The sequence below is a fragment of the Cryptomeria japonica genome, chromosome 6 (assembly GCF_030272615.1).
Source record: "Cryptomeria japonica chromosome 6, Sugi_1.0, whole genome shotgun sequence".
NCBI classification, from domain to species: Eukaryota; Viridiplantae; Streptophyta; class Pinopsida; order Cupressales; family Cupressaceae; genus Cryptomeria; species Cryptomeria japonica.
This window is the reverse complement of record NC_081410.1, coordinates 8,469,084-8,757,441: the sequence shown is the minus strand read 5'-3', so window position 1 is coordinate 8,757,441 and position 288,358 is coordinate 8,469,084. Positions and strand designations below refer to the sequence as shown.

Genomic DNA, 288,358 nt, shown 5'->3' with positions numbered 1-288,358 from the left:
GATGAGCCACTGGACGAGGTGAGTTGACTGAACGTTGACTTTTGATTTTCTGCATTTGACTTTTTGTGATTGTTTGTGGGCCCTGGAATCTGACCCTGGGTCCCACCCCAGGTGCCATGGTCCCTGTGAGGCGCCATGGTCCCCTCAGGGCGCCATGGTCCCTGACAAGGCGCCATGGTCCCAATCAGGACTTGGCGAGAGATGTCAGGGTTAGCATACAATGTTCGACAGTTTGCATGAATGATTTTGATGATTGATTACTGATTATAGTTATGTTTTTGTGATGCAGGGTCTCCCGTACATGAGAGAGCACACGGCGGGGCAGATTCTTCACAGTTTGCGAGATCAAATTCCCCGACTGACTCAGGCAGAGAGAGACACATTGTCGATAGTAGGTTTGTGGTCTATGATTCTTATGCTAGCCATTCGATTTCATCCCGCGATGCTGATGGCACTCATGGAGCGATGGGATCCTGACACATGCACATTCCAGCTTCCAGCAGGGGAGATGACGGTGACACTTGAGGATGTGTACCGCATTCTTCGCCTACCGATCAGAGGAGCTACCGTGACATATGCGACCGATCGATCAGTAGAGGATCATCAGAGGGAGCAGGTATACTGTATAGGGAGAGTCATGCTGAGAGAGATGAGAGGTCGCATCATGGTCAGCTGGCTCTTACATCCTATAGGAGAGGTGCCCCTCATGAGACGTCTTATGATAGCCATCATTGCACTAGCTGTCTGCCCTAATGGGCAAGGTACACACATGCATGGGGGTCTCACATGGTGCATCAGGGCTATGGAGAGACACAAGAGAGTATATGCCTGGGGTCGGAGTATGCTTGCACATCTCTATCACGACCTTGAGGAGTATGTTTTCGGACAGGGTTGCAGCTTGATGACATGCACACTTCTGCAGGTGTGGATATTTGAGCACTTTACATGCACCAGGCCTGTCGGCTATCCAATGAGTGCGGCTAGCAAGCGACCTAGGGTATTTGCTTATCCACTTACCAGCGAGTGGAGATTTGGAGATCTATTGTATTGGAGAGTGACATTTGACAGATTGACAGTTGAGGTGACTGTGTGGAGACCATATCTAGGGATGCACAGATGGGATGGGATGGAGAGACAGTTAGCATGCTTACAGAGGAACCGCCTACTGAGAGGGCGATATCCACACATCATAGTCCCATTCTACTTTGATCGAGTACGGAGGTAGTTTGGGCTAGAGCAGTGTGTTCCAGCCGATGTGCCCATCTACACTCGACACTCACGAGTCCTTCCCAGACCCAGAGCAGTAGCGAGACCCATGATAGATGATATTGAGATCACAGATATAGAGGGGTCCGATCAGGATGTGGTCATTGATTATGCTGCAGACCCCGGGGCACAGCGCAGGTATCTCTCATGGTTTATGAGATCATACCCAGGGCCTATCTTTCCACCAGATCACCCGACAGGCCATCCAGGCCCATGGAGACATGGAGATTGAGATGAGGATCAGGGATCCAGATTGGAGGAGCTAGAGGAGGGAGAGGGTCATGAGGAGGAAGGAGGTCCTGATCCGCCTATAGGAGATCAACCTAGTGCCGAGGAGGAGGAGAACAAGGATGACGATGAGGAGGAGAGAGATGATGAGGAGGAGGATAGTGATGATGAGGAGGAGGATAGAGATGACGAGGAGGAGTCAGATGCAGCTCCTCACCATTCAAGAGATGATACCATAGCCTTAGATCCTCTCGTTATTCCCCAAAAGGGGGAACACGAGGTGATATGGAGACCTGTACCTATCGCACATAGATCGTTCGAGCGTGGGGAGCCTAGTAGTTCCCAGTCACAGATGCTACCATATCACGATCCCTACTGGCGTGAGGGAGATCCAGGTATAGTAGGTTTAAATTGATTGATTGATGTTTTGATGATATAAAATGGTACTAACACAAAATCTGTTCTACTGCTATAGCTAATGTATAGGAGTGGCGTTCCTTGATCCAACAAGCAGTGACAGATATCTCCACGACGGCGCAGATCCCTAGTTCCTCACAGGTTGCTTATAGACCTCAAGGGAACGCTGGTTGGCATGATGATTTGTTTTCCCCATTTCGAGTATAGGTAGAGATATGGAGGGAGAGAGAGCAAGCTCTATCAGAGGACCTTCAGCGGGCACAACGTGATCTAGCAGCTGCTCAGGCCGAGGCTACCTCGTATCACGTGATCCTTATGGATAGGGATCATAGGAGTTCCTCTCGGAGCCATTCACGATCTATATCACGGTATACCCCTATGGGTCCACCTGCACGACCGGATCAGGAGGGAGCATCTAGTCGTCACTCTCCAGCCACCAGCCCTAGGGCTAGGAGATGATCTTATGATGTAGGGTAGGTCACATTTTGGATGTATAGCGACCTACCTTTGTATATTGATCCACACACACACACACACACAAATATATATATATATATATACATGCTTCTTTGTCTCAAACGTGTTATCTTTAATGTCTTAAAACAATATGTATTTTGATTAAAGTTAATACATTTGGTAGATGTACATGTATGTTCTGAATTTAATTTCCATGTGATTGATTTCTCAATGCTCCATGATTAAATTGATACATGTGTGAAAATATTTGATCAAGTACTACATTGATGGTAGGGAAGAAAGTATGTATTAAGCCTACGAATCATATAACTAATGTGATTTAATTTGAATTTAAACACAACATGACATGATTCATCTTAACACATAAAAACATTGTATAATATGTCAACATAATGAAAAATGTAAATCTTTTGCAATTTACATAAATGAATTCAAGACAAACCATAAAGTAAAGAAACACGCTTGTCAGGAACAAAGCAATATAGATTAAACAAAACATCATTTAATTCCATTTGCTCTAACAAAGATATGCTAACATATTATCCAATTTTGAAGAAGTGAGAAAGGAAATAGATGAATGATAAGGAATGCGGAATTAAGCATAATATCTATGCAAGTGCATAGCGTTTATAGGGTCTTTAAGAGGCATACCGTCTACATCCGCTATTTTGTAAGCACCTGATCCATAATCTTCCATAACAATATATGGTCCAAGCCAATTAGGACTAAATTTTCCCTTTTCTTCAGGTAAGGCATTCACATTGCGCTGATTCTCATAGAGGACTAAGTCACCTACTGAGAAGGAACGTTGAATAACCTTATCATTATAGCTTCGTTGTAGAGTTTTGTGATACGCTTGAATATGCTCAAGAGCATTTATACTCTGTTCATCAAGCATCTCAAGCTGTTGAATTCTTTGTTCTCTATAAGCGTCATCATCTACTATACCTTTGAGAGAAACTCTAAGTGATGGAATCTCTAATTCTAAAGGCATAATAGCATCAACACCATAAACAAGATTATAAGGTGTAGTTCCGGTGGCAATTCGTACACTCATTCGGTAGGCCCAAAGAGCATAGATTAGCTAAGTACTCCAATCCTTACCATGCTTATTCACGGTTTTACGAAGAATTTGTTCAATTATCTTATTGGATGATTCGGCTTGGCCATTTGATTGAGGATAGTATGGTGTAGAAAATCGATGTTTGATATGATACTTCTCGAGGAATTTCTTCACATCCTTGTTCTTAAATGATGTCCCATTATCAGAGATTATAGTGGAAGGTATCCCAAATCGAGAAATAATGTTTTCTATAAGAAATTGACAAATCACTTCAGCAGTAGTAGAGCGAAGGGGAATAGCTTCTACCCATTTTGTAAAGTAATCTGTTGCGGTTATAATGAAAGTATGTCCTTGAGATGAAGGAGGAGAGATTTTACCGATGAGATCCAACCCCCATGCAGAGAAAGGCCAAGAGGCTACCTGAGAACGGAGTTCTTGGGCGGGAGCATGAATCAAATTATTGTGTTGTTGACATTGATGACATTTCTTAACAAATGAAAAAGAATCCTGCTGCATAGTTTGCCAATAATATCCCATACGAAGCAATCTTTGAACCAAGGATTTGCCTCCAAAATGCCCCCCACAGGCACCTGAATGCGCCTCTTCAAGGGCAATAGGGATTTTCGATTTGTTAAGACAACGAAGGAGAAGACCATTATAACCCCTTCAGTAAAGAACATTAGAAAGAATGATATATCTAGCAGACAACTTGTGAACTCTAGCCCTGGTGTTCCTATTGGCGGAATCAGGAAAGGTACCATCGGTCAAGTATCTTACGATATGCGAGTACCATTCATCTGAGTCTATAAAGTCGCAATATGTCACCAGGATGGAATCATCTACAATAGCTGGAGAAATAAGGTTGTGAATAACGAATTTAAGATCAACCACAGGGTCCTCTAAAGATACAAGAGAAGCCACACATGCCATTGCATCCGCATGTCAATTATCTTTTCAAGGAACAGGTTCTATGGTGTAAGAATCAAATTTTTGTAACAAAGAGATAGCAAGGTCTTTATATTGTGATAATTTGTCTTGTTTCGCTTGATATAGTCCTGTTACTTGTCTTATAATTAGTTGAGAATCTCCAAAAATATGTATGTGTTTTATATTCAAAGCCAAGGCTGCCTTTATTCCTGCTATAAGAGCCTCATACTCAACAATGTTATTGGTACATATAAAATTGAGATGATAAGATAAGGGAATGGACTTCTTTGTAGGAGAAATCAAAACAATACCTGCCCCCGATCCCGTATGACACTTAGAGCCATCAAAGTATAACTCCCAAGTTTCATCTTTCTCTGTACAAAGGATGAAGTCGTCGGGAAAAGACTCAGGGTTAGGGAAGGAGAAAGGTGAAGGGGCCTCAACCAAGTGATCGGTCAATGCTTGCCCTTTAATTGCCCTTTGTGAAACAAATTTAAGGTCAAATTCAGTTAAAATTATAACCCACTTAGCTAGGCGTCCTGATAAATCGGTTTTAGAGAAAAGACGCTTCAACGGATCAAACTTTACCATGACGTGGACTTCTGAATTTAAAAGATAATGTCTCAATTTCTGAGTCGCAAACACCAAGGCCAAGCATTGTCTTTCTATCGTAGAATATCGGGTCTCATAATCGAGTAAGGTACGACTTATATAATAAACCGAACACTCCTTACCATCTTTATCATGTTGTGCCAATAATGCTGCAAGAGCATGAGAGGAAGCGGCTGTATAAAGAAGGAAGGGTTTAGAAGGTTCGGCGGGTCAAAGGATAGGAGGATTAGCCAAATACACTTTTAAATCTTCAAATGCTTGCTGACAATCTTCATTCCATTGAAAAGTGATATTCTTTTTAAGAAGTTGAGTGAAAGGAAAAGTACGATCCGCAAGTTGAGATACAGACCTATGAATAGCTTGAATCTTTCCTTGTAAGCTTTTGAGTTGAGACACATTTCTAGGAGGTGGCATGTTGACAATAGCATCTATTTTCTTAGTATCCACCTCAATCCCATGATGCGAAACAATGAATCCTAATAGTTTTCCACTATCCACACCAAAAACACATTTTCGAGGATTCAAGCGCATGTGATATTTATGAATCCTTTCAAAGATTTGACGAAGGATCTTAATGTGATCTATGCGGAGAATGGATTTGGCTAAAACATCATCAACATAATCTTCTAAAATCTTATGCATGTAATCGTGAAAGATAAGGGTCATCGCTCATTGATAAGTTGCGCTGGCATTTTTAAGTCCGAAAGGCATCATTACCCAACAAAACGTACCCCAAGGAGTGGTGAAAGCAGTTTTGAATTGATCTTGAGGGTTAATGTAAATTTGATTGTATCCTGAAAAACCATCCATGAAGGATAACAAGGCATGTCCTGCTGTAGAATCAACTATCATGTCAATGTTTGGAAGAGGGAAATCATCTTTTAAAGAAGCTTTATTTAAATATCGAAAGTCGGTACACATTCTTATTTTATTATCTGATTTAGCCACAGCAACAATATTTGAAATCCATGGGGAATAATCAATAGGGTGGATAAATCCAGCCTCCAATAGCTTTTCAATCTCAGCCTTAACAAGCAGAGCCACCTTAGGATTCATTTTGTGAATCTTTTGTTTCATGAGCTTAGCATCAGGAACTAAGACAATATTATGAGTAACAATCTTAGGATCTATACCAGGCATGTCAAAGTATGTCCAAGCAAAGATCTCGAGGAATTCATGCAATAAATCTTCATATTGTTTTTGTTCCTCTTCATCCAAACATTTTCCAATTTTAATAACTTTTTCTTCATTGCCAGAATCCATCTTAACATCAATGGTGTCACTTATAAGAAGATTACTTTGTTGAGGAGTATCTTTTAACTGAGGAATTTCTTTCACAATCTCATCGTTATCAGTCTCTTTTCCAAAATAGGCTTCAGTGTTCAAACAATAAGGGAATCCCCTATTGTGATGATAACGAGGAAGAGTATCATATGCTCCTAAAAACTCAGCTAAAGCGTCATCGGTAGGAAAAACATCCAAAGCACAGGCATGCGAAGGATCAATATACTCAGGATGTCTCATTGGTAGAGATGTAGAAATAAGATTAACACTAATACATGGTCTTCTAGAAGCTTTAGTGCGCTTGCAGGGATTATAGCCAAGTCCAAAGGCATAATTGTGAAGATTATTCTCTAGAGGAACCTTTATCCCTTGTTCATGAGCACCACAACCATTTCCATGATACCCATGCTTAGAAAAAATGCGAAAACCACGACCATAATGATCAGCCATTTCAGAAAGAGAAGGTGGTTTTTCATAAGACAAAGAATCAAACTCTTCAGAATTGGAAGTGTGAGGAGAAGAAGTTTGAGAAGTGGCCACGAAGTTATTACTCATAGGCTCAGGTAATGTTGATTGATTTTTAGCTTCTTCCTTCTTTTCAGCTTTAAGCTCTCTAGAAGGAACCTTATATTCACCTAGAAAGGTGGGATTAAAATCAAGAGATCCCCAATCGTCTTCTGCGAGAACCTTCTCAGGATCAAAATCCTTCTTATGTGTAGTTTCAAATCGAGAAGAGTCTTCTTCAGGAGTTCCAGACTCATCCAAAGAATTTTGATCATCAGAGAGCGAGGATTCATCGATAGGTATCTTGTTTAAAGAGTCATCACTAGACGAGGATGGCTTAGAAGAACCCCCTTTGGAAGTAGATGCTTGTAAACAAGCTTGGAAATTAGTATCACCTATCAAGGTATATGTCTTATTGTTATAAATAAATTTAACTTGTCTATGCAATGTAGAGGGGACAGCTTGCATACTGTGAATCCAAGGTCTCCCTAATAGCAAGTTGTATGTTAGATTTCCCGACATAACATGGATAGGAGTAGGCAAAGTAACAGGCCCCACTGTGAGGGGTAAGGTGATAATACCTAATGAAGTCTTAGCCACATTGTCAAAGCCTCGAATAGGACGAGAGTCAGGCTCAATTAGAGATGTATCCACATTCATCTTATGCAAGAGATTAATGCTACACACATTAAGACCAGAGCCATTATCTACTAGTGTTCATCTTATAGCAGTATCATTTATGATAACCACAATCATCAAGGGATCATATTGATGTTGAATTTCACTAGTGGGCAACTCATCTTGAGTAAACACAATATGAGCTTTAGGATTCATCACAGAGTTAACCAAAGACACTATATTACTAGATGTATTCGGTGGAGGAACATTCAAATATTTCAAAGCATCTTGTAACATTCCGTGATGAGCAGAAGAAGTTTGAATCAAATCCCAAAGGGATATCTTAGCAGGGGTAGCCTTAAGTTGTTCTATGAGATCATATTCCTTACTAAGAACTTGTGAAATACGCGGAGCTTGCGGAAGAGTTGGTTGAGGATTAGGAAGAGAAACCGGAGTAACCAGAGGAGGATTAGGTTGCCTATTATTTCAGGTATGATAAGTATGGGCAACCGCATGATAACTCTCTCTAGTTAATTGCTTGGCATAATTATAAGGACTTATAGGTTTTCTTCCTTGCACAGTGATGATAGGTTTATTTGGAGTAATAAAGGAATTATACCCTCCTTGGACAGTAAGGAGAGGTGATTTAGGAACTTGAAAGGTGGGAGAAGGACAAGCACCTTGGACTTCAAAGAGAGGCTTATTATGCTCATTCAGGTTTATCATGTTAACTAATTTAGAAGTTTTGTTCTTGTTTAGAGATTTCGATAAAGCCACAAAGTCATCAAGAGCATCATCCAACAAAGCATGATCATATCTATTAAAAGGTTTATCTTTTGATTCAAAAGGAGACATCTCCTCATAGAGGGGATTATTGAAAACAACCATGTTACTAGATTCAGTGGAAGAGTTGATAGGAATGTACCCTTGAGAGGAACCATTTGACTTATCTTTCTCATCACAACGAAATGGCATAGTAACAAGGTTTATGAGTTTTTGGTAAAATGAAGGTTTGGCCTCTTTAGGATTCAAAAACTCATCTAAAGCTTCATCTAATTCATCTTGGCTATACTCATAATAATCATCATAAGCATGAACATTTTGCAAATAAAAGTCTGACATTTTGAAATAAAAGTTGCATAAAACTTAGACACACAATGCAAAGAAACACACTCTTTTTTTTTTTTCTTTTTATGAAAATGAAATGAAAACACATTAAATCTAGATCTAGATCTAACAAATGCAATGCAAGAGGAAGCAATGATAGATTCACGTCGGGTTCACCAAAATGTGTGGGGGAAAAAGCGAGACTAGGCTAACATGTCCTAATCCTACCTTTTGTCACACATTACGGAATACGAAAGAGCCTAGAGGTATCGCACAATTGGCTACTTCTTTTTGGTGAAAGAGAGAGCCACGGGCTACCTATTAGAGTTTCTATTCCTTTGTTGTAATTGAAAGGTAAGATTATGCAAGTTCAATTCCTAACCCCAAAATGCAAGTATGAACTAATAACAAGATTGCAGAATTGAACTTAAACAATGGAAAGCTGCAAACACAAGGACAAGACAAGAATGCAGATGCATACCCGGAGTCAAAATCTGAGTGGAAATGTTCAGGACGGGGGCGCGGGCACCACTGTCCTGATTTTGCACCTGAAACTGCACCTGAAACTGCTGTTTTGCACTCTGGAAAACTGTCGGAAATGTTGTCTGTTAGGAGGACCAGGGCGCCCAGCACCCCTGTCCCAGGGACCAGGGCACCTAGCGCCCCTGTCCTGGCAGGACCAGGGCGCCCCACGCCCCTGTTTTGGTCTTCTGCTTCGAAACTTGGTGTGTGGTTCCGTCTCCGTTTGCTTCTTTCAGATCTGCAACTTGTGGCGTCGTCTGAATCCCGAAATCTGCACTTATATCTGAAAAAAGTGTTTGGGCGGCTATATAGGGTTTTGCCTTAGTCAAACCCCCACTTCGGTGCTTTCCACCTCCACGAATAGCCAAGTTGTATTGTAAAAGTAATGTGTGTGCAGACCTTGTGTGTGTGCAAGATCTAAAATGCAAGTAAGTAAACTAGAGCAACCTAGAAAGTAAACCCTAATTGCTTGTAAATGATAATGTAAATGTTCTAAATCAAGATGCAAAGTGATTTAAAGCATGATTGTAAGTGACATAATGAGGCTTATGCAAAGACATGAAAACAACATGAAATCATACCCAACCCCAAGGGAGGGGTACAAGCCAATCTTCAGTCGGTGATCCCTTATTGCTCTTCAATGCCTTCAAAGCCCTAAGTGAATGAATGGATTTGATGAATGCTTGGAGGATGAATGTTGAGTGTTGTTGAAGTCTTCAAAGATCTGCTCTTTCGCTGCATATGAGGTTCTTGAAAACCAAATTCGGATCCCTTCCAATGAAGAAAGAGAGCTCTTATGTAGGAAACCCTAGGTCTTAATTCCAACTTTTGGTTGACCTAGAGATTGAATATCCCACCAATTTCTTGGGGTTAAGCTTTATTTTATGATTGGATCATGCTCCTAAAATTTCAGGAAAAATGTCCGGGACCGTGTGCACTCCAGGTGCCATGGTCCCGGCAACTTTTCACCAAATTTTCAGGGCTGTCAGATATGATGATTTTAGAGAGAATCCCGAAGTTACAGGTGATTTCGAGTTGTTTTGACCCCCGAAATCAAGCCCCCAAGCTCAGAATAGGGCCTAATTAGGGTTTTTGATTGAATGATGTATTGGAGGAATAAAATGAAAAGGGCACGCTTTAACGAAAGGGCCCAACTTTATGATGTGGAGAATGGTGAAATAGGACCTTAGACCTAATTAATTTGATTAATTAAGTGCTAAAGGGGAAATGCAATGCAAAATGTAAAATGCACCAAGGTGGGTGCTAAACTAGGTGTGAAATTGTACCACCCTAGCAAGTGCGTACAATTTACGACGCTACAGGAATAAGCTAAATGAAGAAGGCACATTTGTAAGGAACAAGACAAGACTTGTATGCAAGGGATATGCTTAGGAAGAAGGAGAAGACTATGGAGAAAGCTTTTCCCCAGTGGCTAGATTGGAAGGTGTTCGAATGCTACTTGCATTTGCAGCATTTAAAGGATTCAAGGTATACCAGATGGATGTGAAGTCTGCGTTCTTGAATGTAATCCTAGAAGAGGAAGTGTATATTGAGCAACCATATGGGTTTGCCTTATCAGAAGATAGTAACATGGTTTGTAGATTACATAAGGCCTTGTATGGATTGAAACAAGCACCAAGGGAATGGTATGAATGTTTACACTCTCATCTTGTGAAGATAGGATTTCAGAGAACAAGTGAGGATAGCAACATTTACCTGAAATCTGAAGGTGATCAGATTCTGATCTGTGAAGTATTTGTAGATGACATAATCTTTGGAGGAGATGATGAAATGAGCCATGCATTTGCATATGAAATGAAGAAAGAGTTTGAGATGTCTCTGATTGGAGAGATAAAGTTCTTCATTGGTCTACAGATTCAACAAATGAAAGAGGGTATCTTTATTACCTAGTCTAAATATGTCAAAGAGGTATTGAAGACCTTTGGCATGGAGGAAATCAAATTGGTTGGTACACAGATGGTGACCGGATGTAAATTGACTAAGGAAGATGATTCAGCATTAGTGAATGAGAAGGAGTGTAGGATTTGAGAAATACAAATCCACAGAACCCAAAGAAACCTGCATGCAAGAAACCTGTCACAGAGAAAGAGAGAGAACGAAACAAGGGTTTTGGCTCTGACAAAGTGAAAAGATTTATTATCAGAGAAAAATGAATCAAGAATATGACAATAATACAAGAGATCAATCCTTATAAAGGAGATCAACACCGAAAGGAAAACCTAACCCTAAGGTGAGAGCATTTAATAATTAAATATTAATTATTAAATGACTAATATATGCATAAAGTGAAATCTTAAGAGGAGAGTAAAGTTAATTAATTACTTTACTCTAATACCCCCCCTTAAGATGAGCTACAATGCAGCTACAAACAATGCAGAAGAAAGCAAAGGAACTACAATGCAATAAAGGGTCCCGGCAACAAGGCCTGATCAGGTACCCAAATACAAGAAAATCTCTATAAAGCGGAGTAAAGAAGAAAACTCAGTGGGAAAAAAACTCCTCTCCAAAAAGAGATAAAGAATCATGCTAAAAAGAAAACATGAAGGAAGGAAGGCCTCACTGAGACCCCCCAAGGACAACTTCCTTCACCCCAAGCATGGAGCGCAACTGAAGATAGCGCGGAGATGCCAAAGGTTTAGTGAAGATGTCTGCAACCTGCTCCTCTGTAGGAATGTACTCCAAGATGAGAGAACCATCCTGAATCAACTGCCTGATGAAGTGCATGTGGATTTCAATGTGCTTTGTCCGCTGATGCTCCACTGGGTTGCGAGAAATGTGAATGGCACTCTGATTGTCACACCAAAGAATAGTGGGACAATCTGGAGGAAACCCAAACTCTGTCATCAACTGCCGAAGCCATAAAACCTCCTGACTGGCTAACACTGCTGCTCGGTACTCAGCCTCTGTAGATGATAATGCAATAGCAGACTGCTTCTTGCAAGACCATGTGATAGGACCAGAACCAAGGCAAAAAACAAAGCCAGAAGTAGACTTCCGATCATTGACATCACCAGCCCAATCGGAGTCAGTGAAGCCAATGATGTGAGGGGATCCTGAAGTGTAGTGAATGCCATAATGAGTGGTGCCTCGAATGTACCTCAAAATACATTTGGCTGCTTGCCAATGGCTCTCATGAGGATCATGGGAGAACCGAGAGACAAGGCCAACCGCAAAGGAAAGATCAGAACGAGAATGTGTCAGGTACAACAAACTGCCAACCAACTGCCTGTATAAAGTGGGGTCTACTGAAGGAGTAGAGCAAGTGGAAGACAAAACAACACCTGACTGAAATGGAGTGGGGGAAGACTTGCAATCAAGCATGCCAAATCACTGAAGCATATCAAGAGCATACTTCTCCTGAAATATGGAAATCCCATCCGAAGATTGAATAACCTGTAGACCCAGAAAGAAGTGCAAGAGACCAAGATCTGTCATCTCAAACTGCTCCATCAAAGCTCTCTGAACATGCTGAATCATGGAGGATGAGCTACCTGTAAGGATGAGATCATCTACATATAGCACAAGAATCAAAAGATCACCCTCCTGACGCTGAATATACACTGTGTGATCGGAATGACAGCGTGTGAAGTGAGAGGAAAGCAAGAAAGAGTCCATCTTCTCATACCAAGCCCGAGGGGCTTGTTTAAGACCATAGAATGAATGTCAAAGTCTGCAAACCAAAGAAGTGTCCTGCACAAATCCCTGAGGCTGTTCCATATAGATCTCCTCATGTAGGTCTCCATGCAAGAAGGCACTCTTCACATCCATCTGAAACACTGTCCATCCCTGTGAAGTTGCAAGTGAAAGTACCAGGCGTATAGAATTCATCTTGGCGACAGGAGAAAAGGTCTCAGAGTAGTCAATACCCTCTACCTGAGAAAACCCCTTCGCAACAAGACGGGCCTTATACTTATCAATAGAACCATCTACAACATACTTGGTACGATACACCCACTTGCACCGAACCAACTTTCTTCCCTTAGGAAGAGGACAAAGATCCCAAGTATGATTCTTCATCAAAGAAGAATACTCCTCATCCATGGCCCTATCCCACTCAAGGTGTCCTGTTGCCTCTGAAAACTTTTGAGGATCATCTGAAATGGCATGACTCAAAAGACTAGAACCAGATGTCTGAGCACGAGTGCGATGAGTATCTGAAGGATCACCTGCCAAAGAACCAGCTGCATCAACAGTATCACGTGCCCACCTTGGCAAAGACGAAGCAACTGGTGGTGGTGGAGAAGGTGGATCATCATCTACATCATCCTCAAGAGATGAAGAGGAAGGAGTAGGCAATGAGGGAGAAGCTAGTGATGGAGAATCCATATAATGATAGAGCTCATCAAATTGGACATCCCGCCGAAACAGGACCTCTCTGGAATCAAGATCAAACAACCTGTATGCCTTAACATCCTCACAGTAGCCAAAAAATATGAGTGGTCAGCTCTTCCTCTCCATGGCTTTCCGTTGAGCATCAGGATAAATGCCCAAGCCTCACTACCAAAAACTCAGAATGTAGAAACATCAAGCTTGACATGGGTCCAAGCCTCCTCAGGAGTCATATGTCGCAATGCCTTATGAGGCATCCGATTCTGAATATAATTGGCACAATTGACTGCCTTAGCCCAAAATGAAGAACTCATAGCTCGAGACTGTATCATACAATTTGCCATCTCCCGTAAGGTTCTATTCTTTCTCTCAGCAACACCATTCTACTGAGGGGTGTAAGGAACTGTAAATTGATGCTGTAAACCATGCTCAGTGCAAAAATCTTTGAAAGCCTGATTAACATACTCCCCCCCATTATCTGTGCGTATCCTCCTGATAGAAAGTCCAGATTGCTTCTCCACAAATTTCTTAAAAATCCTGAATGAGTCAAAGACATCAAACTTGTACTTAAGAAAGTACACCCATGTACGTCTGGAGAAGTCATCAATAAAAGTGAGCACATAACGGGCCCCTGAAAAGAAAGGAGTCGGAAAGGACATAAGATCACTGTGTACCAACTCTAGGGCTGCCCTAGCACGAGAGGCTCGACCCTTAGGAAAAGGATCTTGATGATGTTTGCCAAGGACACAACCACGACATACACCATCAGTACAAGAAATCTGTGGAAGCCCAATCACAAGTGCCTGTGTACTCATCTGCTGTAGATATCTGTAATTGACATGGCCAAAACGCTCATGCCAAAGCCTGCTCACTGAATCTGCATGTGCTATAAGAGAGGAACCAACAGTGTCTGAACTCTCAAAGCCATCAAAACTATATAGGTGAGATGCAGAATCCACACTCCCAGTAGCCACAACCAAGTCAGGATCATGAAGATCTCGAATAACCACATCATGAGGTGAGAACTCAACTGTCTTACTAGAGCCAGAGTGGCAAATCTGATAAACGGATAGAAGGTTTGTTGAAATGTCAGGAACCAAAAGCACATCCTATAGACAACCACCATCCAATGAAACAGTACCGGAACCCTGAACGGAAAGTTGTGCTGAGTCACCAGCTGCAATATGTCTAGTGCCTGTAGGGGCAAGAGCGGTGACCAAATCCTCTGTGTGTGTCATATGGTGAGAGGCACCAGAATCTAGAATCCAAGTGGATGCTGAGGACAATGCTCGTGCAGAAAGAGCATGACCTTTCCCTGTGGGCTGTGAAGGAGGTTGAGGTGCACTGATATTATGCTGCTGCATGGCTTCCTCCAAAGCCTCTAAACGTTTCCAACACTTGGAAATGGGATGTCCTTCCTTGCCACAAAAACTGCAAGGATCACCAGATTTCTTCTTAGTCTTGGAGAAAGACTCACCAGACTTTGAAGATTTTCCTTGTTTAGAATTGGACTGTGGTTTTGAATCAAACTTAGGTGGTGGCTTGGAGGGATTCTCACTAGCCTCTAAATCTTTCTTAGGCTTCAGTTTCTGCTTCTATTTTCTTTTGGAGGATTGGGCTACCAATGCTTGGTTCTATGAACCTGAAAGTGAATCCAACTGCTTAAGCTTAGCTTGCTCACGAGTCAGACGATCACAAAAGACCTCAAAAGAAGGCATGACATGGCGAGCACCCAAGGCATCCATGGTGGAATAGAAGGTCGAAGAGAAGATCTGAAATGGACCCCGAAGCTTGGAGAGGATCAGGAAAATGCACTCTGTATCAGTCTTAGTCTTACCACAACCCTGCAAGATAGATCTTTGCTGTTTGAACTTCATCAGAAAGTCCTCAATAGAGGAAAACGAATCAGGTACCAAGGAAGTTAACTCTGCCTCAAGCTACAAAGCTCTGAACTCGTTGACAGTACCAAAAAGTCCATCAAACTTGGTCCAAATGGCTCGAGGAGTGAGACGACCCTCAAGATGAAACTGGAGACTGTTGAAAATGTGTAAAGCTATCAATCCCATAGCTTGATCCATATTGTTCATGTGCTGCATAACCTCAAAGGGACGTGTCAACTGAAGCTGAACCCATCCAAACAGGACCATAACCCTCAAGACTGGAGAAGAGTCATCATGCGACCCTTCCAAGTGTGGTAATTATGCGGTGTGAGAGATTTAATAGGTCTGTTGGCCATCCTGTGAACTGTGCCTCAACTGCTCTGAATTTTTTTTAATTATTATTAAGTGGTCTTTCAGAACTAGACAAAAGATGCAGAAGGGGTTTGGTTGTTTTGTTTTGGTGTGTTTAGATTCTGATTTTCTGATGTAAATAACAAAAAGCAAGAAAAACACCCCCCCACAATGCAAAAAACCAATCCCCAGTACAAACTGAAAGCCTGAAAATGATAGAAAGCAGTAACTGGTTGAGACAAAATTATGAGCACCTGAAGAATTTACTAATGAAATAGACTACAGATCTAGAAAGAGCATAGAACCACCTTTTCGACGCCTATTTTCTTTCGAAAAACGGAGCAAAAATGAGCAAGTTATGCCCCTCGGAGTGCAAAAAGGCTCATCGGACTTTGACTGTGAAAAAATGCAATCAAACTAGAGAAATATGAAAAAATTCCTACACCATTAGAACGGGCTCAGATTTATCTCTCCAGTGCCTATTCGTTTTTGAAAAACAGAGATCGGACGCCCGATTTTGTAAAACAGCTCCAAAAAGGCCAGTTTGGCCCTTCTAGCCCTCAGGGGCTTAAAAAAAAGAGGCCCCTGGTCCGCTGGGCGACCAGGAGGTGGCGCAAAGGGCTGGTGGCATGGGGGCGACGCGGGGGCGGTGCCACTAGTGCTGGCAATGGGCGGGAGGCGCGCAGGTGGCGTAGGGAGCGGCGGGCCGCGACCGGTTGTTACCGCTGGCGGCGGTGGCCGGGCAGTGGTCGCCGGGCTGCACACTGGCGGCGCGCGCTTCAAATAGGCAGCGCCCATGTTTTTAAAAAACTGCGCTGTTTTTTTTTGGAATTTTAAAATTTTTTTTTTTGCCTCAAACTGCGTGCCCTGGGGCCGTACGGCCTTGGGGCAAATTTTTTTTGCCTTCTGGAGCAACTGTGTCCGAATCGGACGAATTTTATATGAAAATAGGGGTTTTTGGGCGCTGCGAGCTCAACGGTGAGGTCCGTTTGGGCTCAAAGTGTACCAAAAAAAAGTACCCCCTATTCCAAAATAAAAAAAATAGAAGACAAACACAGATCTGATGCAACCAAAACCTAGATCTCAAAATCTTTCAAAAGTCTGAACAAGCTGCAGCAGATATGGCTCTGATACCATGTAGGATTTGAGAAATACAAATCCACAGAACTCAAAGAAACCTGCATGCAAGAAACTTGTCACAGAGAAAGAGAGAGAACGAAACAAGGGTTTTGGCTCTGACAAAGTGAAAAGATTTATTATCAAAGAAAAATGAATCAAGAATATGACAATAATACAAGAGATCAATCCTTATAAAGGAGATCAAAACCAAAAGGAAAACCTAACCCTAAGGTGAGAGCATTTAATAATTAAATATTAATTATTAAATGACTAATATATGCATAAAGTGAAATCTTAAGAGGAGAGTAAAGTTAATTAATTACTTTACTCTAACAAGGAGTACCGGTCAATGATTGGTAAGCTGCACTATGTAGTGCACAACAAACCAGATATTGCTCATGCAGTGGGCATAGTAGCTTGTTTTCATAAAAGTCCAAGAGAATCTGACTTGGTAGCAGTCAAGAGGATTATTAGATACCTGAGAGGGACAGTCAATTATGGATTGTGGTATCCATAAAATGGTGATTTTAATCTCAAGGTATTTACCGATGCAGATTGGGGAGGTAATGTGGACGACCAGAAGAGGACAACTGGTGGAGCGTTCTTTCTTGGTGGAAGACTAGTCTCATAGACAAGTAAGAAGCAGAGTTGTACTTCTCAGTCTATAGCTGAAGTGGAGTATGTGGCAACATTTATGAATTGAACTCAAGCAATCTGGATGAAACATGTATTGGATGGTTTCAAAGTACCTATATCTGAACCGGTGAGTATTTTATGTGATAATACTAGTGCAATCAATATTTCCAAAAATCCGGTATTGCATGCTAGAACTAAGCACATTGAGCTCAAGTATCATTTATTGATAGAGAAGGTTCAAAACAAAGAGGTTGTATTACAACATGTTTCCAGTAAGGAGCAACTAGCAGACATATTCACTAAGCCCTTACCAAAGACTACATTAACCTATTTGAGAGGTGAATTAGGGGTTCTGCCCCTTCCTGAAGTAAACTAAAGATGTGTGCTCCACATTAGTCAGGTATTACAGTGAAATCTTACAAGGTTGATGTGTTGAAGGATGCTACTCCATAGGGGGAGCAACATAGTGGAGTGTGGGAGCTTGTGCCTCCACTTTAGCATTGTTGTCAAAGGGGGAGAAGATATTTGATGTATGATATGGGAGAAGATATCTGATGATGAAGATATATGTTAGTTGCAATATGCTACACTGAGTATTGCCATCAATGCCAAAGGGGGAGATTGTTGGCATTTGATGATATGATGATAATGTATGTTGTCATTGATGTCAATAAGTATAGGTGAACCGGTATGAAGATTGGAAGAAGTTGTTATTGATGTTCAAGTTGGAGAACCGGTATGAAGAGATGAAGTGAACTGGTGTCAGGGTTTCACTAAGTGTGACTACCGGTTGGTAGTCTCAGCTCTAGGGTTTCCGGTTTGACAATCTAGCTTGTGCGATGCAACCGGTGATATTCTATGATGAGTTAGCTAAGAGATAAGTATGAGATTGAGATAACACATCAATTTTGTGCATGTGAAGTATTTCCTTGAGGATCTTGCATGTGAAGATCGATTGCATTAAATGTCTACCTCGAGAATGAACATTTTTCTTAGCGGTATGAGAAGAAAGCGTGATGGGTTACTGATTTCTATGTACGGTGAAGAATGGATGATGCAGAATGAATTGTAATCTGTTTGAGATTGTTTCATTCTATGTAATGTATTTGGACGGTCAGGATTGGACCGCTTGTAATTGTAAACCTAAATACTTAGGGTTTAGGGTTTATGCTACCGACCTAATTGTTGTCTATAAGGTCGATGAGTTTTGATATTGTAAGTGTTGGCAAAAGTTATATTTGTATCCGAGTGATGAGATACTTGCTAGAACAGTGAGTGAAAAACTACAGTGTGATTGCAGAGTAGAGGAACTGAAAAGGATCTGCCTTAGCATGTAGTGATTTTATCAAATCAGAGCTTTACCTGTTGTCTTCTAACCATTTCAACAGAAGGAAAATCCCTTTGCCAGGTAGCTTTAATAGGCTTATTGTAAAACCTCTAACCAGGTGACTCAAGTTCATTGAGTTCTTCAAATCCTCTAGCAAGGTAACCTTTAAGAGGGTTTCAACCTTTAACAGGGTATATAGCCATCCCTTTATCGGGTGATCTTTAACAAGATCGGTTCCTAACAGAACTTTATTGTAAAGTCTTTAACCGGACCAGGCTCCTAACAGAGCGAGCTTCAAAAGAGTTCAAAAACAAGCTTGTGGGTATTCATCCCCACAGTGGTTTTTCCCATTTGGGTTTCCACTTGAAAAATCTGTGTCATGAGTTGTGCATTTTTCATGTGATGATTCAATATTATTTGTTTAGGTGATTATGCATGCAAAGCTAATGGTTATGGTATTACTGATACAACACATGCATATGTATATGGGTGAGGTAGTTATCAAGTGTTGAATGGTATTCAGGTTTACTGGTTTAGTTGTCTGAAGCATTTATGTGTTTAGCTGGTATTGCCATGGTTAAGTTCAGTAACGAAGACAATGGATTATCATTGTTTTAACTTGATAAGCTGTTGAGAAGTTTTTTTGTCTGCATTGATTCACCCCCCCCAACTCTTAGTACCAGTTAGGGTATTTGTTGTTCATCATTATTCATCACTTTTATAGAGACAAGCAACCACAAATCACCAAGTGGTATTACATCAAAACCATGTGCCCAAAACCATGTGACAATAAAATATAACATTTTTCCTACCTACCCTTGACCCACATTTAATATTGGGCACTTCATCACAATTACATTCCCCAATATTAAAAAAATATAATATAATAATACCAATGTGTCAATACAACAATGAAACATTATTATGCAAGGTGTACAACACCATTTTCCCAATAGAAATGAGACAAATTAAATAAATAAAATATTTATTTAATTTAGGGAAAATATAATTTAAATAAATAAAAAAATATTTGTTTAAATAAGGAAAGGCTAGAAAAATGATAAATGATTTAATTAAATAAATAAATAATTATTTAACTAATAGAAGACTTAGGATAAAATAATTAATTAGGTTGGACAATTTTAGGTGTCTACAATTCCAATTCTATATTTAGAACACTTATTTTTATCTCTATATAAGATTGCACAAGCAGTTCTTCTCATGCAACTATTCATGTGAAGTGTTGGAATTAATATACCAATAGATAATAGTGTTTGGTTGTATAATGTAATCACAATGTTTTTTTGGCTTCCTAGTTTTTGTATATAATGACAATGGCCATAAACAAAATGTAAAAAGTTTTACAATCAATATATGGTGCAACCCCATGTTGCAACCATCTTAGCAAAACAAATATATTAGTCACATTTTTCTAGAAAAAATTAAACACACTCATGACATATGTACATGAAATCTCTAGGATTAATTGACAATAAAGAAGGGTAAAAATTTTATTCAAAACAAAAAGAAAAGTACATCAAAAGAAGGCAAACTTCCCAACAAAGAGAAAACTACTAAGACATATCTCAATCTAGCAGATGATCCAAGATGTGAGACAACTCCAGAGAAAATTATCCCTTATCCTCAATAGACCAGCCCTATATAAAGAGAGAAGCCCATTTAGCAACACAGTTGACCACCCCATTCCATTCCCTGGGAATATGACTGAAAGTAACTAACTCGAAGGAGTTACAAAAACAAAGAATATGTTGAATAATCAAATGTCACTGCCAACTAACACCATCCAAGTAATTTCTGATTTAACAAAGTCACCAGCACCTGGTAGTCAGATTCCACAACAATCTGTTCCCAGCGAAGAGGAAAACAATGCATCACCGTAACCAAAATAGCTAGAGCCCCCATATAATTATTTGTATGAAAACCTTTGTAGATAGTAAACAGAAACTGGACTTTCCCAAAACTATTATGCCCCACTCCACCAATACCAGCATGCTTAGGATTACCCCTAGAAGATCCATGTGCATTAGTTTTCAAAACACCAATAGGAGGAGGACTCCAATGACCCACCCTAGAAATCCTCTGCAAAGGATGACAACACCTATTCCTCAAAAGTTGTCGAGCTGGCTGCACTCCCGAATCAGGAAGAAAAAAATTTAAGCGATTGCATATATTAATCTCCCCAGGAGCCATCCCTCCAACAAGGTCACACTTTGCCGAAACACTCCTAAATAGAATGCAGAATTTTCCACCACACATGTTGAACATCTAACTTGACATCTTGAAAAAATTGTCGATTCCTCTCTAGCCAAATATGCCAAATAATAAAAGTGAGTCATAAGGACCAAGTAACTTGAAGAAAAGGAGTTCATACAGGAGCGGGACCCCAACGGTCTCAAAACTCAACCAGAGAAGAAACATGCCAGCAAGATGTTGGATCTGGTTGTTCAGTGTTGCTGCTAGGATATGTTGTTGTCATTGATGTCAACATATTCCTGTGATTTATTTTGGTGAGTTTGGGAAGATTTTTTGATCCGGTTTTGTAGTTTGGTTTTGCTAATCACTATTTTGTAGATACAGATATTTCCTCTGGTATATTCCAGTGTGATTAGATCTTGTGCTGAGACTTTGGGATATTGTTTGGGATGATCTTGTGTATCTTCATTTCAGATGGTTCGTTATTTGGTGCTCTGCAAGTTATCTTTCTTTGTGACAGTTGTTGATTGGTTGTGTTCTTGAGCTTTCTAGATGTTGATCGATGAAGATTTGAAAAGTGGTGTTGGTGCAACTGTTTCAGATGGTGTTGGTGTGTTGTCTTGTTCATTTGCTTATCTGTTATTTTTGCAGTTCATCAATTTATGTTTTGAAGTTTAATTTGCTTTGATCCGGTGAAGACTGATTCACCCCCCCCTCTCAGTCTTCCTTCTTGTTTGCTGCTAATAATTGGTATCGGAGCTAGATCCTTCGGTAGAAGTTTAATCGCTTGAGGAGATCTGGGATGGCAGCTAAAGGTATTCTTTTCAAAAAGGACAGTTCGAGGTTTGATGGAAGTAACTATACTAAATGGAAAAGACGGATGGAGGTGCACTTGATTTTGTTTGGAGAGGATTACTGGAAGATTACTAAGAATATCTATGTTGTTCCTTAGAATAGACCATCCACTCCTGATAAGGTTAAGGAAGCAAAATATAACATCAGAGCGAAGGAAGCATTGCTTAGTGCCCTAATTGATTCTGAAATGATAAATGTTATGGGACTTCAGACCGCACATGAGATTTGGGAGAAGCTTGAGATCCTGTATGAAGGTGATAGTCAAGTGAAAGTTTCTAAGTTGCAGAGTTTGAAAGGAAAGTATGAGACATTGAAAATGGGAGATGATGAGAATATATATTCATACATGGCTAAGGTAAATGGACTTGTCCTTGGTATCAAGAATGCCGATGGAAAGATTGAGGAAGATGAGATTATTACTAAGGTGCTGAGATCTTTGCCTCCTACTTATAAACATAAGGTTGTTGCTATTGATGAGATTCAGAGTGTGACTATAGTAACAAGAGATGTGTTGGTTGGAAAAATTAATGCATTTGAGTTGAGTAAATTTGGAGAATCACATGGAAAGTCTGAGACAACATTTAGAGCATCGATGTCAGTATCTGGTAAGCAAAAACTTGATCCTGATGAGTGTTGGATATCCAAATATGAAAGAGAAAGAAGATAGATAGTAGAGCAAGAAAGAGAGCTTGATGAGCTTGAAGCACTGATTGCCTAAAAGTACTGGTAAGTATGGTGGAAAGCTACCTTTGAAATGTTTTTCTTGTAATAAGATAGGAGATTTTTCTTCTAGATGCCCGAAGAGAATGGCTAAGTATGATAGACATGATAAGTTTGATAAGCATGATAGAAATGATAGATATGAGAAGCATGAAAAGTATGATAAGCCCTATAAGTCTATCTTGGAGTTTAGGAACCAGAAGAACTATTATTATCCTACATATGAAAGTGTTATAGATGATGAATCAGAAGGAGATGAAGTTTTGTTTATTTCAATTAAAGAAGATAAACCTATACCTATTGATTCCACTAGCTGTTTTGTTGAGGACAAAGCTTTGGCTACTAAATTAGAAGAGAAGGGTGAATGGGTGATTGCCAGTGGTTGTTTACATCATATGATCGGTGATAAAAGCAAATTTGTAAGCATGGAAAGGTATGATAGTAGAATAGTTAGATTTGGAGATGACAAAGCCTATGTAATCCGTGGGAGAGGTTAGATATTTCTTTTGATGGTAACCATAACACTGATGATGTCTTGTATGTTGAAGGTTTGAAGCATATTGTTTTGAGTGTTGGACAAATGGTTGATAAGGGTTATGATCTACAATTCAAGGACGATAAATGCAAGATCTTGAATGCCTCCGGTATAGAGATTGCATCTGGGACTAAGACTGAAGGTAATATTTTTCATTTAAATTCTGGTGAGAAAAGTTGTTTGATTGCTACTTGATAGATGTGAGTTGGTTGTGGCATAGAAGGATGTGGCATGTAAAATTTTATTCATTGATTAAGATCAGTTCTACACAAGCTTTTAGAGATCTACCTAAGATTGTAAAACCTGTTAATCCAGTATGTAAGGAATGTCAGTTGGGTAAGCAAACAATAATTTATTTCAAGAGAAAACCTTATACATCTGATGGATTGCTAGATCTTGTGTATACTGACCTATGTGGACCTACAAATGATAGAAGTGTTCTGGGTGATAGATATTTTATGCTACTAATTAATGATTATTCCAGGATGATGTGGATTGTCTTTTTGAAAGAAAAATCAGAAGATTTGAGAAATTTAAAATATTCAAAGCTAAAGTTAAAACTGAGTACGGATTGAAGTTGAAGTGTTTGAGATCTGATAGAGGTGGAGAATTTTGTTTCAGTGAATTCATTTCTTTCTATGAGATGCATAGAATCAAAAGATAGCTATCTGCTCCTAGAACTCCACAACATAATGGAATTGTTGAGAGGAAGAACCGTACTATTTTGGATGTTGCAAGAACTATGTTGATTGAAGGAAATGTTCCGAAGATCTACTAGAGAGAAGCCATTAACATTGCATTCTATACATTTAACAGAGTTCATATCAAAGGTGATACTGGTAAGACCCCTTATGAGCTTTGGTTTGGTCATATTCCTACTGTGAAATATTTTAAAATCTTTGGTAGCAAAGATTATATCAAAAGAGATGAGGATCTTGGAAAGTTTGATGCTAGAAGTGATGAAGGTATCTTTTTGGGATATTCTACAAAGAGTAAAGCCTATTGATGCTATAATAAGAGACTGAGAAAGATAGTTGAGAGTGCAAATGTGAAGGTAGATGATAACCTTGGGAAGGAGATCAGAGCTTATGATGATGGTCAACATATTGTCTTAGCTCATATTTAGCCTGAAGAGCCTAAGTAGAATGATTTGGTAGAGACTATTAATCCGGATATTGCTGCTGATGATGATGAGGATCAGAACAATCAGAAGACTTTGAGGTATGTTAGATTGAATCATTCTGAAAATCAGATTATCGGTGATAAGAATAAAGGTGTGATGACTAGAAGAAGGTTACTTGTAGAAGAAGTATGTTTGATTTCTAAAGTTGAACCTAAAGATGTTGCTGAATCCTGTAAAGATGAAAATTGGATAAGAGCCATGGAAGAAGAGTTAGATCAGATTGAAAAGAACAACACTTGGGAACTTGTGCCTAGACCTAAGGATAAAAATGTTATTGGTACTAAGTGGGTTTTTAGAAACAAATTGAATGAAGCCAGTGAAGTACTCATAAATAAAGCTAGACTGGTCTGCAAAGGACATTCACAACAAGAAGGGATTGATTATGAAGAAAATTTTGCTCCGGTTGCCAGAATTGAAGCTGTTAGACTGCTACTTGCTTATGCTGCTTATAAATATTTTAAGGTATATCAGATGGATGTCAAATTTGCACTTTTGAATGGTGATCTAGAGGAAGAAGTTTACATTGAGAAACCTTATGGATTTTCACTATCGAATGATGGAGACATGGTATGTAAATTGAAGAAAGCACTTTATGGATTGAAACAAGCTCCTAGACCCTAGTATGCTAGATTAGACAAATATTTGTTGAAATTGGGATTTACTAAAGGTGTTTCTGACAGTAATCTGTACTTTAAAATTGAAAATGACAACATTCTGATTGTTGAGGTCTTTCTTGATGACATTATCTTTGGTGGTGATGATGATATGAGTAAGAAGTTTGCTGGTGATATGCAAAAAGAATTTAAGATGTCTATGATTGGTGAGATAAAAAATTTCTTAGGTTTGCAGATTGCACAAACAAGAAAAGGTATCTTTATATCTCAAACTAAGTATGTGAAGGAACTGTTGAAGAAGTTTAGACTAGATGATTCCAAACAGGTTGGAACTCCTATGGTGACTGGTTGTAAATTGTCTAAAAATGATGAATCTCCTAAAGTTAATCAGAGCTTGTACAAATCTATGGTTGGTGGACTGCTATATCTTACTTAGACTAGGCCTGACATTATGCATGTTGTGTGTATGTCTGTTAGATATCAAGTTGATTCGAAGGAGAGTCATGTCACTGTTGTTAAGAGGATATTCAGATATCTAAAAGGAACTATGGATTATGGTTTATGGTATCCAAAGAATGATGATTTCATGTTATGTGCTTACACTGATGCAGACCATGCTGGTGATGTAGATGACCAGAATAGTACTACCGGTGGAGCATTCTTCTTGGGTAAGAAGTTGGTTTCTTGGGCAAGTAAGAAACAAGATTCAATATCTCTATCGATTGTTGAAGCTGAGTACATTGCTTCTACTAGTAATTACACTCAAATAGTTTGGATGAAACAAATGTTCAAAGATATCAGAGTTATTCATGATGAGCCTACTATTATATATTGTGACGATTCCAGTGCTATAAACATGTTAAAGAATCCAGTGCAACATTCAAAGACTAAGCATATCTCAATTAAATATAATTACTTGAGAGAGCAAGTCAATGAAGGGAAAGTAAAGTTGGAATATGTATCTACAAAGGAGAAAATTGCCGATATTTTCACTAAGCCTTTGCCTGCAGATACATTTGTCTACTTGAGAGACAAGTTAGAGGTATCCACCCCTCCTGATGAGAATTAGATGCATTGAGTTGCATTGATTCGGTGGATTTCAGAGCCTTATTCTTTTATCCAGATTGATGAGTTGGTACTGCTCCTCTGCTGGAGTAGTCTATTGATTTGGTTGTATGTTTTAGGGAGAGAAATTCATGTTTTTGTTTTGAGAGAGAGATTGATTTTCTGTTTTGGAGATATTTGGCATTGTTATCAAAGGGGGAGAGATATCACGTGAAAAACTACTTTATCTATCTTGATCTTAGGGGGAGTTTGTTGGTGATATCTTCTTTCTTTGCATTGACTGTTTTTCACATTCATATGTTTCCATCAATGCCAAAGGGGGAGATTGTTGGATCTGGTTGATCATCACTGCTTCTAGGATATGTTGTTGTCATTGATGTCAACATATTCCTATGATTTATTCCGGTGAGTTTGGGAAGATTTTCTAATCCGATTTTGTAGTTTGGTTTTGCTAATCACTATTTTGCATAGATCGGTATTTCATCTGGTATATTCCGGTGTGATTAGATCTTGTACTGAGACTTTGGGATATGTTTAGGATGATCTTGTGTATCTTCATTTCAGATGGTTCATGATTTGGTGCTCCGTAAGTTATCTTTCTTTGTGACAGTTGTTGATTGGTTGTGTTCTTGAGCTTTCTAGATGTTGATCGATGAAGATTTGAAAAGTGGTGTTGGTGCAACTGTTCCGGATGGTTCTAACATGCTTGTTGGTGTTTCCTAGTCGTGTCCTATTTTTTTTTATGATCCACATTGATCGTTGTGCGAGTTTTGGTGATATCTATGAACCGGTGATAATTTTCGTGTTATGCGGTATTTCAGGTGGTGTAGTGTGTTGCGGTTGAACTTGGCATGATTTTTGATGGATGTGATCATTTGGGAATTTGAATTAGGTCCATGCTATGTAATGTGAATCATTATATTGGTCTGGTGATCGATCTTTATATCATGTAATGTAATTTTTATAATTATGAGTTGAGGGTTGAGGGTTTAGACGACCTTGTTATCAAGGTTGATGATTTGTATATATAGGTGAGATACTTATGTAATATAGGTGTCGATATTGTGTCTGCATTATCAGAAAGAGGTGAATGTGCGAACAAGAGATTTATCATTCAGTGAAGAGTTGAGGTGAGATTGGTGTTGTTGAGCAGACAATTGTGCTTAACCAGAACTGTCATCAAGCATTTGTAGATGCTATCATTGTAGTTCATTTCTTCTGGATTGTAGTCTGAATCATATTATAAGTCAGTGAGACTTCCCTGAGGGTTGTAGCCTTCCGGGAAAATATCTTTTGAGTAGTCATGAGCTCTAGGAAGTGTGCCTGAATGTAAGTGCATTCCCCATTGTAAAATTTTCACATACTAATGCAGAGTATCATCTTACTGTGGGTAGGTTCTCACCGTGGTTTTCCCCTTAATCGGGTTTTCCACGTCAAAAATCTTGGTGTTGTGTGTTGTTCTGTTAATTTGCTTATCTTTTATTGCTGCAATTTATCAGTTTATGCTTTGAAGTTTAATTTTCTTTGATCCGGTGAAGACTAATTCACACCCCCCCCCTCTTAGTCTTCCTTCTTGTTTGCTGCTAACACAATAATGGCTCCAATACTCCCACTAGGAGTGCCAAATCCTCCTAGAGAATGAACAGTGAAAGAAAAGGTGGGAGAATATCTTTGCACTATTACAACAAAGAACACACATAGAAGGCCCACAAAAGCCCTGCTTACACAAGTTATCCCAAGTAAGACAATGGTTCTGAACCACCAACCATACAAAAAAATTACATTTAGGCCAAGCAAATGTATTCCATACCTAGGTCCACTAGGACACCTCTTCCCCCCATAAATTTGATGGACAATCTTCATATAGCCCGCAACAATAGAGTACTTCCCTGATGACTCACTTCCCCAAGCTCTAAATTATCTAGTCCCTCTAAGGAACTACAATTCCAGGATACTAGAATATGTGCTAGCTCATGCTGAGAATCCTCTGAACCCCCAAATGGCCACTCACTCGGACTCTTCCATCTATAATCAACAACAAGCCCAAGATTATGAAGAGTTTTATAATGACCTACCGAAGTCCACCCAACAACCACAAGTTTGTTAGAAAGAGACTACAAATGAGGATACATAGAAAGAATGGGGGGATGACCATCCCATGAATCTAACCAAAAGAAAGCCTTTGAACCCCTATTACAAATCCAAAAGATCCCATCTTTAACAAGTTGAGCTCTACTTTTTAGAGTATGCCATATCACAGAGCCTCTACACTCAAGTTGGTAGTAGGGAACATTCCATCCATGATGGTACCCAAATACTTATGAGTAAGGATACGAGCCCATAACTGATGTTGATTGGTGCACCATCTCCAATATCACTTTGTTGCAAGAACTTGAGTATGTTGCAAGACCGTTGAATGAAGACCAAGGCCACCCTCAGATTTAGTCCAACAAATAGACTCCCAGTTAACCAAACTCCACTTAGAAGATTGCAAGTGACCACTCCAAAGGAATTGACAAGACAAGGCATCAAATTCTTTAAGGAAATACATTGGAGCAACCTGAACAAAGCCTCTGTAAATAGGAAGAGCCTGAATAATAAACTGAAGGAGAGTAACAAGAGCAATAGTAGAAAGCCACCTATGAGTCCAATGATTAACTTTTCGACGTAGCTTATCCAACAGGTCCTACCAAAAAGGCCTAAGTTGCCAACCAACAACAAGAGGAATACCTAGATAGATGAAAGAAAGAGAGCCAATTTGAAATCACGGATTATTGGCAATTCTCCTTTGGATAGTTTCAAGGGTATTAAAAAATAAAATTGAAGACTTATGGTCATTCACCCGCTGCCTCGATGTAACTAAATAGACATCCAACAACTTCCCAAAGACAATTTCTTCAATCTTAAACATGGTCACCATACAATTGAGAGACTCATTCATCAAATGAATAGCTAAAGATGTGGGATGCATGCAAGAATTTGGTTCTCCTCCTAAGGAGCGGGAGGCATATCATCAGAGAAAAGAGAAGATTAAAACTGAGTAGCCTCACGAGACATCTCCTGAAGAGATGTCAGTTGAATGCCATCGGAATTGACCAAAGGAGAAATAACACTCCTTTGTTGACGAGCCTGAACAGACTTATGGAAAAAAGATGTATTACGGTCCCCTTCCTAAAGCCAATCAATTCGAGCTTTCTACTTCCAAAAGATCTCCTCACGGAGCTCCCATTCTTCCAAATCCTTCAAGGATCAAGACTCAGCACAACCCAACACCTTAGTGAAAAGAAAGTCCTAAATCTAGCGAGTAATAGCATCTAAGCACCCTTGAGCCCTTCTTTTCCTCAAAGAAAAGTTACCAAAAGACAACCTGTTCTATTTTTTAAGCTGGGATTTCACAAACTACAACTTCTTAACAAAAGTATACATAGCCATACCATAGGCGGGCCCCCCCATCATGCCACCATTGAGCCATGAGATCATGAAAAGAATCATCTCGAAGCCACATGAGTTGAAACTTAAAGGGAGGATTCTTATGACCATTAACATAACCAACTAAAAACTTGATTGGCCAATGGTTTGAGCCTTGCCAATCCAAGATCTCTAAACTAAAAAACACCCTATCCCCTACCCAATAGCATGAGACCAAAAAACTATCCAATCTTTCTGAAATAGCATCCTCACTGAACTACTGATTAGACCAAGTGAAGACCCCATTAGATGGATTGACATCCACAAGGCCAAGAAAATTCACATTATCTTGAAAAAGAGCAGAAGAATGGCCTAATTGAAGAAATCCACCTCTCTTCCCGGTAAGGTTCAAGACAAAGTTAAAGTCACAAGCAAGAACCCAAGGTAGAAAAGGAGCAAATGACCTCACATACCTTAGATGCGACCAAATCTAGGATTTACCCCGAATATCAATGGGAGCATAGACATTTGTAACTAAAATTAACTTCCCAGATTCCAAACTCGAGTCAACCAATGAAAGAGAACACTAACTAGAAAGCCACCAAAGAGGAACAACCTTGCTCGAGTCCCAAAAGAGAGTCAAACCACCTAAGTAGCCCAAGGAACCAATACACTGACACTGGCCATATTGCAACATAGCCGGGGTCCATTGAAGCATAAGATCAATAGGAAACTTAGTCTCTTGAATATAGAAAATATCTAGAGAATGAACACCCACCAACTCCTGAATACATTTTTGACAAGAGGGGCTATTCAACCCCTGCACATTCCAAGAAACAATGATCATTTAAGGGAATGTGAAAAGTGGGAATCTATGGTTTTCACCAACCTAGACTCCACTAACAAATCCCCAGCAAATTGAAGCTTCTCTTGATCCATTTTGTGGCCCCCTTTTTAGAGGTTTCCAAATAAATTTTCTTATGGGCCTACTGGGGTAAACCCAGAGCCTAAGAAGGTCCCCTGGCCTTACCAGATTTCAAAACCTTTTTGGCCAAATTTTCCAAAATAACATCATCCTGCAAAAGACCCAAGTCATCTGAGTTGTGCCCCTTTTGAATAGAATACATTTCTCGAGGGGTCTAGGGATCCAGAGATACTGGAACCTCACCATCCACCCCCGCAGACATTCCCAAACCCGCTACTCTAGAAGATACATCCATTGGAATTCCTTCCTCTAATGACAAAACCTTAAAGCGATTAAAATGCTCCTCACTCACTCTACCTATCCTTAAGGGACCTCTCTTTCCCTCTGCCTTTAGTGCGAGGTTTAACTGACACAAACCCATCCCCTACATAAACCCCATCTGAAATAGGAGGTTTACCCTTATCACTCTCTGCATGTAGGGGCCTAGAGGAATTATTACCATCCACAGGTCTATTAATGCGGGGGCACTGGCGCTGAAGATGTCCGTATTCATGACAAACTCTACATCTGAAAGGAAGAGACTCGTAGTCCAGCTACTAAACCCATGAAGCTGAGCCTAAACAAATCTCTAAAGAATCCGGAAAAGGGTTATTTAAATCCACCTCAATACAAATACGAACAAACGAAATTACCTTTTTATCCAACATTTGTTGAGAAATTGCAACCAACTTCCCAATTAACTTAGCAATCTGGTGTAAGATATCCTCCTCCAAAATTCTAACGACGTTCTCAGGAGACAAACCCAAACTGGAACCTGCGAAGGCAAATCTTCAGCTGAATTAAAACCCATATGCCATGGTTTCATAAACAAGACAACCTAATTATTAAAATAGGGCCCTGACGAAGACATTAGCCTCCCACACTCAGCAAACAACCAAAACCCACTCTGAATACCACCTAAGTAGAGTCACCTCCACACCTTGCACAAATCCCAAAAACCGATACCCCACCCCACCACGCACAACCCACACCAAGCAAAACCTAGCCACACCACACCCACAAACCAACCCGCATAGGAAAAAACGTGCACAAGAAATGCACAGGAAAAAATGTGCACAAGAAATGGGAAGAAGAGATGGCTAAGGCCAAACCCTAGCATGCACAACCAAGAACCCCCGCCATCGCCAGCCACTCCTCTTAGACCACTTAATTTTAAAGTCATAGATAATGAATCACCTTATACTTAAATACATCCCTAGGATTAATTATCTTACATAGAAATATATAATTTTTTAAAAACAATTCAAATATTACAATATTTCAAAACTAGATACTACGACATGACATTTGTTATGATTCAATAATATTGATGAGCCATTCGTATGAACCGAGACAAAATATTTACCGAAAAAATATTTCTTTTGCAATATATTTCTTTGCATGTCAATCTGTTACATAGTGGAGCCTTTAACTCCACAGGGGAATAAGCCCGGGTCAAAGATTAAGGCTCCCAGGCAGCCGGCGGGGGCTAGTAGTCCGTCCTCCTACTGTAGGCTTTGCCCGGCACGGGGAAGGATGCTTGCTCAGATGCCTCTGCCATTGGATCTACTGCAGAATCTACTGGATCCCTTTAACTATGGGGCGATCGAAGCCTGCTGTAGCCTTGATAGAAGACGGGAGGGGAGCCCTTTAGCCCCCCACCCAGCGGGGTGGAGGATCGATCCAAAGTTGTTACCGGTTGCCATGAGCCCTTGCTAATACAAAGCTCGGGAGTACATAATCTGTACGTCACTCTTTGTTGCAGTTAAGAGACACTCAAGAGGCAATTGAAGGAAATCATTAACGTTTCTTCCTTATCGAGCATTTATTTGCAGATTTAAGGTCTTCTAATATGCAATCACCACGCCATTTCTTGCTGGCTTTTGTAGCAACATGTTTGCCCTCCTTAGGGAACTCTGAAATATCAAAGCAGGATATATCAGGTCTTAAAAAACATTTTCATGTGATACATTGAAGTATTTGTAACTAATTATAAGGAATCACAAAGTATGATAAAATCTTTTGAGAAAGAGGGAGAAAATGTATTTGGATCGACCATCAAAATCAACATTTGGATCAATACTGATAAGTTTTAAAAATAGTAGAATTTGAACATACTAACAAAAGCTTACCTCCAATAGGCATCCCAGCTCCTTGATTTGTGTTTTTACTTTCAGTAGTTCTGTTTGTAACTAAGATTATAAAGAAGAACAAGTTAGTAAAGAAGATCTAATTAGGACAACTTATTAAAAGTAAAACATTCGATATTTGGATGAACATTCATAAAACGATAAAACAAGCCCTAGGTATTGTTATTTCTGTACAAATTTCTTGAGATGGAAGCTCACCTTTAATGTGGTATCCGACTCTTTGAGATTGGTTTTTTCATTCAGTAGTTCTGACTCTAAATCAATTTTTTCTACTTGAAATGTTTCTCCTCCTTTATCAGTATTACACGAATATTCATTTGCAATAGGGTCATTAAGAATGAGGAAAGACTCTTCGATGGGACTAAACCTAGACCCGTCAAAGCTATGAAATCCTCCACCAGTAACTAGCAAATGCCCATCATCACTCAGTACACTTGTGTTAGAGCAAGAATCTGTGGAATATGCATCTGCAATATGACTATTAAGGATTAGAGAAGCCTCTTCTATAGGACTGAACTTGGATCCATCAAAGTTATAAAATTCTCTTTCAGATTTCTTTGGTGTAGAAACAGGTGTCACACTCAATTTGTGCGGCAAAAGCCCATCAGGTAGCAAATTGAAATCTAGCAATTCTTCCTCACTCATCTCAAAATTGAGAAGACTATTGTTATCTATAACAGATGAATTAGAATTATTGTTGATCATCTTCATTGGCTTCTTCCTCAACTTGGTTGCTGCACCATTGCTTTTCAACTTGGCAGAATTTCTAAATGGACTTTTAGATTTTGAATTCTTTGTTCCTTTGGCCCTAACGTTCTTATCACATTTTCCATCATTCCCTTTCCTTTTTATAAACCCATCTTTCTTCATATTGAGATTCCTCACTGATTCCACTACATTAGAATATCTACAGCAGGATATCGTAGAGCTGAAATCTCCACTCTCCAAGACTAAGCCCAAAATTTCTATATTTCCCTCCACAATGGGAATGGTGCTATCTCTGTGCAATTCAATGAGACAGTGGATGACCTTGTATTATTTTCTCAGCTGCACAAAATTACAGTAAAATGGTTCTATGTTGCCTGTTTCCTTCAATAATAATCAGAAGAACAAACTTGTACTGTCCTCCATTAAAATATATCTTCTGATATAATTATGGCGAATTTACATCTCCCATGGCGCCAATCGTGGTTACCAGATATAATTAACTTCAAATACATGCAATTTAAATGTTTTAGTTGGAACTTGGAACTCTGCGGACTTTTCCTGTTGGAAAAAAATTAGAAACATCCTTAATGTGCTGTGCCATGACATCCTGTAAAAGTGGTATACTATAAAAAAACCAAGAGTTAATTACCAAAAATGGATGCACTGATTTGTAGGCTATAGAACCGAAATCTTCGTAGGCTACCCACTAGCAGTCGAATCCGCTGAATTAGACTGCAATAAAATTGGAAATAAAATTTTGATCAGTATGTATTTAGATTCAGAATAAATAAATTTCTTAACTGCTCTCTGTTGTTTGCTGTAATCAATCTTTGAATCCACCAGCGAAATTACACTCCAGCGGATATGCAAATCACCGTTCCATGACTGTAGTATATAAATAGAAAAGTGATTGCACCTGTAATTTTTCTTCTAATAGTAAATCATTTTCCTCAATAATATTTTCAAGAATCTTTGGCCGTTGCTAGATTTGGTTTTTAGAACTAGTTGTTTTAATTAAACCTAAAATTTATTTTCTCTGCACTAATCAATTTGATGTCTGACGTTTCATGGAAGTTTGTTTCAAGATACTTCCTCTAGTTTAGCCATATTTTCTTAGGCTGGGTTCTATGGAAGGGTTCTTAAAAAATAGAGCGAGCAGGTGCTGTAGAGTTTTTTTTAGGATTTTTTTAAAACCAGTGGTCTCATGAAATTTGTAGTGCACTTCTGCTTAAAAATTTAAGCTCCTAAATTCAAGGAAGCTGGTGGTCCCATGAAAGTGCAATTCAATTTAAAAAATTTAGTTCCTAAATTTGAGGATTAATTGTGTCTATTTTTGTAGTGTGCAATTTTAACAATAATTTTTTATTGAATTATAATTGAGAGGTGGCATAAATTATCCCTAAGCTTAAAAATGAAAATCTAAAAAGTAGGAGCTTCTACTTTTTAGAAGATTCCAAATAATTCTGTAGCCAAGTTTGTTTTTTTTCCATGGGACGACCTTTTCCATAAAAATAGAGTCCAGGCCCCTTCCTTCGGACCCCGACTTTATTGGTCCTATTTTTTGACATCTCCATATTGAGAATGTATCTATTAGCTCCTACTTAGAATGTGACTATTTATCTTTTTAAAATATACAATGTGGTTAACATGTGGAAAAATCAATTCTAACTCATTAGTCTTACGTTTAGTTCTATGTATAAGACTTGCCTTAATCCATATAGAGAATTATCTAGCTTTTGAATCAATTTACCTTTACCTTTCACCTTTAATCTTTCATGTTGTTCCATGTAAATTTCCACCTCTAGATTGTCATGCAAGAATGTTGTATTGACATCCATTTGCTCAATATCCAAATAAAATGTTGGAATGATATATTATGTAATCCTAATGGAATCTAACTTGAAAACAAGAGAAAGATCACTAGTATTTATTACCTCAACTTGGGAATATCCCTTTCCCACTAATTATGCGTCATACCACTAAAATTATCCATTTTCTCTAAATTTCTTCTTGAGCATCCACTTGAATTGTTGGGTTTCATATCCTTAAAGGTAGATCAAGCAGATTTCAAGTCTTATATTGCACCAATACCATCATTAACTCATCCATGGAATTCTTTTAAGAATTTTTCTCTTTGAAAGTGACAGTCTATTCTAAAAAACTCGGTTCAAGTGTATTAGTACAAGAAAGAATTAATACACAATTTAAATTTGGTGGACTATACCTATCTCAACTAATCTTCATTAATTTTTATACCTTCTCACAACTATTGGTGAAGAATTCCCTACAACATCTACACCCTATTATTCTTTAAATTTTATGTCAGAAGTGCTTATCTCTTCTTCTCCCAAGGTGCCATGTACATTTCACTATTCAATTTTGTATGCACTTTGTTGAGCTTAATTTTTTTTTAAATTACATCTCCTCTTTTTGATTTTGCTTTGTATATAATTCCCCAATTTAGATTCTAAGTTCTCTAAATATAACATATCTTAAGTAGATAATTGTGAGAGTTTTAGATCCCCAAGGTTGTTAGCCTTTCATATTTCAATCTAATTGATAAAAATACATATTTTGGCCTTGAAATCAAACCTAGACTACATTTCCTTAGGCACATAAATAAATGCCTCACAACTAAAGACTTAAATATGTGTAATAACTAGTTTTTTTTGTGTCCACATTTTAAATGGTATTATTTTTGTAGCACAAAATTAACATGCTTTTTCTTCAAGTAACATGTGATGCTAATTAATTGAGCAAGAAATCCTATACAATATCTACACTACTCAATATACTTCTAACTTAAACTAGCAATGTGTTTGTTTATCTTTCACCCACTCTATTCTATTGTAGTTTGTATGGAGTAGTCCTTTTTTCCATAATAATAGTTTCTTACAAAAATATGACAAACTCATTAGACAAAAAAACACCGGCATTATTTTTCCTTAGTATTGATCTTCTTATCATTCTAATTCTCAACAAGATCTCTAAACTCCTTAAACTTGAGAAGTAACTTAGACAAGTCCTCATAAGAAAATACACCCAAAAATACCTAGAATGGATATTATGAATGATGCATAGTCAAGAGACAACAATAGATTAGATATCCACAAGACAAAAAAACATTTTTGTCTCACCTTTTAAAACTCATCTTCTCTTGTACTTACATAGTTGATTTACATTCTATTTTATTTTCATGGCACATAATGCTCACAAAAATAAATACAAACAAAAGTATCAACAAGGAAATATTCTACAAACTTAATTAAAAATATTTTTTAGTTCTTTTTCATTCAGTGAATCAAACTAGGATGCCATAATAATCTTGATTGAGACATAGTCATATTAACATAACCAAATAGTGTTGTTACATGTAGCATATATAAAGTACCATGATGCACTTTGTTTTCAAGAAATAAATTTCCTCTAGCTTATCTACAATATTTTTCATTTAGACATGTTTTTTACTCAAATTAAATCACATGAAGTGAACACATAGGCAAAAAAATATTTCTCAATGCTTCCTCTACTTACACATTCAAATTAGATAATTGTCTCAATTTCTAGCAAATCAATAATTATAAAACCAACACTATTTCAATTACAAAAAAAATCTATGTTGATAACAAAACTACCACATGACAAAGTGGAATAACCCCTTCAGTATTTATGATGTCCCCATCAACAACCTAGTCATAATAATGATAAAATGGTCAAGGGTGGCAGCCTTGATACCAAATCCTAAGTAGCTAAGAGTTAGAAAGTAGTTAAGACTTAAGAAGTGTCAAGGGTGGCAGCGTTCATATCAAATTTTAAGTAGCTAAGAGTTAGAAAGTAGTAAATGATCCCAACACCTATTTTAGAGTATATATTTATCAATTGTAAAATGGAAGATCTTGAGGAAATCATCTTATTCCCATGCATGATAAGGGTAAGTTAGGTAAGGAATTGATACATAAAGACTTGCAAGCATCTGAGGCACTCACAATCAAATAAGATGTCAAGCATAAAGACTTCAACCAACTTGCATTTCTAACTAGAAAATGTCAATATTCATACTACGGTGAAGATATATGAATTATGAAAGAAGAATGACACATAGACTTGTTCAAGCCAATCATCAACATCCAATTGAAGTAATATGGCTATGGAGGAGAGGTAGAGTCTAAGTTTAAAAAAATCGATATCATCGCCTGGCAATCGGTTATATCTCGTATCAAAAATGATAGTATTATAGATAAACATATATAGTCGCTATGCCAACACCCCTCATATGATAGAGCCAGAAACAACCACGCACCATGTAGGATTCGTACCCACTATGTACCATGTCGATAAGCCAAGCTTACGTGGACGAAAGGTCTAAGATTTGAGGGACTCGAACTGATGACCTGCGATCTGATATCATGTAGATTTTTACCGTCACACCAAAAACAAGTACTAGTGGTGGAGAAGGATCTCATCATTGATATAATCGCTATGCCAACAAAGAACAGTAATAAAAGTTTATCTTTTAGGACAGCCGAGGATCCAACAAGGACTAGTCAACTATCAATCACGGTATTGAGCCACATAAACAATACCATAACGTCCCTGAGTATTTCTATATGGAGCACCGTAATTACCTCTACAAAGGATGAATCAAAATTCAAGTCTAAAAGGGTGCTGAGGATCGAAGACTAATGAACCACAATGTTAAGTACAACAAATTGGTAATTAGAGTAGCATCGATTAAGAATTGCTATGAAGTGATTTGATTGAATTCAGTAAACACTAATGGATTGGTTAAATTGGGAAAGACACAATTGGGAGAAGGCATTGATAAACGATTGCCAACATACAAGGGACGTGTCTCTTGGAGCATCCATTCCCATCGTATATGAAGACTATCCAAATCATTTGGAAAAAGAATGATCGAACTTGGAAACTTATTTTCTTTTAATCCTTGTTTGGATCCGCTCTTGTGAGCATTGGCCAACTTGGCTTATTGGGTTGCAAGCATATAATTCCAAATCAGAGTTGGCGCCATTGATTGCAAGGAAAGATCAGACATAGCATCAGATTATTGTCGCAAGATTATATATCCATATTTGAAACATCAACCCATATCGCTATAGGCGATAATATATACCAGACATGCATGATTTAAGAAGCCATATCAGAGACAACGGCCAATATTGCTACAAGCAATATTATCTTACATCCCATTGCATATAATTATAAAGGATTACATCCAACATTGCAGAGATCCTATTGATCATTGTACAAGAAGTGCAACTATATAAACGCAGCGATTCACTAAGCTTACATCTAGTCATCCAATTAGATAGATCAGTGATATTGACAAGAACATTTAGCTTATAATTATGTATTGTATATTTTGTTGTTGAAGTAACATATTATTATTTTTGTCAATCGTATAATTAAAGCATTTCAAGGGATCTTATATCATTGATCATAATTCATAGTAATTATAAAGATTTAAAGGAAATACGTCTTTTACATAAATGATCTTATTTCTCAAGTCATAAAATAAGGGGACATTACACCTCCATCTGCAAAAGTCATAACTATTTCACATAAAATTAAAAAGAAGTTCCATTTTTTACTACGTGCATAACTTTTCAAGAGGAATCAAAATGTTTAAAAATAATTAACTTTTGATTTCATCAAGATATTATTTTTGTTCCTATAATACAATTATTTTTTAGAAGGACAAAATCTTAGAAAAATAGTTGAGCATCACTACACTTGAACGATTGGTCTTGATGATGATCCAAAAATAACATTGATCGATATCATGCATTATGAAAATATAATGTCTTTAACAGATTCAAAAGTCTTAAACATAAAAAATTAAGTGAATGTAAAATCCATAATCTACAAAAAAAAAGTAAAACTTCCCTTGCTAATTTTGATTCTCCTTACAATATATACTATCTTGTGTATTTATCAAATTCCAATAATAAGAAATAAAAGAAGTAAAAATCCTCAAATTAATGACAAGACTAGAGGCTTATGTTATTATTCATTTAAACACCATGTCTACATGTTGAAGAGGAGATTCTCAACAATAACTTAACATGTTGTTCAAGCAACAACTATTTTGGGTTGTACTTCCACAAATTGATAATAATTGTGAGCCAAGGAAGCCTTTAAAATACACAAAATGAATAAAAATTTCTGTCAATTGAAAAAAGACTAGAGAGTAAAAATCTTGAAACACATAATTTTCCTCTTAAATACTAGAAATGCTTAGAGGTATTTGTATGGTTTGTAGGTTCCATTGCCTCATTTCCAAAATATCATTTAGGGCTTGAGTAGCTTGTGAACATCCTTGTCATGTAATTACAAACTACCATATAGGGCTTGATCAGGAGCTTGTGAACCTCCTTGTCATGTAATTATTCACCAATATACATAAAGGAGCTTGAGCCATTTGTGAATCTCTTACCATGTAATTAATCACAAATCTACATAAGATCTTGATCAATGTGTAGTTCCCCTTCCCATTTGATTATTCACCAATGCACATTATTTCTTAAAAATTTATAGAAAAAGAAAAAGAAAACTAATTCTAATAACGGAAAATAATCATAGTGGTGATGACTTGAGTATTATAAAAACTTCAAGGTAGTGAAAACTCTTCCAAAAAGTTCATCAAAATAGAGACCTCAAAGTAGTCACAATTACATATAGATTCATGATTGTAACAAAGCCACACTTTATCTTCTTATATTGTCTCTCTGATGATAGAACATATAGTTTGATCCGAAACATTAGACACTAAAAATCTACACAGTTAGATTCAAGAAAATAAGCTAAATAAACTAAAAATATTATGAGCCGTAGAAATTTATGTTTATAAAGTCACACTGATTAGTTGTTAATCACTATAAAAGTCGCTTCCTGAAATTCTTGGTAGTTGATCGATATGTGCGTACAAGAAGTCCAAAACCAATTCCAATACCAAGACACATTCCCAAGCCAATCCCTACACCCACTCTCACACCAGCATTGAACCATGAAAGCTCGCCATCATCAGTTTCCACATATGTGCCCCTTGACATGCTGCTTACACTCTCTTCATCTTTTTCATAAACCTCTCCATAAGCCCTGTCTTCCGGTATCTGCCACAATAAATAGTTCAGCAAACATGAATCAGCGTTCCAAAATTTTCCCAATGTCAATCTAGAAAAACCCCAGCAACATAATTCTTCCTATCTCATAAATTGCCACATTAACCGGAATTGTGATTAGCCAATATTACAGTACACAAGGTAGAGCACAAAATACTCCTATTTACCTGCTGATTATGATGCCAGGATGAACATCAAAACCAGAGATTATACTGACTTAAGTTTGGGGATGAATACTAATGGTCTGAAGGAAATTACATGATATGGGGAATGCTGTTTTGGTGTTTATTTTTTGAACTGAAAGTAGAAGAGAATTTGTCATAATTTTGCTCATTCAGAACTAGGAAGGAACAAGGAATGAAATTAAACTGGATATGAACAAGACAAATGATCAAGTGCAATGAACCTTTCTTCTTTAAATTCTGGAACATTTAGATTTGCCAATTACCAAAGCGTTTTCTTTGCTCACACTTTAAACTGTAACATATTTCCCTCTGTCGTATTTTCAACTTCTTCCCCTTCGCATCCCAATTCATGGGATCTTGCTCTGATTTTGTTTTCAATGCACACATTCCTTTTATCTTTATTTCTGTTGCTCTTTACTCATACCTACACAGTCTTTACATTTCATTTCTTCTGCGAACTGGTATGCGGTTTTCCTCTCTATGCTAGCACTCTTCACATTCCAGTGCACACCTTCATTTTGTGTCTCCTCCTGCTTTTCTTTTGCCTAACCTTCAGATCTTATCTGTCATTACATGACACTATCAATAGTGCTTGTATGGTCTCCTCTTTCACTTCTATGCCCCCTTTCTACCTTCTCTAGTTTAAAATATCTGGCAACCCACTACATATGCCATAAAAAGCGTCTCACCCTCTCTCTTAGCCACCACTCCCATACCTCTCTCTCGGTTGCGAATTTATAACATTTTAGTAATCTGCCATGTGATTCATTCCACGTTACTACCTTTCCACATATTAATCCTCGGATCCTCTACTTTCTCTGTCGTTTCACCTCTGACACCCACCATTTTCTTATTTTCCGTATCGATGAAAATGCTAAAAAAATTCAATCCTATTCAATGTCCTTGCATTCCAATCGTCTCCCCTGTGCCTTTTACTTTTCTTCCATATCGATGCTTTCAAATAGAAGAATGGTTTTTAGAGTTGATGTTAGAAGACCTTCATACGATATCAAATCCCGTCCGGTAATTTTTTTCCCATTCTCGAAACGCGTGTGCCAGCTGGACGAAAATAAATTAGGCACAGTATGCGATAGGAAGGTAGTGGCTATCTCCCCTCTCCCTCGCTTTGTAGTGATGTATATAAAGTTTGTATTGGTTTAAGTGATGTTTTTTAAAAGATTTCTATTTGTATTGTGTGAATCAATTTGTGGGATCACACACAGATATTTTTCTAATTTCGATAAAATATTTGCTTAATGAAAATTATTTGTGATCTTTAATTTTGTATATATTCATGCAACATATTACGTATTGTAATGGATCCAGACTTTGCATTCATTTTTGGGACAAAGTCTTTTTTTGTGTTCACTGACCTGAACACTTAGCTGAGTTCGGATGGCACTTATCGGTCTAAGGGGATCCACATGGATCACTTATGCATTTGGGGCCGACTTGAGTTGGGACAAGTACCGAAGTGCTTTGCAAATGGAGCGGTTATGCACTTGGCAGGCTGACTTCGTGGAACAAGTACCTAGGGGGCCGCAGATGGGTGCGGACCTATTTGGCGCACGTTATGGATCACATGCTTAAGCAAGACCTATGTTGGGCCGACTTGCTTAGCGTGTTGAGCCGATTGTTGGGAGCACACGGATCATCCTTCTGCTTGATTTTTGTGTGTGCGATCAAGCCGTTACAAGATCAATGGCAGAGAAAATGTTCATCCATCCGATGTATTCATAGGCGGGCTTGGCTATATAAGGCGGGATGCCTTAGTCATTTGAAGACAAAAGACGAGTTCAAAGCGAGGCGCAGTCAGACGAAAGTGCGAGCAAGGCGAGCTGAGGAAGTCTGATTGTGGGGCTACGGAATGAGTTGGGAGCTCTAAGTGTTTCTTTGTAATAAGTCTGGCTAAGCACTTGTTAGCTCAGGCAAACACGACGACTAGTGTTTCTTAACACAACATGCTTGGCTTTTGATTTTGTAATGTTGGCTTTACATAATAGAAAAACATTCGTGTTCGCCCACCATCTTTTCTGTTCTTGTGCATACTGAGTTAGGCTTTGCATCCGACTTGCATTTGATTTCGCATATGCTTGGATTCCACATTAGCAACATTCGCAACATTGATTTTAGGCGACTTTGAGTTCCGATCCGAATAGGTATGAGAAGGCGTAGTCTGGGTTGGTTGTCTACAGGCCTTTGCGCACCTGAGACGACTAATTCCAGTGCCCCACGAATCTCTCTAATAAGGTCTGTGACAGTTGGTATCAGAGCAAAACTTTGCAAAGGATTTGCAAAGGAACTCAATGGCGGAACCTCTAGATGATGCACATCAAGAGGAAATCGAGGAACAACAAGAGCACGATCAGCGTGGGTCACGTACCAAGCAATGGCTCTAGGAGCATGAACAACGAATTTTTGATTTGGAGGCTTGGGAGGATCGATTTGATAATATTGTATCAAGACTTGAAGAGATGCAAGATGTCTTAGACAAGATCCATCGGATTGTGGGGGCTCACAGCGATGAGATCAAGTTTCTGAAAGAAGGACAGTCACTTCACCATGCACTGCTCCATGGCGAAACGCATGGTTCCAAGACATCAGCACCGATTGGATCGTATGATGGCGATCGAGATGACAAAGTATTGGATAACTTCTTCTGGGATGCAGAAGAATACTTGTCAAGCGCACCTGAGCTGGTTGATGAGGCACAAGCCATAAAGGTGGCCTCGTGCTTCACTGGAAGTGCGAAGCTTTGGTGGCGGACGCATCTGGCGGATGAGAGAGCTGGAAAGGCAGTACGGTCGATTAAGAATTGGCTCGAACTGAAGGCAACTTTACAGGATCAGTTCCATCCAGGCAACTTGGATTGGGTGGTGCGAGCTCGCTTTGATGAGCTGAAGCATACCGACAAGATTCGAGACTATGTCTGACAGTTCCAAGTGCTGGACTTGGAATGCACCAGGATAAATGACTTTGAGAAGTTGTACTTGTTCGTGAGGAACTTGCAACCTTGGGTTGCCGATGAAATGCGATGGCAAAAAGTGCAAACATTGGCTCAAGCGATTACTTTGGCTAATGGCTTGTTGGATTATAAGGGTGATGCAGCCAAAGGGTTTGGCGGAGCGTGGTCTGACTCAGGAGATCGACGCAAGAACTTTCATTGGAAGAAAGACAAGCGGAATGTTGGTCCACAACCGAAGGCAAATGAGCAAAAAAAGAGTAAGCTGATTGGAAACCACCCTCCCAAGAAGGCGAAGAACCAAACACCTGCTAAAGATAAGAAGGCGGATAACAATTGCTTCATTTGTGGGCAATCTGGACATTGGGCTTGGGAGTGCCCAGAGCGGACTCGCATCAATTTGTTGGTGGCTGAGAACTAGAAAGTCCAACCCGAAATGGGTGTGTTGTAGTTGTTGAATGCTTTGTAGGAGAAGGCAAATCCGAATGTAGGCGCATCAAGTCGATACGACTTATGCTTCATCGAGACGTTCTTTGGAGGAAAGAAGGTCTTGGCGATGGTTGATTCCTGGGCTACGCATAATTACATGTCTGTGAGCCAAGCGAAGTCACTTGGGCTCAAGATGGATCCAACTGAGACTAGTTTCAAGGCGGTTACTACTGCCGCATGGAAGGTCAGTGGCAAGATTCAGAATGCTGTCATGAGGACCGGATCATGGCAAGCTCTAGTCAACCTTGTGGCAATCGAAATGGAAGAGTTCAATCTGATATTGGGACAAGCATACCTGAGACAAGTAGTTGCTATGGTGGCTCCATAATTGGGTTGCGTTTTGATGTTGGATCTGGTGCGACCATGTATGATTCCGACGGTGAGGCGAGGCGACTCAGCTCAGATTTTGAGTGCACTGAGTGCTAAGCGGGTTGGAAGGATGGCGACTGAGGAACTCTTCCTGGCTACCTTACTTGGTGGATGGGATGAAGGCAAGGCCTCTGGCTCGTCTAACCCATCCATGGTAGAGGATGTCTGAAAGAGTTCGGAGAAGGCTACTACCAAATCCGCATCGCACTGGGCGACGAAGAGAAGACGACTATCACAACAAGGTATGGATCTTATGAATTTTTGGTTATGTCGTTCGGCCTAACCAATGCACTAGATACTTTCAACACCCTCATGAATGATGTGTTTAGGCCCTTGCTGGATAAATGTGTTGTTGTATATTTGGACGACATCTTGGTGTATAGTCGAACTCTTGCAGAACACAGGGAGCACCTTAGGGAGGTGTTCAGCCTTCTGAGAGCACACAACCTCTTTGCCAAAAGGGAGAAGTGTGACTATGCACAGGAGGAGGTCCAGTTCTTGGGGCACATTGTGGGATGTGGTCAGATCCGACCTGATCCAAAAAAGCTTGCAGCGATTCAAGATTGGGAACCACTTTGGAATGTCCATGAGGTGTGACAATTTTTGGGACTAGCAAACTACTACCGAAAGTTTGTTGCGGGCTACTCCAGGATCGCGAGACCCTTGACCGACTTGTTGAAGAAGGAAAAGAGGTGGATCTAGGGTGAGCGACAACAACATGCTTTCGAGGAGTTGAAGAGCAAGCTCACAGTGGAACCTGTGCTTGCATTGCCACGATACAATGAACCATTTGTGGTTCAAACGGATGCTTCTGACTATGTGATCAAAGGAGTTCTGATGCAGCATGGATACCCAATTGCATTCGAGTCGAGGAAACTTAATGATAGGGAGTGCAAATATTTTGCCCATGAGAAGGAGATGACAACCATTGTGCACTTCCTTAGAGTTTGGCGTCACTATCTCCTGGGAGTGCCTTTTGTAGTGCAGACAAATAACATTAGTTCGACTTACTTCAAAATGCAAGCCAAACTCACCCCAAAACAATCAAGGTGGCAAGAGTTCCTTGCAGAGTTCGATTTCGAGCTTGTGTACAACCCAGGAAGGCACAATGTGGTTGCACATGCTCTTAGTCGAAAGGCACAGTTGGGCGCACTAGAGAACTTGGAAGGAGGTTCCAGCCAAGTCACAATGGCTGAAGATGTGCTAGATCGGATCAAGGAAGAACTTGAGAATGATTCTCAAGCCTATCAGATTGTTCTTCAAGTTCGTGCTGGGTGGACTAGGATATTTTCACTACGAGATGGAATGCTCTACTATGTAGAGAACCGTTTGTACATTCCAAAATGGAAGGAGTTGCGCAAAGAGTTGTTAGGTGAGTGTCACGATTCAACCTGGGTGGGCCACCCAGGGCAGAAGCTGACTTTGGTACTTATGGAACGTGACTTCTACTGGCCAAAGATGCGAGACGATGTTGAGCTCTATGTGAGGACTTGCCTGACCTGCCAACAGGATAAGTGGATTCATGAGTGACCGGGTGGATTGCTCCAACCTTTGCCAATACTTGTGCGACCGTGGACGAGTGTGAGTATGGACTTCATCGCTCAGCTACCGAATGTGGAAGGTTTCTCCAGCATTATGGTTGTTGTGGATCGATTCAGCAAGTATGCTATTTTTTTTGCTTGCCAACAGCCATGTCCAATAGAGCTAGCAGTTGAGAACTTTTTCAAGAATGTGGTTAAGTACTGGGGCATACCATTGAGCATTATTTCGGACAGGGATACCAAGTTCACATCAAAGTTTTGGACCAAGTTGTTCAAGCTTGTGGGCACCAAACTTTTGATCAGATCTGCTTATCATCCACAGACAGATGGACAGACTAAGTGGATCAATGCAGTGTTGGAAGTCTACATGAGGCATTTTGTGGATTCTGACCAAGGCAATTGGCCGAAGTTGCTTGACGTAACTTAATTCAGTTATAATTTGCAAAAGAGTGAGTCTTCCAAGTACTCACCATTTGAGTTGGCGATGAGACAATAGCCACTCATTCCGCATATAATGATGCGTTGATATCAAGGAGGTGATGTTGGTGCAGCAGACATGGTGCAAACCTAGAATGAGTGAGTTGACTTGGCTCATTATCATCTCACCAAGGCATCGGATCGAATGAAGAAGAATGCTGACGAAAAACGTAGGCAAGTGGAATTTTGAGTTGGCGACAGAGTTTTGTTGTGCATGGATCCTTACCAGTTCAAAGTACCAAGGGGGTTGAGCACTTCACTTGTTCGCAGATGGCACGGGTCATTCCGCATTGTGAAGAAGATGGGTCCAGTAGCCTACAAATTGGATCTGTTGGAGCATCTAGGAATGCACCCAGTTTTTCATGTGTCACAGTTGCGAGTGCACAATGTAGATGAAGAAGATTTGGTTTGTAACATTCCTGAGAGGGGGCTTGCTAATGTGGTCGACCATCTAGGAAAGTGAGTGGGTCAAGTCTTGGCTATGCGAATTTGACGCTATGGAAGGAATGTGCATAGAGAATTCCTTATTGTTTTTGAGGGCGAGCCATGTGAGTCTGCTTCTTGGCAAGCTGGAAAGACTCTTTAGCGTGATGAGGAAAAGATCATGGAGTTCCTTGAGAGGAACTAAAATCTATAGACTTGAGCGCAACAGAACACTCCCTCTGTGACTTTGTGTCCGAAGTTGCAGCAACGAGGGCGTTGCACCAGTTTAAGTGGGGGAGAATGTAATGGACCCAGACTTTGCATTCATTTTTGGGACAAAGTCTTTTTCTATGTTTACTGACCTGAACACTTAGCCGAGTTCAGATGGCACTTATTGGTCTAAGGGGATCCGCATGGATCACTTATGCATTTGCGGCTGACTTGAGTTGGGACAAGTACTGAGGTGCTTTGCAACTTTAGTGGTTATGCACTCGACAAGCCGACTTCGTGGAACAGGTACCTATTTGGCGCACGTTATGGATCGCATGCTTAAGCAAGACCTATGTTGGGCTGACTTGCTTAGCATGTTGAGCCGACCGTTGGGAGCACACGGAAAATCTGCTTGATTTTTGTGTGTCGTGCGATCAAGCCATTACAAGATCGATGGCGGGGAAAATGTTCATCCATCCGATGCATTCATAGGCGGGCTTGGCTATATAAGGCGGGATGCCTTAGTCATTTGAAGCATGACAAAAGACGAGTTCAGAGTGAGGCACAATCAGGCGAAAGTGCGAGAAAGACGATCTGAGGAAGTCTGATTATGGGGCTACGGACTAAGCTGGGAGCTCTAAGTGTTTCTTTGTAATAAGTCTAGCTAAGCACTTGTTAGCTTAGGCAAATGCGGCGACTAGTGTTCCTTAAAATAACACGCTTGGCTTTTGATTTTGCAATGTTGGCTTTACATAATAGGAAAGCATTCATGTTCGTCCACCATCTTTTGTGTTCTTGTGCATACTGAGTTAGGCTTTGCATTCGACTTGCATCCAATTTCGCATATGTTTGGATTCTGCATTGGCAACATTTGTAACATTGATTTTAGGCGACTTTGAGTTTCGATCCGAATAGGTACGAGAAGGCGTAGTTTGGGTTAGTTGTCTGCAGGCCTTTGCGCACCTAAGACAACTAATTCTTGTGCCGCGCGGATCTTGCTAATAAGGTCCGTGACACATATATTCTAGGCTCCATCTCCCACCATCCCACACTTTCATTGTGATAAATGGGCCAAGTGAGGAATGATTTCTTTATTGAATTTGTGCCTTCATCAAATGGTGTATAGAGGATTTGAAGACATTTTTAGATTCTTTAACCTCTTTGTTATTTTGATATTGATGATAGAGGAGGATTAATTTAAGATTTTGATGATGACTTTACATGCACATAAGGTAAAGATTGTCTGTAAGTGAAATTTCAACTTCTGGATGCTAAAATTTGTATAATTTTCACATATCTTTTGTTGTCATAAAAACTAGAATTGAGCTAATGTCTTTGAAATTTCGAAAAAGGCCTTGAGTGACCTTTTGTATTCATAGTTATATGATTGCAAGTTTGGAAAAACAATTAGGTTGTCATTTGGTTTTAAATGATTTCTTTTTATTTAAATTAATGTTGAAAACTACTTGCAAGATGTTTAGTAATTTGAAATAGAAATCGTGAATGCATTTAAAATCGAATTGAAAGGTTTAGGTCAAGTAATAATGAATAAGAAAGATTTATAGAAGACATTTGTGGATAACACTTCTTATCTTATATATATCTTGTCTGCATTAGTTATATATGCATTTATTATATTGATTAATGACATTAATATAATTTATCTCATAATATTTATTGGACACGCCAAATTTGTGCATTTCATAAGCTTTTAGTGTGAAGCAATAAATAAATAATAAATATAAATATTTTGTTAGAAGTTTTGTGATAGAGAAAAGTATGGTAAAAGGAAATTTGTCTGTTATAAATCTATCAACACATCTTCTGTGATGGTTATGTCTGTACTTAATTTCCGGCAATGAGAATTTATGTTTGTGTTAGTCTGGCATGATAGAAGAGCGTTTGAAAATTTGAGTGAAACGAGCAATTTACAAAAACTATGCCGTGATTGGAAGTTCCTCAATAATTGTGTTGTATATCTGCCAATCACAACTTGGAACTTTTCTTTCTAATTTAATTACTTGTGAGACACATTTTCAAACTCTACTTGTGTGCCTTTTGAATTCAGACAACATAAGATTTCGTTTCAATGTAAAAGTAAACATTTCGTTATTTTAATTTTAATAATCACAAAAAGGTTATTGAGCTAAATCATAGTTTTATTATGCACAAAGACAAGTTAAATCTAGCAATGGAAATCTCATAGTGAAAATGACAACAATTAAAAGATTTCCAATCTGTAGACTTTGGTATTGATTAGTATAGTGATTGTAAAGATTGTACAGTTGAGGGTTAGCAACCCATGCCATAATGGAATCCTTAGAACAGGGCATAAACATCTGCCGAAGAATAATTCAAATAGGATCAAATTAGATATAGTTTCATGAACTAAACTAATTACATCATAGGCTAGAGGGATTTTTGAAGAAATACTAAAAGAAATAAAAGAAATATCGTCTGACAGAATCTAATGATTTCAAGATAGGTAGAGAATGGTTTTGTTGAAAACAACCTTGGAAACATAAAAGAAAAAGCAATTGGAATTGTGTAAATCCAAACTTCAACAACAGAGGATCAACACCTATGATCAACAATAGACACAGCTACCCATAGATTTATATACTACCATGCAAGAGAGCCCTCTATTCAAAGAAATTTACTTCTACAAATCTACACATAAAACCTTAGTTTACAAATTTTATGGTCAATCAACTCCATTTCTATATCATGATTAATATCCAAACTTGGCATAGAAGTTCTAGAACCCAATTGCCCCAGCCTTTTTATATCATGATCAAGATCGAAGCCTAGTATGGAAGTTCTGCCATTCCGAAATGATACACAATTTTTTTTCCCTAAGTTCAGAATTTTCTAAACCTTTTTGACAAACAAAACAAGACAAAGCAATCGTATACCTACAAATCGTTGCCAATGTCAGTCAAGATTTTTCCCTTTTTTTCTTTTTTTCTCTAGCTCGCTCAAACTCTCTTTGTGTGGGCTGTAACTGTTATGCAGGCTTCCTTCATTTGGGAGGGTGAATTTGATAGGCGATTTCCAAAATGATAGATAGCAAGTTGTCATGAATCCTAAACGTGGCTGCAAGAAGAAACATACGGTAACGAGTCATGGACATCACAACTTTCGCCAAAAAAGAGCACATAGCCAAGCAGGTTGATATTTCATTTACACATATATCACTTTAAATGCATCAACATTATGTACTGTAAACCTTTGAAGTAAGGAAAGCATCTACACATTTCTAAATTAGAATTGGATTGGTTGTTAAGAATTGGATTTATTCTTAAAACAATTTAATATGCTATATAATAAAGGGAAAGTTGGAGAGTAGAGAATCAATACATGGAATACTATAATATGTAAAAAGATGCGGAGGAGAGAATGTAATGGAGTATATACGATTTTTTTAATTTTATAATTTTTATTATATATGGTGTAGATAAGGAGAAAACCAAATTAAGGGTAAGAGTTTAAAAAAGGTTAGATCACAAGAAAAAGTGATTACAATTGTGACAATGAATGAAACTACTATAATGAGCATTAGCACATTCTAGGTCTTAGCCCTCAGGGGGATATATATAGTGATACCTTTTGAAATGAGGAAATTGTAAAGAGAGATAATTAATAAATTTTTTAGTGTCTATAAAGAAATTTTAAAAGAAGATATCTTTGAGTTTGATTTCCTAAAGTTAAGGGTAGATAAAGGAGGATTGAGGGAGTGATAGAATGTATGCACTATAATTTATAAATTAAATTAAAAGAATAATAAGATAGAAGAAAGGTAAGAAACTTCATTATTAACAAAAACTAACTTATAGATTAAAATAAAAGAATGATAAGATAAAAGGCAGGTAAGAAACTTCATCATTTACAAATTTATTTTGAAATCATTGAAAACTTTTGATATTTAGGAAAGATAAAGTCAGGTTATAAGTTCTCCAAATGGATTCTAGAATCCATTTGGAGAAATCTAAGTATTCAAGATAGCAATAAAATTATGTTTTTAATTATGGGAAAACAGGTTTTGAGGAGACCTGAAATCCCTTACAACAGGTTTTGAAGGGACCCAAAACCCTCAGATTTTACTAGGATCTGGAACCCACAGAACAACGCTGCCACATAAATCAAACCATGAAAACTAGCAGCCCCAAAATAGTCGAGCTGATAAAAGCCAGCCAAACACCAGCACTGTCACAGGCAGAAAGAGCTAGCCAGACACTTAAGATATGATCAAGACAAAAAATGTTGGCCACATCGAAAAGGCTACAACCTTAACCTTTAGAAATAGTGATGAGGGTTGACACGCACCCTCAGCCAAACAATAGGGATGTTCTTGGCTCCCTTAACCTGAAACAAAGACTCTAGACACCAAAAAACTAGCCTAGCCCATAACAAAAAACAACAACTGTCTAAACTGGGCCCTTGAAAACTATCACCTTCCATCCAGACAAAGATTAAACATAAAAAACAAAATATGTTGAAAAGAAACAAGGGGATTTTGAAAGGTATCCTTAACCTTAGACCTGGGTTTTGAGATGGTTCCCAGAACCAAAAAAAAGGGTTTTGAAGTGACTCCCTCAACCACCTTGGACTAAAACATAGGCCTTAAAATAACAACATCCAAGCAAACAAACAACACCGAAAACTCCACCGCTATAGGAGAAGGCAAAAGAGAGCTTGAAAGCGTGGATCCATTAACCAGAAAATCACCTACCTCAAGAAAAACCAGGCTCCAACAACCTGAAGAGATGGGTTTAGTTGCGACGCTCATAACCACCACGACGCTCATAACCACCAAGGCAAAGCCAGCAAGAAGAACAAATTCCAACTTTAGAACAAAGTCCAGCAACTTAAGAAAAATCCATTTCGCTTAGCTGGAGAAAATGGTTTTGGCAGGCCCCCATAACCTAAATATCCAAGAGAAAGATCTCCTCTATAACCCCAATAGTCCAGAAAAAGGACAACACCAACCATCCGCCAGTACCTCCCAATCTGCATGGTAGCACTCAACTCCACCTCTATAGGAGAGAAGTTGTCTCCAACACCATCCTTCTTTGCCTTAGAATAAGGAAGGGCCACCTCAATAAGGCAATCTGGAGAAATCCTAGGAAGCATAGAGAGTGCATACCAACAAAATCTGCAAACAAAAGCAAGACTGGGTTGAAGAGGACAACCCCTCAATAGATCATCAACAAAGATTGAGGGAGGAGAAAACATTCCCCCCTCAGGGCCTTGAGCCAGAGTTCCAGAAAGAACATCTCCTCCTTGGCAGAAAAAAGAGCAGCAGCGGGAAAAAAAACCCTAAAGCCCAAAATATTAGAAGCCCAAACCTCAAAAAGGACAATAGAACAAGCACAAAAGGGAATTTCTAGCCTTGAGATCATCTTGGGACACTTCATTGCAGGGAACCCCAGAAACACCGTGGGGAGCCATCATCACCACAGTCCACCAAACGACCAAATGATTTATGCCTAACGGTAGATAAAACATGGTGGACAAACACCACTGCCCTCAAACCCTCGCAGCACCCTCTCTATTTTGAAACTCCCACCCACTCCACCATGGCATTGAGCAGGGAAAGGGATGGCAGCAAGATCGTGAATGAACCCATGACATCCCAGCCACCATCTAAGTCGCCTTTGTTTTCCTCCCCTGTAGCATCTCTCACAACCCTAGCCGCCCCTGCCCCTTGCGTACTCTCCATATTATGGATAGAGTTTATTGTTGATGCATTGGTTTCTTTAAAGTTAGTAATTAGTAATAAAGTTATGTTAAGCTAGATGATAAAGTGTACTTTGCATAATAAGGATTAGACTATGCTTAAAAAAGAATCCAGAAATAATTTTGAATCTCTAAAAGTATCATCTAAAATAATTAGTAAAAAAATAGATATGTTTGAGAGTATGAGAGCTTCAATAATTATAACCAAATATTTAAGAGCATGGTGAGAAAGTTGCAAGAACCATCAAGTGAAAAATGTATTTTTAATATGACTCATATCACAATTAACAATTTTAATAAGCCGATATTAGATGACAACTAATAGATGGGTCTATGAATAATCTAAATAACAAGCCTTTATTGTAGTGTACTATTTCAATTTCTCATATGTGTTTCTGCAAGCCTTTATTGTAGTGTACTATTTCAAATGATATTCTACTAAATGAATCACTCCCTTGTGTAATTTAGCACATGAAAATTTATGATGTAAGATAATCATAACATTTCTTAACATTTAAAAAACATTAAATATTATTTAAAAAAATCATAACATGGTAGGTAAGTATTTCATCAATAAAATGATATGTAAGAATTTCAACATATTAAATCATTTCTTTTACAATAAAATATTGTGTGAAACAAATTTTAAACAAAAACAATTTAAAAAAAATTAAAAAATAATATAATTTAAATTAATTTCAACATATTAAATCATTTCTTTTACAATAAAATAGTGTGAAACAATTTTAAACAAAAACAATTTTAAAAAAATAAAAAAAATTATATAATTTAAAATTTAATTTATTTTGTGTTATAATTTATATAAAACAAATTTATACACATATTATCTAACTACAATTTTCTAATAATCATACATTTGACATATTTCAAACATTCATTGTATACATATACTTCGTCTATACATTTCAAGCTCTAAAAATATACAAGTTATAAATTTAACTATTATAAAGGATTTAATTTAGAAAATTTTATTTATATCTTTTCTCATATCATTATATCTGGCCCTAAAGTTTACCACTATTTCTACATATCTATACCTTGATCTACTTTAGCTTAAATAATACAATTATTAATAATATCACACATAATCTATAGTACTTTTGTGGTTCTCTATTTTGCCATCTTCTTGTGAGTAATCGTCTTAATAACTTTTTCAAAAAGACCTAATCTAGAATCTATAATACAACATGATTCACATATTTTCCTTACTTACGATTATAATCCTATTATTCAACTTAGCAAACAAGATCTTGCATGTTTAGTGTTTTTTATTCTAATCCTAGGAATCTATCATTTCTTTTGTATACATAGGTCTATTTCCATGCTTATAGTATTATACCAAGTTTCAATTTTTATTATTTACATACACCACAATAAACTTCCTTTTGGATCCTTTTACAATTTTTAATCTTAACAAATGACCAATTTTATTCCTTGTATTATAAGAATACTCTTAAGTTTTATTTATTCAAGTAACATGCATTAACAGATTTAGTTTCTCTTAGGAGGGGAGAAACCCTTATTCTCTTCCTAATTAATATTTCCTACTAATTATTAAGGCTACCTCTACTATTTTAGTATACGATTCAAATATTTTTTCATCTAATATACCTTACGAAAGTTGGTAGTCATGATATGGTCCATTCAATTCTCTATTTTCCACATTTGACCCATTTAATATCACCAATAAAATATCCTTAAAACCTCTAATATCTTTGAATAAGATATAAAACATAGAATATTATGAAAATAGAATAATATAAAAAGTAAAACAAGGTGTGGAGGAGAGAGTCTAATGGAACAAATATGATTTTTTTCTTTTATAATATTCATGACATATGTAGATTATACATTTTCTAAATAATTATACATTTGAAATATTTCAAACATTCATTATATAATATATATTAAAATTTAATATATAGATAACAAAAGTAGAACTCTTTAACAAATTAGAGAGAGTTATAATTGCATTTACATTGATGATTCTTCGAAATTACAAATCACCATCAGAAGCGATTGGCTTTTAGATTAGACCAAGTATGAATAAAAAACATGTACTTCTTCTGTACATTTGAAGCTCTCGTAAATACAAGTTAGAAATTTCTTGCATAGCCATTGCGTCCTTGACGATTGTCTCCTCTCTTTACGCCATTTGGAATATTGTCTTTCCATGGTAGAAATCAATCAGTAGGAGCAGAGAAAAACAATTATATTTGAATAGCTAATAACTTAATTAAGGCTTTGCGAAATACCTCTTAAACCAGCCAACCTTTTCTTTTCAACATATACGCGACGCCCAGAGATGACAATAGGAGATGTCTGCTTACAATATATGAATACAAGTTTTATGAAAATAAAGATAAATATAATATCTAATAACACTAAATAATTCGATATAAATTAAGTACCTTTATAGCACTGTCCACAGAAGTTGATGATTGGAACTCAATGAAACCATAGCAAAAGTTTTTTTCCTGCATTACAACATTTAAACATTACAGAAGAAAAACAATAAAAAACGAGCGAGATTTGTTTTCAAAAGCATACCTTGTTGGCTCTGATTTGAATTCCACCAGGCTTTATAGAACCATATTTTTTAAACTCTTCTTCAAGCAAGGTAATTGTAGAATTCCATGGCAAATTTCTTAAATGGATTGAGTTCTCATTGACTGTAAGTCATATGGAATTGCAAGGTTAGTGAGAAATTAAGAACCTGAAAGATACAATTAAACAATGGTACTGAAGGGAAGATTATGCTAACCTGGGGCTTTTCTAGATCTAACAGTAGAATTAGAGTTCGAGGATTGTGATGGTACATTTGCTTTCAGTCCGGTATTTATTGGAAATTTCACCACAACAGTTGGCATTTGAATAGGATGTGGGTTCTCTTTCAAAAGCTGAACGTAGTAAGAAAAAAATATCATTAACATCATATTCTTGTATTCAAAATATTTATACTTACAAGGGCTTTGAAGTGCTCAATTTGTATTCAAAATGTTTATACTTACAACTGATAGAAAACTCATTTTTCTTGTTTCTTCTGGTGGTGAAGTAGTTTTCTCAACAGTTTCAGTAGCATGTTTATTTTCCAATTTAGAAGGTTGTGATTCAAATCCTTGAATTTTTTTTGCAGGAACTATCTCTGCTAAGATACAGAAAGGCTACGATTAAAGAAGATTATACATCGAAAAATACTGAAAGATAGAAGAAAAGACTATTTTACCTTCCTGCAAAGGCTCATCACAAACATCATTAACCAACAAAGTTTTTTCTTCTGAGTACTGGGATTCTTCCAAATACCGAAATGCATCGTTTAGAACAAAATAGCCTCTCTCCTGTGGTGCTAAAAGGAAAGACTGGGCAAATTTTCTTTCGACATTGTCGTGCCCTAATATGACTCCAGTTACCAATATGATATAAGATTCATTAAAAGCTTCCTGTGAATCCACACTTCCTATTTTAACCTCAATTCCTTCATTGAGCATAGACACTATCTTGTTTTTCATAGCCTGTTTGAAACAATCATTCAAAACAAGAACAACATTATGTCTGCAAATTTGATTGAAAAAAGAACTGTAAACTTAAACCATCGATAAAAATTGAAGTTCGAAAGTATCTTGTAGTTGTATGCCATATGGTAATATTGTATTTCAAAATGAATTTGTATGATTTGAAAATGTCATACACTGAATCTACTGCAATATTTGACTTACTTCTAAGGTTTCTACATGCACCAATTGACCATTGGGTTCAGGGCGGGTGATAGTGCTGCAATCTTTGTAGAACTGATATATCTTATCTGGACAGTTATTTAGAACACAGTAATACTGGTTCACAAATTCGTTTGCAATCTACCAAACCAAAAGTATCAGTAATTCAGTATTACTTGTATTAATGAAATAAAATAAGCCCAACGCAAATGATCCAAACCCAAACCTACTTTATAAGAATAATAACATTGTATAGTATTCATACCTCAGAGGCAGGAAATTCTCTTTGTAACTGCTGGGATTCCATCCTTCTGCATTGGAAGTGATAATCAGTTGTATGTTAAAGTATGTTGAATCTGCTAACTATCCCAATCGCAAGTCTACGAAAAATTGCAAAAGAGAAAAAAAAGAGAATATGTAAAACATAATTCCTGTTGCAGACCTTGTATGGATTTTAACTGTAAAGCGTTGCTTTTCAGTGAATGTGAATGTGAATACTTTCCACACCTTATAAAACCTCAACTGATTTAGTGTACTGAATTGAAATTTCGAAACAGCCTAAATATTTTTCTCACAAGCGCAGATACAACAAGGCATAACAGCAGAGTACGAGTTAGTTTGCTTTTCTTTTCTTTTCCAAATATATTTATAGGGCATAACAGGCGTGTCTTTTGACTAAGAGAATCGAAACTATTGAATTTTGGGATGATAATGTTTTTATGGCCATTCCAAAGCTGGCCGACGCATCAAAATGATAATTACCTATTCCTATACAAGTCTAGTCTAATACAACAAGACGCACACATAAGTAAAAATGAAGTTAAATTAATTAATTTAGAGTGAGGATTGAAACATTAAATGTTAAGAGAGTAATTGCAAAGAAAAGTATTTGTACTTCTATGGAAGATGTGAGGAAATGTGTTTGATGTGACATTGACTCTAAAGGTCTAATGAAGGAAAATATGTAACTTAAATTTGTTCATTATTTCGGATTTGTTCTAGGGTATTTCCATAGAGTTACATATGTTCTCTAAGGCATAGATCTAATTTTGTTGGTTGTACTCTACTACCTTTTTTTGTTATGTGATTTTTTATGCTCAAGGGCTGGTGGTGTTTGCATATATTAAGGGGAGACTATCGAATCTAAAGTGACAGACTTTACATTGAGCATCTTCATAGAACCAACTTTAGTTGGAAGCAAACAAACATTTTAATGTCAAATTATTTTTGGTAAGTCCTCTATTCAAAATGTTCCTATATAAACGCTGCTTCTTGAACTACAATAGCGATAAGATTTTCTAGAATGTCAAATATAGACATAACAAATACTCACATAAATGTACTTCTATGGAAGATGTGAGGAAATGTGTTTGATGTGACATTGACTCTAAAGGTCTAATGAAGGAAAATATGTAACTTAAATTTGTTCATTATTTCGGATTTGTTCTAGGGTATTTCCATAGAGTTACATATGTTCTCTAAGGCATAGATCTAATTTTGTTGGTTGTACTCTACTACCTTTTTTTGTTATGTGATTTTTTATGCTCAAGGGCTGGTGGTGTTTGCATATATTAAGGGGAGACTATCGAATCTAAAGTGACAGACTTTACATTGAGCATCTTCATAGAACCAACTTTAGTTGGAAGCAAACAAACATTTTAATGTCAAATTATTTTTGGTAAGTCCTCTATTCAAAATGTTCCTATATAAACGTTGCTTCTTGAACTACAATAGCGATAAGATTTTCTAGAATGTCAAATATAGACATAACAAATACTCACATAAATGTACACATAGTCCACTCACAACAACTAGTGGATTTTTTTTAAATGCTAATAACCTATTTGACAATCAAACTCGTTGTTCAAGTACCGTGTTGATGAAACATTTTAAGAATATCAAGTTCAAATAACAGTCAAATCTTACCCTCGCCCAACTTATTACAACATTAAATTTATTTCTAATAATACAATCATTAAGCTTATTTCCAGGAGGTCTCCCTTTAGGTGGCCTCCTGAGAAGGCCCAATGCTTCACCTCTATGAGCATCAACTAGATGCAATGAGCGCTAAGTAGACCATTCATTCCCATGAGAGATGGGTTCTTGTGAACTACTACTCATGAAACATGGGTCAATGAGTTTGACTCGAAAACTACACAATTGAATCTTGATAACAATATGATAATTTGGCTTGTTGTGGAAAATATCTCCTACTTATAAATTGGATAGCTTAAGGGGCTCTATAATGAATGGTTTATAAGTCACAACACTTGCTGGAGGTTTTGCAAATGGGGTTGTAAGCTAAGTGGGTTCAACCTTAGAGGAACCTCCATTGTTAAGAGTACTTGAGTTGGAGTAATACTAGGATGGGTAACTTCCCGGGAAGGCCCAATGTTTCACCTCTATGAGGATCACTTAGATATAATGAGGGCTAAGTGGACCATCCATTCTCATGGGAGATGGGTTCCTGTGAACCACTACTCATGAAACATGGGTCAATGAGTTTGACTTGAAAACTATATAGTTGAATCTTGATAGCAATATCATAATTTGACTTGTTGTAGAAAATATCTCCTACTTATCAATTGATGAGCTTAAGGGGCACAATAATGAATGATCCATAATCAAGGACAAAATGGGCCTAGACAAATATGAAAGGGAGAGATGTTTAAAATTTGAACTACTTGAAATGCTTGCAAGGGAAGAATGTTATTGGAGGCAAAAATCAAGGGAAGTATGGCTTTAAGAGGGGGACAAAAATACAAATTTTTTTCACAAGGCCTCAATAGCAAAAAAAGAGAGAAGTAGATTTATGGAAATCAACAAGATGGATGCAACAAGAACCCAAAATTTGGAAGAAGTTAACATAGAGGCCACAAAATTCTTTGAAACAATATTAAAGGAAAAGTCACAAGGGAGTAAGGAAACAAGGGGAGAATTTGTGGATACAATTCCCAAAGTAATATCAGACCAACATAACCAGGAATTGTTTAAGGCAATAAAAATGGAAGAAGTGAAAACAACAGTATTTCAGATGAATCTCAACAAGGCTCCTGGCCTAGATAGTTTCTCGGCTAGCTTCTTCCAATTTTTCTAGGAGATAGTGGGCCAAGATATACATAAGACAGTGCAGCAACCAAGGAAAAAGAAGATGGTATTAAAGGAAATGAACCACACATTCTTAGCACTGATCCCAAAGAAGAAGATGGTAAATTCTATTCGAGATTTTGGACCGATTTATTTATGCACCACTACATACAAAATAAAATCCAAAATTATTGACAACTATTTTTAAAAAATCTTAAATTTGTTAATATCAGAAGAACAAAGTACCTTTGCCCCTAGGAGATCAATAGTGGAAGGGATAATAATAGCCCATGAAGCAATTCATTTAGCTAGAAAATCAAAACAGGCAGGGATGATCATAAAACTGGATAATATGAAAGTATATGAATCGATGGATAGAGAATTCCTCAAGGAAATTCTAGACAAATTTGGGTTTATGAAGAATTGGATTCGATGGGTGAATGGATGCATATCAACTCCAACCTTTTCAGTGTGGATGAATAATGGGGCTCATGGTTTCTTTAAATCAAGTAGAGGTATAAGACAAGGTGACTTGTTATCTCTCTTTCTATTCATAAGTATGGGAGAGGCATTGGGTAGGGGAATAACCAAAATAAGGGAGGAAGGAAAATGCTATGAAATTAAGGTAGTTGTTGGTGAGGCCTCGGTGACACACTAACAATTTGCAAATGATACTATGTTGTTTGGACATTCAGACAGGTAGGAAGCTAGGACTATTAAGTCACTACTCAATAAATATTTTGATGCCTTAGGACAAAAAATTAATTGGAGTAAATTGGAGGTCTTCTTCCTCAATACTCAACCATGTCTTTAGAGGGATTCGACCAAGATCCTAAAGGTTAAAGTAGCTAATTTTCCAGACAAGTTCTTGGGTGCACCACTCTTTCAAGGGATGAATAAAAAGGAATACTGGATGAACATAGTTTCAAGGCATGTAGGCAAGATGAGTTTGTGGAAAGGTAAATGGATTTTGTCAGTAGGAAGATTCTTATGATAAAATCAGTGCTTTCGGCACTCCCAGTATACTCCATGTCTTGTCTAAAAATCCCTAATGGAATAGATGCATAAATAAAAGAAATCATGAAAATATTCTTTTGGAATGGCATGAATGACCAAAACAGAATACCCCTATTAGCATGGGACAAAAAATGTAAGCCAAAAAAAGTAGGAGGTGCAGGACTGAGAAACTTGATGATAATGAATCTAAAAATGGGAGCAAAACTTGTATGGAGACTATATACAAATAGTAAAGAGAAATGGATCAAAATCTTAAGAAAGAAGTATCTAAATTCCAATAACTTGATTGGCATTCTCAAAGTAAGAGATCCCCCTAGAGGCTCAATAGTGTGGAATTATATTTTAGAAAGCAGTGATATAATAACAAGACATATCATGTGGGAAATAGGAAATGAAGAGAAAGCATCATTTTGGAAAGACTCATGGAATAATTATAAAAAGTTGGACGAATATCTGAATCTGGAAGACATAAGAAAAGAGACCCTAATGAAATGGGGAGAATAGGTGAAAGATTATGGGGTAGTTATAGTATAAAATGGGACGATAAGTTGGAAATAGAAAATATTAGAAGGCCCACAAGCCTCAAAAGATCAAAAAAATACCCCGAAGGCTCTATTAAAAGAAAGGTGGATCATTCAGACGTATCAACCAAATAGAATAAGATGGTGTAGATCAAAATTGGGATCATATAAGGTAGTCATGGGATATACAATTAAAGAGATGTCATTAGTTAAAGATGATTGGCCATGTAATTTACTATGGAACAAATATTGCCTCCCCAAGGAAGGAGTTTTTACCTAGCTAGCAATCCAAGGAAAGGTGTTAACACAAGACTGCTTAGCCAAAATGGGATACCAAGGAGCAAGAAGATGTATCCTATGCAAGGAGAATGTAGAATCGGTGGACCATTTATTGGTAGAATGCCATTACTCAAATAAATGTTGGAATTCAATCCAAGATAAGTTATAATTTTACTACCCCAAACCTCAACATTTACTAAACTGGTTCCAAATATGGAATGGTATGGGGAAGAAAGACCTTTTTGCCCTCAGTGGTGATATGGGAGATATGGAAGGAAAGAAACAAAAGTATTTTTCAGAATAAAGAAATGTCAATGGAAATTCTAATTAGGAAAATAAAAGATCAAGTGGTAGAACTAGCTAACATAGCAGCCAAAGATAAAATGAAAAGTGTCTCTTTATCCAGTTTATGAGATTAACACATAGTTAAGATATTTAAGGGATTAGATATCTCTAAAATCTACCAAAGTGGGGGCAACAAAACTCTAAAAAGTGATAGGAAATGTACTAGGTGGACTCCCCCATGAGAAAGATGGGTTAAAATAAACTTTGATGGGGTAGTAAAAGGCAATCCTGGAAATGGAGGGATAGAATGTGTTGTTAGAAATGAGGAAGGTGCCATTATTTCCCAAGAATCAGGGGAAACGAATAATGTTGCAGAAATAAGAAAGCAGCCCTACTTGGCTTGAACTTGGGAGTCAGAATTGGAGCAAAGAAAATTGACCTTGAAGGGGATTTCTTAATATTTATTAATGCTATCCATAATAGAAAAGCCCCAAACTAGTTACTGGCCAAAAGGTTAATCCCAATCCAAGAACTTATTACAAAAATGGAGGACTTTAGAGTGACTCATATATACAGGGAGGTAAATGGTGAAGCAGATAGGCTAGCAAAAAATTCTGCAAATAATAATTAATGCGCAAGGAAGGAGCTAAGACAATGGCAATGTAGTTGATTTGTAGTCCATGCGATTAGAAAGTGAGAAGAATTCAAATTTAAAAACAAGCAACTACTAAGATGATAGTTGATCTCAATTAGAAATTTGAAAGGGAAGAGATATTATTTAATAAATTTTCAAGTCTTGGCAAGCAGATGGAAAAATTTGAAAAAAAGACAAATCATTAATTATGATGGGATGCCAAAATAATCGGACTGGTATGCTTTAAATTAAGCCGAGGGGAAAATAGCCAAAAATAATGGGAAAGCAATTATCGGAAGGTGAGTTTGGAACTTTTTTAGCACTGACAAGGACACAATTTCCTCAAAAACAAGTTGCCATCAAATTGGCTTCACGAGGAATGACAAATCAATTAATAATGGAAAAGTGAGGAAGAAAGAAGGACGTGTTTGACTAATCTGGAATAATGAAAATTGAAATCAAACGTATCACAATTAAATGTAGAAAAGGGTAAGGGAAGTGGATGAAGCTTCCAAAAAGTGAAATATCTCTAAATTCAGAAACATCCCATAGAATAAATTCATTGCTCCAATGGAAACCCCATTTCGCCTGATGGCTAGAAACAGACATATGGCCTTTTTAGGCAAGATAATGAACAAAAAGATTGAGTTTTATTCTGAAATAGGAGCATCCATAAGTAGTATATGCAATCAAAGCGGTCCTAGGTGAAGAATTCATAATGGTAGACCACAAGTATCGTGTTAATACAGATATATCGTTGATGTTTTTGGCTTTAGCAGTGGATAGAGGAGTGATCAAGGATTTGTCTATGAATCTAAGCAAGGCATTGATCAAAGCCCAGTTCTTGGGAGGAAAGGAGGATGCTTTGAGGAATTGTGAAGACAATTGGATTCCCTTGCCTAAGGATTATGAAAAGAAAGGAAAGGAAATCGAGAAACTGCCAATTATATTGTTGGATGATGAAATGGAGTACCAGGATAATAAGGAAAAAAAAGTAAGGAGTTTAAACTTTCTTCTAAATTGGACGAATGTGGTGTTCCATCAAGACCCAAAGTGGATAGCAAATTATATGGATCTGGAGTGTTTGGAGATGCAGAGCGATGAAAGTGACAAGGAAAAAGGTGAATTCAAGGAAAATGAAGAGAATATGAGAGATATGGAAGGTTAGAGAGTCCTCTAGTTTGAACTTTTTTGTAGTAATGTTTTTCAATAGGTGGAACCAACATGAAAATAACAAATAGATAGTGTTGAAGAAACTCTATCTGCATTCACCCATCATGGAGCCAAAGGTGAATTCCTTGTACATAGTTGTCAAATCCATGACCAAATCATAGACAAAAGAAACCCCAAAGTTTTCCAATGAAAATGAGAAACAACTGAAAGGAAGACGGAAAACTATACATGTTTAGAATCTAAATAGAAAATCTAAAAACATATTAGTTCAACTTTTTTTAATTATATGCATTAATTTTCTAACTTATTTAAAATATTGAATTAAATGGATGGAATAGTATCCTTCCTTGGAGGAATAAATAATGGAAAACTAAATTATATACTATAGTTCTCTTATAACCTCTTAGAATCTTTCATCTCTAAGAATATGTTATCTGAAAATGAATATATTATTAGTCGATAGGTTTTTATTGTGGGATTTCCCCACTTAATTTAAGAATCCTCACACCTGAACTTTTTTTGTTGGAAAGGTGTGTTACTTGTAAAGGTGCAAGTTGCAATTTGGAGTGCTTGCACATTGTTGAAGATTTTCGATCCTTAAATGTGATGCTACAAATGGAGACTATGATCTCAAAACTAGTTTGAGATGGAAAGTAAGTGACTAATGATAAACAAGAGCTAGATTTAGAAATTTATGATCTTGATCCTTATGGCTAATCCTACAAAACGGGATATAGTTCTAACTAGAAAAAAGAAGAAAATTTTGCAAAAAAGAAGAAGAATAGAGCTAAAAATAATAATGAAAATTTGCTATTTACATTGTTTAAAAAGTATGTTTTACAATGAATAAATACCATATTGAAGTCGAAATTATGGTGGAAGAGGTAGGGTTTAAAGTGCACACTTCATCGTTAGCTTAAATGCAAGCAAGCAGGCAACATCTTTTTCCTCCATAATTCTCTTTAATTCACAAAGATAATAGAACATTATGCAGTGGAACAAAAAGTTAACTTGTTGTGTTGACACCCCCCATTAAATATAATTAAGGAGAGATATGGGTCCTAGCAACAAAGCTTGATCAAGAACCTAATTACAAAGAGGAAAGAAGAAAACTCAAGTGAGATAAACTCTTAACCATTTATTGTGAGTGTTTCTATTCACAAAGAGAAGCTGGGAATGGGGTCTCTAGGAAGAGAACCGAACCACCAAATTGTGTGCAGTTGAAGAAAAAGAAGAAGCTCTGGGGGCTTCTAAATAAAGAGGGTTTTACCCCTTACATTGAAAGGTTGAAGGGTCCTAACAAGGATGTTACCAACTATTTTGTCAAGCACTGGAAAGATGGAACTATTATTCTCTATGGGTGGAAGGTGTTGGTTGATGAGAGCCTCATTTCCCAAGTCACCAGCCTATCAACTGAGGGGATGAATTTTTATAGAGATAGGAATTATACAAAGAAGGTTGTGTAGAACTTCCCAAAGACTAAAGAAGAGAGAGCCAAGCTCATGAAGAAGACTGCTAGCTACTACGATAATTCTGTGATCAAGAGCTTCTGGGAAAAACTCCTTAAGGTAATCATGGACTATCTTACCCTAGATGGTCGTTTCTCTAAAATTTATGGGCATCGTTTTGTTATTAAGGGCCAACTTAAAAGACCATGAGAAGAACCCTTCCAAATTTCCTATCCTTCATGAAGGGCTTTTAGTCCTGATTGATTCCCACTTCCGTGCCCTTCCTGCCTCGAATGTTTCTATTTAGACTTCCTCTAAGGATGTCACTAGTGATGGAGAGTCAGGTAGTGAGGACTCTGACTCGGATTTGAAAACTGAGTCTACTCCCCCTCTTAAAAAAGCTAAGACTGAAAAGATCTCAATGGCCAAGTCTCCTATGGGAAAAGGTAGATAAGGGCAGAAGAAAGTTATGATTTCTTCTTCCTCTACTTTAGTGGCTGTGGATACCCATGTTTCCAATGGCCCTAAAGGTAACCCTGAGGTTTATGTGGGTGAGAAGGAGGGTAGTATGGGTCAAAACCGCTAGTCCCCCCTCCACCACTCCTCGACACTAGTAATACTAATATTGGTGTTACGGTTCATGAGGATCTTCATCCTAAATGTGTTGAGCTCAATAATAAGAAGGAGGACTATGAGGATGTGCTAGGGATGACAAGGGAACATGTCATTGATACCTTTAGTATGTTTAAGTGGTTGTTTCATGAGTTGAAAGAGGCAAGACTTAATCAGAGGGAACTGGGAAGAAAAATGGAGGCCATTCCTCTAGGTAATATTCAAGGAAATCAGAAAGAGGTTGGGCAGTGGTCGAAGGAGGAGGAGAAAAAATCAGCGTTGGAGTGCATTCAAAGGGCTGGAGAAGGTATTGAACAAATGAAAAAAGGGTTTGAGGACAAAATCTCCAAGGTGGAAGTTGGCTATGAAAAAATCTAGGCTACCCTTAAGACTATTATGTCTAGCAGCCATAAGATTGTCAAGCAAACTATTGATGCCATGAATGCAATGGTAAACAACTTTGATAGAATGTCGCAAGACAGAACTGTTGTTACCATTGGAGATGATACTGATGTGATCCAGGTTTATGAAGGACCCATTAAGAGGATGCAAGGCAATATGAAGAAGAAAGTGGACACTCAAAATGAGGACTACAAAGAAATTAAGATTGTAGCTGAAAAGATGAGTACCGTGGAGGCGGAGGTGGCTAAAACCCTCAAGACCCTCATGTAGCTAGTCTGTTGTTTATGTTTGTTTGTGTGTTAAATCTTTCTGTTGGCTTTTTGTTGCCTGTCTAGGCTTTTGTTGTCTTCCTGGCTGTTGTTTGTAATGTTCTATACTTTGCAGCCTGTCTTGTTTTCTACACCTTTTTTGCTTTGATTCTAAATCTTTTAGAATCCATTTTGTAAAGGGTTTTAGGGTCCATTCAAAACCTATTTTTTCCATAATCCAAAACCCTTAACTATTTATCTAATGCTCAATATTGTCCCACTAGAAATAAATTATGGAAGTACACAAAGATGCGACACTAGAATCTCATGTAGTTAAGAGCCTTGTTAGAAATAATCTCTAGGAGCAAACAAAGTTGCAACACTAGAATCTCATGTAGACAAGAATTCAGAATAAAAGAACACTTTTGGTTGCCTATTGGAGGAAGAGTGTAGAGCCCAGTGGTTAATCAACAACTTTTAATATTCTAAGTTTATTAAAAGAAACATATACTAGATGTGGAGGTGCTAACAAAAAACAAACAATTTTTAAAGAATCAACATAGGAAGAAAGCAAGGAATGCAAAAAAAATTAGGAGAAGAACATGCATGTATCTAAAACAAATATTTACATGGGATTCCATGGTGATGATAATCTTGAGAAGTTGTTTGCAAATAAAAATGTTTACACTTCTTCTTTTTAGCAATTTTACATTAATACCATGTAAAATTTGTAACTAATCTAAATTGTGAGATAATTTTATGGTGGCAGGATACCTCCACCTAGGGATAGCCTATTAGCTAAATACTAGCACTTGCACCTAAATGAGGTGCAATATTTAGCTGATAGTAAATATATACAATTTATTTATGTTTATAAATTTAATATGGAATTTTCTCTTCATTAATTGATATTATTAAATAAAAAATTAAAAAATATAATAACTAATATTATAAAGCTACAAATATAATTAAGACACTTGTTTTAAAAATTAAATTAAATTAAAATTTGGAATACCGAAGAATACCTCTTAATAAAACTCAAGCAAGTATCTCCAACCATGTTCACTTACTTCAATGCATAAATATCCTTAATATTAACTCTAAATAAATTTCTATTTTGTAGGTAGGACACATTAAGATCAGCTCCTCAGCTTATTTCGACCCAACATGTTATTGTAGTGTTGGGAAAAATGAGCGAATGAGAGATCTAGAGGAAATTTTTTCTTCCCTCCAAGGAGATATGAAATTTTCATTTCGGATTTCCCTTCAACCACTTTTCACGCATTACATTAGAAGAGGGGGGAAAATGCACTAGATTCAACCTTCAGAGAAGAAGATTAAATTCTGAGTGATGTGAGAATGATAGGTTAATCCCCTCTTCTTGAATGAGATTGAATTGATTGAATTGTGTACTTATGACTAAGTGAAAAAGTGACAAAAATCTGATTGTAACTCGAGATAGAAGTGTAGGATGAAGCTGTGCACCTGGATCTGCTAATAATATGTTGAGACGAAGTCGCCCTACGAATTTGAGGAAAAGTTGCCCGAACCGTGGCAAAAGGTGTACACGGTCCTTCAAAAAAATCAGGAAACAAAAAGGGTTTTTCCACATTTGCAAATGGAATCCAAATATGAAAGTACAGTTGCGCACCTGCAACCTACACATAGAAAAGAGAGAAAAAGGGGTTGGGATTGGGGGTTTTCCTTCAGGTCAAACCTCAGTTCTCGAATTAACCAAATGATGAAAGAAATTACTTGCAAGTAAATTTAAATGAAAGACTGAAATGTAAATCACCTCAAGAGAGGTTGTGATAGAAATATTGATAGAATTGCTTGTATGAAGTTGAATGTTGGAATGAATCTCCTCTTCAATGGTTGAATCCTTGACCTGAATACAACACCTAGCCTTGAAAGGAGACTTGAGATGCTAAATGCTTGAAAGGGATGTTTGAATTCTTGAATGCATGATCTCATGAACTTCTCGCTTATAAAAATTCATTCCCCAAAATGAGAAAATGAATGCAACTTATATACTCATCAAATAGGGTTATTGAACTGATTTTCCGTCATAAGCCAACACTGGGAGAGTTTTCCCGCTCAATGCACAACCACCAAAGCATAATTTGAAGATTCCTGCCCCAAAATAGGGCAGGGGCAAGGGCACCACACTCCTATCCTAGGAGGATAGGGGTGTCACACTCCTATCCTGCCCATTTTTCCAGGACAAGATGCAGTTTAGGCAGTGCGAGGAGCAATAAAGTTGCACTTTTCAGGGGTTGAGCAAGTCTCCGATCTCCGATCAGGCTTAGGGATTTGATTTCGCATGTGTGAGGATCCTAATGTGGCATAATTTTATGACACTAAATTTAGCTCCCACTTTAGTGGGAGTATGAGCGTACATGAAGGCCTACCTACCCATTACAAAGAGGCCTCCTGGGCATAATCCAAAATACCCCACCCCATATTACATAGCATTTCCATTAGATATAAAAGAAGATGCCATAAAAGGCATACAAAAAGATATCAGATGCATAACCATCCTTTCAGCTCACTATGAAGAACACCCCAACAATGGAATACAAGAACAACTGCCAATTACAACTTTAGAACAACAAAAAATTGAACATCCTCGAACCACCCCTGGCTACACAGAACAATTCTCCCATCCATTTATTAGCATAAAAATCAAGAAAAGAAATGAAACCACTGTAAGTGAGCTTGCCATAATGAGAACCATGATCAGACAGATAATAACCCAAATAAGAAGGAGAATAGGATGCTAACACCCCAATGGAATCAACAAGAGGTTGAGCCAAAAGGTTAACCATAAGAAGAACCAAGCAAACAAAAGAAAAAACAAGAAACCATTGCATATACCGCAACACCTGTAGTTTCCAAGATCCAAAACTCAACCACCACCTTCCAAGCCTCAAGAAAATAACCCGAATGAAGCAAATTACACTCCCACCCAAAACCCTCATCTTAGAACGTATGATAATGACAACTCCCGGAAGGAAAGAAACACCAAGGGGAAGGAATGCTAAGATCAGAGATATAACAAACTCATATATATTGCAAACCAAATGAAAGAAGACATCATAACAAATATAACTTGAAGCGATGATCAAAATCTCATAGAAGTTGAGATAAACAACTTGCACAATCATAATTACCAAGCCAATGATCCAAACAAATGATCAACAACTGAGATAAAGAGCACACACATTCATAATTTAAAACAAAACCAATCTCCCAAGATACGATCCACAATAATAAGTAAGGCCAATGAACAATAAAGATTGCAGCAGTGTCGGATGGAAAAAAAGAAATAGATCACGCATGATAAGCAATCAAATACCGATAAGAAACCAGAGAAACCCGATCCAAATGTCAAAGGAGTCATGAAAGAGACATACCGCATGGATAAACTCCATCAACACCACCTTTCATAGAGAAAACACTTGGTATGTATGACATCAACAAAAATGTTACCACAAGATAAACAAGTGGACAACACCCTCCCTAATGTAACACATACAAGTATATCCACAACGAAAAGGGTGCATGACAAAAGTATCAGACCATCAACTTTTTGAAAGGACACCACCAATCCTAATGATTAAACCAAACTGCCTAAGCTCATATTTCACACCTACAAGACCAAGAAAACACATGCCAGACCAATTCAAAATTGAAAAGCACCCCCTTGCCCATGAATCAATAGAATAAGCAAGAAATGTTGACCAAACAAAGTTAGTATAAAATGCTTATGTAAGAAGAGGGAAAATCTATGGGGGAGACCTCTAAATACTCCAAGCTTGTTAGCAAGAAAATAAGCAATACAATTAATTTCCCTATAAGAATGAGAGATAGTAAAGGAACTAAAAAAAATTAATTGAGCAAGAATTTGATCTAAAAGGTATTGTAACTTTCAGGAGGCACATTTCTTATTGGAAACTGAATGAAAGGCCACCATAGAATCCCCTTCAATTACAATATCCTTAATGTTCAGAGAAATAGCTAAATCTAGACCAAATGATAAAGCATGGAATTTTGCAGAATTGTTAGAACCAAAACCAATATATTTACAAGAAGCCTTGACAATTTTTGAATTATGATAAAAAATGACAGCTCCAATCCCAGATTTGCCCAGGTTGCCCTTGGAAGCCCCATCAAAATTTAATTTGAAAGAGAATTGAGGAGGAGGGGACCATTTACCAAGCCTACGCTTGACAACAGAAGATAAACCTAATTATACAACCCCATGAGAGGGAATGACTCGAAGAGCCTCCCAATTCCATGTCACCCAATTTTCCTAGTGAGAAAAGGAACACAAATGATCCATTTTTTTATAAATAAAGGAGAGCACCACTTCAGAAATGGAAGATTGAATCATGCCTATAACATCCACCAAGGAAGCAGATTTGTGTTTGAAAATCCTATAATCCCTCTCAAGCCAGATATTCCAAATAACAATAGACGGAGCAACAATCCAGAGACATGAATAGAATGAAGTTGATTACAACAAAGGCCAAGCCATGAATTGAGATAATAAATTAGGACAAATAGTAGATGTCCATCCAAGCTTACCAAACAGCCAATACCAACAATCCAAAGCAAAAGGACAATGTAAAAATTTATGATCCAAAGATTCCATGAAGAAGCCACAAAACACACAAGGAAACACAGCCATAATCCCAAGTGTATCAAATCTAATCCCCATAAGAAATCTATCTTGTACTGCTAACCAAGCAAAAGAACCATCTTTAGGAAGACAAACTGAATGCCAAAAGAGATGAGAAGGCCAAGAGGAGAAAGAAGTGGGATGAAACAAAGCCTTATATCCCTCCCTTACTGTATAAGAACCTGATACATTCTTAGTCCAGATCAAATCATCCTCCATGTCTTGAAATACTAGAAATCTTTTCTTAAGCTCTTGCACATAAGCATCTTTAAGTTCTCGGTCTACCAACACAAAATCAATGGATTTCCAACGAAAAAATGAGATAGGGACCTGAAACATCAACATAACAGTACTCGGCAACAAACACAGCCCAATGATCTTTGAGGATTCTGATAAAGGGGACCAATCCCAAATGCTATTCATAGCAGCATGGCCATTCCAAACTTCATCCCAAAATGGAGCCTTTCTCCCATTATGAATTACCCAAGAAAGATGGGGAAGAATAACCGATCTACAACTTGTAATTAAATTCCAAAAAACTGACCCTTTTGGAAGAGATGAAGTTGTGAATAACTGCTCTATAGGACCCCCCCTCAAATACTTAGCAAACATAAGAAAAACCCATTTACTTGAGGGGTCCTTATAGAGCTTCCAGACTAGCTTCGCCCCCAAAGCTCTATTCTAAATAACTAAATCTCTGATATCGAACCCCCTAACTCCTTAGGAAGACAAACCTTATCCCAGGCCAAGAGAGGGATCTTCTTCTTGCCTCCAATATTGTCATTCCAAAGGAAGGATCTTAAAGACGACTTAAGCTCATGAATAACCTTAGGAGGAGTTTTCAAAATAGACATCAAATAAATAGGAATAGGATTAAGAATTGACTTGATTAAAAGAATCTTACCAGGTAAAGTAAGTCATTTATGGTTCTAAGAAGAACTTCTGGAAGACACCGCATGAACCACCTTATCCCAAAACATTGTCATATCTGAACCATCAAAAAGGGGCATGCCTAAATACTTACAAGGAAAGGATCCCACCTCAAAACCCCAAAATTAAATCAACCTATTCTGTACTAAAGGGGAAACATTCAGAAAAAAAAATCTTAGATTTAGAGCTATTAACTTTCTGCCCAGAAAAAGAAGAGTAGTCTGCAATAATTTTCTTGATGACTTTAGCCTCTGCCAATGAGGTTGAACCAAACAGAAGAGTATCATCTGCAAAAAGACAATGGGATTGGGATATCGGATAACCATCAATCTTCATTCCTTTCCAAATGCTTGATGATCTAGCAGCATAAATAGCCCTACTAAAAGCCTCAACTAATTCACCAAGCTTACATCTAGTCATCCAATTAGATAGATCAGTGATATTGACAAGAACATTTAGCTTATAATTATGTAATGTATATTCTATTCTTGAAGTAACATATTATTATTTTTATCAATCGTATAATTAAACCATTTCAAGAGATCTTATATCATTAATCATAATTCATAGTAACTATAAAGATTTGAATGAAAGAAGTCTTTTACATAAATGATCTTATTTCTCAAGTCATTTAATAAGGGGACATTACACCTCCATCTGCAAAAGTCATAACTATTCCACATAAAATTAAAACGAAGTTCCAATTTTTATTACGTGTATAACTTTTTAAGAGGAATCAAAATGTTTAAAGATAATTAACTTTTGATTTCATCAAGATATTATTTTTGTTCCTATAATATAATTATTTTTTAGAAGGTCAAAATCTTGGAAAAACAGTTTGAGTATCACTATACTTGAATGATTGGTCTTGATGATGATTGAAAAATAACATTGATCGATATCATGTATTATGAAAATATAATGTCTTTAATAGATTCAAAAGTCTTAAACATAAAAAATTAAGTGAATGTAAAATTCATAATCTACAAAAAAAAACTTCCCTTATATAGTATCTTGTGTTTTTATCAAATTCCAATAATAAGAAATAAAAGAAGTAAAAATCCCCAAATTAATGACAAGACTAGAGGCTTATGTTATTATTCATTTAAACACCATGTCTACATGTTGAAGAGGAGATTCTCAATAATAACTTAACATGTTGTTCAAGCAACAACTTTTTTGGGTTGTACTTTCACACATTGATAATAATTGTGAGGCAAGGAAGTCTTTAAAATACACAAAATGAATAAAAAGTTCTGCCAATTGAAAAAGACTAGAGAGTTAAAATCTTGAAGCACATAATTTTTCTCTTCAATACTAGAAATGCTTAGAGGTATTTGTATGGTTTGTAGCTCCCATTGCCTCATTTCCAAAATATCGTTTAGGGCTTGAGTAGCTTGTGAACCTCCTTGTCATGTAATTACAAACTACCATATAGGGCTTGATCAGTAGCTTGTGAACCTCCTTGTTGTGTAATTATTGACCAATATACATAAAGGAGCTTGAGCCATTTGTGAATCTCTTACCATGTAATTAATCACAAATTTACATAAGATCTTGAACAATGTGTAGTTCCCCTTCCCATTTGATTATTCACCAATGTACATTATTTCTTAAAAGTTTATAGGAAAAAAAAAATCTAATTCTAATAATGGAAAATCATCATAGTGGTGATGACTTAGAGTATTATAAAAACTTCAAGGTAGTGAAAACTCTTTCAAAAAGTTCATCAAAATAGAGACCTCAGAAAGTTAGTCACAATTACATATAGATTCATGATTGTAACAAAGTCACACTTTTTCTTCTCACGTTGTCTCTCGCTTGTGATGGAACATAGAGTTTGATCCGAAACGTTAGACATTAAAAATCTATAAAATTAGATTCAAGAAAATAAACTAAATAAACTAAAAATATTATGAGCCGTAGAAATTTATGTTTATAAAGTCACACTGGTTAGTTGTTAATCACTATAAAAGTCGCTTCCTGAAATTCTTGGTAGTTGATCGATATGTGCGTACAAGAAGTCCAATACCAATTCCAATACCAAGACACATTCCCAAGCCAATCCCTACACCCACTCTCACACCAGCATTGAACCATGAAAGCTCGCTATCATCAGTTTCCACATATGTGCTCCTTGAATACATGCTGCTCACACTCTCTTCGTTTTTTTCATAAAACTCTCCATAAGCCCTGTCTTCCGGTATCTGCCACAATAAATAGTTCAGCAAACATGAATCAGCGTTCCAAAATTTTCCCAATGTCAATCTAGAAAAACCCCAGCAACATAATTCTTCCTATCTCATAAATAGCCACATTAACCGGAATTGTGATTAGCCAATATTACAGTACACAAGGTAGAGCACAAAATACTCCTATTTACCTGCTGAGTATGATGCCAGGATGGACATCAAAACCAGAGATTATACTGACTTGAAGCTTGGGGATGAATACTAATGGTCAGAAGGAAATTACATGATATGGGGAATGCTGTTTTGGTGTTAATTTTTTGAACTGAAAGTAGAAGAGAATTTGTATTAATTTTGCTCATTCAGAACTAGGAAGGAACAAGGAATGAAGTTAAACTGGATATGAACAAGACACATGATCAAGTGCAATGAACCTTCTTTAAATTCTGGAACATTTAGATTTGCCAATTACCAAATCTTTCGCAAACAATACACCAAGATTCCCCTATAATATGTGCATAGTGCGAGTGAGATTTATAGAAGTATAGACATATTAGTTATAAATTATACTTCCTCAAGATTCACAGCAATTAAAAACAATTTCCCAAGATATTGTAGTTGGACTCCTAAATGAATTCTGTGTTTTCCCTCAAAATCATATCTTTTTTAAAAATAATTTTTTTATCTAAATTGATTCACTTAACAAGTTGGCATTTCATATATATTTCTTAAAATTTTCCATGAATAGCACATCCAACTTATCGGAAGTGGAAGAATCTGAATGCAAGGAAATCTTACCAAACGTTCAATACAAGTAAAAATAAATAGCCATTCCTTTAAATTTTCAATGAATACCACATCCAATCCTCAAGTCTTGGATTTCCCAAACATTCAATACTTTATGAAAAAACATCTATGCCTTATTACTTTGCATGAATACGTGCCTAGCTTGATGGCTGTGTAAGAATCCAAATGCAAGGTATTTACCAAAATTTTTAATATTTGTGGGTGCGGAAGAATTTGAATGCAAGGAGAATTCACCAAAAATTTCGTACTTCTATAGCAAAAAGATCCATTCCTCGAAACTTTTGATGAATATTACATCCAATTCACAAGATACAGAAAAATCGCATACATACAGGATTCATCAAACATTTCATTTAAAACAAATCTATTAATTAAAAAAATCCATTTCTAAATACATTCTATGAACAGAAAAATCACATGCAAGAAAAATTTATCAAACATTCCATTATTATTAAAAAAAAATCTATTTATCATTCAAAAATCCAATCCTTCAATTTTCCATAAATGCTATATCCAACTCGCTGGTTGCGGAAGAATCCCCTGCAAGAAGGATCTATTAAACAATCCATACATGTTAAATAAAATCAACACATTAAAACTTTCCATGAAAACATCATCCAACTCACGGACGTGGAAGAATCTGAACACAGACAGAATACAGTAAACCTTTCATACTTGTCTGCCCACAAAAAAATAGATCATTCCTTAAAATTTTCCAAGAATACAACATACAACTAATGGATTTAAAACAATCCAAATGCAGAAAGTATTTACCAAAACAATTAATCTTTCGCCTGGTCTCTGTCAAGATAACAGGGCCTCAAATTTTACCACAAACACCTAATCAAACTTGTAGGACAATTCACCAAATCAAATGAAAAGAAAACTGGCATACCTGATGATCATTGTGAAGATTTCCATCCAGGATGTCTTGGGTAGTATCCTCGTGCTCTGGAATTGCATCCAAAGAAATCTTTCTCCTGGCAATAAGTTGTACAGTCTTTGTCAAGATTAGAGGGCAACCAGAAAAGCTCCCAGCCACATAAACCTCAACAAAACTCTTGGTCCCTCTCAAATAACCCCAATCTGCAGGCCCCAGAGCAGAATAACAATCCATACAGCACCCCTTCTTAAACCCCTCTAAAATCCCACAAACTAAAATGTTTTCCTTATCATACACTTGAAACTCCAGAGCTCCTGTACTTCGAACACTGTCAGTACCCACAAAAGTTGCTTCTTCACATTCTTTGTCCACCCTATTTCTACAGAGAGACAAGGAAACAAAACTATTTTTTGAAAAAAAGAACCTCTTCCTATTTACTTCAACTGCAGTTGTCTCTGCATTTTGGGGTGTAATACGAAATGTTAAAAGCTGTGGTAATGGTGATGAACAGCTACTGAACTTCACGTAAAAAACCCTCAAATCGAAGTGACCGCACCCCATGACCTGCCTGAACCTTTTTTTAGTTCATGCAAGAAAACTTCAATAGTTCTCCTTCCCTTCTTCCATGTGAAAAAACTTATTCCAGGAACATTGTATTAACTAGCTGTATGCATGATATGAGTGTAACCAGTTTTTATATTGCTTTGTTTGTTGGTTTCTTCTAAGCTCTCTGAGCTATTTTTTTCCCAATTCTCAGAGAAATTGACCCCTCTCACCCTTAAACCAAAAGATATACATGTAGTGACAAGTTGGTTGGTAATTGCAGAAAACTACAGGAAAAGGTTTATGGGGAATCTCAAACATCAGAAATGTTCACATGATGTATCAGAATATCCATGCTACTTGTCTATGATTATCTTGGTTCCCGTAAATATATATGACTATTCTTCTCTAACGTTTGGATAAGGATGGAATCTCAAATTTTGGGAAAATCTTTTGGGAAGAGTAGGTCTACGCTTGGAGGAGGGAAGAACCAATAATTTGGTATATAATGTTCGCAGGTTATTATGGTTAGAGCAAGTAGTTGCAATTTGGGTATTTGTGAGATTTTTGAACTGTTTGTTAGATGGAATGAATATTTCATTTATAATTATTTAAAATTATTATTAAATGTTTATATTATCATTTATAAAATAGTTTAATATATATTTATAGAAAAATGATGAGTAGAAAAAGTTACTTTTCAAAAATTAAGGTAAGATAATAATTTGGAACAAAAAGACAATTATAATAAGTAGTTATGTAGTGAGAATAAGAGTACTCAGAGGAGGTGTATCCCAATTGTTTGGTTTATCTCATATGTCAATGGGGTCTAAGTGTCAAAAATCATGTAACTATTACCATCTCTTTTATCTTTGATGGCATTGTAGACGAGAAATAACAAGTTCTAATCAGGGAAATTTACTAAAGTTTGGCCAACCAATAGTCCCATGTCTATAAGTTGAGGGAGAATATCATAAACATCAGTAGAGCAATGACTAATGGGTTGTGTTAGAGTCACTCAAGGACTTAAGCTCACAAGCTAACCTACAAAAACCAAAATATCCTTCTATAAAAGAAAAAAGCAAGAGAAAACAAGAATCATGTCATCTCATATATAATTAAAATATTATATATGTTTAAGATATAATGATGTCATATATCACAAAATAGCTACTAGGAGCCCCAAAATCATGTCCCATAAGGTGTCTGCATATCGTACAAAATCCAATACATAAGGATTGGATGAAGCTATGATGAACTCCCACCCTTAAAATCAATAGGCATCGAAGGTATCTAAGTTGCTGATGGCCCTGCCCCTCCTATCCCTGCTAGTGGAGGTGGTCCCCCTGTTCACCTTGCTACTCCTAATGGTGCCTGTGGTGGCACCTTGACTCCCTCACTCTATGTCATCTAACATTGAGACCTCCCAAAGGAAGTCTACTATAAGCTACCTACTCTCTGAGTTGGAGGCAGTACCACTGCCTCGTATAATAATCTCCAATATGCAATCTCCAATCTAGCTCTCAGATTAATCCTCCTATCACCCCACCTAGAACTGTTGGTATTGTCTCCCTAAATTGGATCATCTCGTCCTAGCTGATGTATCCTCCTTGGAACTTGGTGTAGGAGCACCTAGTTTTTAAGTAGTTTTGTTGTTACATTTCCAAATTTTGGAGTGATTGATCATGTTTGGGATCAATGAATGAATAATGGATTGTGGTTAGGTCCACAAGTGTGGTTTGGAGTGATTTGAAGTGTGTTTGTCATCAAGGTTTGTTTGTTTTCTCAATTTTGGCCAATGTGCCCTTGTAAGTCAAAAATGGCATTATTTTGCAAAATAGGGTAAAACTCATTGTAAGCCCTTATTAGGAATTTGGTCATGTTTGTTTGATGTTAGGGAACCATCCTAGGGGGTTTGGAATATAGAGAAATGCCTAAATTGTAAAAATGCAAAATGGAGCAAAAGTTGTCATTGTTGCTTGACAGCTTTTTGCAACTTTGCAAAATTGAGAAAATCGGTGGTTAGGAAACCGATGAGGAGTTGGTTATGACCAAGGAAGCATATAAAATGATTTTTAAATGATTGTACATGGATTGGAAGATCTAGGAGCAAGTTTGAATAAAATTTGAAGACAATTTCCAGATTTTTACCTTATATTTTGTCATTTCGGTAGCAGTAATCCATACCAAATGGATTGACCTTGTTACTATTCTTTCATGGTGGTTTAGTGTATAATATTTTTTTCTCAAGAAGTATTTGTATCTTTCCTTAGTGCAAGCTTGGTGTGTGTTTGCAATTTGTTTCTTACTGCACTGCTCTCGGCCTGAGCAAGGGTTTAAGACCCTAGACATGGTTCCAACTTGAAATCTCATTGTGTTTGTTCAATGGCCCTTGGGATTCAAGTCATGGAACCTTTTTTATAGTGTACATATTCTTTGGAATGGCCTGGAGGTTGTTTGGAAGCAACTTGCTATTATATCCTAGGCGAGCTCTATCATATCCCGACTAGGAATATGACTGTCAATTTTGTCTTTACTTGCAAAGTTGAACAAATATGAATGTGCCAAGTGTTTGGCATGGAAGTGTGTCACATAGCAGAGTCTCAGTGAAGAGATGGAGGAGTGACAGAGTAGAGGAATTAATAAACCCCATTGGAGAAGACTGTTAACTCTAAAACCCTTAAAAGTGCCATTTTTGGGATCTGTACTGGTACAGACAGACCAGACAACCTACCCTAGTGCATCCAAAAGTTTGTCCAAAAGGGTACTCGGATCACAAAATATTTTGGGAGATCCTTTCAATGTTTTCTTAGTAATTGTACAAAAACTGGTAAGGTAGGGCTAATAGGGGCTCTAGGGCTACTAGGCCTAGAAAATAGGAAGAAGAGGAAGTGATGGGAAAATGGAGAGAAACCAATTGAAGAGCCACTTGAATGGAGTTGAAACACTTAATAAAAACCCCCTGAGATCCCTGCAAGTGTGTATTGGAGGTTTGGATGATCTAATGGTTGGATTTACTCTAGTGAATCCTAGCCATGCTTGAGAGCAACCGCACAAATAAAATTGATAGGGAGCACTCCAAGGGAGTTTGATTGTTTGACTTGTTAATGGACAAGTGAAGAGTGTTGGAATCCCACTAAAACATCCTTTACCTATCTATTGGGCAAGTTGTAACTCTTTTGTGAGAATCTCCCCATTAGATCTCCAAGTCATCTCCAAATGCTTAGCGTAGATCATCAAGATCTCCATCCCTGTCGTAAACCACACACTCTCCTACAATATGTATCTGTGGTATTTGATAGAATTCCTCTAAGATAACAAATATATTTCCTATAGGCAAGTGGAATGAGCTATGCTCATTGTATCATCTCTCAACCAATACCGACAACATCCCTATGTTTGTCTTGACCTCGAGCATAAAGGTCGCGTGCCATAATCCTATTTGGCCAAGAATGGGGTGCTTAGTCTTGGACGACTTTGGTCCCAATCGCTATGCTCATAGAAATTCTCTCATGACTCCAATGCACTAAATCAGCTTGCAATCATAGCAATCACTACATCAACAACAACTTGATTAGCTATTTATATTAAGGCAACTACTTGATTTTATCGATCTACTAGTAATCCTTATTAGTCACATCTATTTATCACATTTGTCTAGCTTTATCCTTATCAGTCACATCTACCACATTTGCAACTTTAGACCTATCAGCCCCATTTGTCTATCATAGTTGCAACTTTAGTCCTATCAACCGCATTTGTCTATCATATTTGCAGCTTTAGCCCTTGCTTTTTATCAACTTTCCTAGGCACATATTTTTAGCTACCCAACATGTGTTTTATGAGGAGGTCCTTCTCCTAAACTCCTATTTATAGGTGTTGAAAACCTAATTGCTTGTGTTATTCCATTGTGAGCTCTTTGATTGCTTGCTGACCTAATCTTGGTTTGTTCTTTGTCACTTTAGCCTGCATCTTTTGCTTCTTTTTCTACTCTATCCTCTCTTTTTTTTGTCAAGAGATTGTCTAACCTCTTTTTCCAAATTTTCACCCAATCTCTCGAGGGGGCATATATCACCTTCCAAACCGAGACATGTAACAATTAAATTTTTATTCTTTGAAACAACGTGATAAACTGCATTGTCTCAAAGAGGGGCAAAATGTAGACACCTAAAATTGTCTTTTAATTTAATAAATATTTAATATATATTTTTTTTTTAGCCTTATGTCCTCTATTAATTAAATAAATATTTTTATTTATTTAATTAATTCACCAAGACTTTTCTTTCTAATTTAAATAAATATTTATTATTTACTTAATCCTATTCTATCTTTTCCAAATTGAATAAATATTTGTATTTATATAATTTATTTGGCCTATTAATTAAATAATTTTATTTATTTAATTAATTAATTCAATTAGATTTTTCTTCTTATCCACATGACAACATGTCTTTTTAAATACTTACTCCTCAATCCTAGCCTATCATTCATCATTCAACCCCTTAATCCTAACCCTCTATTTTTCTGGTGTTCTTTATAAAAAAAGTCTTCCTTCTCTCATTTCATCATCTTTTATTCAAGCATAATTACATTCAGTTGAACTCATTCTAGCATACATCATCACATCATCTTTGCAATCATAGCTATACATCATCACAACCACATCCAATCTTCCTTGAGCTCCTGTGTAAGTGCAACACAAATCTGAGAGCAACAACATCAAATACAAGATCTTGGAAGATAGGAGAATAATGGAGAAAAGCCTATTATGAATGTAAAGGTATAATTTTATTATTTATTGTTATTTGCATGCATGGTAGTTCTCTGTCAAGATGTTGTGTTGAATTAGTTTGTAGATCTAGGTTAGTGGTTGGATCTTAGTTAGGGTTTAGAATAGATTCAAAATTTGACATAACAACTCTAACATTTATACTTTTTACAATTTTTTTGAGCTTCTTATTGTAGCACTGGTATGCCTTACTTTTTGTAGAGTATCCCAAAAATAATCCTTCGTCAAAATTTGCATCCATCATTCTCAAATCCTCTTCATCTCTTCTGATGTAGCACTTGCTTCCAAAGATTATGAAATATTTGATTGTAGGTGATCTTCCATGCCATAGTTCATAGGGCACATCCTTGTGTGATTCACTTTTACTTGTGTCCTATTAAGAATATATACAACAATATGCACAACTTCTTTCCAATACACATTAGGCAAGTTAGCATCTTTCAACATAGTTCTAGATATTTCAACAACAATCTTATTCTTTCTTTCAATGTTAACTCTATTTTTGTTGTGGATCCCTAAGAGTAGACAATTGCCTTCTAATACCATGCTCTTCACAAAATCTACCAATTCATTTGATGTAAATTCTCCCACCTCTATTAGACCTTAACAATTTGATCTTAGCTTCTATTTGATTCTCAACCATAGATTTGAACACCTTAGATCTATCTAGTGCTTCTAATTTCTCTTGTAAGAAAGTAACCAACCTTTCACCATTTAGTCCTTTATCCTTGTAGGTCTGCATAGGTCAATATGAATCAACTATAAAAGTCTTGTAGTAGAATAATCCTTTTTCTTGAATATGTTCCTTGTTTTATTTCCCATTTGACATTCCTTGCACATTGTATCGGCAGGTTTGATAATCTTTGACAAATCTCTCACTTTATGAGTTGAACTGATCTTCACCATGTTGCCAAAGTTAATGTGCCTCATCCTTTTGTGCCACAACCAACATTCTCTACTTCGAGCCAACAGAAAAATACTTCCTTTTTTTTCCTTTACATAGTAGGCATCACCATTTGTTCTTATACCTTATGCAACTAATCTTCTTGAACCTCCTTTTCTAATATCACATCTAGACCCATAGGATATGTGTTTGTAGTCTTTGTTACACATCTGACTCACACTAAAAATATTATGTCTCAAACTTTTAACATAACAAACACCATCTACCTTATGCTTACCATCAATGGATATGGTTCCTTTACCACGGATAGGTACAACCTCCTCACTAGACAACTTCACTGATCCACCATCATTCTTTAAAAAGTCTATGGACTTCCTTTTGTCACCTATCATATGATTTGGGCATCCAAAATCAATTCTCCAAGATTTAGGTTTCACTTTTGCATGTAGTTGTCACCATCATTGATCTTTCATTGTACTTTTCTTCTATGGCTAAAAATAATGATTCATCATTTGAGTCATCACGATCTTCTTCTTCAAAGGAATAGGCCTTCATTGAACAAAAACTCCTTTTAGGCTTGAATCTGTCATCTACTCTTTTATTTCTATCATCTTTTCTATAATTATCCTTTATCTTGCTATCATCACCAAATCTCTTATAGTTATCTTCCTTGAAAGTACATCTAGATAGCATCATAATGACCAATTCTTCCACAACTAAAACATTTGAACCTAGTAGCTTACATTTGTATTTTCCAGATCGTTTTTTAGTTTTCTCACAAAGTTTGATTAAACATCACCCGAATCATTGCTTGTTTCAAGTACATCTTCAATCTTCTTGGAAACTTTGAATGCAACTCCCTCCTTGATAATGTTTTGATCCTCGAACTCTAATCTCTCAAAGGTAGAGAGTGACCCATAGATCTGATCTAAGGTATATGTATCCATGTTATGACTTTCTTTGATGCATACAACTTAGGTTTATAAGATCTAGGTAGTGTCCTCATTACTTTTTGCACAATTTCATTTGTTGCTAGTGTTCTACCAATACCTCTTATTACACTTACAACCTCATTCACTTGGTGCAGGTAACCTTCAATGTTATGATCTTTAGACATCCTTAGAGTCTCAAATTTACACTTTAGATTTTGCGTCTTGACTTGATTGATCTTTTGATCTCCTTCATAAATGTTGTTGATTTGTAGCCCATGACCTTCAAGAACTTTGAGTAACTCAAACTACTAATAATTGCATTTCTTGGCTTGACATTAATCTTATTCTCCTTGATCTCATTCAATATAAAAGGACCAGGGTATGTGCAGGATCATGGTGTACCAAAACAAGCCCTTATGTGGCAATGAAATTTCAGAAAATCAGAGTTATGCAACTTGACATGAAAATTTGAATAAGTTGTGAACATTATTTTTAAAATATGTAAGAAGAGAATATATAGAAAATTGAATGTAGTTTCTAAGCTACTAGTTTTTTTTTGGAAAAAAAAATCCTATTTGATGAAAATTTCAAATTTCAATGCAGTGGTACTAAACTTTCAGGAAAAAGATAAGAAGTAGACGTATGTCTGACCACCCTAATCACAATCAAATCATAATATTTTTTTATAATATTTATAATATAAGTATTAGAATCATGTTTGGATGTGACACATATTTTATTTTTATTTTTTATAAAGTAAATAATTATTTATGAATTTTTTACTACAGCTTTTTCAGAAATTCAGAAACTCCTACGTCTGACCACCTTAACTTGGTCAAAGCCTTATGAATTTTTTTTTTAATTTTTCTCTATAGTAGACGAAGCATAGGATGTGATTCATGTTTTGTATTCAAAAAATATTATACCATTTGAAAGTTATGAGTGTTTTTCAATCAGTCTATCAATCAGGACTATTGTCAGAATTCAATTAGAAAATAAATAATAATTATTTATTAAAGTCGAAATAAGACAAGCCTTATATTGTTGGAAATCTGAGAATGTCCATAAAAAACCATTTTCATTTTATCAATTTTGGCTACAAAAGAAATCGTCAACCACCAGTGTAAAGTCTAGAAAATCAAGGAATACTGAAGAGCATGTTTTTTCAGTTGACTTTCTAGGCTTGTCACTTCCAAGCCAAATCCCAAAGTATTCCCAAGACGAAATTTGAAAATTTTACAACACAAATCGGATATCCGATTTTAATAAGTAAATTCACTAACTAAATTTGCACATAATTAATCTAATGTTTATTAATATATTAATATATAATATTTTAATATATTAATTTATAAATAAATTAGTATATGATATTAGGGAGAGAGAGAGAGAGAGAGAGAGAGATTAGGGGAGAGAGAGATGGATAGATTAGGGGAGAGGGATAGAGAGAGATTAGGGGAGAGAGAGATTAGGGGAGAGGGAGAGAGAGAGATATTAAAATACCAAATTGTGTCGTTATGGGTCATATAGTTTCCTATGACCCATTAGGACACAATATGACCCATAACGACCAAATATGGTGCCTTAAGGGGTCGTATGGTGTCCTAAGGGGTCGTAGGACACCATATGACCCCTTAGGACACCATAGGACCCCTTATGACACCATATGGTGTCGTTAGGGGTCATATGGTGTCCTAAGGGGTCGTAGGACATAATATGACCCCTTAGGACACCATAGGACCCATAATGACCCAATATGGTGTCATAACGAGTCGTATGGTGTCCTAAGGGGTCATAAGGGTTCATGGGACACCATATGACCCCTAAGGACAGCATACGACCCCTTATGACACCATATGGTGTCGTTAGGGGTCATATGGTGTCCATAGAGGTCATATGGTGTCCTAGGACACCATATGACCCCTTAAGACACCAAATTGTGTCATTATGGGTCATATGGTGTCCTAAGGGGTCGTAGGACATAATATGACCCCTTAGGACACCATAGGACCCAAAGCAACCCAATATGGTGTCATAAGGGGTCATATTGTGTCCTAAGGGGTCATATAATGTCTTAAAGGGGTCATATGACACAATATGACCCATTAGGACACAATATGACCCATAACGACCAAATATGGTATCTTAAGGGGTCATATGGTGTCCTAAGGGATTGTAGGAGACCATATTACTGCTATGGACACCATATGACCCCTTATGACACCATATAGTGTCGTTAGGGGTCATATGGTATCCTAAGGGGTCATAGGACATAATATGACCCCTTAGGACACCATAGGACCCAAAGTGACACAATATGGTGTCATAAGGGGTCATATTGTGTCCTAAGGGGTCATAAGGGTTCATGGGACACCATATGACCCCCAAGGACAACATACGACCCTTATGACACCATATGGTGTCGTTAGGGGTCATATGGTGTCCATAGGGGTCATATGGTGTCCTAGGACACCATATGACTCCTTAAGGCACCAAATTGTGTCGTTATGGGTCATATAGTGTCCTAAGAGGTCGTATGACACAATATGGCCCCTTAGGACACCATAGGACCCAAAGCGACCCAATATGGTGTCATAAGGGGTCATATTGTGTCCTAAGGGGTCATATGATGTCTTAAAGGGGTCATATGAAACTATATGATCCATTAGGACACAATATGACCCATAATGACCAAATATGGTGTCTTAAGGGGTCATATGGTGTCCTAAGGGGTCGTAGGACACCATATGACCGCTATGCACACAATAGAAGCCCTTATGACACCATATGGTGTCGCTAGGGGTCATATGGTATCCTAAGGGGCCACAAGACATAATATGACCCCTTAGGATACCATAGGACCCAAAGAAACCCAATATTGTGTCCTAAGGGGTCATAAGGGTTCAAGGGACACCATATGGTGTCGTTAGGGGTCATCTGTTGTCCATAGGGGTCATATGGTGTCCTAGGACACCATATGACCCCTTAAGACACCAAATTATGTTGTTATGGGTCATATGGTGTCCTAAGGGGTTGTAGGACACAATATGACCCCTTAGGACACCATAGGACCTAAAGCGACCCAATATGGTGTCATAAGGGGTCATATTATTCCCTAAGAGATCATATGATGTCTTAAAGGGGTCATATGACACAATATGATCCATTAGGACACAATATGACCCATAACGACCAAATATGGTGTCATAAGGGGTCATATGGTGTCCTAAGGGGTCGTAGGACACCATATGACCCTTATGGACACCATATGACCCCTTATGGACACCATATGACCCCTTATGACACCATATGGTGTCATTAGGGGTCATATGGTGTCCTAAGGGGTCGTAGGACATAATATGATCCCTTAGGACACCATAGGACCCATAACGACCCAATATGGTGTCATAACAGATTGTATGGTGCCCTAAGGGGTCGTAAGGGTTTATGGGAAACCATATGACTCCTAAGGACAACATACGACCCCTTATGACACCATATGGTGTCGTTAGGGGTCATATGGTGTCCATAGGGGTCATATGGTGTCCATAAGAGTCATATGGTGTCCTAGGACACCATATGACCCTTTAAGACACCAAATTGTGTTGTTATGGGTCATATGGTGTCCTAAGGGGTTGTAGGACACAATATGACCCCTTAGGACACCATAGGACACAAAGAAACCCAATATGGTGTCATAAGGGGTCATATTGTGTCCTAAGGGGTCATATGATGTCTTAACAGGGTCATATGACACAATATGACCCATTAGGACACAATATGACCCATAATGACCAAATATAGTATCTTAAGGGGTCATATGGTGTCTAAAGGGGTTGTAGGACACCATATGACCGCTATGGAGACCATAGGACCCCTTATGACACCATATGGTGTCCTAAGGGGTCGTAGGACATAATATGACCCCTTAGGACACCATAGGACCCAAAGCGCCCCAATATGGTGTCATAAGGGGTCATATTGTGTCCTAAGGGGTCATAAGGGTTCATGGGACACCATATGACCCGTAAGGACAACATACGACCCCTTATGACACCATATGGTGCTGTTAGGGGTCATATGGTGTCTATAGGGGTCATATGGTGTCCTAGGACACCATATGACCCCTTAAGACACAAAATTGTGTCGTTATGGGTCATATGGTGTCCTAAGGGGTCGTATGACACAATATGACCCCTTAGGACACCATAGGACCCAAAGTGACCCAATATGGTGTCATAAGGGGTCATATTGTGTCCTAAGGGGTCATATGATGTCTTAAAGGGGTCATATGACACAATATGTCATATGACCCATTAAGACACAATATGACCCATTATGACCAAATATGGTGTCTTAAGGGGTCATATGGTGTCCTAAGGGGTTATAGGACACCATATGCCCCTATGGATACCATAGGACCCCTTATGACACCATCTGGTGTCGTTAGGGGTCATATGGTGTCCTAAGAGGTCGTGGGACATAATATGATCCCTTAGGACATGATAGGACCCATAACGACCCAATGTGGTGTCATAACGGGTCATATGGTGTCCTAAGGGGTCATAAGGGTTCATGGGACACCATATGACCCCTAAGGACAACATACAACCTCTTATGACACCATATGGTGTCGTTAGGGGTCATATTGTGTCCATAGGGGTCATATGGTATCCTAGGACACCATATGACCCCTTAAGACACCAAATTATGTCGTTATGTGTCATATGGTGTCCTAAGGGGTCATAGGACACAATATGACCCCTTAGGACACCATAGGACCTAAAGAAACCCAATATGGTGTCATAAGGGGTCATATTCCGTCCTAAGGGGTCATATGATGTCTTAAAGGGGTCATATGACACAATATTATCCATTAGGACACAATATGACCCATAACAACCCAATATGGTATCTTAAGGGGTCATATGGTGTCCTAAGGGGTTGTAGGACACCATATGACCCATATGGAGACTATAGGACCCATTATGACACCATATGGTGTCGTTAGGGGTCATTTGGTGTCCTAAGGGGTCGTAGGACATGATATGATCCCTTAGGACACCATAGGACCCATAACGATCCAATATGGTGTCCTAACGAGTCGTATGGTGTCCTAAGGGGTCATAAGGGTTCATGGGACACCATATGACCCCTAAGGACAACATAAGACCCCGTATGACACCATATGGTGTCGTTAGGGGTCATATAGTGTCCATAGGGGTCATATGGTGTCCTAGGACACCATATGACCCCTTAAGACACCAAATTGTATCGTTATGGGTCATATGGTGTCCTAAGGGGTCGTAGGACACAATATGACCCCTTAGGATACCATAGGACCCAAAGCAACCCAATATTGTGTCATAAGGGGTCATATTGTGTCCTAAGGGGTCATATGATGTCTTAAAGGGGTGATATGACACAATATGACCCATTAAGACACAATATGACCCATAACAACCAAATACGGTGTCTTAAGGGGTCATATGGTGTCCTAAGGGGTCATAGGACACCATATGACCCTTATGGACACCATAGGACCCCTTATGACACCATATGGTGTCGTTAGGGGTCATATGGTATCCTAAGGGTTCATAGGATATAATATGATCTCTGAGGACACCATAGGACCCATAACAACCCAATATGGTGTCATAACGGGTTGTATGGTGTCCTAAGGGGTCATAAGGGTTCATGGGACACCATATGACCCCTAAGGACAACATACAACCCCTTATGACACCATATGGTGTCGTTAGGGGTCATATGGTGACCATAGGTGTCATATGGTGTCCTAGGACATCATATGACCCCTTAAGACACAAAATTGTGTTGTTATGGGTCATATGGTGTCCTAAGGTGTCGTAGGACATAATATGACCCCTTAGGACACCATAGGACCCAAAGCGATCCAATATGGTGTCATAAGGGGTCATATTATGTCCTAAGGGGTCATATGATGTCTTAAAGGGGTCATATGACACAATATGATTCATTAGGGCATAATATGATCCATAATGACCCAATATGGTGTCTTAAGGGGTCATATGATGACCTAAGGGGTCATATGATGACCTAATGGGTCGTAGGACACCATATGACCCCTATGGTGTCCTACGACCCCTTAGGACACCATAGGACCCCTATGGTGTCGTACGACCCCTTAGGACACCATAGGACCCCTTATGACACATAATCTCTCTCTCTCTCTCTCTCCACTAATCTCTCTCTCCCTCTCCTCCTCTCTCTCTCTCTAAAATATGACTAATAAAATCGGATATCCGATTTCTACCATTGTCATTAATGTGGCAACAGTAAAAAAAAAGGCGACAACGGGAAAAAAATTTGGAACCACAAATTTATACATTAAAATCAGAAATCAGATATCCGATTTTTGTAAATAAAAAAGAGCCTTGTGGGCCATTTTGTGGATTCCAACAGCCCATAGTCTGCATATTCTGTTTTATGTTGACGATCATGGGTTTTCAAACAGGTTGAGACAAATTTATGATTTTGGGAGATTCTTAAAGTCAAATCTTACATTGTCAATCATTTAGGAGCATCTGTGTGGAGGTAAATGGGGAGTAGTAGTCGTTGGAAGTCTAAACGCAAAACAAAACTTTCAAATGACCAAATTGAAGTGTATAGATAAAGAGATAGAGAATGTCATAGGAGGATAAGGCAAGGTATGTTAAATATTGCTAATGTTACTTCAAGTGAAGAGAAAATTGAATTTGAAAATGTGTCACAAGTTATCGAAAATGAAAAATGTAGATTTTGAAAGTGAAAATTTTGAAAATGTTGAAAATGTTGAAAGTGATTTAATGAAAATGCTCAACATGTGGAAAATTTTGACATAGGAGGTGAAAATGTGGAAAAATTTGACATTGAAGGTGGAATTTCTCAACCCAGTGAACCATATGTAACACCTAATTACTTTAGAAATGAAGATCCTCTCATGGATGAAAGACAAATTCCAAATCCAGTACCTTCAAGAACCTTAAAATGGTTATTTGAAATCAATGAGAACATTATTGCAAATCTTGAAGGCAAGAGGTCAACAAGAACCATTCAGTTGTGGGCTACACAACTTTTCGACCAAAATTTTAGCAATAAGACATTGACCGAGCAATGCCAACTCTTTGTTCAATTGCTAAAGATGATAAAGATGAGACCATTGCTAAACAAATTGAAGATTCATATGAACAAGAAGATGGAGAGAAATTCTATTATTGCAAAAAATCTATTTGATGCTCTCAATTCTATTGTAAAGAATACCAAAGAAAGAGATAAGAGAGTCGCTCGAAAAGTGATTACAACCTCCTTAGTAAGCCATCAATTGAGGAAGGCTTGTCAAATGAGACAAACTTGTGTTGATTTTAACATAAACCGTAAAAATTTGGATAGATCACTTGCATGAAGACAAATACTTGACGATCCATTTCAACAAGATACATGGGCTTTTGGTGGGAGGTTTCCTTGTGTTGATAGAAAGTTGACTGACAATGTGAAGGAGGAGATTCAACAATTTTGGCACTCTAATTCTAGACTGTCACCCAATGTAAAGGACGTTTTGAAATTAATAATCAGCAACCAAGACCGCACACCGCATCCCAAACATTTCTTGAAATCAAGCCAAACAATGTTGTACAAATTTTTTTGTGAAGTACATCCAACTTTGAAAATACCACAAAGGGCCTTTGAATCTTTGAAACCATTTTATTGTGTTCCTCTTAAGATTCGCAATACTTGTTGTTGCAAGTACCATGTGGAGTTTTCAATGTACCATGAACTTTTATGTCATATTTGTTATACGGTTCATACTAATGAGATGTTGTAGGAGTGTGGTGCAATTCTACTTCCAAGATCATCAAGAGACTTGCAAGATCTATTTTTATGCCCTAGAGATGATGGCTGCTATTTCTATAGAAATGATTGTTTGAATGAGAAGTGCTCAGAATATGGTGGGTTGTCAAAGTTTGTTTCATGTTTTCATGAGGGCAGCGAACACGAGTTTGGAAAGAATTATGTTGAGAAAAAAAGATATGAGATAGTGAAATATACTTTGAAGAGTGGAGGTGAAGGTTCTAGATGCGAATTAGTCTCAAGAGAAGTGAATATTGCTGATTTTATTTTGGATTTTAAGGAAAATCTTTTCTACAAGTATGCAAGGCACACCCATAGGTCTCAGTGGTTGGATCAATAATTCAGGATGTGAAAGAACTCTTTCCCGATTGGCACTATTGTATCGGTGTTTGATTTTGCAGAGAACTATACATTGCAACCACAGAATGAGGTACAATCTCAGTACTATAATTCAGTCTAGATTGCTATTTTTGTTCACATTACATATAGACATGCTCCTGATAGTACAGAAGAGGAGAGGAAGATAATCAGGGAGTGTCATTTTTATATGAGTGATGATAGATCACACTCCTCTGAGTATGTGCAACATTCTTTCGAGAATTTTTTTGAGTTCTTGCATGAGAAAGACATTGCAATTGACCGACATATAATATGGTCAGATAACTGTACGAGTCAATTCAAGAATTCCCGTATGTTTTATTGGTTGAGTAGAATGCATGTAGAGAGGCCTATACCTCATATTTGGTGTTTTTTTGAGGCAGGGCATGGGAAGGGAGAGCATGATGGAGCAAGTGCATGTTTGAAGAGAGCTCTAGTTAAGGAGAAATTGAGGATTTCGGGTACAAATTTCTCTGATGCACATTCTATTGTTGATTGGTGTAGTTCAGCATTGTCACATGGAGGTACTCTTGATTCAGAAGTGAGCAGATTATTTTGGTTGGTTGAAGAGGGAACAGTGGGAGATAGATTGGATTGTCAAACAATTAAAGATTCTTCAAAGATGCATTCATTTCTCATCTCAGATGCAAGTACATGGACCATTTGGACATGAGCGTTGTCTTATTTTTGTCAGAGTTGTGTTCAGTGTGATTGGGATCAATGCGAGTCAAGTGAGTGGGTTGATACGTGGGTTCCCCACTATCTAACTCCTTTATCTCAAACAATATCCTTGTCAAACGATGACATGGAAAGCTCACTTGAGTATGGTCGTCTATCAGATCTTGTACAACCAGGACATGTTTTTTGTAGTTGTTGCACCACAAGGGAATGAAGAGAGATCAGAATATTGGTTGGCACGATGTGTACAGGGAAAAAAAAGCTAACACAACTAGTGATAGATGATGACGGGTTTACATATCCTACAGGTTCAGTTGTTGTTGTGGGAACTTGGTTGTGAACATACATGATTAGAAAGAATGGCATACCTGCATTTGAAGACTATGAGAGACACAAAACCATTATAATGTATTCACACCTTATTATAGCTACAAATGTCAAGTTGTTGAAGCATCAAGCAAAACCGAAGACCAAAGAGCTACGGATAGTGACTACCGTTGATCATGAAGCAATACTGGATACTCCTAAGAAAAGAGATGACCCTTCAGGCACACTTGAGTAGTAGGTCTTTAATGGTGCCTTATTTTTTTATCATGCATTTCATCATTTCATACAATGATCATCAAACCTTAATGTTCAAGTTTGTTACATGTATATTAAGGATGTGTTCAAAATGCAGGTCTATTGATGAACTTTTTTTTTTGGCAACATGGTTTTTGCATGCACATAGCGGGTACACTTGATATAATCGGAAGGGATGTATTTTTGCAACACGACTTATTATCACGCATTTGATGAGCTTTACAATTCTTGTTATTAGAGAACACTATTTGATAACTTTTGATGATATAATTATCACAAAACCTTTATGCTCATGCAGGTCTTTTTTGATGATATACAACAATATCACATTATGATTTTTGCGTCAACATAGTGGGTTATGTTGATATAATTCGAAGGGATGTATTTTTATGGTATATAATCCTACCTTTTCATTTATTATCATGCATTTCAATTGAAGTGATTATCATAAATCCTTTATGTTCATCCATGCATTTTATGTGTAGACTAACAATTCTTAAAAATACAGGTTCATGCTAGATCATTTGTCTTTGACAAGACCCTCTCTTGGTGATGGTACATATTCCTATGTGCATTAATGAGATAAAATTTTGTGCATAAACATTAAGTCAAGTGAATGTATTTCTATTTAGAAATGACCATATCTACCATCATCTTCAACCATGCAGACAAATGCAGTGAGAAGGGCTTTAATCAACATGCGTCTTTCTTCAAAGTTATGCTTGTATACTTTGCAGAGAAACTGGTAAGTTTCATAATTATACAATCTTGTACGTCTTAAAAAATGTTTCAAATGATCTATTTATAATTTTCCAAACTAATTTGTATTAAGTGTTATAATTTGTTTCTTGTAGCACATTCATTCTGCATAAAAAGGTTACTTATTTTGGTCTTCATTTATATGCAGGCATTGCTGTACGTAAGCTTTTCTCTTAGGACATGAGGATGTCTGATGCAAATGAAGTGGGATGTTATATTTGTATATGGATGTGAATTGATGTAACATTGATATGATGATATACAATATCCATGAGCAAATTGGTTTAGTTATATTGATGATATACAATGTATCTATACATGAGTATATTGGTGTAGTTGTATTGATAATGAAAAAAAAATCATGTTTGCATATCCCGTCATGGATGTCACATGCAAGTGTAATGGTAATTATGTGTATACAATACATGGAAATATTGATGATCATTATGTGTCTACAGTGTAATGCTTGTTTATCTATATTTTTAGCACTTAGGGCGCTCAAGGGACGACGCTGGTAGGGTATGACCCTGAGCGTTCAACCAAGTGGGGGGGAAAAATAGGAGCATGCATAGGATAATAATGCCTAACTAGACATGTCGAAGTCGACGATTCATCATTGCGACGAGCAGAACGAGAAAACGACCACGAGACAACATTCAAATGAATGAGACTGGCGATTTTTTTGCCCACCGAAAAATTGCTGCCCTAATAAAACCGTAGGGAAAATTGAAAAACCGATATAGGATTTTGTAGGGACCCCTCTTGTGGCCTCGTAGGTTCAAACAAATCATTCACAGGTGCCACGAATTCCAAGTTAGGGCCCATCAAAGTTTGACAATTTTTACAACTTAGGGCGCTCAAGGGATGACGTTGGTAGGGTATGACCCTGAGCGTTCGACCGAGTGGGGGGGGGGGGGGAGAGGAATAGGAGCATACATAGGGTAATAATGCCTAACTGGACATATCAGAGTTGACGGTTCGTCATTGCGATGAGCAGAACGAGAAAACGACCACGAGACAACATTCGAATGAATGAGACTGACGATTTTTTTGCTCACCAAAAAATTGCTGCCCTAATAAAACCATAGGGAAACTTAAAAAACAAGATAGGATTTTGTAGGGACCCCTCTCGTGGCCCCGTAGGTTCAAACGGATCATTTGCAGGTGCCACGGATTCTGAGTTAGGGCCCATCAAAGTTTGACAATTTTTACAACTTAGGCCACTAAAGGGACGACGCCAGTAGGATATGACCCCGAGCATTCGACCAAGTGGGGGGGGGGAAATAGGACTATGTATAGGTTGATAATGCCTAATTGGACATGTCGGAGCTGACGGTTCATCATCGCAATGAGCTGAACGAGAAATTTGCTATGCGACAACATTCGATTGAATGAGACTGATGATTTTTTCGCTAGCCGAAAAATTGCTGCCCTAATAAAACCTTGAGCTTTCGACTGAGGTGGGGGGGAAAATAGGACCATGCATAAGGTAATAATGAATTGTATCAAGTATTGTTCATTAAATGAATTGTATTGTATTGTATTATTCATTAAATGAGTTGTATTGTATTGTTCATTAAATGAATTATATTGTTCATTATACAAACAACACTTATGATGAAATGAAATGAATTGTATTGTTCATTGAATAACCATTATTAACCATTGTTAATTATTGGAATGAAGATTAAAGATTTCCATGATAACACCACGCACAAATGAGCAACAATTTATATGATCGAATATCAACTTCTATATATATAAAAATGTCAAATGATTACAAATGTATGTCCATACACAAATATGGCATAAATGCCAACTGAAACAAAATGTATGTCTAAATATGTGAATGTATGTCCATATACAAAATATACATGCCAAATAGACATGTAAGCATCCCAAAAATATCTATAACATCCTAAGGTGCTGATGGATCATCAAAATCGATCCTTTTTGCCGCACTGCTCCGCTCTAAAGGATCCTGCACAAGAAAAACAAACCACGATTAATATTAGTTATATTATATAATTCACATTCACAAAAGTTAACATAAAAATGAACTATAATTGAACTATTCATGTTTACCTCATCTCCACGTTTTCTCTTTGGCTTTGAAAGACTCTTGATGTATGTCTTCAGTAGAGGAGGCATGTTTTCAATATTTTCATACACAACCTACATATGTTCAGAAACATGACATTGATATAAGTTAGCATATAATTGTCACTGATAATAACAAATTATATCTACTAAACACAAAATAAAATAAACACACATCTACTCGAGGCATTTGTTCTTCTTCTTCATCTTCAGGTATACTGGATGTAGTCATCAAGGATGTGAAGCCAAGAATTCTCTGTACATATACACAACAAGTATATGAAACTATCAATCTATGTCTATACGTGTATAATCACTATAAGCTATTTAAACTATTCATTCAATCATATTTGCATTCAATTACCTTTCCCTTGTCTCCAACTGCACTGCCAGATCCTAAATCACATTGCCCCACACTCGTGCTGCTTGTGCCCTACAAGAGTAAAATAAGATATAAATGCAAGTTACTACATAATCTAATTAATAGCAATATAAATGATGAGTATGTATGTACAATAAAATACAAAGGACTGGGTGCAATAATATATGTATTGTCAAGCTATCAAGGCCAAATGAAATGGCCGACAAGGTGCCCTTTTGAATCTGTCTCAACTCCTCCTTGGTCATCAACTGTTAAATAGATCATGTAAATAAAAATTAGTACTTAATATTATCTAGATTATAAATATTCATTTAAAATATAACATGAACTGTGAAAATACAAATCTTACCACTACATCATCAATGTATGATGACGGTGCCTCCTCGCCTCTAGCATGCGAGGACTCCCTTAGGGTATCCTCTAGTTTGTGTCATAACATCTGGTGCATCATGCATCTCATAATCTGCAATGTCCGCAGGAGGATCAACGGGTTGTCCAACTGGACCCAAGCATACGTTCCCACACATGACACAACTATGGGGCACGCATATGTGTGGAGCCGAGGATGATGCGTCAGCACCACTGGATGCACCACTACCATCAAAAGTAGGTTGAGCTACTGACCCAACCTGAGAAACCAAAAGGCTACTCAAAGAGCGAATAGCCGATATGGTCTGTGAAGCCGCCTCACAAATGATATTTGGATGCTGCACTAGAGGTGGGGGATCAATAGGAGGAGGGGGGACATATGGGCCCTGGACTACTCGGACTGCCCCAGGTCTATTTTGGGGCATACCTAAACCCACACCCTGGAAAGGTTGGATGTCAAAGTAGTTCACATGTTTGCGTAAAACAAACTCAGCATACTATTTTTTTATGAAGTAGAAGGGGACATCAAGATTGTTGTTGGGTGGTTTGTCGAAAACCATCCACCAACGATCCCAAAAAAATTTCACAATACCATCATTTGTGCACCATTTAATAGAAAGTTTTGTTTTTTGGGGGTCTACGAGTTGACCAGTGCGGGGATTCACAAACAATGAGGTGATATCGGCTTTCGATATCTCGAGATCCTTGATCTCCTTATACGACAAGCCATCCACATATTGTTCCCTCATAGAATCTCGCCACAAAAGGGCGGCATTGTGCTCCTCAGTCATGGTTTCCATACTCTTTATGATCGACGTGAGAGGATCAAACATTGGGTTTAGATGAGGGATCCTACAATATACATCTGCAATCCCCCTCAATTCATTCAAATTTTGTGCAATCAAATCTTGAATTGAGGGGGGGTTTGGCAAAGGAGGGTTTGGTTGTTGCGGTTGTGGTTGATCAATGTTTTCATTGTTATCCCCCATTTTTAACCTAATTGAATGTAAACAATTGAATTCAGTTAACAAATTTAAACAATTTTGTATTTGATTTAAAAAAACCTAGTTTTCATGAAAAAAATCATATTTTCAATGAAAAATAAAATAAACATTAAAAAAATACAAAAATTGAATGAAAATGATTGAAAACAATAAAAATCTTACCTTTCAATCTATTTTTTAGCAATTTTTTGGCAAAACACCGGATATCAGATGCAATCGGATATCGGATTTTATCAGATATTCTATTTTTATACTTAAATTATTGTAAAATAACATTATATTATATAATATAATATATTATATAATACGTATTATATAATATAATATATTATATAATACGTATTATATAATATATAATATTTTATTATATTATAATATATATAATATAATAATATATTATATAATATGTTATTATATTATAATATAATATTATATAATATAATAATTCTCTGGAGCAATGTTCTGGAAATAGAGAAAAGGAGCTAGATCCAGTGACCACGGCCTAGAGTTCCTCGTCAACCCTCTACTCTAGGTCTTGGAAATCCAAGGCCTCTAGATTGAAAACCATAAACAGATGAGGGTATTACATGTTTCAAAGAACCTAAGCTAGCTTAGGTGTTGAAAGTCCACGTGCATCACGTCCTAATGTGTGGAAGCAGTTAGGATCTCCTACCATCATTAGTCACCATGCCATTGGACTATATAGTCGAAGCAAACACTGCTTCTGGACCCTGTAGCGAGATCGAAGAGATGCTGAGTTCTGTCTTTTCCTTCCAAATAAATATATGAATGGATAATTAATTATTGGGGTCGAACATAGAATTCACAGGCGTTCAAGTCACAAGATTTTGCCACCCCCCCTACTATTTGAAGGGAATCAGCTTGTGGCGAGTACAAGGCCCTCACGAATAGTAGGGGGAGGTAGATGCCATTGGGTGGTTCAGTCGCTTGACTTTATTGAGAGGGCCTAAAGCAATACAAATGACTGATATATTTGAGGGGCTAATGCATAATATAACAATATATTGTATAATATAATAATATATTATATAATTATATAATTATATATTATATATTATATAATTATATAATATATTATTATATTATATTATATTATATTATATTATATTATATTATATATTTTTTAATTTAAAATTACAAATAAAAATCGGATATCCGATATTATCGGATATCCAATTTGCTTAGGTAATTACCATGCCAAGGTGTACTGACACCCAGGCCAAGCAAAAAGTCAACACGGATTTTTGCATTTTTAGGCGAGTGGAGAAGGCTATTTTTTTCACATCGCCACTTTTTTGGCCCCCATGATCCTACACTAACCCACCACTAGTAGGAGCAATTTAACTAGTTTTAATAATATCCATATTCGAAGTGGCAAAGAATTCAAATGATATTCCATCCATGCCTTCCAAAAGGAATAATTTATTCCATCAACTTTGGTACTTTGTAACTATTCCCCTGGGCCATCTCGAACCTTCCTCAAGTAGTTAAGCTTATCTTAGAGGAACCTGAGAACTCGGATACCAATTGTTGAACACACCATAAGATTGAGAGCGAGGAAAATCAATCTTGTATGAATTATCCTTAAACTTCTTCAATCACAAACACTTATCAATTATCATTAACTAAATATAAACATTAATGAAATTTGAAACAACACAATGAACACAAGAATTTTACATGGAAAACCTAATGTGGAAAAAACCACGATGAGAAATACACTCATAATATAAATAACTAAATATAATTTTTTAGGCACAAAGCCAAGAAAGCACACTACTCCTGATTTGGACTTGTAGACTAAGGTGCACAACCTTAAGGAAATATACAATGGTCTTGCATTAATAAAATGCATGATCCCAGGGCAAGATACAAATTTGTACAAGCTGCCAAAAGGACTCATTGTCTTCTAACAAACACAAAGAAAAGAATTGAATCTGAGTAGGATCTCCTAATCATAAACACATCACAAACTGATATTCACACTTCTTCTTTCACACATATACTTCCAAATCATCCTCAATCGATCCACACCACAATGCATATGTATCCCCACATTTATTTATATCAACTTATTCACCAAAATACTCAACTAGGTTGGCCACAAATAGAGTAAACATAAATTATACATAGTTGGCCACTATGAGCAATTGAGCTAAATGTGGTCCACTCTAGAAGATAAAGGGGACCCAGATACATCACAACATGTCTTCCTAAGTTGATTCCATTGAATCACACACACCAACACATCCTCCAATATTGGCATCAAACATAACATACAAATAAACAATAAAGAACGTTAAACAGTTGGCCCAAAAACATTATCCAATACAAACAACTCAATGTGGATCTTCACATGCCATTGTAAGACCCATAACAACACTTTAAATCAACCTCCAATTCATATCTAAACCAAAAAAGTATGATCTAAATAAGATAAACCAACTGAGTTGGCTAGAGACCAAAACAATATATAACATCAAACAACATAACATCATAATTGAACTATAATTGAACTATTCATGTTTACCTCATCTCCACGTTTTCTCTTTGGCTTTGAAAGACTCTTGATGTATGTCTTCAGTAGAGGAGGCATGTTTTCAATATTTTCATACACAACCTACATATGTTCAGAAACATGACATTGATATAAGTTAGCATATAATTGTCACTGATAATAACAAATTATATCTACTAAACACAAAATAAAATAAACACACATCTACTCGAGGCATTTGTTCTTCTTCTTCATCTTCAGGTATACTGGATGTAGTCATCAAGGATGTGAAGCCAAGAATTCTCTGTACATATACACAACAAGTATATGAAACTATCAATCTATGTCTATACGTGTATAATCACTATAAGCTATTTAAACTATTCATTCAATCATATTTGCATTCAATTACCTTTCCCTTGTCTCCAACTGCACTGCCGGATCCTAAATCACATTGCCCCACACTCGTGCTGCTTGTGCCCTACAAGAGTAAAATAAGATATAAATGCAAGTTACTACATAATCTAATTAATAGCAATATAAATGATGAGTATGTATGTACAATAAAATACAAAGGACTGGGTGCAATAATATATGTATTGTCAAGCTATCAAGGCCAAATGAAATGGCCGACAAGGTGCCCTTTTGAATCTGTCTCAACTCCTCCTTGGTCATCAACTGTTAAATAGATCATGTAAATAAAAATTAGTACTTAATATTATCTAGATTATAAATATTCATTTAAAATATAACATGAACTGTGAAAATACAAATCTTACCACTACATCATCAATGTATGATGACGGTGCCTCCTCGCCTCTAGCATGCGAGGACTCCCTTAGGGTATCCTCTAGTTTGTGTCATAACATCTGGTGCATCATGCATCTCATAATCTGCAATGTCCGCAGGAGGATCAACGGGTTGTCCAACTAGACCCAAGCATACGTTCCCACATGACACAACTATGGGGCACGCATATGTGTGGAGCCGAGGATGATGCGTCAGCACCACTGGATGCACCACTACCATCAAAAGTAGGTTGAGCTACTGACCCAACCTGAGAAACCAAAAGGCTACTCAAAGAGCGAATAGCCGATATGGTCTGTGAAGCCGCCTCACAAATGATATTTGGATGCTGCACTAGAGGTGGGGGATCAATAGGAGGAGGGGGGACATATGGGCCCTGGACTACTCGGACTGCCCCAGGTCTATTTTGGGGCATACCTAAACCCACACCCTGGAAAGGTTGGATGTCAAAGTAGTTCACATGTTTGCGTAAAACAAACTCAGCATACTATTTTTTTATGAAGTAGAAGGGGACATCAAGATTGTTGTTGGGTGGTTTGTCGAAAACCATCCACCAACGATCCCAAAAAAATTTCACAATACCATCATTTGTGCACCATTTAATAGAAAGTTTTGTTTTTTGGGGGTCTACGAGTTGACCAGTGCGGGGATTCACAAACAATGAGGTGATATCGGCTTTCGATATCTCGAGATCCTTGATCTCCTTATACGACAAGCCATCCACATATTGTTCCCTCATAGAATCTCGCCACAAAAGGGCGGCATTGTGCTCCTCAGTCATGGTTTCCATACTCTTTATGATCGACGTGAGAGGATCAAACATTGGGTTTAGATGAGGGATCCTACAATATACATCTGCAATCCCCCTCAATTCATTCAAATTTTGTGCAATCAAATCTTGAATTGAGGGGGGGTTTGGCAAAGGAGGGTTTGGTTGTTGCGGTTGTGGTTGATCAATGTTTTCATTGTTATCCCCCATTTTTAACCTAATTGAATGTAAACAATTGAATTCAGTTAACAAATTTAAACAATTTTGTATTTGATTTAAAAAAACCTAGTTTTCATGAAAAAAATCATATTTTCAATGAAAAATAAAATAAACATTAAAAAAATACAAAAATTGAATGAAAATGATTGAAAACAATAAAAATCTTACCTTTCAATCTATTTTTTAGCAATTTTTTGGCAAAACACCGGATATCAGATGCAATCGGATATCGGATTTTATCAGATATTCTATTTTTATACTTAAATTATTGTAAAATAACATTATATTATATAATATAATATATTATATAATACGTATTATATAATATAATATATTATATAATACGTATTATATAATATATAATATTTTATTATATTATAATATATATAATATAATAATATATTATATAATATGTTATTATATTATAATATAATATTATATAATATAATAATTCTCTGGAGCAATGTTCTGGAAATAGAGAAAAGGAGCTAGATCCAGTGACCACGGCCTAGAGTTCCTCGTCAACCCTCTACTCTAGGTCTTGGAAATCCAAGGCCTCTAGATTGAAAACCATAAACAGATGAGGGTATTACATGTTTCAAAGAACCTAAGCTAGCTTAGGTGTTGAAAGTCCACGTGCATCACGTCCTAATGTGTGGAAGCAGTTAGGATCTCCTACCATCATTAGTCACCATGCCATTGGACCATATAGTCGAAGCAAACACTGCTTCTGGACCCTGTAGCGAGATCGAAGAGATGCTGAGTTCTGTCTTTTCCTTCCAAATAAATATATGAATGGATAATTAATTATTGGGGTCGAACATAGAATTCACAGGCGTTCAAGTCACAAGATTTTGCCACCCCCCCTACTATTTGAAGGGAATCAGCTTGTGGCGAGTACAAGGCCCTCACGAATAGTAGGGGGAGGTAGATGCCATTGGGTGGTTCAGTCGCTTGACTTTATTGAGAGGGCCTAAAGCAATACAAATGACTGATATATTTGAGGGGCTAATGCATAATATAACAATATATTGTATAATATAATAATATATTATATAATTATATAATTATATATTATATATTATATAATTATATAATATATTATTATATTATATTATATTATATTATATTATATTATATTATATATTTTTTAATTTAAAATTACAAATAAAAATCGGATATCCGATATTATCGGATATCCAATTTGCTTAGGTAATTACCATGCCAAGGTGTACTGACACCCAGGCCAAGCAAAAAGTCAACACGGATTTTTGCATTTTTAGGCGAGTGGAGAAGGCTATTTTTTTCACATCGCCACTTTTTTGGCCCCCATGATCCTACACTAACCCACCACTAGTAGGAGCAATTTAACTAGTTTTAATAATATCCATATTCGAAGTGGCAAAGAATTCAAATGATATTCCATCCATGCCTTCCAAAAGGAATAATTTATTCCATCAACTTTGGTACTTTGTAACTATTCCCCTGGGCCATCTCGAACCTTCCTCAAGTAGTTAAGCTTATCTTAGAGGAACCTGAGAACTCGGATACCAATTGTTGAACACACCATAAGATTGAGAGCGAGGAAAATCAATCTTGTATGAATTATCCTTAAACTTCTTCAATCACAAACACTTATCAATTATCATTAACTAAATATAAACATTAATGAAATTTGAAACAACACAATGAACACAAGAATTTTACATGGAAAACCTAATGTGGAAAAAACCACGATGAGAAATACACTCATAATATAAATAACTAAATATAATTTTTTAGGCACAAAGCCAAGAAAGCACACTACTCCTGATTTGGACTTGTAGACTAAGGTGCACAACCTTAAGGAAATATACAATGGTCTTGCATTAATAAAATGCATGATCCCAGGGCAAGATACAAATTTGTACAAGCTGCCAAAAGGACTCATTGTCTTCTAACAAACACAAAGAAAAGAATTGAATCTGAGTAGGATCTCCTAATCATAAACACATCACAAACTGATATTCACACTTCTTCTTTCACACATATACTTCCAAATCATCCTCAATCGATCCACACCACAATGCATATGTATCCCCACATTTATTTATATCAACTTATTCACCAAAATACTCAACTAGGTTGGCCACAAATAGAGTAAACATAAATTATACATAGTTGGCCACTATGAGCAATTGAGCTAAATGTGGTCCACTCTAGAAGATAAAGGGGACCCAGATACATCACAACATGTCTTCCTAAGTTGATTCCATTGAATCACACACACCAACACATCCTCCAATATTGGCATCAAACATAACATACAAATAAACAATAAAGAACGTTAAACAGTTGGCCCAAAAACATTATCCAATACAAACAACTCAATGTGGATCTTCACATGCCATTGTAAGACCCATAACAACACTTTAAATCAACCTCCAATTCATATCTAAACCAAAAAAGTATGATCTAAATAAGATAAACCAACTGAGTTGGCTAGAGACCAAAACAATATATAACATCAAACAACATAACATCATAATTGAACTATAATTGAACTATTCATGTTTACCTCATCTCCACGTTTTCTCTTTGGCTTTGAAAGACTCTTGATGTATGTCTTCAGTAGAGGAGGCATGTTTTCAATATTTTCATACACAACCTACATATGTTCAGAAACATGACATTGATATAAGTTAGCATATAATTGTCACTGATAATAACAAATTATATCTACTAAACACAAAATAAAATAAACACACATCTACTCGAGGCATTTGTTCTTCTTCTTCATCTTCAGGTATACTGGATGTAGTCATCAAGGATGTGAAGCCAAGAATTCTCTGTACATATACACAACAAGTATATGAAACTATCAATCTATGTCTATACGTGTATAATCACTATAAGCTATTTAAACTATTCATTCAATCATATTTGCATTCAATTACCTTTCCCTTGTCTCCAACTGCACTGCCGGATCCTAAATCACATTGCCCCACACTCGTGCTGCTTGTGCCCTACAAGAGTAAAATAAGATATAAATGCAAGTTACTACATAATCTAATTAATAGCAATATAAATGATGAGTATGTATGTACAATAAAATACAAAGGACTGGGTGCAATAATATATGTATTGTCAAGCTATCAAGGCCAAATGAAATGGCCGACAAGGTGCCCTTTTGAATCTGTCTCAACTCCTCCTTGGTCATCAACTGTTAAATAGATCATGTAAATAAAAATTAGTACTTAATATTATCTAGATTATAAATATTCATTTAAAATATAACATGAACTGTGAAAATACAAATCTTACCACTACATCATCAATGTATGATGACGGTGCCTCCTCGCCTCTAGCATGCGAGGACTCCCTTAGGGTATCCTCTAGTTTGTGTCATAACATCTGGTGCATCATGCATCTCATAATCTGCAATGTCCGCAGGAGGATCAACGGGTTGTCCAACTGGACCCAAGCATACGTTCCCACATGACACAACTATGGGGCACGCATATGTGTGGAGCCGAGGATGATGCGTCAGCACCACTGGATGCACCACTACCATCAAAAGTAGGTTGAGCTACTGACCCAACCTGAGAAACCAAAAGGCTACTCAAAGAGCGAATAGCCGATATGGTCTGTGAAGCCGCCTCACAAATGATATTTGGATGCTGCACTAGAGGTGGGGGATCAATAGGAGGAGGGGGGACATATGGGCCCTGGACTACTCGGACTGCCCCAGGTCTATTTTGGGGCATACCTAAACCCACACCCTGGAAAGGTTGGATGTCAAAGTAGTTCACATGTTTGCGTAAAACAAACTCAGCATACTATTTTTTTATGAAGTAGAAGGGGACATCAAGATTGTTGTTGGGTGGTTTGTCGAAAACCATCCACCAACGATCCCAAAAAAATTTCACAATACCATCATTTGTGCACCATTTAATAGAAAGTTTTGTTTTTTGGGGGTCTACGAGTTGACCAGTGCGGGGATTCACAAACAATGAGGTGATATCGGCTTTCGATATCTCGAGATCCTTGATCTCCTTATACGACAAGCCATCCACATATTGTTCCCTCATAGAATCTCGCCACAAAAGGGCGGCATTGTGCTCCTCAGTCATGGTTTCCATACTCTTTATGATCGACGTGAGAGGATCAAACATTGGGTTTAGATGAGGGATCCTACAATATACATCTGCAATCCCCCTCAATTCATTCAAATTTTGTGCAATCAAATCTTGAATTGAGGGGGGGTTTGGCAAAGGAGGGTTTGGTTGTTGCGGTTGTGGTTGATCAATGTTTTCATTGTTATCCCCCATTTTTAACCTAATTGAATGTAAACAATTGAATTCAGTTAACAAATTTAAACAATTTTGTATTTGATTTAAAAAAACCTAGTTTTCATGAAAAAAATCATATTTTCAATGAAAAATAAAATAAACATTAAAAAAATACAAAAATTGAATGAAAATGATTGAAAACAATAAAAATCTTACCTTTCAATCTATTTTTTAGCAATTTTTTGGCAAAACACCGGATATCAGATGCAATCGGATATCGGATTTTATCAGATATTCTATTTTTATACTTAAATTATTGTAAAATAACATTATATTATATAATATAATATATTATATAATACGTATTATATAATATAATATATTATATAATACGTATTATATAATATATAATATTTTATTATATTATAATATATATAATATAATAATATATTATATAATATGTTATTATATTATAATATAATATTATATAATATAATAATTCTCTGGAGCAATGTTCTGGAAATAGAGAAAAGGAGCTAGATCCAGTGACCACGGCCTAGAGTTCCTCGTCAACCCTCTACTCTAGGTCTTGGAAATCCAAGGCCTCTAGATTGAAAACCATAAACAGATGAGGGTATTACATGTTTCAAAGAACCTAAGCTAGCTTAGGTGTTGAAAGTCCACGTGCATCACGTCCTAATGTGTGGAAGCAGTTAGGATCTCCTACCATCATTAGTCACCATGCCATTGGACCATATAGTCGAAGCAAACACTGCTTCTGGACCCTGTAGCGAGATCGAAGAGATGCTGAGTTCTGTCTTTTCCTTCCAAATAAATATATGAATGGATAATTAATTATTGGGGTCGAACATAGAATTCACAGGCGTTCAAGTCACAAGATTTTGCCACCCCCCCTACTATTTGAAGGGAATCAGCTTGTGGCGAGTACAAGGCCCTCACGAATAGTAGGGGGAGGTAGATGCCATTGGGTGGTTCAGTCGCTTGACTTTATTGAGAGGGCCTAAAGCAATACAAATGACTGATATATTTGAGGGGCTAATGCATAATATAACAATATATTGTATAATATAATAATATATTATATAATTATATAATTATATATTATATATTATATAATTATATAATATATTATTATATTATATTATATTATATTATATTATATTATATTATATATTTTTTAATTTAAAATTACAAATAAAAATCGGATATCCGATATTATCGGATATCCAATTTGCTTAGGTAATTACCATGCCAAGGTGTACTGACACCCAGGCCAAGCAAAAAGTCAACACGGATTTTTGCATTTTTAGGCGAGTGGAGAAGGCTATTTTTTTCACATCGCCACTTTTTTGGCCCCCATGATCCTACACTAACCCACCACTAGTAGGAGCAATTTAACTAGTTTTAATAATATCCATATTCGAAGTGGCAAAGAATTCAAATGATATTCCATCCATGCCTTCCAAAAGGAATAATTTATTCCATCAACTTTGGTACTTTGTAACTATTCCCCTGGGCCATCTCGAACCTTCCTCAAGTAGTTAAGCTTATCTTAGAGGAACCTGAGAACTCGGATACCAATTGTTGAACACACCATAAGATTGAGAGCGAGGAAAATCAATCTTGTATGAATTATCCTTAAACTTCTTCAATCACAAACACTTATCAATTATCATTAACTAAATATAAACATTAATGAAATTTGAAACAACACAATGAACACAAGAATTTTACATGGAAAACCTAATGTGGAAAAAACCACGATGAGAAATACACTCATAATATAAATAACTAAATATAATTTTTTAGGCACAAAGCCAAGAAAGCACACTACTCCTGATTTGGACTTGTAGACTAAGGTGCACAACCTTAAGGAAATATACAATGGTCTTGCATTAATAAAATGCATGATCCCAGGGCAAGATACAAATTTGTACAAGCTGCCAAAAGGACTCATTGTCTTCTAACAAACACAAAGAAAAGAATTGAATCTGAGTAGGATCTCCTAATCATAAACACATCACAAACTGATATTCACACTTCTTCTTTCACACATATACTTCCAAATCATCCTCAATCGATCCACACCACAATGCATATGTATCCCCACATTTATTTATATCAACTTATTCACCAAAATACTCAACTAGGTTGGCCACAAATAGAGTAAACATAAATTATACATAGTTGGCCACTATGAGCAATTGAGCTAAATGTGGTCCACTCTAGAAGATAAAGGGGACCCAGATACATCACAACATGTCTTCCTAAGTTGATTCCATTGAATCACACACACCAACACATCCTCCAATATTGGCATCAAACATAACATACAAATAAACAATAAAGAACGTTAAACAGTTGGCCCAAAAACATTATCCAATACAAACAACTCAATGTGGATCTTCACATGCCATTGTAAGACCCATAACAACACTTTAAATCAACCTCCAATTCATATCTAAACCAAAAAAGTATGATCTAAATAAGATAAACCAACTGAGTTGGCTAGAGACCAAAACAATATATAACATCAAACAACATAACATCATAATTTCACTTGGAGAGCAAACCAACACTTGAATTTTGAACTACAACACTACACAAATAATTGATATGAACATGTTCTCCATGTTAGGATTAAGTCGTCTCAACTTTTGCAAATCCTAACATTGATTTTGAATTTATTTATTTATTATTTGCCTATAAATGTCTAGTTATGTAGTGGGACCCACATTCTTGGTGGCATCCTACTTGGCGATGATTGTATGACACATATGTTGCACATGTGGAGGTAGGCTTCCCACTTTGAGGATCTTGACAAGCGTCAACCTATAACAGATTCTATGACATATTGGACAAGTGGTAGGAGATACCTTTTGCACGGAGAAGGTGGGTGCCCAAGTTGGGTTATGACTAGTTGTAAGAGAATAAGCTAAAATTAGTCATTTATGACAGATTCTATTACAGTTGTAAGTGTTGTAAGCTATGATAACTTTATAAGATGTGTAAGAGCATTTGTCATACCTCCAAATAGTAATTTTTGGGTGTCCAACTTAGGATGTTTGAATGGGGAGTCATTTGGAGATGTACAAATGTCATATGCATGCTTTTTGGTGGCCGACAAATAGGGCCAAATGCTTTGCACAAACCCATCTTGTTACTTCATCTAGAAGCTTCCTCTTGAGTTGTATATTCTCTATAAAAGGTAGCCATGGAGATTTGTAGTCATGTAATGTTTGCAAGTGAAGAGTTGTGCTATCAGAATTAATCCAGGTTGTGGGTTGTACTTGTAGAATCTTGTTGAAGAAGCTTAAGTGTTGACATTGTATTGTAAGAATTTGATTACAGGAATACAAAGTACTATGCTTTTGGAGTGTGGGGTTTTTTACCCGAAAGGGTTTTCCCCACAATATATCTTGTGTTCATTGTGTTTATCTATATGCATGTTTGTTATCTACTTGTAAATGTGTTTCTATTTTTGTAAGTGAAGATTTGTAAGAAAATTTTCAAAATCTCCCCCATTAGATTAGTGTTAGGAAGCGTCTTTTGCACTTGCTTCCTTTCACTCCAAACTACAACCCTGGAACTAACACTGTAGAGAAATTCAGAGCATTCTCTAGACCAATCTTGAAAAACAACCTCACTGTTAGAAAATTGCAACAACCAACTTCTACATCTAAATTGTTGAGGACCTAAAAACATAATAGTGAAACATCCATAGAACATAGAAATTAAAATCCAAAACCACGAGCCATCATCTTCAGAAGTGGAGGAATGTTAAACATTCTTCCATAAAGACTTTAAATACTCTTTCTTGCATATTTTAGTTTCCACTACTATAACCTTCCAAAAACACCACAAGACATAAAAACAACATATGAGCATACATTTTTACCATTCATACCAAGCAATAATCAAATTGAAAATAATGACCACAACTATACTAAAAACACAACTGAAAAACTATAACTTTACATCTTCACCTTTGTCATTAATACACACAAGTGTGACATTAATGTCAATACCATGCAAGATGCAACCAAACTCCCATCACAACAAGTTTGACATCATTGACAACACAAACTCATGTTTTCAACAAAAGAATCCTTAAGTATTTATGGAAGATATAAAGAAAAAGGCAAGAGGAATGAAAAGCGTCATACATCCAAGTCTAGAGGTAGATACAAATTTCCTTGAAATTCCAAAGTCATTTGCTAGAATTGGAATAAATTAGGGTACTTCCATAAGGATTACAATGAAGAAAAGAAGAAGAAAAAGAAGAAGTTGGTGATGCATTCATTTCAACTTTGGTCACTCGTGCAGGTAATGATGCATGGTTAATTGACTCAAGTGCATCCACGAGGGCTTCAATAGCTAGGCAATATTATATCAAGTGAATTCATATTGGGGGATTTAATATCCAATTTATATTTTCTATTTGGTGAAAATAGGGGGTTTTTAATTTGGGCTATAAAAAAATACAGTATTTGGTGAAAATGGGGTTTTTTTTAATTCGGGCTATGTATTGGGAGGGGGTGACAAAAAAGGAGTTTAGGGCAATATTTTTAAAAAATAGGGGGATTATTTAGTATGCCATGAACGCAAGTGATATAACTTAGGTTTACTAAGTGAAGCCCCTGTGGGTGCATCTTTTCACATGACTTCCAATAGAGATTGGTTTTCTTAATATGAAAAATTTAATGGAGGTAAGGTGTACTTGGGTGAAGATTCTTATTTGGATATTACTTCTCATAGTAAATTTGGAATTAGGTTTCCTAATGGCAGAGTAAAAAGGATTAGTGGTGTGTTGTATATCCTTGAACTAAAAAATATTTGTAATCTGTGAGAAAATTGATAGATGTCTATTGAGTGTTGACTGGGGGGGCCCCTACAACTCTATGGGCGATTTTAGCAATTATAATTGCAGGTTTATTAATGAACCGGTATAGTTATTTACTGCTCGCCCCCCTACTATTCTAAAGGGCTAGCAGGTTAATGCCATTGACTAGAGGTCGGGGTATAGTTATGAACTGAGCCCCCCATAAAATTGTAGGGAAGGCAACTCACCCTACAATTCTATGAGACTGATTAATGGCAGTGGGAGGCCCCTACTATTCTAAGGTTCTAAGGACCTTGAAAAGTAAATTGAAGGTTTGAATGATTGTAATCTTGATTTTGATTTTTGTGAGCATTACATTTATGGAAATCAAAATTGTGTTCAGTTTTACTTGAGATCTCACAAATCTTGTGGTGTGCTGGATCTTATTTATTATGATGTGTTTAGTCTTGTATATGTCCCTCCCATTGGAAAATCCACATATTATTGTGGGGGCAAGAAAAGCAAGACCGGGTGACTAGGACCTAATCCCACTTTTGCCAACACATTGGGAATACGAAAGAGCCTAGGGAGATAGATCACTTTGGCTAATTCTTGTGAAAAAAGAGAGATCCAATGATTATCTCTTAGGGTTTCTATTCCTCTTGTTGCAAATGATCAGAAAAAACTAGGGTTTGAATGATCAACTAGACCAGGGGATAAAGAATGAAGCATAAATGAGCTTGAAATTGAACAAACTTGCAAATCTAAAACTGAGATACTGAAAGTATGAAAGGGAGAGGATTCTGGATGTGTACCTGATGATGCAAACTGATCCAAACTGACCAGGACTAGAGTGCCACGCCACTGTCCCTGAGAATCTGCCAGAGAGCTGCAACTGAAAGGCTAAAATCTGAAGGTCCTAAGGCTGCAACCTGTCAAAATTCACCTAAAAGTGGAGGGACCATAGTGCCACGCCACTGTCCTAGGTAGGACAATGGTACCATGCCCTTGTCCTTGACAATTTTCTGCACTTTTGAGACTTCTGGGTGGTGTTGATGCTTTTCTCTGATCCAAAACTGCCTCTGGGTACCTGTTCCTGCACCTACTACTGAAAAGGGAAGGTTTGAGTGCCTATATAGGGTTTTGCCTAAGTCAAAACCCTATGTTGGTGATTTCCACCTCCACAAATAGTCGATAATGTACTAAAAATGTGTGTGCTAGAACCTTGTGTGTATGCAAGATCCTAAATGATAAGAAACTAGAGCTACCCTACAAATGAGAGTAAACCCTAAATATAAATGTGAATGTAAATGACAATGCTTAAAACCAAATATGCTAAATGATCTAAAGCATAAAGGTAAATGTGCAAATTGATGTAAAGAAGCTCATACAAAGACATGAAAATAACATGAAATCATACCAATCCCCAAGGGAGAGATATTGCCGCTAGATCTCCTATTACTCTTCAATGTCTTCAAGGCTCCTAATTGATGATGAATGCTTGATGAATATTGTTGAATGTTGTTGAAGACTCCAAATAGGCTTCTCTTTCACTACATAAAAGGCTCCTTGTGCTCCAAAAACCTGCTCTTAGATAGATCCGATAGATAGTTCTTTGTTTCCTTCAAATGAAGAAAGAGAGCTCTTATGTATGAAACCCTAGATCTTAATTTCGTCTTTAGGCCGACCTAGGAATTGAATTTCATGCCAATCTTTTGGGGTTAAGCATTATAATATCATAGAATTGTGCTCTCGAAATTTCAGGAAAAAAGTCGAGGACCATGTGCACTCCCGCTAATGTGGTCTGACCAACTTTTCACCAAAATTTCCAGGACCGTTAGATATGATGATATTAGAGCGAATCCCAAAGTTACAGCTGATTTCGAGGTTCTTTGATATGCGAAATCAGGCCTTAAAGGTCAAAATAGGACATAATTAGGGTTTATGATTTAATGATTTATTGGAGGAATAAAATAAAAAGGGGCACACTTAGGGTAAAGGGCCCAATTCTATAATGTATGAAGTGATGAAATAGGAATTTAGATTTAATTAAATTAATTAATTAAATGCTTAAAGGAAAATTAGAAATGCAAGATGCAAGACACACTAAAGTGGGTGCTAACCTAAGTGTGAAATTGTACCACCCTAGTAAGGGTGTACAATTTACGACACTACAATTATGTTTCATTTATTGATGATTTTAGTAGGACATGCCTAGATATTTTTTAAAGAGTAAATCTAGAGTTTTCAGTCGATTTAAAGAATTTGAAGCAATGGTTGAGTTACAGAATGGAAATAAAATAAAATGTTTGAGGACTAATAATGGTGGTGATTTTTTCTCTAATGATTTTGATACATTCTATAAAGATTGTGAAATTAATAAACAAAAGATAACTTTGTATTCTCCATAATAGAATGTGGTTGTAGAAAAAATGAATAAGATATTGATGGAAAAGGCTAGAAGTATGTTGAGTGGTGCTAGTCTAGAACAAAATTTTTGGGTTGAATTTGTTGCCACTACTCAGTACCTAATTAACAAGTCTCTTGCATCATCTCTTGTTGATATAACACCTATGGAGACATGGTTAGGTCATAAGCCTTCAGCAAGACATCTTAGATTTTCGGTTGTGAGGCATATGCACATGTCAAAGGAGAAGAAAACAAAATTAGAGAACAAGGTTGTGATATGTATCTTCATCAGATACAGTTATGGTGTGAAAGGATACAAACTTTAGGACCCTATTGTATAGAAAGTAATACATAGTATAAGTGTTATTTTTGACAAATTAAGCCTCATTTTGTTAGATTGCAGCTAGAACATACTAAATAGAAAGATGTGTTTCAATTTCCTTCTACTCCTAAAATAGTTTAATTGAGGCCCCTAGATAGGCAAGAGGTTGAGGAGAGCTCACCTAGCTCTGATTCTTCAGAAGAGGAGAAAGAGCCTACATATTAGTTTGTTTGAATTTCTACAAGACATAGATAGTCACCTGAAAGGTATTTACTTGGTAATTGGAGATGTATTTTTTCTTTCAATACTAATGTGGATGAACCTAGATCTGTAGAAGAGGCATTAGGTATGAATGACATAGAATCTTGGAAACTTGCTATGGATGAAGAAATGACATCTTTGAAAAAGTGATACATGGGATCTTGTACCATTGTTCGATGGACGAAAACTTGTTGGGTGCAAATGGGTGTTCAAAACAAAGATCGGTTCAAATGGAGGGATTGAGAAGTATAAATCAGGGTTGGTTGCGAAAGCCCACACTTAGATTGAAGGTGTTGATTATGGTGAGATATTTTCTCCTCTTATAAAAACAACATCCATTAGATTTGTGTTGCTTATGATTTAAAGGTTGAAAAAATGGATGTAAAAATTGCTTTTCTTCATGGTGATATGGAAGAGGATATATATATGACACAACCATAGCACTATGTGGTAAAGGTAAAAGTAATTTGGTTTGTAAATTGAAGAAATCTTTGTATGGCCTCAAGCAAAGTCCTAAGATATGGTACCAAATATTTGATACATATGTGTTGAGTTTGGGATTTGAGCGTTCTAAATCAGATTACCGTGTTTATTATAAATTTGATGGCAATCATTTCCTATACACGACATTATATGTTGATGATATTTTATTCATTGGTAAAGTGAAAGGTATGATTTGAAAATGAAAGTCTTAGCTTGCTAATAAATTTGAAATGAAAGATCTTGGTGTAGCTAAATACATTCTTGGAATGGAAATTAGAAGAGATGGAGTGAATAGAAAGATATGGCTAGGCTAGAGTAAGTATGTGAATACAATTTTACAGAGATTCAATTTGTAGGATAGTACACCATTATGTGTTCCTTTTTTAGTTGAAGCAAAGTTATCTATTTTAGATTCTCCTACATCCCCATTGGAGATGGAAGGTATGAGCAAAGTGTCTTACCAAAGTGCAGTTGGAAGCTTGGTGTATGCTATGGTTAGTACTAGACCAGATATTGCCTAAGCAATGAGTGTTCTTTCCAAATATAAGTCTAATCTTGGTAGAGTTCATTGAGATGCAGTTAAAAGAGTCTTCAAATAGTTGAAGGATACCTCAAAGTATTCTTTGTGTTAAATCATGGTAATTTTTTACGAGACAATATCTCCCTTGATATTCATGGTTATGTGGATTTGGATTGGGTAGGAGATGTTGATAGGAAGAGATCTACAAATGCTTATGGGTTTACTTTATTTGGTGGTACAATGAGTTGGATGAGTAAGGGACATGTTGTGGTTTTTGTCCACTTTAGAAGCTAAGTATATGGCAATTACTCATGCTTGTAAAGAAGACATTTGGTTTAAGAGACCATGTTTAGATATATTGGAATAAAACAAGGTGTAGTGACAATTTATTGTGATAGTTACAGTGCAATTTGCCTAGCTAAGAACCCAACATTTTATACCTGGACCAAACACATTGATGTTCATTATCATTTTGTCAAAGATATGGTTGAGGATGGCAAGGTGAAGCTCTTGAAGGTAGAGATATTGATGAATGTTGTTGATTCTTTAACTAAGGCTGTAAGCACAAAAAAGTTTAGATAATGTTTAGTGTTTATGGGCGTCTTAGCTCCTAGGTAGTGATTAAACAGTGATGTTGAAACCCCTCCCGTCGCTCTTGCAAGGTGCTCGACAAGTGGCATATTTGTTAGGAAAATGGTGTCTCAACCTTACAAAAGTAAAAATTGTATTGGTTGCATTTAGAATGTTGAAAATAATACAAAGAGTTGAAGAGCATTTTGTATGCTAAATAAGGAATACTCGATTTTTCCTACTAGTGCATTTGTGTAATACGAAAGTGCTTATAGAATCCTTGATAGTTGATAAAACCACATTTTATGTATAACTTATCATTGTAAATCTTGACATTTATCATTAGGTCATAAATCTAGTGGTGGATATTTTGTGTGCTTTGTTTACCCTAGAAGGCAACCCTATATTATAAGGGCATTGTATTACAACTAGGTATTGTGATGTATTATTGAAATTTGATAGTTGTTGAGTTGCCTCGATATCTTCATTGGTAATAGTCCTATGAGAATATTGTTTTGCAAGTATATAGTTATCTATTTTTTAGTTTTGAATAATACATTGAACAATTTTTGGAGTTGGGGTTTTTCTCCTGAAAGGGTTTTCCCCGTATAAATCAATGTGTTGTGGTATGCATGCTATTGATGGTTATTTATATTAAGTTTCTATAGCTATTCTAAATATCTCTAATTTTTTTTTGCATTACCCTCTTCTCAAGATTAGTGTAGGAAGTTTCACTACTTAAATTCCTTACAGACTTTGGGGGTGCTTCTCTCTCTCTCTCTGTATGTGCGTGTGTATGTGCGTGTGCATCTATATATATATTTGTGGGGAAGGGGGGTGGAAGGGGGGAAAGGGGGCTTCTTCTCTTTAGGAGGAATTTTTTGTACATGGGTACCAAACATGGCCTTATTTGTTGGCATCCATCATGTTTTCACCCATCTAAGATGCTCTTAAAAGGGGGTTTTCATGTTGGTTTTTTTTCTTGGTCATTAATTTTCCTATTCCCAAGTTTTTCCTACATTTATAATAATTGATTAAATAACTTTTAAGCAAAAACCAACGACAATAAGAAACCATACAGTATCTATTGCTACAGTGTCGAAACTAATGTAAGTAGTGAATGCTTAGTGTACTCTTTGAATGATGTCACAAGTAGTGAGTGAGCTCTTCATAATCAAATGATCCAAATTATTTCCAAAAGCAGAAAATTAGAGAATTATGGCATATTCTTAAATACGATACCCTAGAATACAATTTTAAACATTTTAATCCACATAGGTAACAAGACAAACTTATTTCTAAAGACATATAAAAAGACAATTAAATTAAGTTCAATCGAAGTATCAACTCCAATACTTAATACAAAAATATGCTACTAATACACTAATTATTATATAAAAAAAAACCCTGATAAAAATGAATCCTAAATAGAAGAAAAAATATTAAATATATAATTTTCACCGCTTCATATTTTTAACCATTGCAACAATACCTATCTTACAAAGATGAAAACATCTATACTTATGCCATATCAAACAAAACTAAATGCAAAGATTTTTTCCTATTAAAAAAATAATTATGTTTTTGTAAAGTAAAATTACCGCTCACCCCTTATTTCCCGGCTATATGACCGTTTAAAGATGCATTCCCCTAGTGCTCAAACCGTTTTTGTTAAGATATTTTATAAAACACAGTAACGGTAACGCAGTTATAGATTCTCCGTTTCCTTTCAGAAGACAGTTTGCTCCACACGCAAAAAGAACTTCATTTTTGTACTGCACACACAGCCGACTGCTACAAAGGTATTTATGACACTGGTTCTCATTTTATTATTTCTTTCAAATTTTTTCTCATTTATTATCATGAGAATGCGCTTTTCATAGTTTTGATTTTTCCTGCCTCAAATAACTATGCAAACTTCAGTTTCATTTTTCATCTTAACTTCTTCCTTCGCATTGACAGAATTTATTTCTTCATCTTTGTAAACTTCTTACAAAAGGTTTATATTAATCTTCGTTATGGGGCTAACAGGCATATTTTCACAAATGACCCATATAATTGTTCTTTATTCAAGAAGGGAACAAGATAGTCAAATAAAATTTTATCAAACAATTAAGTCGAGACCTTCATAGAAATGCAAAGATGGGATTATGCTTGCCAATTATCTACTGTTAGTCTTAAATAGAAAATATGAACAACAAGCCACCAGTTTCTTGATGTTAATTCTATCAAAACGTACCAATGTGAATTAAATAAAAATAAATAAAACAGAAACATATAGGCATTACTAGACCTTGCAAGTTTTCTTTTCCTGGATTTTATTGCATTAACCAACTCAAGGAATTTTGTGAAATAACAGAATTCTATCATTCATTTTGCGTATTTCTGTTATTCAATCCTGAAGTCCCAGACATCCTTGTTATAGAAGAGAAGTATTATTCCTTTTACATACAGGAATGAACATTTGAAAAATGGTGCATTAGATATGCCTCGTTATAACACCATTAAAATTGCAAAGCCTTTATAACAAGGGCTGCAATGTGGCTATTTCCTGCCTAAATTGCTGCCTTTCCTTTACATGCTATTTATTTGTCTTGACAAGTATAGAGATGCAACTTTATTTGCTTCTCATTAAATCTTTCCTCATACCAACACTATTGAAATGCATTGCTTTCATTTTTATTTTTTAGACTTAATACATTTAAACTATGTTCCACGGTGTTTTGGGGAAAGGGATGGGGATGCCAGTTTGAGGGTCATTTTTTTGGGATGATAGAGTATGACTATATATATATATATATACATATAAGATAGTGAGCGAGTCAAATTTTCTCTGAGTCAATGAACAGCAATATAACAACAGTAATATAACATATAACATGACAATGTTATAATGATGTCGGTTGATGTCTGCAAAAGCCTACATGACAACCACATTCCGAAAAGAAATTATTTACTGCTGACATAATACCATGCCATGTCAAAATTACAAATACACTTTTAATATCATATCAAGAATTTTGAAGTTTGCAACTTTTTTGAGCGGTGAAATCAGAAATCTTGTTAGTGTTAACTGTATAAACTAAAATAACTTATATCATTAACTATGAATTTGAATAACGATATATTTATTGTTGTTATACTACAGTCATTGTTGTCATTGATGTTATGATTAATTTAATTGATGTTATAATCCTGTCACGATATATTCAAGAATCTTTTTTTAACTGTTATGAACTATTTTTTTAAACATTATAAAATTACTTTTTTGTAGGGTTTACGTAGCTGTCCCCAAGACGGTCAGGAGGTCTTGGGGACGGCTAAGCATCCCTACATGCTTTTGCCAGGGGACGCATTTTGAGACATTTCCAAATTTTTTAATATTAAAGGAGACGGCTAGGAGAAGTTACCTAATGTCCCCCCATCCCTTAAACGCCTCAGAGAATGGGGATGGAGTTTGAGAGGTGACAGAACTTTATTTAACCATTCAATTTATCCATGTGTCAACTTTTTAAATGAATTTCATAATCAACTCACTATAATTCATAAAAGAACAAAAAGTCTAGAGAATAACGATATCTGCCACTATGTGTATAAATAATAAGTCAAGGGGCTTAACCTTGCACCATAAAATACTGATCTTAAATCTAAATTATTTAGATGACACAAAATCTTCCAAGATCAACCAATAAAAAGCACTAAATATCAAATGCCTACGCCATACTATGTTATACTTAGACCTACAAAGTTTAAAGTCTAACACTGCCATCAACTGGGAGACCAATAAAATGCTCAATATTAATACAATAGTAATAGATGAGGAAATCATAATCCAACTTATGTGCATCTTCCAGACATACCAAATCTTTTTTTTTTTCTAGTTTGATTTCTATGTTTCAAACTTTCAAGTCTACTTTTTAGATTTTAATTTTTTTTATGTAGCTCTAACTCTGTCATATTGTTTTCTCTTTAATATTCTATGCATTGATTTTTTTTTTAAAAAAAGGTGGAACCTTGCCAGATATTTGAAAATTCCTCAAGAAACAAGGAAGGAGGGCTTGCATGGAATCTCTTATTAACAAGTAAACCCCAAGGAAGCACGTTAATATGTCAGTGATTGTAATAAGAGTAATTTCTGATATTGGCAACACGTTATGATGATAAGTAAAGCAAAAACACCAGATAATCTTTGCTCATGAATGTCTCATCTATGTGATGAGAAATCCGAGCTCACAATCCAGGCTAAGAACAGCGACCAATATCCTAGTTGAATGTGAAGGCCTGAGACTCAAAACAGATCGGCAATATACTGAGTCAACAACAAGAAGAAAGTAAAGGAAAACAAGGATTTGGATGCATACAAAAACTATTACAAAAGTATTGTGTAAGGAATCTTCTGACCAAAATGTCTTCAGAGGTAGGGAATGGTCATAAAATTTTCTCTTACACAAAGAAGTGGTTGCCTAAATAGCTAAATCATCTTTACAAGAATTTTGTGACTCAAATTATGTGGAAGGCCCATGCATGATAGTATAAGATGTAGTATTATTGGGTTATGTCTACAATGTATTCTTAGCTCAAATGCTACCATCGTTTGTATTTAAGATGCTAAGAATTTGAATGTTTTGATACGTTGATATATTACAAGGATTCTGGAACTTGTTGTGGCCAGTTCAAATCGTTGAAGCAATCTTCTATAATTTTACAAAAAGTTTTGCCAGAGACAAAAGTGCTCTAAAATATGCTAGATATTTTAGAATATCCTCCTCTTTATTTCTAATTTAAATAGGATAAAGGAACAAATATTAGCCCTACATTAACGAATGCTCAAGGATATTTTTATTTTACCATCTTCATAATGTGACTGTAATGCTTTCTCATTGTAGTTTATTTTTGACTTGCAGTCTTTGTAGTGAGTATGGGCAGGCAGGTGTTCGAAGATCATCAAGTGCACAAGTTAAACACATGGTTCTTTTTTATTTCTCTCAATTGAATACATAGAGGATCATTTAGAACTAGAAGTACGAATAAGGTCAAATATTATCGAATAGTAATAATGGAAATTTAGAAAATGGCAAAGATTGAACATAATAAATACAAAAACCATAATCACACACAATTTTATAAAATAATGTTATTCTCTTAATCACACACAATTTTATAAAATAATGTTTAATCCCATTTTACATTTCCAAACTCTTCATGCGATCGCCTATAGAAAATAGAGTTTAGATACCCTTCATTAAACCCAGTCCTTAGTTTTTATTAGAGAAATAATTGCAAATGGGAAGGAAAAGCTATTCACGAATTATATGAAAGAGAGTCCAATGAAATGAATCAAGACAGTTTAGTAATTTGTTTGTGCAGTTAAATGATATTCTAATGACTTCGTAACTAACAAATACTACTTTCTTTCTTTTTTTCCTTTGATAATAACCATCCATGCACTTTTCTTTCCCCCACCTTGTTTTAAAAAAAAACCATGAATTCGTTTTAAGTATTTTCTTTGTTTGGAATTGCAGTAATATGCAGGTATACATTTTTTTGATTGATTAAATCATTTTTAAGGTTTCATTAGGTTGGCATAGAATTTCCAATTGAAATTATTACTCATGTCATCCTCCCAAAAAACTTGTCAAGTGCCTGAAAAATTCTCTTGTTATCCCAACGAAGATGACTTCGAATCAAGGTGATTGCTTTTCTATCTATTGCAATTTAGAGTTTATTTTCTTTGTTTATTGGCTTTTGTTTCGAAGTGGTTACAATGTGTTGTTTCTTTGCGAGTCTTTTGAAATCAACTTCATGGTATTTACTTTTATTTACTTTTGTTTGAGAGGTTTGATCCAGTGTAGACATTCCTATAGGGTATGTAAACATGGGTCAGGCTCCAGTACATTTCATGATTTATATGCCACACCCTTGTCTATAAATGTGGTATTTAGTTTATTTTTCTATTTTGAAATTTGGTTCATTGTAAATATTCTTTAAGATATGTAAACATGCGCCTGGCTCAAATATATCCCACAATTGTTATACCACACTCTTCTCTATAACATTAGCATTTAGTTTAGTTGTTTTAGTTTAAAATTTGGGTACATTCTTTAAGATGACTAAATCTAGACTAGCCTCGACTATATTTATGTACCACACTTGTCTATAGCTTTTCAACATGTCGGCTGAAATCATCAACTGCCTTATCACAGTTGGTTCTTGAATTGTAGACATTTTGTTTCTACACGACTCTTATAACTCATTGAGATCAAAGAGCCATTGCAGACATCAGTTTCAGCCACTTACACAGCAGACTATAGCAGACATAGTTTAGATATCATGCATATAAGTACTCCTTTGATATCTATGTTTGCAATCCTGGGCTGAATACACTCTGTTTTTATTTTTTAAAATTATATTTCCATACTGTTCTTTTAACTCATCCATATGAAAAATCCATTGAAGATTTAATTTTCAGCCACTTGCATGGCCGATATATCAGGAAAATCAAGTATGGCTATTCTTAAACATTGAATTTTTTAATAATTAGAAAGTAAATTTTGTTTAATAAAAATAGAACAATTAATTATCATATTTTGATATGGTAGGTATAAAATTACTATTGACTATATATCTATTATTCAACATTTTGATATTTAAGTAGAAAAATCAAGTACCCTTTGATACCTCAAATTCACCATAATTATTCTTTCAAAATGCATAAACATGGCTTATGCTTAAGCATACTCCATTATTCGGATTCCTGTATTATATCATTATCTACAACTTCCCCACGCGTCCACTAGAGTCGTGGGATGCCTTATTGTAGTTGTTTTTTCACTTGTGGACGACTTATTTCCATATTGCTCTTCTAATTCATCTAGATCAAATAGTCATCGGAGGTTTGATTTTTAGCCTATTTGAAAATCAAGTACCCTTCTGTTACCTCATATCCATCATCATTATTCTCTTAAGATGTGTAAAGATTCATGCTTAAGTGTACTCCGTAATTGCTATCCAGGTCCTGTGTTTCCCACATCTGCTGGAGTCATGAGCTACATAATTGCAGTCAAGTTTTTTGTTTTGTAGACAGCTATTTCCATTTCCATATTAACCTTGATAACTCATCAAGATCAAAGAGCCACTGGAGATCTGATTTCCAGCCTCCTGCATGATAGACACATTAGGATATAATGAAAATCGAGTACCCCTTTGATACCTCATTCATCATAATTATTCAGTAAAGATGTGTGAAAACAGGTCACGCTTGAACTCACTCTATAATTGTTATGTCATGCTTGCATTGTACTTTAATTCATAATAATTTTGCTGCAACTATATTGCACCTTGTGTTGCTCGAATAATATTTTGGTCAGTGATTGAACCCGATGACTTATGCTGCACCCCTGATTAGGATTAGGTCTTGAACATTTTGGGATAGGTTGGTTAGCTTGTTGGGCTTAATATTGTATCATCGGCATTATTTTTGGGATATATATAGCTTGTGTTCTGATGTTTTATTTATTAAATCACACAACCTATTTTTTCTCAAAAAAAATGAAATCTTCACAACTAATTGCCTATTAACACATAATTTACAATTGTGAGATTTTGCCAAGATCAAGAGGCAATGGAAAGCACAAATAAGAGAGACAAAATATATGATAGAAATAAATTGTATTCTATCAAGATGAAAATACTGATCAACTAGATCATCAATCGATCGTTACATACAATGAATATGAGCCTGCTTATATAGGCAAGGCTATATGGATATGTGAGCACACAAACATGACATGTGGCTCAATAAGAAACAAGGGTAGGTAGGAAATAGGTGTGAGTAGGTAGGAGAAACAATATAATAGTCCACATGAGGTGGATCACCCACTGAATGTGGAGTGTAACAACAAGATCAACACCATAAAAGGTGGAAATTCTCCTACACACTATCCCAATGTGGCACAAACACCCAAGTGTCTCATACCCAAACTACTATGAAATGCATGTACCTAAGTAAACTTAAGTAAGGTGTAATAATATCCAAGATGAATAATTATTTACACCAACAACAATACATGATTTGAACTTTAGGACTCAATATTATTTCAATTTCACTTCTAGGGTTTCTGGGAGCGTTGCTTCAGCTGACTGTTCAAGTTCAAGTGCTTCATCAACTCATTTTTCAAGTCTTCCATATTTGGTAATTTTAATGCATGGTTTTTCAAGATGTACGATTATATGTGCAGTCATATACAATTATTACACCAGTGTATGAACCATTACTATTTGTAATAGGTATTATATGCTCGCTGCTTTTATTTACCTATCAGCTTGACCTATATTATGGTCTTAGGCTTTTAATAGATTTTTTTTGGTTTTCTTGAACTTTTTACAATAATTTTGATGGGTTTTGACTGGATACGATAGTGTGCTATCTTAAAAGTACAACTCTAAAGATAAGAGTCAATGGGATACGGGTTGGCAGATGGGCCTTGTTAATGTTTTGGCCCTCACATGCTCAAGCAAAACAGAGTTGCTGGCATTCTGACTTGCCTTGTATCATTGGGGGTGACTTCAATGCTGTAAGACACCTCAGAGAAAAACAAGGGGAATCGGGAAGCTTGATCAAGTCTCAGGAGATTTTAATAACTTCATAGAAAATATTGGCTCTAAGGGTCCTCATACTTGGAGCAACAAGAAACCTAAGAATCAAACGATTCTTGAGAAATTAGACAGATTTTCTTTGTAGATTGGATTGATAGAGGAGCAATGATGCAAAATGAAGTGCTGCCATTGTCTGATCACTAGCCCATCAAAATTTCTATTGCTTCTGATGATAGGCCCAATATAGTCGACATTTTCTTTGAGAATGTGTGATTCGTACATGAAAATTTTGACGAGCTGGTGAAGAATTGGTGGCAACATGAATCCCATATTTTTGAAACGGAGATGTACAAGTTCACAACCAAGCTTCTGAGGCTACAACAAAAGCTTAAAATCTGGAATAAAATTATTTTGATAACATATTTGAGGAGAAATTTTAAATTTGAATGTGGTCTTCAACAACTAGAGGAGGCACGTCAGCAAGGTCAGGATATCCCTCTCCTAGAAATACAAAAACAATTGCTAGATTCCTTAATGAAGTTCATTTGATTGAAAAAATATTCAGTCAGACAAAATTCTAGACTTCAATGGCTACAAGATGGTGATACAAATACAAGATTCTTTCACCATACCATTTTGGCTCATAGAAATTATAACATGGTTTCAAATCTTGAATCTCCACGAGGTTGGGAGTTCTCTTTTTATTAAAAGGTGGATGATCACACTATCTACTTCTTTGAGACCCTTCTAATTAAAGAATACTTTGATAGGTTGGGGTTCTGTCATGTTTCCTTCTTGATCATTATTTATATTCTAAATGAAACAATTACTATTATTAATTAATATATTTATCAAAGAATGATTAATTGAAATTATTAACAATTTATTTATTTATTATTATTTAAATAATAATATTCTTGAAATATTCAAATAAATTAATATTATATTATACACATAATTTGTATGTAAATACTTAACAAAATAAATAATAAAGTATGACTGAACTGCACCAATTCCTAAATTGATTTAATAACCTGATTCATAACAAATTGTTACTACCATCCTAAATTAATATTATATTATACACATAATTTGTATGTAAGTACTTAACAAAATAAATAATAAAGTATGACTGAACTGCACCAATTCCTAAATTGATTTAATAACCTGATTCATAACAAATTGTTACTACCATCGAAAAGTCAAGAGACACGTTGGAAAAGGATGAATATGTCTCTTATTAAGAAAAGTCTTGCTTTGTGGGGATTCAAAGGGATGCAAGACACAAAAAAAGGAAGAGAATATGGCAGAGAAGCATGGAGTGGGGAATAAGAAGAAATAAGAAAGAAAGGGAAAGTAAGGAAAAGAGGATACAGGAGTAGTAAGAAAGAGAATAGGAAGGGGAATAGAGAATGATATAGGAGACCACACACATACGGGGAATAGAGAGAATACAACAGGCAAACACAGCAGTCATATTGACTATTAAAACATCACGGTATGAATATAGGGACAGTCAATGAATACATAGGATGCTATACTATTAAGTCAACACAGTAATAATAATACAATTAATACCAATAAAACCAGATCGGAACTGATATTAAGTTACAGCCAGTAACATTCTTGTTTGGGTGGTATGCATGGGATGTACTTATTACGTATGCTTAATATATGAAGCCTTAACATATGAAGCCTGATAATGTTTTATGCAGAATTTAATAGTAATACTAATATATGAATATTAATATTAATATTTATAGACTGCAATACGTATGACAGTTATACTTAATATCATATATACACATGTCAGATCTGTCTGCCTTTACAGCCATTAGATAGACTAATAATTAGTGTCTAGGTAATGGCAGTGTTAATAATTTATATAATAGGTAATATTATTTGATTCATTTATTTATGTATATATTTAATGTTTGATCAGACAAATAACAGTATTACATTGTAAAATTAGTATAATAATGGAATTACTTAACAATATTCCTGCCATTACTATCAGTAATTAAGGAGAGGTGATGGACTTGTTTCCAAGAGGCGCAGTCTAAATCCAGTCAATAGATTGTTTCCCAAGAGAGTGTAGGGATCAGCGACCCGAGAACCTTGAGGACAGGGTTCAAAATGGGGTAAGGATTTGGATCTGTAAACTTTGAGGGAAGCCTATTGAAATTGGTATCAAAGCGCTTGGCAACATAGCCATTCTTTTCCTTTTAGACTGGAGTAATGCAAGGGTTAAAGGTCATAATTGTTGAAATTAACCCTCTTAAATTAATTAATGAACAATTTACTTATCAACCAATCAAATCAATGGAATATGGAATGACACACATTCGATTATTTTTGCTGAGCCAGTTTTTTATTTTAACTAATCTAAGTCATATTGAAATAAGATTATGATCAAATAGGGGACATTACAGGATCAAAGTTACATGCTTAATTTTATCTAGAAATGTACACTCTTGTTTTTCTTAACAAAGGAAGAAGAAGCAAAAGTGAAAGACACCCTCTTCCGTATGAAGAAATTTGGAGCACTTGGATTTCATTAATTTCCTCCAGGTTTCGTTTGACACTTTTGGTACTTGTTGAAAGCTGAAATTGTTGTTGTGGTTTGAGAATCTTTCATTCGTAAATGCATGTTAGGTAAGTTAGATCACACCTTTCTTGCTTTCATTCGCAATATGGAAAATACTTAAAGAGTGGATGGAATGGAATGGAATTTACCAAATCATTTCCAAAGTTGCTGCAAATAGGCAAATAGACTCAAACTGGTTACTCTAGATATAATTTATAATGAGCAAAAATCTTTTGTTCAAGATGGAGTTTCTCTTAATCCACTCTCTTAAGTGTAACAAAAGGCGGAGACTATTTATGAAGTTGGACATGAAAATGATTTTTGACTATGTTTTGTAATGTCCCATTTTAAGGATCTCTAGCAGTGCAGTTGTCGTTGACTTTTTGGGATTGTGTCATCTTATTTAGAGGGGTAATTTGATGTTACTAGTGAGATTAGATGGTTTTAAGGAGTCATATGATGCTTTTAGATGTTAAATTTTTGGCATCTAGTTTGGGCTCCAAGATTCTTGGAGGGATCATCTATTTTTAGTAAATCACCTAGTCAAGTCTGTTTATAATCTTTCATCATCAAAATCACTCCTACACAGCCAAATTTCAATTTTAATGCATTTTGACCATGATCGTTAATTAGGTGTATTATTGAGTTCTATTTAATTATTTCACTAAGGTTGTCATTTTAATTAAAATAATTTATCGGACAACTCAGTGTTAAAACTCATTGGGAAGAGAACAAAAAGTTTTAAATGTTGAGACACTTAAAAATTGACTTTGAGTACTGAAAATGTTTAACCGGTAAATTAAATCACTTTTTTAGGTGAAAAGGCTTAATAAATTAACAAAGTGATTTTAAAAGAGAGTTTATAGAAAGTTTCCTAAAAAACTTATGAAAAGGGGGATGGAGAGCCAATTTGGTATGCTAGTTTGATATTTTGATATTGCTTCTTGTTCTTGGAGGATATTGTTCTTCTTAGGATTTGTGAGGACGAAATCCCTTGTAGACGACATTCTCCATATTGTTGAAAGACACAATTTAGAAGATTCTTGGTGTTTTGTCTCATCAAACATAGTTGAGCTGATTGGAGATTCAGATGTTCAGTTATTATTGGAGCTTTTATTGCATATTTGATTTACAGAGCAGATTGAAGGAGTTATTGAGGAATTCATTTGCTATTCATGTTCTTTTTGGCTGGCCATACCTCTTGTGAAAGGCCATACACTTTGTTGGTTGGGCGGATAGGGTTTACCTCAAGTTGCCGTTTAGAGGTGTTTTGGACCTGCAATACCCTGCCTAACATCTGCATGGGTTTTGGTGGAGACTTTGGAGAGTGGTATCCACTTTTGGCACATCCAATTTGCATATTTTAGGAACAGCTCAGCCTTATTCATTGTTACGTTTTGTGGGTATGTCAAAAATATATATGTAATGTTATTTAATGATTTAGGTTGCTCATAGTTTTAAGAAATATTGTATATTCAACTCAGAATATAAATCTGAAATTTTCAGCCTTATTTCTAAATTTTGTTATATTTTTAAGTTGTCTATTTGCTGCAAGCATTTATATTTTCTGCACTTTCTATATCATTCAAAGCAATTACAAAAATCAGACCAAAAACAAAACAAAAAAAAATCACAAGGCGAAACCAGGTAGCATATTACATGTTTGTGGGGATTTTTTAGATAGAGCGATGGACATGTTTAGTTTTTCTGAAGATTAGAGATAATGGTTAACCTGCACATATTCATCTCCCTATTTCTCAGTTTTAATCAATAAGAGCTTAAAAGACTTCTTAAAAAGGTCCAAGGTAGGGAGATCCCATCTCCACTTTCTTATTCATCATAATGATTGAAGCCTTGGGTAAAGGCTTGAAGCATCTTCAGTCTTCAAGACAGATCATGGGTCTTCAGATTAACAGAAACTATTATCCTGTCACGGACTCCCTAATTGTAGGTGCTGCCCTCTTTGTTTTCAGTCCTAATCTATAGGAAATTAATAGTATCAAAAGCCAGATTTTTCTTATGAGATTGCCTCTGGACAATAAATCATAGAAAATATACACTGTATGAATCAACTTCGAAGAGGAACATCAGATGTTTTGCTCACCACATTGGTATGGGCATTGGAACCCCCCTAGTACCTCCTTGGATATGCCCTTTTTAGCAGCAACATCTTTAGAGAGTTTTGGGAATAAATTCTCTCTAAATTCCAAAAGAATATAGCCTCTTGGAAATCAAATTGGCTTTTTACTGCATGTAGACTGATTAAGATAAAAGCTATCTTTAGAGATCTTCCCATATTTTTAATGGGTGACTTTTGGTTCCCCAAAAAGTTCCTAAAATGAATTGAGAAAAAAAAAATTAGAGAGGTAATATTGAAGATAAGAAACCTTGTCTAGTAGCTTGGGATATAATTTGTAATAGAAAAGTGTCCAGAGGTTTGGGGATCAGAAATCTCAAAGAGATTAACATGGCTATGCTAGGCAAGATAATCTAGAGAATTTATGTTGATAATGATTCCCTTAGAGTAGAATTAGAGAAAAATAATTGGATGAGAATGAACTAGAGAAAATCTTCACTATTGAAGATACCGGATGGGGTTCTATTATCTAGAATAACATTAGAAAGTTTAGGAATTTAAAGCCTTGTTTTACCAAATGGGATATTCATAGAGGTTCAAAGATAACGTCTTGGAAAAATTCCTAGCCTAAAAACCAACTCCTCATATTCAAGGAGTACTAAAAATTCTTCATTGCTTTCAATGTAGGACTTGGGGAGAATCTGTAGAGAACTCGTGGAATTGAGGGGAAGAAATGGAAGACCAATCGAAAGGTGGAAAAGGCTTTCTATTGTCTCAAATGCGATTTTCCAGGAATGGGAGCGGGCTATCCTTAAATCTCTCCTCGAATTTAGATTAATGGCTTCTAGAGGAGAGGACATATGTCACGAGCCCGATCTGACACGCTAACAGATCCGGAATAAAAATGGTCTTACAAAGAAAGAGTAGACCATTTTTATTCATCGTAATAATCTAAAGATCTTGAGAACATTGAAAGAAGAAAAATAGAGTTATAAATGCGATTCCCCTATGTGTAGAATGTGGTGATTGCAGACACTTAATAACCGATTCACATAAGACAAATTCTTATAAACAAATGATGGTGAGTTAACAATTCGTTAGGCATTTTAGAAGCAGCAGTTGGTTAGAGAAGGAAGATCAACCAATGATAATTTAAAGTGCAATTCTGAATATGGGCAGCCTTTTAATGAAAAGGTGCGATTTCTGAAAATGGGGACCATTCCTTAAGTGAAGTGCTTCTCATAATAGAACAAATTTGTTCACAATAATAATTAAGGGACCATGGAGAGGTGTGATCCAGGGGTATGAATTGTTATGTTTCTAAAAAAATATTTTTATAAAGAGGTATGTCTCCTCGAATAAACATAAGGGTAGATATAAGATCATAATGAGAATGGAAGATCGAGGGAAGGATCAATGAATAATAATTTCACAGCAGCAACAATATCAAATCAGACAATAGCATCAGATCAAACAAGAGCAAGGTTGCAAAACAGCAAATTGGTAAACAGCCCTTGGAAGGAAGAGACTTCAAACTGAACTAAATTGCAACGGTCCTCTAACTCCATCAGATTATTGTAATTTCCCTATATTGTTGGGTATAAATAATGTTTATATATATATTTATCAATTGATTACATATATATCTGCTATACATGTTGCTTTTCTTAATCAGTAATGTTTAAGTATATATTCCTATGAAAGAATATAGGATAGATATACTTGTCTGAAATCCCTCTTGTAAGAGATGTCTTGAGGAGTAAGAGCTGGGTGGTGAGCGGGCTCCTAAGGAGGCCATCTTAGTAGGACTGTTGTGGCCTAGGACAAAGAGGGCACTTATAGAGTCAAGTAACCCCCTTACAACCTGCCCCCGATGCTGCAAGAGGGCATGTTTTTCAGGTAGATGAGATGTAATGTCCCCTTAAGTTATTCTTTATAAATTAGGGAACAATTAACTTATCAATCAATTGCAAGAGGCTTCTTTCCTCAATTTCACTATTAAATAAAATAAACAATAATAATAAATATAAGAATGACTTATACACACAATGATTTCTACTTGATATGAAGTCAATCTCACAGCTATTTCTGAATAAACAATTAGGTGTATGCAAATGATCTTGAACAATATATGTGTGCACTAAGTAAAATGCCACTTATAACATCTATAGATGGATTAGCTCTGCTTTTCCTGATATGTTTGACAAGGAGTATGCAATGATCCGTCTTATGAAGATAATTGTAAGGCTATATACACTGTTGTCTCAGATATTCCAATGAGAATGTGCAGATGTAAATATTGGTATCACCTTGCTGCAATCCGTTGTTGTTCCTGGTGTTAAGTTATATGCTTGCAACAGTTATATGATGTGATGTTCTTGATTTTGGCAGTGAATACTTACAATAATTAAGGGGCTGTCTCTGATATATGTCTGGTTGGTGTATGCACCCGATTATTGGGCCTTCAGCCTTGCTCACTATGAGGTCTCCCAAAATGAAATAAGATATTAACAAAATCGACGATGTTGGGAATGAATGTGAAGGCCTTCTTATATCTTTTTTTTGGAATGATAAGTTACGTTGCCAAAAGACATGCCTAATGTTAATTAATTTACTAATCGCACTGGACTTCATTATCATTTTGGTTATCAATTAGACTTGCACTCTTAACCAATATCATCTTATGATAATCGCATGTGTTATCTTGTCTTATTCAATCTACCTTAGTAGTAATTGCTGTTGTTGCTTGTGATTATAATCGCTGACTTTTTCATCTTAATTCATGTCTTCTGTATACCAACGATAATGATTATCATGATCGCTGCATTCATTCTATTTGCTGCCTTTACAGTATTAATACGGTTGATCTATCTTCCATTGCTACTTTGATAATTAACATCTAATTGTAATCTGTATTGCCCATTAACATAACCGATGTTACGTGATTGCTGCATATCACGCATATTAGTAAAGTATCGATTGTGTATGGATAATATGATCGATCTGTAGTGATGTATCATTTGTCCTGTCTTGTTCACATTAATTCCTTAATTGCTGATTAAGGGAATCTTGGTTCCTTAAGAAATCGCTGACTAGTTTCAACCCAAAAGACTTATTTGAATTGTTTCTATATCGTACATAATTCTTATAGAGGATTGATTTGAAACGATTCAATGCCTACTTTTATTATGTCAATGTTTATGATTATCTTCATGGGAATACTTAATTGTTCAGTGCTTGACTATCGATCAAATCTTCTTATTGTCTATCGATAGTTTGTATTCAAGTAGGATCGGTATTGGATGCATTTTGATCATATTTTAAACATCATACTTGTATTATCTTTATATCTCTTACTGCCACCAAGGAAAATCGTCTTATTTATAAGACTTCACGATTTTCCTTACTTCTAACTACCTTCTAAGTATCTAATGGTGCTTAAGGTCTACCACTCCTTGACCACATAAGGGTTTATTGCTATTATATTGTAATTGAAAAGATGGGGTCATCACAGTCTCCCCTTCTTAAAAATGCTTGCCCACAAGCATTCTTAAAAGCCATGATTCCCGGATCCTAAACTTTCAAAGCATTGCCTTGTTGAAGAGTTTTGTCAAGAGGTGGAACATTCTCATGTTTAACAGAAGATTGTATCCTTAACCTTATAAGAGTAATTTTACTATAGTCAATATGAGTCATCTCGATTCCTAGTTTCCAAACCAGTCTTGGGAGTGAATCACCACGCTGATGTTGTGCTACTCTGATTTCAATAATTTGATGCTCATACCTCCATCTGAAATAGATGTCACTGCCAATCTTCTTCTATAGGAACCTAATCTTGAAACATCTCCTTAAGAATCTCAAAGGATAATCCCTCATCATTAGCCTTCTTAAAGATAGCAATGATTCAACAACTACTTCGTTATTGACGAATGTTCTTACTGCCAGAAAATTAGGATGGCAATCATAACCTTTGCGCGTAGAATATATGTCAGATTGTCAATTTCCTCAACCAAGCTTAAGCATTTAATATTTGATCTTTGTCTGAAGGAAGGAATCCTGTTCTGAATTGTAATCTTTTGTACTTTGATTGGAGAATGTTTAGTGTTACCATTGTTGGGGACTATCCCTTTGTCCCAAACTTGCTTCCATATATCTCTGATGGGAGTTACACCAGGGTCCCAAGTTTTGTGTTCATCATTAGCTTTATATGCATCCATAAGAGCTTCGTCATTCCATTCAAAAAGTGGGTTGTCATAAGTTTCATTCATTTCGACTTCAAACAACAGGTTATGAATAAGTTGAAGATTATCCTTGCTTCTAGAATCAAAACTATCGTCTTCCAATCTTTCTTTATCTGATTTCTTCGGGCAATATTTCAAGTTACAGAATTCATTTCTTTTGTTGTCACTAGGTTCCATGATGTGCCTAGTTGTCACCACCTCCTTTTCTATTTGTGAGATATCTTGCACATTTATTAGCTTATCCTCTATTTTATACTGATTTAGAGTTTCATAACCACTAAATGTTCTTCTATCCTTGTTTATTATCTTCTGTGTTTCGTCTCTCCATACCTTCGATGTAATGTTTCCCTGTCTATCTACCTCACAGTGATTGGATCAGATACAAGAAGTGATTTCTGATTTACTGGTATTGGAGACATTTTCTTTCTCAACCCTTGACTCAGTAGTGGATGCCATGTACTCATTAGGCAGTGAAAGAGGATCATGAACGCCATTTCGCTTTCTAAAATCACTGGACAGGTGTTAGGGGTAAAAACGTATGTTAGTACGAATGATAATTATAAGTGTGTTATGTGTGTTTATGTTTTGCTGTTGCCGAGAGATTCCCATCGGGTAGTTGGGAGTTGGTGACGGTTGGCAACTTGGCCAATTATGTCAATTCTGGACATTGGAATAAAGATGTAACTTTCTGGTCTATCTATTATCATTTGGCATCAAATGTTGTAATGTACAATTGTTCTGTTCCATGAATGCTTGGTATGTGCAGGGAATACTAAACATTTAGGACTAAACATTTTGGCGCCGTTGCCTGAACGAACCTAGAGATAACTATGGCGACAGGCGGAAGCAATTAATGGGCCGTCCGTTTGACCAGCAATTAATTGTCGTGGACAGCGACATGTACGAGGAGAGTACCACGGAAGAGGAACGAGAGGATTAGTTGACGGCAAACTTGCTAGAGTTGTGGGACGTGTCGGTCACGCAATACGTGCAGCGAGAGGCTCAGGAGAGAGCCATCTCGGAAGGCACGGTACGTGGTGAACTCACCGTCAACACCCCCGTCTTTGACCTCCTTGGGAGCATTGCAAGGTTACTTGCCAGAAACTTGATTGTGCGACAAAACCAAAGAGAAGAAACAGCAAAGGAACTTCAGCGGCAACAAGTCCTCCGGCGGTATGAGGAACGGAGTCATAGGGAGGAAGAGGAGAGGGAGGCCAGTCAGCGTCGTACCTCTGGCACTTGATGCCCCTACGGCCGAACAAAGACAGACGTACCACTGCTACCGAAGGGGTAAACAAGGGAACTGTACGGCGATCCCTCCGCATAAAACAACAGGCCAACAGGAGACGGCGACTAAGAGAGGTTGCCGACTCGAGGAGTCCGGAGAAATACAACAGAAGTCGGAGTGTGAGTCGGAGTCGTAGTCGGGAAAGGCAAAAACCGTGTATGTGGAAAGAGTTGGCTGAGGTTGCCAGGAACCTGCCACTTCCAGACGTAGCGGAGGAAGATCTCGTCGACCAGGCCCCACACTCGATGTCAAGTGAAGAATACTCTGGAACCGAACCACAAAGCACCCAATCGGAATTTTCCGAACAAGGAGAGGAGGCGGTACGAGACCTGCACGAGGAAATCACCATGATTTTCGAAGCAACGTTGTCCGGCATCAAAAACTTGTCCTTGTCAAAGGGCATCAAAATAGGAAGATCGGATCCAGAAACCTCGGGAAGGAGGGACTATAGAAGTGAAGGTGACCAAAGCCCGGTTGGCAGGGACCCAACCAGACTAGGAGTGTCTGGCACCAGCTGGACACATAGTACCTTCCCGACATATAGCCATTTCTAGGCACTACATAAAACCGTACAGAAAAGAACGATGGCACACACCCCGGAGAAACAAAAACTTCCAAAATTCATGGGCGACGGGTCAGAGGACCCCGTACGGCATTGCAAGACATGCGTCACCATCTAGGAAGCAAATGGCTAGGATGACTGGGACTACTGGGTGAAGGCATTTCCAGCCACTCTGCGAGGAATAGCTATTGACTGGTACATAGACCTTGATGCTCAGCATAAAACATCCGGGAGCAATCTGAAGAAGGCCTTCGAGGAAGAATTCAAACTCCTACGGGACGACAACGAGATTGTGGCAGAAATTTACAACACCAAACAAGGGAAGAATGAAAGCGTGCGTGCATATAACAGACGACTGAGGGAACTACTGAACAAAATGGAGAACCAGTCGGCAGATGGCCTCAAGAAGTGGTGGTTCGTGGAAGGACTGGTACCATCCCTGAGAAGGACAATGAAAGTAGTACCTCTGCCATCGTACGATGAAGCATACAATCGCACCATGGATATTGAAAGTGAAAACAAGACATCCCGGGGGAAGCGACGGACCAGCGATGGTGACAGTACGGACGACGACAGCGACGGGATCAAAAACAGTGCAAGCACTCCGCAAAGATATGATGAGGATGGTGAAGGAGTTAAAAGGTGACAAAGAAAGTGGTAGGGAAGGAAAAGAACTATGGTGTACTGACTGCAAGACCGAAGGCCACACTAAAGGACGTTGTCCCCGTAAAGACTGCTAAATAACGGGACATTCCACCAAGGAATGCCCGTACAACTTGAAGGCACGGAGCACACAAGTGCTCTACGCCCAACCCAACCAAACCACACCTCCAAGGTCAACAACAAACCCTGACGCCTCACCCGGAGGGTACAGAAACAATCGGTGGGGGAACAACAGATCCAATAATAGCACACCAAGGAGTAGAATTCAATACGATGGGAAGGGGCAACCCATGATTCAGTGCAGGAAGTGCAAAGAAGGGGGTCACTTTGCCTGAGAATGCCAAAACGGAGGTGATGTAGGTAGTTTGTTATGCAGATGGTGTGGTCCAGGGAATCACGAGGACATAGATTGTCCAAAGCAAAAAGGGGTGAACATGCTCGATGTAGAGGGACCAAAGGAAGACGTACTGGCAATCACAAGGTTGCAAAACAAAAAAGCCATGTACCCGGACCCTCGCACAGAAAAAGAAAGACTTCAGGAGGCAAGGGCAGATATACAGCGGGAGATGGATGGAGAGCGGAGGGCCTCGCACCTGGCTGCCGATACGTCGGTTTGGCTTGAACCAGAAAAAACTATCATCAAGCAGATGTTATAGACAACAATACCCGTACGGGTGTACGACCTTCTGTAGACCATGCCACAGATAAGGATGGCTTTGACAAATATAACCATGGACACTACCCCTGGACAGGAACACCAAACGGTGGCGGACCCATGTAGTATAGACCCAGTGAAGGAATCTGGTATGGATGCCATGAATCCTATGCTACTCGCGGTGGGCGCTAGATGAAAACCAGCAGAACTAGAGATGGATATAATCGAGCAGAAGCTTACTAACACCATCGTTGATGGCGGGTCCGGAGTCAACGTACTACCGGAGGGAACCTGGCGAAGCCTACTCTCTGGCCACCAACCTTCCACCTCGTCGGTGCCGACCAACATGGTATCAAACCCCTCGGCACCCTCATGGCACAAAAGGTGGCAATTGGGACGCGACAGTTCCTCCTCGATTTTGTAGTCATTCCGCTGGAAAGGAAAGCGTATGACGCTCTTCTAGGAAGGGGGTGGCTGATCATGGCCAAAGCTAATCATAACTGGAAAAGGAATACGCTCTCAATCGAGAGTGACGGTCATAAGTATGTAATTGATCTCAGGAACCAGTCCGTCAACGAAGAACTCGCGTCATCAAACTCCGATTCAAAAGATTCCAATCGATGGGAGTGGGGCTCTGAAGGAGGCAGAGGAGGGAAAGAGCCCGACGAAGGAGTGCTGGAGTTGGATGGGTGTTCGGAGGATGGAGCCAGTTCGATGGCAAGACTTTTTCATTGGCAAATGAAGGACTATGAGGTCTTCCACCCGGAACGTCACATGCTACAAATATGTGAGTTAGGAGAATCAAGCGGGGGGACGGAGGAACAATCCTTTCCCCTAGAGTATGGTAGATATCAAAAAGGAATGGCAAGAGTGGATGACACGCCAGCACATCAGTTTGGAAGGGATAAACCCATCAAGTATGAGGAACAGGATGTGGAGAAGATTAATCTAGGCAACAAAGCAGTACCTCAGATGATACTAGTAGGAGATGACTGGAACCCGATACTGAAGGCAACAGCCTTCAAGATATTTCTGGAATATAAAGATGTCTTCGCCTAGACCTACAAAGACTTGAAGGGAGTACCGCCAGAGCTGTGCGTGCATCGCATAACCCTCGTACCAGGAGCCCAACCGGTACGAAGGAGGCCGTATAGGATGCACAAAAACTATGCAGCCAAAGTCAATGAGGAGATCAACAAAATGCTAGAAGCAGGGATTATATTCAAAGTGGAGACAAGTGACTGGGTCTCCCCAATAGTCATCTCCCTTAAAAAAGAAGCTAATCAGATAAGGATATGTGTGGACTTCAGGTACCTAAATGCAGTAACCATAAAGGATCCATTTCCGATCCCATTCACTGACAGTATCCTAGAAGAAGTTGTCGGGCACGAGATGTACACATTCGTGGATGGATTCTCCGGGTACAACCAGATAAGTATCACGGAAGAAGATAAGCTGAAGACCACATTTGTGGTGGAGGAAGGAGTGTACGCCTATAACTGCATGCCCTTCGGGCTATGCAACGTACCCGCGACCTTCCAGTGAATAATTCTGAACATTTTTGACAAGATGTCAATAGGAAATTTCAGAGCATTCCTGGATGACTGGTCGATTTTCAGCGATCAGGACACCCATTTGAAGGCTTTGGGAGAGTGCATGGAAAGATGTCGGAAGGCTAGGCTAGCCCTGAACCCAAAGAAGTGCAGATTTATGGTACCACAAGGGAAACTCCTGGGCCACATCGTCTGTAAGGAAGGATTGAAGACAAACCCAGACAAGATAGGAGTAATTATCAACATGGAAAGTCCAACGAACGTAACAAGGGTGAAATCATTCCTCGGCCACATAGGCTACTACCGGAGGTTCATCAAGGGCTTTGCGTAGGTGTCGTGGCCATTAGATAAGTTGACAAGGAAGGGAGAGCCGTTTGTATGGGGTACGGAGCAAGAAGAAGCCTTCACGGAATTAAAAGACCGACTAGTGAGTGCACCGATATTGGTGTACCTAGACTGGAACAAAGAATTTCACGTGCACGTGGACGCCTCCAACTTTGCAATCGGTGCTACCCTCACTCAGGTAGGGGCACAAGGACTAGACCATTCCGTCTTCTTCGCAAGCCGACTCTTGTCAAAAGCAGAAAGAAACTATAGCACAACGGAACGAGAGGCACTAGGTATGGGGTATGCAGTTCAGAAGTTCCGGCATTACTTGTTGGCCACACCGTTCACATTTTATGTGGACCCCCAGGCACTAATGTACCTAGTGAATAAACCAATCATCCAAGGGAGGGTAAGTCGGTGGCTACTGCTTTTACAAGAATTCACCTTCACCATTGTCATATGGCCAGGGAAGTCCCATGTGATAGCAGATCAACTATCAAGGATCAGATCAGGAGAACCGGCCGAGGGAGTAAACGAAGACTTCCCATATGCACACTTGTTCCAAATTGCAATACTGCCAACCTGGTATGAAAAGATAGGGCAGTACCTATCTACTTCCACATTTCCAAGTGAGATGCCTCCAAGGGAACGGAGGAAATTGGCACTAAAGAGCAAAACCTTCCAACTAATTAATGGACTTCTATACAAGATGGGTCCCGACCAAATCTTGAGGAGGTGTGTCATGGAGGAGGAAGTTCGTGGTGTACTAAAGGAGGCACATGACGGATTGGCAGGTGGACATATGGGACCAGATGCAACCGCCAGGAAAGTGCTTCTGGTAGGGCTATGGTGGCCAACTCTACACACGGACGCCTGAGAGTGGGTGATCGGATGCGACACCTGTCAACGAGCGGGAAAACCTCTCAAGAGGGACTTCATGCCTCTCTTCCCCTCGCAGCCGCAAGAGCTATTCGAACGATGGGGTTTGGACTTTGTGGGACCTCTGAAACCAAGTAGCCTACACCGGTGCAAGTACATTGTGGTTGCCACAGAATACCTCACTAAGTGGGGAGAAGCTAGGGCCTTGCTCGATAACACAGCTCTGAGTACGGCACGGTTCTTGTACGAACAGATTGTCACCAGGTACGGGATACCACTTCGAATCACTAGTGACAGAGGAGTGCACTTCGTCAATCAGGTAATCCGTACCATGACCGTGGAATTTAAAATATTCCATAACCTATCCAGCCCGTACTATCCCTGTGCTAATGGACAGGTAGAGGCAACCAACAAAGTGTTGGTATCAATAATCTACAAGTCATGTGTGGTAGAACAAGAGGACTGGGAGGAAAGGCTATCAGCCGTGCTATGGGCCTACCGTACAACATACAAAGTCACTACCGGGCATACACCGTTTCAGCTCATGTACAGGCAGGAGGCAGTGGTACTAGTTGAGTACACCGTGCCAAGCCTTCGGGTGGCGGTAGAAAATCGATTAGGGGACACCGAAAGCATGAATGCAAGGCTTGATGGGTTGGTAAAGCTGGATGAACGAAGACTGATGGCACAATGGGCGACTGAGGTGGCACAACGTCGGCGAAAGCACTGGCACGACCAGCATCTGCGGAAGGCCAACTTCCGATCGGGACAGTTTTGAAGTATAACGATCGGAACGAACTTCGACCAAGGAAGTTCAAGGTCTGTTGGCTCGGGCCCTATAAAATCAGAGAGGTTGGCAGGAACGGATCAGTGAAACTTGCGACTCTGGATAACACTCTGATCGGGGACCCCGTGAACGGTTCCAAGTTGAAAATCTAAAGGGAAACGAATAAACCTTGTTAGCCGCATTATTGTATACGGGAATAAGAATAGTTAATTAAGTCGTAATTGGGTTTGTTAGTTGGCAATCGAGGGGTGGCAGTTGTGGTCGACGGTTGGCGCTCGCACCCCCTCGGTATCTTTATATACTTCCGAATGTAACTTGTGAAGGACACGAATTATGAATGGAATAACATATCTGATACTTGTCTGATATCTATGGCATTGTTCTGCATTACGTACTTTATGCTTTAAATGTTTACTCCTCGACGCAGTCCGCACGCAGATCACCCCGGGCTTATAGCCATTGGAGCCGCAAGGGCGTGTAGCACCAGACCAGCCGCCCATATTCTACTGGTCACACTTGGACGTCTTGGCACATGGCACGGAGGCACGTTTGGGCACAAAAAGAAAGAAGGCCGCCATGTCCGATACAGAGTCCAACACAGAAGAGTCTAAGGCTGACGATGCAGAAAGTGGTAGGGAGGAATCCGCAGACACCTCCCAGGTAAGCGGAGGAAGCTTCCGACTGACAGGGAGAAGAGGAGACCAGTTGCCTGAAGAGGGGGTAGTGGAGTCTGCAAGTACAGTAGGGTCTACTTTAGCATCACAGGTGCAGGTCCACTTTACACCAACCCGCTTACCAGAGACTTGTCAGTTGGCGGTGTCGCGGTCCTTCGGGACAGTGAGTGTAGTCACCATGGTACCAGTTCCTAGCTTCGGGCAGCCTCGAGTGACGATAGCCATGACACCACCACAGGTGGAGCCCTTGGCGAGTGCAGAGACTTCCATGGCCCACGATGTGCCAGAGGCTTCCATGGTGCACGAGGTGCCGGATGTGACAGGACAGGATGTGCCAGGGTTGCCAGGATATATGCAGGAGGCAATGAAGGCAGCAGGCACTCTTCATGATGACCTCACTAACTGGTTGAGCCGTTACCAGATGGCACCAGTGGCACCGAGAGAGGCCACTCTATCCCCAGGGCGGACCATGTATTCCTTGGATGTCATTGATCTCGAGGAAGGGAGTTCCCCGAGTAGCAGGGAAGTCCAGAGGGTTGCCTCACCCCCTGCGGTGGTAGTAACTAGTCCGTACAGAACAGAGGGGGTGCCTGTGGGAAGTCAGTAGGGTGCAGAGTTGGAGCAGTTTATTACCGAGATGACTCTGGGAGCACATCGACTTGTATCATCTGCCACGCTCCAGGCCGATGCGACCATGGTTGAGCAGATGGAAGGGTTGTTGACCTTTGCCCGCACCGGATGCCGAGCTGAGGTTGAAAGGTGTTTTGAGTGTGCCGAGTGGCCGGACACGGAGAGCCTGGCGATGCTGGAGGCTTGGCGCCTCACTGAGGGGGTTGGCGAGACTCGGATGCAGTCGTTGGCGAGAGAGGTAGAGCAGGCCTTCCGTGAAGGTTATCTGGAGCTTCGGAGGTCACAACAGACGGCAACTACAGTTGAGGATAAAGGAGCATCTGCTGCCAAACCTACCAAAAAACTCACTAGAGAAAAGAAAAACTGGTTGATGGACCTGGTGTGCAGAGACGACCTCACAGAAGAACAATGGAAGAGCATCTAGGTCGATAGCAGAGGAATGAAGCGTAGCCTTATCGCACCAGGAGAATGGAGGATGTTGATGGACCTGGTTAAAAGCGTTCTAACAGGGGCCAGCCGGGCCTCAGACATTGCCATATGGATGATTGGGTTAATGAACGGGATCAGATGCAGAAAAGTGTACAACTGGGGGCAACTCCTGGCAGAACGCATTCACGACTTCCTGAGATTAGAACACAAAGCATTTTACATGTGCCATCATGCCATCAGCTTGTTCTTGGATGTCGTACGCCTGCAGGTACCACCAGAGGATTGGGGGACGTTTGAACCTCACGGACGGGTCGAACCAAATAAACCCACCATGTACTACTACATTCACCTGGACATCCTTGGCGACACAACACAACCCACATAGAAGAGGAGGAAGCTAGACACGTCTGTGGAAATTGAAGAGGTTAGCAGTGCCGAGGATTCCGAGGAAGTGGAAGAAACGGAAGAATAGGAAAGTGGGGATGAAGGGTTCCATCTATCGGAACACACCACCATAGAGGAGGAAAAGGAAACAGAGTCGTGTCAGTAGGAAGAAGATGAAGAAGAGGAGCAACAGGGGGGATTGCGGGCACAATGGAAGAGTATGAGGGTAAAGTTTACACCCTCAAAATTAGCCTTGGCACACCTGGTACCTCAAGAGGCGCTTGTAGTCGCCAGCCCAGTAGGAGATGTACGACCAGTGGGGGTACTATTCCAGAAGATTAGAGAAGGGGAGCCGCTGGCACAACGATGAGTATCGTTGCCATAGATCAGTTTGGCCGTACTGGCAGCAGAAACTGGTACGGTCGCAGCAGAAACTGGTACGGTCGCAGCAGAAACTGGTACAACGGCAGCAAGAACTAGTACGGCGGTAACAGAAACTGGTACGATGGTAGCAGAGACCGGTACGGTATCAGCTAACTTAGAGGCAGCCTTGGAGACTATGACAAATGAGGATATAGACGCTTCGCTGGATGGATGGCTAGGACAGTTCGCACTCACCCCACACCTTCCCCCCTCCCCCGCACCACATAACATGGCTATCGGGCCAGGCATGACTCCAGATAGAGAGGTCACTATACCAGATGAGGAGAGACCCACTGATCAGAAGCAGTAGAGAAGAGACAAGCAGAGAAATGGCCTAGAGGGGACTCTCACTGGACTCCATATCACACTACCTAATTTGAATGACCCAGCAGGCTCACTCAGACGATTCCTAGCGGAGCTAGAAGGACTCTCGGATGTTGCACGTGGCATGGCTCATCTTACTGGACTAATGGAGGCTGGTAATTCAGCCGACGCTACACAGCTGTGTCATTTTATGGCCCAAGGGTGCAAAGATGAGTTCACGCAGCACCTTGAGCAGCAGGGATGGCTGGAAAATAGTACACCTGAGATGATTCAGAACTGGACCCACAGGCACGTGATAGGAGGCTTAGGCACCTTAGGCACCACCTTCCGCAGTATGGAGGGAAATTTTCGAGAGGTGTACTTACAGATGCGGCAACATCAAGTGGAGAAAGAGGCCCAACGGATGTACATAGTAACCCTGGAAAAAGAGAGCAGGAAGCAAATGGAGTTGGCCACAGTAGAGAAAAGCTTGAGGAAGGAGATGGAAATGAAGATGACTACATGTGAAGCCCGCTGCAGCATGCAGGAGGAGGCACAGGCATTGGCAGCCCAGGTGGCGGCACTCACTTCACAGTTGGAGCAAAAAGATAAAAAGCTAATGGAAGCGACTCACATGGTAAAGAAAGCGCGGGAACGGCAGTTAATGGCAGAAAAGAACCTGAAAATTCAGGCCGGACAACAACGTCCTCCTACGGCCACTATAGGGATGCCTCCTCCCTCTTCTCAGTCTTAGCTATGTTTTTCATTTCAGTTTCTCTTGTCTGAGTCGTCTGGAAGACAACTACGTTTTTGGGGGGGCTAATATTAGGGGTAAAAACGTATGTTAGTACGAATAATAATTATAAGTGTGTTATGTGTGTTTATGTTTTGTTCTTGCCGAGAGGTTCCCGTCGGGTAGTTGGGAGTTGGTGACAGTTGGCAACTTGGCCAACCTTCGGGTCTATATATTGTTTGGTTGGAACCTCGGCAGGGGGATTATGTATGAACAATTCTGGACATTGGAATAAAGATATAACTTTCTGGTCTATCTATTATCATTTGGCATCAAATGTTGTAATGTACAATTGTTCTGTTCCATGAATGCTTGGTATGTGTAGGGAATACTGTGTTATCTGATTATTCACCAACTATACATTTAGGACTAAACAACAGGTTATCTTCAACACATGATCTAAGTGTAACCTCATGATCTTCTTGAATACAAGTATTCAATTTATTTGTGATAGAAGAGTCACATGAAGAATCAACCACTTCCTGTGATGCTTGATGATCATTCATTGCTTTAGCCTTTTCAAGGTTTTCATGATTTGTAGCTATCAAACTCCCTACACTTTCTTCCCTTGGTATAATGACCCTCAAAACTTTTGACGATACTGGTTGTGAAACTCTTGATGCCATTTTTGAATTGAGATCATTCCTCTTTTGTTCTTTAAAATATTCGTGCTTTCCACTTTCCCTTCTTAGATCCAAGTGATGAACCCTTCATTCTTAAGGTGATTACCTCACCCTTAATCATATGTAGTCTTCTAGAGACATATCATGATGCAATCCTCCCTTAATCCAGTCTTGTCGAACTTGATCATATAGATTGCCTTCTCAATGTTCTTCTTTGAATGGAAATGTTGGTGGTATTGATCTTGAACTTGTTGTAGGCATATATACTTGGAGATTGCCTGAATTGATTTCTATTGCCTCCTTTGTTTCCATTATTGTATACTTGCTTTAGCTTTCTCAATAATTAAGAGAGTCTTTCTTGAGTGTTACTGTCTTGTGCTGATGGATTCATTTTACTATCAAGTTTGTACCAATCCATGAATGATCCTCAACTCTGGCCATCTGAAATGTTCTTCTCACGGGCTGGCAGGTTCATTAGCTCTGATACCACTCGTAATGTCCCCTTATGTTATTCTTTATAAATTAGGGAACAATTAACTTATCAATAAATTGCAAGAGACTTCTTTCCTCAATTTCACTATTGAATAAGACCGTGAACGTTCACCAGTCACAGTCCCACCGCCAATAGCGGAGGCATCTAAGCAAGCAGCATGAGCATTTGAGTCAGCAGCCTCTTAAAATGCCACTTATAACATCTATAGATGGATTATCTCTTATTTCCTGATATGTTCGATGAGGAGTATGCAATGATCTGTCTTATGAAGATAGCTGTAAGACTATATAAATTGTTGTCTCAGATATTCCAATGAGAATGTACAGATGTAAATATTGGTATCACCTTGCTACGATACGTTGCTGTTCCTTGTGTTTTGTTATATGCTTGCAACAGTTATATGATATGCCGTTCCTGATTTTGGCAGTGAATACTTGCAATAATGGTGGGGCTGTTTTTGATATATGTCTGGTTGGTTTATGCCCCCGATTATTAGGCCTTCGGCCTTGCTCACTATGAGCTCGTCCAAACTGGAATAATAAATAAGATATAAACACAATTGACGATGTTGGGAATGATTGTGAAGGCCTTCTTATATTTTGTTTTTGGAATGATATGTTACATTGCCAAAAGACATGCTTTATGTCCATTCATTTACTAATCACACCACTTCATTACCTTTTTGGTTATCAATTAGATTTGCACTCTTAACCGATCTTATCTTATGATAATTGCATATGTTATCTTGTCTTATTCAATCTGCCTTGATAGTAATCACTGTTGTTGCTTGTAATTATAATCACTGTCTTTGGTATCTTAATTCGTGTTTTCTGTATACAATCGATAATGATTATCATGATCACTGCATTCATTCTATTTGCTGCCTTTACAGTATTATTACATGATTACTGCATATCGTGCCATATTGGATATCTTCTAAGACTAATCCATTATATATATATATATATATATATATATATATATAGTGATGATTAGCCTTTGATCCTTTGAATGTGCGTATATATATTCTTTTTGTTTGACTCCATTAACACTCCTAGGTGCAGTGATGAATCCATTATCCTATCTTGATCACATTAATTTCTTAATTGTTGATTAAGGGAATCGTGGTTCCTTAAGAAATCGCTGACGAGTCTCAACCCAAAAGACTTATTTGAACTGTTTCTTTATCGTACATAATTCTTATAGAGGATTGATCTGAAACAATTGGATGCTTACTGTTATCATGTCAATGTTTATGATTATCTTCATGGGAATACTTAATTGTTCGGTGCATTACTATAGATCAGATCTTTTTATTGTCTATCGATAGTATGTATTCAAGTAGGATCGGTATCAGATGCATTTTGATCATATTTTAAACATAAAACTTGTTGTATTATCTTTATATCTCTTACTGCCACCAAGGAAAATTGTCTTATTTATAAGACTTCACGATTTTCCTTACTTCTAACTACCTTCTAATTATCTGATGGTGCTCAAGGTCTACCACTCCTTGACCACATAAGGGTTTATTGCTATTATATTGTAATTGTAAAGATGGGGTCATCACATGAGATATAAATGGGGAAAGCAGGTTCAAGCCACCAAGCAACCAAGAGGGCTGTGGTAGACATCCTTTTGGGTTTGGTGTAGAAATGGCTTCGAGCGGACCCATCATATCTCTTCCTCCAAACTCTAATGTGCTCAATAGTATCATTAGTAAACTATGATTATGATTGATTTGCCTAACCCTAACGATTAAGCATGTGTGTGAGTGTGTGTGTGTTTGCATATGTTGTCATGTTGTGATTGCAGGATCCAAATCCAAGATTGCATTATCAAAGAGATATTTATTTGGTAAGATGAAACCCTAACCCTAATTTGATGCAATTGTGATTACATTACAAAATAATAACATTGATTTTCTCTTCTTTTGGAGAATATAATATAATCAGCCTACTTTTCTTTCATTGGTAAGGAAATCAACAAAATTCCTTTAGCAGTGTGGAAAGCGGTTTGGAACACTAAATGCTAGCCAAAAGCTTCTTTTTTTTGCCTTTGGCTAGTTGTTCATGATAAACTTTTATCATAAGAACAATTAAAAAAGGGGCTTGCCTAAAATCCTCAAATGCATTATGTGTGATAATGCAGATGAAACTTCCCCACACCTCCTTTGCTATTGATTTCTCTTCAAGCTATGGGGGATGACAATGGACAAATTTAAAACCTCTTGGGTTTTGCTTATATTTGTTGAGTTAGGAAGACATATAGAAGAATTTATTGAAAACAAAGTGAGAAATCATGAAGTACGGTCTGTCACTGATTAAAGTGGCCCAATCTAGATATTGTTGCCTAGCACAGATTATCTAAAAAAAGAAAAACATCCAATCCTCAAATTCATGGGCATTCATGTTGCCCTTCCACCTATGCAACAATATGATGATGTTTGAGATTTCATTTTTGAAGTGAGATTTATGTAATTTTTTAGGCAAATGAGATTTGCCCCTCTTGAGAACTGCAAACCATTCCCTAGCAATGATGTTCATGTAGTTCCCTTTCTTTTTGCTGAATTGGCCATGTGATGTTGTAAAGTCAAAATCAGCATAGACTTCCCTCTCAGGCAGTCTGAAACATCCACTAATGGTTGCCCTATCCAAATTGATGAGAAAGTTTTATCATTCGTTCTTATCTCTCTAAAGTCGGAGTTGTAATGGTTTATGCATTCGAGGACAAGGTCTGTGCATTACACAGCCACAGGGAAGGAAGCTACCTCTAACAAACTGCTTTCAACAAGTCTTTTGGTGATTGGAGCTATAGTTGACCTGTTCACTCACTCCCAAAACTCCCCTAAGTTGATGTGCCCTAGTCTAGTATCGCCAATCTCTGGCAACATGCTATCTAGACCAGATAAGTGATCATATCCCAAGTACTTATACTTCATTTTACCGGTTTTTAATTCAAACTTCTATCCTCTAGTTCTGGAAAATTTTCAGAATAGTGACACCTAAGTTGCTCAACTTTTGCTCAGAGAGTTGTTTGGAAAATTGCTCAAAATGAGCAACAAAAGTAACTACTAGAGTGTCGGGAGTATGTTCTTACCATTTTAAACATTTCTGAGAATAGTGTTTTGAAGAAATTCAACCCTTGCCACGGTCAAGCTCTCTGTCACAATTCTTCTCTCTGTGCTTTGAAAACCATCAATTCTCATTTGCAAATGCTTAGAAGTACTCAAATAGATTCCCTTTCCCTTAATATACATAAGCATGAATTCATCTACCTCAGGCTCTGACAGCAATTAATGTAGGGTAGATAGCCTCTAATGGCACCAACTTTCAAATTTTCCTTTTGGAATGGAGAGTCGTCGCAACTTTAGTTGGTTCTCAAAACCTTGTCAGAATTCGATAGAGGTTTCGAAATCTGTCTCCTTTTTATCACTTTCTTGTGCTCCTTTCCCATTTTCCTTCACTTCTTTGTTCATTTCTTTCTTTCTTCTTTTGTTAGCATTTGGAGGATTGGAGGTTACGAGTTATGTGTCACACACCAACAAGGTTATGAGAACCTTGTCGGCTTCCAAAAAAGTTGTCACAAATCACAAAAAATTCATTGAACTTTAAAAAACTTTCTTTTTATCTCTCTCTTGACTGAAAACATTGAAGTTCTTCATTTGGAGTTAGAGCTCAACAAGGTTGTAAGAACCTTATAAACTCCCAACAATGGTTTTGAAACCAAGAGAATGGGATGCTTTGTGAAGAAAACTTAAGTTCCTTTGAAAACTTAACAAAGGGTTGTGAAAACCAACACTATGACCGGCGCTTCAAAGAAAAGAACTTGTGATTTCTTGAAGACTCTTGATAAAATATTGAGAAGGCAAAACTTTGTCGGTTTCAAGGCAGGTTGTGAGAGAAACTGACTCAAAAGGTCAAAATCAAGTAAAATGACTGAGTGTTGGATGATTTCAAAGGAACTTAATGAAATAATAGCAACATGGGAAGACCTCAAAGACCTTTGGAACTTAGACTTACCTATTTGATGAACAAAATGAATTTTTGGAAATGGGGGTGCCAAAATTAGGGCAACATTTAGAAATTCATCGAATAACACTAGAAAGGAGGAATATCAATCTGGAAACTCTGATCAGCAAATACAGATCTTGAGAGGATGGAATAGAACACTAGAACAAAATTGATTTTGATGAAGGGTTGAAAACCTCAACTTAGAACCATACATGCAAATTGTTAAGTTTTGGTGATCAGATTATAATTTCAAAATTATTTGCCAATGAATCAGCCTCACCTCTTAGGATAGAGTCAACACAGATTAAAACTATGAGTTCAATCTGCCCTATCAATGATGATCTGCTGGTCGACAGAGGAATCACGGCACAAAGCAGGAACTCAATCTAATTGTTGATTGTGTAATGCAGATTGGGAGATGATAGAAAGTTTGCAGAACAAGAAATACGATCTGCAGAGAAGTATATAATCTGCCTGAGCCTTTAGTCGATATATATCAAACACGACCTGCTGTTTGGAAATGAGTTAAATACAATAAGTAAGATATGAATGTTCTATTTCTTATTTACTTAACACACTACATGCTGAGGGAGAGAGCGATCCTAAATACGTGACAAGATGTCCTTCTAATCATCACGTCTTATACCAATCACCGTGTCTCTTACTCAGATCGAATAGTTAGTGTAACTTAATCAACACATCTTATTAAGTGTTAGTTAACATGTATTAACATAGAATCGATTCATAGATGTTAATCGATTCATGTATTAATTAAATTTATAGAATCGAGACATATATTAATCGATTCATTCACAATGTTTATTAATTATTATGCGACTAATTGGTAAACTCAGTTGTCTCAGTCAGATCAGTAGATTACTGACCAACGCTATACTTCAACACTCCCTCTTAGCTAGGGAGGAATCCTACTCAAGATCTGAGTCACATAGTGACATTCACCATGGCTACTCCCATGGATGGTGAACAAATATGTATCACCTCACCGTGATAACAAATAGCATGGCATATCCATAGACATCACCTCATGTGATATCCACCATTATGGCTTATCCACATATATCACCTCACATGATATCCACCATAGATATCTCCTCAAGTAATATCCACCATTATGGCTTATCCATAGATATCACCTCACATGATATCCACCATTATGGCATATCCATAGATATCACTTCACAAGATATCAAACATTATTGTGAGATTGTCACCTCACAATAATGGTGGGATGTACAAGTGTTTATCATTGTAAGATCGTCACCTCACAATGATATTCACCATGGCTCATCCAAAGGTTAAACACACAAGTACAAGAAAATCATAACGAACTCTCTCACGTGATGTTGTCATGGCGTCACACACATGACATCCACCATGAATCATATCAAAGGGTGGCGATAAGGGCTTACACCTCAAGTTTCTCTCAAGGAGAAATGCATTAACAAGATTTTACACTTTAAACATCTTTTGAAGATAATAATACATTAGGATATAAATAAACAAATATAAACAAATCAATGAAATTGAGACTCAATCTCAGCTAGAGCTTCATTCTCCACCATACCAAGCTTATCTCAAAATTACACAAACTTTACTCTGGAGAGAGGCTTGGTGAGAATGTATATTGTTTGCTCATCAGTACTAATGTATCTTAGCTAAATAGCGTTCCTTTCCACCATGTCTCTAACATAGTGATATTTGATCTCCACATGCTTCGACCTATCATGAAATACAGGATCGACTGAAAGATTTACACAACTTTGATTATCACAATGGATAATTGTAGGTTCTAAGGATTGTCCAAACAATCCTGCAAGAAGCTTCCAAAGCCATACTGCTTCTCGTGCTCCTACACATGCTGCAATATACTCGGCTTCTATGGAGCTCAGTGCTACTGAGGACTGTTTCCTGCTGCACCAAGAAATCATAGTTGAACCCAAACTGAAACAACAACCAGAGGTGCTCTTCCGATCAGTGACACATTTTGCCCAATCGGAATCAGTAAATCCATGTAACTTCAAGTTTATATCAGAAGAATATCTTAGGCCATATCCAATTGTGCCTCACAAGTATCTCAGAATATGTTTTGTTGCAACTAGGTGTATTTTATTTGGTTCACACATGAATTGTCTAAGTGCACTTACTGCATAGCAAATATCTGGTCTCATATTGACTAGATACATTAAAGATCCAATCATCTGTCTGTATAGTGTAGGGCCCACCAAATCTGAAGCAGTTGTAGCTTCTCTTAGCTTATGCAAGTCAGTCTCCATGGGTGTGGCCATGGATTTACAATCTACCATACCAAACCTCTTGAGAATGTCTATAGTGTACTTCTCTTGACTCAGAATGATCTCATCATATTTCTGCCAAACTTCTAAGCCAAGGAAGTAGTGCAATAAACCAAGGTCCATCTCAAATTTAGAAGCTAACTCCTTACATTTGATAATAAGATGATCTTCTCCAGTGATAAGTAAGTCATCAACATAAAGAATCAAAATTAATGCTTCCCCATTAATTACCTTGAAGTACAGGTTTGAATCTGCATCATTCTTGGAGAAACCCAAGCCCATCAGGTAACGATCAATTCTTTCGTACCAAGCACGTGGTGCCTACTTGAGGCCATACAATGCCTTCTTCAGCTTGCAAACATGAGATTCCTTCCCATGTACCAAAAATCCTTCAGGTTGTTCAATATACATTTCCTTCTCAATTATACCATTTAGAAATGTCGGTTTTACATCCATTTGATGAATCTTCCATCCTTTAGGTGTTGCAATAGCTATAATAGTTCTGAGTGAGATGTATCGGGCAACTAGAGCAAAGGTTTCCTCATAGTCAATTCCCTCCCTTCGAGAGAATCCTGTAGCCACAAACCTAGCCTTGTATTTTTCAATACTACCATCAACAACATGTTTGATCTTAAAGAGCTATTTAGAAGAAACAACTGATTTACCTTCCGGTCTAGATACAATGTCCCAAACATCATTCTTTAGAATAAACTGATACTCTTTTGTCGTAGCATCTTTCCAAACTTGTTGACTAGTGGCTTCCTCAACACTAGAAGGTTCTGACTCAATGATTTTACTCATCAATGCAACATAGCTGGAGAACTTATGAGGTCTCTTACTTTCTCTAAATGTACCTTTTGGGGCTGCAAAACCTTCATCTTCTTGCATCATTTTCCTTGCCCAAAGAAGTCTTTTCTTACTAATCACAATGTCAGTAGGCCCATCAGTAGGACTCAAGGGCTCATTTGGATCATCATCTTCTTCAGGTTCATGAGTCTCCTTCTGAATCTCAGGAGTATGGTCTTCTTCCATATTTTGAGGAGGCTCTTGATCTTCAATGTCCACTTCATGGATGCCTTTGGATTTTTTGAATGCAACATCCTCTTCAAATGTCACATCCCTACTCAACTCAATCAATTTCTGCCCTGGAATGTAGATTTTGTAGGCAATTGATGTTTCACTATAGCCTACAAATATTCCCTTCTTGCCAGAAGGCTCCAATTTTGTCCTCTTATCTTTGGGTATATGTATGTACACTGGACAACCAAAGATCCTCAAATGACTTACATCCGGCTTTACCTCCGTGAATGCCTCTTCGGGAGTCTTATTCTCCAAATTGCGGTGAGGACATCTATTTTGAACATAGACGTCAGTTCTAGAAGCCTCAGCCCAAAAGAAGGTTTGAAGATTTTGGTCATGGATCATGGCTTTGGCTGCTTCCACAATAGTTCTATTTTTTCTTTCTGCCACACCATTTTGTTGAGGATTATAGGGAACACAAAACTCCCTCATAATTTCAGCTTCAATACAAATATTATGGAAGTTACCGGAGGTACACTTTCCTCCATTATCGGATCTCGAGACTTTAATCCTCTTCCCTGATATGTTTTCTACTAGAGCTTTGAATTCTTTAAATCTCATAAGTACTTCATCAGATTCTTTACTTTTTAAAAAATAGATCCATGTTTTTTTAGAGTAGTCATCAATAAAAATAACATAATACAAGAAACCACTCAAGGAAGCAACAAACATAGGACCACATAAATCTGAATGAATGAGATCTAAAATACATTTGGATCTACTTTCACTACTATGAAATGTACCTTTAGTGTTCTTACCCAATGCGCAACCTTTGTAAGTTCCTTCATGCTCCTGGTTGAGTTTTGGAAGGCCTATAACCATCTTCTCCATTGTAGGCAGTGCACGAAAGTGAAGGTGACCCAATCTTCTATGCCAAATCTCACAAGTACTTGATGAATCATGAAGTAAGGGGGAGGAAGAGTGCAAAGTCTATAAAGACATCCATGACGAACTCCAATGACTTGAGCTGTCTTGATATTTGATTTCTTTGGCCATGCAAGGACTTTGCCATCCATGAATGCGATTCGATAACCTTTGTCTTCCAAGGCTGATATGGAGACAAGGTTTCGCTTAATTCCTAGAACAAATAGTATATCATTCAATTCCAAGGAAATGTCTGAATCTAGTTGACGAGAAGAGGTCCCAATTCCTTTCACATAGTAACTAGTGTCATCTCCAATGGTATTGTTCATTTGAAGTTCTTTCCACTAAATTATTTAGACGTTCTCTAAATCCAGTAATGTGGCGAGATGCACCACTGTCAATTATCCAAGTATTGTGATCGGTAGGCACATTACTTGAAAGGGCTTAATAGAATATGAATCCATCTGAATCCTTTTGAGTAGGAGTCTCGGCAATATCCACAATGGAGGATTGAGGCATAGTCCTAGTTGGACACTTCATTCCACAGTGACCATATTTGTCACATCTAAAGCATTGGATTTTTGAAATGTCCTTCCTTCTTTTGTGTGTAGGAGCATGTTGACGTGTATTTTGTACACCATCATACACAGAATAAAATACCAATAGGCATCTTATCCTCTCTTGAGAAAATAGTCTCTAACTGCTGAAGATTCGCATAAAGGATCAGTTAGGTAGACTCCAAGGTTCTTTTAGTAGGGTCTCTACGTGTGGACAAGCTCCAGTGGTATGATGTGATTTGCTGGGATCACAAGGGGACTTACATGTGATGATTGAACTTCCGATCTGCTTTGCTGGACACAGGCTCTTACTAACTTAGATTTGAAAAAAAAATGAAAAAAGGATAAGGGCGAAGAGAGGATCTAATCCTAATACTAAGAATGTAGGAGCAATGACTTGATTTTTGATGAAACTCTAACTAGATCTTGTTTTGACATCAATGGAACATCTACACAAGACTAGTGCGATCTTCTAAGGGAAGCTTTATGATGTTCAAATCATCACCGCAGGCATAGATACCATCCAAGTTGATGCATATCAATGAAGAGGCAACAAATTGAAATTGAGCTTAAGCTGAACGATTCCAGTTGACTACACAAGGCAAGTCTGCAATCAACAAACTGCTAGTAGTATGGATATACGAATTCCACCATCAATCAATCACATTTCCTCCATTCATCTAATCATCTACCATCTAAGATTGAAGACTCAACAAGAAACCATGCAAATTGCAAGAAAACGACATATTTCACCATTACTTCAATGAAAATGGAGTTTGTTTACAATCAATGGCAACAATTTCTTGCCTTGTCCTCCTATTCTACTCTAATTGCTATTCTATTTCTATCTTCTAAGTATTCCAACTATCTCCTAACTCTCTAGCTATTGCTAATTAGCCTTTACAAATGAAATGCCTGGGCTTATATAGTGCCCACAATACAATTTGATGGCTTAGATCAATTCAAGATCAATGGCCAAGATTCAACAATGAAAACCCTAATTAGGGTTTGTTACAACCATTACATAACATTTAATGCTTGACCAATGACAAAATTGTATTGCTTGGACACATGTCCCTTCTAGAAAAATCGACCAATGGATAGCCGGGGTAGGTACATCGGAGTTTGTGCCACCTTCCATGAGTTAAGTACATTGAATCTGGACATGCTGAGGTGGACCACACTGACTGGAGGAGTGATGACTGGGATGCCACCTCATCTGACACTCGTAGCTTGCTAGATATTCAATTTGATGTCGTTGAGAGGCTATCTTTAATTAACTCTTGTTCTAACTCCTTTTGTCCTTGATGTGCAAGATGATGATGTACCTCGCCTTGGAACGCTGGATTGAAAGAGGTCGCCCCTGTCCTGGCTTGATCGTCCTTGAGAAGACCGTCCTTGATCCGACTTGATTTTCCTTGATGAGATCTCCATTTGATGCCTACACAACATTTCAAAATTAGAAACATGATTTTGCAATGAATAGCATAGATTAAATTAATTTTAGGAAACTTCATGATTAGTCCTTGAATTATCATTTCCTAAATGACGATTGAGCTAATACAATTCAAAATTCAAAATTCAAGCTTAAGGCAATGACGATCAAAATTCGAAATTAAAACAAGAGATCTTGCCATACCTTACTTGAGAGCTTAACTCTAAAATGCCAAAAATAAAGGAATTCGCCTAGGCAAAATTGGCGAAAGATGGTTTTCAACGTGATCTCCACTTCAAAATAAGAAATTCGCCACCTTTCAAATCTTTGACGTGATCTCCAATGCTTGACAAGTTCGCACAATTTAAACTTTAAGTTCGTATCTCCTTGGATAATATCTACGCCACCTTTGGATATATATTCGCACCACCTTGCTTGGAATGAAATTCGCACTTCTCTAAACACAATTCGCACTTTCTCCTTCAAGATTGCATGTAAGAATTGATAAATGATAATGTGAAAATAATGATTTTCACTCTCCCTTTATAGCGCTCACCTCACCATTCAACCCCAAGGCCGACTTGTGTAAAAAATAAGGCAATTTAAATGATTTTTAATAAGTAATAACGGCCGACCTCCATATTTAAGCGCTCCCTTTGATTTTTAATAAATTAATAATTAATTATTAATCAAATGCCTTTGTTTTTAAATTATCAAATTCGATTTTTTAAAGGCAAAATAATTAATAAATGTTAAGCGCAATATTTAAATGCTAATTTAATAGGATTTTCAAACTTATCGATCTTAGCATTTAAAATAAATTTAAAAAAAATGTTTGCTTGAGCGCCAAATTATTTTGAAAATGAAGTATACGTACCTCATCGCCCTGGTCCCTTGGAGAGGGACAGGAGCGATCCATTACTTTGGTCATGATTCTTGCAATTTTTACATCCAAGGTCTCCATCTCCACGTTGGATTTGCTATTTTCGTTAGGTCCTTCGAGCTAGAATGTCTTGCTTGTGTGAACAAATGCCTTTATAACCATTATCGCCCTGGTCCCTTGGAGAGGGACAGGAGCGATCCATCAATTTTTACTTGAAATTCTCCGTCCTTGATATCAACTTCTCCTTTATTACCTTTCAAACAACGCTTTGAACCCTTTGCAAGTTTGTTTTGTCATGATCTCCGAAGGAAAATGAGTGCTTTGGCAAATATCGCCCTGGTCCCTTCCTGAGGGACAGGAGCGATCCTAGTGTCCTGGCTCAAATTTGCAAACTTTTGATCTTCGTTCTTCGTTCATTGCCTTCCAAAGGACGTCCTTGACCTTGCCTATCTTTGCCTTGTCTTGGTTTTGACGGAACATAAGTGTTTTAATAAAAATCGCTTTGGTCCTTGTCCAAAGGACAGGAGCGATATAGGCTCCTTGGCTCAATTGATAACATTTTGACGTCAAAACCTTTGTATATCATCTTCAAAAGACATCTTAGACCTTGTATGACCCCGCAAAACCTTGACTTAACGTGATTTTTGAGAGATTTGGCCAATATAATCAATATCGCTCTGGTCCCTTCCTGAGGGACAGGAGCGAACTTCAAGTTTTTAAGTGCAAATCCTTCATTTTGGCGATCCTTGTAACTTTGTGCTTGATTGAGACGCTTTGAAATGTCCTTGCCACCTCTCTCCTTGACTTGGAGTGGTTTGAATTTGAGGAAAAGGCAACATAACTAAGATATCGCCCTGGTCCCTTGGAGAGGGACAGGAGCGAATTTGTACTTGTAGTCTCCATCACACTTCGCCAGCTTCCAAATTTATCTTCAACGGTCTCGTAATGTCCCCTTTCATTCATCCATGCCTTGGAATTCATTGTAACTTGGCAAGAAATTTGTCTAAGACAAAAATCGCTCTGGTCCCTTGGAGAGGGACAGGAGCGAACTTGGGCATTTGGGTCCCTTGTTGACGTTTGATAATCTTCAATTTGTCCTCAATGGGTTCAATTCATCTCCTTTCTTACCTTCAAACATAAAACTTGCTTGATCTTTGCCCAGATCGTACCTTATGAAGAATTTCACTCTGGTCCTTCAGTGAGGGACAGGAGCGAATTTGACCCTCTAGGCAAAAACTTCATCATTTCATTGTTTTTGATCAAGTCTGGATGCTCTATCATGCTCATTTCGTCCTCCATCATGCCTTTGATGTCTCAATTTGTCCAAACAAGGTCAGGAATGAGTCCACTAAGCCTTTTTTCACTCTGGACCCTTGGTGAGGGACACGAGCGATTCGCCTTGGACCCTTGGAGAGGGACAGGAGCGCTTTTCGCTGCGGACCCTTGGAGAAGGACAGGAGCGAAATTTGACTTTTCGAACTCTCTATCAGGACAATTTTAATGGAATATAACATTTAAGTATAAGAAAGAAGAAACATAGTCTTATACTTTAAGTTATATTCCATATATACTTTCAGGATGTTTGAGAGTGGTTTCAGACCTCCAGGAGTTATATTGCAAAATCTAGTTTTTGGAGGTTTTTTTTTAGTTTCCAGACTTAGTCAAATTTCAGGATCAAGACATTCCAGACTTAGCCAAATTTCAGGATCAGGACCTCACTCAAGCCGGACTTGCTTATCCATGTGATCCCCTGGGCGACACTCAAAATGCAAAGGCCAGCTAACAAAACCCTAAAAAACCTAAAGAACAAACCCAAAAAAGCAAAAAAGCAAGGGTCCCCATTTGCAATGGGGCGATGTGTGAAAACATCACAACAGAGCACCATTTGATTCCTTATCTTTCTTTCTTTTGGAGTGTCCTTTCTTACCCTTCTTCTTTGAGGAGTGCAAGGCAAGAACATGAATATCTTCATTTGTAGAACTTTGACCAATGCCTCTAGTGACCAATCTTGACTCTTCTTGAATGCAGTCCGTTTTTAATCGATCAAACTTAGGAAGTTTTGATCTTGCGCTTATCCCTTGAATAAATGATTCCCATGAAGAAGGGAGACCATTAAGTGCCAACATGGTTAACTCTTTACTCTCTATGGTGTGTCCAATGGTAGAGATTTGATCTCTCAATTCTATAATTCTTAAGAAGTATGAGGTGATGGATTCGGCTTTTGTCATTTTGACATGGTGAAGTTGTTGCTTTAGAGCAAGAGCTCGGCTTGTGTTGTTTATCTCATACATCTCCTCTAATGCTTTGAACATTCCATGTGCTATCTCCAACTTGGAGATAATTGGCACAATGTGATCTTTCACTGAGTCAACCAACATCTTCATTGCTTTATGGTTCTTTCTCTTCCATTGAAGCTTCTCATCCTCTTCGGTTGGTTCTGGTATGGCTTTCTTCACGAATTCATCTAATTCATTTTCCCCCAAGGCAAGCATAATTCTAAACTTCCAAAATACAAAGTTTGATGCTCTCTCAAGTTTGTCTTCAACTCGAATTCCATTCACCATCTTGACATTGATAGAAGTAGATGAACTTGAAGACAATAATAGAAGATAATCTTTCTTATATAAACCTGATCTGATCTTTTCTCAAGCCTGCTATGATACCATGTTAAGTTTTGGTGATCAGATTATAATTTCAAAATTATATGCCAATGAATCAGCCTCACCTCTTAGGATAGAGTCAACAGACTCAACACACATTAAAACTATGAGTTCAATCTGCCCTATCAATGATGATCTGCTGGTCAACAGAGGAATCATGGCACAAAGGAGGAACTCAATCTAATTGTTGATTGTGTAATGCAGTTTGGGAGATGATAGAAAGTTTGCAGAACAAGAAATACGATCTGCAGAGAAGTATATAATCTGCCTGAGCCTTTAGTCGATACATATCAAACACAACCTGCTGTTTGGTGATGAGTTAAATATGATAAGTAAGATATGAACATGTTCTATTTCTTATTTTCTTAACACACTATCTGCTGAGGGAGAGAGAGATCCTAAATACGTGACAAGATGTCCTTCTAATCATCATGGCTTATACCAATCACTGTGTCTCTTCCTCAGATCGAATAGTTAGTGTAACTTAATCAACAAGTCTTATTAAGTGTTAGCTAACATGTATTAACAATTAATATATTAATCGATTCATTCAGATTAATTATTAATTATTCAGATCGAATAGTTAGTGAGTGTAAATCAACTTTATTAATTATTATATAACTAATTGGTAAACTAAGTTGTCTCAGTCAGATTAGTAGATTACTGACCGATGCTATACTTCAACACAAATCACTATTTATTTAACTTAAAATCTGATATGGGTATTCTCTTAATCCAAAACAAACACAAAATGCAGCTCAAATACGCAATCAGCAAACCACTTCTCATTAATCTTATCCAAATAACTCATTCTTGGGTGCCCATTTGAACAGCTATCTTTTAGGAGTGAATTTGTGAGTTCTCACGAGTTGTAACTCCTATTTGCCATGCCCATAAAGGAATACTCCAAATTTGAGGAAAAATATGTAAATTCAAATTTTTAGTATAGGCACAAATGAGCCCCAACAACTCTTTTTATAGCATTTTTTTTAGAAAGAATTTGCAATTTAAAAACTATAATAATTCCCTTCCCTCAAAATGACCTTTTTGAAATAATAATAACATTTCATGTGCAAAATTCCCCTTAACTAGGCATCCAATTTTTAAAACACTTTATTACCTTTCTAACGAGCTACAACACTAAGTTGTCCTTTGATTATTTCTCAACATTAAAATAACATTAGTGAAATATTAATTAATTATTCAATAACTCACTCAAGTTGTAGAAAGCATTGAAACTGAATTGGAACCCAACTATGATCACATTGGGATGATACTAAAGATGTAGGATAATGATCAAAGACTACTAGTGACTTACCAAAAATAGATGTGCACCCTAGGAATCCAAAAACATTTCTAAAAGTGTCATAGCGATCCATACTGCTAATTGAGCTCATTTCCAAAAATAGAAATACTCAATTACCGAATCTGCATCCTCCAAGAAGTTTGGAGTTCTCCCTAGTACACTTAAAAGCTTATGGGAAAACTTGGAATTTGACCAAAAGCTCATGAAACAATATTGGTAAAAAATGGGGAAATTACGTTGTCTTAAATTGGACAAACATTCCAAATTGAAATGTCATTTTTATGGACCTTTCCATTGTTTTTTCCTTGAGACTATCTAACTTGTAATGAATACAGCTCAACAAAGTTCATGTAACGGTTCTCATCTTGTTAATTTATAATAACATGTATATTGACTTCTTTAATGCTCTGTATTTTACTCCTAGGTAGTGGCAGGTAAGAGATGGGTAAACTTCTTGCAACTTGTGAAACTTTGACTTCTAGTTTCTCTAGTATATGCATTTACATAATTTTTCTCTTATACAAGTATTTTCGAATTGGTGTTTGTAATGATACATAAAACTTAACAGTCAATGAATGACATGAAGTGCTGCTATCTTCCTACCAGCACTTTAGTGCTTCTAATGATAAATAAAGCTTAACAATCAATAGATTACAAGCGCTCTTATGTCTGTACCCACACTTTGGCGCTTCTAAAAATGGATAAAGCTCAATATTATATTTGGATAATCTATTTGCATGGTGATCCACTACTGTAGTCAAGCATATGTTTGTATTTAATCTCCCATCTTCTCAATGCCTTTGACATTTAGTTTATCAGAGTTGTTTTATAAAGATTTTACTTAGATTGGATTAAACAAGGTTTTGTTAACAATTCTAGAATGCAAGTTTGATTCCACTAATCATTATGTGAATTTTTATTTTTTTTTCTCATCCTACGAAAAGGCCTGAAATTGGAAACTCTGGAAGCTTTAAAAGAAACATGAGTGGAAGACAAAGCAAAGAATGCAGACCTACTGCACTTTTGGCAGAGAGAAGAAACTCTGTGAGTGCAGAATGCACTCCTCTATTAGATTTTGCACAGTTCAAACCAAGGGTAAGTATCTAACTACTTTTTTTTTGGAAAAAAAATAATCATTGATGTTTCATCTTAAAATCAAAAGCAATTTTCATAACATCTTATATGCGATACTTTATATTAGCATATGGCTGATTCCGATAACCATTTCTCAAAAATATTTGAATGTGCATTTGGTTAATCGTCTTTTAGATCTATGTTTTCCAGTTTATTGTCAACAGAAAGATGTAATGTAGGTGGTATATTTCACTTCTTTTTTCTTTCATTACAGATTATTCCAAAAGTTGATGATACCAGGAAGAGAATAGAAGATGCATTACATAAATGTTTCCTTTTTAAATCTCTTGATAAGGAGCAAACCCAAATTGTAAGCTACTGCATTGTATCTTGCTAAATGATATTAATGATATGTTTTGCTGATTGATATTTCATTTTGTAGAGCCAACTTATTCTGCAGGAATATTACATCTCCATAGTTTTCAAAAATTTAAATAACTATGAGAGCTGAACTTTATTGCTTTATTATTTTCCATGACTCCTTGGCTGCCACACAATAAAATAGATACACAGAAAATTACCAATCTGGTTTCAATCCTTTTTGAAAATTTTAAATTTATCTCATGATGTCCATACTCTAACTGATTCTAAGTGCCAAAAGTGGAATTTGGATCTCTACTTCTCACTTTTAATTTAATATGTCGACAATAGTATATGTTATATTCACTTTCTGAATTAAAGGTGCTTTGTTTGATTGAATATTTAGGTTATTAGTGCAGCGAAAGAGGTGAACTATGCAAAAGGGGATATCATTATTAGACAAGGGGACCCAGGGGATCACTTCTTCATGTTGGAGGTATTTAAAATTAAATTAATATCTAATAACACTTGCTTTTTGTCTACATTTTCTCACATATAGTCATTTGTGCTATTTCCTGTGCATGACAACCATCCTGCCTGGAATATTTCCCAATTCAGACCATAGGTCCAAGGAAAATAAACGAAGGATATTTCTAATTCATATCATTTATATTTATTTTGTCCTCAATGACTAATCGCCTACATTAAAGGAGAAGCCTTAAAACAATTATTTTGCAACCGCTATTTATATTTTTCTAGATCAATTCTTGGTGTCTTAAAGATGCTAACTGATCTAGTAATCTTTACTTTTCAGGAAGGAACTTGTGATGTGTGGATAAAAGAATCCGGTGACAAAAATTCAAGGATGGTGAAGAGATATAGCAAAGGTGACAGCTTTGGAGAGCTCGCTCTGCTTTATAATGCTCCAAGGGCAGCAACGATTAAGGTAAGTTTGGAAAAAGATGGAGAATGCTTATTTTATTCTTAGCAAATAAGAATGTGATCAGTTTTCTTGGGATGTGAACAGAGAACATTCCTAGCTTTCTCATCAACCTTCTTTGTCTGAGCAGGCACTCTCAGACTGTGTGCTTTGGGCAGTTGATAGGAACACATTCCAAACAATAGTAATGAGCACTACAATGGTCAAAAGAGATCTCTATGAGCAATTCTTGCAAGATGTACCCCTTTTGGAGGTGAAAATTAAAGTCTTTCTAATAATTTTTTAATCTCCAAAATCATAATTTTAAACATGCAAAATCAAATTTTGATAAAAAGAAAAAAAAATTCATAAACGAAAGGTAAAGTAAATCTAATGAGAAACCCAAAACAATTACTTCTTTAGTTAACTTATTATTGTGGTTTTAGGCTTTTGGTGCTTTAAATATTTCATTCTCAAAAGTGTTGCTACTGTCATTTCATTTATACAACCCACAATTAAACAAAAATAAAAAACTGATTAAGATTGTAGACTTTTTAACATCCCAAGTGTTGTGATTTTGTGTTCCAGTAAAATGTACTGTTCCCACTAATTTTATTGAACTTTTTGGAAATGTTAGTATGAAATGCAAACCTTGGCACATTTTGATTACCAAGATCTTGATGTGGGCAGGGTGAGAGCATATAGTAATTGAGACACTAACTTACTGGTGGCAAGACACATTGTTCTATGATGCATAAAAAATCTCTCACAAATGGAGTAAAGGAGAAAAACTTGTAGAACAAAAACCACTCTCCAAAAGAGAGAATGCAAGAAAACAAACATGTACAAGTGATGGAAGGACACAACATGGCCCTCCAAGGGCCACATCCATCACAAATATACAATAGTATCATCCTCATAGGAGAGAAAGCGGGGGTCCACCTGCATAGGAGAGAAAAAGAAAGGGTGAAAATGTAGACCCCCCATAATAACAGTCCTGAAGAAACAATTCCGATGGTGTAAGTAGAAGAAACTCCAGCTTCAAGAAGAGAGATTAGAGAAGAAGCCTCATGATAGGTATCTCTAAAAACTGCTCAAGTGTCTAAATGCTAGAATATACCACAACAAAGTTAGGTGCTATCCCAATCAAATAAGATGAAAAATCAAAACCACATGGAAACTCATGAACAACAATCTCCAAAGAAAATGATGATGTGATAGTAGTTGTGTTGTAACTTTCATCAAAAAGGAAGTGGATATTGTTGTTGTGACATTTTGACAACATTGCCCCATTGCAAATAGGGACCCCCTTCTTTTTAGGCCCTTTCGGTCTTTTGGCTTTGTTTTTTGGGTCTTTTCGCAGCAGTCTCTCTAGTCTCTTTGCTTTGCAGGTGTTTGGGGGGTTGAATTGGTCAAGTCTGCTTTTCGTTTGAGTGATTTTGGTGAAGTCTAGGGCCTATTTCGTCAATTTTAGGGTTTCTGCCTTTAGTCCTAGATTTAAGGGGTTTCTGCTAGGGTTGTGGAAAAACTGATCATGGAACTAGAATCAGGACCCTTTGAGGAGCCTCCCAGTAAAATTTGAGTGAATACGGAGCAATTTTCTATTTTTAGAAAGTTCCTATTTTTTAGGGATTTTACAACCCCAGAATGTCTTCATTTTACCAAAAATCGAACTTACTATTTTTAGTAATTTATGTTTTTAGCAAGTTTCTATTTATAGTAAGTCATTCCTGTGTCCAATTTTGGGGTCTAACGCTGACGTTCTGAAAGTTTCTATTTTTGGAAAGTTTATTTCTGACAGGACTATTCAAGCAGGCAATGAAGATAAAGCATTCATGACTACTTCTAAATCCGGAAGGTTTGAAAAGCAGATAGAATCAGTCAAAATTGGCTAAGTATTGGAAGCCCATTCCTGAAGTCGAAAGCTCGAGAAATTTGTCCCGAGAAATCACCTCAAATCCATATATGGTAGCTTGATCCGGAAGAAGCTCAAAAAGTCACCTGAGTCAAGAAGAAGAAAGGAAATCATGAATTCCTCCACACATGGAAAAATCCGCCCTACTCCTCAAGAGGGCGCCAAAGTGGAGTGGTAGGGAAGGATAGAAAAGTTGTGAATTCCCTGGCTTAGGTAAATTTGCGCCCCAGCAACTAGGAGGGTGCTAAAACAAGAAAGACAAGGAAAAGATTGCAAAACAAGTGAATTCCTTCCCCAGTGACAAATGCCACCTACGAATGATGGAGGGCGCCAAAGAGGAGTGGTCAAGTAAGAATTGAAAGAATCATGAATTCCTCCACCTATGTAAAAATCCGCCCATGAGTGAGTTAAGGTGCCAAAATGAAGAATACATGGAAAATGTAAAAAATCATGATTTCCTCCCTCATTGAGGAATTGCACCCTGGCCAAGGAAGAATGTTGAAATGGCTAAGTCAAAGAGAATCAAGGAAATGATGAAATTCCAAGACATAGGGAACTCCATGCCTAAGGTGGAAAATTGAAAATTTGTCTAAGGCATGAAAATCCAAGGGTCAAGGAGGAAATTGAAGATTAGGAATGGATTGAAAAAGCAGAAAATCCCCTCAAGAAAATCTTTAAAAAATCCATTTTTAGACACCAAATCTCGTCTAAATTTCAAAGTTTGCAGATTTGGATTTGTAGGAGAATTTTTTTATCTCCTGGACCCGAGACCTAAGTTTTAGGAAAGTTCCTAAAAAATAGGAGATGTGAAAAGTTGGTCAAAAAGCTTCCTACAGACATGATGAATTCAAAGAGCACAAAAATTCCTTCCTCAAGGAACAAATTTCCAGAATTTCTTCTCCAGTTCCAAAATGTGCCCAAGGTTGGAAACAAGACATAAAAATCAAGGTTCAGGAAGAAAAATTCAAAATTCAAAAAAAATCGTTACTCAAGGAAGAATTGCACCCAAGAAGAAGAAATTCCAAAAAAGTGTGAAAATTGAATGAGTGTTGGAAATTCAAGTGTGAAAATTGAATGAGTGTTGGAAATAATTCCTTCCTTCAGGATAGAATTCTTGGGAAATGTGAAAGTTGGCTAAGGCATGAAGGAATTCCTTCCTCAAGGGGTAAAGTGGAATCAAGGTCAAAATGAGGTTAAGGAGGAATTTTTCCTCCACATCAAAATTCCTTCACCATGGAGAAAATGCGCTTCAGGAAAGGAATGGGTGCCAAATGAAGGTAAGGAAGGAAATTTCCTTCCAAGATGAAATTCCTCCACGACATGAAAATTTCGCCCAAGGATGAAGATGAAAATTCCAAGGCAAGGAAGGAATCGAAGATGAACAAAATGAGAAAATTCACCTCGGGAAAAATTTTGAAAAATCCATTTTTGGGCATCAAATCACATCCAAATTTCAAAAGTCTTTCAGATTTGGATTTGTGGGATAATTTTCTCTCTCCTAGAACCTAGAACCCTATTTTTGGAAAGTTCCTAAAAAGTAGGAGATGGTGGAAAATCATTAAAAATCTCCTCCAAAGCAAGGAAAGTTCAAGAAACTTCAAGAAAATTCTTCATGGATCAAATTCTTCTCTCTTGAAGTTCTCTCTCCAAGGTTTTCTCGCCAAGTGGCAGTCGAGTCAACGCACGTTGAATTAATGAAGCATCTCTTTACATGCAGTCGTCACATTTATGGCATTATGGCAGATTCCTTTTGTTAGACACAATGCACCACTGAGAAAGGGGTGAATCAGTGGTTCTCAAACTTTTCCCTTTAACTATTCTAGGTGAGCATACCGGTTCATGGATTCTAACTCAATGCAGACTTACCAGTTAGAGGAGAGACCACCACAAATGCAACTACACACAAAGGGACATCACATAACACTAGTATGTACGAGGAAAATCCAAGATGGGAAAAACCTCATTGAGCAATGCTACTGGAGACTACTGCTCCAATCCAACCTCACAAAGAATCTCTTTTACAATGTTTAGGGCACCAACCAAAGGAGCGCCAACCCCTAACTTGTTTATGGGCTAGAACCCCTACACCGAGCTACAACTCAGTGATCACAATGATAGCATCAAATAAAAAAGTAGTTATTATGTTACAAGTGAATCTTGTAACCATTTCATATACCTTACTCTGTTGGTGAGACACCTTCTCTGCTACACCGGTTCACCTCTCTCTACTGCTACTTTACCGGTTTACACTCTACCGGTTCTCTCTACTGGTTGCCTCTTCTCTCAATTGCTTTGTTGACCTCCACCACTGGTATTGATAACTCAGTCAGATATCTATCATCTGATTCCTACCGGTCCTCAGCATCCCTTCTCTGTGATCTGCTATGACTCTTCTATGCCGGTTTAGTCACCACCGGTTTCCTCCTCTATCAGACCCAATGGCCAACTATCAGTTGCCTCGCTCTTACCAGTTGAACTCTTCAACCTGATTCTCTCTCCCACTCTGACTCTCGATGAGCACTTGACTGATTTTCTCTCTTTTGCAGCAGCAACACACTCTCCTACAGCACTCAATCACTTCGCAGCAGCTATATCCTCTCCCATTCAGCAGCACATAACAATATCTTTGGCTTGCATTTTTATAGCCCAGTCTTCCCGCCAAAAGCCATATTCAAACTTGGCGCCTTAGGATTTTCTTCACAGATCACGAGACACACAAAATCCAATCAAATCTAAGTGGATCTCGACACAGTGATGGCCAGCTTGCACATCTTCGCCATCTTCACACCTTTCAGAACACGCCTTCCTTTTTCAACAACTTGCAATCAATCTGTCGGCACACCTCTTGGTCAATCACCATTAATGACTCGATGCATTGCTTCAACAACTTCGATCTTCATCCTGACAATCTGCATCGATCAGTGCATGCCATGGATATGGTCAGATTCATCTTGCCTCGAGCCACAACCCTTCTGCAAACATCCCTCGAGCTTCACAGTCACCATTAATGCTGGACCAACTGCCAACTACCTCATTGTCACTCTACACCGACCTGTGCAAGTTCACCACTTCACCTCCACGTGGCATTATTGTCGGTATCCACCTTGGCACACTACTCTATCGGTTCAGCTTAGTCATCGACCACCCACATAAACGATACACACATACCAGTTCACTGACCCTACCGGCACAAATCACCTTGCCGGTTATCCTTCTTGCCATCACCTTTTCTATACTATCGGTGTAACCCTTATGTCCGCACTTCACTACTCTGTCGATGAAACACCCATGTCAATATGTTCACTTGCCCGCACCATAGCTACTCCGACAACTCTCCTTATCCTTCAGTTTGCTGCACTCCTCTTTATCAGGTGAGAACCTTATCTTCCTTGTCTCTTCTCTGATGTTTCACCGGTTGACATAACATGTCAACTATCACCAATGTAGATTCCGGTAGATGTGTCTGTCGATGGACAACATACTTTCCTTCTTGCCGGTGAGACACATTGATGACACCCAGTCATCAAACTCCAATTGTTCTGCATCAACCTTCATCGGCATCCCGATATCACCATGTATGTTCCTGCAGACTCACTAGCATCCTTCTTCATCAAATCAGTTCTCCTCTCAACTGGTTTGTCGAGATGACAAACAAACCATCTCAACTCCTCATTCTTCCTTCACTGTCCCGATAGCACACATTGTTTTCACTTGCTTATCCTGTTTGCATTTCTGATCTCATGCTCTAGAGGCTTCTTCATCTTCCACTTGTTTATCCGGTCTCTGCATTCAATCACTTGACTATCTCAGGGAATCATTTTGCCGGTATAAGTGTGACTTCATCGAGGGGAGGATACATCTTCAACTTGAAATATGTCCCGGTATCTTTCCATATGTCAGCTTGCTCACAAAAGTGTGTTACTCTGTCAACCTATCACATAACCTATGATAGGTTCTTCATCCGGTGGGAGTTTTTCTAGTTAGCATCATACTAGGAGTCCAGTGGCCTGTCCATACTTCACCTCCGATGTTGATGTGATTCAAATAGTATTCCACCTCTTCATCACAATCAATAGCCCATCATGTAGTCTCTTCATTCCAATTGTATGCAACACCATATCAATAACCCTTTTATTGAGTGGTCACTTTACTGCACCTCATACCGATACATATCAGTTCTTCCTTCTGCATGAAGATGGTCACCTGGTTGTCACCAATGACAACACATCATTTCTTCTCCCATACCAGACCATCTTCTATTCCGGTTGACATCACACTCTAATGCCAACAACCTCTTGTTCACATAGTTGACATCAATGTCAGAGATATCGGTAACGTCCTATACCGGTTGACATCAATGACAACACAATGCCAACAATCTCCCCCTTTGGCATTGATGTCAACACACGTAGTATCCGGTATACTACAGTATCTTTCTCCCCCTTTGACAACAATGGAAAAGGGTCACACTGTAGACTCTCTCTCCTCCTTGTCAGATTATGCTACACCACCCTCTTTGACCATCAGGGGCTCAGACACTACCAATTGATGATGCTAAAGTTGGTAGGAAATGAATGTGATTGTACTATTTAAATCACATATCTCTTATGTGCAAGTTAACCAAATTCTTCTTCCTTTCACCCGATGACAGGCACATCTTCTTCCTATTCTTTTCTTCATCGAGACAATAGATGGTGACATGATAGATGGACAAATTGAACACAGACATACAAAAGTCACAAACACACCTGTGTTGTCAAACATCTATCGGATCTGCTATTGAGTTCAGCATGTCTGATATTGATCAGGAAATATGGCCCTGAACTCCCCCTGAAACACAGATCTTTGATCTTCATCTATTTAGTTAGGTCCTAGACCGGGACACATATCTATACCTATGACATCCACCATCATGACCACAATGCCAACTGTAGGTCACATATCCAACCAGTTGACCCATAAAGATGTATGCATATAAGGTCAGCAATCGGACCAACACATGTCACTTAGGTCCTTTCCAATATCACCTCAGACATAACCTCATCCATCCAGGCTATCGGAGTTACTGCAATGATACCTGCGCTCATTGACTTACACAACTTGAAATACTAATCAACACTCATGCCAGTAACATGCTGCACATATCAGTATCCAATATCGGTTCATCTTTTCCATCGGGACACATTCCTTTGACCTCTATCTCTCGGTCCCAATTACCTCTGCTACCATTCATTTCACCTGTGGCAGTAAACCATCTTCCATGTGTAGTCAAGGCAGTAACTACACACACACTGCCATTTCATTTTCTTCCTCTTACCGGCAGTAGCTTGTTCATCTTCTTTGTTCCTTTCAACCAAGGGGTGAATGATTTGGTCAATATGTAACTCCCCCTGAGTCCTGCATCTCCTTTAAGCCATAGGAGATATCACTTCTGCATTGAATGCACAATGCCGGTCCATGCTCTTATCTTTCGGCTTCTTCCTCCATGTCTGCTTGATTTCTTTCTTTTTCACATCTAAAGTGTTGGGAGCAGGGTTGACCTTCTTCTCCTCATTGGTCCTCTCTCTACAGATAGTGCTATAGTAGCATGCGACATCCATGCCAATCTCCTGATTGGGGAACCTTCTAACATACCGGTTTGCTCTTCCTTTTCTGATCATGCCATTATGGCTAATTACCGGTTTCCTTGAATTCCTTGATTGTGCAGGAACATTTCTCCTCTTATTCCCAATATGTCTATACTGCTCATCCCCTGTAACTGCCCTCACATAGATCATGATTGATCCACCGGTTGCCATAGGAATGCACATTCTTCTTCCTGCATTCATAACTTTTATGACCTAATCCATTGCAGTTATAACACCCAATGTTTACATTTTTAGGAGCAACGCATGGATTCTTGTTAGCATAACCGGAAAAGGGAACACACATGTTTCTACTCTGTGAAACATTCTGCTTATATGTATGTAATCTATAGCCACCTGATATATTATACCTAAGAAGAACACTCTGTCTATTCCTAGACCTCATTTTACATTCTTTTGCCTTATGGCCAAAATCTTTACATGCAAAAAAATAGCCGGAGAAAGGAGGCTTATTACATACAAATTTATTCTGCCAAACATGAGGTGATCTTACCGGTTTGGCATCTCCATATCTGCTTCTCCGGGAATGAATCCTGGGATGTTCATTCTCTGTAGATCTTCCATCAGATCCCTTCTTCTTCCACACTTGACTTGATGTGTGGGTAGCAGCATCTCCTTGTCTTCTACTGGTGGTAGGTCTTCTAGGTTGCCTTCTCTTGCTCTTGCTGTCGGTGAAGCTATCTTCTCCTAGCTTCCCTTTTCCTTAGGATCTGCATGATCCCTTCTTGCAGCATATCGGACTGTGAAGGTTTGTCCTTTGCCTTTTCCATTTGAGGAGACAAACTGAATGTCTTCGTGGGAGGTCTCCTTGCTTGTAGAGCATTCACCGGTACCACATCCTAATCCTCCATTGTCCTTGGAATGTTTTTGTTGGCTTAACATCTTATCCAAGGCTTCAATGCCACCATCATACTTCTTTCTCAGTTTGAGCTCATCTTGGCACTTTTCAAGTTCTAAAGTAAGCTTTGCAACTTCATCCTTAAGATTACGACACTCATTTCCTTTAGTCTCCACTTCTTGCTGGAGCTTCTCACATATTTTCTTTTGGGCATCTAGCTCTGACTCTAAATCATTGCACCTGCATTTCATGGTGTCATCTTGATGAGTCTTCAACACTGAGATACATTTCTCAAAATCTTCAAGACATCTAATCAACCGGTTTTGCTCAACAACCCCAGCATTCTTAAACAGCTTGTATTCATTTCTCAGATTCTCCATTTCACTTTTTAAGTCCTGACATCCTTTGTCCCTATATTTCATGTCTAGCAGCAACTCCTCCCATCTTCTCTCCTTGGCATCCAAGATTGATTTCAAATCATCTGCCATTCTTTTTGCCTCATCTAGTTGAGTGGTCAATAAACTGACCTTTTTGTTTGAGTCTTCAAGGCAAGTTCTCAACTGGCTGCATTCTTCATGAACTGATTTCTTGTAATTCTTAAGTTCATTTCTAACATTTTCCAGTTCATCAAGGGCACTTAGCAATTCACCTTCTAGATCAACTTCTGCATATTCTTCTTCTTCTTCATCACTTCCAAATAGATCTTGCCGGGTAGATCTATCTACCTTGTCTCCTTCCTCTTCATCTTCTTCATTGTCGCTGCCAAACACATCATACCAGTGGGATCTATCTGCATTATCTCCTTTTGATATGTGATTCTCAATATTTGTCTCATGGGCCATGAAGAGATGAGTCTCCTCATCACCATTGCTACTGCAGCAATCTGATCTGCCTCTTTCATCTGCACATGTTTCTGCTGCATTGTTCTTCTCACTCTCACAAACTGATTCAGTGGTGCAGGGTTCATTTCCATACAGCTTCTTCAGTCTATCCCATAGACTCTTTGCTGATATGCATTTATCCACTTGTGAAGAGACATCACCAGTGAGCCCACTGAATATAGCCTTCATGGCTTCTTCATTGCACATGCATCTTCTTTCTTCTTCAGAGCCGGTGGGAGGACAGACATTCCTAGGAAGGCCATTAACTACTAACATCCATACATCAAACCCTAGGGAGGACAAGTAGACTTCCATTCTACAACTCCAAATGGAATAGTTTGAACCATCAAAAACTGGAGCAGGGATTCATATTAAGCAAATCGTTGTGTCCTAGATAGGATCTACCCAAGCGACAGAAAACTTGATAAACAAGGTACCTATGCTTTGATACCAATTGTTAGACACAATGCACCACTAAGAGGGGGGTGAATCAGTGGTTCTCAAACTTTTCCCTTTAACTATTCTAGGTGAGCATACTGATTCATGGATTCTAACTCAATGCAGACTTGCCAGTTAGAGGAGAGACCACCACAAATGCAACTACACACAAAGGGACATCACATAACACCAACATGTACGAGGAAAACCCAAGATGGGAAAAACCTCGGTGAGCAATGTTGTTGGAGACTACTGCACCAATCCAACCTCACAGTGAATCTCTATTACAATGTTTAGGGCACCAACCCCTAACTTGTTTATGGGCTACAACCCCTGCACCGAGCTACAACTCAGTGATCACAATGATAGCATCTAATACAAAAGTAGTTATTCTGTTACAAGTGAATCTTGTAACCATTTCATATACCTTACTCTGTCGGTGAGACACCTTCTTTGCTACACCAGTTAACCTCTCTCTGCTGTTGCTTTACCAGTTTACACTCTACCGGTTCTCTCTATTGGTCGCCTCTTCTCTCAACTGACCTCTACCACCGGTATTGATAACTCAATCAGATATCTATCATCTGATTCCTGCCGGTCCTTAGCATCCCTTCTCTGCGATCTGCTATGGCTCTTCTATGTCAGTTTAGCCACCACCGGTTTCCTCCTTTGTCAAACCCAATGGCGGACTGCCAGTTGCCTCTCTCTTACTGGTTGAACTCTTCAACCTGATTCTCTCTCCCACTCTGACTCTCGATGAGAACTTGACTGATTTTCTCTCTTTTGCAGCAGCAACACACTCTCCTATAGCACTCAATCACTTTGCAGCAGCTATATCCTCTCCCATTCAGCAGCACATAACAATATCTTGGGCTTGGATTTTTATAGCCTAGTCTTCCCGCCAAAAGCTATATTCAAACTTGGCGCCTTAGGATTTTCTTCACAGATCACAAGACACACAAAATCCAATTAGATCTAATTGGATCTTGACACAGTGATGGCCAGCCTATACATCTTCGCCATCTTCAAACCTTTCAGAACACGCCTTCCTTTTTCCACAACCTGCAATCAATCTGTCGGCACATCTCTTGGTCAATCACCATTAATGACTCAATGGATTGCTTGAACAACTTCGATCTTCATCCTGACAATCTGCATTGATCAGTGCACACCATGGATATGGTCAGATTCATCCTGCCTCGAGCCACAACCCTTCTGCAAACATCCCTCGAGCTTCGCAGTCACCATTAATGTTGGACCAACTGCCAACTACCTCATCGTCACTCTACACCGACCTGTGCAAGTTCACCACTTCACCTCCATGTGGCATTATTGTTGGTATCCACCTTGGCACTCCTCTTTATCAGGTGAGAACCTTATCTTCCTTGTCTCTTCTCTGATGTTTCACCGGTTGACATAACATGTCAACTATCACCAATGCAGATTCCGGTAGATGTGTCTGTCGGTGGACAACATACTTTCCTTCTTGCGGGTGAGACACATTGATGACACCAAGTCATCAAACTCCAATTGTTCTGCATCAACCTTCATTGGCATCCCGGTATCACCATGTATGTTCCTGTAGACTCACTAGCGTCCTTCTTCATCAAACCGGTTCTCCTCTCAATTGGTTTGTCAAGATGACAAACACACCATCTCAACTCCTCATTCTTCCTTCATTGTCCTGGTAGCACACCTTGTTCTCACTTGCTTATCCTGTGTGCATTTCTGATCTCATGCTCTGGAGGCTTTTTCATCTTCCACTTGTTCATCTGGTCTCTACATTCAATCACCTGCCTATCTCAGGGAATCATTTTGCCGGTATAAGTGTGACTTCACCGAGGGGAGGATATATCTTCAACTTGACATATGTCCTGGTATCTTTCCATATGTCAGCTTTCTCACAGAAGCGTCTTACTCTGTCAACCTATCACATAACCTATGATAGCTTCTTCATCCGGTGTGAGTTTTGCTAGTTAGCATCATACTAGCAGTCTGGTGGCCTACCCATACTTCACCTCCGGTGTTGATGTGATTCAAATAGCATTCCACCTCTTCATCGCAATCAATAGCCCATCATGTAGTCACTTCATTCCAGTTGTATGCAACCCCATATCAACAACCCTTTTATTGAGTGGTCACTTTACTGCACCTCATACCGGTTCTTCCTTCTGCATGAAGATGGTCACCTGGTTGTCACCAATGACAACACATCATTTCTTATTGATACTTCGCAGAAAATCACTCCAAACGTCCGTCCCACCTTGCTACAGTTGATGTTGCGGGATAACCTCACACAAGCAGAAAAGGATAGCCTCAAAAGTGTTGGTAAGGGAAGGGGGGTCAAGAAATCATTTTTGGCGAAGGGAGTATGGAGATGCTTGTTGTCCGTGGTGAAGAGTCGCCTTCCAAGAGCCAACCGTGCGTCTGATATAGCTATTGCACAAATTGTCTTAATGAATGGGTTGCGCAATGGATTGGTGTACGATTGGGCATGATTGCTAGCGGATAGGATGGAGGAATTCATGACCCTCCAGTATAAGAAATTCTACATGCCACATCACGCCATCGGGCTATTTATTGATGTAGTTCGTATGCAGATTACCCTAGGCTCCCAGCAATTGGAGCCACAGGGTCGTGTTGCACCTGACTTGCCGTCTATATTTTACTGGTCGCATTTGGATGACTTGACACACGACGCTGAAGTACATTTGGGCAAGAAACGGAAGAAGCCCACCTTGTTAGAAATGGAGTTGGAGATGGAGGAGTCTGACGCAGATGAGGAGGATGCTGATAGTGGCGAGGAGGAATCCACCGACACCTCCCAGGTGAGCGGAGAGAGTTTCCGGTTGGCAGGTAGATGGGGTGACCAGCTGCCGGATGAGGAGGTAATGGAATCCTCTGGCGTTGAAGGATCCTTACCAATAAGCATTGCTCCAGCATCGAGTCCGGCTATGGTCAAGTTTGCACCAGCACGCCTACGAGTGACTTGCCAGTTGGCGGTGCCACGTTCATTGGGGACAATCAGTACAGTCACCACCGTGCCAGTACCTGGTTTTGGGCAATCTCGGGTGACGATCGCTATGACACCACCGAGGGCCAAGACCACACCAAGGACCAATTCTATTACTATTGCAGTCCCTGTGGTGGACTTCGTAGAGCAGCCGGGTATCTTGGAGGGTGCGGGGGCCTCCATTCAGCAGGATGTGCCAGGTCATATAGAGGAGGAAATGGTGGAGACACGCACATTCTAGGATGATCTCAATGCCTGGTTGAGCTGCTATCAGCTCACAACCATGGCACCTGTAGGCTAGGCTGCTCTATCTCCACGCAGGGAGATGCATTCTCTGGATGTTATTAATATCGAGGGAGAGAGTTCTCCAAGTAGGGAGCTTCAGCGGGCTGATTCGCCCCCCATGGATGTAGTGATGAGTCCTCACAGAGATGAAGGGGTGACAGTTGGAGTACAGCAGCAATTGGAAGAGTTTGAGCAGTTCATTGCCGATATGACTCTAGGAGCTCGGCGGCTTGTGAACTCTGTGAGACTCCAGGAGGATGTCGCGCTGGTAGAACGGATGGAGAGATTGTTGACTTTTGTCAGCACTGGATGGAGAGAAGAGTTTGTGAAGTGTTTTGAGCCTGGCGGGTGGCCTAAGATGGAGAACCTAGGGATGCTGGAGGCTTGGCGCCTCACTGAGGGAGTTGGAGAGACCCGGATGCAGTCCTTATTGAGACAGGTGGAGTAGGCCTTCTGAGAAGGCTACTATGAGCTCAAGAGGACACAGCATATGGCATCCACCGCTGAGGCCTTGTGTGTAGCAGCAATGACGACTCGGGAGGAGATGGCTGACAGGTTTCAAGAGGATGAGGCTGCATTGGCACAGGCTCAGGGGGCGACGGACGTTCTGGTAGCAAATAAGTCTGCCTTGGTTACGCAGTTGGAGGAGGAAAGGGCAACCAGGGCGAGGATGGAGACTCAGTTGGAGGAGGAGAGAGCATCGAGAGCTCTGTTAGAGACTCGATTGGCTAGTGCATTGGAGAGCATCGACACGAAGGTGAAGTTGGTGTTTGGAGGCAGCCTATATGGTTAAGACTACAATGGAGAGGCAGATGGTGGCAGAACAAGATCTGAAGAGGACTGAGCAGGTGTACGAGCTGCGTGGGCGATTGGCTTCCACCACTACACCACCACCTGCCTCTCCATTGCAGTCTTAACCAAGACATCCAAATGCGACCAGTAACATATAAGCGGCTAGTCAGGTGCAACACAACCCTGTGGCTCCAATGGCTAGGAGCCTGGGGTAATCTGCATGCGAACTGCATCAAGAAATAGCCCGATGGCGTGATGTGGCATGTAGAATTTTTTATACTAGAGGGTCATGAATTCTTCCATCCTATCCGCCAGCAATCATGCCCAATCGTACACCACTCCATTGCGCAGCCCATTCATTAAGATAATTTGTGCAATAGCTATATCAAGCGCACGGTTGGCTCCTGTAAGGCGACTCTTCACCACGGACAACAAGCATCTCCATACTCCCTTCGCCAAAAATGATTTCTTGACCCCCCTTCCCTTGCCAGCACTTTTGAGGCTATCCTTTTCTGCTTGTGTGAGGTTATCCCGCAACATCAACTGTAGCAAGGTGGCACGGACGTCTGGAGTGATTTTCTGCAAAGTATCAATACATCAAATAACATCATTTCTTATTGATGTTGGATCATTGGTCGCCCTTTTGCGTCGTACTAGATTCGGCTCCGGTTGTTATTGTTATTATTGTTATTGCTTTTTCCTCCTCGTCGATTGTTTTGGTACCCGCCAGATGATGCATTGTTATTGGTGGGTTGGGACGTGCTCGCTATTGCGGACGCTGACAGCTACTCTTGTGTAAAGAGGCTCTGTTGATTCCTTGTCTTCATATTATAAGGGCATTCCTTCGTCGAATGTCCCATTATTTGGCAAATGTTACAGCAGGCCTTCTTCAGGCAAGAACCTTTCGTGTGCCTGTCAGTTCTACATTCAGTACACCATAAATCGCCTTCCTTGGTTTTGCTCATGCTCCCCTTCATTGTTTTAAACTCTTTCATCATTCGCACCATGTCTTTCTGGAGCGCTTGGACCTTCTTGTTGGATTCCTCGCCACTGATGCTTTCTTTCGAGGAGTCATCTTCGTCGGACGAGGATTTGCCCTTCTTTTTAAATGTTTTATGTTCACTCTCCAGGTCCATCACCCTGTTGTACGCATCGCTGTATGATGTGGGCGGTACAATCTTCATTTTTTTTCGAAGGGAAGGCCTCAATCCTTCCACAAACCATCTCTTCTTCAGCTCGTCTACTGGTTGGCTATCCATCTTCCCCAACAACTCTTTAAGCCTCCGGCCATACGCACGGACCGTCTCCTTTTCGCCTTGTTTTGTATTGTAGATTTTGGCCACAATTTCATTATCGTCTCGTAGTAGCCGAAACTCTGCTTGAAATTCTTTTTGTAAGTTAGCCCATGTAGTCACCTTTTGTTTATCTATGTCGGAGTACCAATCAATGGCTACTCCCCTCAGTGTGGCCAGAAATTGCAGCACCCACTCAGCCTGGTCCACCACCCCATTGGCGGACCAGATGGTCTCACATTTACGCCAATGCCATACAGGGTCTTCCTTTCCGTCCCCCGCAAACTTTGTCAATTCTTGTATGTTTGCCATCACACTTCTTCGTTGTGCGATGCCTGCGCCTCCCGAACCCGACCCTCCAGAGGTTGGTCCTCCAGAAACTGGTGCGTTGGTTCCTACTACGTGACTGACTTTTAGGATTGGATGCCACCGAGCCAAACAAATTGCTTCTCGTACCGTGCCCCTGTGTCCCTCTAACACCTTCAGCCGCACTAGTACCCCTGACCTCTATGTTCTCGGTTTCGGTCCCCTTCTCCCTTCTCATCTCGTTTCCCCTAAATAATGTGTACGGATCTACAACACTCCCATCACTGATCTCCTCCAACGTGAGGGACAAATCCCCCAACCATTTCCTAGTGGTTTCAATTAGCACCGCATCTCGGCCCTCGCCGAAGCCATTGCTGCCATTTCCGCCACTTCCTTCCTCGGCAATCCTCTTGAATCTTCTTCTTCGTTCTACTTGTTGTTCGAGAATTAATGCTCGTTGGGTAGCTTCAGAGTACCCTACGTATTCCTTTTTGTTTTTGTCCTTATTTAACAGATTGGGCATTAATTCTAAATTCTCCTTATGAAATAGAACAAGACATCATATTAAAAAGAACACTTTTATTAATTCATCCCTCGTATAAAATGTATGTCACTGACATATTCATTACAATGGGGGTGTTCTTGTTTATTCTCCTTCGCCCGTACACAGTTCAGGGATTATTTACCCCTCGCTCAGTTTCATCGCGCTCCTCTTCTTGACAATCGTAAAACTCCCGTAGGATTTGTTGTTGTCGGTTCTCTCGATAGGTGTCTTCCTTGCGGTTTTGAAGAGCCAAAAATGTTTGTGCCAGAAGGTTGGGCAAGTTGCTCATCAAACAATTTACCGTAGGGCTTATACCAAGCTCATTCCACATAGCATCCTCTGGAACATCCTCGGTGCTGGCTTCTCTTCGTACGTGTGTTTTGATCGCCGCCTGGAGGATGCAGGAGAAATCTTTCGTGAGTGCTAGTTCTCCCTCGAACAGTTCTTCAGGCTCTTCATCAGGGTTACTACTCGTCCCTTCGGGCAATGGTTGTCCCATTTATCCACGTGCCATGTAGTATATTCCCGTGCTCCAGATTAATTTCGGCAACGACACCAAATGTTTTCCCCTACGGGTGTGAGTGTGTGTTTAGTGCATTGCAGATAACCAGAATATGACAATATACACAAATGCAGACAAAAAGATGAACTCAATACTGCATTCTTATTGATAACATGTGCCAGTACATCAGATAACATCAAGCCTGTACTATCCTTCCTCAAACTGGAAACAAGGACAACTATATAGGTGTCGGCACGGTTACCCGGTGCCAACTGTCGGCAACCGTCAGCTAACCGCTGACCTTTTACACACAAATTAACACATACGTAATTACTCGACAACACCATACCGGTCCATCTTCTATTCTGGTTGACATCACACTCTAATGCCAACAACCTCTTGTTCACATAGTTGACATCAATGTTAGAGATACCGGTAACGTCCTATACCGATTGACATCAATGACAACACAATGCCAACACCTTTTGCATGCAACCATCACATTCAGGAGATGATGGTGCATTTATGGCATCATAGGCGATTTTTGCTTGAGGGTAAATTCATTGCATAGTGGGCACTTTTTGAATGTAATGGTTAATTAATTCTTTATGGGTGCCATTTTTGGAAGGATTGTAATTAATTGTATATGGGCTTTATGGGGTATTTATTGTTGATTCCCACCTTGTTCGAATCTTGAGTGGGGAATCTTCTAGGGTGAAACCCTAATTAGGGTTTTGCATGTAATCATGGCGTGAGGCCTATATAAAGGGGTGACCCCCCTCATTTGTAAAGGAGGGAGATTTTTATGAAATTGTTGCGATAAGTTTTTGAAATAATAACCATGAAACATTGTTCTCTGATGGTGTCCACTTAAGTTATTTTTCAAAACTTGCATGGTTTCACCTTCCTCACTTAGAGTAGAATTTTATTTTCTCAGTTGTTAGATAAAGTGCTTTGATTTCAATGGAGAATGTAATGGTGTTTGATGAATTCCCATGGTTCATACTTTTTGCATCTTGCTGATTGTAAGTTGATAAAATCTGAAAAGATTATAAACCTAGAAAACTAGTGCAAATGAATAGATATCTAAACTATGAATGCAAATGATACGAAATCAAAGTAGCAACACAGAGTTAGTCTCCAAAAGAGTAATGCAAATGCTAGAAGCAAAATAGCATTAAGAGGATGCAAAATCAAGAGATACCAAATACAAGCCAGGTAGCATGCTTTTATAGACTAGGGAGAGGGAAGAGGTGGCAATACCGACCAATCAAGAGAAACCATCTCTTGGACTAAAGATAGCAAGTATCTTCCCAAGATAGAAAATGGATGCACACATGTAGGAAGGTGACACCTCATAACCACTCACCTAATTAAGCATGATTTATTAACCTAAGCAAGATTAAAAGAAGTGTAGAAAAAACCTAGGAATATAGGGAAAAAATAAATAACCCACTAGGAAATAAAAACCTACACTAACACCCCCCCATAAGCGAAGCTTAGGTGGATGTAGAAATGGGTCCCGACAAATCAAGCCTGATGAGGTACCCATGTACATAAAATTCCCCCAAAAAGAGAGAGAAAAGAGACCCCCCAAGAGTAGAGAGAGTCAGGACTCCGAGTGAGAGGAAGAAGCCCCCCCAGAAGATGAAGCATCCTGCACCCCCAGCAAAGCTCGCAAATGAAGGAACTTGCTCTCAGTGAAGGGTTTGGTGAAGATATCAGCAACCTGCTCGAAAGTCGGACAGTAGTGAAGGTTGATGACGTGGCCATGGATGAGCTCTCGGATGTAGTGCATGTGGATCTCGATGTGTTTGGTTCGTTGATGATGGATCGGATTCCGTGAGATCTGAATGGCACTTTGGTTGTCACAAAATATGACTGATGGCCGTCTGATCTGGATACCAAACTTAGTGAGGAGATTTTGAAGCCAAATGGCCTCAGTGGTGGCATTCACAGCCCCCCGATACTCGGCCTCAGTAGAAGATAGAGCAATAGCAAACTGCTTCTTGCTCGACCAACAAACAGGACCTGAACCAAGTGAGAAGCTGTAACCTGAAGTAGATTTGCGATCTTGAGAATCGCCCGCCCAATCTGAATCTGTGTAGCCCACCAAGTCAAGCTCAATGCCCACTGTGTAGTGAATCCCAAAACTATGAGTACCCTGAATGTAGTGAAGGATTCTCTTGGCTGCTTTCCAGTGCAGCTCATGAGGCTCCTACATGAATCGAGAGACCATGCCTACAGCATATGAAATGTCAGGTCTCGTATGAGTCAGATAAATGAGACTCCCAACAAGCTGTCGGTACAAAGTGCCATCAACAAGTGGAGAAGAACACTGAGCCTCAAGTTTGACTCCAGAAAGAAAGGGAGTCGGAGCAAGGTTACAATCAACCATATGAAACCTCGAGAGCAAATCTAGAGCATATTTGGACTGGTTGATGGTGATCCCAGAAGAAGACTGGTAGATCTCAATCCCGAGAAAGTAATGCAACAAGCCCAAGTCAGTCATCAAAAACCTGTCATGAAGGGCAATTTTGACAGCCCCAATAGTGGATGAAGAACTCCCTGTGATCAACAAGTCATCAACATACAGAACCAAAAATAGGAGTGAATCATCCTGTTGCGGAATGTAGACATTGGGATCAGAATGGCACTGAGTGAACCCAACTGATAGAAGGAAGGAGTCCATCTTGGCATACCAAGCCCGAGGAGCCTGTTTGAGGCCATAGAGAGACTTCCGAAGACGGCACACAAGTGAAGAATCCTGAAGGAACCCCTGTGGCTGCTCCATGTAGATCTCCTCCCGAAGGTCACCGTGAAGAAAAGCACTCTTCACATCCATCTGGTGCACTTCCCAACGATTAGCTGCAGCAATGGCAAGAACAGGTCGGATGGAATTCATTCGAACAACTGGCGCAAAAGTCTCAGAGTAGTCAATCCCAAGAACCTGGGAGAATCCTTTGGCGACCAAGCGAGCCTTATACTTGTCAACTGACCCATCTGCTGCAAATTTTGTCTGATAGATCCACTTACATCGAACAAGTTTTCTTCCCTTAGGAAGAGGGACAAGATCCCAAGTGTGGTTCCTCATTAAGGAACTATACTCCTCCTGCATAGCTGTATCCCACTCAGGAATACCAGAAGCCTCATGAAAAGACTGTGGATCTGAGGCAATAGCAATGAAGACATGTGGAGCACCCTGGAACTGTGAACGAGTCCGCTTGGTGTGTGATGGATCCCCAACCCAATCACCTGTAGATTGCAAGGTTTGTCTAGCCCAAAGTGGACCGAAAGATGGAGAATCATCAACCTCAGAATGATGACTAGGAGAGGAAGGAGGTGAGTCCTCTGAATCGCTCTCTGCATCAAAAGTGGAGGTAGAAGACTGCTCAGGTGAATCTGAATCATCAGAGGAGCTTTCATGTATCCCAAGTGACTCCAATGCCAAAGTAGAAGGAGTTGGAGAAGTGGTAGAAAGTGAGCTCGAGGAGCCCTCCTCAAACTGAACACTCCTCTCAATGAATAACTCATGTGTAGTAGGGTGGAGCAACCGATAACCCTTCACACCATCAGGATAACCTACAAATATGCAAGGTCTGCTCTGCGGATCCAAGGCCCTGCGTTTTTCTACAGGAATGTGGGCCCATGCAGGAGAACCAAAAACTCGGAAGTGCTTAACTGATGGTTTCCGACCGCTCCAAGCTTCAAAAGGAGTGACTCCCTTCAAGGCTCGGTGAGGAACACGGTTCTGGATATAACAAGCACAATTAATGGCCTCTGCCCAATACTGTGGTGCAAGAGATCTAGAGTGAATCATGCAATTCGCCATTTCCTTCAAGGACCTATTCTTCCGTTCTACCACACTGTTCTGCTGAGGATTGTATGGAACTGAATGTTGCAAATCAATTCCCTTTGAAGTGCAAAAGCTCTCAACCAGATGGTTGACATACTCACCACCATTGTCAGTGCGCAAAACTTTGATGGCTTTCCCGAATTGCTTCTCTACAAAAGTTTTGAAGTCCTGAAACTGATCAAATACCTCAGACTTTTGTTTGAGAAAGTACACCCAAGTATATCGAGAAAAGTCATCAATGAATGTGAGGACATATCTGGCCCTGCTGAATGAAGGATGCTGGAATGGACCAGTCAAATCACTGTGAACTAACTCCAGTATCTGTGAAGCTCTCCATGCCTTTCCTTTATCAAACTTTTCCTTAGGATGCTTACCAAGTATGCAACCTTGGCAATTGAAAACTGAACTGAAGGCAACCCTGTGACCATACTCTGTTGGTTGAGCTGCTGCAAGTAGCGGAAGTTAAGATGGCCAAACCGCTCATGCCATAATCTACTCACATCATTGGAATGAGTGAGCAAAACAGTCGAAGGAGGATCAGGAGCAAAGTGAGAAAACAGATAGAGTCATGACTGATGATCTGCTCTCCCAATTGCAACTATAGAATCACTGTGCAACTCATGAATCTCCACTGAATCAGGAGTGAACTCAACCCGCTTGCCTGAACCTATGTGAGTGATCTGGTATACTGATAGGAGATTAGTTGATAATGAGGGCACACAAAGAACATCATCAAATGTGCCATCCCTCACATCAACAGTCCCTCTCCCACACACCTCAACAGGAATGTCATCACCCATCAAAATAGAAGGCATAGTACACGGCTCCAATGATGCAAATTCTTCCTTAGATGAAGCCATGTGGTGTGAAGCACCCGAATCAAGAACCCAAGTGGATGGTGAAGAAGCAAATGCAACAAGGGCCTTGCCCTTTCCTTTTCCCTTGCTGTTCTTTTGCCTTGTTAGACCCCTCACTAGAACTCTAGGCTTGTCGCCCTTGGAAGATTGGGTCTCATTAGTTGCTTTTAAAGCAAGTGATGTCTGATCCTTCTTCTCCTTGCTATTCTTTTGTTTCTTATCCTTACTATTGTTATTACTATTTTGTCTTTTCTGTTCTTTTGTGCCTTGGTTGGCAGCTAGGGCATGTGACTTAGAGGACTTAAGAGTGCCCATCTGAATTAGCTTATCCTGTTCCCGAGTGAGAGAGATAGCAAAATCATCTAGAGATGGCATGGTAAATTGTGTACCAAGTGCACCCTTAGTAGCATAGAAGGTAGAAACAAACACAGAATATTATGAATTTAGCTTAGAGAGAATACTAAGAATCAATTGTTCATCTTTCTTTTCAATTCCACATTGTTTTAACTGCAACCTTAGTGATTTCAATTTAGTGAAGAAATCCTAGATTGTGTTGAAATTGCCTAGACTTAGACTAATTAGTTCATTTTCCAACATATGACCCCTCATTGAATCTTGTGTGCCAAATAGTGTTTCTAACTTTTTCCAGATTTCATTTGGCGAATTTAAAGACTCAATATGAAAGAGCACGTCAGGAGAAACAGACAAACAATGTTCCATATGCCTCATCACATTTGTTAAACCACTTAGGCTTATCTTCATCTTTAGTAGGTTCAGTTTCAAGCCCCATAGTTATCCTATGTAATCCAACTTTCCTTAAGTAGATTGTCATGCGTGATTTCCACTCAAAGTAGTTATATGGAGTTAGGATAGCCACTATTGTTTGATCCATGATGAAGAAGTGCAGAAAAAAAAATGCCGAAAGGAAGAGAACACAATCAAGACAACCCCCCCCCCTTTTCACTCAATCAAAGACCCCCCCCAATAAATTATGATTTGGCACTTTATATTAGTGCGTTTACAACTACCACTAGCAATAAATACTAAGTGGTCTTGATTTCAATGCATTACAAAATCCTCATGAAAAGCATATGCTGAGAATGAACTTTTGGCACAATATCCAAAAAAATAAACAGCACCACTACAATCTACACAAAAAATCATGCACTTTCAAAAAAAGAATCACCTCGATACGAGGTCATATGTGAAAGTTATGATCCTTCGAAGTTCACAAAACGAGAACTGTGCAGTGTCACGACTGAGAATCTGCAATTTCGGAAAAATCTCTGCATCAAAATCAAAAAACGGCTGCACTAGTGCATAGAGCACAAAAAAACATCCAGAATCAAAAAAAAAATCGTGGAAAAAGGAGTCCGTATGAGCAAGAACGAAGCATTTGAAAACGGCCTTCAAAACTGCAACAGCCAATGGAGAGGGGTCCTGCTGTAACTTTCTGAGTGCGTTTCTGCAAAATATACAATCTTCATGCAAAAACTAAAAGATACCCAGATGGTTCTTTTGTGCTGCGAACAAAACCAGAAGGCATTTTTCTATTTGATGTATAAAAGATGTAGATCTAGTGTAAATAGAACGACTTTAGATACAAAAAACGACCCCAGCAACCAAAAAACGGCATGCAAAGGCTGAATCAGCTACCAAAGTCAAGAGAAGGAATGTTGGAACCTGCAATATTGATTGAAAACACCAAATATGCAAGATGGTTGTCAGATTTGATCTTGAAACCCCAGTTTTGCAACTATGAATGACGATCTCTGATTTCGGTGAAACGAAAGCCAGATTTTGACTTTCTCAAGCCTCCTGGACGCGTTGGAACAGCCACAGATGCTTCCAGTATAACCAGAAATGCTACAATCACCCAGATTTCATAAAACACGTGCAAACCCCAGCGATAAAAAAATTTCGTCAAACTTTTCTAATTCTCAAGATCATCCAAAGATGCAAGAGAAGAGCATACTGGGTTTTTCGAAAAACTATAATAAGATTTATTAGCCCCCCCCCCCCGGAATCTCTCAAATATGGAAACTAAAATCTACTCTTGCACATAGAATAGCTCTGATACCATGATAAAATCTGAAAAGATTATAAACCCAGAAAACTAGTGCAAATGAATAGATATCTAAACTATGAATGCAAATGATACGAAATCAAAGTAGCAACACAGAGTTAGTCTCCAAAAGAGTAATGTAAATGCTAGAAGCAAAATAGCATTAAGAGGATGCAAAATCAAGAGATACCAAATACAAGCCAGGTAGCATGCTTTTATAGACCAGGGAGAGGGAAGAGGTGGCAATACCGACCAATCAAGAGCAACCATCTCTTGGACTAAAGATAGCAAGTATCTTCCCAAGATAGAAAATGGATGCACACATAGGAAGGTGACACCTCATAACCACTCACCTAATTAAGCATGATTTATTAACCTAAGCAAGATTAAAAGAAGTGTAGAAAAAACCTAGGAATATAGGGAAAAAATAAATAACCCACTAGGAAATAAAAACCTACACTAACAAGTTGTAGTGTAAAGTTAGCTTGAACCCCCAAATTTATGCTAAGTTCGATTGTGAAGAGTCGTTTGGATTGCATCGTGTTGAGCATTCAAATGCACTTTCTCAATGTGAAAATCTTTCAACATCCTCAGAAGATTGCATCGGTTCTTGCACAGTTGTAGTTGATCTTGGCGAAGCAGAGCTTGGTTTATTTGGAGTTCGTCCACTAGAGCACTATCTATTGATATCATTGCCCTTAGGAGTAGATTTAGATCCTTCTAAACCCTTTCCCCTTTATTTCCAGTTCATTCTAGTTCAGTCCGTTTGAAGCAAAAAAATCATATAATTGCTATATTTGATGATGAAGTAACATGCCACAGCAAAGAAGTGAAAGAATGATCCAAACATAAGGCCCCTTGGATTACCAGCAATCACATCAGCCAACTGAGTCACATCCATAGCATAAAGGAACCTTGGTGTCGATTGTTTGAACTTCTTGCAATCTTAGCATGCAATCGCACTTTGATCAAGAGAGAGTGAAGTGACCATTAGGCAACTTTATTCTGTGTTCGACGTAGTCATAAAAAACATGTCAACAAGTGTGTCCAAATTTGCAATTTGAGGCTCATGAAATAAATCTGAAATACCTATCAAGTACGCATCCCATAAAGCTGAATTTGAAAGATTATGATCACATCCTACTAAACTAAAGAAATGATTTTCGAAGAACCAAGAGGTGGAGGATATGGAAACTCAACACAAGTTTGAAGTACACCAAGCTTCAATTCCTAACTTCTCAAAATATGACCCACACTAGACACATGAGTGTGAATACCAATCAAAGGAATTGCATCATAATTAGGAGAAAAATGTTTAATTATATACAATCAAGATTGGTGCAAAAAAATGTTAAATTATAAACACCATGAAAGATATCGGTAACCGGTTGACACTTGACACAACACAAGGTATAACCGGGGAAAATAGAAAAGAGCAATCCTTATAATAGTTTAATGAATTACATATGCCCTCAGGCTTTACACATGCTGGACTGCAGCCCAGAATCACAAAATCGTTCATACAACTAAAATCTATGATCCGTAGATCATCTGCTCAACAATTCGGCCTCCGGTAACAGTCTGCATTGATCTGGACCTCAGTCCCTCCATACTTCAGTCCCCCCAGAACAGAATCTCTCCGGAAAATACATATGTTCTGAATCTTTTCTCCTTCGGAGTGTTAATGATTGTAGCTTCGGTCAGATTAATCTAACCGATGAGGTCATATATGTGAACAATTAATATCTATCCTTTCATATAATCTAATCGATGTATTTACCTTGATGATGTTAAATCATAACATGATTATGAATAATCATGTATATATATATTTAATGATATATATATGGATATATATAATTAAATATATACATACATGATTATGATCATTATATATAAATCATGTAATTCTGGAGACGATTATAACCATCATTGCAAATCACCGATCTGCCTGTGACTAAATGATAAAGTGGATCGATTAAAGATCATATTATGTTCTTAATCATTAATGAAGTCGATTATGTGAATCAACTAATCTGATTATGTATTGGTCAGATCATATTATATTACGATCATTAATAATGTCGATTATGTAAATCGACTAATCTGTTTGTGTATTGATTAGAAGTCTAACCAATATCAATTATGGAAATCGATGTCACATTAAACTATGTATAAATTGTATTATACGGACTACACCAAATTCGATCATGAGAATCGGATTATTTATTGGTTATGAATGTCGAATATATTGATCAATGGAATGATCAATATAATGAATCGATCATCCTGCTAAAACAGTTCGGTATTAATATGATGTTTAATATCAAACGATCACGAAATCGTTCATTGCTGTTTAGTGAAGCATGTCTATGAAGAGACATGACTCCACGTGAACATAGATCATCCTGCTAAAACAGTTCGGTATTAATATGTTGTTTAATATCAAACGATCACGAAATCGTTCATTGCTGTTTAGTGAAGCATGTCTATGAAGAGACATGACTATTCATAGACGTCTAATCAAAACATATATAATGTGGATGAAATCGATTCTAATGGTAAGTACAGAAATCAATAAGTGCAAGCCAAAGATATACACAACAAACAATATAGAGAGCAGTCGACATATGGAAGTTAATATTAAGTACAGTCAATATTAGTGATTAAAGCGGAGAATATTGTGAGAGAAGATAGAGCGATCTGCAGTGTGAGAAGTCTGTCATATACGAACTTGGATAGTTCGATACACTGTAATCAGCATTGAGAAATTCTGATAAATACAACAGTGAATAAGATCGGCATTATATTGCAATCTCTTCATATTTTTACTTCTCCATATCATCAGTATTGATATTATAATTTCTGCAGATTGACATATATATATGTTAATATTCAAGAAGAAATTATAAAGACTTTGTGATCAATATCTTATATAGAAAAATTAAAATACCATAACCTCTAAATCTGATCAAACATTAACACGGACCTCTGTCGTCTCAAATCAATCTCCTATCTTCCTCTTTATACCATCCGCAAGCAACAACAACTCAATCAAGTCAGCCAAAGATCCACCGGTTCATAATGAAACGTGCAAACAATAATATGTCGACCCAAATCACCAAGAACATCTCCAACAATGCATAGAACTTCGCGCGGACCTCCAAGAACATCGGTCAAGTCCAAAACAACATCTCCCAATGATCCGCAAGTTACGAAAACCATCCGCAACCCAATTCCGCTTCGCTCCACACACTGCAAGACCAACCAGTAAGAACACACCAACACCGGACCAATTCCGGAATCGATATCTCACCGGAATCAAAATCCAAATGCCATGAATCTCGCACATGTTTAAGACAACGATCTCTAGATGATACATCCAAACCCGCAACTCTAAATTTTCAAACATGAAGAAACGCAACAATCTCCGAGCAACTCCATTGCTAACTGCTCCAACCGGATGAACTACTTAGATGCTCCTGCATCAAAGATGAGTGAGCAACCATTGTAACAACTATGATCTCTCTGCACTCCATCAAGATAATCATAGAATTAGTTGTGATGTCAATTGTCTTCCTTGCTCCATTGTGTGCAATTTGACACATAGAAAGATTAGTTGGAAAAGATGGAACATAAAGTACATCATCGAATGTGACTCCCCTCATGTCAATATATACTTTCCCACAAACAAACATATATGTGTCGTTGTCCATCAAAATGTGTGGTTAAGTGCAAGGCTCAAGTGAAGAGAAAATCTTCATCATAGGATGTGAAGCTCTATAATCAAGAAGCCATCTTCCTAATTTAATAAGGTTTGTAGGTGCCAGATATGATTTTCTTTTCATATTATATGTCCCATTAGCTATACTAGCTGTCCCTAATTGTTTAGATGATGATGGTATACGAGATGAACGAGAAGACATTGTTGAAGGCAATGAAATATTATTCTTTTGAAGGTGTTACAAATCATCTATCTATTTTTTGTAACAACTATTTGTTTTTGGCAATAAGCACGTGGGTTTTCCTTCTTAGGTTTATCGACTTTGGAAGAGGCAAGAAGTTCATTAGATTTTGTCTTACTTTTTAGTTTAATTTTTCCTTTACCTTTGGGTGATTGTGCTTTGACTCTTGAGAAATGCATCTAAATGGATAGTCTTAGCCTTTCTCTCTAGTCAAATGGTCACAAAATGTTTCAAAAGAAGGCATGTTGAATGCTTCATGTAAGTCATCCATGGTGGAATAGAAGGAAGAATAAAAAACAACAATAGTCCTTCTAACTTGGAAAAAATCAAGAACATAGATTCCTTATCATATTAATATTTTCCACAACCATAGGATTGAGATCTCAAAGATTTTAACTTAACCAAATAATCCTCAGTGGAAGGAAAAATGTATTATGAGAAAGAGATGAAAATTTGGCCTCTATTTGTGAAGCATAAAATTCACTAATTATATCAAAAAAATATTTGTATTAATCCCATACCTACTTAGGTGTAGTGCACCCCTCAATGTAGAACAAGTTGTTAGAAATATGCAATGCAATCGAGTCCATAGCCTCGTTACATTTGTTCCTATGAGAAAATATCACTCTCTACTAAAAATTGGTTGATCCTTGGAAAGAAGCAACTATTGAAATTTGATCTTCTGTGTATGATTATTATGAGTAAATCAAATGAATCCGAATCTGCCATGAGGGAAACAAGCACTAACAAAGAAATATAGAAAAAAAATTGCAATAATATTATATGAAACCCCTCTCAGATTTGAAGAAATACTAAAAAATGAAGCCCCCCAAAAGGACAAAACTCCTCCTAGTGTCAATATGTCCAAGCAATCAACTAGAGTGTGAAAAATGCACAGATCGAATAAAAGATTCATGGGGTTGGATCTCGTAAAAGTGTATATATGGATATGAAGAGTTCCTCAATACCTTTCCAATGCCACAACAATCAGGAAAATCAGATAAATAAGAAAAAAATTATGGGTTTGGAAGTCAAAAAGGAGTATTTGCTTCAATCAGCAAAACCATGCACCTACATAAAAATATAGAAAAATAACCTATACCACTATGAATTACTTAGAACAAGCTTCCTAAAAATTATAAGAAGTCAAAAATCCAATGCTTGGAGGAAAATTTATGCCTCCCCAAAAAAAAGCTCCCTTAGCAAGGCAAAGAAGATCAACGGTGGCCCCCTAGCAGTTGGATTGGGTAGCACTACCCTTTTGGTGGTGGATACAGGTATCAATGGTAGATTTTGATGCTTCTCGGGTGCCATTGTGGTTAGTGGGTTGGCAGAGCAATGCTATGGGGGTGGCAGATCCTATGCATTGCCCATTAGGAAATAAGCCCCTATGGCCAGTGGAGATCAAGAGTTGTGGCTATCCAAAATTGAGCACTTAAACTCCTCACTAAATAGGTGCAATAAATAATAGTTTTAAAATATTTAAAACAATTCTAACTCTCGTACCTTAGACTGCGATAGTTGATGCAGTGCATGTGCAATGATGATGTTAGTTGATGGAACTTGCAGAATTGTCTACTCTCGAAAGAAACTTACTTGGTTATGTAGAGTAAACAAGATATAGAAGCATACCATACATATCACACAATAATAGCAGAGAAAAGTAATCAACACCAAAACGTGGCAGAAGGATATGTTCTTTTATTACCAAAGTGTAAATGTGTATACAATCATGAATGTTCCCCAATACAACAATAAAAGTATATATAGTACCTAGCAGTTGGGTAAGACTGCCAACCGTCAGCATCTACCAACAACCTCTCAAGAGCAAAAGTAATTACACTACCAATTATAATGCTAAACAATTATTTACAACTATAGCATAATTGTCGCCTACATGAATTTTCTAGCGACTATGCAAATTTGAAAAATGACTGGTATGACAATGCATAGACCATATGGACCCATGCTATATGGATTTTGTGCAATTATGTTAGGATAACATTTGGTGTCTCAACCTTGCAATTACATAAGGTTACTATTTATAATAAGTTTTCATTTGAGTATAGATTGGTCTGAAATTCTCCCAAAGCTATGGATTGGCTAAATAAGCATGTCGATAAATTTTCATTACAAGATCATATATGGATTTGAAGATATTAAAGTTTTTGTTTTTGAAAATTGTTAATGAAAGCTTCAAAGTGAATTTTGAAGGCCTTTGAGGTCTGGATGGACTTGAAAGTGATAGTAAGTGGCATACTTCATGAGCTTTCTGACACTTTAAATGGTTCGTCAATTGGACACCTGGATCAAAGGTTATGACCTCAGGAAGTTGGGTCTCTTGAATTGGGAAATACAAAAGCATGTTGGACACATAAAGGAGCTGCAAAAGTGAGTTACATGTGTTAGTGTGCATTTTGACACATCATAGGGCATTTCGGATTGTTGATGGGCACCACTTTTTGGGTGTTTTAGCTCATGATTTTGTAATACCATTTGATGATTTCATGTATTGTGTCTCCTATTTATTAGGTGCATGAGATGGAGGTTTTGTGTAAGTTTATTATAGCTGTTGAGTTACCTCCATATCTCTCTAGTTGGTGATGCTCTTGTAAGAAGATTTCTCAACAAGCATATTGTATTTGTTTGTTGATAGTGTGGGGTTTTTCTCCTGTAAGGTTTTTCCCCATGTACATCACTATATGGTATGGATGCTATTTCTGTTATTTTTATTTAATTTATGTAGCTGTTGTAAAGATTTGAAATTTTTTTGCATTACCCTCCTCTCAAGATTAGCGTAGGAATTTGTTCAGCGACCTTAATTTCCTTACAAATTATACAAGTAAAAGTTTTTACAATTTTTTTAAACCCCCAAAAATGGCCAAAATTTTCTCAACTCCAAAATATAGTGTTGTATATGAAAATAAGGGTTGTTGGCCTTTTGGACTTAATGATGAAGTCCTTTTTGTTGCCGTTGGTCGCACCCCTTCGGGTATTATATATTGCATACCATTCCTTCTTAGTATCATCATGATAGTCGTATCTGGGTTTAATGTTATAAGCACTTGATGTACATGGACTGTTGAATTAATACAGAGACTGGTTATTTAATATATTTCCATTATGTTCTGTGCATTTACTTTCTGCATTTAATCGTTACCCCGTATGTGGCAAACATTTGGCGCCGTTGCCTAGACATACTCGGGAAAGGAAGGAGCGGATGGCGTACGGACACAATGGGCCTACCCGTCGATGAGATTAACCCAGAGGCTGATGACGCGCAAACGGAACAATCATCGTGGGACGCAGAGCGTGATGGCAAGAGGCGAAGGGGAAATTGAACCCTGTAATAATCCCGGCACAATGTTGAGATAAATTGTGGCCGAAAGGAAAAATAATAAAAAAAGTTTTTTTTTGTACATGGTGTGTGCTTGTTATGTACGGAAATGATTTATGCCAAATATACTAAATAAGGACAAAAATAAAAAGATACAAAGTGACGAATGGGAAGTGGCACAAAGAGCATGGAATCTCAGACAGCAAATAGAATGAAGGAGTAGGCTAAGGCAGCTTGCCGAGGGACGATCAGCCGAGGGGTTGCTCGAAGGGAACCCAGGAGGTGTCACGGAGGTTGCGGAGGCAGAGATAGACGGAGAGAATTACACTCTCTACACTGTCGTAGGGTTGCCCGAAGGGAACCTAGGAGTCACGGAGGGTGCCGAAGGAGAACTCTACAGTTTGCCAGAATACCACCGTAGGGTAAGAAGTCGCGAAGAGTTGGTGGAACAAACAAGGCGAAGTCTAAACCTGATCGACGCTACCAGAGACCTACTAAAGAACTTGTCCATTTCGGAGGACAACCAGAGGGAGACGACCGAAGGTGACGGTACGGCCGACGGTGCTGAGGGAGCACAAGGGTACTGTACGGGAGGCAATTTGTTCGGTTCGGGGTCAACAAGCTTCTCCGGGGGACCCACGAGTGGAGGGTCAGGTGCAAGAGGCGGAGGCGGAGGATCACCAAGTACAAGCACACAAGGCACCAGAGGAGCGAGACCCAGCGGTGGGATGGCAAGTAAGCAGAAGCTGCTAAAGTTCAACGGCGACGGGAAGGAAGATCTCGTCCGCCATTGCCGCACTTGCGAAACCATATGGTCAGCGAACGGTGTTACCAACCAAGACGAATGGGTAACACAATTTCCAGCAACCTTAAGGGGAGTGGCCATCGACTGGTACTCAGATATGGATAAGGCCAAAGTCGGCACATGGCCCGACCTGAAGAAGGAGTTCAGGATAGAGTTCTACCTCCTTAGAGACGACAATGAAATAGTTGCCGAAATCTATGGCACAAAGCAGAACAAGAATGAGACGGTCTGAGCCTATAGTCGGCGGCTCAAGGAACTGTTGGGGAAAATGGAGAGTCAACCAGCAGATGGGTTGAAAAAGAGATGGTTCGTGGAGGGGCTGAAACACTCCATCCGGAAGAAGATGAAAATTGTTCCACCAACCTCGTATGAAGATGCATATAATAGAGCGATGGATCTTGAGAGCGACACCAAGACATCCAAGAAGAAAAAGAAGGATAGCTCCTCCGAGGATGATGACTCTTCCGGGGGAAGCAACAGCGATGGCGAGTCCGACAGAAAGGTGCAAGCCCTATAGAAGGACATGCTGAGGATGATGAAAGAGTTGAAGGTTATGAAGGGAGGTCCGAGCAAGACCGACGAAGGGGAGCTTTGGTGCACGGAATGTAAGACGGACAGCCACACAAAAGGCTCCTGCCCAAAGAAGGCCTATTGTGATATATGCCAGTTGATGGGGCATCCCACCAAGGAATGCCCCTACAACATGAAAACACGAAGCCAACAAGTATTGCTTATGCAGGAACAACCAACTACATCGGGCGGTACCGACAGCTCCCAGGCGAACAACAATGCAACCTCGGGAGGTTACCAAGATAACCGGTGGGGAGGACGAAACAACAATAACAATACAAGGAGCCAGATCCAATACGACTCCAAAGGTCGACCGATGGTACAATGCAGAGTGTCCAGCCAGTGGGGGCACTTCGCCTGAGACTGCCCGAAGGGAGAGGCCACACAATATTTGTACAAATGATGCGGACCGGCAGACCACGAAGACGCCACCTGCCTGAAGTCTAGCGTCAATTGCTCAATGTCGTGGAAACCAAAGAAGAGGAAGTGATGGCCGTAACCCGCGCCCAAGCCAGACACGCAATGTGCCCAAACCCGAAGATGGAGAAGCGAAGGGTACGGGAAGCACGGAAAGAAATTGAGAAAGAGATACGAGAAAGGGCGAAGGCGAAGGGTACGGCGAGTACTTCCAGCCGACCGAAGGCGGAGGAGGCTATACTAAATCAAATTTTAAAACTGGAGGTGCCTGTGAAGGTACACGACCTCCAAACGATGCCTCAATTACGAACGGCGTTGCTGAATAATCTCTCCCAACCACGCACCAATACCAACCACTGCACAGATGTTCCTGGAGGGTCTGCAATAGACCCCATGTTGCTGGCAGTTAACACTGGAAGGAACCCGGCCATTGTGGAGATGGGTTATCCTTGGCACCATTCTAACCGATACCATCGTCGATGGTGGATCAAGAGTGAATGTTCTTCCAAAAGAAACCTGTCGAAAGCTAGGGAAGCCGACGTTGTGGCCATCCACATTCAATCTGTTGGGAGCAAATCAGCATGGAATCAAACCCATCGGGACACTGATGGGCCAGCAAGTTACCATCAGGACGCAACCCTTCATACTAGACTTCGTGGTAATCCCACTAAAGAAAAAAGGGTATGATGCAATCTTAGGGAGAAGGTGGTTGGTGGCAGCCAAGGCCACCCACAACTGGAAGAACACTCTGTCTAAGGAGAATGGAGGAAGGAAGTTTATCATAGACCTCGAGACACAGTTGGTTAGTGAGGAACTAGCATCATCTTCGGAATCGGAGGGTGAAGGAGAAGGCAACTTGAGAAACGAGGGACGGGGCTGCAGGGAGCCCAACGACGAAGGGATTCTCAAACTAGGAGAGTGCTCCGAGGATGAGACGGGGTCATTGAACGGGCTCTTCCACTGGCAGATGGAGGATTATGAAATGTTCCAGAGCTATAGGCTCGAAGTAGAGGAACCAGCGCAAGTAACAGAGGAGGTGTACCTGCCAGAATACAGAGAATATTGGAAGGGAGACGCCCCAAACCTCGGTGACGTAGATAATCCCAAGATCGTTTGTGTCGGCAACGACTGGAACCCTGTGTGGAAGGCCGCAGCCTTCAAAATCTTTATTATTCTTCTTCTTCTTATATAGGGGAAGGAGACCGTGGTCCCTGTAGAATTTGTAGTTCCAGGTCTTTGGATGGCCATTGAAAATAGACTTGCCACCAACGGGTCCAAATTGAAACCCTACCACGAGAAGCGCGCAAGGGACCCGAGAGGCCAGAAGGACACCCGAGAGTCCGGAGGGGTACCCGATAGGATGGAAAGGGACCTGAGAGGTCAGGCAGGTAACTCGAGAGGCACGGGACCAAAGCAGGAAACTCTCGGGCAAGACAAACCAAGAAAGGGCGATCCCAGAGGCACGAAACCTGAGACGAATCTAGACACTTAGAAAAAAAAAACCAGGATGGAACCACTGAGGTGGCAACACCGACGGTGGGACCACCATGCGGTGGCAACACCGACGGTGGATACCACCATGCGGTGGCTACCACTGCCACAAACATAAATGCAGCCCCACAACCCCCGTACAAACGCACTCCACCCAACAACGCAGCGCCCACGCAAGCACAGGGCAGGCACACGCAAGGCATGCGCAGCCATACACAGCTCCAGGAGGTAGTTAAGCGTTTAGCGTGCAGAAGGAGGCTCGTACGGTGTGTATGGTAGACGGTTGGTCATGTATTCCATATGGGGTGATCCATATGGTGGAGGGGTGTTGACTGCACGTGAAGGTGGCCGTACGATTGGAGGTGGCAGTGTTGTTGACCGTACGGGGAGGTTGTATGGCCGGGTGCCATCGGGGACATTATAGTAGAAAAAAAAACGACGACCAAATTGAAAAATCATTCAATGACATCTGGAGCCAGGACGCTGAAAATATTAGAGTGGAGAAGAAGGGTTTTGACATCTTAAAATATCACAGAAATGATGCACGCCATGGACTTTCGTGTGGTTCAAAGGGTTGTAAATTGGTGTTGGTGGCGCACCTGGGGTGCTACCCCCGGACCCCGCGAGAGACGGTGCCCCTCAACCCCGCTAGGGCGTTGCCCCAGACCCCGCGGGGACACTGCCCCTCGACCCCACTAGGGCGCTGCCCCAGACCCCGCGGGGGCGCTGCCCCTCGACCCCGCTGGGGCGCTGCCCCAGACCCTGCTGTGGGCACTGCCCCCAAACCCCCAATTTATCTTTGAGCTACAATACACTTTTTGGAGTTGGGCGAAGGGCATCCAAGAAGTCATGGTAAGTGTTGGGGTTGTTCCGTACTGTGAGAAAGAAGCCTAAAAGTTGAGCATTGGTGGGGAAGCCATAAGCCGTAGAGGGAGACGGATTTGGAGGTTGCGAACAAGCAGAGTTTGAAGGAAGGCATTACAAGAACGCGAAGTCGTACGGCACCAGGGAGTTATTCAGTTCAGTTATCAAAAACTTTGGGGAGTGTGATGGAAGATTTGAGGCGTCTCCTAGCCTTTGTGCCCAAAGGCTGTGGCCACTTCCAGGCATGAATGGTACGCTTGGAGGAACTCGGAGTATGTCTCGGCTGGACGAGAGGTTGCCTTGGTGGATGCACAGAGGGCTCGGGAGGAGCTAACCACCAGGTTGGAGGCAGTACTAGCGTGAGACTTAACTCAGCGTACCCAGGAGTTGGATGCCGAGAGGGCAGCGCGGGTGGCTATCGAGGACAAATGGGCTAGGGAGATAGTATCATTTAAGTAGCAGTTGGTGGAGGCTGAGACTGAAAAGCGTGTTTTGCAGACAAGTTTGGTTTAGGCATAGGAGGACTGTGATGTCAAAGGAAGCACTAATGGTGAAATCCGCACTTGAGCATCGGATGGTAGCAAAAAAGGGTTTTCAAGTGAGGACACAGCAGGTGTATGGGTTCCGAGCTCGACTGGTGTCAGCAGTTCTCTACCTTGGTTCTGTTTAATGTCATCTCTATTTTGTATTAAGTCGTCCGGAGACGACTTCTTTTCTTGGGGGGGATGATGTTGCCGGGAATTATCATTATGTTATGTTGTCATATTATGTTTACGTTGTCGTCGGTAATAATGAGTTTTTGGCAGTCAGTTAGTTAGTCGTCCCGAAGGGCAGTTGGACGCGACGGTTGGTCGCACCCCTTCGGGTATTATATATTGCATACAATTCCTTCATAGTATCATCATGATAGTCGTATCTAGGTTTAATGTTATAAGCACTTGATGTACATGGACTGTTGAATTAATACAGAGACTGGTTATTTAATATATTTCCATTATGTTCTGTGCATTTACTTTCTGCATTTAATCGTTTACCCGTATGTGGCAAACATTTTTTTCCTAGAATGCATCCAAAAAATCTTTTTGAATCACCTTCAAATCTAAGGAGTTTTCATATGTGCTCTAATACTATGTAAGAATCCCACAAGGACTCAAACTCCTAAAATCACCTACAAAACCAAAGATAAGCCTTTCACGAGAGAGTAAGTATCAAGAGAATATATTACTTTATTATGGATGCAAATAATGATACAATGATCAAATGGATAGATGATACTACCTAATGTATAGATAAGGCCTTTCTTATATAGGCAAGGTGAGAGGATAAGTGAACACAAAATCATGACATTTGCTGCAATCATATGACATGAGAGAAGAAGAGATAAAGATCCTAAGTTAACCCTAAGTAAACTTAGCTAACAAGTGTTGATATGACCTAGGAGGTGAACTAGTTAGATAATATCCCCTATTCACACCAACATTGATCACTCTCATTGCTCAAGCAATATGATTATTAATGTTGATATGAACTATCCCTTTAAATTCAATGTTCTTAGATTCAAACAAGTGCCTTAGATTACCATGTGTTTGGGTTTTACTATCTAATCAATAAGAGGATGAAGGGTAGCATCTTCGGTGGGGAATAGCCATCTTACATAAGACAATTTCTATTTTTTTGATGGTGGATTGGAATGGTTTCCAAAGCAAGAAAGTGGAAAGAAAACAACTTTTTTTCAAATCTTGTATGCACTTTCTGGATTTGATCATGTTAGATTGATGGAAAATGGAGCTCATAAAGCTAGAAAGATAGAATTCGAGGTTGCATGAACTAGATAAGAGATGAGTACATGCCTTCAAAATTCTACTTCAATTTTAAAATAACCTTGAAATAGAATTTTTATATTGGATATCTACCTTAATGAACTAGATAAGAGATGTGTACATGCCTTCAAAATTCTACTTCCATTTTTAGAGTTGTTATCTTGGATATCTATGCTTCTCTCTTGGTCTTCTTTTTACTTTATCTTCTTCTCTTGGCTATATAAGTATTTGGACACTTTCAAAAATCCACCTTTACCCTTTAATTTAAAAAATTATAAAACTAATTGTAGAGTAGGTGATAATTGATAAGTACTAAGTAGGTTTAAAATTTTCTTTCATTCATAATTTCATAGATAAATAAAATCAATGCACAATTACTCATCATTGATCATTCAGTGTACTTCATAAATTCATAGTTATTACTAATTAGTGTCAAGTTCAACAGTCACATGATCATAAATCTTGAACATTATAGTGGCTAGTAAAAATCAAAACACATCATAGCAGCTAGAAAAGAATTTAGATTCAAAACACTTCATCTGATAGCAGATTCACAACATTTCATGCCACTACTTCTGTTGCTACCTATTGCTGCCTCTCCTCAATGGAGAAAGGAGTGCCATAACCTCTTGTACAACATTGGTCTCCACTTTATGGAAAAGTGAAACATCTCTTCCATGGGTTGTGCAAAATGGTATTTGAAGCAGTTGATACCTTTGATTTTGATCCCAAAAATTATTACAATACTTGTCCTATTTCTCCCTCTACAGCTCCGTGCTTTAAAACAAGGTCCATAGATTATCTTGATGGCTTTTAGATATAACTATGTGATCATTTTTTTTCATCAATGTTTCATATCATGCTCCATGATCCATCGTCAGGATGAGATCACGGATCATGATCCGAAACGTTGATGAAAAAAATTGATGATGGATCATGGAGCATGATCTGAAACATTGATGAAAAAAATTGATCACACAGTTATATCCAGAAGCCATCAAGATAATTTATCATGGATTGTGGAAATTTCATGCATCTAAAGGTCCATAGATACCATTCTCAAAAGAAAAAAACTAAAATTGAAGCCCTGACATAAATAAAAATAAGATTATAATTACAAAGCCTAGTAGCTAGCTAACCGCTAAATAAAAGTGAAATAAAAATAAAAAATAAAAACCTGAGGGAAAAGTGAAACAAAATTCCGAAAATAAAAAAAAGAAGGGATATTGTTAGGTTAAATATCTTGCAAATGCTGCTAAAAAAGTTGTTAACTGTTAAATTAGTCCAAGATCAAGCAGAATCCATTGAAATCAATTCCAAATGCATTGTATGTCACCAACATGACGAAGGAATGAGAAGTGGTAGAATAAATCGTGAAAATGAAGTGTTTGATAATTTTTTGGCCATAGGATCTCTTTTGTGACATTAGGTGACTTTTTGCTTACAATTGCAAGTTACACACCTATAATTTGTAAAACCTCATGGGTGAGTAAACTTGCAAATAACTCACCTTGAGTTTTGTCTCACAAGTACTTGCATGCCTGCATGTTTTGGGGCATTTTTTTAAACTGTTATATTTCTGATCAACATAAGAAATTGTTGATCCATAGTAGGAAATTTGTACTTACGATTATCAACACACCGATTCCCATATTGAATTAGAAGCAAAAGGGCCAAATTTTGGAAGAGTACAAGAATCTCTTCAAATTTTTCAACTGGAAAAAATAAATCAAGTGTCAAATTCAGGATCTGATTAAGGAAAGATCTAACCTATCTTTTACTTTACAACAATCCAGTTGTGTTTCTAGTAAAGGAAGATGGCACATGAAGATTTTTTATTGAATAACATCTTTTTCAAAACCATATTTTCTACCAGGTGGTGGACATTTTGATCACTTGGAAGGTGTTAAGTTATTCATTAAGACAGACATGAAATAATCATCGAAAACCCATTAATTCCTAGTTTCCCACGAAACTGCATTAAAAAAGAATAAGGCTTATGTGAATGGTTAGTCAATACATTGGCCTATCCATTTCTCCTACAACATCATGAAATTAATGGCTCTAAATTTTTAATGCACTTTCACAGGCTAATTCTAATGAAAAGGACATGGAAGGAACATACCAATTGTATTCAATAAGTTTTCCGCAGTATCTATCAACACAAGTTGTATAATGAACGTGTGTTCTTACTATGAAGTAAATTTAGTAGTATTTATGTTTCTGAACACAACGTTCAGACCTATCCAAACATATCCATGATGTTCAATTTTTTTATTGGAACCATCAATCAAGTCAAGAATTTGTTTCAATATTGTCAATGGACTCTTGATCCATCCTAATGGCTACCTTCTTTGTACACATTTTAGGAGATCTAGACAAATGAATGCTATATATCTCCCCTACTTTATTTCGAGGATTAATGTCTAGGATGTTAGGAGATTTCCCAAGTTGGAGTAGTTTGTACTGACCACCCTATAATTTTTTTTGTGTTTTCTAAATGTTGTGTATAGATTTTGACGATAAATATGAAGAATGCAATTGAAAACAAATATTTGCAATGACACAGAATGCAATCCGTTGATTGTATCTACATCTATCTCTGGAACAGAATGTTTAGATGGATTTTCTTCTTTTTCTGTTATTATCTTTCATGATAGCAAGAATTTTCAGCCTTTGAATCAAATCCAATGTTGTATAATTCTTCCTTTTCCCTTTTCTTTTTTCATCTGTGTCAATTAATGAAATAGCACATGAAAATGCCCAATTAAAAATGTATAGGATGTGTTGCAAAGCCCAATTGTTCAATGCTAGCAAAATCTGTGGTGAAAAATACATAAAAATTAGTATGATACATGCTATTATCTATTAATAATATTGACTAGTTCCTTGAATTGTACCTATGTGCATGTAGACACTTGATAGGCATGAGAGGTCTGCAATCGCAGATGTTCTGGTGGATGAATATTTTGTTAAAGGAGAGGACATTATTGTTGAAGCAGAACCAGGGGATAAAATGTACTTTCTGGAAAACGTGAGTAATCACAAATTATGCTTTTGTTTCCTTATTTTTGTTTGGCCTGATGCAAGCCCTAAATAACTGCCAAGATCCATTACCTCTTGAAAGCACCTACTTTGGTCCTCGTAGAAGTAAATATAATTGATGTGGACTCTTCATCATTGAAAAAATGTTTACAAATAGAATAATCTTTGATATTTTTAGTGTATAAAATAAATAAGGGAAAATAATAGTAAATGATATTTTTAAAAGGCTTACTTTCAACTTATAGGGACGCAATTTTTCTCATAGGCATCAGCTGGTGATTAGATACAGAAATTTGATGTTGGGGAAACTCTTTACCCATATATATCTCAGACAAGATTGTCATTGTTTCACAACTAAACCAAAACGTCAATGGACTACAGGAATATAAATTTTGGTTGCATCATCATGCCTTTAAAACGTGAAGACTTTCTATTTTGGTTTTGAACTTTGGGATTGATCATTTATTTGAGTTTTCTATTTCCATAGTTCTTATGTCTATGTGGCTGATGTTTGAAGCCAAAAAAGCAGGAATCACCAGACAAGATACTAAGGTTCTACAAAACAAAATTAAATTGTAGGGCAAGTCTAAATTATTCAATTTGATGTAATTCTGAAATTAAAAGCATGCTTGAAATTCGCAGGGGAAGGCTGAGGCAATTTGTAAGGGCAAAAGAGTCATGGAATACAGTAGAGGTGATTACTTTGGAGAGTTGGCTTTGCTCAACGACCAACCCCGTGCTGCAACAGTTACTTCAGTTACTCAATGTAAATGTATTTCAATAGATAGAGATAGCTTCAAGGTAGGTAAATTCACTTTTGCATCATCATCTTTTGTATCCTTTCATAGAGAATTGAGTTAAATATTTTCCCTTATTCAGGATTGCTTCACATAATGTGTTTGCCACTTTGGCATTGCCACTGAGGCTTTCAAACATGTGTCTTTTTAAAATGGTAATTTCTACTGAACACTCGGCCTGGTCACCTGAGGCTGACAATGAAATTTTAAATAAACTTGAGTGACGGCCAATTAGGGCTGCTGCCTCCAGCTTATATATTCCCTTACTTTTTTCCATATATTTTATGCATAGTTTGGTTCCATACTTCTGCCTCCCATTTTACAAGGTGGCCTAGGATGCCAAGGACCTTTTACAGAGATTAATATGATATTAAAAAAAGTACATCATATAGATAGTATGACAAGGCAATAGGAAACCACGAATGCAACTACGATATCTGCTCCGTTCCTGCTGTAATATCAGAAACAAGCTATAGAGCAAAAAATAATACATTTTTTGTTATGTTCCTCTACATTTGCAAACTAACATATTGTTGAACTTATTGAGAAAGGAATATCTTGTAAGTTATTGTCTATAAGACATTGATACTGAAAAATAGCATAAACAAATTATAAAGTTTGCCTCTTATATGATCCAGCACTTAATCCATTTATAATTTGCAGACATTATCATTGATGTTGATTTGAGAAATAAATGGATGTCCTTAACATATACTCCTCCACCCTTCTAATCCATGCTTCATGCTTGAAGCATGAATTGTGATATACGTGAGGATTCTTGTACAAATTGTCCGTTCTCTCAATTGATCTCATCAGTAGGTAAATCTTTCTATTTGAAACAATATTCATTGATTTCTTCTAGTTTGAGCTGCATTCTTTCCTCAGTCGAAATTGTTCAATTTTGTTTGCATGCTCTAGTTGAATTCTTCAAGCATGATACATGGAAGATATGAAATTTTGTTGTTTTTGTAGCTTAAGAACTTCTGCTACCTCTATATTCCACTATGAAAATTTGCAAGTTTGATTAAATCTAGGAGATGAATATATTTGTTACCCTTCATATTGAACTAAGTTTTCCTATAAGGTTGTAGCCATACGTATAAATACATCCAATCTCCTAGCGCAATTTGACACTCACTTCTCTTTTGATAATCTTGTTTTCTCTTTCTGTTTTGAGCCATTTGTAAAATAATCTTTGAAAAGCTCAAATAATTTTTGTGTTTTGGTCAATAGATCATCTACTACTAATACTCTTGAAGCATTGATTAGACAACTCTTGGTGTAGGATGCATATATCCATACAGGCCCTTATGGGATTAATTTCTTACAGTGTGTGAGTTGTATTCTAAATTTGTAACACCATTCTGCTAACGGGAGGCATTGTCCTTTCCTCTCCAAGACAAAAACCAGTAGACACTCTTACATGCACTTACAAGTTTGGGATGTTCATCACCCTGTAGACAATAGTATGATCTCATGGAATTTTGGGTCACTAATATTGTTCTTTATGTGGTCCCAAGAAATTTTTTATTTTCCTTAATAAATATCTTCATGATGTACCTTGTTGTGCACTTTCTATTTATTCCAACGAATAACAACTGTTTTGAACTTTCACAAATGACCACCATTCCCTTCTAACTTGGTAATTTTAAATCTAAATTCCATTCCAATTCTCCCCACCTTTGTGTAGATTTAGGTAGGGTTTTTAGTCATCGCAGTGTCTTAACAATTTCTCCTTTATTCCATGGACAGAGACTGCAACAGGCTAAAAATTATGCATGTTGTTTTGTATTCCCTTCCACATGAAACATACATAATATGTTTTGAGAAGCCCAAGTGTCCCTTCATAGGCATGGAATGTTCCTCTTTAATATCTAATTTACCTACTATCTAATTTTTGTGTCTTAAAACTTTTCCATCCTTTATTGACTTTATTTGTCCATGTAGATGTGACTTCTGATATAGCACATATAAATGCATCTTAATCCCTTTTTGAAAGAGCATCGTATTTTCGCTTTTTCCTGTGCATTATTTTAGAGTCTTATACCTTACATACTTGCATTGGGATTTTAGAAGTGATCTTATATTAATATTGAACATTAAGGGTTGCCAAAAAGGTACACCTTAAGCCAAAATGGTGATCTGGAAGAGCAAGAGAAGATAATCAACATAGACTCATTACAAAAGAGGAAACCAAGTGTTTAGTTAGATATCATATGAAATATATATAGAAGCAAAATCTTAACTTACCATATCATATGGATACTTTCATACATTGTTTATTTTCTATTTATAGCACGTTGTAGAGGAACATATTGAAAAGAGAATTAATCCGGAGGGTAAGAACCACTTTGGCTGTATTTCCATGCAGATGCTGTGGAGTCATGAGGCTTGAAGAGTATTCCTTTCTTTGTTCCTCGCATATGTTCCTTAGAAGTGCCTCCCACATAAGTAGTGAGCCTATGCAGACAATGCTAATCCAGCATGATCCTTGATTATGTCTACAATTTGCCTATTGGCAGATCCAGGAAGAAGCAGACCATTTATTGTCTTAAATATTTTTCATGATATTAAACCATTTTTGTTAACTTGTTCATCCATTCATTTATGGCTTCGATTTTTTTGTTGCTTCACTACACAATGCAGGAGCCTTGAATTGAGAATAGCTATCAAAACGGCTGTGATAAATAGCTTAGCATTGGAATGATGGAAAGGTTGGTGGGAACGAGAAATCAGTTTTATGTTAAGAGGATATTAAATGCTAGTGCCAGCAAGGATATTGATAAATATATCAATGCTTCCATTTCCAACCTATCTCCATTCGATTTTAGTTGTAGCCACCTTGAGTTGGTACAATCTAAAAATATGTAAAATTCTCCTGACATGTAGAGAAATAATGTTCCTTTTCATCCCTATTAAAATCAGAGTAATATTTGTTCTGTTAATCATGCAGATAAGGTATTTAAAAGTGAGTATGGAGGAATTAATAAAGAGAAAGCACTTGAATCATTAGGTATTCACAATCAATATTCATGAAAATTTAAAGTTTTTGGAGACAATGTATCAAAATTTTACATAACATTTTGGATAACACTCCATGTTCTATTAATAGGATGATAAGGAGAAAGTATGTTGAGCATACACTTTTAAGAGGTGTAGAATTGAGGTAGCATGCTGAATGTTATGCGCAGTGAATGCAAGGCAGCATAAGGTACAGTGTGGGTCATAAATAATGAAGGAAAATATAAGGTTTTTCAAGGGGTGGGGGTAAAAGGGATTGGAAGTTCTGAAAGGTGATAGATTGTGGGAACTTTTAATTAAAAAAATGCATAGTTCTAGAGCAACATTTGGCATCATAAGAAAATATTGAAGGGGATGATAAGAAAAAGGAAATGAGTGTTAAGTTGTGTATTGTGAGTCAACAATCCAGCTTGGTGAAAGTGAGTGAGTAGGATGACATGAAAAGGTGACTAGGAGTTCAAATAAAAAAGTGAGTTGTTAAGGGGATGCTAGCTAGGATGGACATTAAGAGTGGTGGCAATGTTGGTAAAACTATTGAAGGAAGACAACAAGGGGGATGATAAGAAAAAGGAAATGAGTGTTAAGTTGTGTATTGTGAGTCGACGATCCAGCTTGGTGAAAGTGAGTGAGTAGGATGACATGAAAAGTGACTAGGAGTTATTATAAAAAGTGAGTTGTTAAGTGGATGCTAACTAGGAGTGGTGGGAGTGTTGGTAAAAGTACTGAAGGAAGACAGCTAATCCATGTTGATATTGAAGAGTGGTTTCTTTTTCCAAGGTCAGAAGAAAGGTGATATTGTTAAAAAATTGGCTCATCCAATGATAATCATGGTGATCAATTCCTAGGAGGTAGCGATCACCTGATTTCCTAGCATACTTTTCCATTTAGTTACAGGTGCATTGCTCATACTAAATTGTGGTTTCTCAGTTATTTTGTAATGTCTCCTTCTCACGCATAATAAAATTTGTGGCTATTAGCTTATTTCCCATTTTCTTGTAAGCTAATTGACATCAAAAGATGGAAAAGGATAAATTAAATAATTAAGTTGTCATAGTTAATAATATTTTTATGTTTGTATTGACAGCTTATTTAATCATTTAAAAAGTGAAAAGTGACTTTAAGTTGTGTCAAAAGGAGGAATTAGGCTTATAGGGGAAAAGGTAGTCATTTTGCATAATTTTAAATAATTTTAAAATATTAAAGTGAATTTGGAGCCAAAAAGGAAATTAATATTTTGTTCACCAAAAAAGTTCGGAAGGGGTTAAGAGGAAAAAAGGGTTACCATTTTCATATTTGCTATTGCTCTATGGAGATTGAGTTTCTTTTAATATCTTAAGGATGAAAATCCTCTAGAAATTTCAGTTTTGAGGACAAAAACCCTCTTAACTTGTAATGTCCCCATTTTCGATCACTTCAATATTGTGGTTGGCTTCAACTTTGTCGATGACTATCAGCCTTGTTTGAAGGGATGTTTGATGTTGGAAATGAGCTCAGTTGGTCTAGAGGACTCCTATGACACTTTCTGCTGTAAATTCTGACTTTTGGTGTGTTCTTGAATATTCTTGGACTGAGCGTCCATTTATAGCAAGTCATCCAGTCATCCCCGATTTTCATTATTCATCATTGTTATCGTTCCAATATGGTCAGTTTTTTATTTCGATGCTTTCCTCTGGGAGAAGATCAATTTTGATGGTGAAACACCCTCCCTAGTTGGTTGGTGGAGAAATCAATCGTGTTTCTTGCTTGAATTCAATGATTAAAGAAATCGTGGAACTTTGTGATGCCTTTAATAAAGACAAATTTCTAAGTTGTGTTCTAGAACATCTACAGGTAGAATTTTTGGTCACCATTTTCAGAAGAGTTTGGGCAGATGAGTTCACTTATGAATGGTCGAATCACATTTTGATTGAAAACCCACCATTAGAAAGGTATCTAAGGTCAAAAATGCAAGTCGATTTCTCTTCACAATTAAAAAGATGAGTGTCTTGTTGGGCGAATACCAATATACCTTCAGGCGTAGCATTGCTGGGTTTTAGCTAGTCCAACTGGGTAGGTTGAAGGACATTTTGACAACAAATACATAGACGGAATTGAATATGAAGCCAGGTGTGTGGACCTGGTAGTTAGGCGTAACTTCTTTTGGTAAGGTCAACCCTTGTTTGAGGCTGGCGCTATTATCCCTATATTTGGCATGAACCATTCTACATATGTTGTGTAAGATGCTAACCCTGTTTTTGAAACAATTTTTTTTGCACTTCTTCAAGATTAGTTTTCAGACCAACAATTTGTTTGCATCCTGATTTACAGAGTTCCTCAATTGTCCTGATTCTAGTTTTTATTGTTTGTACTCAAATTTTCACCTTTTTTCTCAATTTTTAGAGAATGGGCATTTTGACAAACGGTTGTGTGTTTTAGGCATGTAAGTTTCGGATGAAAGAACCATAATGATAACTTAAAACATATTCTTTCACATAAAAAGATTTGAATTGAGCATCATATTTCAACTTTAACAATCAGATCAAAGTACTTTATGAATAGGAAAGAATTGCATTGTTGTTGTGAATCAGCATAAAAATTAAACTACTACAAGTCTAACCTATCATAGGATCAGTCAATCAAGGAACTATTACAAAGAAATCTGCTCTTCAATAAGATTTTGCTGTACAATAAATTGCTCAAAATTGTTCCATACTACGTGCTACCTCATAACTCCAATGTGAGGTCACTTGAGTGCAGCAATCTGTCCTTTCATGGGAGAAACGTCCATCAAAGGAAAAGCTTTCCTTGCGCCCAATAGATATCCTACTCTCATGCCACAATATTGGAGATTCATGCCATCCTTAATCAATCGATCAGCATGACAAAGAAAACTTTACGCCAGGTAGAACGATGCAATGAATAGGAGATAAGGAAACATGGCCAACAATGAAATTAAATCACGTCCAGAAAAGACTCAAGTCTTGACTCCTTCTAAAGTGCCACATCCTCCTTATTCAACAATCCCTTTCAGTTTTTGTCTTATTTATACCTTGGTATGTTGCTGACTTCAATCGATTTGCTTGACTTGCCGCATTTCATGAATAAGAACTGAACTCCAAACACATCTTCTACATCATGCTTAATGCCTCCAGTCCCATGTCAGTGTATCATAAAATCCACACGTAGCCGTCTCAAACCTTAAATGCTACAAAAGGGAGTTAATGAATTGAGGAGATATAATTTTCAACAAGTCTTTGAAGCCACAACTATCTTCCCAAGTCCCACGATTTCATATTAAAAGGAATCTAATTTTTTTTTCCTAATTTGCATGGCTTTGAATAAGACAAATTACTTGAGGCTATAGCTAGTATAGGATGCTAAGCCAATATAAGGATAAGCTTTAAAGTCCCTTATCCAATACAATAGGACTCGATAGATTTATGAAATGGTACAATCAGGAAGATAAACCCAATATCTTTCAAGTAAATAATTTACATTATCTTCTTCAGCACACACGCAACACAATAAAAATATTTCCAAACCTAAACCTTTCAAACCTAGCAACCTTGAGCAAAACAAACTTTTCAAGTCAAGAAAATGCAAATACTTGTTTACACAAGTTGAGGTTGTCATTGAATCTTATTGTATTGATCAAGGAGGATCTCTTACCACCGTAGCCGATCTTCCTCCAGAGGGTTTCCAACCTCCAGACGATTGAGACGAACAAAGTTCGAATCCCAAAACCCTAAGGATTTCATCAAAGAGAAAACAATGATCTACATAATGCCAAAATGAACCCACAATTGTCTTTTCACACTTTCCCTCCAAACTTCTGGAAAGCACAATTTTAAATTCACCTTTTTAATTTGAACTCTATTTTAGCTCTAAAAGGACCTTTTTATTAAATAATGAAAATTTGACACACAAGGTCTTTGTTTTGTGTCCATGATTTTAAACTATTCATCCCAATTCTGACGAGCTATTATACTAAGCTGCAAATAAAATATTTTAATTAAATTTAAACAACCTTAGTAAAATAATTAAAAATAAGTCATTAATGCACCCATTTTGTGGAAATTGTCGAAAGGCATCAAAATTGAAATCTAACTACATTGGAGGGATATTGATGATGAAAACTCATGAATGAAACCAAGTGGGTGACTTACTATAAATAGTTGCCTCCTTCAAGATCCTTGGAGAACACACTAAAAGCCAAAAACCACCCTAGAAGGTGGCATAAATTTCCTTAAAAGCTCATTGGTGACATCAAATAACCCCTCGAGCAAGACAGACACCCATCGAGGGGGTTAGAACCAATTGCAATTCAAGAGAACCCTAAAATGGGAACATTACAGTCCTCCCTCTCCAAAGACTTCTTGTCCTCAAGCAATACCGGCACAACATCAAAAACACCAAGTTGAACTGAACTGCAAACTAGTGTGATCCTAGGGTCCCACGTCAATCTTTTAGAAAAAAACCCACCATGTTGATGTAGTGTCACTCTGATTATAACTATTAATTCAATAACGTACTCATCATAAAAGCCCAAACTAAAACACCTATAAGGGTTGAAACCAATACTATGGAAAATCTTTGGCTGAAACATCATAGTAAGGTCTATATCTGCAATTCCACTACCTAATACAATCTTGGGCAATGGGAAAGATAATTCGCCCAACCATGAAACATAAATCTCAACATATCCCCTCATGATGTCCCAAAAGTGAAACAATTTAATCCCTAACAAGTGGGTGGTATAGAAGATGTCAACAAAACCAAATTTGAAATTAGGTACCAAGGAATGCCTCTATGGTCATAAACTAATATAGCACACCAATGACACTTAATCTCCAAGTGTCAAAGGGTTGACTTTGAACACACTAACACACCCAACCTACTATCATCAAAGCATCATCTGAAGATATGAATACCAACACCATGAAAAGAGTATAGTAATCATCACTCACCAAGGTGGAAGCAAAAAAATAATTGAACTATATTTGGAAAAACTCTCGCAACTAACTGCTCTAAAGCTTGCAAGAGCTCAAAATCTATGTGCTCATAAACTAAAGTTGTCATAATTTGTGCCAAAATGCAAGATAGCAGTAATCAATATAAAATCCCTCTAGAAAAACATAGGAGATGTATGGAAATAGCTTAAGAGTCTTCCCTTAAGACTAGACCACCTCTATAAATCAACCCAAACCACAAAACACTCCACTGTTGGACTAAAAATGCATGCAAACTCATCTATGTGCCAAGAATTCAATTCTTGTATAGACTAATTAGAAAGTGGACAACAATACTAAATCTAGAGTTTTTTCCACAACTCCAATCTTGAGTTAGAAGAAAAGAATTGTGGAGATTTAGACAAAAGAATTACAATCAAAGTAGCACTTGGACAAGTTGATGATGAGAAGCCATCCATAACCAAGAATGTGCAAATAGAGATTAGGGAGGCCAGTATTAGAGCCTAGCAACAAATCTGTGAGGAAGAGAAAAATATAGGACAACTTCGGAATCAACACATCTAGAATTGGGGACATCTTCTCTTCCACTGCAATCGGATACACTCTCATCCTCTGCAACGTCACTAATCTAGTTCGTTAAGGAATTTTTATCCCACTAGAAGTAGATCCAACTAGTTACCTCACTGCAACTACTCTAACTCCCACTAATGGGATCCAAGGTGGACATACGTAGCATTTGTTGGCAAGAGACACTAAATGCATGATGAGATATTGTCATTGATGGCAACTCATATCTGTTTTGGTATCCGCAGTTCATGATGTGATTATTCTGGAAGATTGATTAATTCTAGTGAGATTATGTAAGAGAACAGGGTATCCAACAGAATGTTCAATGTTTTGGTTGGTGGATTATTTTGGTTAAGTATTTTGCTTTGGGGATTTTGTGAAAATTTTGTAGATATATGTTGCCTTATTCCAAGATTGTGGCCTTCGGTGATAAGTTTTGTGCAAGGTATAAGATCTTGTAATCATGTTTTTGGCAAGAACAATGCATACCTATGGTAATGTGTGATGATTTTGTTTGCGGATCTTGTGGATCGATTTTGGTGATTGATTATGTGTTTGAGGTTGATGATCTATCATGTGGGAAGCATGTGGACATTTTGTTTTGGTTCGCATATGGATTGGATATGGAATTGAGCCAACTTGTGAACATGTTTCTTATTTTGTGGCGTGATCTTGAAGCCGACATGGTGATGACCTAAATCGGTGATGTGGATATATAAGACAGGTTTATACAATCATTTTTTAGATCAATGGAGATGTGTGAAGTGTGTATGAGCGCTTTTGTGCAGCTTCTCATGCGAATGATGAATATTTGAGCTCTAGTATAATGCAAATTATCAGAACAGACCAAAGTTGTAGAGCAATGTGAATATGTGTTTTGTGCTTAACTGGAACTATACTCAGGCATTTATTGGTGCTATTTCATAGTTCAAAGTACATTGTAATCTCTTACAAATATTTTGTAAGGTAGTGAGCCTTCCTGGGTTGTAGCCTATATTTATAAACTGAGCAGCGGATCTCTAGGCAATGTGCATGAATGCATGTACATTCACCTTATGTAATATTTCTATACTTTTAGCAAAGTATATTAATATTGTGGGTATGAATCCCACCGTGGTTTTTCCCTTAACCAAGTTTCCACGTAAAAATTTTGGTGTTATGGTGTTGCTCATCTTTGCTTTGTGTTTCTACACTTTACTTATTTTCACATGCATTAAGTGGTTTAAAGATCAGATTGTCAAAATCAGAAATTGCAGAACACTGATTCATCCCCCCCCCCTCCCTCTCAGTGTTCATTGATTCCAACAATTGGTATCAAAGCCTAGTTCCTCGAAAGAAGCCTAACAGCTTGAGGTTGGTCCGGGAAGGTGAATCAATGGACTCAAGTAATCTTAGATAGTAGTTGATTGTTGCTCTTGAGGATCTTGATCATGCACAAGATGAAAACCAGCAAGTAAAAGCAAATCTTAAAGATGTTGAGGAATAGAGACATTAAAAGTCCAGTTGAACAAGTCAAGGGAAAAGAGAAAGAAACTTGTTGATAAGTTGAAAGAGAAAGAAAGTCAAAGCATTGATGAAGAAGCCTTGAAACAAAAGACAGAGGAATGTGAGAGACTTGCCAAAACTAATATAGTCCAGAAAAATGAGATGGAAGCTATTGTGATGAAATTGACAAAGGAGATTGAAAAAAGGAAGAAAAATGAAGAAAAGATTGCTCAGTCCCTGAAAGACAAATCTGAAGAATGTTGCAGACTTGAAGATGAAATTGAAGAGTTCACAAATGATCTACAAGATGCTAGAGAACATGAGGAAGATCTTGCTAAGCAGATCCTACATCTCAAATTTAATCTTGATGCTGCAAATGAATACAAGGAGAAGTTCCGGATTAGTTCAGCCAAACTAGATGAAATGCTTGCAAGTCAGAAGATTCCAAATGACACACAAGGTCTTGGTTTTGACAAATGTGAAAGCTCCAAGTCAGCTCTACAAAAGAACAATTCAATAAGGCCTCTGGTAAGGCAACCTAATGCTCACAAATTCAATGGTAACTACTTTGTTTGCAATAAATTTGGTCTTATGGCTAGTCAATGCAGAAATAGGATGATCAATAATGGTTCATCTTTTACCGTTCAATGTTTTAAATGCAATAAATATGGTCATAAGGAAAATGTATGTAGAACTATGATGAATAAATTTTAGAACATGAGAAATGTCAGATGTTATGCATGTGGAATGTTTGGACATGTTGCTAACCAATACAAAATGAGAAGAAATCAAATGAACTTCAAGTCTATGGAAGGAAACGTTATTTGCTAAATAAATCCGATCATATTGCTTAGTATTGCAAATGCAAAAACATGAATAGGGGAGGTCCGGAAGATAAGAACGAGAATGTGAAGCCAGATGAGAAGGGTTAAGCAAAATCTTAAGAGATCAGAGATTAGATGAAGAAGACATGGGTTAAGAAGACTGATTCAAAGGCAAGAAGTGGGTTTGCACCTAATTTCGGTGTTGGAACTACATTCGATAACCGAACCTAGGCATCCGACCTTGGGGGAGTAATAATGCAAATCTTTTAAACCCCCTATTTGAGATATGTGCCTGTTTCCAACAGGTTGCAAAAGTGCATATGATGGTTTTGATGAATCTCCAGAATATTTGAGCCAATTTGAAAATACGAAGAAGAATTCCTATCTGTCAGAGAATATCCAGAAGATTTAGGGCAAAGCACATTTATTGCAGTGGAAAGTTAGGTTTGTGGAAAATAAAAGGGGACTTTTTCACTTCATTTCTCACTTTGTGAATTGAAGAGAAGAAGTTTAGAGAATCCTGCAAAGAAGGTGATCAAGTGAAACCCAGTGCTACCAATTTCCCAAGAGATTTAGCGAGTAAGCCTAATCCTACATCAAAGGTATTTATTAGTGAAAACCTCTTCTTCAGTTAAACTTTGGAATTTAAGATCTACAAATGGCTACATTTGGTACTGCAGCCCTTGTTTGTCAATATCACTGAGCATGCTCGTCCCAACTTCAAAGATCACCCATTCATTTTGATGGAGGACGATCCAAAGAGTTATTTTTTATCCATACCCCATGGAGAGTTACACAATGAAGACATAAGGATCTATACTCATTTCCCAATTGAAGAACTAGGAAGTTGCCAAATGTTGAATCTTTACAACCGGTTATCTGATCAAAGCTCCATGTTGAAACCTAAATTCAAGGATCTTGACAGCAAGGGTTTTGCTTGATTTGTGAAATTTCCTATGGTGTATGAGTGGGAATGAATCCATTACATCCTAAGCCATGTTCACGATGAATTCAAGTGGTTGGACAAGCTGCATAAGATCACTAAGGGTGTGGTTCAGGCAGTCACAGGGTTATGTGCATCCGGTCAGCTACCGTCTCTAAAAAATTGCTAAGAATGATGTTGTACCAGATGCAACCAGGTCAAAATTTGATAGAAAAGCGATGACTATCGATGACATCTGGGAGGATGACATCCAGTTTGCTTTTATGGTAATTGGTTACAAAATCGACTATTCCAATAGAATCGACTCTATTTTTGGTACTGCTATGTATGTCGCATATGAGATGCTAAGGGAAGATAAAAAGGTATGATCTATGTGAATTTCTCTAGAGTGAGCTCATAAAAAACTTGAAGAAGATCAAAGAAAACAAGAAGAATTCCTTCAAGTATGGGTCTCTACTCTTATGTATTTTCTTTTATTTCAAGAATGAGATTCTGGGAGTTGGTCTGGTACAATGGGCATTTGATAGGCCAGTTGGAGTACAAATCCAAGAGTACCTTTATAGCTCCAATTATTCCAAACCTCGTAATGCAAACCTATGGGACTATTTCCAGAATTTTCAGAAGGAGATGCATGATAGGGAAAGAATCCCTAAAGCTATTGTTGAGAAATATGCAGACACAATCTGTTTCATGATTGACACTGACCAATGCTTAATGGAAGTTGTAGAACCATGAACTTCATGGATTCTACCAATGGGTTATGAGATTGATGGGCAGGTTTTGGAAATATATGCTCAACATTTGCTAAGTCAACCGGTGGATCCCAATGAAGAAAGGTTCAGAACCTATAAGGAGAAGAGTCTTGCATTACATCAGCAATTTAAGAGACCGATCATTCAGAAGAAGGTCCAGAAAGAAGTTGAAACTCTTGCTAAAGGCATGGGGATATCAAAAGAGGTTGTTCGGAAAGCTAGAGAGAAAAACATTACCTCTAAAGAGAAATCGGTAAGAGTTAAGAAGGAACCGACAGCAGTCCCTAAGCCTAAAGCCAGAACCAAAAGTATTGCTCCCATTTCTCAACCTCCCAAGCCCAAATCATCAGCTAAGTCATCCGGTGATGTGCAAAAGAAGAAATCAGACCGATTTGTAGTTGTTGATGATGAAGAAATAAAATTGGATGAGGCAATAAGAGAAGTGAAGGCAAAAGCTCCTAAGGTCTCTAAGGAGAAACCATCTGGCAGAACAAGGCCCAACAAGAAGCCCAAATCTAAGATTGATGAGGCATTGAAGTCAAGAAAACTACAAGGTAATTACATTGTTGTGCCTCCTATTACATTAGAGCGGATTGTTAATTCAGTCATTAAAAATGGAAATTTGAAACCATTGTTTGAATGGTATGAAAATTTTGATGAAAATGGGAAGAGATCATTAGAAGAAGCTATAGTTGAATATATGAATGTATACAGTAAAGCCTTGGTAGAGATATCATCTGTAATTCTGAAGAGTTGGTATGAGATTTTGGATGCTAGAAGACATACGACAAATAAAGAAGATGGGAGACTAAAGGAGTATTTATTAGTTAACCAATGTTCTAAAATTTCTAAAGAAAAGATAGACAAAATACTCAATCTAGAAAATAATGAGTTTAGAAGCAAGCACATAGTTAATAAGAACATGTTCAGGAAAGTTGATGAGGCAGTAGAGGAAAGTGAGACAATTTTGAAGAAAATTTTGATAGAAAACCAATATGAAGTGAATCCGGAAAAGGCACAAGATAGTTTTCCAATCCGGAAGTGCAAGCATAGGATAATACTTTTATTCTGGAAGTACAGGATATGCAGTCAGTCAAACCAGAAGAAGCTAAGGTTGAGGAAGTAGCTAAGGATAAAACAGAGGATACAAGAATAGCAATAGAAAATCCTCCGGTCAATTATCAGAAGGCACCTACACATAATGTTGAACCAGAAAAGGTGCAGGTCAAAATTGAAGTTGAAGTTGAATCCAAAGCAAGAGACATTGTTGAGGCAACAAAAGGAAATCAAGCAATAAATGATCCTGAATTCATTCAAGGACCAATCAATCTTCCCTCTTTGTCTCCCATTCAAAAGATTCATCTTGCATCTTTTGCGTAGGCAAAGGCTAGTGAGGATCTATTGAAATCTCACACCGAGGATAGTTTTTTATTAGCTATGGCATCTGGCATTTTGGAGAAGCTTATGCCATCATTCCAAAAAGATCCCTCTAATACCCCATTTGATAATTTGAAAGTTTGATTGATTCTATAAATATTCATTTTGAATCTTTTGAGAAATTTGTAGACGAGAAAGTTCAAAGTGAGTTCAATACAAAGAGGCTCCACACCTTGAAGAAAATGATTTTGAAAGATAGAGCCACATTGGCTAATTGTGTGAAGAGTGTGCAGGATGCATTAACTGAAGGTGGGAACCTGTATAAATCATGTCTTTCATTGAATAAATTCACTGCTGATATTGAGAACAATCTTGGGAGTTCAAGGATTAGTTGAAAAACATATCTCAGTCAGTTGATCTTTTGACAAATTCTTTGAGCAGTCATCAAAATCAGGTGATATCACTACTTGAGAAAACTAGAAGTTTGAATCATGACAAGGAGTGGATAATAGGAAAATTGGAGAGATTAGGAGTCTCGTTACTTCTAAATTGGACATAATGCTTATAGTTTTTCAAAATCTATAAAAGGGTTGGGAAAATCACTTGAACATATTGAAGAATTCCTATGTAGACGTCTTTAAGTTTTTATGAATTATGTATATATGTGTATAACATTCTTTGGCATGAAATTTTGGGTCCCGGTATCTTACCTTTGTCATTGATGTCAAAGGGGGAGAGTGGATAAGTGAAAAATGTTGATCTTAGGGGGAGTTATTGATTTTTGGAGTTCGGTAGTCAAAATTTTGGTTGTAGTGTATATATTTTGGTTTTGGTCCGACACTTAGTCATTTTTCACCAAGTGTTGCCATCAATACCGAAGGGGGAGATTGTTGGAAATAGACACTGAATGCATGATGAGATGTTGTCATTGATGGCAACTCATATCAATTTTGGTTTCCGCAGTTCATGATGTGATTATTCTAGAAGATTGATTGAGTTTGGTGAGATCTGGTAAGAGAACAGGGTATTTGGTAGATGGTTAATTATTTTGCTTTGTGGATTTTGGGAAAAGTTTGTAGATATGTAATATTCCTTATTCCAGGATTTTGGCCTCTGGTGACAAGTTTTGTGTAAGGTAGAAAATCCGGTAATCATGTTTTTGGCAAGAACAGTGCATACCTATGGTAACATGTGTTGATTCTATTTGTGGATCTTGCAGAATGATTTTGGTGATTGATTATGTGTTTGAGGTTGATGATATGTCATGTGGGAAGCATGTGGACATTTTGTTTTGGTCCGCATATGCATTAGAGATGGAATTGAGTTGACTTGTGAACATGTTTCTTATTTTGTGGTGTGTTCTTGAAGCCGACATGGTGATGACCTAAATCGGTGATGTGGATATATAAGATATGTTTATACAATCATTTTTGAGATCAATGGAGATGTGTGAAGTGTGTATGAGTGATTTTGTGCAACTTCTCATGCGAATGATGAAGATTTGAGCTCCAGTATAATGCAAATTATTAGAATAGAGCAAAGTTATAGAGGAGTGTGTGAATATGTGTTTTGTGCTTAATTGGAAATATACTTAGGCATTTGTTGATTCTATTTCATAGTTAAAAGTACACTGTAATCTCTTACAAACATTTTGTAAGGCAGTGAACCTTCTGGGGTTGTAGCCCATATTTGTAAACTGAGCAGTGAGCTCTAGCCAGTGTGCCTAAATGCATATGCATTCCCCTTATGTAATATTTATATACTTTTAGCAGAGTATATTAATATTGTGGGATTGAATCCCACTGTGGTTTTTCCCTTAACTAGGTTTCCATATAAAAATCTTGGTGTTATGGTGTTGTTGATCTTTGCTTTGTGTTTTTGCACTTTACTTCTTTTCACATGCATTAAGTGGTTTAAAGATCAGATTGTCAAAATCAGAAATTACAGAACACTAATGCATCCCCCCTCTCAGTGTTCATTGATTCTAACAATATCTCTCCTTTGCACAATCTAAATTGGGAGACCTATACACCTAGTAAGAGACGAGAATTTGAAGCAACATGTGGACAATTCAAATCAATTAGAGGACATTGTGAAGGATATTTTAGGACAACTTTCCTTAGTTACAATGGGACTCCTCTCAACCCCTTGTGCTACAACTAAAAAAATGGCAGATGGGTTCATAAAGGACACACGACAACAAAAGAAAACAACGTGGCAACAAATTTTGGTAGAATTGCGAAAGCCAAGAATGGATGAGGAAATAAAATAGTGTGCACTACCCATTCCACTCTAGAATCACACATCAACACACTAAATAATATTGAAGGTGACATCAATGCCCTCTATTAGTTTTGTTTTGCAATGGCCTATGGTGACAACTCCTATTAACGCCCAAATAGATCAACTCGAAGTACAAATACTTTAGAGGGCTACTACATATGGTTCTCTCTAAGATATAGATAAAGTGTCTCAGGTGCAAGTTACACATACAATTCCAATAGTTCCAAGACCAATAAGATCAAACAAGGCACAAAGGCCCCAGCTAAGAGAGGTGGTAAACTTGTAGTTATCTTAGTAGATCCAAATTTCCAACACTCTTTTGAATGTAAAGTGCTTGTTCACATAGATTCAGGTGTAGGGTCAACAACTACAAGAAGCTAAGGTACAATGGGATAACAATTATGCTAATATGAAGGAGATTTACAAGGATATTCTTCCTACAACCAAGGTGAATTGAGGACAAGCCAATGTTTTGGAAGGGGGATGATGTTGGCAGGAAAGGAGCAAGTGCAAACACAATTGATGCAAAACCTATTGCACTTCACCACAAAGAGATTGCAGAGCTTCATATTGAAAAGAAATCATCAAGAATAGGAGTAGAATAGATGGGTCACATACCATCAATTAGATATTTGTATAACGAGAGATGTAAGTAATTGAGAAGAGAGATGCATAATGTATGTATGCAAGAAGATATATAGGATATAGGAAAAGGAAGATAAGATATAGCAGAGATATTTTGGTGATATAATACCTGGTGGTGCTCTTTCAAAGAGAATGATGTCTCTTGATGTTGTGAGAATTGGCGTCTCCAGTGGGTTGATGCCTACGAAATCTCTACAATGAACTAGTTTCTTCTTTGGGTTGGTGCCTATGAAATTTGTAAGAATTTTTCAATACAAAATCAACATTTTGTCATTCTTTTCTCCTATAAAGGTTTCCATGTTGTGTGTTCTTTTGTGTTCCTACTTGCTAGATCTTGCATATGTGGTTGATTGAGATTTTTGAAGTATTGTTATTGCATCTAATCATGTTTTGAAAATAAAAGTTTGTTGATATACTAATTCACACCCCCTCTCTATATAATCATGTCCTCTTCATCTCTTCCTTTTGTGCCTAATTTTTTAATTCTTTGATGGAGCCTAGAATAGTAGAGCATAGGTAACCCATTTAGGAGTTTCCCTTTTTGGATTTTTTAAGACTTATTATGGCCATACAAATTTGTATACCATATGTACTATAGAGGGAAAAAAGTGAACCACTCTTGACAGGTGAGTGACTGCCCATCAGGGACTCACTAATCAACCTATCTACTCAAGATGTGATACAGAGTCTAGGACTATTAGGTACCCCTTAGATGACAATGAACATGTCACAAAGGCTATCTAACACAACCTAGTGAAATTATATCTAAGGATGCATGTGTGCGTCTCATACAACAACATGGCACAGGCATTCTGTATGGACAAAGTCACAAAGTCTGTATAGAGAACGAACTGTGCTGGAAATGTGCCCTAATAAAAATTGTGTGAAATAACAATGCAAAAAGTAAATATGACTGGCTATCAAGTAATGAAAATGAAAGAAGGAAGAGGTATGATCTTGATCCACACTTGAAGTCTCTAGCTAGCTCCCCAAATTTGTTTGGCAACCTGCACACAAGGCAAACACAGATGAAAATGGTGTGGTTGTGTTTTAAAGGCTTGTCACAGTCAAACCCTCATTTTGGTGTTTTCACCTCCACGTACAACCAAGATAGATAGATGAAAATGACAGATAAAATAATCAATAAAAGATATAACAACAATATCTTGATGAATATGCTATGGAGAGAATGAGAGATAGAGGAAGAAGAAGACTCCCCTTCCACACCCAAAGCGAGAATCCTATTAGAAGAAGAAGAATAATAATCCAGTCTTCCTCAAAGCATCATAACAATGCTAAAAGGGAGTGAGAACCAAGAGATCAACACAAGAACTTAGAACTGAGTGGATATAACAAGTGGAGATCAAGTAGAATTGTAGGGAGAGAGTTAGGGAGCCCAAAATGAGGCCAAAATAGGAAGATAAACAAGCTAGGACAAAAATGGGCGTCAGTAGTCATGGAGAGACATTGCAAGCATCTTCCAAGCACAGGTGTAATACTCAAATGACCACCTTCAAATTGTCAAATTCATGGGACACTGCGCAGACATCCCCATAGTGGAGCAATGTATATGTGTCAAATAGTCAACAAGGTTGAGAAAAGGACAAGACGGAGGCTAACAAGGCAAGTGAGATGGATAAAAGGACAAAATGGTCAAGAAGGTCTCCCATCGACGTAAAGTGGAAGTGCTTATGTAGTGTAGATTTATATCTCCCAAACTCCTACTAAGTGGGCACACCTTTTAAGGAAGGGGTGTGACACACCTTATTACTTGGCATGGCCCATTTTATGTGTCACACTTTATAAGGTGTGGCCCACATAAAGTGGACCAAGTCACAATAAGGGGTGTCCCATCACTTAAATAAAAAATTATTATTTTTAATTGTATTAAATTGTTATTAAATAATAATAAATAATAATTAAGTACTTATAAAAGTATAAAAAATTATCAATTATTATTAAATACTATAAAATGTTAATAATAAAAGTGGGGAAAGTACCCTTGGAATTGGTGAAGGCTTATGGCCGACTTTGAAATCTACTCCGAAGAAGATAGGATCTCATTGTTTGGGATTGAGTCAACAAACTTTTGGAAAGGGGATATGGTGTAGTGTGGTGACTTCTTGGCAAAGTCAGTGGAGTATAGGGTTTAGGGTGGCCACCAAATTTAAATCTCTAGTAGAAGGGTTGTAATTGAGCTTAACAATGAGGGGGGGGGGGGCTTTTATCCTAGAAGAACCATCATGAATATGAGAGAGAAGCATTGACTTGTTGATCCAAGAAACCTTTTTGAAACAAGCGAGCAAGAACTTCCTTTGATAGCCCCGAGCATGCAGTTTGGAATAAAACTATCTCTGTAGAAGATTTTACATCAAAAGGATCAAAATCTTTGATAAGATATCTATTCAACTCACTCACAATGAAGGATTTCTTTTGGTGAGGAGGATGCCAAGAGTAAAAAGGAATGTATTGATAGGCATTGGGAGGTTTTTGAAAGCACATGGTGTCAAGGACTCCAATCTAGTTCTAAAGGGATCTCCTTTGAAGAATATGATATCAAGAAGATTCACTGAATTGGAGTAAATAGGAGTAAACCTGATCTTAGGAAAGAAAAGTTGATACTGCTCAAAAAAATTGAATAATGAATTTTCGTCAGTAGTTCAAATACCCAAAGCATCATCAATATATCTCTTGTAGAAGACAAGATTGAAACAATAATACTAAGCAAAGAGTCGTATTTTCAAATGACAAATAAAAAGACAAGCATAGACTACAACAAATTTATTGTCTATAGCAGTTCCCCTGAATTGCTTATAGAAGATTCCATCAAACTCTAGAAATTTTTCACAAAGAACAAGTTCAACAAGGTTCATCACCATGTCAATCAGTCGAATATCCAAATTCTAAAATTTGAAACTATTTGACCATCTCTTTGAGGTTAGAGAGACCCTCGGTAGTAGGAATGCTTGGATACAAAGACTCCACATCAAAATAAACAAAAGACAATCGAGTGGAAAAGGATTGCAACCAGTGAAAAGGTTCAACTTCCTCCAAATGAGTCTCCACGAAACATTGTCAACCTAGGAATACTCAAGTTGTCGAATACCTTCATTTTTGTACCAAGAAGAATCTAACACCACAAGACTTAGATTCTTGTCTGCACGTTTGATGATGACTTTTGAGGAGTCTGGAGGAAAGAGGGAGACATTGATAGAAGGAAAAAGAGGCAATGCGGCTTTTCAAAATAACTTATGCCTTCTGAATAATCTCCTTGAGCTTAAAATTGATCTCATCAAGATGCCAAAAAGGATTTTTGTGACAAAAATTATTAGTAAAAGCTTGAATGGAAAACAAATAGATGTCGGCAAGAGGAATGCCAAAAATAGCATAGGTCTCTAGAAATTTAGGGGAGAGCAGAGCCTCAACTGCGGCCTCTACCCAAAATTCTACCATTGTTGCCTTTGGAGGAGTTCTAAAATATGTTCTAACTTGAGCTTATATAGTTTCTTCCTCTAGATAGATTGGAAGGTCCTATAGATGGAGTATTCTTCTTCGAGTAGGATGAAACTTTGGTCCTAAGGGCAATTAACCAGAGGTAGTTGAGGTGGTATTCTTCTTGAATACCATCTTTCTATATTTTGGAATGGAGGGAACAAATTCAGAGACAAGTAAATTATTCTTCTTCTTTTTCTCTTGATTCTGTGAAGAGATAGATTTGAAAATTTGAGCCTTAAAGTATTTAAGTTCTTTGACCTTCGCAATGATCATTTATGAAATAGTTGGATTAGGAGGAAGTTAGCTTCAACAATAGTAGCATCTTTGGATTCTTTCCTATTGGAGTCGGCAAGATCTTTGGTTGTTTTCTTGATAGCCCTATCGATTATAAATTGATCAAAGAAAGATTGAAATTCCTTAAGGGATTCAGAGTATCATTCCTTAGATGAAATAATATAAATAACCAGAAGTGGAAGACACTTACTTAAGGGAAACACAGGTACCCTTGAGAGAAGAATCAAAATCCTCAACTACTTTAGAAATCTTTGATTTGTGATTGAAAAAGGCTTTTGTAATAGCCTTGATATAAGCACCCAAAAAATGTTTTCTCACCTTTGTTGAATAGACTCCCACTTTGAAGAAAGAAAAGAATTACCTTCAAGATAATTGATCAAGATTTTTGGAGGCCTAATATGCAGATTCTTGGGAAGAGTGCCTATAAATCTGAAATCCTCAAGCTTGTTGAGATACTTTTTAGAGTGTTATGTATTAACACATAGGCGTTTGTATCCTGAGAAAGATTTGCTGACCAAAGAGTGGATTTGATCAAGATTCTTTTGAGTGTTCTTATCTAGAGGGGCCTTAGGAGGAGCAAAAGGGGAGACCAGGACATTAGTTGCAATAGGAGCAATAGGAGTAACAACAACATCCAGTTTGCTAGAAAAAAGAGATTCCAATCGAGCCTCTAAGGCTTCTTTAGGTTTGAAGGATGTTTCCATGAACTTCTCAAACATAAAGATTAATCTAGAAAATTCACATGAAGAAGAACAATATTAGAGTATTGTGGAACATGGAAGTAGTTTCTTCAACACGGGCTTTGGCAGTAGCTTTAGCTTGTTCAATGATGACATTCTCTTTTAAAGCCAAAAGTTTGGCCTCTTCATTAGTCTTAAATTTGAGAGCCTCGACATTCAATTCTTTCAATCTATTAAGAATTTTTTCTTGGTTTTTAACAACAAAAGCAGTCAAACTCATTTTGTTGATGAAGTGAAAAGTTGACAAATTCATCCATATCCTTCCACGGTCTTTTGGTTAAAGAGCCAAAATATTTATAAGATCATGCAGTTGGAGAGGAGGAGCCTCATTAGAATACCCTTCACGAATGACCAATTTTTTGTCGTGCTCAACCCGTTGTCTCTTTTTGTCAGTGTTAGATAAGATTATACCATTCTAGATAGGCGTCGAACTAGAAACTAAAGAAGAGGCATGTTCCATTGCAGAAGGTAACAAGCATCTTAACAATCTCATTTTCAAAGAACATTGTGAAAAATATCCTGAAATTTAGAGTTATAATTAGGAAATCACTCGCTACATCGAAGAGAGATAATTTTGATCGAAAAGATGAATTCAATTTGTAGAAAAAATACTTTACCATTTCATGAAAAAGATCCACAATATACATGAAAATTCTCCACAAAATAATCTACATAGGGATATTTTTGCATAAAAAATTGTTACAAAATTTAATATTGCTAGGTAGTCCATTTCAAAACTTATTTTGCAATTTTGTGTGGTGGGAGGGGGATTTATATCCCTCCCAAACCCCTACTAAGTGGGCACATAAGGAAAACATGTAGCCCACTTTATGTGAGTTGCACTTTATAAGATGCAACTTACATAAAGGGGGCCAATTCACAATAAGGGGGTCGCATCGCTTAATAAAAAAAATTAAAAAAAAAAAATTTATGAAATTATTATTAAATAATATAATAATAAAAATAATTAAAAATAATAATTAAGTACTTTATACATTTAGAATTTTAAAAAATGGAGAGTGAAAATGTGCAGCCGAACCACGAAGATCAGATAGGCAGGCGCACTGAGGAGTCGTACGAGCATGAGCAACTGCTACTAAACCCCGTCAAATGGAGGATCCTGGAGGTTGATTGGGACGATCAGAAAAAAGCACAAAAGGAGCCAAAGCAGGGCAACATTAATCGAACCCTTGAAAACAGATGCTGCGAGGAAATAAGCACAAAAAATTCAAGATCCAAGATTGAAATTGACCTAACAGAGGAGGTGGCAGATGAAAGAGTATTTTTTTGAGAAACAAGCGATCATCACTAGATTTATTGGGGACCAAAGATGGCCAGGAAAGCCATTCATGATTGGGTTGATAACAAATGGGGAAAACACATTGTAGTCAAATTCCTCCCAAAAGGCTTCTTCATCATCGTCTTCACAGAAGAATTCGAAAGGAATCATATCCTGGAAAAGGAAAACTAGTACTTGGATAATCATCCATTATACATCCAACCCTAGACCCCTAACTTCTATCCCACTTCTTTAGAAATTTATGAAGAACCAGTCTGGGTCCGATTATTTAATCTCCCAAATGAATATTGGAGTGACTGAAATTTGGAGAAAATTGGTCGAACTCTGGGTACATTTCTGGAAATTGATGAGGAAATCATTGAAAGCGATCTGTACACATATGCGAGGTTAAAAATTGAGGTTGTTAAGACCATTCCACAATCTGTCACAATCCTAATGTCAGATAGAGAATGGAATCAACAGGTCGAGGTTGAGAAAGAAATTAGGGCATGTCACAGATGCGGCAGTAAATTTCACCTATCTGATAGATGCAGAATGTTTGTGAGAAGAGCATTTGACAGACCGCAGAGGAAACCCAAACAAGAATGGAGGAAAAAGGAGCATTCACATGAGGGCATACTAATGCTGGAAGCGCCTAAAGACAAAGCCAATACCCCAATAAAACATACGAATAATAACTCACTTCTGCAGAATCAGGTGCCAATCCTCAATATGGTGGAAAATGACATCCCGTGCAATTTGGATAGGGAAATTCAGGAGAATCCTCCAAAGGATATGGAACAGAACGATCATGGTATTGTGGATGGTCTGGTGGATTCCTTCTCTGAGACCTCTGAACCATTTGAGGAAATAGAGGATATGGATACCCTGGACCCCAAATGCATTAGCCAATCCGCCAACATCCTCCTTGGTTGGTCCAAAGGAATGAGAGGCAGGAAGAGCAATAGGCTGGTCAGAGAACAAAGAGCCAATGAAAAAGGAATTGTCGGTGTCTTGAATTACTTGAAAGTATCCAAGGGAGAGAACCCCTCCCTTGGAGAAAAATGAAGATCTCCTCATGGAATGTCAGGGGCTTATCCGTCCTTGACAAAAAATGCTTGGTCAAAAGATCTTTGACCAAGCTTGATTCAGAAATAATAATTATGCAAGAGACAAAGCTCAATGGCGAGAAGGGAGTGGAATTTGTAAAATATTGCTATAGTTGGGAAGGAATCTTCCAAGATGCTAGGGGTTCGGCTGGTGGTCTGAGCTTGTTGTGGAATCCATCTCTCATCGATGTTATTCCAGTTGCCTCATGCAATCATTGGATGGCCTATATCATTCAGTGTAGGAGATCACATCTTCAATTTTCCCTTTTTAATGTGTATGGACCTACTAAAACTTAGGAGAAGTGGAAAGTTTGGAATGAGATTTCCCTTCAGGTAAATTTATTAGCATCTGATGAGGTGATAATTGCTGGTGACTTCAATGCCATTCTGGATATTGATGATAAGGTGGGCGGTCTAAGAAAACCTACCAAGGTAATGGAGGATTTTCGGGATTTTATATTCAACTGCAAACTGATTGATATCATTCCCCAAAATGGGAGATTCACTTGGACAAATAGAAGACTTAATTTCTCCAAGATTTTTGAAAGACTTGACAGGTTCCTGGTTGGCGAATGGTGGATAAATGGCAACTTCTCATTGGAATCTAACATTATACCTCAAATTGGGTCGGATCACTTTCCAATTTCACTTTCAATTGCTCACAATAATCCTTGTAAGAAAAAATATTTCAAATTTCTTAACATTTGCGGGATCCAAAATTGTTGAAGAATCTGAGGGAATAGTGGCTCGAAAGTAATATCTTCTCTGGATCCCCAAGCTTCAAATTCACTAAACGCGTGCATTTTTTAAAAAATAAGCTCAAAACATGGAACAAATTATCCTTTAAAAATATCTTTGTGGAGAAAACCAGGATTGAGGAAGAATTGGAGGACATTAGTAATCATGTGATGGCAATGGGCATGACAAATAAAGAGTTCGAAGCTGAAAAACTCTTAAAAGATCAGTACTTGGAAATCTTTAAAAGGGAGGAACTGTATTGGAAAGAAAAATCTAGGGAATTATGGATTGCAGATGGGGACCTGAACACAAAATTTTTTCATGCCTCATCCAAGGCCAAAAGATTAAATAATAAAATTGGATCCATCAAGGATGGAAGTGGAAATGTACCAATTCGACATACTCATTAATTATGAGGTTATCGAAACACTCATAACAGATGAAGATTGTGCTATGCTACAAGCTCTGTATACCTTGGAAGAAATAAAAAATGCAACATTTTCCCCTCACCCACATAAGGCGCCTAGACCAGATGGTATAACTGTCGAATGCTTTTAGAAATGTTGGGATTTCATGGGACAGGACATTTGGTTGGTGGTGGAAGAATTAAGGAAAAAATAGAAATTTGTCAAAGAAATCAATCATACCCTGATAACACTGATTCCCAAGAAGCATGACTATGAATCGTTGATGGATTATTGCCCCATCTCACTATGCAACACTATTTACAAGATTATCTCCAAAGAAATGGCGGAAAGACTTACGAAAATATTACCGAAACTCATCTCAGAAAATCAAAATGTCACCCCCGGGCGGGAGATAGCTGATAACATCATCTGGTCTCAGAAGTCGTCCACTCAATATATAAAGAGAAACATACAGGTATGGTCATTAAACTATATGTTGCCAAAGCATACGATCAGGTTGTATGGGACTTTTTAATATGTGTGCTGAAAAAATTTGCTTTTCCTATCAAATGGATCGAATGTATCAAATTTTGCATATCCATCATTAATTTCTCGATGATTGTTAATGGAAATGTGAGGGGCTACTTCAGAGCCATGAATGGCTTGCATCAGGGAGACCCGTTATCCCCTACCCTTTTTGTGATTATGGCTGAAGTTCTTGGGAAATTGATAGAAAAAAGACATGCAGACAACAAATGGAAAGGGATGAAAGTTTACAACCAATTGGATACTATTACTCATTCCCAATTTGCTGATGACACAATAATCTTTGGGGAGGCCTTAGTGATTGAAGCCAAGAACATTATGAGCACACTGAATGTATACTCAAAGCAATCCAGGCAGGTGATGAACAAAAGCAAGTCACAACTATTCTTCTTCAACGCTAAAATGCAGGATTAGCAAAGGATCTTGAACGTGTTGGGAATAAAAATTTCTCAACTTCTAATCAAATATTCGGGGGTGAGAATTGAGAAAGGATGTAGGTAGACTCAGATTTGGGAAGATATTATGAAATCTTGCTCGACCAAAACAATGTTTTGGAAGATTAGATAGCTAACACAAGCTGGCAGATTGACAATGGTTAAGTCTGTCTTATCGGCTATTCCCATTTACTGTATGTCGTGCTTCAAGATACCCTATGCTGCTGGTAAGAATATTGACAACCTGCTCAGAAAATTTGTTTGGCAGGGGGGTGAATTCACAATACTGGTTCCCACTTTTTGACCAACTTTGACACTTAGATGAATATTTTGAAAAAAAACTTCACTTTCCAACACCTATAACTTTTAAACTATTAAGAATTTGAAGATGATATAAACTAGTGATTTTTAGCATCTTGTTTGTAGATTCTAAATATGTTTTTTTCAAATTTGTTTGAATAAAATTTTATTGATTTTCCCATCTCCCTCAAAAAGTAGTTTTTTACAATAAACAACATTTTTTAAGAGTGATGTGTATCCCGAAATGCATAATTTTTTTCTATAAATGATAAAAACTTAATTCTTTTGAATTTTGGTCTATAACATCAATACCCATGAAGTTGGTTTGATAGTGATATGTTGAATATTTTTCATTTTATTAAGTTTTGAAGTTTGACTAATTATAATTCAGATATAGGTGTACGTTTGAACACATAACTTGTTCTATATATATCAAAATTCAATTTTCTTTTTTCTTTTTAGAAATAAAACACTAATACCTAGTGCATAGATATTTTTTAGAATTTTTTTGAATTAGTTTACTATTTTTCCCAATGCATTGAACAAAGAAGTTCATGTTCGGTGAAAAACCTAAATTCATAAGAAATAAAATAAAAATATATTAATGAAATTAAATATATTAAAAGTTATACTATTTGGAAAGCTTATAATAAGGACTAAATACCTAAAAAAATAAAAATTTAAATGAATAAATTTAACCCCCCAAAAGCTAATGTAAAATTGGTTTTTTATCAGCATTTGATAGATGCAAGAAATTAGAGAGGTTCTATCCAAGAAATTTTGATCTAAGAGCCTTTGATTTAACTCTCTTCAATTAATTACTTCAAATGGGACCTCTTAAAGCTTAAATCATTATATTTTCTAAAAAATGTATGATTTCAGCAAAAATTAGGACATACCAAAAAGTGGGAACCAACTTTGTGAGTTCTGGACTTAGGAAAAGACAAAAAAAAGACACCACTCATTAACTAGGACACCATGTGTTTACTGAAAGAGGATGGCGGTGCTGGACTTAGGAAAATGGATCTTCAGAATATTGCATTGGGTGCCAAATTATCTTGGAAGATGTACACAAAACCGCATAAATAATGATGAGCGCACACTGGTGGCCCCGGGCCTAGATATAAAAAACTACATCTCATTGTTTTTTCCTAAACTCAAAGCGTTTAAGCAAGCTTCAATCTTATTGGGGGGGGAGAAACACAAACAATCTCCAACAACACCATTGTTTGTTCTGATAGCTCATAAACTCATCTATTTATATCTGCCCATAGAATTTTAGGGCCCACCCAATATATATATTCGGAAGGAAGGAGGGGAAGCAAGTGTCTTTTGGCATGCACATCCCTCCCCGCCAACTCCCTACCTAACCGTACTTGGAACTTTCTTTGGGATTGCAGATTCATTATAACTTATCACATTTCATGGCACATTGGTAATGGAAAATCTGCAAAATTTTGGAGGGATTCATGGGATGGTGCTCCTGCACTATCTGACAGTTTTAATCAGGATTGGATTAAGCTCGTCGAGTCTACGTATGGAGTGTTTGTTGAGGACTATTTCGAGCAGAATAAGGAACTGGATGGGAAGAGGGTATGGAAATAGATATCCATTGGCAACCCGATTCTATGCGAATCTTTGAAAGATGTGCTAAAAAGTAGATGTATGCCATTGTCTAATAACGAGGATAGGATATTCTGGAGTGTTGCCAAATCAGGAGAATATTCTGTCAAATTGGGTTATGAGGTACATAGACAAAGGGGTATGTGCACAGACTGGCCACATAAGCTTTGTTGGATCAATAAGCTTCTCCCTAAAGCGGGGGCATTTCTTTGGCTGGCCCTCCATAATAGGATCCTCACTGGGGACAGATTAAAGTCAATTGGTATCTCTGGACCTAACATGTATGTTATGTGCAAGGCAAATGAAGAATCTGCCAATCATTTACTCTTCAATTTCCCCATGGCGAAGGCTTGCCGGAATTGGTTCTTTGAAAATACCAATCTAAAAATAGTCAGATGTGAGGTACTCAAGGACTTCCTCATTTCTTGGCCAAGGATCTATAATTCAAGGTGGAGCGACCTGTGGATGGTGGGGCCTTCATTAATTGTTTGGCACATTTGGAAAGAAAGAAACACGAGGATCTTCAAGGAAACCACACTACCGATTAATAAAATCATTGAGAACATCAAAAGTGTTGTTAAGGAAATGATAAATGGGAAATCCGCCATGAGGAGAATAAGATCCTATAACATTTGGGACCGTAGCATGGAGAAGATTTGGCTCTTCAAACACCCAATAATCATAGACTCCAATAACAGAGTGAAAAGGAGGGATATCAGATGGATGGCCCCTCCGTAGGATTGGGTGAAATTAAACTTCGATGGAGCTAGCAAGGGGAACCTGGGAGATGCAGGATTTGGAGCCATAATTAGGAACAATATCAGTAAGATAATACATGGGGTATATGGTGGACTGGGCAAGGCTACTAACAATGAGGCTGGAATCAGAGCATTAGAGGCTGGATTAAATCTTTGCATTCAAAATGGTATCTCCAAGGTACTCCTTGAGGGAGATTTCCAAATAATTATAAATGGCATTATCAAATCAAAGTTCCAATGTTTGAAGTTATGTAAATGGATCCCTCGAATAAATCATCTGTTGAAATTGATAGGCACTTTTGAGATTAAGCATGTGTACCGGGAAGGGAACCGCTTGGCCGATTACCTTGCAAACTTGGGTGTGGTAAGTAATGATAACAAGATTACCTTTGACCAACACTCTGCAAGCAATGATATAATTAAGCACATCAAAATGGATGCTTCACGTGATGGTATTGGTTGAGACAAGTACGGTCGATGGATGTTTATCCGGGCCTGGATGGAGGTGGCACTATATAAGACTCTAGATCAGTCCCATGGTATTGTGGCAGGATTTCACTACACTATATATCCTAAAAAGAAGATTCAAGTATGATATCTAGCTATAGTGGTGGCATAGTCGCATTATTGTTTCTGAGCAAATCGGGCAATAGTATCAAAACTCTATTTTTTTTGGATTTTGGAAAGGAAACTTCTAGAGACATCTGGCTCTATAAAGACTAATGCTTCATAGTATGATGTTTCCTGTATTGAAGAGCTTGGATAATGGCACACTTTGGGGAGATTAGCCATGTCAACTGCAAAATGCATGTGAGCACTCAAATTTGAAATCTATTTGTAACAGAGGAGTATGTGTATGAGGCAATTCAGGGGCTGATGGGGATTACTCTGAATTTTGATATGCATTGGTGTGATGCCCTCATTTATGAGGCAGTTGTGCTTCCCTTAGTCGACATAATTAACTCAAGGGAGTGGTCTGTTGAGCTGATGTGTGGTTTTGTGAAGCCGTCCATTGGGAATATTGTTGCCAATGGTATTCTTGGTTTGGATGAAAACATAAAGGTCAGCATATTAAAAACGTATTTTCAGCCCAAGTACTATTTGCCCTTCGATTCTAGTGAGGATGCAAACAATTCCGAAGAGGAAGGGGTGGAGGATGGGTAGGATTCTGAGAACAACGATAAGGGTAGCACAATGCAAAGAAGAGTGGAGAAGGCTGAGGAAAGGGAGGGAATGAAGACCTTCGTGGAAAACGCCTGGGAGATATTCAAGTGCGCGGTTTTGAATGGGAACATAGACCCCTTCAGGCGTGTTACCAACTCTAACGAATGGTGTTTCCCTGTTGCCTCTACTACAAATGCTATCAGCCTTGGAGAATACGTTGCTCTGATTCTCCAAGCTCTTCGGGGTGAATAAATGCCTTGCTCTTGGTCATTGCTCTGCATCTGTCTATGTTCAACATACTAGTGCCATCTCCTTTGGTCTTTTTGTATTATTACCAATTGTAATGTTGGATCTTAGGGTAGTCTGGATGAATCGATTCACCTGCCTTTTGCCATATGTGGGTGATGTAACTAGCTGTAATTTTCAGAATTTTAATAGAGGGCGCTATCCCCATACATTATAGCACTTACCTTAAAAAAAATAAAAAATAATTAAGTACGTTATAACCGACTTTGAAATCTGCTTTCGAAGAAGCAATTTTTTGATATTACGCCAATAGATTCTCGGAAAGGGGATATGCTGGAGTGTGGGGACTTCTTGGCAAAGTTGATGGAATATAGGGTTTATAACTCTAAGTCTGTTGGTGCAATCCTAGAAAATTGGGATCCTATCTTCTTCGAAGTAGATTTCAAAGCCAACCATAAGCCTTCACTGATTCCAAGGGTGCTTTCCCCTTTTATTATTAATTTTTTATAGTATTTTATTATAATTAATAAAAAATTTACATTTTATTAAGTACTTTATTATTATTATTATTATTATTATTATTATTATTATTATTATTATTATTATTATTATTATTATTATTATTATTATTATTATTATTATTATTATTATTATTATTATTATTATTATTATTATTATTTTTGATAAGTCACAGTCGAAGCTGTATTTTTAGCTTTTCCTTTGAGCTAAGAACCAGTCGAGTAGACTCGAACACAAGACCTCCCATGTAAGAGGCTCACAACTAACCATTGCGTTGTGGGGTCATCCCTTAATTATTATTTTATATTATTTAATAGTAATTTAATACTATTAAATTTTATTTTTTTATTAAGCGGCAAGAGCCTCCTTATTGTGAATTGGCCCCTTTTATGTGGGTCGCATCTTATAAGGTGTGACTCACATAAAGTGGACCACAGCTTAATAAGGTGTGTCCCACATAAGTAGGCTACACCCCTTCCTTAAAAGGTGTGCCCACTTAGCAAGGGTTTGGGAGGGTTATAAATCTCCCTTTCCACCTCACAAAATTGCTCTCCTCATTTTGGGTGTTTTCACTTTGATTCCAACTGATAAAGGCGAATAACCTGTAACTAGTTTTAAAATGGACTATCTAGCAATTTGATAATTTTGTAATATATTTTGATGCAATAATATATGTGTGGATTGTTTCTTGGAAAATTTTCATGTGTATTGTGGATCTTTTTCATGAAATGGTAATGTAATTTTGGATTTTTTCTACAATTTGGACCTCATATTTTTTTGTCAAAATTGTCTTTATTCAGTGTAGCAAATGATGTCTTAATTTTTTCTCTAAATTTTTATAATTCCAACATCTTTGGAGCACTCCACGCTTGTTGTCCAGAATTTTTCTATTTTTGGAAAGCACCAATTTTCATAAAACTTGATATCCTGAAAACTTAAGATTTGACCAAATTTAAATATTTTTGTTAATTTGGGCGGATGTGTGAAAATAATTAAATAATTGAATGTTAAGCTGTCAAAAGTAAAATTAAAAGACAAATTATATTCAATTATTTTAAAAGGAGGAATTAAGTGACTTAAGGGTTCAATAATAAATTATAAAATAAAAGTTGAACGTTATGAGGATTTTTTGAAATTTTTAAGTGGCTACAAAATATAATATCTAGAAAGAACTAATGGGCTTATAAAAGGAGGTTGTGAGGAGATACTTCGTCATTCTTGGTATTTGCAATTTTTTGAAACCTAGCTATGGAGGTTGTGCAGGTTTGTTCAATGATAGTCTTAGGATGAAAACCCTTAGACAAGGATTGATTTTGGGGAATGATTTCTTCCTAGCTAATGTAGAGGTGGATTCACACGAGATTCACAAAGAATATGAATGGTTGTGCCATTGGACTCTCTAGTGTTTGGTTATGATATTTGGGAAATTTTATGTTGAATATTCAGATAGTCCAGGTTTGCATTTTGTTTGAAGTTTCTAGTTTTGGAGGTGTGCCCAATTGATTAAAATTTTATGAATTTGTGCCAAAGTATTACATTTTTTCTATATTTGAGTATGCTTGCAACAAGCTGTGAAGCAGAAATTTAATATGAATTTATAGCAAATAATCAATGTAAGAAAAGATTAATTTTTATTGTGCTACTCATTCTATATAAAATTCCTATGCTTTTATTGTTGGTCGTTGTTTGAATGAGGACATCATTAGTGATAAAGTTTTGTATTGAATATTATTTGTGAGAGTTTGGTGTGTATTACAACTAGTTTCAACTTGTATAGATGTGGCATTGGAGCTTATGGAGATATAATGAAGGGCATGGGTTGCAGTGGAAAGGTAGTCACAAGTTTTGGGTTGTCAATATTATGAGGGTTATTCACCATAATCAGCTATAAAGCAGTTTGCAAGTTATAAAGAATTAATTGAGGTTTGGATATCTATGTATGCATATATCAAACCTGAAATACCACCAATTAGCCACTCTGACCAAGAAAACTCACTTCTACAACCATGTATGGAAATCAACAATTAAATTATTGAATTTGCCACTATCTCCATGTATAGAAATCAACAATTAAATTATTGAATTTGCCACTATCTCCATGTATGGAAATCATTTGTGATTATTTTTGTCATTTAATTGATATTTACAATTGTTCTAAACTTTTCAAATCAAATTTATTGATTGATTTTATGATTTCCAAATTCTTTGACAAAATGTTTGTGAGTTTGAGATGAAGTATATACAAGTTTGTGGAAAAAATTGGTAGAGGTTATCAATTTACCGTGTCAATTGCATGACAATTTCCAATAGAAATTTCCCATACAATGTGAAGATTTTACTTTAAGAGTGGGATTGTGAATCCTCTTAGACAATAGCATACTTGATTGGAATCGTATAAAAGGATCTTCTAGATCTATGTTATCAAGCAATGTTGGTAAATCTTGAGTATGCATATCAACATGGTCCTTGTATGAGTATGGTCGAGGTACAACCTTTGGTACACCTAGGGTACTTCCTATGTCTTTCCCAAATCCAGGCACCTAAGCTATACCCAAGGTTTTATCTAGTTATAGTATGATACATTAATACCTCAGTTTCACTCTTTAATCGGTTTGGGTATGCCTTTTCATTCATCCATCCAGCCTCAGTTGTATCATAACTTTGTAACAACATTTTATATTAGAATATGCCAACAAGAAAGCAATTACATATCATTTCAATTGCATTTGTGAGTTGTACCTATGAACATGAGGTTAGTAAATTTTGTATCAACATTAATTAGATTGGTTTATTTTGATTTACATTATGCATATGTAGCAATTGTTAGTTTAAGTTTTGTGAAATCACTCTTGTTGTATTGTTAATGATTTGACATTTTGTCAAATGTTTGCAAAATGAAATCGAAGCATTTTCGCACATGGCATAGCTAGTGGGAGTGGCAATCCAATTATTTTGGCTCAAATGAAATTGAACCAAATGTTGATGTTGACCTTGATGCTTTCGATGAAGAAGAACAACTTTTAAAATATCAATTGTAATTTGAATTTTCATTGTGTAATTGTGAATATGAAGCGTTTAAAATTCTAAATTTTGACAATTATGAGTATAATTGTTCTTGTAATTTATATTTTAAAAAATATATATTCTTGTACCCATTCCCAAGAAAGAAAAATATTGTCATACCACCTAACCAAGTTCTAGTTCTCATACCCACACCCATACCCAAACTAGCAACTATAATGTCTCCTTTTGCATAGCGGCTTCAGAAGATTTATTAGCCTATTTAATCCCATAGGCTATTGTCAAAATAAAGGGAATTAATTTATTTAATTATTATCCCTTAAAAATAAATCATAAAGGTAATATTATTTCAGTTAACTGAATAAAGTACTAAAGTGACTTAATGGTTATTATGTGAAAATTTAATAAAGTAACTTTATTATTATTTCCCTCAAGTTCAAATTTTAAATTAAAAAAGGAGGGAAATTAAAAAGACAAACAAGAGGGAAACCAAAAGATATCTCCAACGGTATTGAATTGAAGAACTTCTTGAAGCATGTTCCCTAGGATGAAAACCCTAAAGATTTGCTAGTTTCAGTGGTGCAACGATCTACCCTAACTATATTTGGAGATATCATCAAGTATCTCACTCATATATGTAGAGTGTTTCAAATTTGTGAAGTCACTCTTTTCCTTGAGCTCGCCAACCATTTCCTGAAGCTACATGAGTATTGTGGAACTGAGTGTCACTCCAAACCATAGTATTTCTACTGGCCGCACTCCCTGGTCTGTTTATTCTCAGTTTTAGAGGACACTTTGGGCTTTGCATTCACATTGTGAATATCAATCTTCTTATGATGGAAGGGTAGCGACTTTCAAATTTTCAATGGTATGCTTGAAGGCTTCGCTTCAAGGAGAGACTGAATATTGGGTCTTATCTAGTCTCTGTTTCAAATCTGTAATAAAGAAGTAGAGCTGGGTGATGATATAAGGCATTATTTCTTTATCGACTCTTCTGATATCATTATTGCTGTATGTGGGAGGATAAAACGGTAAAATCTGCTTTTATTGTCTTCAGCAAAATCTTCCTTGTTTGTGTGTATTGTGATTGCTGTTTTGAAATAATATTATCAGTCTCAATTTGAGCTTTTCAGAAATAAAGGCTAATAGATTATTTATTATGATTGCATATGTTGCTATTTTTGTTTATGGATTATATGATTGAAAACAACAAACAGCAATCTATCAAACACATACATCAGAAAACTATCTATTCAGCAGTACAGAATTCAAGATAACAATAAAAACATATTATTGTGGTGAAAATCCAAGGAAAAATTTGAGCTGGGTCTTTACAGCAACTTAGTTCGAGATTAATTGAGAAAGTAACAAAATATTCTTATCTGATGGGGCTAAATATCAAATCCAGTTGTAGTATAAAGATCTTATAACTTCGATTGAGAAAGTAAGTAAAGGTTTTTAACTAATGAGATCAAAAACCACATCCTCTCCTAGTAACTATGGCATACAAGGGTGTAGATAAGTAGCACCTCCATGTTAAGTTCGACTATATACGACATCCTCCTCCATTTGAAATAATTATTTGAGATTTTTTTATGGGCAATGCAAAACACTTTAATTTATCATCCAATTTCTTGTGAATACATTGTGAGTGCCCCTAGTGTCAACAATGGCAACACACTGTTTCTTGATTCCACCCTATAGTGATCAGAGGGTCATTATTCACAATTATAGTTTTTTCTATGTCTTCAATCATGGTGATGGTTTTTCATGGATTTGATTTTCTGTGTTCTTCTTTGTGCCATTGTGTATCTTCAATTGCATCATTTTTTCCCAAATACTTGCATTCCTTACTCCATTTGTTGATGCACCCGCAGAAACACCCATGTCTCTTCTCTAATTGCTTTGTTTGGATTAGATGACTCTTGTTGGCTTATGGGAAGTAAAATGTCTAATATGGGAAAGGACCTATTGCTTCCTTCGGTATGACTATAGCATAGTTCCCAAAGGAATAATTTCCTATTTTGATCATTTGTTCAGATATATCATCAACCATGCAAGCTAGTTCTTTAATGTGTTAAAAAACCATCTCAAGTCATTATTTAAGATCTATGTCATCATATTGATTGTTAAGGTCATCTTTTAAAGATTCCACGGGTATTTATAATCTTGCTTCTTGCTCATTATCCATTGCAGGACACTGATGAGACCTATCTACAGAAACTTGCCGATAACTTGCCAATGACACTTCGTTCTTATCCGGTCTGTGACATACTTAAATAATTGTTCTATCTGACTTATGTATACTCTATAGTCACACAATGGCTCCTTCAAATTTCCAATTTTCATTTTTTGGTTTAACATTATTAGATGGATAGGATTGGCATAAACTATAATAATTGAATATAAAATTCCTACATAGTTTGATTCTAGAACCATTTGAATTCACTATGTCTGTAACGGATAGGATTTATGCAGCTACACCAACTTTGTTTTCTCTGCTCATTGTTGTCATTTTGTTTCCACCTTGGGTCATTATGGCCATTCCTCACTGACTGAGAACTTGCTAGTCAATTTCTTCTCTCATTTTATAGTACAATATTTCAAATCATTTATCTGTTTACCTTGGCAGTCCATTTGTGGATTCATATTCCCAAATCTTTTGTTGAACTAATTCAGTTTTGATTCTGCATGTGAGTTTCTGTTATTCGGTAATATTTGCTTCTAGTGTAGAAAAGGATGGTTATTTTTGAGATTTCTCTTTCTAGTTCTTTCTATTCCAGAATTGTACAATGGACAGTTGCCGCCAGAATTTCTTGAATAATCTCTAATGGCAGCATATTTTGGTTTTGATGCAAGTGTAGAAGACATTTCTATGACAATTAGCAAACCAGTTAAAAAATGAATATTGCTGGAGAAGCAATCTCTTTAATTCTTAGAATTTGAATCTAAACCAGACATTTGCAAATAATACCAATTAATGATACCACTCGTGTTAGTTTGCTAAAAAAAATCTTTCTGCAGAGACTGCTTGGCAAAGTGGAAGATATACTGAATCGTAATAAGAATTTGTACCAGACATTTAGGGATGATGATGATGAGAAGGAAAAAGATGACATTACTGAGGAAGAGGACAAGAAGCAGGAAACATCCATCAATGATGCTGATAACAAGGACAAGAAGCATGAGACATCAGGCAGTGATGGTACTGATAAGGAAGATGATAAACACCATGTCTAGACATCTAGATGTGACAATGCTGGGAATAAATAAGGATAAGAAACATGCGATATCTAGGGGCCATAAAAAGGATGGTCATGAAGATTTGAGTTGGAAATTACTTCTGCCACTGATAATCACAATTTGCTTAGGCAAGAGTGCAACATTACTGCTAAGAAACTATAATTGGAAAGGAGTTTGAAAAAACTTTGTTGACATTCACAAAAATTTACACAATTTTGTTTTTTGAAGTAGTAGAAAAAAATAAGAATGGGACATAGGTATCTTTCAAATAGTGAAATGTATTGTACCATGAATACTGTTTTTTTCTATCCAATTTGTTTGTTTTTATTTTTGAATTTCATTTTTGAGAATTGTAATGCATTTTTGTTCACGCAATAATATTTTATTAGAATTATTTGCAATTTGATCAGACAATTTTGTTATTTAGATTATGTCATAGCAACTTTATAGCTAGCACATTGATTGAACAAATAGTGAAATGGGTTGTACCTATAAACATTACATTGGCCTCAAAATGTGTCTTGATTTTATTTTTGTATAAGATTTTTGAAAAACAATACATAGATTAGATAGCTACCTTGAAAAACAATCTTATGGTTTGCTATGAAACCTCAAACTACAAAACATATGACCTAAACTCAAGCATTGATGAAACCTCATACTACAAAACATATGACCTAAACTCAAGCATTGATAACTACTAGGAAGCTAGCTAGATTTTTCCAGATATTATTGCATGAGAGTTGGTGATGTTCACCACTATAAATACCATTTCTACAAATAGTAAAGCCCATGCAGTCAATTTCCAAAGATGAAAAGAGAGGGCAGAATATGAAACTATCTAACCACTCTTTAAAAGCTTCGATGAAAGAACAAACTTTTAAAAAAAATGCAGTTTATCACACTTACATTTAACATTAACCAAGTACACGACTATGTATCAAGAGGGAAATTGTGACTTTGAATAATTGGAATTCTGCTTATTCTCAAATTTGCCGAGGGAAGCATGCGAGACCAAATGATGCTTGTATAATTAGAAACTTGGACAAGACCTTTGCAAATATATTTCCCAACAACTGAATGACTGCAAATCTTTTGAAATATCAAACCAAGTTATTGTAAACTAGGACAGCTCAGTGATGAGCAGTTGACTCAAATTATTAGACCATAGATCAGAGGTGAATTAAACGAGTTCCAATTTGTGGCCACATGAAAAAGGTAAAATATACATCACATAAAAGCATGTAGATCGAAAGTTTGGTTTCAAAACTTTGTTCACGTCCTCAAAGGAGTAGTCTCCTCATCTCTATCCTATCCTAAAGCAAGCATTTAAAAAACTCTAGTTACAAAAGCTGTTTAATTATATGATTATGAGAACATTGAACAAGAATCTCACTTGACGAAGGTTTTTTAAGTTGAATTAATATAGAAAAAAATCATATTGTTAGAGCATTTAGACAACCAAAAGGCATCATGAGGCTCATAGATGAGTAAATTGTCAATACAGAATAAAAAAGCTAAGCCAAGTTGCTGGTTAAAGTGGGAGCTCAACTTCAGGATGTGTGTATTAATCACAAATGAAAAAAAAAATAAAAAATTAATAAATGTATAATTCATTGATTCATGTCAAATGTCAATAGAAAATGAAAATTACAATCAATAATATTAATCTTCACTTTACTTTTCAATAAGAGCATAATGGTCAAAGTCAGCATTTGATTCATTTCAACTACAATCAACCTAGTGCTACTAGTACTAGCCATGTTAAATTTAACTCATCTAAAGGCTATGGCAAGATATGAAATAGAAGTGTTTAAGTCCACAAAATTGAGGGCTAGATCTTAATTCCTCATCACCCCTCTTGTTATAATTACATGTGTAATGTCTCTACTTTGAAATATAATTTAATAATAAATAATAATAATAAAATTAAAATACAAAAGAATAAATATAAAAATTAAATTAAAATATAACAGAATATAATTAAAATTTGATAAAGTTAATGAATGCTCAAAAGGCATGAAATAATAAGTTGTGACTCCCTCAAAAGTGAGATATAAAGGGGAGAAGAGAACCTCATTTGAGGAGGGGAGAATTTGGAAATGAGAAGTGTTGATAGTGGACCAACGTCCCTTGCGGGGATTCGCGACATGGTTTAATAGCCTCTTGTGGATTCTATAAGTCTAGTGGTTGTATCGGGCATTGACATGTCAACAACAACCCTAGCTTGTAACAAGTGGTATCAGAGTTTGGTCACAAGTTCGAATCATGCAGGCCGCAACGAGTGATGCTGGGAGGGAGGTTGTTGGCAATGGGCCAGCGTTCCTCACGGGGATTCGCGACATGGTTTAACAGTCTGACAGGTCGATCTTTTGGTGCAACAACAACCCTAGCTTGTAACAAGAAGTGAAAATCTAATTTAAATAAGAAGTGCAAATCTGATTGTGGAAGGTTGTGTCCCTTTCAAAGAGTAGGAATAATGAAGAGTGTAGTCTTTCAAAGGGTGCTAATGGTGAAAGGGTGCATCTCTTGCCAGTATTTAAGATGGGGATGAGATGTTCCAAAGAGGGGCATCTAAATCCAAGCAATAGGTTAAGTCCCAAGATAGGGTGGGGATCAACGACCCATAAGCCTTGAGGGTATAGTAAGGGCTTGGATTTGTATACTTTGAGGGAACCTATTTTATTTGGTCTCTAAGCACTTTGGTAAAATACAGACCCTTCCCTTAAAATTGAAGTAGTAGTAGGGTTTGATATCTATATTAAGAACTATGAATAATGGAATTAATCATCTAATGATGACAATAAATAAGCACTTGTTAATAACTAATAAATTGAATAATATCAATGATTGGCTCCATGATTAGTCTCTCAATCAATTTTAGTATATTGAAATAGATTAATTATGTTAATCACGTAGGGGACATTCCAACTTGTGTTACAACATGTCTAATGTGACAAGAGACACAAGTTGGAATGTACATAGACCAAATCTTCAACTTTTATCACAACCAATCATTTACACACAACTTAGAAGTGGATAAAGGAGTATGTACTCTAATTCTATGCATTCTAGCTTGTGTCTCTTGTCACATAATACACTCATTTTTAATAAGCGATCACAGGGAATTGGGATATAGACCAAATCTTTAGCTTTTATTGCAACCAAATAGTTAATGCTTAACTAAGTGGATAAAGGAGTATGTACAACTCTTGTCAATCAAAACACTTGTAACCTATCAAAATCGCATACAAAATCAATACAATTTTTGCAATTATAAAAAAATATTATAGTGTATAGTAGTGAAAGCAAAATAAGTTTAAAAATAAAATATTGCATACTTATGATAGAATTTTTATTGCAAGAGGCTACAAGTAAATAGAGCCTTAGCTATGGATATACCACCACTCGTCTCACCCTAGACAACACTTTGTGTTTCTTCATCTTGGAATATTCTTTTGAATGTAACCTTGTACTTAACACCAACCTTATCATCTCTATATGATACCACCCTCCTCAATAAAGAAAGTACTTTTGTGCTATAATATTTTTGAGACAAAACAAATGCTAGGAGATGCAAAGGTCTACTCATCTTGTTGGACAATGGTCATCAATGATCTTGTGTACTCTTTTGAAAAATGCTTATATGCGGCCATTCTCCTTGACTTCTATCATGGTCTTTATTTTTAACCATGGAGTCCATGCTATGATAAATTTCACTCAAACATGGTCAATCTATATCAGCATACCTAATTATATTCCACACAACCCACCACTAATCATCTAAGATAAATAATTCAACATTTTGGCCTCTCTCTATATTTGATATCTCTAAATACTCCAAAGAGTGTTTTTAACCATGTTTCCCTATCACATCACATTATCATGTCAATTATTATTTCATTTTGTTAGATTGAGCATGCATGAATATATTTATGACTAACTGTAATGCCCCATTTTATATGGCCTAGAAATATAATTAAATGATTAAAATTATGTTTTAATTATTTAATAAGATCATTAATTCGTAAGTCTCAAGTGACCTCTTCATGTCAATGGAAAAATATAAAAGGGCAACTTTATTATTTCTCAAGCTAAAGTCAAAAATTAAAAAGAAAGGGGAAATATGAAAAGGGAAGGAAGTTGTAAAGGAGAATTCGAAGAGTTTCTCATAAGATTATAAAAGAGCTAGGGAAGGCATGTTTGAAACATGTTGATTTTATTCTTCTTCTTTGATTGTAACTCTTGTTGGTGAAACTATCCACCCTAGCTAGTGTTTGGTGGAAACATTGGGATTTTATAGTTGAAGTTCAACGATTAGAATTTGAAAATTTCATGAAGTCTCTTTCAAAGACAAAATTGCTATGAGTTTTAAGACATTGTGGAATTTTTTAGTATGACCCTTTTTGTAGAGGAAAACAAGCTACTCAACAACTTGGTTTTTGATATTGATATTTGATGAATAGTAATATTATCTTGATATCATATGTTGAGTCAATATGGAATTAAATATTTTTATTATTAGTTCCTGCCTTTGGCAAGAATATTTATGTATTTGTTGCATTTTATTTTTTATATGAATTTAACCTATCATTATGTAGAATTAAATTTTTTGAACAAAAACTATAGTCTATTCTTAATTTTAAATTTTAAATCTTTATAAAAATGTCATTTTTTATTTCTTTCTATTAATAAGTGCAAAATTACACTCTCCATTTTTTTAATTACAAATTTCAATATATTAAATTAAATATCAAACTATATTAATTGATTATAAGACCTATTAAATGCTACTAAATCACCAATTGATTATACTCTCCCAGCCTAGAATTATATTCCCATCAAACATTTAAGAAAGTTTTTATATTGTACTTTAAGTACTATAGTGGTTGATTCACATAACTGTATATAAACAACATTAAAAAAAATGTCTTATATGAAATATTAGATCATAGGATTTGCTTTTCCAATTATTTATGAATTAAAAAAAAAAGTGCAAATAGTATTTATATAAAAGAACTCGCATATTTCTTGGGAAGATGGGTTGTAAAGAAGATAACATTTTTTATATTTTGGAAGGACTATCATATGTCATGCTCATTCTATTGGATTAGGAAAAGGTTGTATATTGATATAACAAAATATCTACTTTAAATGTAGGTTCATTTTATTAGGTGATAGATTGTATATTTAATAATTTTATTATATATATAAAAGTGGATAAACCACTGAATTATATTAATAATTTTTGTTTTTTACAGGGTTCTGGTTCAAAGAGCACTGAAGGGAAATAACCAGTAAGAAAACCCTTCAATATTGCTCAAATAACACAAGCTTGACTATCCATTACAAGAAGCCCATAGGCACAATCCACCCAAAAACCCTTCCCAATTACATAACAAGCCTCATTAGATATAAAGGAAGCTGCTAGAAGAGGCATAAAAGAGAAAACTGTGAAAGTGAAACACCAGGAAGAAGTGCATCTGTCCAAAAAACCAAAAGATCAGCCAATAAGATTTGAAGTTGGGCCACCCCTGTCTATGAAGCACAATTCTCCAATCCATTGATTAGTATGATACCAAAAACCATGAGAGAAATTATTATAAGAGATCCTTCCAAGACAAACATCGTGAGAAAACATAATATAATCCAAAGAAGGAGAAGGGGAGGATGCTGAAGACCCCAAGGAACCAGAATAAGACCAAGTGACAAAAAAGCCCACAGAAGTAGCCAAGAAAAGAGAAACAAAATGAGAAACTATCTTGTATACCAAACTATCTGCAAGTTCCAAGCTCTCAAAGACAACCACCATCCTCCAAACCTAACCAAGACCTTCCGAATAAAATAGAGCATCTTACCATATGAGAAGCGACACCACATAAGGAATAAACATGAGAAGGCCAACGACAGAGCCCAGATATAAATCAATCCAACAGAGGGGTCATTATGAAAACAACCAAAACCAAACACGAAGCCTCACCGAATGAGCAGAAACCAACTCCATACTATGATAAGCAAGCAACGTGCAACAGGAGTGAACATAACACGATCAACATAATCATAAGCATGAAAGGAAAAACCAAGCTGGAAAAATGAAGACACCCAACAATGATGAGCCAAAGCCATTCTACAAAAGCTCATCCCCCACGGATTACCCAATCGAAGATAATCAATAGAGAAGACTCTATCATCTCAAAGCAACCATCATTACACAATTCTGCAAGTAAACGGTAAACTATGAAGGCAACCAAGCAATGATAACTGAGTCATCCAACTCAAACTTACCACAACATGATTACCAACCGAAATTGCCAACCAGAAAGCTATAATGATAAGAGTATGCCCAATCAAAACAATAGGCACACAAGTAATGAGCACAAGTAAATGATCCCAATAAATGAGCATCTCGAGCCTGAATATTCATGCTACCACCTCACTTAGAAAAGCAGAATAATATCATGAGAAATAGGAGACATCAATCCTACGAAAGATCAAAACTCATCACAACCAACCAAGTAATGGTAAGCCAAATCAAATACAAGGTCAATTCAACAGGAAGGGTATAGGTCAAGCGAATGCAACCTCCACATCCTCCTGGCTCCATGAGGAGATACTTACCGAGTATGCTATCAACAAAGATGTTGCCATAAGGCTAGAAAACACCCTCTCCGATGTCATACGCAAAAGAAAAACCACACCCAGCAAGGAGTGTGATGAAGGCTACAAACCATGACCAATCAAATTTTCAAGAAGAATACTAATGCAAGAAGCGGGGATATCCCGAGGGGGAACCTCCAAGTACTCAACACATTCAACAACAACCCTATTAGCCAAGTAGTTTTCAATAACATTTATCTCCCTATAACAGTGAGATATAGTAAAGGTAGAAAAACACCTCAACTGTGTAAGGATACGTTCTAACAAGTACTGTAGATGCCAGGAAACACATTTCTTAGCAAAAACCGACTGAAAGATCAACATTGAGTCCCCTTCAATGATGATATCCTTAATGTCCAAAGAAATGGCAAGATCAAGACCAAAAGATAACGCTTGAAATTCAGCAACATTATTAGAGCCAACACCAATATATTTATCGACAACTTTAACAATCTTAGAATTATGATCAAAGATGGCCACCCCAATCCCTGACTTCCCCAGATTACCCTTAGCAGCCCCATCAAAATTTAATTTGAAGGAGAATTGGGGGAGAGGCATCCATTTAGCCATCCTACGTTTGGCAAGTGAGGATAATCCAACTGTTAAAGCCCCATGGGAAGGAATGACTCGAAGTGAACTCCATTTCCATGTTACCCAATTATCCCAATGAGAAAAGGACCTCGGATGTTCCAAGTTTTTGTAAATGTAAGAAAGTACCACCTCAGAGATGGAGGATAGAATCTTGTCAAGAACCTCCTTTAATGAAGCTGATTTATGGTTAAAAATCCTAGAGTTCCTCTCCAGCCAGATGTTCCAAATAACAATAGAAGGTGCCACTCTCCAAAGAGAGGAATAAAAAGAGGATGAATCCTGCAAAGGCCAAGCCATGAAATGTGACAATAAATTAGGACTAACAGTAGAAGACAAACCAAGCATTCCAAACAACCAGTACCAACAATCCAGAGCAAACAGACAATGCAAGAACACATGATTCATGGTTTCCATACAATGTCCACAAAACACACAAGGGAAAACCACAGTAATCCCAAGCCTATCCAATCTCATCCCAAATGTTAGCGGTAAAGTCCATTCCTATACCCTAAGTCAGCAAAGCAGGAACTGACACACAATATAACTGACCCCATGTCTTTGCCCACTACGAAGTGGAGTCGAACTTGTGACCTCGAGGGATGCAAACCCCAAGCCCCAACCAACTCTGCTACAAATGGCAGCTATAATTTTATTATTTTTAATATTAATTATGTTAATTAATTAAATTATTTTTTAATAATTTTATTTTTGCAAGCTATTTTATTTCAATTTTTTTAGTGCATTCATCTTTTGTTCTATTGCATGTGTTATGCAAATTCAAAAATTTAAAATAATTTATACTATAAAATATAATTTTGTTAATTATTTTTAATATAATATTATATTATAAAATTATATAATATAAATATCTCACTTTTAAATATTTTAAAATATAATATAATATTATATATTTAATATTTATATAAATTTATTTTTCAATTATATTTATTCATATTTACATATATAATACAATAATTATTTATTTATTTATTGAAATTTTAATTAAAATCTTAAACGTTTTTATTAGAAACTTTTCAAACTTAGATTTTCCATAATTCTTTTAGAAATAACATATATAAATAATAAACAAAAAAGTATAAAGACTTAATTATATATTTATACTTTTTTATATACTATTTTTATTTTTAAGATTTTAATAATTAAAATATTATTATATATAATTAAATTTCAGGCTTATTATATAATATATTGATTTTTTAATACATTTCATTTTTAATTAGAAATTCAAAACATTTTTATTTTAAAAATTCTAAATGTAAATTTTTAGATTTTTTAATTATAACATATACAAATAGTAAATATAATGTATGTATAAATAGTTAATTATATATTTAAAAAATTTATATACTGTTTTTATTTTTAATATTTTAATAACTATTAGATTATAATATATAATGAAAGTTTAGATTTCATTTGTTTATTTCAATAATTATTATAATGAACTCCTTCCTTATCTACTTGCCTCCTCCCCCTCTCTCTCTCTCTCTCTCAATCCCTCTTTCTATATGTCTCTGCTTTTTTATCCTCTCTCTATCTATTTTTATATATCTCTCTCCCGCCTATGTATTTTCACCCTCTCTCTCCATCCCCCTCTCTTTCTCTCTCAAGCATCATATTTCTCCCTATCTATTTCTATATCTCTTTCTCTCTATCTCTCTCTATCTTTATCTCTTTGTCTATCTATCTATCTCTTTATCTATATCTCTACACTTTTATCTATCTCCCTCTATCTTTATCTCTACTTTTATTTATTCTAAACTAGCTACATTATTGACAGGAACTTCACATTATTGACAGGAACTTCGCCCATTGCATCTCTTGTTAACATGAAAGTTATTTAATATTGATCGCTTCATTAAATTGGCATGAGAAATAAAGAATGAATATCCTTATATCATTCTTAATAAAGGGAGTTTATTGCTAAAAGTTGAATATTTCATTTGGTTGTAATGAGGAATAACTTGGTAAAATAAAGAAATTGTTGGAGCTTAATAGTTGAGCTAAAAAAAAATTGTTGCCGAGCTCGTTGTTTCAAAACGACTTCTCATCCTGAATCAACCGAAGATTATTTCCCTTATGCATTGTATTTATAGCAGTTGGAGGGGTTGAGGGAATACAATGCATTCCTGACATCAGGATTTAAGAATTCAGGTGCGCTGAGCTTATCATTATTCTGGCATGAAGAATTTTATCTGGTTTTCTTTGTGCCTGTGTGAAGTTCTATTGCCCATGTAAGGAGATTCTATTTGCATTAAATTCTTTGTAGTACGAATAGAGGAATTGGATTTCGTATGAGTTGTATGGTGATTGAGGCATACATATATTACAAATTGAATGTTGCTTCCATTTCATGGCGTCAACTCTAATATCTTGGCAGGTGTTATTTCTCTCTGGCATGAACCTGTTGTTATCACCTTGCAAAATCTTAGGATTTTTATGTTTTTCCTCGGGTTGGAGTTTTTTTAACGTCCCCAAGTGGCTAAATATAGCTTATGTGACAGACCACCTCACAAACTGACTTCTACATTTCAGCTCTTTTGCTTTCACAATCCGGACTTATAAAATAAATTATCCCAAGAGCTGACTGTTAAGGTGTTTACATAACTTTCCCTATTGTCCTTGAAAGCGTCACACTCTAAAATGTAGTGTTTTTCTGTTTACACTTTACCTGAAGTGCAAAAAATACACTCTTTCCTCCTAACCTTCTTTTGGTCTTTTCCAAAGTCTAGTTTTAAAGCAAAGTTGATGGGAATTAGTTCTTAATTGAGTAATAAAATTTTGGCTCTCCAAGGGATATTGGCCCCTATGTACACTTTTTGATGATGGTTACAAGAGGGGTTAAACTCTTTAATATAATATTTTTTCTTTCTCCCTACCTCTTTATCCCAAGTACGCTTGTGGAACTTATCTATAACATAAGCCTTTATCTCCTTACTATTTGTGAGGCACGCGTTCAAGTAGATATCCCATTTTCTAAACAATTTTCTATTTTGTCACATCCAAGTCTTCTTTATTTTGCATAATATGTCATTAAAGACGACCTTAGGCAATCAACTCTCTTCCATTTGCTCAATTCTTTTTAAATAACTTACAAGTCTTGCTAAAGCAATTACTTCCATAATCAAATGTTTTTTAATTTTCTCAATTTTTTTCCACTGTAAGTAAGAGTTGTTGCTAACTCACACTTCACAACCATAAAGTACAGCTGGAAGCACTAAAAGCCCAAAGAGAGTTTGGGTAGTCTTCCAATCCCATAGCTCTACCTCTCTACACCTATTTTGGAAATCATAAAATGCTTTCCAACCTCCCAATATTCTCTTCTTTCTGCAACCTTCCCAACTTAGATTATTATTGAAGTCAATTTTGATGTATTTGTAATCTACCACTTCTTCAAGAACATTGCCTTCGAAGTAGAACTTATGCTAATTATGCTTTCTTTTGCAAGAGAAAATGACCACTTCTGTCTTGCTAATGTTGACTTGCATCCCCAATTTTCTACAAAAATACTCAAGGAGAGTAAGTGCTCTTGTAAGCCAAGAGTAGATCTAACAATCAAAATAAGCTCATCCACATACAAAAGGATCCTTATAACAAACTCACCCAAATGAACACCATCACCTTCTTGTAAGTTTAACGATTCTTCAAATGTGTCAATGTATAAACCAAAGAGTGTAGGGGACAAAGGGCATCCTTTCTTGACCACGATATATTACTCCTAAAATTTTCGGAGATGCTAGATGAAGTTCTGATTTTCACTTTAACCTCCTCACACATCCCATGAACAATTTCTTTAGGATACATTAGAACCCCTAATTCCTCCATTTTGTGTCAAATCTTATCTCTAGGGACCAAGTCAAAAGCTTTTTTGAAATCTACAAAGCAACAAAAAGCTTCCTCCTTTTGCTCCCAAACTTTTTCAATGATGTGTCTTAAAGTTATACTATGATCAACCATGGAATGCTTAGGTTTGAAAGTTGCTTGCCCTTTAGCACGTTAATCACTTTCTTCTACCCACTTGTTGATTTTGTTTTCTATAATACTACCAAATAACTTTGCAAACAAAGGATTTATCATAATGGTTCTATAATTGGAGGGAATATTGACATCACCACTCTTGAAAAGAGGTATTGCTAAGCTAGTTGTCCGATTTGTAGGGAAACCCCATTGAATAATGTTATTGAAAAACTTTGTAATGTGAGGTACAAGATTTTTTGTACCCCACTTTTGATACTCTACTTAAAGTTCAACTAAGTCTTTTGCTTTTCCAACACCCAACTTCCTAATACCCAGCTCGATCTCTTGTACGGTGAAAATTTTAGTGGTGATGGTGACCAAAAGGGGGGGGAGAGTAGGGGCCAAACATGAGAATCCTACTCATAGAGTTTCTTTGCATAATCAAACCATTGAGATGTTGTAATAATATCTTTAGTTTGCCTCTTTCTCAACTGAAGTTCCTTCCAAAATAACAGGGTTATGTTTCCCAAGGAATATTATCTCTTCCCTCCTTGTGACCATGAAATTCGTTTTTTTCTTTCTTAAAATCTGCTTGTAAACTTTCAAGTTTATTTGTGTATATTTGTCTCTTTCAAAGTTCTCCTTGCTTTTTTGCATTCTTCATCAAACCAAGCATTGACCAAAAAGCAATTTGTTTCCACTTTTCTATTTTTTTATCTTTTACATTTAGCAAGTGCCCTTTGAATAAGATTTATAAGCTTAGGGCTACAAAGCCCATGGAATGTATTTTTCTCCTTCTTAAAGAGCCTCTCAAGTGCTATTTAGAAAGTATTAAATTTTTTGCTAATCTAGGGATATACAACACACCACTAATCATTTTTACTTTATATTCAACAAACTTGATTCTAAATTTACAATATAACCAATAATATCTAAATGAGAATCATCACCCAAGTACACCTTACCTCCACTTAATTCTTCATATTCAAAAAATCAATCTCTATTGGAAGTCATATGAAATATGCACCTGATTCAATTAACCTTGCATCATTACATGCATGAGTGACCAAAGGTGCAATAAATGCATCACAATCTTCCTTCTCAGACTCAAAATTAAAATCAAACTTCTTCTTTTTCTTCTTTGCGATCTTTATGGAAGTGTCCCAATTTACAACAATATTAGCAAATAACTTTAGACTTTATAGGAGATTAGGATCTCTTTTTGGACTTAGATTCATCATGTTTCTCATTCTTCTTGCCCTCTTCCTTAGGTCTTCCATGAATAGTTAGGGCTTCTTTCAAAGTACTGCATACCTTCCTCCACATCTCTTCACCAGGCAAGGCACCCACCACATCTTCAAATTTCAAAACAACAAAAGTACTATTGATAGCCATAACAAGAGTCCCCCATAAATCAGTCAAAAAAAAAAGCAAGAGTTGATATTTATCCTCCTCCATTTTGACACCAATTGATACCAATTGAGATACTACCATATTGAATGCTTCCAGGTGGTATGTAAACCCTCCACCCTCTTACTTTCTTAATGAATACAATTTCTTCCTCAAGAAAATCTAATTTAATAAAGATTTGGCTTGATGCATATCACCAAGTTTCTTCAATAGCTTCTTTAGAGAGGTCTCTTCATGGACATTGATTAGAACAAAGACTACCAAGCACAATCTGATTAGAATCCTGGCTTTACAATTTCCATAACATTATATTGAGAAACCACAATAGGATCTATAGGTTTTGAGACCTCACCAATAGCATCCCACAAATCTCGATCTATTAGCAAATCCTCCATCTTTAGCTTCCACATCTCATAATTACTTCTAGAAAATTTGTCCACCTCTATTCTCCCTGAAAAACTTGTCATCTAAAAATTCTTGCAAGAAGATAAAAAATTATCATTTGCAGAAGCTCCCCCTTGAATCTAGATTAGTTCAAAAAATCCAACAACCCACAACTGAAACCAAAGGTAATCAGACTTTGATACCATTTGTAAGAAAGTTAAGATAGCATAACAAGTTCCTGCACTTATCTTGAGAGGAGGGTAATGCAAAACTTTATATATCTTTACAATAAAACACAATTATTTATGTGGGGAAAACCCTTTCGAGAGAAAAACTCCAAACTACAAAAGCCACGCAATATATTATTTAAAAATCAACATATTACAATATAAATGTAGAGAAACCTTCTCATAGGAGTATCACCAATAAGGATCCAAAGGCAACTTAACATCTATTAGACTCTTAAAATACATCACAATACACAACCATAATACAATGTCCTCATAAAATAGGGTTGCCTTCTAGGGCAAACAAAGTGCACAAAATATCTATTGTTAGATATACGACCTAATAATAAATGGTCAATATTCACAATGTTAAGTCATAAATGTTATTTTGTCTTGCAACCCCCCATGCTCACGTATCAACAATAACCTTTTATGAACAATATATATTTTTATTATTACAAGGTTGAGACACAATTTTCCTAATAATCATGTATTGCTTTATCTAGACAACTCATGCTAATATTTTGTTTATCACAATGTTTATTCATTTTCTTATATCACGAAGAATATTATTTATATCTAACTCAGTCTCTTTTTGCTTAACAATTACCATTTGTTTTGATGCTTCTTCCTAAATATAATCTAACAATTTAGCATTAAAAATGTGTAAAGAATGTGGAGACCGATAATCATGATATGTATTATAATAGGGTATGTGTAGGATCATGGTTTGCCAAAATAGGCCCTTAAGTGGCAATGAAATTTCAGAAAATCAGAGTTATGCGGCTTGACATGAAAATTTGAGTAAGTTATGAATATTATTTTAAAAATATGTAAGAAGAGAATCTGTAGCAAATTGAATGTAGTTTCTAAGCTAATAGTTGGTTTTTGAAAAAATATATATATATTTGATGAAAACTTGAAATTTCAATACAATGGTACTAAAATTTAAGGGAAAAAATAAGAAGTAGGTGTATGTCTAACCACCCTAATCACAATCAAAACATAATATTTTTTTATAAGATTTATAATATAAGTGGTAGAGTCTTGTCCGAATGTGACACATTTTTTTGTAATTTTTTATGAAGTAAATAATTAATTATTAATTTTTTACTACAACTTTTTAGACTTTCAAAAACTCTTACGTCTGACCACCTTAACTTGGTCTAAACTTTATGAAATTCAATTTAGTTTTTCCCTATAGTAGACGAAGCATAGAACGTGACACATGTTTCGGATTCAAAAAATGTGATATTGTTAGAAAGTTACGTGTGTTTTTCAATCAGCCTATCAATTAGGACTTTAGTCAGAATTCAATTAGAAAATAAATAATTATTTATTAAGGTCAAAATAAGACAATCCTTATGTTGTTGGAAAGCTGAGCACGTCCTTAAAAAACGCTTTTTGTTTTATCAATTTTCGCTATTAAAAAAGTCGTCAACCACCAGTGCGAAATCTAGAAAATCAAAGAATACTCAAAAACACATTTTTTCTGTTGACTTTCCAAGCTCGTCATTTCCAAGCCAAATCCCAAAGCATTCTCGAGCCAAATTTCAAATTTTGAAATTTATGTCATAAAAATTGGATATCGGATAATATCGGATATCCAATAAAATCCATTATCTGATTCTAGCAGTTATGATATTAATATATTAATAAAATATTAAAATATTAATAGAATATTAATATGTTAATATACAATATATTAATATATTGATTATTATTATATTGATATAATAATATTTAATATATTAATATATAATAAAAATGTTATATATTAATACTATAATATATAAATGTATATATTAAAATTTATATTATTAATATTTTTGTTAGCGGTCTTATGGTATTCTGAGGGTTCACAGGGTGTCGTTAGGTGTCATATAGGGTCATAAGGGTAACACATGTGTTAGACTAGCATATGACCCCTTAGGACATCACATGGTCCTAAAGGCTCATGTCGTGCACTAGGATGTTAAAAGGGGTCATATGGTTTCCTAAGGGGTCATAGGACACCATACGACCCCTTAGGATACCATCTGATACCTAAGGACAACATATGGTGTCCTAAGGGGTTATATGGTGTCCTAAGGCATCATAGAACACCATATCACCCCTTAGGACACAATATGACCCCTTATGACACCATATGGTGTCATTAGGGGTCATATGGTGTCCGAAGGATCATAGAACACCATATGACCCCTTACGACACTATATGGTGTGTTAAGGGGTCATATGGTGTCCTAAGGGGTCATAAGACACCATATGACCCTTATGGTGTCGTAAGGGGTCATGTGGTATCCTAAGGGGTCATGGAACATCATATGACCCCTTAGGAGACCATATGACACCATATGGTGTCCTAAGAGGTCATCGGACACCATATGACCCCTTAGGACATTGTATGACCCCTGAGGAAGGGGTCATATGATGTTGTATGACCCCTTAGGACACAATATGACCCCTGAGCACACCATGCGACCCCTAACAACACCATATGGTGTCCTAAGGGGTCATAGGACATCATATGACCCCTTAGGACACAATATGACCCCTAACGAGACCTAATGGGTCATATGGTGTCGTTGGAGGTCTTATGGTGTCCGAAGGGGTCATAGGACACCATATGACCCCTTAGGAAACCATACGATCCCTAACGACACCTAAGGTATCATATGGTGTTGTTAGAGATCGTATGGTATCCTAAGGGGTCATATGGTGTCCATATGACCCCTTAGGACACCATACGACCCCTAACAACACCATATGGTGTCCTAAGGGCTCATATGGTGTCCTAAGGGGTCACGAGACACCATATGACCCCTTAGGATACAAGATGACCCCTAACGACACCTAAGGGGTCATATGGTATTGTTAGGGGTCGTATGGTGTCCTAAGGGGTCATAGGACACCATGTGACCCCTTAGGACAATATACAACCCCTAACAACACCATATGGTGTCCTAAGAGGTCATAAGACACAATATGACCCCTAACGACATCTAAGGGGACATATGGTGTCGTTATGGATCTTATGGTGTCCTAAGGGGTCATAGGACACCATACGACTCCTAATGACACCATATGGTGTCCTAAGGGGTCATAGGACACCATATGACCCCTAACGACACCTAAGGGGTCATATGGTGTTGTTAGGGGTTATACGGTGTCCTAAGGGGTCATAAGACATCATATGAGCCCTTAGGACAACATACAACCATGGTGTCTTGAGGGGTCGTATGGTGTCCTAAGGGGTCATAGGACACCATACGATACCTTAGGTGTCATTAGGGGTTGTATGGTGTCCTAAGGGGTCATGTGGTGTCCTATGACCCCTTAGGACACCATACGACCCCTAATGACACCATGGTCGTATGGTGTCCTAAGGGGTCATAGGACACCATACGACCCCTAATGACACCTAATGTGTCATATGGTGTCGTTAGGACTCGTATGGTGTCCTAAGAGGTCATTACAACATATGACCCCTTAGAACATTATACGGCCCCTAACGACACCAAATGGTGTCCCAAGGACTCATATAGCATCCCGAGGGGTCATAGGACACTATATGACCCCTTAGGACACAATATGACCCCTAACGACACCTAAGGGGTCATATGGTGTCATTAGGGGTCTTGCGGTGTCGTAAGGGGTCATAGAACACCATATGACCCCTTAGAACACCATTCGACCCCTAATGACACCTAAGCTGTCATATGGTGTCATTAGGGGTCGTATGGTTTCGTAAGGGGTCATAGAACACCATATGACCCTTTAGGACACCATTCGACCCCTAAAGACACCTAAGGTGTCATATAGTGTTGTTAGGGGTTGTATGTTGACGTAAGGGGTCATAGGATACCATATGACCCCTTAGGACACCATACGACACCTAAGATGTCATATGATGTCGTTAGGGGTCATATGGTGTTCTAAGAGGTCATAGGACACCATATGACCCCTTAGGACACTATACAACCACTAACAACACCATATGGTGTCCTAAGGGCTCATATAGTGTCCTAAGGAGTCATAGGACACCATAGGACGCCTAACAACACCTAAGGTGTCATATGGTGGCATTAGGGGTCGTATGGTGTCCTAAGAGGTCATAGGACACCATATGATGCCTAAGGACACCATACAACCCCTAACGATACCATATGGTGTCCTAAGGGGTCATAGGACACCATATGACCTCTTAGGACACCATCTGACCCTTAACGACACCTAAGGTGTCATATGGTGTCCTAAGAGGTCATAGGACACCATATGACCCTTTAGGACACCATACAACCTCTAATGACACCATATGGTGTCCTAAGGGCTCATATGGTGTCCCAAGGTGTCATATGACACCATATGACCCTTTAGGATACAATATGACCCCTAACGACACCTAGAGGGTCATATGGTGTCATTAGGGGTGATATGGTGTCCTAAGGGGTCATAGGACACCATATGAGCCCTTAGGACACCATACAAACCCTAACAACATCTAAGGTGTCATATGGTGTCGTTAGGGGTCGTAAGGTGTCCTAAGGGGTCATAAGACACCATATGACCCCTTAGGACACTAGATGACCCCAAGTGACACCATATGGTGTCCTAAGGAGTCATAGGAAACCATATGACCCCTTAGGTCACAATATGACCCCTAACGACACATAAGGGGTCAAAGAGTGAATAGCTGATATAGTCTGTGACGTTGCCTCATCAATGATATATGGATGTTGCATTGGAGGTGGGGGATCAACAGGAGGAGAGGGGAAATATAGGCCCTGTACTACTTGAACTGCCCCAGGTCTATCTTGAGGCATACCTAAACCTACACCCTGGAAAGGCTTGATGTCAAAGTAGTTGACATGCTTGCCTAAAACAAACTCAACATACAATTTTTTAATAGAATAAAAGGGGACATTGAGATTGTTGTTGGCTGGTTTATCAAAAACCATCCACCAACGATCCCAAAAGTTATTCACCATATCCATCATTTGTACACCATTTTATGGAAAGTTTGGTTTTTTCACATCTATGGGCTATCTAGTGTGGGGATTGACAAACAATGCAGCAATATCAACTTTCAAAATCTCAAGCTCCTTGACCTGATCATAGGTCAAGTCATTAACATATCTAGCCCTAATGGAATCTCGCCACAAAAGAGCAACATTGTGCTCCTCAATGACGGTTTGCATTGTTTATTATAGCTTTGAGGGGATATAACATTGGGGCTAGATGAGGGATTCTAGTATAAACATCTGCTATGCCCCTCAATTGGTTCAATTTTTGAGCAATTAAATCCGGAATTGAGGGGGGGTTTGGCAATGGAGGGTTTGTTACAGGAGGGTTTGGTGGTTGTGGCGGTTGTGGTTGTTCACGATTTTCATTGTTATCCCCTATTTAACTTGATTGAATTTGAAAATTTTAATTTAATCAACAAATTTGAAAGAAAATTGTATTTCAATTAAAAAAACCTAGTTTCAATGAAAAAACCAAAAAACAAATAAAAAATGCGAAAAAATTGATAAAAAACAACAAAATGGCATGAAATCATACCTGAGATGAAAAAATCATAATTTTTTATGCCCAAAATCCAATATCATATTTCTCTCCTGTAGCGTAGCCCGTGGGTGAAAAATGACCCACGGGTGGTCACAGTGGGTATAAAAATACCCACAGAAATCAAATATCCAATTTTTTTAGGGTTTTTTTGCTTTTTAAATATTATATATCATATATATTATATAATCTAATATATATTATGTATTATATAATATAATATATATAATATATTATATATATTATATTATATAATATAATATAATATAATATAATACATAATATATTATATAATATATTATTTATTATATTATATTATATTATTAAATATAACATAATATAATATAATATAATACATAATATATTATATAATATATTATGTATTATATTATATTATTAAATATAATATATTATATTATTAAATATAATATATTATATTATTAAATATAATATATTATATTATATATTATATAGAATATAGAATATTATATTATATTATATATTATATTATATATATATATAATATATAATATTATATAATATTTTAAATTATATTATATATTATATAATATAGAATATAATATATATTATATTATATATTATGTCATATATAATATAATATATATATTTTTAATATAATATTTCATTAATATAGGATATCCGATTTGTTTAGGTTTTTGCCATGGCAAGATATACTGACATCCAAGCCAAACAAAAAGTCAACACGGATTTTTTCGCGTTTTTAGGCGAGTGGAGAAGGCTATTTTTTTCATATCGCCACTTTTTGGCACACCATGATCCTGCACATACCCAATATGTATCCTTGTGTAACAAACTACTGCTACTGAGCTTAATAAAGCAACTGAACAAGATAACAAAAGTATAAAAATGAACAAGGAACATTTTAAATATGAAATAACTTTTCTACTAGATATCAGTAATAACAATATGTTACAAGAGTGAATAAAAGAGAATATATTTAAAAGATCAAAGAGTTTATATATTACTACAAATGGTAGACCATCGAGTTTCTTCATTCTTGTGAACTGTCTTACAACAGGGAAAGTATCATCTGGGCGATTTACCACCCAACCATAGATCTGGGGATCTCCCACACAACTTTCAACTAAAAGCGGCCATGTCCTTCATAAGGGTGCAAATAGGTTAATTGGTCTAATGTTGTCTAAGACTGGTGTTTAGACCCTACACAAATCTAAACAATCACACACCATAAGAACCTCCTAACTAGCATGACCTCTGGCTAGGTGGTGTATCTGGACCATGTGAATTGACAGATTCTTGCTCAATGTAGCTCGTCACCTTGGCCAAAAATTTTTTTGTTGCAAACACGATTAAACATGTTGTCTTTGTTCACCAACCTACTCGATTAGAACCAACATATAACTTTAGTCTTATTGATCAATAAGGAAGTCTCTTATGCTAACTGCATACTGACATGACCTGGAGGCACACTAACATTTAAGTTTAATTACCATTCTTTGTGCAGACTTCTATTGATAAGATTTACGGGCTTCTACCTTTTATTTTGAGGTCATAATAATTAACTTGCTTTTTTGTTGTTTATGCATTATTGGCTCCATAATCATAACCATGAGTGACATACTACTTGCCTCCTCATGATTATGGGGATGAATCGCTAATCAATAATTCATTGCTAATATCTCTACTTTGTGATATTGTATCATGTCGTACAACATGTGAGGAGAGTTGTATACATATTATACATGTTATGATTCTTTGCCTTTATTATTTCTTTGATTTATCAAAATCACTTCATAATTTATGTTATATTAAATTCATATTTTTCCTTCTTAATGGATTGAATCAGGTAATATAAGCTGATTCTAACAATGTCTCCATTTTTAGGTGAGTCTTAGACTAAGTTTCTTAGGCTGCCATGAGCCATGACCGCTCACTCAACAAATAGAGGGTTACCAAATAATTACTATGATAACTTTCCTTTAAAGAGAAATTCAAAATACATATATACTCATTGGAGTGTTTGGAATATTAAATTAGAGCCATATTTAATTAACTTTTGTTCTTTAATTTTTGCTATTTCACAGAAGACTCTATGAACTTCGTGTTCTACTTTTATGACCTTTATAAATTATTAGCATTCTATGATTTTCACAGCTAAGCTTTAGCAATTCAAGCAATAGAAGATTATCATACTTCAAGAAGCTATTGCCTTTCTTAAGACAACACTTTAAATTTAACCATTAAATTCAATCCATAAACTTTTCAATTTAAACAAAAAGGGAAGAACCACATTGTGTAACCTGGAGTGATTCTTAGACTGAGGTTGAGTTCTAAGCTTCCAAAATATTCCTATTATCTTATCATGAATTACTCGTAGAGTATTTCTTGTGCTTAGCTCTTCTTAGTTATGCAAAGTAGTTTGTATTATCTTCTTTCATGTATATTGGAATGCATTAAACAAGGCTTTCTTTCTCCTTTTTTATCGCATGGACTTCAAAACTCTATCTTTTACTACTTATTTAAGTAGTTATGTGAATTACATTTCATTTCCAAGATTTCATATCGTATGATGTAGATTATTTCACTCGCGTTGGTTAGTTCAACAAATTTCTTGAAAATAGCTTGGTGGCGGCAGTCCTGGATGCTTTATGTGATTAAATTAAACTCTTATAATATTCACTTGATTATGGACAGATTTTAAAAGTATAGACTTTGCCTTGGATTTTATAATCCCTATGTCTTAGCTTTAGATGCTTCTTAAGGTACGAGTATGTGTAGGATCATGATGGGTCAAACGGGTTCTTAAGGGGCAATGAAAATTTAGAAAAATAGAATTAGGCAATTTGATGTAAAAATTTGAATAAATTGTCAATATTATTTCAAAAACATGTAAGAATAGAATCTATAGAAAATTGAATGTAGTTTCTAAGCTACTAAATGTTTTTTGAGAAAAAATAACAATTTGATGAAAATTTGAAATTCAATACAGTAGTACTAAAATTTCAAGAAAAAATATAAGAAAGGCCTGTCTAACCACCATAACCACAATCAAATCATAATATATTTTTTTATAATATTTTAGATATAACTAGAAGACTCAATTCTGGATGTGACACATTTCTTTTTTTGTAATTTTTTTTTAAATAAATAATTAATAATGAATTTTTTAGTACAACTTTTAAAAAATACAAAAACTTGTATTTCTGACAACCATAACTTGGTCAAAATTTTATGAAATTCATTTTTTTCTAATCCAATAGTATGGGAGGCATAGAATGTAACACAAATTCAAAAAATGAGATATCGTTTGAAAGTTATAGATATTTTTCTATCAACCTTTCAATCAAGACTTTAGTCAAAATTCAATTAGAAAATGAATAATAATTAAATATTAAAGTCAAAATAAGGCAAAATTTATATTGTTGGAAAGCTGAGAATCTCCTTAAAAATCCCTTTTCGTTTCATTAATTTTGGCAAAAAAAAAGTCATCATCCATCAAGGCAAAGTCTAAAAAAGCAAGGAAAAATTCTAAACACATTTTTTTTGTTGACTATCTAGGTTTGGCATCTCCTAGCCAAATCCCAAAGCAATCTCGAGACAAATATCAAGGCTGCAAATTTTTGTCAATGGTAATGGATATCCGATATTATTGGATATCCGATTTTTACTATTTTTTTTCTATAAATATAATTTAAAATATATATTATTATAAATATATTATTAATATATTATATATAATAATATATTATTTATATAATAATAATAAAAGATCAAATATCAAATATTATCTGACATCTAATATATTTTTGTATGGGCACCAAAAATTTGGTTGGTGCCCTTTCGCAAAGGTATCGGATATCGAATAATATTTGATGTTCAATACCTTGTTTAGGAGGGAGAGAGAGAGAGAGAGAGAGAGAGAGAGAGAGAGAGAGAGAGTAAATAGGGGGAGGGGGAGAGGGGAGGATATTGAAGTATTAAGACACAGAGAGAGAGAGAAGGGGAGAGGGAGATGGGGTTGACAAGGGATAAGGAGAAAGTGATCTAGATGGGGAGATAAGGGGAAAGGGAAAGGGAGAGGGAGAGTAATTAGGAGGGAGATGGGAGGAGGGAGAGAGAGAGAGAGAGAGAGAGAGAGAGAGAGAGAGAGAGAGAGAGAGAGAGAGAGAGAGAGATTGATTAATTAGGGGGAGGGGGAGAGGGGAGAAGATTGAATCAAGAGAGAGAGATAGGGGGTTAGAAATGGATAAGGGGAAAGTGATCTAGATAGGGAGAGAAGAGGAAAGGGAGATGGAGAGATAGGGAGAGAAGGGGAAAGGGATCTAGAGAGAGAGTAATTAAAGAGAGAGTGATTAGGGAGGGGGAGATGGGAGGAGATGGAAGTATCAAAAAAGAGAGGTAGAGAAGGGGAAATGTATCTAGAGAGAGAGAGAGAGAAGGGGTTGGCGAGGTATAAGGGGAAAGTGATCTAGATAGGGAGAGATAGGGATATAAGGGGAAAGGGATCTAGAGAGGCACAGAAAGAGAGAGTGATTGGGAGGGAGAGATGGGAGGAGATGGAAGTATCAAAAAAGAGAGAGGGAGAGAAGGGGAAAGGGAGAGGGGTCGGGCAAGGGATGGGGGAAAGATACCTGGAGAAAAGGGGAAAGGAATCTAGAGAGAGAGAGAGAGAGAGAGTATGTGTGTAATTAGGGGGAGGGGGAGATGGGAGGAGATGGAAGAGTCAAGAGGGAGGGAAGGGGTTGAGAGAGAGAGAAGGGGAAAGGGAGAGGGAGAGATAGGGAGGGAAGAGGAAAGGAATCTAGAGATAGAGGGGGGGGAAGGGGAGGAGATGGAAGTATCAAAAAAAAGAGGGAGAGAGAGAGAGAGAGAGAGAGGAGGGGGGAAGGGATCTAGAGAGAGAGGGGTAAATAGGGGGAGGGGAGAGGGGAGAGATGGAAGTATTAGCAAAGGGAGATATGATGGACAAGGGAGAGGGGAGAGAGAGGGAGAGAGGAAAATAGAGGGGGGGTTGGAAAAGGATAGGGGGAGAGTGATAGTTAGGTATGTAAGGGGAAATGGAGGGATAGATAGGGAGAGAAGGGGAAAGGGATCTAGAGCAAGAGTAATTAGACTGAGGGGGAGAGGAGAGAGATGGAAGTATAAACAAAGGGAGAGGGAGAGAAGGGGAAAGGGAGAGGGTGTGTGCAAGGTCCTCTCCCTTTACCCTTCACTCCCTTTCTCCCCCCTCTCCCTTTCTCCTCCCTCTCCCTTTCCCACACCCTCTTCCTTTGTTTATATTTCCATATATCTATTGGCATTTGGCATAACTGATGTAGATGAGGTGATGCAATTGAAGATGGATGACTGCACCGATAAAGGATAGAAGTCTATTTGTGATGAGGAGATTGAGATTCTATGAATAGATGACATGATCAGTTATTTGTGTTGTCATTGATGGGAACTGATGTCAAATGATGTTCCTGATGTTTTATTTTTTCATCTTAGTGATGTGGTTTACCGAAAAATAGGGTTTACCGATAGTGAACTAAATTGTGTGCAATAGGACTTTAACCGGTAAAGCAGAGTTGTTTTGATTAGATCCGATGATCGACAATGATTGGTGATTTGTGGTTTGGATGGTGAACTTGTATCATGGAAAGGTGTATATGATTAAAACCGAAACTTGTGAAGATTACCGGAAGGCGTGTTTCAAATTTCTGATGAAGTTTTGCTAAGGTTTTAGTAGGGTGTAAGACCGGTGAAGAAATCATCTAACCGGTAATGATTTTTGTTATGACGGTGATCGACAACGAGTCTACATGAATTTGGTAACACGACACAACCCATGTGAAAATATTTAATTGTTGTTTTGGCGTGATTCAAGGAAGAATTTTTTGGGAATCAACGAAACGCTTAGTAGAGTGTTTTGAGGGCTTGACTTTGGTACATATCGGATTTTTGTGATGGGTTATGATCAACCAACGGTTGATATTGCATTGTAATTTTTTGTAATGATCTATATATCGATATGTGATGATCTCTTATTATTTGAATTGTAAATTCATGATGTAATTAGGGTTTTGTGGCCAACCTAATTGAGATGTCTATTTAGGATGACACAGATGATGTTTATTGTGTCGATGGTCTTAGAGAATGTGTTAAGCTATCTAAGTGAAGTGTGAGATTCTCCTGAGAGTTGTAGAGTGTTGAGTATAACTGGATCTGATCAAGCAAGCAGAGAAGTGAAAGTAACAGATCAATTTCTTACTGTTGTTCCCTAACAGTTGCAATAGGTTAAATCCCTTAACTGGGTAGGTCCTAACAGGCCTTAATCATTTAAGTCTCCTAATAAGGCATCTCTCAAAAGAGTGTTAAATCCTCTCACGAGGTTGATACTAACAAATCATCAAGCTCCTAACCAAGCTGCTAGGAAAATTGCTTAACCGGGTGACTCCTAACAGGGTCTGCTCCTAACCGGGCGTATTGTAAGCTCCTAACAAGGTGTACTTCAAAAGAGTAAAAATATTTGTGGGTGGCAACTCCCACCGTGGTTTTTCCCTATTTGGGTTTCCACGTCAAAAATATATGGTGTTCATGTGTGGAATGTTTCTCATGTGATGTTCTTGTTTATGTTTCATTTCATGCATTATTTATGAGACATCGGTTATGATGTTTTATCAAAAGTTTATCAGTTTTACCGGTACTGATAAGGATTTGCTTGAGAAAGTATTTGATCTGATTGATAAGGTTAATGAGTTGGTAAATGATCAAGTTTATATGATTGCTTTGGTGGTGAAAGTATTGATAGTTGTGGTAAATGATTTGATTAATGTGTTAAGAAAATCTGATAAAGAGGTTGTTAGATCTGATTAAAGAAGTTGAGATATTTGTTAAATGGTTTTAGATCTGAGATAAGTTTGTTTTTTAGATTTAAAGTTTCAATCGGTTTTAATACTAATTCACCTCCCCTATCAGTATTAACCGGATCCTCATAAGATTAATAATTGGTATCAGAGCTTTGGTCCTTTGTGTGCAGAAAGCCTAACCACTTGAGGAAAATATTCTGAGGAAGTCAAGGTGATGAAGAAAGAGGGTCCTAAGTTCAACAAAGATAATGAAGATCTGCATCAAAGGTCTTGGTGCACAATATTGGAAGCAAGTTGAAGCAACATATGTTGCTCCTACTACTACTCCCTTGACACCGGATGAACTCAGAGAGCAACAAGATAACATGCAAGCCCTAGAAGCTATTGTAAGTACTTTATCTAATTTAGAATATATTGATGTTCAAGGATTGGAAACTGCAGGTGAGGTTTGGGAAAAGTTAGAGACAATCTATGGAGGAGATGAGCATGTTCAAAGAGCCAAAGAGGAAAGATTGAGAGGAAAGTTCGATGACATGAGAATGCTTGAAGGAGAAAATATTTCATAGTATGGTTAGAGAATCAAAGAAGTTGTTGGCGACATAAAGAGTGCAGGAGGTAAAATAGAAGATGACGTAATTGTAAGTAAAATTCTCAGAACTCTTCAACCTCAGTATGCTATAAGAGTATCAGAAATCTAAGAACTTGGATCTATTTCAAAGGATAAGGTAACTATTGATTCATTGATTGGTAAGCTTACAACTTTTGAGCTAAATAGTTTTGACAATAGTGTGACAAAATCTACAAAATCTGCCTTTAAATCTTATGTTACCGATTCATCTGCTAGAAAAGGAAAAACATCGATAAGAAAGAGACGTTTAGAAGATTCAAAGGAAAGGGAAAGAAACATTGTTATGTTGCAGTAGATGAAGGTGTGACTGGTGAGGAGTCAGAAGAAAAAGATGACAATGAACAAATTGTGTTTGTAGCCGTGAAGGAGGAACTGTCAAATGAAAAAGCACTAATAGCTCATATGGAGAATAGTGATGAATGGATTATAGACAGTGGTTGATCGCACCACATAACCAAAGATAAAAGTAAGTTCATAACCCTTAATGAATTTGATGGAGATGTTGTTAGATTTGGAAATAACTCTCCTTGCATGGTGAAAGGTAAAGGTTCAATTTCTCTAAATGGGAAGAGTAATGTTGATGATGTATTTTGGGTTGATGGTCTTAAGCATAATCTTTTAAGTGTTGGTCAACTCAACGATAAAGGTTATTTTCTTGAGTTTAAAAGTGGAGTCTGCAGAATTCTTGGAGGTAATGGTGAACTGATTGCTATTGAGAAGCAAACTAGAGGTAACTTATTTCATTTGAATAGTGATATTAATAACTGTCTGGTTGCAAGAATGGAAGACAGTTGGTTGTGGCATAAAAGATGATGTCATGTTAATTTTGATAATTTGGTTAAGATAAGCAAGTCAAGTGTTGTAAGAGGAATACCCCAACTTGTCAAACTGGATAGTGTGATATGCAAAGATTGTCAAATTAGTAAGATGAACTCTATTTCTTTCAAGAGCAAGGATTGTATTTCTGAGAATGTTTTAGATTTGGTACATACTGATCTTTGTGGCCCTATGAGAACAAAGAATTATTATAGTGATAGGTATTTTATGATCTTCACCAATTACTATTCTAAAATAAAATGGGTGACAGTTTTTAGAGAGAAATCAAAAGCATTTAATAAATTTAAATCATTTAAAGTTCTGGTTGAGAAGGAAACTGGTAAGAACTTGAAGTGTTTAAGATTAAACCGAGGAGGTGAATTCACATCTGATGAATTTTTTTAGTATTGTGATGAATATGGTATAAAGAGACAGATGTTCGTTCCAAGGACACCACAACGGAATGGTATAGCAAAAAGGATGAATGAAACAATAGTTGAAGCTGCTAAAACCATGTTATTACAGGGTAATGTATCCAAATTGTTTTGGGCATAAGCAGTCAGTACTGTTGTATACACTTTAAACTGGGTATTGGTAAAGAGAGGTAACAATAAGACACCGTATGAGATATGGTGTGGAAAAACCCCTTGTGTAAGTTATTTTAAAATCTTTGGAAGTCAATGTTTTATTAAGAGAGATAACTACACTGAGAAATTTGATGCAAAATATGATGAGGGAATTTTTCTTGGTTACTCTTCTAAGAGTAAGGCATATAAATGTTACAATAAGAGAACTAAGAAAATTGTTGAAAGTGCTAATGTAAAATTTGATGATCTATCTGATAAGTCTGAAGATACAAGTAGATCAGAACCTAAAAAGGATGATAATGAGGAAAAGTTTGTGATCATTGAACCAGAGACAAAGAATAATGAAGAACCGAAAAATGCAGAATCAGCTCAACCGATAAGCGATGACAGTGAGGAAGAAGATGAAGAACCTGATGCAGAAGATGCAGAACCGACATAGGCTATACCTAGATATGTCAGATTGAATCATTCACAAGAGCATATAATTGGTGATAAGAATGCAGGTGTGCAAACCAGGAGAAAGATCCAAGAGAATTCATGTTTGATATCTACAATTGAACCCAAGTTTGTTAAGGAAGCACTAAAGGATGATGATTGGGTGAATGAAATGAATGAAGAATTAGATCAAATTGAGAAGAATCAGACATGGTCACTTGTTCCTAGACCAGAGGATAAGAATGTAATTGGAACAAAATGGGTCTTTAGGAATAAATTGGATGAAGAAGGAAATATTTTAAGAAACAAGGCAAGGTTAGTCTACAAAGAATATGCTCAAGAGGAAGGTGAGGATTATGGTGAAAACATTTGCACTTGTTGCTAGATTAGAAGAAGTAAGGATGTTGTTGGCATTTACTACATATAAGGGATTCAAAGTTTACCAAATGGATGTCAAGTCACCCTTTCTAAATGGGATTCTAGAAGAATAAGTATACATTGAATAGCCAGATGGATTTTCCTTCACCGATGATAAGGACATGGTGTGTAAACTGCACAAAGCACTATATGGTCTAAAGCATGTACCGAGAACATTGTATGAGAGATTACATGCACATTTGATCAAAATTGGATTCCAATGTACCAGTGAGGACATCAACATTTATTTGAAGATTGATGGAGACAAGATGTTGATAGCAGAAGTGTTTGTAGATAACATAATATTTGGTGGAAATGATGACATGTGTATGGACTTTGTTGATATAATGAAAAAGGAATTTGAAATGTCTCTAATCGGTGAAATAAACTTCTTTAATGGCTTACAAGTCCAACAACTGGATGGTGGTATCTTTATTTGTCAGACCAAGTATATCAAAGAGGTGTTGAAGAATTTTGGCATGGAAGACTGCAAACTGGTAGGAACATCGATGGTGACTGGCTGCAAATTGTCAAAGGAAGATGATTCCCCTACTGTTAGTGAAAAAGAGTACAAATCTATGATTGACAAGATACACTATGTTGTCCATAGCAGACTGGACATTGCTCATGATGTTGGATTAGTGGCTAGATTTCAAAAAGAGCCTAAGGAGAGTCACATGGTGGCTGTGAAGAGAATTTCCCAGTATCTCAAAGGCATAGTAGACTATGATTTATGGTATCCCTATAAAGGAGATTTACTTTGGATGTCTTTACTGATGTTGATTGGGCAGGTAATGTGGATGATCAGAAAAGCACAACCGGTGGAACTTTTCTACTTGGAGGAAGATTAGTGGCATGAACGAGCAAGAAACAAACATGTGTTTCTCAATCTATAGTTGAGGAAAAGCATGTAGTTGCATCCATGAATCACACGTAGACAATATGGATGAGACATGTGCGAGAAGGATTCAATATGTCTAAACCGGTGACTATCTATTGTGATAATACAAGTGCAATTAACATTTCTAAGAATCTTGTACTTCATTCTAGAACCAAGCATATTGAATTGAAGTATCACTTCCTCAGGGAAAGAGTTCAAGAAAAAGAGGTGAAGATAGAATATGTGAAGAGTAAAGATCAGTTAGTTGATATCTTTACTAAGCCCTTACCGAAGGCTACCTTTGAGTTTCTTAGAGGTAAACTAGGGGTTAGACCCCTACATCAGAAGAACTAGAATGATGGAGATCCACCACTCTTATGGATTTCATGTTTAATTTTCACTAAGGATTGATGAAGGTGCAGGCTACTCCTTTGGGGGAGCAAGTCTGATGTAAAGTTCTGATTTAATGCAATGTTATAATTTTTCTGATTTGAGTAGCGGAGATGATGGAAGAGGTAGTAGCAGAATTGAAGACAAGTGATGCATTTACATCTTTGGCATTGTTTTTAAAGGGGGAGAAGAAAAGAAATAATCAAGTGTGGTAGATATGAGAGAAGTTGAAGATCATAAGATTAGATTGAGAGAAGCATTGGTTAAGGGGGAGATGACAAAAGGAGGAGAACCGACAAATGATGTGATATCGGCAAGCAAGTTGCAGATGATGATGTTACTCTGATTGTATATTTGATTAGTGTTGCCATGAATGCCAAAGGGGGAGATTATTGGCATTTGGCATAACTGATGCAGATGAGGTGATGCAGTTGAAGATGGATGACTGCACTGGTAAAGGATAGAAGTCTATTTGTGATGAAGAGATTGAGATTCTATGAATAGATAACATGATTAGCTATTTATGTTGTCATTCATTGGCAACTAATGTCAAATGATGTTCCTGATGTTTTGTTTTGTCATCTTAGTGATGTGCTTTAGCGGAAGACAGGGTTTACCGACAATGAACTAAAGTCTATGAAATAGGACTTTAACTGGTAAAGCAGAGTTGTTTTGATTGGATCCAACGATTGGCGATGATTGGTGATTTGTGGTTTGGATGGTGAACTTGTATCATTGAAAGGTGTATATGACTGGAACCTTAACTTGTGAAGATTACTGGAAGGCATGTTTCAAATTTCTAATGAAGTTTTGCTAAGGTTTTAGTAGGGTTTAAGAGCGGTGAAGAAATCATCTAACCGGTAATGATTTATGTTATGACAGTGATCAATGAAGAGTCTGCATGAAGTTGGTAACATGGCACAACCCACGTGAAAAGATTTAATTGTTGTTTTGGCACGATTCAAGGAATAATTTCTTGGGAATCAGCGAAACACTTAGTAGAGTGTTTTGAGGGTTTGACTTTGGTACATATCGGATTTTTGTGATGGGTTACGATCAACCAACGGTTGATATTGCATTGTAATTTGTTATAATGATTTGTATATCGATATGTGATGATCTCTTATGATTTGAATTGTAAATTCACGATGTAATTAGGGTTTTGTGGCCAACCTAGTTGAGATGGCTATTTAGGATGACACAGATGATGTTTATTGTGTTGGTGGTCTTAGAGAATGTGTTAAGCCGTCCAAGTGAAGTGTGATATCTACCTGAGAGTTGAAGAGTGATAAGTATAACTAGATCTGATCAAACAAGCAAAGAAGTGCAAGTAACAGATCATTTTCTTACGTTGTTCCCTAACAGTTGCAGCAGGTTAAATCCCTTAACCAAATAGGTCCTAATAAGCCTTAATAATTTAAGTCCCCTAATAGGGAATCTCTCAAAAGAGTGTTAAATCCTCTCACGAGGTTGATCCTAACAGAACATCAAGCTCCTAACTGGGTTGCTAGGCAAATCCCTTAACTGGGTGACTCCTAATAGGATTTGCTCCTAAACGGGTGTATTGTAAGCTCCTAACAGGGTGTACTTCAAAAGAGTACAAATATTTGTGGGTGCCAACTCCCATAGTGGTTTTTCCCTATTTGGGTTTCCACGTAACAAATCTATGGTGTTCATGTATGGAATGTTTCTCATGTGATGTTCTTATTTATGTTTCATTTCATGCATTATTTCTGAGACACCAGTTATGATGTTTTATCAGAAGTTTATCAAAGGTTACCGGTACTGATAAGGAGTTGTTTGAGAAAGTATTTTATCTAATTGATAAGGTTAATGAGTTGGTAAATTATCAAGTTAATAATAATTGCTTTGGTGGTGAAAGTATTGATAGTTGTGGTAAATGATTTGATTAATGTGTTAAGAAAATCTGATAAAGATATTGTTAGATCTGATCAAAGAAGTTGAGATCTTTGTTAAATGGTTTCAGATCTGAGATAAGTTTGTTTTTTAGATTTAAAGTTTCAATTGGTCTTAATACTGATTCACCCCCCCTCTTAGTATTAACCGAATCCTCTTAAGATTAACTCTCTCTCTCTCTCTCTCTCTCTCTATATATATATATATATATATATATATATATATATATGTATATATATATTTCTCCTTCTCTCCCTATCTCTCCCTCTCCATTTCTACTTATCTACCTACCTATCAATCTCACCCCTATCCTTTTCCAACTCTTTCTTTAATTTCCCTTCTCTTCCTCTCTCCCCCCTCTCCCTTTCTCACCATCTCTTCCCTCTCCCCCTCCTCCTAATCACCTCTTTCTCTCTCCCTAGGTCCCTCCCCCCCCTCTCTCTCTCTATCACCTTATCTCCCTTTCTCACCCATTCGAGCTCTTTCCCCCCCCCCCCTCTCTCTCTCTCTCTCTCTCTCTCTCTCTCTCCCCTTCTCTCCCTCTCACCCTATCTCTCTCCATATTCTAAACAAGGTATCGTATATCGAATATAATCAGATATCTGATACCTATGAGAAAAGGCACCAACAAAATTGTTGGCACCCATATGAAAAGATGGAAGGATGTATTTGATATTACTAGATAATATCATATATTATCTGATACTTGGGCCACACAAAATAGGACAATGGGCCATTTTGAGCATTCCAACGGTCCCTGCATGTTTTTTGTAGGTGACAAACACGGGTTTTCAGACATACAACAACAAAATTCTTCTTTTTTGAGAATCTTCTACACAAATTTTTTATTAGCAATCATTTTTTATCATCTTTGTGGAGGTATAATGGGGAGCAGTAGTCATTGAAAGAAAAATTTCAAAAGAGAAAATTGAAGCATATAGACAAAGAGATAGAGAGAGTCATAGGAAGAGAAAGAAAGGTATCTCAAATATTGGTGAAGCCTTTACAAATATTACTTCAAGTGAAGAGGAAATTGAATATGCAAATGTTGAGCATGATATTGAAAATGAAAATGAAAATGTAAATGTAGATATTGATATTGGAAATGTTGAACATGATATTCAAATTGGGAATGAAAATGTTGAAATTAGTTTTCATGTTGGACACAATGGATCACTGAGAGGGGGTGAATCAGTGATTTAAAAACTTTTTCTTCAACGGAGTTATATCGGTACAATATAAAATAAACTGACTGTTGACCGGTAGCCCAAACAGTGCAAACAAAGTGTGTGAAAGTATTTTCTATAGCATCAACATAACTCATACACAAGAATGCATCACATAACACCAGATGTACGGGAAAACCCAATGTGGGAAAAACCTCGATGAGAATAGTTGTTGGAGATCTTCTGCTCCAATCTAGCCTCACAATGTAAAAGATCTTAAAATAATTTTAGGGAACCAACCCAAGGAGTACCAACCCCTGATTTATGAGCATCAACTCAAAGGAGCACCAGCCCCTAAACAATGTATAAGCTACAACCTAAAGGAGCTACAACCCCTACATTAAGTACCTACTCAATGAAAACAATATGAAGATTCAAATACAAAAATAACTTCCCTGTTGCAAATGAAGTTTTGCAACCCTTCAATACACTTCTCTATCGGTTTCAATCTTACTGGTCTGTGAAACCACCACACTCACTGAAACACTGCCTTTATGTTGATCCTTACTCTGTTAAAAACTTCCCTTCCTTTATCTGTTGAATTCACCTCACACCTACTCACACTTTGACAGGCTTTGTCTCTGTCGGTTGTTCTCTCCCGGTCCACACACCTTGCCGATTTCTCCTTCAACACATGGTCACTTGAGATTTTCCTTGTTTTTCACTTAAAAAATCTTTTCTCTCTCTCTTTCATTCACTAGCATAATCACATATTATTCTATAACAACAGTCTCATCGATTTAGACTTGTATATTTAAAAACAAGTTTTCCCACCAAAAATGAATTCAAACTTCAGGCGGTTAGGGTTTCTTTCCTCCAACCAATTCTGCATCAAATATGATTCGATCTGCCTTGGATCACTCACCTACTTTTGGGGAGATGCATCTGTACAAGTTTTTTATTCAACCAATACATGTTGTCTAAAAATAGCAAAATTTACCCTGCTTTACGACTTTGATCTTTGTCAACCTCTTCTCATCTAGTTGTTTCTAACTGAAGGTCAATCTGCAATCGGATTTCATGTCCTAACCATGACAACAACTACCTGATCATTCTCTGTCATCCATTCTTCCTCGATCTGCAACGGTCAAATAATATCTCGTGATTTGTGGATTTATCATTTAATGACCACCAACTGCACAGACAACCATGTCGATGAACTTTTTATCATCCTCTGCATGTTTTCCACCTCAGCTACTCATGGCACACATCAACATACTTTCAATTCACCGACAAAGAGTCATTTCAACCCTGAACATCCCTGCCAGTATAAAGCCTTATATCAGAACAAACCTTTACCGGTATGCCTAACACACAGGACAACTACTGATATTGGCATCATGTTATACTGTCTGGTATGTCTTCATGCCATTCATTCAGTTCAGCTCACCGGGTGTTGTTGTGATTCATCTAACATTTCACCTTTTCATCACAAACAAATAGCCAACCATCATATTAGTTTATGCCTTACCGGTTAATACTCAAGCATGCCAACTCACTCCTGCATCTCACCTTATACTGGTGATATCATTTGTCAACACATAATCATACGTCTCTTCTTTATGTCGGTTCAATCTTCTTCATATCGAGTTGACACACCCTACCGGTAACTTGCAATACTAGTTGACATCAATGACAACTCAATGCCAACAATTCAAAATGTTCAACATGATATTGAATTTGGAAATAAAAATGTGGGAATTGAAAGTGAAATTGTTGGAATTGACATTGAAGGTGAAAATGTTGGTGAAGACATTGAAGGTGAAAATTTTGGAATTTACATTAAAGGTGAAAATGTTGAATCAAGTGAGCATTATATATCACCAAATTACATGAGAATTAAAGGTCCCCTCCCATGGAAGAAATACAAATTCCAAATTCAAGACTGTCAAGAACCCCAAAATGGTTACTTCAAATTGATGAGAACATTATAGACAATCTCGAAGTCAAGAGGTTAACACGAACCATTAAATTGTGGGCTACTCAAATTTTCAACCACTATTTTAGCAATAAGGCATTGACCGAGCAATGCCAACTTTTTTTCAATTGCTAAAGATGCAAAAGATGAGAGCCTTGCTAGCCAAATTCAAGATTCGCGTGAACAAGAAGATGGAGAAAATTTCTATTATTGTCAAACATATTTTTAATGCTCTCAATTATATTAGAAATAGTAGCAAGGAAAAAGATAAGAGAGATTTTCAAAGAGTGATTACAACCTCCTTAGTAAGCCATCATTTGAGAAAGGCTCACTTTATGAGACAAACTTGTGTTGATTTGAACATAAATCGTAAAAATTTGCATAGAGCACTTGCAAGAAGAGAAAGATCGGTGATCCTCTTCAAAATGATACATGGGCTTTTGGTGAGAGGCTTCCATGTGTTGATAAGAAGTTGACTGATAATGTAAAGGAGGAAATTCAAAAAAATTGGCACTCTAACTCTAGAGTGTCTCCCAATGTAAAGGATGTTTCAAAGTTAAGAATTGGCAATCGAGACCGCACACAGCATCCTAAAAATTTCTTGGAATCAAGACAATCAATGTTGTACAAAAAAGTTTGTGAAGCACATCCAACTTTGTAAATCTCACAAAGGGATTTTGAATCTTTGAAGCCATTTATTGTGTATCTCTTAAGATTTGTAATACTTGTTGTTGTAAATACCATTTGGATTTTTCAATGTACCATCAACTATTATGGTATATTCATTCTACTTTACATACTAACGAAATATTGCAAGAGTGTGGTGCAATACAACTTTTGAGATCATCAAGAGACTTACTAGATCTATTTTTATATCGTAGAGATGATGGATGATTTTTCTATAGAAATGATTGTTTAAATGAGAAGTGCTCACAATATGGTGACTTGTCAAAGTTTGTTTTGTGTTTTCATGAGGGAAACAAACAAAAATTTGGAAAGAATATTGTTGAGAAAAAGAGATATGAGAGAGTCAAATATACTTTGAGGAGTGGAGGTGAAGGTTCTCGATGCAAGTTAGTCTCCAGAGAAGTCAGTATTGTTGATTTTATTTCAAATTTTAAGGAAAATGTTTTCTACAAGCATGCAAGGCATACCAATAGGTCTCAGTGGTTGGATCAGCAATTAACGATGCGTAAGAACTCTTTCCTGATTGGCACTATTATATCAGTGGTCGATTTTGTAGAAAACTACACATTTCAACCACAAAATGAGGTACATGATCAATATTACAATTCCATTTAGATTATTATTTTTGTTCACATAACATATAGACATACCCTTATAGTACAGAAGAGGACAAGAAGATAATCGACAAGTATCATTTTTATACGAGTGATGGTAGATCTCACTCCTCTGCATATGTGCAACATTGTTTCGAGAATTTTTTTGAGTTCTTGCGAGAGAAAAGTATTGCAATAGACCAACATCTCATTTGGTTAAATAATTGCATGGGTCAATTCAATAATGCTCATATGTTTTATTGGTTGAGTAGAATGCATGCATAGAGGAGTGTACCTCAAATTTGGAGTTTTTTTGAAGCTAGGAAAGAGAAAGGAGAGCATGATGGAGTGGGTGCATGTTTGAAGAGAGCTCTATTTAGGGAGAAATTGAGGATTCCAGGTGCTAAATTCTCAGATGCATGTTCTATTGTTAATTGGTGTAGTTCAAAAATGTCACAGGGAGGGACACTTGATTTAGCCACGCACAAATTCTTTTGGTTGGTTGAGAAGGGCACAATAGGAGGCAAATTAGATTGTCAAAAAATCAAAGGTTCTTCAAAGATGCATTCATTTTGCAACTTAGATGCAAAAACATGGACCATTTAGACACAAGAGTTGGCTTGTTTTTGTCAGAGTTGTATTCAATGTGACTGGGATCAATGTGAGTCAAGTGAGTGGGTGGATACATGGGTTCCATAATATATAACTCATTAATCTCAAATAATATCCATGCCAAATCATGACATGGAAAGTTTAGTTGAGTGTGACCATCTTTCAGATCCTCTATAACCAGGACATGTTTCTGCAGTTGTTGCACCACATGGGAATGAAGAGAGATCAGACTACAGGTTGGTACAATATTTATAGGAAAAGCAAAAGCTAACACAATCAATGACAGATAATACTGGATTCATATATCCTACAAGTTTAGTTATTTTTACAGGAACTTGGTTGTGAACATACATGATTAGAAATATGGCATACCTGCATTTGAAGACTATGAGAGACACAAAACCATTCTCATGTATTCGCACCTTGTTATAGTTTGAAAGTTTAAGTTGTTGAAGCATCATGCAAGACCAAAGACAAAAGAACTATGGATAGTTACTAGTGTTGATCATGAAGCAATACTATATACTCTTAAGAAAAGAGATGACTCTTCAGGCACACTTGAGTAGCATTCATACCAATTTATTGTAATGAATAGTAGGTACAATGCATTGTTAATACTAACATCCCTATGGTTCATTAGGTTTATTACATGTTTAGGTTCATTATTTTGTTTGGTTAATAAACTTATTCTTCTCATGGTTTACGAATGTAGGGATTATGAAAAACATGGACACTTGATTCAATAGTGTGTAGATTCAATAGTGTTGATCATGAATCATATCTAGCTCATACCAATTGACTTTAAGGAATGGAAGGTACAATGCATTGTTAATACAAACATCCCTATGGTTCATGAAATTTTTGATTAAGGAACAAACAGGTTTTGAAGGGACCCGAAACCCTTTAACAAAGAACTATTACAAAATGTTGCTTACAGATATAACCAGTTTTTTAAAAGCAGCCAAAAGTCAACAAAAGACCAGCAACAAACCAAAAACCACCAAAATGACAGCAAAAAGGAAATCCTAGTTTAAATTTTTAAGGGCCTCACCTTCCAGTTGTGTCATATTGAGTGATATCTTCTTTAGTTCATGTATTTCTTGATTAGGATTTTTCTTCTTCATGTTGGCTCTGGTTCGATTGGAAGGCCTAGTAGTATCCTCCTATTTCTTCTCTATGGAATCCACATCAAGTATAGTCCCTTCCTGATAGAGGTTTTCAATTTTTCCTACCATAGTTTGTATGCTTTTAGCTGAATTCTTCACCACCTTGTGACTGTAGGTAACCAAAGAGATGAGGTTATCATTAACTTTATGGAATTTTCTCTCCAGTTGTTTCAATCTACCTTCATACTCTTTCTTTAGTTTCTCTTCAAAACTTGAGATTATGTTGTCATAATCTTTCTTAAGATCACTCACTGTGCTTACCATCTTCTGCATAGAATCAACAATTGATTTCCTCTGCTCCATAGTCCACTATTCTGCTCCTTGATTGTCTTGTTTTCTAGTTATTACCCAGATTTAATATTAAAATTTCCTTGATTTCATGGAATTCCCATTTAAACATTCTTAAATTATCCACATCAAAGTCACGGGTAATGGCCAGGACATCATCAGGGTTATCTTTGTCCAAACTAAGATAGGGAGAATTAGCACTGAGATCATTAGGAAAGGGGGTTCTATCATTCCTATTAAGGACAAGTTCTAAGTTGTCTGGAATAGAATTGTGTGAAGGTAGAGACTCAAAGTTTGAAATGGAAATAGGGGACAATTTTATCCTCTTATCTCTTTGGCTTTGCTTCAGGGAAGTATCTGGCTCAAAGTTGGTTCCCTCCATCTTGGTATTCCACTCATCCTCATCAGAGAAGAGGCTAACAGGTTCATCATCCTCAGATTCATATGAGGGGCCAGGAACTCTAGACAACGGGGAAGGAAGGGTTTTAATATTTTTCATTATGTTCATTATGCTTAGGTTCATTAATTTATTTGGTTAATAAACTTATTATTCTCATGGCTTGGGAATGTAGGGATTATGAAAAATCATGGACATACATGACTCAACTAATTTACTATGAAATTCAGGGATTATGGAAATCATGGACATATTGGAGTTTATGTTACTTTCATTGTTAAGTTACTTTTACTTAGTATTCTTTCTTTAATAATGATATTTTGTATAATATTGCAATGTAGGTGTCTTTGAGAGTACCCATGGTTGGAGCTATGCGTTAGGGAGAACAAATATAAGAATCAAAGGTATTAGTTTTGTATCTAGGATTGCTTGATAGCATTGGTGTATTTGTACATGATGGCATTGATGTGGTTGTATTGATGATATACGGTGTATTTGTACATATGACATTGATGTAGTTGTATTGATGGTATACGATGTATTTGTACATGATGACATTCATGTAGTTGTATTGATGATATACAATGTATTCGTATTGATGATACACAATGTATTTAGGCCAAAATTTATACATGAAAATAAAATTTTGTGATGATTTTTTTGTGAAAAAAATGTATGATTATGCTTGTTCACAATGGTCATCTCTATGTGTAATCATGATTATGATCATGTTAGACATAATATAGTTGTATTTATAAATATTATAGTTTTTGGTAGTGACAGTTCATGCCCACAATGAACAAAACTAGAATTAGGCTCTATTGTAACTTTTCATTGAATGACTTCGACGATTTTTTCGTCAACAAAAAAATCCCTACCCTAGGAAAATTGCTCTGAATCTTGAAAATCAGAGACATGTTATTGTAGAGGGGCCTCGCATAACCCTATAGGTTCAGATGGATCATTCGCAAGTGCCACGAATTCCGAGAAACAACCTGTCAATTTTTGACAATTTTTCGCACTTAGGATGCTTAAGGGACGACATTGTTAGGGTATGGTACTCAGCGTTTGACCGATTTGGGAAGAAAAATAGGAGCATGCCCAGGGTAAAACCGACTAATCGGATGTTTTGGAACCAATGGTTTGTGCCCAAGATGAATAGAATGAGAATTTGTCTCCATTGCAACTTTTCATTGAATGCCTCTAATGATTCTTACATCAATAGAAAAATCATTGCCCTAGGAAAACTGCTTTGAATCTTGAAAATTTGAGATAGGATATTGTACAGGGGCCTCACATGACCCTGTAGGTTCAAACAGATCACGTGAAACTGCCACAAATTATGAGAAACAACCTATCAAAGTTTGACAATTTTTCACACTTAGGGTGTTCAAGGGATGGTGTTGTTAGGGTATGGCACTGAGCATTCGACCGAGTTAGGAGGAAAAATAGGAGCATACCTAAGGTAAAAACACCTAACTAGACATGTTAGCACCGATGATTAGAGATCATGACAAAGAGAATGATAATTTGGCTCCATTGTAACTTTTCATTGAATGCCTCTGATCATTTTTGTGTCAACAGAAAAATCACTTCCCTAGAAAAACCACTCTGAATCTTGAAAATCAGAGACAAGTTATTGTAGAGGGGCCTCACATGACCCTATAGGTTTAGACAGATCATTCAAAAGTGCCATAAATTTTGAGAAATGACCTGTCAAAGTTTGACGATTTTTTGCACTTAGTGCACTCAAGGGACAACGTTATTAGGGTATGGCACTGAGCATTTGACCGAGTTGGGAGGAAAAAAAAAGAGCATGCCTGAGGTAAAACCACCTAACCCGACATGTTGGCACTGACGGTTCACACCCATGATGACTTTTGAAATTTTGTAATTACTTGTCCTCTGTCATTACTAAGTGTAATTAACCATACTTATTATGCAAAAATACATCATTGTTGATTGCAATATGTTTTCTTCATGCAAGTGTAGGTATTAGTCACACTCAATATTAATGAATATTAATTTAATTCACATCTACCTAATTCAAGTGCACATCATCACAAATATGAACGCTTAGCCGAAGAGTTTCCCCATAGAAGCATGATTATATGGTCTAGTCCCACTCAATATACAGTGCTTAGCTCTCTTTCACCCTCTTCTTATAGCCTTTGTATCTAAGTTTGTGATGGATGATGAACAAACGGGGGAGTTTTTAATACCATGCAGGGTATGCAATCACAATTATCATGCACACAAATATGTCAAAGTGCATAGGAGGTAGAACATGAAATCAAATCCAAATTTGTTTACTTGTCATTTGTCATTACTAAGCATCCATGTTATGAATAATAGCAATACCAATATGGTCATTAAATTTGGTGAATTTGCCCAAAGTAACCAAATTTAACACTAAAGATTTAAATGGAATAAATTATATCGAATTTCAAGATATACAAATAACATGTTATTGTTCATTATACATTCAAAATTTAAGTTTCAAAGAATGAAGACATGCACATAAGGAACAAATTATATCAAATTTAAACTTCTATATATCAAATTATCGAACAATTACAAGTATGTGTCTATAGTGTCGTAAATTGTACACCCTTGCTAGGGTGGTACAATTTCACACTTAGGTTAGCACCCGCCTTAGTGTGTCTTGCATCTTGCATTTCTCATTCCGCTTTAAGCATTTAATTAATTAATTTAATTAAATCTAAGGTTATGTCTCATAACTTTACACATTACAAAGTTGGGCCCTCTACCCTAAGTGTGCCCTTTTCATATTATTCCTCCAATGAATCATTTAATCATAAACCCTAATTATGTCTTATTTTGATAGTTTAGGCCCGATTTCGCATATCAAAATACCTTTAAAGCATCTGTAACTTTGGGATGTGGTCTAATATCATCATATCTAACGGCCCCAAAAATTTGGTGAAAAGTTGGTCGGACCGTGTCGGTAATGCACATGGTCCACGACTTTTTTTCAAAAATTTCGGAAGCACAATCCTATGATATGATAATGCTTAACCCCAAAATATCAGCAGGAAATTCAAATCCTAGGTCGGCCTAAACATGAAATTAAGATCTAGGGTTTCATACTTAAGAGCTCTCTTTCTTCATTTGAAGGGGTCTCCTTCTAAGAATCTAAGAGCAAGTTTTTGGAGTATTAGAGCCTTCTTTGTAGCGAAAGAGTAGATCTTTCAAGTCTTCAATAACATTCAACATTCATCCATCAAACATTCATCAAGCATCATTTTATCAATTGGGAGCTTTTGAAGATGTAGAAGAACAATAGGAGATCACCGACAGACGATTGGCTTGTACCTCTCCCTTGGGGTTGGGTATGGTTTCATGTTGTTTTCATGTCTTTGCATAAGCTTCATTTTGATTCATATCCATGCTTTAGATCACTTTTCATTTTGGATTTAGAGCATTTACTTTGTCAATTATAAGCAATCAAGGTTTACTCTTTAGGGTTGCTATAGGTTGTTTACTTTCATTCTTAGGATCTTGCATATACACAAGGTTCTTGCACACACATTTTCAGTACATTATTGGCTATTTGTGGAGCTGGAACTCACCAACATGGGGTTTTGGCTAAGGAAAAACCCTATATAGCCACCCCAAACCTTCCCTTTTCAGTTGTAGGTGCTGAAACAGGAATCTGGAAGCAGTTACAGGTCTGAAACAGGCATCTACACCACCCAGAAACCTCAGAAGTGAAGAAATTTGTTAAGGACAGGGGCATGGAACCCTGGTCCTTCCCTCTATTAGCAGGACTTGGTAGATTAGAAACTTACAAATCTCAGAATCCCTTCTGTTAGTTATAGCTCCAGAATTACAGAATCAGGACAGTGGCGTGGCACCCTGCTCCTAGAAATTTTTGCTCAAATTTTAGACACAGGTGCACCTTTGATTTTGCCTTCTAATCTATACTTTTCAGCAGTGTATCAATTCTTCTTTGATCTGCATTATTAGATTAGGATTTGTTTGTTTATTTGCTTTCTAGGTTAGATTGCATTTTGCATCATTCCTCTCTCTCATTTACAACAAAGGAATAGAAAACCTAAGAGTTAATCCACTACTCTCTCTTTCTCATAAGAATTAGCCGACATGTGTTACCTCCCTAGGCTCTTTCGTATTCCATCAGTGTGTAAGAGAGTGGGATTAGGGTTTCCATACTTAGTCTCACTTTTTCCCCTACACATCTTTGGTGAACCCGATGTGAACACAAATTAATTTTCATTACATTGCATTGTTAGATCTATATCTAGTTTATTTCATTTTCTTTCAAAACAAAAACAAAAAAGAAAAGAGAAAAAGAAAATATATATATATATATAGAGTATATTGTAAGGAAGTTAAGTAGCGGAAACAACTCCCTACACTAACCTTGAGAGGAGAGTAATGCAAAACTTTTTCAGATCATTACAACAGTTACAGAAAATAGAAATAGATATAATAGCATTTATACCACAACACAATGATTTACGTGGGGAAAACCCTTTCGGGAGAAAAACCCCACCCTCCAAAAGCAGCTCAATATTTTATTCAGCAATCAAAAATAGATTACAAAATCCTTGCAGAGCAAGCTCTTCGCAGGAGTACCACTAATCAGAGATTCAGAGGCAACTCAATAGCCATAGGACTCTTACACACAACCTCTATCTCACACACCTCATAAATAGGAGATACAATACAAGAAACCGTCAAACGGTATTACAAAACCATGGGCTAAAACCACCCAATAAGGTGTAGCCGACCTTATCTCCCTTCTATGACATGTTAAAGCACACATCAACACGTGTCGCTCCCTTTTACAGCTCATTTATGTATTCGATACAAATTATTTTTCCTATTTCAGGAGTACAAACTTCCGGAGGCCATAACTTGAGAACCGGGTGTCCGATTGACGAACTGTTTGAAGCGCCGGAAAGCTCGCGAAGTGCTCTATCACCTCATAACCTGCTTCGCCGGTTACGGCCACTTTTCAGGGCGTTTCGGAGCCTCTAAAATCCCCAAAATTAAGTTTAAACATTTTATTGCACCCCTCTAAGACGAAAACATTAATATCTTCAAAACTAGCTGTGACCTTGCGACGCAACTTTACCGGAATGCTTATCTAGCCAACCAGAAGCTTCAGGGAGAGTTTCGCACCATTTCGTGCTCAAATGAAAACTTACTATAAATAGTAACCTCGCATAAATGCAAGGTTGAGACACCATTTTTCCCAACAAATCTCCCACTTGTCGAACACCTTGCATGAGCGGAAGGGAATGTCAACACAATGAATCAATTGCTAGGGGCCATAAGGCCCATAGACTCTGAACACCATCTGAACTTCTCTGTGCTCACAGCCTTAGTTAAAGCATCTGCAACATTCATCAAAGTTTCCACCTTAACCAGCTTCACCCTACCATCTTCGACCATATCTCTAACAAAATGATACTGAACATCAATATGTTTGGTCCGGGCATGAAATGTCGGGTTCTTAGCTAGGCTAATTGCACTCTGACTGTCACAGTAAACTGTCACTGTACCTTGTTTTATTCCAATATCCGAACACAGTCTCTTAAGCCAAATGGCCTCTTTACAAGCATGAGTAGCTGCCATATACTCTGCTTCAGTAGTGGATAAAGCAACCACAGCCTGTTGCTTACTCATCCAACTAATTGCACCACCAAACAAAGTAAACACATAAGCACTGGTGGATCTTCTGCTATCAATATCACCTGCCCAATCTGAATCTACATAACCATGGATATCAAGGGAAGTCATGTCTCCAACTGAATTACCATGATAACACAAAGAATACTCTAAAGTACCCTTCAAATATCTGAAGACTCTTTTGACTGCATCCCAATGAACTCTACCAGGATTAGACATATATCTAGAAAGTACTCCCACTGCTTGGGCAATGTCTGGTCTAGTACAGACCATAGCATACATCAAGCTTCCAACCGCACTTTGGTAAGGCACTCTGCTCATGTCTTCCATCTCCAATGGGGATGTAGGACAATCTGAAATAGATAGTTTCATTCCAACTGTAAAAGGAACACTCAATGGTCTACAATTCTGCATGTTGAACCTCTGTAACACTGAATTCACATACTTACTCTGGCCTAGCCATAGCTTTCTATTCACCCTATCTCTTCTAATTTCCATCCCAAGAATGTGCTTTGCTGCACCAAGATCTTTCATTTCAAATTTAGCAGCGAGCTGAGACTTCAGTTATGAAATCATACCTTTCCCTTTACCAATGAATAACATATCATCAACATACAATGCAATGAATAAGAAATGATCACCATAAGATTTATAATAAACACAGTGATCTGATTTAGAACGTTCAAATCCCAAACTCAACACATATGTATCAAATTTCGGGTACCACATCCTAGGACTTTGTTTGAGGCCATACAAAGATTTCTTCAATTTACAGACCAAATTACTTTTGCCTTTCACCACATAGTGCTCCGGCTGTGTCATATAAATATCTTCCTCCAAATCACCATGAAGGAAAGCAGTTTTCACATCCATTTGCTCAACCTCTAAATCATAAGCAGTAGCAATAGAAAGCAAAAATCTAATGGACGTCATTTTTGCAACAGGAGAAAATATCTCACCGTAATCAACACCCTCAACCTGAGAGTAGCCTTTTGCAACCAACCTTGCTTTATACTTCTCAATGCTTCCATCTGAACCAATCTTTTTCTTGAACACCCATTTACAACCAACAGGTTTTCGTCCTTCAGGCAATGGTACAAGATCCCACGTATCATTCTTTTTCAAAGCTGCCATTTCTTCTTCCATAGCAATCTTCCAGGATTCTGCATCATTCATACCTAATGCCTCTTCTACAGATTTCGGTTCATCCACACTAGTATTCAGAGCAAAAATACATCTCCAATCATCGGGTGAATACCTTTCAGGTGGTTGTCTATGTCTTGTAGACCTTCGAACAAGCTGAGTTGGAGGTTCTTCCTCCTCTTCTGAAGATTCAGAGCTAGACGAGCTCTCCTCAAATTCTTGCCTATCTAGGGGTCTCGATTCAACTCTTTCAGGTGTAGAAGGAAGTTGAATCACATCTTCTTTTTTAGTCTGTTCTGGCTGCAGTGTAACAGAAGGAGACTTAATTTCTCTAAAAATAACACTTCTACTATGAATTACCTTTTGTGCAACAGGGTCCCAAAGCTTGTATCCTTTCACACCATAACTATACCCGATGAAGATACATTTCACAGCCTTGTTCTCCAACTTTGTTCGCTTCTCCTTTGGCACATGTGCATATGCCTCGCAACCAAAAACTCTAAGATGTCTCAATGAAGGCTTGTGACCTGACCATGCTTCCATAGGTGTTTTATCAACAAGAGCTGATGTAGGAGACCTGTTAATCAGGTAGCAAGCAGTGGCAACAGCTTCAGCCCAAAACTTTTGTTCGAGACCAGCACCACTCAACATACTCCTAGCCTTCTCCATCAGTGTCCTGTTCATTCTTTCTGCAACTCCATTCTGCTGTGGAGAATACGGAGTTGTCTTATGCCTGTTAATTCCACAGTCTTTACAGAATCTATCAAAATCATTAGAGCAAAACTCACCACCATTATCAGTTCTCAAACATTTTATTTTCTTTCCAGTTTGCAACTCAACCATTGCTTTAAATTCTTTAAAACGACTAAAAACTTCAGATTTACTCTTTAGAAAATAAACCCATGTCCTTCTACTAAAATCATCAATAAATGAAACATAATATGTGGATTTTCCAATCGAAGAGACATCTACTGGACCAAACACATCAGAATGGATAAGATCCAAAACACCACAAGTTTTATGAGAACTCGAGTAAAACTGAACGCGGTTTTGTTTTCCATAAATGCAATGCTCACAGAAATCAAAGTCAAGGTTACAGTCATTCAAACCTTCAACAAGGTTTTTATTTTTCAAGGTCCTTAGACCCTCTTCTCCAATGTGGCCAAGTCTCTGGTGCCATAACATAGTCTTCTCTGCAGGTAACTTTGCTTCAGACGAAAGAGCACCCTTAAGTACCCAAAAACCATTTCCATCTGCTGAAGGTGAAACCTTCAAATCTTCCAGTGAAGTATCCGCAGATTTACTTTTTACAGAAGTGCTATTACACTCAACAGTGTATGCTTCAAGCTTATACAAAGTGCCAAACCTGACACCTCTAGCAACTACCATAGCACCCTTAATCATCTTACATCCTGCTTCAGAAAAGACTACCTGCACACCTGCATCTATCAGTTTGCTCACAGATAACAGGTTTCGTTTTAATCCAGGGATATGCAGCACACCATTAATCCTTTTTATTCTACCATCAGAAAACCTGATTCTAACTTTACCTCGACCAACAATGTCTAGTTGTGAATCATCACCCAAGTACACCTTACCTCCATTAAATCCTTCATATTCAGAAAACCAATCTTTATTGGAAGTCATATGAAAAGATGCACCTGAGTCAATTAGCCAGGCATCATTACCTGCATGAGTCGCCAAAGCCGCAATAAATGCATCGCCATCTTCCTTGTCGGACTCAGAATCAGAATCGAACTTTTTCTTTTTCTTCTTCTTTTCTTCTTTGCAGTCCTTACGGATGTGACCCGGTTTACCGCAATTCCAGCAAATGACTTTGGACTTTCCAGGAGATTTTGATCTCCCTTTGGATTTGGACTTGCCGCGCTTCTCATTCTTCTTGCCTTTCTCCTTAGGTCTTCCACGAACGGTTAGGGCTTCCTTTGAACTGATGGATACCTTCCTTCGCATCTCTTCACCGAGTAGGGCACCCACCACATCTTCAGATTTCAAAACAACAGAAGTACTACCGATAGCCATAACAAGAGAATCCCACGAATCAGGCAAAGAACAAAGCAAGATCTGACATTTCTCCTCCTCATCCATCTTAACACCGACGGATACTAATTGAGCCACAATCATATTGAATGCTTCTAGGCGGTCTGCAATTCGTCCACCCTCTTCCATCTTCAAGGAATACAATTTCTTTCTTAAGAAAATTTGATTTAATAAAGATTTCACTTGATACATCTCACCAAGCTTAGTCCATAGCTTCTTTGCAGAGTTCTCTTCATGGACATTGATTAGAACAGAGTCTGCCAGGCATAGTCTGATTAGACCCTTGGCTTTTCGGTCCATAACATCATACTGAGCTGCTGCAGTAGGATCTGAGGGCCTTTGGACATTCGCATCAACAGCATCCCAAAGATCTCGATCTATTAGCAGATCTTCCATCTTCAGCTTCCACATCTCAAAATTACTTCCATTAAATTTCTCCACCTCTATTCTCCCTGACGAACTCGCCATCTGAAAATTCCTGCAACAGGATCAAAAAGTGTCTTCTGCACAAGCTCCCACTCAAATCTGGATTAGTTCAAAAAACCCAACTGCCCACAATTGAAACCAAAGGTGATCAGGCTCTGATACCACTTGTAAGGAAGTTAAGTAGCGGAAACAACTCCCTACACTAACCTTGAGAGGAGAGTAATGCAAAACTTTTTCAGATCATTACAACAGTTACAGAAAATAGAAATAGATATAATAGCATTTATACCACAACACAATGATTTACGTGGGGAAAACCCTTTCGGGAGAAAAACCCCACCCTCCAAAAGCAGCTCAATATTTTATTCAGCAATCAAAAACAGATTACAAAATACTTGCAGAGCAAGCTCTTCGCAGGAGTACCACTAATCAGAGATTCAGAGGCAACTCAATAGCCATAGGACTCTTACACACAACCTCTATCTCACACACCTCATAAATAGGAGATACAATACAAGAAACCGTCAAACGGTATTACAAAACCATGGGCTAAAACCACCCAATAAGGTGTAGCCGACCTTATCTCCCTTCTATGACATGTTAAAGCACACATCAACACGTGTCGCTCCCTTTTACAGCTCATTTATGTATTCGATACAAATTATTTTTCCTATTTCAGGAGTACAAACTTCCGGAGGCCATAACTTGAGAACCGGGTGTCCAATTGACGAACCGTTTGAAGCGCCAGAAAGCTCGCGAAGTGCTCTATCACCTTGTAACCCGCTTCACCGGTTACGGCCACTTTTTAGGGCGTTTCGGAGCCTCTAAAGTCCCCAAAATTAAGTTTAAACATTTTATTTCACCCCTCTAAGACGAAAACATTAATATCTTCAAAACTAGCTGTGACCTTGCGACGCAACTTTACCGGAATGCTTATCTAGCCAACCAGAAGCTTCAGGGAGAGTTTCGCACCATTTCGTGCTCAAATGAAAACTTACTATAAATAGTAACCTCGCATAAATGCAAGGTTGAGACACCTTTTTTCCCAACATATATTTTCTTTCATTTTCCTTGCATTGTGTGTTTAAGTTTCATGCAATTTTCATTTCAAAATGTCAGATTTCTATTTCCAAGAAGTTCATGATTTTGATGATGTATGCAATTTTTTTGATTATGAGTTTAGTAAGGATGAATTAGATGAAGCTCTAGATGATTTTTTTAACCCTAAGCCTTCTAAACCCTCATTTTGTCAAAATTTAATCAACCTTGTGATGCAGAGGGATCCCCTACTCTAGACCTCTCAAGGGTTCAATCACTCAAGGTGACACTCCAGAGGATCCTTCTACATGCTAGGTGAAACCAACTCCCCATTCCAACTTCCATTGATCATGATTGATCATCTCATTGATATGACTAAGACTGCACTCCTAAGGTTTGATAACCTACTCACACCTTTGGACCCTACTCTAGGATCAAAACTTGACTCTTAAGCCTCTCCATACCCTAACTCCAAGGTATACTATTCCCAAATTTCATTTTAAATCCCTACAATCCACTAGACTCCAAACTAGGTTCACAAGACAAAAATACTTAACACTTTGATTAAATAAAACCAAAGTTACCTTCTTGTTGTCCTCTTAGATATACCTATACACAGAGGTATATACCTTTTTAATGGGTGCACAATTCCTCAATCTCTCCAGTGAGATTCTAAAGAACTTGATTTGGAACAACATATAAAAAAATTAGACAAATCCAACGGTTCAACTCAGAGATATGGCCCCTGCATCAGGATACATTTTCTGTGACTGTCATTCTGTCATACTATGACAGTCTGCTGCTATCTTTGGAAACCCATTGGTTTAAGCCCTTCCTTGGGCACTCCACTTGCTCCAACACCTTAGGAAGGTTTTCAACACACCAACCAACACTCCCCTAAGCGCTCCTATCCATCACACACTTTGTCATATCAAACAAAGCCTTCTTCACTTGACTATGACAGTCAAACTGCACCTGTGACTGTCCTAACAGTCTAAAAGCATCATGTAGCAC

The 288,358-nt window shown here is 37.3% G+C and overlaps 4 protein-coding genes across 4 annotated transcripts; 1 reads left to right on the top strand and 3 right to left on the bottom strand.

The window, feature by feature from the left end:
* Positions 1 to 51,747: 51,747 nt before the first annotated feature.
* LOC131876466 (nuclear transport factor 2-like) lies at positions 51,748 to 56,679 on the bottom strand. Its single transcript, XM_059221878.1, has 9 exons — positions 56,638 to 56,679; positions 56,376 to 56,513; positions 55,886 to 56,171; positions 55,671 to 55,804; positions 55,424 to 55,559; positions 55,210 to 55,331; positions 55,071 to 55,136; positions 54,915 to 54,981; positions 51,748 to 52,010 (listed from the first exon to the last, which is right to left on the bottom strand). The coding sequence occupies exons 1-9, from the start codon at positions 56,677 to 56,679 to the stop codon at positions 51,748 to 51,750; spliced, it is 1,254 nt and encodes a 417-aa protein (XP_059077861.1).
* Positions 56,680 to 73,370: 16,691 nt separating this feature from the next.
* LOC131856156 (uncharacterized protein At1g01500-like) lies at positions 73,371 to 76,336 on the bottom strand. Its single transcript, XM_059207579.1, has 2 exons — positions 75,584 to 76,336; positions 73,371 to 73,899 (listed from the first exon to the last, which is right to left on the bottom strand). Exons 1-2 carry the CDS (start codon positions 76,130 to 76,132, stop codon positions 73,660 to 73,662), a joined length of 789 nt encoding a protein of 262 aa, XP_059063562.1. The 5' UTR covers positions 76,133 to 76,336; the 3' UTR covers positions 73,371 to 73,659.
* Positions 76,337 to 94,846: 18,510 nt separating this feature from the next.
* Positions 94,847 to 99,678, bottom strand: LOC131876457 (uncharacterized). The gene is made up of 6 exons (XM_059221868.1): positions 99,602 to 99,678; positions 99,412 to 99,501; positions 95,470 to 95,538; positions 95,281 to 95,361; positions 95,091 to 95,180; positions 94,847 to 94,986 (listed from the first exon to the last, which is right to left on the bottom strand). The coding sequence occupies exons 1-6, from the start codon at positions 99,656 to 99,658 to the stop codon at positions 94,924 to 94,926; spliced, it is 450 nt and encodes a 149-aa protein (XP_059077851.1). The 5' UTR covers positions 99,659 to 99,678; the 3' UTR covers positions 94,847 to 94,923.
* A 16,814-nt stretch (positions 99,679 to 116,492) lies between these two features.
* LOC131069429 (uncharacterized) lies at positions 116,493 to 238,661 on the top strand. The gene is made up of 9 exons (XM_058004853.2): positions 116,493 to 116,654; positions 159,873 to 160,023; positions 160,277 to 160,372; positions 160,769 to 160,858; positions 161,177 to 161,308; positions 161,433 to 161,555; positions 200,694 to 200,813; positions 201,467 to 201,625; positions 238,165 to 238,661. The coding sequence occupies exons 2-9, from the start codon at positions 159,910 to 159,912 to the stop codon at positions 238,378 to 238,380; spliced, it is 1,050 nt and encodes a 349-aa protein (XP_057860836.2). The 5' UTR covers positions 116,493 to 116,654; positions 159,873 to 159,909; the 3' UTR covers positions 238,381 to 238,661.
* The last annotated feature ends 49,697 nt before the right edge of the window (positions 238,662 to 288,358 follow it).

Coding starts and splice junctions, on each gene's coding strand:
- LOC131876457 (XM_059221868.1), bottom strand. CDS start 99,658: ATGACTACATCCAGTATACCTGAAGATGAAGAAGAAGAACAAATGCCT. Junction 99,502..99,601: donor AACAAATGCCTCGAGTAGAT/GTGTGTTTATTT, acceptor GAACATATGTAG/GTTGTGTATGAAAATATTGA. Junction 95,539..99,411: donor AGAGAAAACGTGGAGATGAG/GTAAACATGAAT, acceptor TTACTCTTGTAG/GGCACAAGCAGCACGAGTGT.
- LOC131069429 (XM_058004853.2), top strand. CDS start 159,910: ATGAGTGGAAGACAAAGCAAAGAATGCAGACCTACTGCACTTTTGGCA. Junction 160,024..160,276: donor TTGCACAGTTCAAACCAAGG/GTAAGTATCTAA, acceptor CTTTCATTACAG/ATTATTCCAAAAGTTGATGA. Junction 161,556..200,693: donor AAGATGTACCCCTTTTGGAG/GTGAAAATTAAA, acceptor ATGTGCATGTAG/ACACTTGATAGGCATGAGAG.
- LOC131876466 (XM_059221878.1), bottom strand. CDS start 56,679: ATGGAATCCCAGCAGTTACAAAGAGAATTTCCTGCCTCTGAG. Junction 56,172..56,375: donor TGCATGTAGAAACCTTAGAA/GTAAGTCAAATA, acceptor TGTTTCAAACAG/GCTATGAAAAACAAGATAGT. Junction 55,805..55,885: donor TGATGAGCCTTTGCAGGAAG/GTAAAATAGTCT, acceptor GTATCTTAGCAG/AGATAGTTCCTGCAAAAAAA.
- LOC131856156 (XM_059207579.1), bottom strand. CDS start 76,132: ATGGGGTGCGGTCACTTCGATTTGAGGGTTTTTTACGTGAAGTTCAGT. Junction 73,900..75,583: donor ATCTTCACAATGATCATCAG/GTATGCCAGTTT, acceptor TTATTGTGGCAG/ATACCGGAAGACAGGGCTTA.